The following is a 255,270-nucleotide window of genomic DNA, read 5'->3' as shown; positions in this document are numbered from 1 at the left end:
AAAGGACTTAAATATTGATCTGTTTCTTGTCCACACCTATAATATTGCTTCTGCTGCAGTTCTGTGCTTTCTGGACATTCAAAGAACCATTCAATGGCCATAATTTTCTTGCATTATATTAACCTACTGAGATATTCTTCTTAATTTGTGTTCAGCAGGAGAAAGAAAGTCATACACATCTGGGATGGCATGGGGGTGAGTAAATGGTGAGAGAATTTTTATTTTTGGGTGAACTATCACTTTAAGCTTTAACACTTATAAACTCTTTAAATACAACAAACAAATCAACAGAAAATTAACCCCTGTGGCACTCTCATGTGTTTGCATCCCAGAAGGTGGTATGTCATGCCAGTGCAATGTAGGTTAAATAGAGTGTTACAAAACTTATCTGGCATTGTAAGTCAGGGGTCAGGGTCAGGCAGAAATTTCCCTTTAGCCACCTGTTTGTATGGAAGCTATGAATATCTTTTTTTTTTCTTGGTTGATTGTCCAAACACAGATTGTGTCCAAGATTAAAAGGGATTTTCATAGAACATTACAATTGCCAGGAACAGGCTAGATAAGTGTCAGGGAAACTTATGATGTAGCCATACCCACAAGGGTTTACAAAGATTAAAAAAAATAAAAAATAAAGAGGCACTTGAGAGTTTACTTGGACAAATTGTTTTCTTTCTAGGCCTATTTGATAGTTTTAGTGCAGACTCAGAGAGTGAACAGGTAAAACACTGTAACTATTAGTTACATTTAGGTAGTTACATTTTCAACCCATCTTGATTTTTTTGTACTTGTGGCATTTAATAACTTTTATTATAACACAATAAATAAAGGGGGAAATTGTGTGTGGAAAATGAATGAATACTCATTCCAGTCATTAAAATCTTTAATTTGATGGATAGGGAATAAACACAAAAGTAAACCCTTTTTCTTTTTAACAACATGCAAGGTTTATGCGGTTATAATAAGTCTTTTTTGGACTATTGTTATATTTCAAACACAGTGCCTTAATTGAATGTCAGCATCATTTTTTTTCTGTTGTTTTTGGAATATTAAACTTTAACTTGTGCTTTTGTAAATGTTAAATATGTAAAAAAATCGTACTAATGTTAAAGGCCAATGTTTATTCATACACTGTTTTCTTGTCATAAGTGGCCTGTGACTTCAGGTCATCTGTTGCCTGTGAGAATCTGACTCACTTCCTCTGTCATGTGAGGAGAGAGAAGGCTCTGTGGTGCAAGAAGTGGCCACTGACATACACTCAAAAAAACAACTACTTTTTGCCTATTTTTAAGATTTACGCATTTCAATTTCATAACAAAATTCCATCAAATTGAACTGTGTAATGTTTAACTAAATTAAATGAATACAAATTAAAGTAGTTTTATTTATTTAATTTTATTAAAGATTACTCTATTGATGGAATTTTTTTATTATCTTAAATCTTAAAATAATTTTTAAGTGTAAGATGTGTGTGTGTGTGTGTGTGAATATTAGGATTGTGCATATATACAGACACACACAAAACTAATGATGGCTGATGCAAAAATGCTAATTAAACACAAAAACTCAATTGTTTGATCTTCAGTATCTTTTTTTTTAAATTGCTGTTAAAAGTACAATGAAGAAAATGTTTTTGAAATGAATCAGTTACTGCAAGTAAATTAATTATACAATGCATATGGTTTTCTCACTCTCTTTAAGGTGCAAGGGCCTTCACTGGGGTGGTACCCTCATATGGACATTTTTTGTACATTATTTGCACCTCCAGTTAAAATGTATAGTTCATTTTGGGTACATAATTGGACCCCAAGGACCTATTCTGTATTTTAAAGCTACATTTATATGTTTTGTTCTTCTGGGACCCAAAAAAGGTCCCACCCCAGTGGTCACAAAGTTTGAACACATTTGAAAAAATAAATGTCTTTTTATTGAATAATGAAAGAGCAACATATATAAAAAAATGTAAAAAAAAAAAACAAAACAATGAAAGGTTGTTTTGGTTTAAATAACTTTAAGGTGATGAGGGGTAAAAGCCCCACACATTGGGGCAAAATGCTAACTGTGGGTTGATAGTGATAGGGCCTTTATAGTCCCTGCAGCAGGGGGGCTTTTTACCCCACATACTATCCTTTCACTCACTGGACAGTTATTAAAAAACCTTTGAATGAATCACCTTGAAGAAAACTGAAAATTACAACAACAAAAAAATTTTTCAAAAAATAAACGTGATAATTTCAGGGATTTTCAGTAGCTAGATAAATTTGCATAATTGTAAAAATGATCAAATAGTAGCTCATATTACCTAAAAATCAAACTTTAGACACACACAGTTATCTCATGGGATATCTTGCAGTGTATAATGACAAATAAGTGTTTAGGAATGTACTGGTGGTTTTTGTTGCTGTTTGGTGTGTTGGGAGAAAGTCCAATCAAAAGTCTCTTTTACCCAGGGGTCCATTAGCCCTATTGAACCCTATGCCATTCTCTCATTACTCACTCTCATGCCATCCCAGATGTGAAGGACTTTCTTTCTTCAGCTGAACACAAAGATTTTTAGAAGAATATTTGAGCTCTGTAGGCCCATACAATACAAGTGAATGGTGACCAGAACTTTGAAGGTCTAATAGCACATAAAGTCAGCATAAAAGTAATCTATGACTCTAGTGGTTTAATCCAAATCTTCATAAGCGATATCATAGTGTGTAAGAGAAACAGATAAATATTTAAATCATTTGTTTAACAATAAATCTCCATGTTTACTTTCACGTCCAAATTTTTCTACTTTTCTTTTTTTGGCTATCTGTATTCTTAGTGAATATCGCTATCGTCCTTTAGCCCTATTGAACTCTATACCATTAGACTTGGACAGTAAATCATATTATGGAAAATGAATAAATAATGAAAAGGAGGAACGTGAAAAAAAATTACATATTACATTAATCACATGTGTCAGGATACACGCCATGAAAGCCTCAAAACCTTCACTGATCTCAATATATTAGCTAAAACCAGTTGATTGCTCGTGCACGTGTCTGATCATCTGCACTGGTCTGCAGCTGTAATAGAACTCAAAGCACGAACAAATAAATCTCTCGTAAATAAGGAAAAGGAAAAGTTCGTCTAATAAAGATGAAGGTTAGCGAGGACGAGATCTCGCGCTCTCGATTGGCAAACCGAATAGGGTTAGGATTTCCCCGTCTCAACCCACGGACTTTACAGAGCGGAAATGGTGCATCAAATACTTAACCGACATTTCCTCCTCTCGCGGTTGGGGTTTTCTCAACATCAACGTTGCCTATACGTAGTCTAGTCAGCAATAACAGGCTATTAATGGAAAAACGATGTTATTCTATCAACCTTGGTCCATACACGACTGCAACACCGTTTGCTGTTGTTGGTGTGACGTAGGTTCATTATCATGGGCTGTTTGTGTTGTACAATTAGGTCTATCTTTGCGCTTCGAGCAAAATAGACAGTCGCGGGACTTTCCCATGACAATATGTGTGTAGTGTGGAATGAACGCCCATGCAAATGAGTGCTAATCAATCGGTTTATATTGGGATGCTGCAGTGAGCGAGTAGGCGGCAGTTGTTCTGCATATGTCTTATCATTAACTGCAGGTGCATTCGAGGCATGATTCAGCTTTCTTCATCTGGTACTGGAACCAAAATGACTCACCAGAAACAGATGATATGGACCTGTGAAGGGGGAAAAGGGTAGGTTTAAAGAGGTAAGTGATAAAAAGCAGATAAATGACTGACAGATGTGCACGTGGTTTGATAGACAGTAGAAAAGTGTTATGAACTATTTGGAAGATATGCAAGAGCATTTAACTTTTGAGAGCTTTTTCAGCTATAAAGATAATACTTTTCCAAATTCAGATTTAAAAAAAAAAATAATTTTATGCCACTTGTAGGCCTTAAAGTTATTTCAAGTTGTATTTAGATGTTGTAATCCATTAATGTTGACATAAATGTATAATTTAGCCACATTCTATACAAAGAAACATAGCACCGTCTTCTTTCCTGAGAGCCTGCATATTTTCTTGAACATTGTAAGATATATATTTAAATGTGTTTGCAGTGCCGTTTTAAAGTGAATGTATACATACAAAATTGTAATTTGAAGTGCGCCATTAATAATAATATATTAACTACAACAATAATGGAATTTATATTACAATTCTTATTTTAATTTTTGTTGGTGTACGTATGGGTTTGGTGATTTCGTTGTGAAGTTTTAATGACTTTGTTAAATACATTGGGTAATTAAAAAGTTAAGACTTTTAAAGAAAGTAACAATACTTCAGTAAAATAAATAAATAATAATAATAAAACAAAACACCTAAATAAAACTTGTTTTATTTTGTGTTAATGTAAGGAAGTTAAATGAACTGGATAAATAATAGGTGGACACATTGGAGTATGCTGTACTTGAAAGAAAACAGTACTGGAAGAATAAATGGCCTGAATGAGGAACAAGTCAGTTAAGACAAAAATCCAAGTACCCAGAAAGACAAACAAGTCTTGTAACCAGTTTTACTAACCAAATAACAGTAATCGCATCACACGACGGTTCCTTGAGAAAATATCAAATTATCAGCTTTTTTATTGGCTGATAGAAAAGACTTTACTAACATTTCCCCAATTTCCATGTCATTTTTTTCTTTAATAAGTCATACAGAATCTACCTGCTTGGTTGATGGATGTACGGATTTGAAACTGAGGTCTTGGCTTTGAGAACTGTATTCCAAGGGTGTATGCTTAATATTCAGCCCACGGAGTTCAGTTCTTAAGTTTGGATGCTCACGGCATCTGCTCTGACCTACAACCTGAACAAAAAAATGCCTGCTACAGAACGTTTGCTTACACAGTTGACCCATGAAGAAGGTACTGATGCAATTCATTACAATCCTTGACCCAGTTCCCTTCTAATTTGTTTTGTGATTGGAGAAGAGACGGTCAAATCTCTTTTTCTTTAGGTTCTATACAACTGGAGTACATAGTTGTTGGTACCAACATATTTTGAATGATTAATGGAATCACTGCACCACCTTTGTGTTAAACATGCATTGATTTTGTCATGATGTTTTTGATCTGTATGTCTCTACTGCTTTTCCTGTTAAGGGCAACATTGGGACACATCTAAATGTAATAGACTGTGTACTTACTAAGTGCTAAATGTGTGATTATTTATGTTGGAGAAGTAGTAGTTAAAAATTCATGCTGTAAGTTTTTATATAAACCGCTCATATCTTGTTTGCGTCATATTTTTGGGTATCTTCAGTCTTCGTTGATGTGAAATCAGTTAAATTATAGACCATTTTGTTTTTATTCTGTGTTAAATTATGTGCATTGCGTGTAGTTTAGTTTTACTAATCAAAATTCTATGCTCATATTTTCACTTGCATACTATTCATTTTTTTCATATTCTTACATGAAAAAATATGGTATCAGTGAGATTCAAGATCAATGGAAAAAATGTGTTAGAATGACATTGCGACTACTTCTAGATTTTATAGTTCAAATGGTTTTAAAAAAAGTTGTTTTAATTCACAAAAGCCCACACAATTATGGCATTGATTTGTATTGGAATATAGCTAAATTGTGATTTGTTAATGCCATGCAAATGTACAGAAATGTGGCATTTTAATTCTGATATAAGAACATTTATTTTGTATTTTCAAAGAACTCCTGTGGTGAAATCAAACAAGCAAAATGTTAACTATTGGAACTGAAAATTCAAAATAACAGTGTAACAAAAAACATTGACACTCCTGAACAATATTAGAAATACATTAGCCTGAAAAAAATCCTCTCATTAAAGTGCCATTACATCAAAAAACATATCTACTAAAATAGTGGTAAAAGTAGACCTACTGTATTATGGAAAAAGAAACACTGCTGGATCACAAAACTTTGAAGTTGAATTTATAGGCAATAATCCGTATCAGTGATTTCATTATATTTGATTTGCCTTTTCTTACATTTGATTGCTAAACATGTATATGTATATGTTTATATCGGTTCATAATCAACAATGACGTGATGAGCGCCATGGAAATATGACATTTGGCACATTAAATATTATTAAGCATATTATGTGAAGGGACAATTGCTTGGACCGGCACCCCTACGATAAACCCAACAACATTTTTTTATGTCCTAGATCTTGACACATACAATATACATGACTGAAAATGTATTTATGCAGTATTAAATAAAATAGCAGTGTATAGAGACAGATATTTTATTTGTTGCCATTTTAAAAGTATAAAATAACTAAAAATATACAGAGTAAATGGTCTGCACTTAAATAGCGCCTTTTTTTTTTTTTTTTTTTTTATCCTTAGCGGTTTTCAAAGCACTCATTCACCCATTTTCACACACACCAATGACAGTAGAGCTGCCATGCAAGGCATTAGCCTGCCATGGTGTTCAGTGTCTTGCCCAGGGACACTTCGGTATGTGGAGTCATGTGGGCCAGGAATCAAACCGCCAACCCGCTCCACCACCTGAGCCACAGCTGCCAGAGCATACATATTTAACTGGGACAGACAGCCTAAGTTACCATTCATCTTAATATTTTTTCCATGACAGTGAATGATGGCTAAAGGGGTGGTCACACTACCCTTACAAAAATCGAGAGTTGTGGCAAACTTACCGCAAATTCGGCAATTGTTTTTTTTTTTTTTCACATGTAAATGAGCATTGTCGCCAAAGGTTCCAACTTTTTTTTTTGTAAGGGTACGCTTTGTGCATCCGAACGAAGAAATCTGGCATTCGGATGCGGACGAAAGTTAATGTTTGGCGAAGAATACATACAAAGAATACGTATTTCAAAGTTGTGTGTTTTATTGTTGCAGGAAAGTGAGTTGACAATATACAGTAGGCCTATTTTAATATTTTGAATAGAATATTATTTGTTTTTTGTGATGTATTTTTTACTTACTCCAGAAGCCCTCCTGCGTGAGATCATATACTGGTCCGTTGCTTATCCTAAAAAAAAAGAAGTGCGTGCTCAAAGCCTAGTGTGACCACCCCTTAAGACTGTCATTCTGCCAAACATCTATTTTTGTACCACACGAAAGAAAGTAATTTGGGTTTAACAACAACAACAACGTGAGTAAATGTTGACAGTATTTTTTAGGTGAACTGTTTCTTCAATCAATCAATCAATCAATCAATCAATCAATCAATCAATCACTCTCTATGCTATCCTTGTAAATGCTTCTATCGTTAACATCATTCAAGATGTACATTTTCAGTTTGCTTTTTTTATGCTTGCATGGTGAGGTCCCAAACGCCCACATTACATTGTGTCACAAAGAGGAAATAAGACAAGCGTGAATGGCTGCTTCCTGGCAGTGACCTCATCAAAGGTCATGTTTACATTATTCTTGTGTGCAAGACAAAACTGGTTTGCTGCATAGGGAAGTTTATGTCAGAATACATACTGATAAAAAGCATGACTTGCTGCACTTATTGCAACATTATTCAATTTTCTGCCTCAGTTCGGGATTTCTTGTGTATGCTTAAAAATGTATAGATTATATAGAGACTGTGGCCAGTTTAACAATTTAAATCTCCATCATAGTTGCATTTCCAAAAATACTGTAAACTACTGTGTTGATGATTTAATGTTTTTTCATGTGCATCCATCCACCCTAACCCAAGACACATAAAGACATTGTTCATCCAAATATGCTTTTTTTTGGTTCTAATTTTCTCACCCTTGTGTTAGTCCAAACCTATATAACCTTGTTTTTTTCTGTGGAACACAAAAGAAGATATTTCACAGAATGTTCTGGCTACCATATATATATATATATATATATATATATATATATATATATATATATATATATATATATATATGTGTGTGTGTGTGTGTGTGTGTGTGTGTGTGTGTGTGTGTGTGTGTGTGTGTGTGTGAGCGTGTATTTATCACTTTGTGGGGACCAAATGTCCCCATAAGGATAGTAAAACCCGAAATGTTTGACCTTGTGGGGACATTTTGTCGGTCCCCATGAGGAAAACAGCTTATAAATCATACTAAATTATGTTTTTTGAAAAGGTAAAAATGCAGAAAGTTTTCTGTGAGGGTTAGGTTTAGGGGTAGGGTTAGGTTTAGGGGATAGAATATAAAGTTTGTACAGTATAAAAACCATTATGTCTATGGAAAGTCCCCATAAAACATGGAAACACAACATGTGTGTGTGTGTGTGTGTGTGTGTGTGTGTGTGTGTGTGTGTGTGTGTGTGTGTGTGTTTTAAAGCCCATGCTTTTACATGAATCAAAGGGAGGTAATGGGGGCTTTTGAACTCCAAAAAGCAAAATAAAGTAGTCGGTGCCGACTGCATACATTCAGTTATGGTGCATCAAGATGATCCACATTTACACACCATATATATTTAAATGTAAGTGCAAATAAGATATCAGAGCTCTGATAGATGGAAAACTTTTCGGACAATAATGTTTACATGTATTCCTCACACAAAGCTATTCAGAAGTCTTAGGCTACAATAGAGTGCAACAATGTCCGACAATTGGAAGCAAAAAAGTATTTGAAAATTTGACAAAAAGACAAAATGTGTGCCTCAAATCACACACTTGCGCTATTTTGAGTAGCATGCTTACACTGAAAATCCAACAAAAAGAAGTGTACAAGTACCCGGATGATGTACTTCTCCAATCGAAAAAACAAAAGCTGTTGCCCAAATGACGCACTATGCACTTACAATATACTCAGCCGTGTAGCGTATCATCAGAAATGGTACACTTAAGGTGCACTCAGTAATTTATTCCTCATTAAAAAAAGTTTTATTCTTAAAGAAATAAATAGTAATTTTGAAACATAGGTATAAAATCATGAGTAATCACATGAGATGAAGACTCAGTCAGCTCAGTAACCTTATAAAATCTGTTTTATTCTACATAAAGAAGGTCTCCTCATGGGGTCTGCCATGTTGGACACTTATACACATGGCACTTCTACACTTGGACACATGATATTGGACACTTTCACTCTTGAATTAAATGAATCATGGCTGACTGAGTAGAGTGAATGTCTACAATGGCATCTGTAACTAAAAACTATTGATTTTTAATTATGCTGCATCCATGCTGACACAAGATGACACACATGCAAAAGTTACTGAGTACACCTTTACAACATTTCAAAGATACAAATGCTATTTTCTCTTAAAGTGTGGATTTTTGCTACATTCTCCATTAGTCCCAATAGTTTTGCCAGGCCACCAATGCAGCCAGCAAACACGGCCTCTTCCGCTACATATGGCAAGCCGCGAGCGCTGAGTGCACGAAGAGTCCAACATTCCATACTCTTTTTTTGATGGTTGAAAAAGTGCATCAGAGTACACAGTACACTTTCTCAGTGCATTTTCAGTGTTAACACTCGCACTACAAAATGACGTTGAATAGAGCTGAAATGTGCGGTTTTGGACGTACCTATTGCGTGGAATTCATGCCCTCGCTACTTGTGCTACGTAGCGGAAGGGGCAGATTTACCTGGTCGCGATACTGAGAGTTAAATGCTTTATCATCACCCCATGCTTTGTGCATACAGTACATTATTTGAGATATAAGTGTTAAAGTGAGTTTGGCTAACATGCTAAAGCTAGCGGCAACACATCTCATGCCACTGAAATGTCACTTCCGTCAGCTGATAAATAGCCAATGCTTCCATGTTGTGAAAAAATATTAGTGTTCCTTTTGGGACAGCACTACACTTTGAAAGATCATACACTAGATGGTCGAGTGCATAGAGTATAGTGTGTCATTTGGGACACATCTAAAAAGGTAAAAGACTGTATTTACTGTTGACGGAATAAACTACAATACAAATGTAATGACAAAAATTATAGACAGCCTGCACAATTTATTATAAGTACAAATTCTGTGAAGCCTCAGGAACATGACAAAATGCTTGGTATATAAGATAGAAAGAAGATATTCTTTTATAAGTAGTAGATAATATAGCATGTTGGTGGTAATCACTACTTTATGGTAATTTAGTTTCATTTTTGTAACTTATTGAGCTTCACAGCTCCCATCCCCATTCAGATTCATAGAATTGAATACGTTTGCAAAGAGAGTAAATGATGACAGAAGTTTCATTTTGGGTGAAATACTTTAACCTCAGGTTATTCCAATGGGACTGTGGCTGTAATAACTGGACTGTAAATCAGTCAGGATAAAAGCATCAGCTAAATTAGACACATTAGAACCGTTTTCTTCAGGTCGTCCTAAAAGTTTACACCATGTGATACGGTAAATTCGAAGTCGACCAGTAGGCGGACAGATTCGCGGCAGGTGATCCCTTGGAACGAACACCCCAAACAACAGACTTAGCCAAAACAAGCCGTCCGCGCGTCCTCCAGCAGCCAGGCGACGAACAACACAACACGGATCTCTCCGATGATGAACGGATATACATGCTTCCGTGAGACAAGACTTCAGTGATGCTGTGAGATCTTATATTATCCACATCCATGTCTCCGTAAGCTGCACCGAGGACCTTATTTAGGAATGCGCAGACTAAACCCAGTCAAAAGATGAAATGCTTCTCCCGGTACCTGCCTTACATCTTCAGACCTCCGAGTACCATCCTCTCCTCCAGCTGTCACACTGAAGGTAAGAGTGCGGAGTTACGATTTGAAGTATACGAGTGATGATGATGGTGGATCGGAGTTTTTTTTTCTTTTGGTTGGTTCAACCATCAAAAGAAAAATTTAACCCTTTAAACTATGTATGTCTACAGACCTACAAAGATATTTAGTAGAGGTTTTATGCGTTATAAGAACAAAGCAAATCTATAATTTCCCTACAGTTTATGGGCTGCTGAGCATGACTTTTATCAAAAGACAACAGTAATTGTCTTATAATAATTATTATGAGTTTCAATAACATCTGTACATTTTCATGTATAAAAAAAGCATGTCTTCATACAGTACAAATGACGTCAGTAGTTTCCATATAGTTGTTTGTTTAGACATCTACTTTGTGCATGACAGTCATTTTTCCAACAATTGTTTAAAAGACAGATTGTTTCACATTTAATTGACTATATCATAATTCCAGTGGGTCAGAAGTTTACATATACAAGTTAACTGTGCCTTGAAGCAACTTGGAAAATTCCAGAAAATGATCTCAAGCCTTTAGACAATTAGCCTATTAGCTTCTGATAGGAGGTGTTCTGAATTGGAGGTGTACCTGTGGATGTATTTTAAGGCCTAGCTTCAAACTCGGTGTCTCTTTGCTTGAGATCATGGGAAAATCAAAAGAAGACCTCAGAAAACAATTGTGGACCTCCACATGTCTGGCTCATCCTTTGGAGCTATTCCAAACACCTGAGGGTACCACGTTCATCTTTACAAACAATAGTACGCAAGTATAAACACCATGGGACAACAAGGCCATCATACCGTTCATAAAGGAGACACATTCTGTCTACTAGAGATGAACGTAGTTTGGTGTGAAAAGTGTAAATCAATCCAAGAACAACAGCAAAGGACCTTGTGAAGATGCTGGAGGAAACAGTTTAAGTATCTATATCCACAGTAAAACGAATCCTATATCGACATAACCTGAAAGGCTGCTCAGCAAGGAAGAAGCCTCTGCTCCAAAACCACCAGACTACAGTTTGCAAGTGCACATGGGGACAAAGATCTTACTTTTTGGAGAAATTTCTTCTGGTCTGATGAAACAAATGTAACTGTTTGGCCATAATGACCATTGTTATGTTTGGAGATAAAATGATGAAGAACACAATCCCAACCGTGAAACATGGGGGTGGCAGCATCATTTGTAGGGGTGCTTTGCTGCAGGAGGGATGGTGCACATCAACAAATAGATGGCATCATGAGGAAGGAAAATTATGTGGATATATATAAGCAAAATCTCAAGATATCAGCCAGGAAGTTAAAGTTTGGTCGCAAGTGGGTCTTCCAAATGGACAATGACCCCAAGCTACCTCCAACGTTGTAGCAAAATGGCTTAAGGACAACAAAATCAAGGTATTGGTGTGGCCAGTGCACCATGAAGCCCTGACCTCAAACCGATAGAAAATTTGTGGGCAGAACTGAAAAAGCATGTGTGAGCAAGGAGGCCTATAAACCTGACTCAGTTACACCAGTTCTGTCTGGAGGAATGGGCCAAAATTACAGCAACCTATTGTCAGAAGCTTGTATATAAATTTCTGACTTAAACTGTATATTGACTTCTGTAAAATGTGTTCTAAGAACACAGCAGATCTATCTTTTTTCTTACAGATTGTCGACTGCACACCAACATAGTTGGAGCTGATATTAAAAATGGCTTTGCATATTTAACACTATTCAAACTAAATATAAAAAATAAATATAAACTCCACTTACAATGTGTGCATAAAAGGAAGGATTGTCCTTTTGTTTTGTTTTTTCTGCAGTGAATTTCATGTAATGCTGCCAATCAAGAATGATATGCCGATAAATAACTCTCGTTTGTGTGTTCTTCATCTTTACTTTTTTAATTTAGATCAACATCAATGCAGATAAATGAACATGGATAAATGAGCATTGTTGAAAGCAATTTAGTAGAAATGAATGAAGCATTGATTAGACTGTCTGACTGACAACCTGTTACATAAGGGTTGTTTCGGCTCATGAAACGGGCTGGATGGTTGCTCTGTCAGCCCAAAGTAACAAAATGCAAAGAATGCTAAATACAAATCCATCATTTGGACTCTGTATGGGATTATTTTGGAAAAGTGTGGGGGACCGAATCATCTTTTTTAAAGAGTGCGGGGGACGTGTCCCCCATGTCCCCCCTGGCTGCTATGCCCTTTCCATGCCCTATGCCCTTGTGTATTACTTTCTTGTGCTGAACACAAACAAAGCTCTGTAGGTCCATACAATGCAAGTGAATGGTGGCCAGAACTTTGAAGCTCCAAAAAGCACATAAAAGTAACTAAGTCTACTATCCTGATTACTTTGGGAATTTGCTTGCAATTACACTTTGATATTGTAATTATAGTAACATGTAATATGTGTAACATGGAGACGGAAAGAGTTACACCGTAATCTTTTAAAATGTATGGAGTTCCTGAGCTTTATTTTGGTTCTCATCACTGCATTATTAGTAATACTACATTGGTACTTTAACCCATTTTTAGGCTGCTGACTGCAATATTTCACACTCAATTTTCAAGCATACTTGGTCCCATTTTTTTCAGAAACCCCCCAAATAAACAAAGACTCAAATATTATGTATGTTTACGATCTTATGATAAAGAGAGTTTTTTATTATCTTTTTAATCATATAATTATGCCTGTGTTCACTCCATCTCTCAGCAAAAAGTCTTATTTCGTTCCACTAGATGGCAGCAAGTACTAGGAAACATAAATTCACCTTTCATCACAAAATGCAGATCTGAACTGTAGGTGGCGCTCTAATACATTTTAGCCTGATGTGCACCACCCCCATTGTTTCATTGATTATCTCGGCCTCTGAGTGGACTAGAAGCTCAATTTAGGTGTCATCAGAAAGCCAAGATCATCCCCTTTGCAATTCTATAAAACATTATATCACCTATAGTCAATAATATATTTTTCAGATGATTTGTTTAGCATGCTTGTCCTGCTGGAATGCATATTTTGTTCTGGACATCTAAGATATAACATTGGATTACTCGCACAAGCAAGCTCACAGACAAGTTAAAAAATGGCAATTCTTTTTAGAAAACTGGCAGATATAAAGTTTGTGGCTACTTGGGGCTTACAGCAGAAGTGATCGGTGCATAAAATAGACATTTGTATTTGATGTCATACAGAAATCATATTTCACTTTGTGATTCTTTTGAAAATCAGTAAAAGGAATCGGTTACCTAACGTAACCTCGGTTCTCTCTAGATGAGGGAACGAGTATTGCGTAAGCTAGCTTACGCTACGGGAAAGATTCATCTTTTCTGAGATATTGAAGCCAAAAAATTATCCTTAATTTTGTATACATTGTCAACGCAGTGCAGCAGCTGCATACCTTGAGCAGGCTAGCTAGCAACTGCTGCAGCCTATAGACGAACTTGAGTGAACTCGCGTCCAATGACAGGCGCCCGCGCCATCACTGTATCAAAGCCCGCCAGAATGGGCGTGGCTAGAGTGCATATAAGCGTAAGTTCGTAGGCTGGAACCCTGGTTTTCATTGAATGAAGCGAAAATTGCTCGTGGCGCGAGCACGGCCGGCTACACAATACTCGTTCCCTCATCTAGAGAGAACCGAGGTTACGTTAGGTAACCGATTCGTTCTCTTACGAGAGGTTCTCTCGTATTGCGTAAGCTAGCTTACGCTACGGGAACCCATTGTCAACGCCGTGTGCGCCAAGCATCCACTGCATGAGCCCCGGGGGTGGGGGGACCCGGTGGAGCCCTTGTGAGTGGGGGAATAATATTTGGCCGGCAAGAGTGCGGGCCAGTGTGTGTGAAATTCATAAGCACATAGTGGGAAGGGAAAGACAGAGCGGCGGTGCCGGTCTGTGTGGAATGTGTCCCGTCAGTGCAGCTCACCAGGGGAGCTGTAGCGTATTAAACCGCTAGTAGTTTTGCCTGCAGGGCGGGCATTTCCAGATTGTAAAATCTGACAAAGGTGGAGGGGGAAGCCCAGCCCGCTGCCACACATATGTCGTGAATGGAAATCCCGCTGGACCATGCCCACGAGGAGGCCATGCCTCTAGTGGAGTGAGCCCTAATGCCATTCGGGCATGGTAGGTCTTTTGACGCGTACGCGGCAGCAATAGCGTCCACTATCCATCTAGACAGTGTCTGTTTCGAGGCGGCAAAACCTTTGGTGCGCCCTCCGAACGAAACGAAAAGCTGCTCAGAGCGTCTGAAAAAGGCAGAGCGCGCAGTATACAATCTCAGTGCTCTGACTGGGCAAAGGAGATTGGCGTCGCGTTCGCTATCGGATGCTGGCAGCGCCGATAGGGAAATCATTTGTGCTCTGAAAGGAGTACCGATCACCTTGGGGACATAGCCGTGTCTAGGCTTTAAAATGACCTTGAAGTCACTTGGTCCAAACTCAAGACACGCAGCGCTGACAGACAGTGCGTGAAGGTCTCCCACACGTTTAACTGATGACAGGGCAGTTAGAAAAACGGTTTTGAGTGAAAGGTATTTCAAATCCACGGATTGAAGCGGTTCGAAAGGGGGGGCTTTCATAGCTTCGAGAACTACGGAAAGATCCCAGATAGGAACCGAGGGGGGGCGTGGGGGGGTTCATCCTTCTAGCTCCCCTGAGGAAGCGGATGACCAGCTCGTTTTTTCCCAGTGACTGGCCGTGCAGGGGTTCAGCGAACGCCGCGAAGGCCGCCACATACACTTTGAGCGTGGATGGGGATCTGCCCTTATCCAGCAGCTCTTGTAAAAACACGAGCAGCGACGACACCCCACATGTCAGTGGGTCCAGGTCTCTGTTGGTGCACCATTTTGAAAACACAGACCATTTGGACGCATAGTTTTCTCGTGGAAGGGGCTCTAGCATGTATGATAGTGTTTATTACTCCTTCTGGCAAAGTGACGGGTAGTCGTTGATCACCCACGCGTGCAGCGCCCAGCGCTCTGGGTGGGGATGCCAGATCGTGCCGCGAGCTTGAGAGAGGAGATCTGCTCTCACTGGAATGGGCCACGGGGCTGTCAGTGACAGCTGCGTAAGCTCCGGGAACCATGTCTGATTCTCCCAGCGCGGGGCTACGAGGAACACCGAGTGATGCGTTTCCCTGATCCTCTGCATTACCTGTGGCAATAGCGAGACGGGAGGGAAGGCGTAAAGCGGGCGGTTGGGCCAGTCCTGGGCCAGCGCGTCCTCGCTTTTCGAGAAAAATACTGGGCAGTGAGAGTTCTCTTCTGACGCAAAGAGGTCTATCTCTGCTCTGCCGAATATGCTCCATAACTTCTGGACTGTTTGAGCGTGCAGGGACCATTCCCCTGGGGAAATATTGTCTCTGGACAGTCTGTCTGGGCCGTCGTTCGGTGGCCTGGCACGTGCGTCGCCCTCAGCTAGCGCAGGTGGCACTGGGACCAACTCAGTATGTGTGTTGTCAGATGGAAGAGGTTCCTGGATCTGACACCGCCCTGACGGTTTAGATAGGATACCACAGATCTGTTGTCCAAACGGACCAGGACGTGGTGACCCTGAATGACCGAGAGGAAGCGCACAAGCGCGTACTCGACAGCTATCATTTCCAGACAGTTTATGTGAAGGAGCTTTTCCTGAACTGACCATAGGCCAAAAACCGGAGAGCCCTCGCAGACCGCGCCCCAACCCGTGTTGGATGAGTCTGTCGAGATGACTTTTCAGCGAGATACAGTTCCCATCGTCACTCCCCGCTGATACCATTCGGCCACTGCCCAGGGCTGCAGAGCTGAGATACAGGTCTGAGTCACTCTGATCGGCTGGCGGCCCGTGGCCCAAGCCCGGCGAGACGCTGGTGTTTAGCCAATGCTGAAGCGGAGCATGCACAGTAAACCCAGCTGAAGTACTTCTGCGGCTGAGGCCATGTAACCTAGCATTCTCTGAAATTTTTCAGAGGCGTGAGGCTGTTCATCTGAAAGGGCGCTGCTAGTCAGCTGAACACGGCACGCGGCTGTGTAGATAAGCGAGCCGTCATCGCCATGGAGTCTAGTTCTATTCCAAGGAAGGAAATTTCCTGACTGGGCTGTAGTGAACTCTTGGTCCAATTGACTGCAAGACCCAAACTGTTCAGATGACTGAGGAGAACTGTCCTGTGAGACAGAAGCTCCGTATGTGACTGTGCCAAAATCAGCCAATCATCCAAATAGTTCAGAAATCGCAAGCCCTGACTCCGCAGGGGTGTGAGCGCCGCATCCATGCACTTCGTGAAAGTACGGGGTGCTAAAGACAGGCCGAACGGAAGGACGGTGTATTGATAAACCTGGCCGTCGGCTGAATCTCAAGAATGGCCTGTGACGGGATTTATCTGAATCTGAAAGTAGGCATCTTTCAGATCGAGAGAAATAAACCAGTCCCCTGGCGCATCATGCGCGAGGAGTTTCCTGATTGTAAGCATTTTGAGCGGTCTTTTTGCGAGCACCTTGTTCAAAACCCTGAGATCTAATATTGGTCTGAGGCCGCCGTCTTTCTTGGGGACAAGAAAATAACGGCTGTGAAACCCGACTCAGCTCAGAGAAGGTGGCACTCTCTCTATGGCCCTTTTGCACAGAAGGTTTGCTATTTCTGAGCGAAGCATGCAGGCTGCTTCCGTGTTCACAGTAGTTTCGAGCAGCTTTGAAGCGGGGAGGCGGCGATCGAACTGTAGCAAATAGCCCTGTTTTATTGTGCTTAACACCCATTTGGATATCCCTGGGATAGCTTTCCACGCTTTGAAGCGTAGCGCTAGAGGGTGAATGGCCAAGTCACCCTGATTGCCGCACACAGCGAGCTGAACAGAATGTGTGGCGGCTTACTGTGCTTATGCATGACTGCTCGCAGACAGCAGGGACAGGCTGTTCTGTGAGTGACTTCCGATTGAGGTGAATGGGGAAAGAGTCACATCTGTGAAGTGATGCTGCGAGCATAGTCACGGGCATGGGACTTACATACAGAGAGGTGTTTGCTGGCCGTGTGACAGAGCGGGCAGAGAAGGGCGCGCCGCGGATTACGTGGGCACGTTTATTGACTAACACTCGAGCTGGCTGTGCCCGCTTTATGTGAGTGGGCTCTGATAGGGACACGGGAAGTGTAATGCTTGTGTGTAGGGGTGAACACTGGATTGTGGGCACATTTTCTACACATAAGGCATGTTTGCTTTTTACAAGATTTCTTTGGGACGCCGTGAAAACGGCATTTGAGTGCAGGCAAGCGGGCAGTATCACCGGCTTGTTGGCTGCTGAATCCACCACTGCAGTAGCCTGAGAGAAGGGGACTGACAGGGGGCGAAGCTTTGACAGTGGTCCGGCCGTGGCGGGACTGAGCAGTCGTTTCCTCAACAAAGCTAGGAGGTCTTCGGTTGCTCAGGTTTCAGCGCAATCTTAGGCTGAGGCCCGCGGGGGGGCGGCGGTCTGCGGCGGCTGTCTGAGCGCGTTCTAGGGCAGCCGCCCTGTCGACGCTGAGAAGTCTGGCTTTGCTGAGCTGGGCGCTGTGAAGAGGCCCGTGTAGGAGGCTGGTCACGTGGGCGGCCTGCAGAGGAGCTAGCGCGACGAGGCAGGAAGAGATTCATGGCTTGGGTGGCTTTCTGGACTTCCGAGCGGTCAACAATGCCACTCACCGCGGAACCGAAGAGACCGGACCGGAGAGCGCCGCGTTGAGGAACGTGGAGCGTTCAGCTTCTCCCATGTCGGCTAAGCGTTAGCCATAGGTGTCTCTCGGTCACAGTCAGCGGCCATGCACTTCCCTAGGGCTTGAGCTGCAGCTTTGGTGGCGCTGAGGGCGAGATCCGTCGCGCTCCTTAGATCTGAAACAGCCTCTGGGTGCCTGCCTTTCTCATCCCACTCTCGAAGAAGGTCCGCTTGGAGGATCTGTAAAGCGGCCATGGAATGCAGAGCAGATGCGGCTTGGCGGCGGCGGCATAGGCGCGGCCAACACAGGCGGAAGTAGTTCTGCAGGCCTTAGGCGGGAGCACTGGCTTAGACCGCCATCTCGCGAGGGCGGGCAAAGGTGTGCTGCTACTGAATCCTCGACTGGGGGATGGAAGAGTAGCCCCTCTCGGTGGCGCCGTCCACCGAGCGAGAAGGTGGAGACATGGGATCGGGTTCCTGGCCGAGAGGCGTGTTCCACGATTTAGAGAGCTCGGCGTGGAGTTCCGGCAGGAAGGGGCGGCCGGGCATGGCGCCGCGGCGGCGGCTCTGAAGAAAGCAGCCGTCGAGTCTGTTGGGAGCCTGCTCAGAGGGGCGGCCTGTGTGAGGAGGCTGCGTTAGTTCTTCCTCGACTCGGCGGGGTCCTGCTGGATTCCTGGGCGAGGAGGAGGCTTGGGAGCCTGACCACTCCTCGCTGTCGAAGCCATGATGGAACAGCAGCCCTTATCCTCCGCCTCCTCATCCGAGATGGCAACAGTCGCGGCCGCTTGGCGGCAACTGCGCGTCCGAGGCGGGGAGGGTGAAAGCCAGGCTCGAGGAGAGGCTCCAGCGAGGTAGTCGCTTCTAACACTGGTTCCGGCAGCCTTTGGGAGCGGCGCTTCTTTCTCGTGGCGAAGCGAAAGCGTGGCGGCTTCGGTTTTGAGTGCTTCGAGTCGAGCCCACAGGGTCGACATCGGAAGCTCCTCGCAGAGGTCGCATCCGCCCGTCAGCGAGGGCAAGCTCTGCATGTTCCAGTCCCAGGCAGAGAGCGCCAGATGAGGTGGCGGTCTCCGGCGCTGAGAGGGGCGGCATGAGGCGCAGGTGGTGCGAGGCATCTTTAAAAAGACGCTCGTTGCTCTTTTTGTGAAGTTCGCTGAGGAACTAGCTTGCTCTAAAAGGATACGTCGCCCGGATGGCGTAGGTCGCAGGATGGCTGAAGGTGGCGAAGACGGCCGGCTTCTTCGGCGCTGTCCGAGCTTGCTAGATGCCCCTCGAGCGGCGACGTGGCTTCTGCAGTTCAGAGATGCGAAGAGCTTCGCTGAATAGATGAAAATCAGGGTTCCAACCTACTGAACTTGCGGCTTATATGCATTCTAGCCATGCCCATTCTGGCGGGCTTTGATACAGTGACGGCGCGGGCGCCTGTCATTGGACGCGAGTTCACTCAAGTTCGTCTATAGGCTGCAGCAGTTGCCGCAGAGCAACCAATGAGCTCGCCCGCTCAAGGTATGCAGCTGCTGCACTGCGTTGACAATGGATACAAAATTAAGGATAACTTTTTGGCTTTAATATCTCAGAAAAGATGAATCTTTCCCGTAGTGTAAGCTAGCATACGCAATACGAGAGAACCTCTCGTAAGAGAACTGTGGTATTAGGGATACAAAATAAGATGTACAGTCACGTTCCTGAGAATGAGAGCTTTCATTTGATATCATTTGTCTATTTTCAACCACGTGCCATGGGCTTCGAGACTGGGCAAGCATCAACGATTTTAAACACTGTGCCCAAAACACATTATATGGGTGTGTGTAATGTCAGGGAAATGTTATAGACATTAATTGTTGCCTATAACATACCAGTCTATGGAAACAATTATGTCACAGTGGCAAACTTTTTCAATTCAGGACAGTAATATTGCTCATATCACACAAATTTAAGAATATCATATATTGAGCCAAGCATGATTGTCCATAAATCATACAATAAACCATAGTGCCAGAAGAGCTTGTTCTGACATACAACAAAAAGAAAAAGAAAAGATTGCCAGTGACTAGTTTCAATATCATAGGCCTCACACGTCACTCCCACAGTTCAGAACCACTGGAATGAACAGCAGCAATTAACTCGACCACCAGTGACACCAATCTTAACCTGCATGCACAAGGCAAATGTAACATAGACATGAGTCTACATTATTTAATATTTTTTAATATTAGAACTATAAAACAGACAAAACACAAGGACGTGATGGCCAGGTCACCACTTCATAACCAGAAACAATGACCTAGTATCAATAACACTGATTTTTATTAAATATATTAACTTACATTTACTTGAACACAAAATCCATGCGCCTCTCCTTGCGAATGAATTTCTCTGTCACTTTGTTGTAAAAGTTTCAATAGCCTCTCTTTCTTGATTTTTAATTGAAACTGCAGGTAACCATTTTAGGGCTTAATGCATTAGTTACGTGAAATTGAACGCATTGACACAAAACTAAAATCTAGCCTATCAGATAGTGTGACTGAAGGAAGGAGCATTCTGATTGGCTACCTCATACCTTGGCCATTTGTAGTAGCTGGCATGACTTTAAATGAACGTACAGTGTTGAATGAAAGAGCGGTAAACAATGCTTTGAATGAGAGAAGCATAAAATAAAGTGCTTATACCGGAGGGTGACATTAAAGGTAATAAATTAATAACTGTCTGTGCTGCTCAACTGAGATGAAAGATGATGAATTTGAAAGAAAATAGTACTTTATATTATCAATTATGTATAAATATTTCAAAGTGTAATTTTTCTTTTCACCCTTCTGTTTGGTAAGCACTGCTCATCTTGCTTACATGGCCAGCATGTCCCTGGTCCATTTAAGTTTTATGTGAAAGACTTTTATATTTATTTGAATATTTCATGACCTCTAGGTGGCGCTTTTATGCGACGTGGATGTTTTCACCCATTATTTTATTTGATGGAACAAATGCAAACGTGATGTTCTATGAAAAGTTCAGATTCTAATCTTTCAGATGAGACTACATATGCCTGACTTATGTATCCGGAGCGTTAAAACGTTTTAAGCGTAAACTTAGTTTGCAATATAGTGCTGTATTACAGCATATATTAATATATATATATATATATAGTATTGGCTACAAAAACGCATATTTTTTTTCCTGGGCAACAATGGTGGAAATATACAGTAAATGTAATACATGTTTACTTTTGTGATGTAACCCAATAGCATGTTGTTACACTATATGAGTGAAGTTGTCACACTGAAACCTGCCATCAAATAGCCTATAATAGGCTTTTTAGCAAAATGTTAACAGAAAAACAATCATGAAACACAAGTAAATAATAAATTGTAGAAATCCATAACTTGCACAACACATCTGACAATTTGCCCCAATAAAAATGTGATGTCTTACTCCAGTCTGAGATTTACGAAAAATAAACTTCTCTTAAGAACACATTTAAACCTTTCGTTAAAAATCTGACTCCATAATAGTTGACCTTTGCTTGAAATGTACATTTGTGTGGTTTTATTGTGTTCACTTGCTTACCCAACAGCTATAGTTAAAATATGATATTTGAATAATTATTCAAATTTAAAAATGTCTTAACTAGGTGTTTGAAACTAACATTCAAAACCACTGCTAAAGAAAACACCTTTAAGTGTGGTTGGACTTTAGACTGAAGTTGTTGTAATGAAACATCATCTAATGCTAAGCTAGGGCAGATCTTCATGTTTCCTGGGGTCATTGTGTGTTTCGGGTCTTTTGAACATCGGACATCCTCACCCAAGCAACCCAACCTCTGCTTTTTAGGCCTCAGCTTCTGCCCTAGCAGAAACCTCTGTGCTGTTTCTGATGGCTCACCTCTTCTTCTCTCCTGTGGTGCCAAGTAGAGTATAGACCCTAAAGACCTCTGCACCCAACCTCTACTGGGAAGCGCCTTGCCTGATAAGTCTGTCAATCACTGAATAGGCTCTCATACTTTTCATTGTTCCTTTCGTAAGCCTCCTCGATATTCTCCTCCCAAGGCACAGTTAGCTCCAGTATAACAGTGTTCTTGGTTCCCTCAGACACCAGCACAATGTCAGGTCTGAGTGGTTTTGACAACATTTTGTGGGAACTTAAGTTGCCTTCCGAGGTCCACTATCAGCTGCCAGTCCTGAGCTGTGTATTAAAGCCCTGCTGCCACTTAGATGTTTTACTCTGCTTCTCCCCAGCCTTGATGATGGTTTTGCTCGATTCTCTTTCTGACTGCTGGTAATGGAACTGCAGATGGTCTCTGCTATGGTCTTGAGCACCTGGTTGTGCTGCCACCGATTCCTTCCTTCACCGAGTGCCCTTGGGCAACAGCTCAGGGTGTGCTCAAGGGTCCCCTTACTTGGGCAAAAAGGGCACTGCGGTGAATACACCAGGTTCCACTGGTGCAGATTTGATGGACTTGGGAGGACATCGTAGACTGGCTGGATCAGGAACTTGACACTGTGGTTCGGTCCTCAAAATGATCTATCTCTCCACAACTTTTCCCATCTCATGCAGGCGCCTTGCTGTCTCATTCTCACTGCTCTGCTGGACCTCTCCTCTTCAACTGCTACTCTCACCACATCCTGGATGAAATTCCAACTTTCCTTTCCCTGTGCTTTGTCATAACGGGGATATATAAAAGTTCCCATTCCAGCATGTAATTGCAACCCATTTCAAACAGTAGTTTGAAGCACTAAATTACAATTGCAGATATGCAACACTTATAGCTATATGGTCATTTATCTCATTCTTGTTTTTTCACCTATTCTTATTTTCTTTTGATTTAACCTTTTTCCAGAGGATGTAAAAAGCTAGTTATAATTACATTCTTCACTGCGATTTCTGCCTCTGGTCTGGTGAAATATTTCAGTTCATTGTCTGTCTACTCTACATACATTATTCTGTGCTCCTCTCTTGCTGCTTCCATCTGTGTCTGCTGCCCAGGCTGCATCGATCGGATCTTGAAAGGTTACAGTTTCCTTGCTGCTGATGATACATTCTGATATTACGCTAGCCTATTACCAGTTTATGTTTGTTTTAGGGCCACCTTTGTGCCAGGGAGTTGTCTCCTATGATGCCAATTTATAGTAGTAAAACTCATTTGAAAAATGTCTATAATGCGACCCAATTTGTACAAATCACGGGTGAACTATGCATTCATAGAAGATCATGACCATATGTTTTAATGTGGGCGGTTACAGAGTAAGGAGATTGCTTGTGCTGTATTAATGCACTTGAGATTAGAGGTAGACCGATATATAATTTTACCGATTAATCAGTGGTGATAGTTGCTTTTTGGAGCTATCGGTTATCTGCAAAAATCTGTGTTTGACAGTTGCCAATAGTTTTCATAATTTCATCATTTTAAAACAAGAGAGTGTAAGCGAGAAAATAAGGGCATTTCTCCCTTATTTTATACATAAAAGTCCCATATTATGCACCAAATCTTCATTTTTTGTTGTTACTAATGGGATTTTAAGAATTTGACTTTTATGAATATTTGTCTTTGCCTGCCATAGTAAAGACAGAATTATTATTTTTGTGGACATTCAATAAATAGATTAATCGGTTATTGGACTTTGCTACACCACCTTAGTTATCGGTATCAGCAAAATCCACTATCGGTCGACCTCTACTTGAGAGCTGATTCTCTCAACACATAACTTAGACTCACTGATATTTTCTATATTGTATTATATTGTAAGAAGTTCTTGGAAAGGAGGATGCTGGGGCTGGCTTGACAAACACTTAGACATTTATTGTTGCACTTTTCAGACGCATACAAAAAGACCATTTTTCAGCAGTACACAAAAGGTTTGCTTTTCAGCTTTACTACATCAAACCCTGTTGACATTTCAGCTCAACACTACACATACACTTATGTTGGCTTTTCAGCTTCACTACACACAAACCCTGTTGACTTTTCAGCTCAACACTACAATAGTAGTTCTGTTGGCTTTTCATTTACATTTATGCATTTGGCAGATGCTTTTATCCAAAGCGACTTACAGTGCACTTATCACAGGGACAATCCCCCTGGAGCAACCTGGAATTAAGTGCCTTGCTCAAGGACACAATGGTGGTGACTGTGGGGATCGAACCAGCGACCTTCTGGTTAAAAGTTATGTGTTTTAGACCACTACGCCACCACCACTCCTTTTCAGCTTCACTACACAAACTTCTGTTGACATTCAGCTCAACACACAAACAGCTTCGTTGATTCTCTCTCTCTCTCTCTCTCCGTGTCTCTCCCTGACTGTAGCTCATGCCGCGGCTTGGCGAGATAATCTGCTGCAGGTGTCCAACCCGGACTAGCTCTGTCAGTCATCGCTCAGAACACTCCGCTCTCCACAAATGCATTTAATAAACTAGTGCTGGGAAATTTAACAAGTTCATTTCTGTGATTAATAGTCGACTGCTTAACGTGAATTTCGTTTTACGAAATTAATGCTGTATCCATTTTTTTCACTTCCTGAAACCTTACTAATGTTTCCCCCAATTCCTGTAGCAAAAATGAATCAATTTCCAATGGTTACACGCTCGACTGGACTGCACATCTTAGCACAGAAACTGATTGTGTGGCGCAGTGCACGCTTATTCATTAACGCAATGCATGTCCCAGCATAATAAACATGGGAGTGGATTTACTGTACGGAAAACGGAGACTTAACTCGCAAGCGATAAGCTGGGATTGAGAGAGATACGAGCAACTTGTCGTATCTCTTCGCACTGCCCAAAAACTCACGCACTGTCATCTGAACATGTGTCAAAAGCGAAACAGTGTGAGAGAAACCCAGCGTGTGCATGATAGAGACTGGATGACAGTCAGAAAAAAATACTAGTTTTGAGATTTAAAAATTCAGCCAATTAAACTCATACAAATATGTGCCCATACATTCAACAAAACTTTCGGCTTTGATCACTGGGGGCAGTGATTCTAATTTCGATAATCCCAGACCGATTTCAGCTGAAGAACTTTTGACCTACGGTCACTGAATTCATGGCGATCAATTAAATTTTTGGTATACTATACCCATTACCCCAGGTTGCTCCAGAATGATTTTCTCTGAAATAAGCATACTGGATAAAAGCTAAATGGCTAATAAATGGCTACTTACTGGTAAAGGACGACATCAGATAGTGGTTATCACAAGTATGCTACAAGTCATGAGAAGAAGCAGAAGAAAGGTTAATAGACACTCTCTCTCAAGACTTACTGAAGCATCTCTGACCGCACTGAAACCCTGAAATAGCTCCATAGAAATACATTATTTTGATTCAAAGACTTGTTCACACCAAATTTTCACTCGTACTGTAAAGAGGCCTTGAGATAAGAACAAAAAAGTTTGAAGGTGGAGAATAAAATTAAGGATGGAGGGGAAGTACTTGCTAAAGAGGAAACAGGCCTTTGTTGACGGATTCAGGTAGATAAGCTATAGGGCAAAATGAAAAAAAAAAAAAAAGAATCCCCCAGTGTGTGTTGAGAGAACAAATCTGAGAGACAGAGAGAGCAGTGGATATTCATTGACCTGTAGAGTCTGGTACAACAAGCAGAATTTTTTTTTTTTTTACTTACAAGCATCACAGGAATCTCATAGCACTGGTGTTGTTTAGTGGTTCAGCTCAGGGCTGGTAATTAGAAGGCTGCTCAGTTGATGGCAACCCATGACCCATCCAAATTGTACCCTTGACATCTCATTTGTGCCTGTGTTACTTGGTTGGGAAATGCATGGAAACTTGTGATATGTGTGAAAGGGAAGAAAAGTCATGTTGTTTGTGTGTTCATTTCAGCTGGAAACTGCCACGAAACACACAATGAGCCACGTAAAATAATTTCAAACAAATCACAGACGGTTTCTATTGGAGCATGTTAACACTTTCCTGTCTGGCCCTAAGTGTCTGAAAAAATGTGTGAAAGGGAGAACGGGTAAGGAAATCAGATAGGACAAGGAGAACCATCTCTGGGTAGTACTCTTTGGCAGTGCAGCAACTGTGAGGGAAATCAGGGCAGAGAACAGAAATAGTTTCGATGCAGGTGACAATGAAATGTTTTTTTCTCATTTTTTTTGGACATTCCCTGTATCACAAATCATTGATTTGTAGGCTGAAGAACATTGATAAAACTTTTTTTTTTTTTAAGCTATTGAGCTTCAGTTGTCAAATCCAAATACCCTCTATCATTCGTCCTGACACATTTGTTTTTGTTTTGTTCCATCCACCTATTTTACCTCAAGTGACGAGTATTTTCATAGAACATTCTGGAGTTTTAGAATCAATCATACACAGATGCACTCCTCCTGGAATCTGTCACAAAAATTATTTGTGTGTGTGTTTATGTGTTCATTCTTTGACAGTGCTACTGTTTGACAGCCATTTCCTACAATGCTGTGCAGAAGTGTTGATTTTGGAATCTTTGCAGTTGTAGAGATGAAGTTAGAAATGCTTGATGAAATGTCAGTCATAGGATGAGCATTCATTCTAGTTACCAATGAGTTGTTTTTCTCTCATCTAGGAAAATCTAAAAGTCTATTTCCTACATTAACAGCCTGATGCCATACAGTCACCATTTTAAGTTTCTCAACAAGCTTTATATTCAATTTTATATTAAGCTTTATATTATATTATGTTGGTTCTTGAGAAAACCATTTATGCACTGGTGCTTCCTTCAATTCAGAAGAGGGGTATTTGCAAAACTCTAAGAGCTGCAAAGAACCATTGAAGTGCATGAATTGCTTCTAACAACATTAGATTTGTCAAAGTACAGGAGGTAAAGTAATATCCTACATAAAACCCCAAAAACATAAAATGTAAAATCTTGCTGTGTGAACAGAATCACAACACAGTTGAACAATATTCTCATCATGAACGGATTTCAAATTCAATTAAATTGGTTTTACTTTGTTAGGGCTGCACAGTTAATTGAAATTTAATTGAAATTGTGATATGGAAATTTAGGGGGTACTTACACTTGGTCACTTCATGCGTTTTCACTGATTGGATTGCTATCCGATTGAAATAGCACTTTCCATTTACACTTGGCCACATTAATGTGTCTCCACCAAAGAGAAATAAATAAATACGGTCTTCAATTCCCACGCTGTATACAAATAACATTTTCACTTCCATGATTATGCTAATGCAGGACAGCGAATTTAAAAGATGTGATGTATTGTTTGTTTCAGAGTGACTCGGCCCACTGTGTGTGTGTTTTGTGTGCGCGCTGTGTATTTTTGTCTTTGGGCTTGTCATTGTTAAGATACGTCCATGTGCGTCAGCTACACTTAATATCAGCGTTTAGTTTCAGTTTCTTTAGCGATCTGCAATGCATCAAATCATTTAAAAATGTTCTGTCTCTCCTACAAAGTGCATCCGTTTCTCTGCTGTTATTTGTTGGCAGATGCAAGCTGTTGTTTCACATTTTGAAATAAAGTTTACACATGTAGCTTGAAGAGCCAGATGCATTTACACTTAACCAATTTTGTCTGGAATGTGCCTCAAACTACCTCCGAAGTTTGTAAGAAATACAGTACTGATATTGATTAACAACACTATTTGAATAAAAAAATTCCTTTACGCCAAAAAAAATCTTAGTCACAAAGAAGTCAAAGAATTTAACTTATACCAGTGACTTTTTGAAAGTAAATTGGTGCAACTATTTGACTGGAAAAAATACAGTGACTTGCCTGAGAGAAGTTGCTCTGGGCCATTGGCGAATACTTGCTCTAAATTTAAAGAAACTGGTTATGGTATATTTTTGCACCATTTTGTGTACAGTTCTAGAATGGGAAAATCCATGGTAGTACTACCAACTAGAGAGTGGCTTCTGTTCAAATTTAAAGCCTGCCCTATTTAGTCCTATACAGTTCATTTATATAGATTTGACATTTTTTGCTGATAAAGGCAACATATGTTTATGAAGTTATGTAAATCGGTATTGAAGCAGCATCATTAATGAACTAGAACGAAGAACAGATGGGGCCCCGAGTTCACGATTGACTTGGTGATTAACTCATTATACTTAGACTGGAGTATCATTTTTATCACACAGTGGCATACCCATAAGGGGTCGGTTTTCTATAACTTTTTAAATCCTAATCCTGAATGTGTATATCATTTGACACCACAAATGCTGAGGAAAAACAAGAACAAAAATAATTTAAATTGGGCAGAACCCCTAGACTTCCGGAGCAGAAACCACACTGGTGCAGCATTAACTTTGACATTCTTCGGAACAGTTTTTTTATTTTGGGAAACTGAAATAAAAATGAAAAAAATTGATAAAGATAACTTGTGTTGTCGAGTATACAAGAAAAATAAAATCTGTAAATAATAAGAGCTATTCATTTATCATGTTAGTTTTCAAATTAACACATTCAATCAAGCCCCCTGTCCCATATGGAAATGCCCTAATAAAGGACTTTCCCACCTCATGAGCAATTCAAGCACCACCTATCAGCAAAGCATTTTTTTGTTGTTCACACAGGACGCATTCAAAAATGACTAGATGGCGTGCAACAGAATACATTGATCTTTAGATGTGTAGTAACAGGGAGTTTGTAGGGAACATTGTTCTACACTACTTGAAATACTATAGAGCACAACAGACACATTTTCAGCTGCCTTGGTTCCTAAAGTATTTTTTCAGATTACATTTCTCCATATGGCTTTCAGAAAATTCTTCATAAGAGTTCTTGAACCAAACTAACCAGCTCCAAAATAAGTCACAACATTACATTTGAACATAAACAGTGGTCAAATATCGAAGCTGAAAACAAAGACCGTATTTATAAGGGCCGTATTTTAAGAGTGCTAGCGCGAAGCACAGCGATATGACATAAGACATACTCATGAAGTCAGCGGGCATGGCCATGAAGTTTTGTTATTTTCGTGCAAGCATGCGCTAAATCTAGGCGCAAGTGGGTTTGGCAAAATTGTGCGTGCAATGCACTAATGGGCTGGGTCAAGTGCACTTTAATTCAGAGGTTCTTCTCTGGCACCATCTGCTTCCTATTAGTAGTCCATTTTCTGTCAAGCACCAGCGATATGAACAAAGACAAAATATTCATTAGAAGTTGGTTGTGTTAAATGGACTGTATGCACTAAATTAGAAAAACAGAAATATGGACTTTCTTTTGTGCATTAACTTAGTCCTTGTTGAATGTCCGACGATTTCTATGACAGTGACAAGCTCTTTATACACATGGAAAATGTGGTTCTCGTCATTTGAATTTACACTCTGTTAAATTATAGGGAATATAAGCATTATTGATCATTTACATATACTGACACACAAATCATGGCTAGTATTAACAGTGATAGTATCAGCACTTCACTTCTACTGGCCAATTTTTTATTTAGAAAAATTTAATAAATTGATTTGAAACACACAAATTTTTTTTTTTTTTTAATTATTTCCAAATTCAAATTACGCTTACAATGAAACAAAGATATAATCAAAATAACAAAGTGGTCAAAAAAAAATCATAGCAAATCCAAACATTTTCCTCTCTCCAACTTATTCCACAACCCCTTTTGCAGTGACATAAAAATTACTTTGACAACAGGTGGAAAAATGCCAATATTAATTAATCATACATACAATTGTAAATATAAACATAATAATAGTAATTGATAATTTAACACAAATCTTGTAAATATTTGTTTCATATAATGGCAACAACAGTGATCATCTTGGACATAATTTGAGGTTCCGCTATATTTTAAGAGTTTAGACATGAACTTTATTACCACCTGCTGGTTGGATCTCCAAACTGCAAATGCAGGAAATTGGACTTTGCGCTGAGTTAAGAGGTGGTATTGAAACATTTCAGCAGTTACATACTTCTCAGGAAAATAGCAAATTGTGATTTGCGCCACTTAATTTGCATACAATACATCCACAGTTTGCACACATAAACCCACAGATAGCACAAAAACTCACCCTCGCCCACATGCGCTTTGCACTGGCACGAAAATTGAGCTTAGAATTGGCGCTCACGAAAATTGGATAAGACATTGCTTGTGCACAGTCGTAGTGTGCAGTGCTACATATTTTCATTTCATGAAAATAGAACCCATAGTTTGGTTCATTATATAGGAAATGTAAACATGTGATGCATTGCCTGCAGGCAGTTAAACATTTAAACATTTTTAAAATCACACACACTTCTGGTTTCTACAGAGGCATATGTAATTGCTAAATCTCAGAGCTTGTAGTAGGTCTTTGTTGAAAGATTTAATAATAATAATAATAATAATAATAATGTAGAAAATGTATGGGATTTTTACTTCCGGAACCCCACTGTTGCAATTTATTGGACACCTTTTCCTCAATATTTAGCTTGATTTGTTTTTGTTTCTTGGAAAATATTTTAGCGACCAAAATATCTTGCCAGTGATACTCCGTAGTTACTTTTTGTAATCGTACCCAGTGTGAACGATTCAAGCCACAGGTCAGGTCATTATGTAAGCGGTTGATCAGCTGAGCTGCAATGGAACAGCTGGGTTATTTAATACAGAGTGGCATTTCCCTTAGCTGGTGTATGAGGCACATTTAACCTCCACAAGCCAAGGATCTCCTTTATTACTTTATAAAGCCTTGTGTGCCAGTGCTGGCTTTCAGAACATAGTCAATGCTTTCGGGGCAAAACTGTGTCTTCTCTACTTTATATGGAAATAGAAAGAGTCAGAGCTTGTAAGAGGTGAAAAAAAAAGCAGACAATGAATTTCAATAGATAATTCAGATTTCGTTATGGAATATGTGAACTTTCATAAGCTGATACCCAAAGGTCAAATTTTAATGAAACTAAAAGTCACATTATGCACACAGTGCTTGTAAAGCATGAAGGAGCAAAGTCATAATCGTACTTAATCGTGTTTTTCATGCTTGTTCAATGAACCATAAACAATTAATGAACATGCACCTGTGGAACGGTCATTAAGATACTAACAGCTTACAGACGGTAGGCAACTTAGGACACTAAAGAGATATTTCTACTGACTCTGAAAAACACCAAAAGAAAGATGTCCTGGGTCCCTGCTCATCTGCGTGAACGTGTCTTAGGCATGCTTCATGGAGGCATGAGGACTGCAGATGTGGCCAGGGCAATAAATTGCAATGTCTGTACTGTGAGACGCCCAAGACAGCGCTGCAGGGAGAGAGGAAGGATAGCCGATCATACTCGCAGTGGCAGATCACGTGTAACAACACCTGCAAAGGATCGGTACATCCAAATATCACACCTGCGGGACAGGTACTGGATGGAAACAACAACTTCCGGAGTTAAACCAGGAATGTACAATCCCTCCATCAGTGCTCAGACTGTCCGCAATAGGCTGAGAGAGGCTGATCTGAGGGCTTGTAGATTTGTTGTAAGGCAGGTCCTTACCAGACATGTAGGGGCAACAATGTTGCCTATGGGCACAAACCCACCATCGCTTGACAAGACAGGACTGGTCAAAGACTAGTGTTTATCGTCGAAGGAATGAGCGTTATACCGAGGCCTGTACTCTGGAGTGGGATCGATTCGGATGTGTAGAGTCCGTCATGGTCTGGGGCGGTGTGTCACAGCATCATCGAACTGAGCTTGTTGTCATTGCAGGCAATCTCAATGCTGTGCGTTACAGGGAAGACATCCTCCTGTCTCATGTGGTACCCTTCCTCCAGGCTCATCCTGACATGATGCTCCAGCATGACAATGCCACCAGCCATACTGCATCTCACATCAAGAACAGGCAAATCTGGTGCAGTCCATGAGGATGAGATGAACTGCAGTACTTAATGCAGCTGGTGGTCATACCAGATACTGACTGTTACTTTTGATTTGGACCCCCCCCCCCCTTGTTGAAAGTGAGAGGACATTTCTTTTTTTTGCAGAGTTTAGTACTGCATTGACATACCAACCCATCTGGATTGGTACAAGTGAACGTCACATACAGTAGAGTCTAACATTTGACCCAAAATGCACTTTAATTTGAGCAAGAACTTGACATTTTTTTTATTTAGTCAACAACATCTGAAACAAGTGCTATATTTTTTAATTAGTTACATAATACATCATTCAAACCCACTGAATATGCACCTGCAGTGCAAGATAAGCTTTGTTTTTTGATGATTAATAAGAAAACAGTACAAAATCATTCTGGATACATAGTTTAGTTAAAAAATGTAATTTGATGTTCAAATGGTTTTGGAAATGGAGAAAAAGCATAGAATGCCTAGCACACAAAGTGTTTTGTAGTCTTAGCCACCTGCATTAATCCATGCCATTTAACATGATTTTGTGTGCTGTGTGGTGAGTTACTTGGTAAGAAAATGTCTGCTAATAGCAAAATGTTATTTTAATATAGTCTGAAAAGAATTAGATCTAGAAGTAGGCCGATATATCGGTTTTTACTGATTAATTTATGCCGATTGTTGCATTTTGGAACCATTTCTTATCTGCAAAAATCTATGCTGATAGTTGCAGATGTTTGTTTTTTGTTTTTTTCCTGTGTTCATCTGAGGCCAGAAATGGAAGATTCTACAGTTAGAATGGCTTGGCTCTGCATTATACAAGCAAGTATGAAGTGTTCTAAATTGAAGAATTGGCATGCAAAGAAAATTGTTACTATATAGAAATGTGTCCCAGCTTTCATCACATACATTGTATCTACCAGCTTCATATCTTATGCATAACAATAAACCTGATTCCTCATTAAACCTCACGGAGTACTTTATTAGGAACACAATGGTCGTACTAAAGTACCTTATGTGGTCTTCTGCTGTTTTAGCCCATCCGTGTTCTGCATTCTGAGATGCTATTCTGTTCACTACAATTGTATAGAGGGGTTATCAGAGTGACTTTTGTCTTTCTGTTAGCTCGCCATTCTCCGTTGACCTTTCTCATCAACAAGGCATTTCCATCCGCAGAACTGCTCACTGGATGTTTTTTTTTGTTTTTGGCACCATTCAGAGACTGTTGCATGTGAAAATCCCAGGAGATAAGCAGTTACAGAAATACTAAAACTAGCCCATCTGAAACCAACAATCAAGCCACGGTCCAAATCACTGACTTGTATCTGATTGATTTTGTGCGTTGCTCTGCTGCCACATGATTGGCTGATTAGGTAATCACAAAGGTGTACAGGTGTTCCTAATAAAGTGCTCAGTGAGTGTGTGTGTGTGTGTGTGTGTGTGTGTGTGTGTGTGTGTGTATATATATATATATATATATATATATATATATATATATATATACAAAAGAAAGAAGACAGTAAGGATTTAAACTAACTCCCTGACCCAGAACCTTTAAACATTACATCTATATCAGTTGAGTGACACATTCATAGTCATGTGGAATATATAACCTAATATATCTAGGATTTTTTTAAAATACAGCCATGTCATAATTATTCAACCCCTATTGCATATAGTTGTTTTTTAAATATGTAAATTTACACAAGTAATTGTTTAAAAATAAAATTAAGCCTTCACTCAACAATGGCACTTATTTAAGTTTTAAAATTTAAGTTTAGTGTAATTTGTAACGAACACTGGATGAGATGGATTCAGTTGCAGAAAACAGCTTTATTGAAAAGACTGGCACAAGTACAAAGGGGCAAATCCAGAGGAGCGTAGTGAGACGAGAGCGTAAAGTCGAAGCCAGGAGATCAGGTAAACAAAACAAAACACGAGAATGAACTAACTGGGAAAAGACAAGTGAAACACTAGAGTTGGCAAAGCAGAGTGAGTAACAAACAATAACCAACAAAGCTAAAGTGATAGGGCAGGGTATAAATTGAGAAAATAAACAGTGCAGGTGAAACTAATACTCAGGTGATTGGGAACGAGTGTGAGAGCTGGAAGGGGCGGAGTGGACTTGGGAACTGGAGTTCGTGACAGTCGTTAGCAAAATTGTATTTCTATGCAAAAAATGCAATTAAAAATAAGCTGTCACAAAAGCTAATAGAGGAGATTATTTCATTACACAAGAAAGGCCATGGCTAAAAGTACATTTCGAAGGTGCTTCAATTTCCAATAGACAAAGTTGGCAGCACCATTCATACATTTTTCAAATGTAAAGCAACCTTCTTGGGTGTGGAAGAAAGCAAAACTTCACCAAGGGAAATGTTGACTTGAATATTCAAGAAGGAGTTTGGAAAGACCTCTGGAGTCCTGGAAGAAGGTTTTATGGATGTGACACGAAACTGAAAATAAGAAAGAAAGGCAAGATGATGACAAGTACGACACCATCCCCATAGTCAAGCATGCAGGTGGGTCAGTCCTGTTATGGGGGTGTTTTGTGGCTGAAGGAAATGGCCTTCCTGACAAGGTTGGCAAAAATGTGATGCCTTCAGTTTGTAAATTGAAGCTTGGTGAACACTTTTGAGCAAGACAGTAACACCAATGAGACATCCAAATTGTCAAAAATCTGGTTCAGGGATTGGTTGTGAAATGTTCTTGAATGGCCCTTTCAGTCCATCATTAAAATACCATTGAAAACCTTTTTGGGGATTACAACAAAGCAGAGGCAACACAGAAACCAAAGAATGCCAATGAGCTGAAATCTTTTGCTCATGAGAAATGTGTAAAGATTCCAATAGAGAGGTGTCTGAAGCCTGAGAACACTTATCTGAAGCATTTATTTGATGTTATTAAGGGTAAAGGATGCTCCACAAATGATTGACTTTGGGGGTTGAATATTTTTGACATGATATTGTGGAGGGAATTAGTTACTATAGTCCGTACAGTATAAAAATCATTATGTCCTCATAAGTACTCATAATGATAGTTGCACCAACATGTGTGTGTGAACTAATATATATTAACTATACAACAGTTAGTTCCGGTCCTCAAATCTGATTGGACGAGAGCTGTTCCATGAGTACTGATGGTTTCACACCATCAGCACTCGGACGCTTCACTGTTTGTATCAATCCGCTTGTGTACGTGGGGTTCTAAACTAAAGTGTAAGAGCAGTTCAGATGTGTTAATAGCTACTGTATGTGTCTTTTTTACATCATTTTATTTGTACATTACATTTGTTAGCAAAATATCATTCTTGTGTGTAATATGAGCCAGTTGATGAAGTGAAGTGAAGTCACTGTTTACATACAACAGCTCTAGGTGGTCACTTTTATTACTACTACATTACTAAAGCTAGAAAACAGCTTTAAACGAACAACTTCAGCATTAAGGCTCATCACAGTTGAGAGACACAGCAGACTAATTAATTACAGAACTCAAGGTGCTTATCTCTTTCCGGACTTTCCACATTGAAGAGGACATGCTGTTTAAAATGGTGGAGGAGATTGCAGATTGCAGCTCATAAACCGTCTACCGTGAAATAGGTAGGAATACCCCTACTTGGACGGCTATTTTTCCACTGAGAAAGCTGATCTTTAGAAAGCTGACTGCTTGGGAGTGGCAACAGGTGATCGCAAACGATCCATCTCTCTCTCTCTCTCTCTCTCTCTGACTCACAAACACACACATACACACATCCTTGTTTATCCTATAACTTGTTAGGAACAGCACAAGCCGTGATACTATTTCTGAAGTGACATTTTTGAATTACTAATTAAAGGCTTGCACGGATCATTTGGTTTGTACCAGCAACGGCAAATTCTGATCCGTCGCGTAAGGTAGTAGTACCATGCACAAAAGCATTTTTTTATTTTTATATTCTTGTTCATTGAACTGTTGTATACAAGCAGTATCACAACACTCGCAATCATGTTATATGGCCCTAAATCAGCAATGCTGTGATTACCTATGGCACATGACCTGCGGCCAAATCACACCAGTGCTGCTGACGTAGGGCCATATTGCACTCTTGCTCATGTGATATTGCTTAAATATAAAGTATATTCACAAAACCCCTCATCTGGTGAATATATAGGCTATAAAATTAGGTAAATAGTCTACTTAATATAGATCATTGAGCCAAGTCACAGTCATTTTAAATAAGAATCCCTGGGTTTTATTTTTAGACTTGTTTATAGTTAAATGTCCTGCTTTATGCACCATATCTTCATTTTTTTCTCTCAGTTTTTATTTGCATTTTTTTTTACATTCTATAAGTCCATTTTAAAACCAAATGGCCATTTGATCTGTTATAAACCTTTTTCACCACCTTAGTTATCTGTATTGGCAAAATCCACTATCTGTAGATAAAAGGTATTCTTGTTGTTCAGGCATATTTGAAAGTTGCCCAACATCTTGTCTTGAGTAGTTAGACTATTAACTAAATTGGGCATAAATTCTGGTCCACTTTGGATGGCTTATTCTAGCCAAGAACCACCCATGGAAGACACAGTTTGACTGACATGTTAAGTGACCAACCACAGTTTTTTTTTATGTTCCGTAGGGGCGGGTAAATCCAGCAATTACTTCTTCCTCAAAAGTGCTCATTGTATCAACTCTTTAATTTAAATGTTTGATCTGTGAATTTCATCAGGAACATATTTTTTCCTGCAAATAATTGCTAAAATGTTCAGAACAGAATACAGCCGATGCTTTCATGATGCTTATGGTTGAGAACAAATGTGAATCTGCTGTTTTATTTAAAAATGTCAATTGAAGTGCTTTCAATAATATGAAGCTGGATTTCATCAGGCGAGGTGCTTTTGTAAAATTTTGAATCTTTTAGAACTTCTAATGGAGCTTCTAGTGGTGTAGCAAAGCAGAACTGTCTAGACAGTCCTATTGGCTTCTAATGTTTCTGCATGCTCTTAATGGTTTGGCTTCAGTTGTTACTGATGGTTTGTGACAGTCAGAACTGATTGTCTGGTTTTGGTCTCTAAAGGATGCTGCCTCATACATCAAACTGGAGTACTCTTAAAGTGTGTTTCATTTACACAGAGACCTAAAGTTACATTTAGAGAGAGAACTTTTGCAGTTCAGAGTTGTGGAGGTGCTAAAGGTCTGCAACCCATCCTGGGCCCGATGGGACCTTAGAACCCGATGGGTTTCGGGCTGGATTCAGGTCAGTTTTTAAAGTAGGACTTGGGGTTTAGGTTTGTAATTAATGGAAAAATAAACAAGCTTACTGAACTTGTTTCACTCTCACTCACAGACACGCACGAACAGAGTTAGGTGCTGTTCACACCAAATGTGTTTTTGTGCTTGTCTGTTCTGTTTTACCATTGTTTAAACACATGCTGGATGAATGTCTTTGACATTTGCACCGCATATTGCTTTTTCTTCAATGTCTTACGCAGATAACATGCGCAGTGTCTTGCACATATTTTAAACACCATGTCAAGTTAAAAAGATCTTCACATTTTCAGAAACACATGATGAGACAACTGTGCTCTGTTTTATTCTTTGCGCTGCATCTAGATTGTTTTTAGTGCAGTTGTCACAAAGACTCAACATTTTAAACAAATCCAGGCTGCATAGAGGGGACTGTTGCATTGTTTCATATTATCCCAGATTGTTCTGCACCAAGTGAAGTTTCAGCGCATAAACGGTAAGGCAATGCTTTTTCCACCATCTGCTGGTCTGCTGTGCCTTGTATAAGCTGTGTAAGTTTACTGTTTCAGTACTGTTACTAATGTTGCCTATATGCTTACATAAAATATACAGTGCCTTGCGAAAGTATTCGGCCCCCTTGAACTTTTCGACCTTTTGCCACATTTCAGGCTTCAAACATAAAAATATAAAACTGTAAATTTTTGTGAAAAATCAACAACAAGTGGGACACAATCATGAAGTGGAACGAAATTTATTGGATATTTCAAACTTTTTTAACAAATAAAAAACTGAATAATTGGGCGTGCAAAATTATTCAGCCCCCTTAAGTTAATACTTTGTAGCGCCACCTTTTGCTGCGATTACAGCTGTAAGTCACTTGGGGTATGTCTCTATCAGTTTTGCACATCGAGAGACTGAAATTTTTGCCCATTCCTCCTTGTAAAACAGCTCGAGCTCAGTGAGGTTGGATGGAGAGCGTTTGTGAACAGCAGTTTTTAGTTCTTTCCACAGATTCTCGATTGGATTCAGGTCTGGACTTTGACTTGGCCATTCTAACACCTGGATATGTTTATTTGTGAACCATTCCATTGTAGATTTTGCTTTATGTTTTGGATCATTGTCTTGTTGGAAGACAAATCTCCATCCCAGTCTCAGGTCTTTTGCAGACTCCATCAGGTTTTCTTCCAGAATGGTCCTTTATTTGGCTCCATCCATCTTCCCATCAATTTTAACCATCTTCCCTGTCCCTGCTGAAGAAAAGCAGGCCCAAACCATGATGCTGCCACCACCATGTTTGACAGTGGGGATGGTGTGTTCAGGGTGATGAGCTGTGTTGCTTTTACGCCAAACATAACGTTTTGCATTGTTGCCAAAAAGTTCGATTTTGTTTCATCTGATCAGAGCACCTTCTTCCACATGTTTGGTGTGTCTCCCAGGTGGCTTGTGGCAAACTTTAAACAACACTTTTTATGGATATCTTTAAGAAATGGCTTTCTTCTTGCCACTCTTCCATAAAGGCCAGATTTGTGCAGTATTCGACTGATTGTTGTCCTATGGACAGAGTCTCCCACCTCAGCTGTAGATCTCTGCAGTTCATCCAGAGTGATCATGGGCCTCTTGGCTGCATCTCTGATCAGTCTTCTCCTTGTATGAGCTGAAAGTTTAGAGGGATGGCCGGGTCTTGGTAGATTTGCAGTGGTCTGATACTCCTTCCATTTCAATATTATCGCTTGCACAGTGCTCCTTGGGATGTTTAAAGCTTGGGAAATCTTTCTGTATCCAAATTCGGCTTTAAACTTCTCCACAACAGAATCTCGGACCTGCCTGGTGTGTTCCTTGTTCTTCATGATGCTCTCTGTGCTTTAAACGGACCTCTGAGACTATCACAGAGCAGGTGCATTTATACGGAGACTTGATTACACACAGGTGGATTCTATTTATCATCATTAGTCATTTAGGTCAACATTGGATCATTCAGAGATCCTCACTGAACTTCTGGAGAGAGTTTTCTGCACTGAAAGTAAAGGGGCTGAATAATTTTGCACGCCCAATTTTTCAGTTTTTTATTTGTTAAAAAAGTTTGAAATATCCAATAAATTTCGTTCCACTTCATGATTGTGTCCCACTTGTTGTTGATTCTTCACAAAAAATTACAGTTTTATATCTTTATGTTTGAAGCCTGAAATGTGGCAAAAGGTCAAAGTTCAAGGGGGCTGAATACTTTCGCAAGGCAGCGTAGCCTACTGCAACAGTACTTGCTAGGAGAAATGTGGCAAGGTGTAGGACGGGGCTGGGTCGTGATTCGGCACTTTCTTGTCAGGTCCAGGTAGACAGGAATTTAATATTAAACTATTATTTATATTGTCAAGCCGGTTCTTGCCTCCTCCTCCTTTCACTTTAATCCCTTTACGAGAAGAAATTAGATAGTAAGCGATTTCAGATTGGGATTGCACTTAAAATATGACTGTCTCATTTGGGCCAGGTAGGGTTGGGCCAGATGGTCTCGGGTACGGTCGGGTTTGGGTTGCGCAGCTGCGTGGTCCGACACTGTTGTGCCATCAGTTCAAGTGTGTTTGGATCAGTGGTTATGTATCCCTGGATTTATGTAAAAGCAAACAAGACAGTGAAGCAGCGCAAACCCTTGATAAAGCAGTGAGATCAGGATTGTGATGTAAATGTAGGTCAAGAGGAGTGGGCAGGGGCAAACCAAGGGATTTAGCCTGCATAAAGATGCACATCTGGCTGGCATTATATATGCATGAGGAAGTGGCAACCAATTATAGACAGATGTGTTAAAAACAACTGTGGTCCTACATCAGGCAGAGGTTTTGTCTTAATATAGGGCTTTACAATAAGATCTAGAACAGTAGTTCTCAACTGGTGGGTTGCAGTTCGCAAAAATGGATTGCAGAATTTTTCTTTTAGGGTTGCAGACAGCAGAGAAAAAACAATATAATTGTGCATATACACATGTTGCTCACATATTATAGTAGCCCAGTTTGTGCTGAATACAGAGTTATCAGACTTTAGCCATTAATGTGTTTTTAAGCAACTGAAAAAGCACAAATATCAAGGCATGTCAAAACTTCTCCAGGGCCCAAAACACCCTCAGACCCCAGAGGGTTAACTCCAGGTTGCTCCAGGGGAATTGTCACTGTAATAAGTGAACTGTAAGTCGCTTTGGATAAAAGCGTCTGCCAAATGCATAAATGTAAAATGTAAATCAAACTAAAAAGGCTTTTCAAATTTTTAAAGGAATATTCTGGGTTCAGTACAAGTTAAGCTGAATCGACAGCATGTGTGGCATAATGTTTATTACCACAAGTCATTTTGACTCATCCTTTCTTTTCTTTAAAAAAAAAACACAAATCTGGCTAACAGTAAGGCACTTACAATGGAAGTAAATGTGGGCCAATCTGTAAACATTAAAATACTCACTGTTTCAAATGTATAGCCACAAGACGTAAACAGTATGCATGTTATCATGATTTTAGTGTGATAAAATTGCTTACTAACCTAATGGATGGATGATTTTTTACGGGTACGTGGCAGCCCCCCAGGTGGACAAAGCGGTTGCGGTGCACCTGTGCCCGCAAAGCGCAACCACTTCGCAGGATCACCCCGCACTCCCCTCCAAGGCCTATAGGACGATATCGTCGCTGACAGCGAAAGCCTACATGGCCACCGGACAGGCTGCCTCCGCCCTGCATGCCATGGCCCTCCTGCAAGACCACCAGGCCAAGGCACTAAAAGATCTGCACGTGGGTAGTCCTGATCCTGATGTGCTGCAGGAACTGTGCTCAGCTACCGACCTCGCCCTCTGGGCCATGAAGGTCACAGCGCGGGCACTCAGACAGGTGATGGCCTCCCTCGTGGTCCAGGAGCGTCACTACGGGCACTAATTATTCTGTAGTGGAATATGTGCTCCTCAGGGTACGCCTTCATGGATGGATCTCCCTGAGTGTATTTACTTCGGTACGGTCCCCCCTAATGGCGGACCCGCGTCTCCCCTCTGCCCCCCCGGTCGCTGTGTTTTTAGCAACTCCTCCCACTCAGCAGGTAGGATCTACCACCGCACCACTTCCACATTTGGCCTAAAAACCCATGTGAGGTATTCGCCACATTTAACCTCCCCCCCATCATATTGAACCTAATTTAAACAATATGATGCCTTAGTGGGCCGTCGGGGAGGGTTACGTGTAGTCTGATGTTCATGCACCTTTGTGACGCTACAGCCTGCTGCGCCAGCATCAGCAGGTCACTTAACACGGTCAGTGTAGGTGGCGCTATTGAATAGGGACCCCTTTTGTCACTACAATCGACACAACGTTGAGTGAGTGACAGAAGGGGAACGTCTAGGTTACTAGTGTAACCCCCATTCCCTCATGGAGGGAACGAGACGTTGTGTCCCCCTTGCCACAACACTGTACCAAGCCGCTGTAACCTTGTTCTCGGCTCCTCAGTTCATACAGTACCTGTATGTCCGGGGGCGGGACATGCAAATTCTGTTCGCCAATTTGGCATTGGCCTTTTTCATATTCAGAGGTATCCAAGACTCCCAAAAGAAGCCCCTTGTGTCACTACAATTGACACAACGTCTCGTTCCCTCCATCAGGGAACGGTGGTTATACTAGTAACCTAGACGATTTCTTTCTCTCATTTTCACTTACTGATAAAGACAGGAATCTTTCAGTCCATCCATCCATCCATCCATCCCCGTTTAGATCTGTATAACATTTGAATGTAGTCCAGTATAATGAATGTTGTGTTTATGCACATTTCCAACAAACAATGGTGAAAGTAAACTGTGGCAGGGCGGAGGGCGGGGCCGGGTCGTGATCATACACACCCGGTCCCGTATTGGGCTAATCAAGCCGCTGAGGTTTAAAGGTCGACTGCAGAGTATCGTGCGGGAGAGAGAGATTAGCGGACATGTCCGTCATGTGTGTGTTTGTGTCTTCTTTTAAGTTTATCAAACTATCATTTATATTTATCAAGCCGGTTCTCGCCTCCTCCTTGCCCATCCTTTAACTGTGTTACACTGGTGCCGAAACCCGGGAAGGAGGAGGGATACGCCGTAGTAGAGTTCTCGCCACTACCGTCCACCCCAACAGAGCAGCCGCGGCCATCTGCCGGGGGACGAGGAGCCCAGCCGCCTGAACGAGGACGATGGCCGCTGACCGCGAGGGGAGAAGGGGCTCCTAGCCGACCGCCTGGAGCGGTCAGGGCCGCTGCCAGGGGCGGAGGAGTCGCCTACTGGCCGCTGAAACGCGGCGGGGTTTAAGACCGCCGACTGCGAGCGGGGAGGGGCTTACTGCCGACCGCCTGGAGCGAGAGAAACGCTGCCAGGGGCGGGGGAGACCCCTTCTGTTCCCCGAGAATGCGGCGGGGTGTTCCGTCCGCCAGGGGCTGGAGGACTGCCTCGCATCCGCCCGGAGAGGCGTGGCTGTCGTCCGATAGAGGGTGGAGGAGTGGCCGAGGAACAAGCTGCGGCGTATCGGAGAACTGGCGAGTAAGAGCTTTTTTTTCTTCATCTCTCTCTCTCTCTCTCTCTCTCACTGTTGCTCTGCGTTGGCCTTTTCCCTGTTTTAAATTTTACAGTTTTTTGGGGGGTACTACACTGTTACAGGAGTACCCTCCCATTTTAATTATTTCTGTTTCCCTCCCCTTGTCCCCTCCCTCGTCCAGGTAGATGGGGATGACCTGCCGGCAGACAGCGCAGAAGGCGTGCCCTCCCCCAGGGAAAGAGGGGGGGATGTACGTCAGGCCGGGGGTCCCCAGCCTGAGAGAACGAGGGAGGAATGTGGCAGGGCGGAGGGCAGATCCGGGTCGTGATCATACACACCTGGTCCCGTATTGGGCTAATCAAGCCGCTGAGGTTTAAAGGTCGACTGCAGAGTATCGTGCGGGAGAGAGAGATCGTTAGCGGACATGTCCGTCATGTGTGTGTTTGTGTCTTCTTTTAAGTTTATCATTAAACTATCATTTATATTATCAAGCCGGTTCTTGCCTCCTCCTTGCCCATCATTTAACTGTGTTACATAAACAAACTTAAAAAGTCAAACAATTCAAAAGGAATGTCTGCTGGAATCACATTGGAATTTCTGAAGTAGTTTGGAATTCTAAAGGGTTCTAATAGAAATGTTCTTATAGGATTCCAAGATAACACCAAATAAAAACAAGATATTTAGACGCTGCTCCAAAAAAATACTATTATGATTATAAATTGGATACAACACCCCAAATCATCTAAAATAATCGAAATTATTTTTTTTGGATTTTAAACTCCTAAAGTTTCCCTTGTGATATTTTTGTAAAGACATTATTTAAATACAAGTATAGTTATCATAAAGATGACGCAATATCCAATAGGACTCCAAGAATCCAAAAAGAATAAAAAAAAAGCCCAGTTTTAGTTTATCCAGTAGCATCTAATTTGATTCTTGTTGAGGATTCTTATTTGATTCACTTAGGATCCTTGGATTGGATGGGAATTCTGTTCACATTCTTTTAAGAAAGCTACACAGATGAATAAATGGTTCCATTCCTCATCTGTCTTCATAACTGAAACATTTACAGTGGACATCTATAAATTATGCTTTCTACCCTGTTTTGCACTGTGTGTCATTAAACAGTTCCCTCTTGTTTCCATGTCAGTGGAGTCAGTGTAAACTCTACATCATATTGAGATATATAAAGGCATTCTTCTTCTCTGACAATAGACAGCTGATGAGTTACACTGAGCCCAGGCACATCCATCCATCCATCCATCCATCCATCCATCCATCCATCCATCCATCCATCCATCCATCCATCCATCCATCCATCCATCCATCCATCCATCCATCCATCCATCCATCCATCCATCCATCCATCCATCCATCCATCCATCCATCCATCCATCCATCCATCCATCCATCAGTCCGTTGAAGTTACTGATGCTATAAAGAACTGTCCATTTAAAATGTACACTGTAAGCTTGTGTTGCTTGAGTAAACAGTCAGATTGCTGTTGTAATTGGGTTGCAATTCTACTGCAGTTATTATCCACTGAGATCAGGCGAGGTCTGTTAGTATCTGAACCTAACAGCAGTAGGCTGTCTGACTCACATTTGCTCATTTCAAATGCTCATCCTCTATTTGGCTCTGACATGAAAAGCACATCTACGAGTGAGGCATTTACAGTATGCTAATTAAATGTGCGCACATTGACATTAAGGCATTCCTGATTCTGTTTGCCTTTGAGTTGCAAGATGTGATAAAAAAATATATTTGGTGCTAAATTGGTAATCTGTAATCAGCAAAACTGTAATCTGCACCCCTGATTACAGTAATCCCTTTAACAGTGCTAGTCTAAATGCAATTCAATATCTGGATATTATCATTTTAAAAAAACAATAACAAAAAACTTTTCTTCACAGTGTGTTTAATGACTGAAAATGTTTGTGCATTTATGAAATTACTCAGGCAAATATTGGGCTGTAGATATTAGGCTGCTATATTATAAGCATGTACACATAACTAGATTAATTAAGTAGCCTAATGTTTATATGAATTATAATGCTAAAGTCAACCTTATTGTGAAGTGATACTGAACATTAACTTTTTTTAACTATTGTTTTAAATAACTTGGCATTTCAGCAATTTTGCGTATGTCTCATTTGGTATGTATATTTAAATTATAAAGGCCATTGGTTGTCCTGTTCTCTGAATATTGGCATTGTTAGCAGCCATTACAAATCCCATATCGGGTGATATTTTGACTTCTATAACTACATCTAAATGCTATACTTTTATCTGCTGTCACAATATATGTATTCAATGCAATATATTTGAATTACAATATTTACTGTATTATATATTACAGTATTTCATTGTAAATATTGATATGTGTGATTATTTGCAATTCAGTTAATTAATTGGTACATCATATAATTCGATAATTTAAAAAAAATATATGTTTATATGAAAATAAATGATGGAAACAGTTAATAGTAGGACACTAAAACTTCAACTGTTAGAAAAATGACTCAAGACCTGGTCAACTTCCCTATGACCCTTAAATGTAAAAATTATAGGCAGGAGTAATACAGGTACTATGTGCATCACTACTATAATATGCTCTGAGTAATACATACTATGACCAATCGTTTATCCAAATGAAAGAAGATACTAGTCAATATATAACAGGCATTAGTGCGCCTTAAACAAATGGTGTAATGTCTAAAGCTGCTCAATAGGGGGCACTAGATGTAAAGTGTTATCATTTTTGAGGAAGCTGGCAGTGGAGCACAATATTGAGGAACAGCAGTGTGTGAAACCAGGTGGTCTTGTTTCCGCATCACTGCCTCTGTCCTTTACTCCCATCTTTTTAGACTGCCAGATCTGTGACAATGAGACTGTACGTGTGTCTGTTTGTGCCCTACTCGCTTTCAAACAGGCATAGTGCCACTTACTGCATATCAGACAGCACATATGGCACTTGTTGTTCTATCTAAATGACAAAAGCAGAAGCTTTTGTTCTTATAGCTCAGATCAAAACATTGCTATCAGCTAAACTGATTCGTAGAGACACATTAATTTGAACCCATAGGAGGAAGACCCCTAGAACACAAGATCTAGAACACATCTGAATCTGAAGATTGTGAAGGTCACCTTATTAATATTTAAGCACCATTAGTGCCTTGTTAAATGGATAGTTCACCCATTTAGTCACCTTCCTGTTGTTCCAAACACGTATTACTTCTCTGGAACACAAAATAGTCTCAGTCACCGTTCACTTTCATTGCTTCTTTTATCTATACAATGAAAGTATAGAATAGTCACTGAGGCTAACATACTGTTAAGCATCTCCTTTTGTGTTCCTTGGAAGAAGATAGGCACATTGGCTTGGAACAACATGAGTCAGAAATTGTAAATTATTATTTAAATATTATAAACCTAGTGTTTTGGACAAATAGAGGAATATTAAGGATATTGTGCTCTGTAATGAATGCGTAATGGTAAAGAAATGATGGTTAAACTGGCTCAGATGCAATGAGACCAGTGGGGGAGCAGAGTTTCCCGCTAGGAGCTGTCTGCCTGATTTACAGAAAAGCTTTCTCCACATGAAGCGTTACTGCTGTTAAGGACAACAGGTCAGTGTTTAGGAGCAATGGCTCTGTGGAGAGAAGGCCATATGGTGCTGCTGGTTGGCAGAAAGGCCGTCTGATTCAGTCTAACTGAAGAGACTTGTTCCTGTAGTTTAATTGGTTGTGCAATGCTGAGGTCATGGGTTTGATTCCCAGGGAATACACATACTAATAAAATGTATTGTAAGCAGGGGCTTAATTTAGCAAGCAGCAAAAATATTTTTTTTGAGTGTATGACATTATGGAGGTTTCTACTTGCATTACGTAGGGGTGATGTTTTAAAGGAGATCGCTAAAGTTAAAAGGCATGCTCCACTCATAGGACATAGGATCCCAAATTTCACTCTCACCTCTTGGATTCCACACTTTGGTGATGTACTATTGCATAGAGGTCTGCATCATTGCACACTTGCCAAGGGTTCATCGAGGGTGCAGTTTGGCCAAAAATGGGGTGCTCCTGAACACCCTTTTGAATCATAAAATGACAAATAGGACACCCTACAGTTTAGTGGACTTCATGAACACATGCAAATGAAGCTCCACAGGACCACAAGCTAGGGCTGCTCGATTATTGCAAAAATCATAATCACAATTATTTGGTCAATATTGCGAGATCACGAATATTTAACATGATTACTCATTGACTTTGTAAACATCATGCATTTATTGAACTTAAAAAAAAAAAACTTGTGTTTTTAACAGTGGGTTTCTTTGAACTTGAAATGTAAACTACACTGAGTAGAAGATGAGGCTATTGTCATGATAAATATTTTATGTTACGTATGATTATATTGTACTGTAGTCAAATAAAGGAAAGCCTCCATCGCCACCATTAACAGCAGGGGTGCTCACACTTCTATGGAATCAGATCTACTTTTTCATCTTGTTATTGCAGCAAGATGTACCATGTACAATAAAGGCTATACATTATCACAATACCAACATTTCAGTAGACGGTAGTCAAATTTGAAGATTCACAATACCAGCTTCAAAACCTGGTACTAGAAAATCACTTGCCATTATATCATACACAGTTGAAAGCTATTTGGTTTGTTAAATGAATCTTAACATTGTTTTTGTGGGGGTTTTTTTAGTTGCCACAGTATGCAATAGACTGGCATGTCTTAAGGTCAATATTAGGTAAAAAAAAAAATATATATATATAAAAAGAAACAGATTTCTCTAGAAACTCATCAGTCAATCATTGTTTTGAGGAATGAAGGCTATACAATGCTTGAAATGGCCAAAAAAAAATTAAGATTTCATACAAAGGTGTACACTACAGTCTTCAAAGACAAAAGACAACTGGCTCTAACAAGGACATAAAGAGATGTCCATGATACAACTAAACAAGAGGATAAATACATCAGAGTCTCTAGTTTGAGAAATAGACACCTCACATGTCCTCTGCTGACAGCTTCATTGAATTCTACCCGCTCAATAATAGTTTCATGTACAACAGTAAAGAGATGACTCAGGGGTGCAGGCCTTATGGGATGAATTGCAAAGAAAAAGCCGCTTTTGAAACAGGAAAACAAAAAGAAATGGTTGGAGTGGACAAAGAAACACAGATATTGGACAACAGATAATTGGAAAAGAGTGTTATGGATCTTAACCCCATTGAGCTTTTGTGGGATCAGCTAGACTGTAAGATGTGTGCGAAGTGCCCGACAAGACAGTCACATCTATGGCAAGTGCTACAGGAAGTGTGAAATGTCTCTGGACAAACTGACAGCAAGAATGCCAAGAATCTGCAAAGCTGTCATTGCTGCATTTTTTTTTATTGTAATAGTAACATTTTAATGTTATTAATGTCCTGACTATAAATTGTGATCAGTTGGATGCCACTTTGGTGAATAAAGTACCAATTTCTTTCCATAAGAGCAAAATCTGAACATTATTCCAAACCTTTGGTCGCCAGTGTATATGTACTCAAGCAGTACCATCATGATAGAACCTTTTTAGCTCTTTCTTCACCTGGTCAGCTGTGTTATTTTAGTTAAGACAGGGAGATGTCAACACTGCTGGTGCTAATGCAGGAGGTATTACTGAGAAAATGAATAGTCACTAGGGGCTATAGCGGCTGGCAGCCAGGGTTGTCAGGAGTTGGAGGTAAAGTTAAATATGCTTCTGCCATCTTCCATTACATTAACTGTGTGCCGCTATCCATAGTTCTGAATTAGCAAGCTCAAGGGGCCTGCACACTTCATACGAAATTGAAGAATGAACATGTGTGATGTCATTTAGAACAAAATCTGGCCAAAAAGGTGTTTTTGAGTTTATTTCGGTTGTACTTAATAACAGAGTGTAATTTGCACTTATTATGGCCACGTAAAGCATGTTAGTGCATTAGCACCATGAATGCAGGGTGTAAACATGACAAATTACTCATTTTCTACTGCAAATACAGACAATAGCACACTTGAAATGAACTCTGGACCTTTTATCTGCTCCTTGTAAATGGGATAATGAGGGAATAACACACACCTGGCCATGGAACAGCTGAGCAGCCAATTGTCCCATTACTTTTGGTCCCTTAAAAAGTGGGAGGCACATATACAAACTGTTGTAATTCCTACACTGTTCACCTGATTTGGATGTAAATACCATCAAATTAAAGCTGAATGTCTGCAGTTAAAGCACATCTTGTTCATTTCATTTCAAATCCATTGTGGTGGTGTATAGAGCCAAAAATAGTAGAATTGTGTCGATGTCCCAATATTTATGGACCTGACTGTATATATATTGCTCAGCTGTTTCAAACTTCTTTTTTGCTCCGAGCTAAGAATGAAGAAGCACTTCCCCGTGAGTGTGCAGTGGCCTTTATTCTCTATCTAAATTTTTGCATTCAGTTCTAGGATCCTTAGTCCTTAATCTATTTTAGTCCCATTGATTTAGCAGTATTCATTATCTCTTTGTAATGTCTCCCTACATCTTATGCGTCCTGCATTTTATAGCACACTGCTATTTTCTGTAGTCACTTCCCTCCTTATAGCCCACTAAATACATGAGTTGGCTCACTTTCTAATAAAGTTTTGTGGAGTGTAAATTGCCAAGGGAGAATTGAAGATGGTTAAGCTTAATCTGGCAAGATCTGGACATGCAGTGCGCCCTGGTGTAGATTACTCTGACTACCTCACCCTGCTCTCACCAGTCAATCCCAGTCTGCTGTGAAGGTCAGCTCAATAGTGCATACTGGAGCATATGGTGAGGTGAGAGACTTGCATACAGTACACACCAGTCATGTTTATAGGTACTGAATGTGTGTTACATAAATATAAAAGATAAATGTAACTGCTATTATGCTTTTCAATTGCACAGTAATAATAAGTGAACATTTGTGCAGTTTTTAAAGGAATAGTTCAGCCAATAATAAAAATTCACCCCCTCAAGTTATTTAATATTTGTATCCTTTCTCTGTGGAACACAAAAGGGTCGATGACATAACCATTTTTTTGTCTGGATCTTTTAAGTTATTCAGAAATACATTAGAATGCAATTCACACAAAACCATGATGATCATGTTTTCAATGTCTTGCTGGGGCTTAACATAAAACAGTTTCACGTGGTGTAATCGTATAGTAAAAAAAAAAAAAGTAGAAAATATTTAAAAAAAATAAAGAAATGTTGACATATTAATAGTGCAGAATAATCTTTAAAAAAAATTATATTAATTAAAATATTAATATTTTAAAAACATTTGTCCATCAAAAAGTCAGGTGGTGTTACCAACATGTACATGTAGGTTGCCATTTTGTTGTCACGTGCAAGGAAAGTATTTTAATACCTTTTACTTGATGGTTACCCCACATTACATTTTAAGTCTTTTTTTTTTTTAGAAAATGCTATAAATGTTTTACATAAATGTATTAAAGCTATAGTTCACCCAAAAACTGTGAGAAACAAATTAATATTTAAGTAATTTTTTACTATAAATTCTCTTTCCTGTCCAGTAGGTGGCAATATGCTCAAAGAATGTGAATCACTAAAAACAAAAGAAGTAGAATGTGGAAGTGAAAGTGAAAGTAGAGATTTATCATAAAAAAGTACACAAAATGTTGATCTGTTATATTATTTCTAAAGATATGGATTAAACCGCTGGAGTTTAATGGATTACTTTTATGCTGCCTTAATGTGCTTTTTGGATTGAATTCACTTGCATTGTATGGACCTACAGAGCTGAGATATTCTTCTAGAAATCTTAATTTGTGTTCGGCAGAAGAAACAAAGCCATACACATCTGGGATGGCATGAGAGTGACTAAATGATGAGAGAATTTTCATTTTTGGGTGAACTATCCCTTTAAACCAAATTGAATACCAAGATAACTTTCCAATGAATTTGACACGTTTGTAAGTATTCACATATTTTTCACTTCGAACAACCTTATTTATCAATGACCCAAAAGAAAATGTTTAGCACAATGTTTAGGATGTTTTTTTCAATACAGTGTATGTGAACTCCAAAAACTCAAGAAAACTATTGATGCCATTTAAAAAAAAGAGTAATTGAACAGATTTATGTTCCCATAAATGATACTGTTGACAGAATGCTCTTCATCGCTCTCTATCTCTCTCTCCATCTCTTATTTTAATCTCTCCCCACACATGCAGACTCACAGAGTCATGATAAAGCTGGCAGACTGCTGCTGGCTGTGTGCCCTGAATAGAGGAGTGTTAATTAAAGCAGGAGCACTATTGATCTGACCCTCCACCCACCCCCAGTATAAATGTGTGTGCCTGTACGAGAGTGTGATGAAAATTTAGGCAGTATTTGGTCTATTGCAATGTGCAGAGATCCAGCAATGCACATATCCTTAGTAAATCCTTAGTAAATGCACTACGGCAAATTAAAAAAAATTATAATTCTTAAATAATTTAATACAAATAAAATTCAATTTGTTTTTATAAACTGAGGGTTGAGTCAAAACTATTTCAGTGGTAATCGACAGCAGGCCACAGATGCTGTCGAAAAGATTATCAAAATTGATCCTGTTTACTTTCTTAATAAATGTTCCTGGTCTTATTGTGCATGATTCATCGGTGGATGTTGTTCTCGAATCTTGTTCACCTCTGAAATGTCTTTTCATTTTAGCTGACATCATCAGAATTGTTACCATCGGGTCATGTCAAAATAATTTTCAGGGTGACCCTGTTGAAAGACCAGCTTAAACCAGCATGCTTATGCTGGTTAGGGCTGGTTTGGTGCTGGTCTCGTAGACTAGCATAGCCATGCTTTTCACCAGCTAAACCTTGTTGACCAAGATCTTTCTGATGAAGCTGGTTAAGCTAATTTAAAAGCCTGGTGAGGACACCAGCATTCCATGCCACGTAACAAGCACCCAATACACAACATAAAATGGTGACCAGAATTGCTGGTCTTTTTATCAAGGGAAGCTGACCTACAGTCTCCATGTCCTGGTCAAAAAGCCTCTTCAAAAGTGGGTAACAACAATGTTTCTTTGGGAAAGTAGTCATCCACAATTGACTACAAACTCTCATTCAGGTCAGGTTCCAATGTAGTATGGAATGGCCACTTTTCATAATCCAGTTAATTCCAAATGGATAAAATCAAGTCCAACCCTATATTATTTCTCACTAAGATGTAAAATGGTTTTATTAGGGGGACAATAACGTATAACGGAGGGGTGTCAACCATGTGTGGGGGAGGGGATGGTTGCGTGTTTGTATTCCGATGGGGGAGGGGGGTGATTGGGGATTGCTTGTGTCTTCAGTTCCAGCACATTTAGTTAGGGATAGCACCATGATGATACAATTCAACCTTTTGCTTCACTTGTGCTTGTGAGATAAAAGTAAACACCTTTCACAGTGTTCTTACCAGCTTATCCAATATGTACAAGTATAAAGTCAGTTTTCTTGCCTTGTCAGGTTTTTTTTAATAAGCTGATTTTTGGTTAGGGCCTGGGTAGATCAGCATGCAAAGACGCTGACTACCACCCCCTGATTTGTGAGTTTGAATCCAAGTTGTGCTGAGTGAATCCAGCGAGCTTCCTAAGCAACCTATTGGCCCGATTGCTATAGGGAGGGAAGTGTCACGTGTGTTACCTTTCTCGTGGTTGCAATATGGCGGTTCTCGCTCTCAGTGGGGCAAGTGGTGAGTTTTGTGTGGATGCCAGGTTAAATGGCGTGATCCAGACATGCAGGTAATGCGATCAGCAAGCCACATGATAAGATGCGTGGGCTGACTGTCTTGGAAGCAGAGGCAACTGAGATTCACCATTCACCACCCAAATTGAGGCAAGGAACTGTGCCTCCACAAAAATGTGAGTATTGGGAATTGGACATTACAAATTTGGGAGAAAAAGGGGGTTAAATTAGATAAACAATCACTATGGTCCTAATAAAGTGCCCAACATGGTCTTCTGCTGTTGTAGCCCATCCTTTTATGCATTTGGCAGACGCTTTCATCCAAAGTAACTTACAGTGCACTTATTACAGGGACAATCCCCCCAGAGCAACCTGGAGTTAAGTGCCTTGCTCAAGGGCCCAACAGTGGCATCTTGGTTGTGCTGGGGCTTGAACCCCAGACCTTCTGGTCAGTAACCCTGAGCCTCAACCACTGAGCCACCACTGCCCATCTGCCTCAAGGTTTGACATGATGTGAATTCTGAAATGCTATTCTGCTCACTACAATTGTACAGAGTGGTTATCTGAGTTACCACAGCCTTTCTGTTAGCTCGAACCAGTCTGGCCATTCTCCATTGACTTCTCTAATCATCATGGAGCTTCCGTCCACAGAATTGCCACTCACTGGATGTTTTTTGTTTTTGGCACCATTCTGAGTAAACTCTAGAGACTGTTGTGCGTGAAAATCCCAGGAGATCAGCAGTTATAGAAATACTCAAATCAGCCCGTCTGGCACCAACATTCATGCCACAGTTCAAATCACTGAGATACATTTTTTTCCCATTATGATGATTGATGTGAAGATTAACTGAAGCTGCTGACCCATATCTGAATGAGTTTATGTAATGCAATGTTGCCACACAATTGGCTGATTAATCACATGAACATGAAGGTGTACAGATTTGGGTTGGGTGATAAGATGATGCAGTCGGATATCAACGATGTATTACAAAGATCCAGATGCCAATTGCGAACAGACGATGATTGACAGTATTGGGAAATGGCAAATCCATGGATCTGGGAAGTCGCCAAATATATTAAACAGTGACCAGAATGTGAAACACCCACCACAGGCAAAATTGGATGAGACTGAAGCTCCTTGTCCAAATGCTGGTATTTCATGTGTGGGTAATTTTGCTCATCTACAGGCAGGCGACCTGTAAGACTCTCAGAGTGACGCATGACAAGAAATGCTTTTAGTCACAAAGACATGCACTTTATTATATTTTTAAGAACAGACTAAAGACAAACCGCCAACGCTCGTGTCTGATTCGCTGTTTGTTCACAGGTGTGCAGCGCAAGCCTGTCTCATGGAACAAACACATGTAAAGATTTTTCACTTTTTTTTTCTCTGTTTCATTTATCTGAAAACTGTTTGCAAGAATAATGTCATCTGTGAAAATGCTGCAAATTATCTCTGATCATCTCAGGAGGTGCTGTGAGTTTAGTTTGCTTTATTTCCACATGGTTAGCATGCATTGTGAACGCAACTCTGTAGGTTCAGTATATCTTTATATTAAAGAAACAAAGACGAAAGTTATTAAATCTTAAAGTAATACAAGACATGTACACCTTTTTATTTATTTATATTTTATTTCGAACAATAAGACATACATATAGCATGACATATAACAATGGCAGTAAGAAGAATTTGATTTTTAACAACATGAGTCAAATACGCGAAAAGGAATGGGAAGAAGTCGAACTTATTTAAACCCACCCCGATCTGTTATAGTAAAGGGAAAAACAAGAGCGAAAAAACACAAAAAAAAGAAGAAAAAAAATAGAAAAAAGAAAACACAGCGTATCTTAATTACACACCATATTACCTCAGGTAAATAATTAGAGTACTATCAACAATGGTAATCCGAATACCTGCTCTGCCAATAAATACAAGAATACATCTGTAAGTAATACCCGCAATGATAATCAGAATATCTACACGAAAGATAACAAGCATATGAATACATGAATACAACGATTTAAACCTCACACTCCTTGTACTGTGACAAGACCTTCTGTTTATAGAATTCTTTAAACTGGTGAATACATTGACAATGTTTAAGTTCAACCCCCAATCTATTCCATAATTTAACCCGCATACAGACACACTAAAACTCCTCCTGGTGGTTTTGACCATAGGTATAAAAAAGTTCCCAGCTCCTCAAACTGTACGACTGCTCACTCTGTGTGAATAAGTTTTGTATATTAGCAGGTAATAAGTTATGAAATAAGAGTTGTGCTGTGTTAAATTTGACAAGGTCCTGTATTTTTAATAACTTTGATTTGAGAAAAAGTGGATTTGTATGTTCGAGATATTCAGCCTTGTGTATGGTACGTATTGCCCTTTTTTGTAAGATAAGTAATGACTGTAAGGAGTTATTATAATTATTCCCCCATACTTCAACACAGTAAGTTAAATACGGTAGAATCAGGGAACAATACAGGGTACGGAGTGTATTGTAGTCAAGGAGATGTTTAGCTTTATTTATTATTGCAAGACTTTTGGAGACTTTAGTTTTTATATGTCTGATGTGAGTTTTCCAAGTTTATTATCTATTGTAACTCCTAAAAATGTTATTTCAGAAACATTTTCAATTAATATCCCATCTATCTCAATCATCTTTTCAGTATTTTTTATATAATTGCCAAATAATATGGCTTTAGTTTGTTAAAGTTTAAAGATAATTTATTAATGTCCATCTATTTTTTTATATACCATAGTTCCTTGAACCTTGAACCTAAAATTGAGTTTTCTTAAGCAGCATTAATTGTATTACCAAAATGCAACACAAACATAAATTAGATAAGAACACACATTTGGCAGCATTATTTTGGGAACAAAAGGAAATGTATTAGGCTTATTTATTTTTATTATTATTATCTGTACATTTATAAGTGTCTTTAGTTCTTAATTTGTATGCTATTTTTGCACCTGTTGTCATTGATGGATACTTGCATGATGGCAAATGGAGCCATTGGAGATGGTAAATGTTTAAAATTGGGGAGGTGGTTAAAATAGATTTTTGATCACTCTTTTCATTTAAAGTGCCATTTTAGAAATGTCTTTTCATGCTTTTCGTGTTTCAATAAATGTAAAATTTTCATAAAATGTAATTTCATTAAATCTTTGAAGCAAAATCAATAAAGCAAAACAATTTCACCAACCCTTGGCAGGGAGTTTGACAATGTAATCGGTTATCGCAATATATAAATAATATTTTTTTAAGGCTATTATCGTTAAAATATTTTTTAAATTTCACCCAGCCCTTGTACAGATGTTCCTAATACAGTGTTTTTATATATATATATATATATATATATATATATATATATATATATATATATATATACATACACACACACTCACTGAGACCTTTATTAGGAACATTCGCAAGCTGATTTTTGGTTGTTATTTGCAAATTGTTGTGCATGTACACACACTCTGTCAATATTCGGTTTTAATAAAAAATATATCACATATCATAGTAAAACGACTTACGAATGCTGTTTCATGTAGACATTTAGTTGTATTCAACCCCGCAGTATTTCTTTAAGTAAATGTAGAATCCTTATCCTCAGGTTTCTTCCCAAAGATTTATGAGTTAATGCCTCCATTAACTGAGCAGAGATAAATCTACTGTAATTCCACCAGAGCTGGTATCAAGATTACTTCAGAGGTTTTCCGTGCCCTGTTATCTTCTAATTAATGGGATTTGAGGCAGAGAGGATTTCATTCGCCACATAGTGACACACAATAGGATTTGGGATATGGGGTTATTGAAGTGGTCAGTAGTAAGACAAGAAAGTGCATGCTTCAGAAATCTGTATTATAGAGGAAAAGAGATAATGCATTTGATTCATTTCATGTGTGGTCCAAAGGCAGTGATGTGGCAAATAACCTGTGCAGTCATTACATTTTTAACATGGAGAGGAGAACAAGACACAGTCAAACAGGAGAAAATCTGAGCCATTGTTGTCTGCTTAAAGGAATATTCCAGATTCAATACAAGTTCAGCTAACGAAAGCATTTGCGACATAATGCTGATTACTATAAAAATTGATATTTTGGACATGTACTACAATGATAGTACCATAGTATTTTTAGAAGTAGATTATAGCCACATATACCAAATGTAATAATATGAGAATCGACTATCAAAAAACCCATAACGATCGACTACTAATTGACTATTGGAGGGGATTTGTCCCAGGTGTCCCCCTCATTGCCGACCTGTCTTAGGCTATGTTCACACGCAGATGAATTTGTCCCAAATGCAAATGCAAGCCAGTCAAATCTGAAATAATTACAGATAACAACTCTTACCTTTGATTTTATAATGTTTCGCTTGTAATTAATATTATATTCTTGAGTTTCTGTGTTAATTAAATTCCAAATACTGCAAACTTAAAAAAAGAAAGAAATTATAAATAAAATCATTATTTATTAAGATGGTCTTTCTACATCTCTTGCTGATATAGGCTATGGTAGATATATAGGCATTAAAGGAATAGTTCACCCAAAAATGAAAATTCTCATCATTTACTCACCCTCATGCCAACCCAGATGTGTATGACTTTCAGTCTTCTCCAGAACACAAATTTATGATTTTTAGAAGAATATTTCAGCTCTGTAGGTCCATACAATGCAAGTTAATGAGTGCCAAAATTGTGATGCTCCAAAAAGCACATAAAGGTTGCATAAAAGTAATCCATAATCCTTCAGTGGTTAAATCTATATCTTCAGAAGTGATTTGATAGGTGTGGGTCAGAAACCGATCAATATTTAAGTACTTTTGTATTTTAAATCTCCACTTTCACTTTCATTTTCTTCTTTTGTTTTTGGCAATTTGCATTGTTTGTGCTTATCGCCACCTACTGGGAAGGGAGAATTTATAGTAAAAAAGGACTTAAATTCTTAAACAGTTTCTCACCATCGCCTATCATATTGTTTCTGAAGACAGGGATTAAACCACTGGATTCTTATGGATACTTTTATGCTGCATTTATTTGCTTTTCTTAGCTACATATTTTAGGTACCCATTAATTTGCATTGTAAAAACAGCTGAAAAATTCTTATTAAAATCTTCATTTGTGTTCTGCTGAAGAAAAATGTCATACACATCTGGGATGGCATGAGGGTGAGTTTTTTTCCTTTTTGGGTGAACTATTCCTTTAAGTGTCTTATCTGTGTAAAAAAGAACAATTATGGCTAATTACTATTTTAATTATGATAAAATTATATATATATATATATATATATATATATATATATATATATATATATATATATATATATATATATATTATGAGCATGGCTTGTTAAACTGTTCAGGTAGTGTTTTACACATGCAAGTCAGTTTAGGAGCATCGGCTGTTCAGACCAGTATCTGATATGGGCTACATTTAAAATGTCATGTTTATAACTATATGTAAAATCAGATTTGAACAGAAAATATGATTTCGGTCATATTCAGCTGCAGTATAAACGTAGACTTAGAGTACCATGAAAATTGCCATGGATGTACAACTGAAAAACATGAATATAGTAATCACTCAATACCATGATATACTGTGAAGGTAGTTGAGATGTCAAGTAATGACAGGAATGTGAGATGTTGTACTGTATCTATAACTGTTGGGAAAATTGTTTAAAAAATGGTTGCATTGTTATTTTAAATGCAGTTCTTAAGACCTCATATTAATTGAGAGACAGTATGGAATATTATAATTTTTAACTAACAATCATAATTATAACTATTTTGTCACATTTCAAGAGGACTATCAGTGAACTAGGAAAAAAAACATTACACATTTGTATCAGATTTATTAAATACATTATTACATTATTAATTACAAATAAATAAATAAGCTTTCATTTTTTTTTTTTGTTAATACCCATATATCACTGTATGCATGGTACTTTTTTTGTAAAAATAAGATGAGCATAATTCAAGTTCTGATAGACCATCACACATCACACCATGAGCCAGACTGAAGGCATCATAACAAGTGGTCTGACGCAGGTGACAGAGGCGAGCTTTCGGGGAGGAGTCACAAACACGTGACGCTCCTAGCGAATCGAGCTGCTGTAGCGCATAACCGATGCGGCGTTTTGACAGGAGTGTCCGTGTCAGCACTTTACTGAGCGACAGAGCGGAAAGCGAGCTCTGTATGCCGGTAGTCTGAGGCAGCATCGCCAGTCACATCTGAAACTCCTCAGTCGCTGCATTCGCTGCATGACAGTTGAATGTATTGATTTGGACGTGGCTTTTTGTTGTATTTCTGGATGACGTTCGTTTGACTTTAAATGACTGCAGCTTTCTCCTGTGTTTCAGTCATTTTATTATCCATTTATCGAGGATTTAGTGTGACTGCTATTTCATATCCGTTTACACCATGACGGCGCGCGCGCGTCTCGCGCGGCGGACTCTGAGCTGAACGCACGAGCGTGGATCATGGATAGCGCTATCTCTTTCTGCGTTTCTCACTGTAATCAGCGACTTTCTCAATGGACGAAGACATAGACACCCGTAAGATCAACAACAGCTTCCTCCGAGACCACAACTATGCAACTGAAGGTATATGAACATTATATATGAGTCATTAAGATCAGGAGCACATATAGTCAAAAATCCTAAATGACGTGCCTATAACTCTTGAATGATTTCTTTAATAATTTGGAACCAATTCTGTAGGATAAACTAGAATATTTAATAAAGGTCCAACAGCACATTTTCAGTTTGTCCAGGATAAACCTAAATACCAATCCTGTAGCTATCCTTTGACTATAGGGAGCCACAGATTTGTGTTTCCTGATTATAAGAAGGTAAGTGATGCTGGCATCTTGTATCTTTAACACAAATATTGTCTGATGTGGAATACAGATTGTAGTGTTTCATTGGGGCCAAAAATAGCTGAGCAGTCTGATTAACACCTTAAGAAGCTTTTCTACTGGTTGTTTAGTCTGCCCGGTTCCATCAGTATAAGTAAGACCTGACAGTTTAGATCCATTCATACATACATACATACATAATCAGAAACCGAATAAGCTTTATTGCCAAATGTACTCATGTACACAAGGAGATAGGAGAAACAAGTGCACGCAGAAAATTACAATGAGACACAGAAAATAAAACAAGGTAGGTGTATAAATAGACATATACAAAAAATAGCACATATAATATAGAATGGTGTATGTACATGTGCATGTGGTTATATATGTGCAAGGTAGGGATTAAATGTGTGAATTTACATATGTACATGAGATATGTATTTACATTATTGCACTGTGGGGGAGTCCTGAGGCAGTATAATTCTTCATGAGGAAAATGGACTGATGGTAAAAACTGTTCTTGTGCTTGGATGTCCTGGCACTCAGTGCTCTGTAGTGCTGGACTGAGGGCAACAAAAGGGAGTGTGGGGTCCAGAGTGATTCTAAGTTTCCTCACTCTGGAGACATACAGGTCCTGGAGGGTGGGCAGGAGGGCACCAATAGTCGTCTTGGCAGTCCTGACTGTCTGTTGTAGTTTCCTACTGTCTGATTTGGTGGCTGAACCAAACAAAGGAAGTACACCCAATATCATCTGCACTGTTTTGAGCGTGTTCAACAGACAGCCAGCTGTTCAACCTCCCATCTGTATGCAGACTCATCACCATCGTGAATGAGGCCAATGACTGTGGTGTCATCTGCAAACTTCAGGAGCTTGACAGAGGGGTCCTTTGCAGTGCAGTGATTTGTGTACAGGGAGAAGCAGATCGGGCATGATGGTATTGAAGGCTGAACTGAAGTCCACAAATAGGATCCTTGTATTAGTCGCAGGTCTGTTGAGGTGTTGCAGGATATAGTGCAATCCCATGTTGACAGCATCATCCACAGACCTGTTTGCTCGGTAAGCAAACTGAAGGGGGTCTAGCAGGGGTCCAGTGATGTCCTTCAGGTAGGCCAAAACCAGTCTTTCAAATGACTTCATAACCACAGACATGAGACCAACAGGTATGTAGTCATTAAGTCCTGTGATTTTGGGGTTTTTGGGGACCTGAATGATGGTGAAGCGTTTGAAACAGCAAGGAAATTCACACTGCTCCAGTGATCTATTGAAGATCTGTGTGAAGATGGGGGCCAGTTGGTCAGCGCAGACTTTCAGACAGGCAGGTGAGACACTGTCTGAGCCTGAAGAATTATCCATCTACCACCATACATCCATATTTACATCCACCCACACATCCGTACAATACAGTACATCCGTCCGTCCGTCCATCCATCCATCCATCCCTGTTTAGATCTGTGCAACATTTGAATGTGGTCCAGTATAATGAATGTTGTGTTTATGCACATTTCTAACAAACAATGGTGAAGGTAATTCAAAAGGAATGTCTGCTGGAATCACATTGGAATTTCTTTAGTAGTTTGGAATTCTAAAGGGTTCTAATAGAAATGTTCTTATAGGATTCCAAGATAACACCAAATAAAAACAAGATATTTAGACACTGCTCCAAAAAAATACTATTATGATTATAAATTGGATACAACACCCCAAATCATCTAAAATAATCAAATGGCTTTTTTTTGGATTTTAAACTCCTAAAGTTTCCCTTGTGATATTTTTGTAAAGACATTATTTAAATACAAGTATAGTTATCATAAAGATGATGCAATATCCAATAGGACTCCAAGAATCCAAAAAGAATAAAAAAAAGCCCAGTTTTAGTTTATCCAGTAGGATCTAATTTGATTCTTGTTGAGGATTCTTATTTGATTCACTTAGGATCCTTGGATTGGATGGGAATTCTGTTCACATTCTTTTAAGAAAGCTACACACAGATTAATAAATAGTTCCATTCCTCATCTGTCTTCATAACTGAAACATTTACAGTGGACATCTCTAAATTATGCTTTCTACCCTGTTTTGCATTGTGAGTCATTAAACAGTTCCCTCTTGTTTCCATGTCAGTGGAGTCAGTGTAAACTCTACATCATATTGAGATATATAAAGGCATTCTTCTTCTCTGACAATAGACAGCTGATGAGTTACACTAAGCCCAGGCACAGACAAGAAACCTTCAACAGGACTGGTGCAATGCATTAGTTATTGTTTGGGGGGGTTGGAGATGGAGAGAGAGAAAGGGAGGGAGGGAGAGACAGACAGAGGGAAGGGAATAAATCTTAGATTAAAGGCAGAGAACACATATTGACAGATGTGATGTCATTCCATCTGCAAAAATCCACATTTCAGGCCTATTCCCACTTCCAGACTCTGCTCAAATCCAGCCCAAGAGAGCATGCAAAGATTAAAATTATATTTAATGAAAAGTGGTGAACTGTTGGAGTAAAGACAGGTTGAAAACCATACAGTAGTTCGCATTTTTGATAAAAAAACAAAAAAACAAAAGGCACTTTTACACCACCCATACAAACCAAAATATGGTGGATAATGGATTTACGCACAAAAGCTCTACGGTGAACACACTTTTATTTTACACCATTCTTTATTGTTGGTACTAAAATGGTAAAAATGTGGCAATTTTGTGTTGAATCTTCAATTCCGCTACGCAGGTTGACATCAAATCAAAACTACTTTGGCAGTATTCTTCCATTTTAGAGCATTCAAAGTGTTTATTCTGTCTGTGTGTACTTCACCCACTGACCTGATATGTGCTGCTATCATCTAAAGATTACAATCTATTACACAGCACTTCTCATTTTCCCCTTTAATTCCCTGTGAATTATACAAGTGCACTGTGACAAGGCGGAGGGCGGGGCCGGGTCGTGATTATACACACCCGGCCCCTTATCAGGCTAATTAAGCATCCGAGAGGGATAAAGGCTGATTGCGGATGGTGGTGCGACAAGAGAGAGTGAGAGAGAGAGAGGATGGAAAAAAAACACTTACTTGCCAGTTCTCCGATACGCCGTAGCTCGATCCTTGGCCACTCCTCCAACCTCTAACAGACGACAGCCGCACCTCTCCGGGCGGATCGGATGCAGTCCTCCAGCCCCTGGCGGACGGAACGCCCCGCCGCGTTCTCTGGGAACAGAAGGGGTCTCCCCCGCCCCTGGCAGCGGTTTTCCCGCTCCAGGCGGTCGGCAGCGAGCCCCTCCCAGCTCGTGGTCGGTGGTCCTGACCGCTCCAGGTGGTCGGTTAGGAGCCCCTTCTCCCCTCGCGGTCGGTGGCTATTCCTCCACTTCCAGGCGGCCGGGCTCCTCAGTCCCCCTGCAGACGGCCGCGGCTGCTCCGTTGGGGTGGATGGTAGTGGCAAGAACTCTACTACGGCGTATACCTCCTCCTCCCCGGGTTTTGGCACCAGTGTAAAGTAGTTCAATGGAAAGGAGTAGGCGAGAACCGGTCTGGCGATATAAACAATATTTTAATGAGAAACTTATACAAAAGACAAACACACAAACATGACGGACATGTCCGTAAACGATCTCTCTCTCGTCACACCACCGTCCGCAATCTGCCTTTATCCCTCTCGGAGGCTTAATTAGCCTGATAAGGGACCGGTTTTGTATTATCACAATCCGGCCCCGCCCTCCGCCCTGTCACACGCACCAATCGCTCATCCATCAATACAGGAAACTGTGACCCCTGTAGATCACATTGTGTGTATGCTGGCTTCACTTACCTTTAACCTTACATAGAAGATGAATAGTTAAATGGAGTATGCATTGTTTCCCACAGGATTTTATGAGAATGTTTATGGGGGTCCGGGGGCATGCCCCTGTGAGAATTTTGTACATTTTAAAGTTAAATGCATCAATCTAGTACACATAGTACACACAAAATTAAGAGGCTAGATCTATGAAGAAATTTGTGTTCTTTTAAAAATGTTTGTGCTCTAGTAGTAATTTAATCATAAACACCATCAAATAGAGAATACATTTGACCCAGGGCTCGATATTAAGCACTGTCATGTGCTTGTCCTGGACAAGTAAATTGGCCATTCACAAGTTTCTTGCCCGGAGAGAAAAAAAAGGAAATTTAAGTGACATTTCAAAGTAGATGTTGTACATTTTTAGAAAGTTATGATTGATGCCCAACCTAATTGTGTACCTTTGTAATCAACTCAGAGAAATGTAAACTGCACTGGGTAGAGATATTTTGCCTAAGCAACGGTGTAAAACACAACATTAGAGATCTTTTATGTTATTATGAGAAGTGTAAAAATATTTTTGGTTCATTATGAAATGGTGGCTGGACAAATTATGTAATTAATGGGAAACACTGGTATTTATAGCATAGTGTAAACACAGATACATATATAATTCGTATTTGTGAGTGTAAATTACTGCGAATGTGGAAAAATATTTGGCTTACTGGAGTGAGTGACACCTAACACCCAAATGATTAACTTATACTGTAGCATACCATCAGAATAAAAATTCTCTAATGCATCTAACATCGTATTCAAAGTACTTTTAAAAATGGTGTTAGTTATTTTTTCATTAAAGGAATGTCCAAAAATGCTAATTCTCTCATCATTTACTCACCCTCATGCCATCCCAGATGTGTATGACTGACTTTCTTCTGCAGAACACAAATTAAGATTATTTTAGAAGAATTTTTCAGCTCTGTTGGTCCATACAATGCAAATGAATGATGGCCAAAACTTTAAAGCTGTTACAAGCACAAAAAGGCAGCATAAAAGTAATCCATAAGACTCCAGTGGTTTAATCCATATCAACTGAAGCGATTCAAAAGTTTTTGGATAAGAACAGACCAAAATGTAACTCCTTTTTCACTGTACATCTTAGCATTTCAGTCTCTAGGTACAATCATGATTTTAAGCTTGATTACACTTCCTAGTGCTTGACGCATGCACAGAGCACTAGATAGCGCTAGTAAGTGAGCTTGAAATAATGATTGCCAAGGAGATTGCCGATGTCAAGATTTATAGTGAAAAAGGAGTTACTTTTTAGTCTGTTCTCACCCAAAACCGATTAGATCGCTTCTGAAGATAAATATTACTGTAAACCACCGGAGTCATGGATTACTTTTATGGTGCCTTTATGTGCTTAATGGAGCTTCAAAAGTTTAGTCACCATTGACTTGCATTATATGGACCCACAGGTTGAGGTTGTATATGAATTGGGAGACAGGGGGTTGAGACAGGGAAACAAATAGAATAATTTTATCGTAGATTCCATTCAATATTTTGATAAATGTTTCTGGTTCTGGCAGACATAACTATAGCAGTCTAACTGTGAGTTGATGGAAAAATTAGGTGTATGCCTGGCTGAATATACAAGTCTTTAGTCTAGACTTAAACTGAGTGAGTGTGTCTGTGTCCCGAACAGTGTTAGGGAGACTATTCCATATTTTAGGAGCCAAATAGGAAAAGGATCTACCTCCTTTTGTGGACTTTGATATTTGATACAGGGCAGAATTTTATGATCGTAATGAACGTGATGGAATGTAGCGTGTTAGAAGTTCACTTAAGTACTGTGGAGCTATTTAAAGCTTTGTACATAGTTAACAATTTTTAAATGAATCCAAAATTTTATAGCCAATTAACTAGCCAAGTAGCCAATTTAATGATGATAAAATGTGGCTAATATGATCATATTTCTTGGTTCTAGTGAGCAGTCTGTCTGCTGCATTTTGAAACAATTGAAGTTTATTTATTGAATTTGCTGGACATCCTCCCAGTAATGTATTACAATAATCTAGTCTTGAGGTCATGAGTGCATTAATTCATTTTTTGGCATCAGCCACAGAGAGCATGTGTCATAACTTAGCAATATTTCTGAGATTGGTATCAAATATAACGTTCTTCGCTGTAGAAGACTATGTAACAGTCCATCCATCGAGAGTCAAATGATATTTTAGCTAGGGGTACACCGATCAATCAGTCACCGATCTAAATCTGCCGATCTTCGTCTTAAGTCTGTGATTGGCAATCGATCGATTGTGCCTAGAATCAGGGCCGATCTTTTTTGCAACACATAGGGAATCACACATACACTGCTACTCTAATGAAGGAGCACATTCTCAGCCCTTGATGCATGACAGTGTGGCCTCAGGAGGGTGAATTGTTGGCAATTATAAGTATTCACAAATGTAAACTTTCAGACATGCTGTTATCCAGATGAATAAGCAGGTTTGTTTTAAAAAATGTGTAAGAATTACACGTGTATGAATATTAAGTTGCCCATTTTCTAGGGTCATTACGGTAGTAATTATGACTCGCTGCACTGTGAGCACAGAGAGATAAAGAGACTGCAAAGGGGTATAAATCTAATTAAACAACAAATAAACATGTGTATACATAATCAACGTGAGTAATCAACCCTAACCCTAACCCTAACCCTAATCAAACGTTGTGTTGAGCGATAGAGACTGAACAATCATGAGCACTTTCAGTTTTACTCCCTTCAGTATGCTGACTCGCGTTGTCAATCAAACATCCACGTTCTCCAGGTGCTCGCAATATCTCATCAATCACTCATCTCTGTGCTATTCTGCGAGGATCCCAATTTAAATCAGATTAATATTGGTCACATTACCACTAAACACAGCAATTATATTTTAACCATAACGGCGCCGCATCTTCTCGCATTTGCTTAATAATTAGTGAATTAGATCAAAATGCCAAAGACTGTAAAAAGATCCTAGATATTAATGATTTCTCACTGGAGCAGTTTTAGAGCTTGTAATTTATATATTTTTCTTATTTTTGAATGTATCTGTGCTGTGTGTGATGCTCTAATGGTTTTACTGCTTACCAGTATGTCACAATGACCTTTTTAATATTGACAACAGAACTATTCATAACTGTTTTAAAACAAATAAATGTTAGCAATTCACAATTAATGTAATTTTAATGTAATTTTGGTAACTTTATAAAAAGGATCCTTTCGTTAACATTAGTTAATGCTAATTAGTTGTAATGTTAGTTAATACAATTCAATTGTTCATTGTTAGTTCATGTTAGTTCATAGTGCATTAAATAATGTTAACTAACTTTTAAAATGTAATAATATATGTTGTAACTAACATTAGGTTCATTAGTTTATGTTAACTACAGTAATGTTGTTAAATAATGATAACAAATGGAACCTTTTTATAACGTCTTACTGTAATGGGGCATAAACATAACTGCACAATATAATTTGCAAAAGTGTGGCAAAGGGAACTTGAAAAAAAATCTGTATTGTTATTAGAGGTTGACCGATATTGTTTTTTTTTCAGGCCGATGCCGATCTTTTGAAATCCGGGTCGGCCGATTAATGCAGCCGATTTATTTTGGCCGATATGTGCTTGTTTTTAACCTCTTATTTGAACCTTTTATTTGAAAGATAAAATGTGACAAATAATTACTTAAGATAGACAATTTCTCAACAAATACATTTATTGAACACTTGACCAATCTGCACTTGTAGACTTAAATTAAAAATGTATAATGTAAAAACATATTGTATAAATAATGTATAACAAATATATTAAATAAACGAAGCAGGTGTTACGAACTGCTCCGAGACACGAAGGTTGAGATCCAAATGCAGCTTTAATTAAGGGGCAATCCAGACACGTAATCCAATATTCAGAGCATTCAAGAGAAGCACAGGCATAACTAGGGATGGGTATCATTAAGGTTTTAATGGTATTATTATCTTATCGATCCTGCTTATCGATCCGGTACGTCAACTGTATTCTTAACGGTTCTTTTTGTTAGAGAGAGAGATATATATATATATTACACAAAGATAAACGTTATATAGGCACAGTGATTTAATTTCAGGAAGGTCTACTAACATTACTGTTCAGGTGTGGTCTAAAAATAAATCTAATAAAGTTATCAATTGTAAAATAACACTGCATAGTTTATCATAGATAGATTAATGCTTATTAATGCAGAAGTTATTCATTCAAGAGCTGTAAGTGATTTTCTCTTTGCCTTTTTTTGTTTGATTTGCAGTAATGGCTCAATCGTCAGCATGTTGATTAGACTGCTTCCCCTTTAAGACCGAGTCTAATAGGCTCCTGATGCAGCATATTTTCTCCCAACTATTTCCATAACTACGTCCATTTAAGACATAAACTGTGTTTAAGTGAATCTCCAAGCCGGTCGTTTTGACATATTTTTGTGTATAGTTGATCGTTTAGACGCGCACATGAAACCCAAAGTAGCCTATAGTTTACTTGTCTCTTTGCGGTGTGTTTCGGAGTGCGCCGCCTTGGGAACGGTATCTCTTGCGCTCTTTTTATTATTAAACGCGTCCCGCAATTTAGCAACAGTAGCTAGACTGTATTTTACAACAATCACCGATCTTGCTGATTCTGACGTTAAGTTTGAGTTTTAGGGAGAATGTCAGTGCACCGCTGTGAAGGGAAGGAAGTTGTGCTAGACAGAATGCGGCTTATGTATAAATATTCTTTTTATAATCTTTGGAAGGCGAAATCTAAAATAAAATCAGACTAATATCACAGATCTAAACCAGGCTACGTTTGAATGTTTAGTTCTGTCACTCATTTAGCTGGGCTCGTGTTGTGCTCGCTGTGTCACCGCGTGAGCGAGATCTCTCTCTCTCTCTCTGACTGCGAATAGCTAAATTGCATCACAGACAAATGGTTTCATATTATTATACATAGAAATGGCTGGTGAGATAAAATAACTTTCTCTTTATAGCAATAATAAATGTATTTTCTTAATTTCTCCAGTACTGACAGCAGAACCAATAACGTCCGAGCTTACCAAAGCCAGTCCTTCAATAGCATATAGCGCGTTGGCATCTTTTTTATTACTTATTTCTCTGCATTGAGTGACAACCCTCTCAAATATAAGACACACAAACAGAACAAATAATAGTCTCAGATTCACTGTCTGTAATTGCAAATTTCTTGCTTGTCATTGTGACATGATAGCAACCCTTCTGCTGTGATAATGCAACTTCAACTATGCTATCAATATCCAAAGTAGCCGAACGTCATGTCGCGTTTTTTCTCGAAGTTGGCAGTAACATATCTAAAGTTTTTAATTAAATATAAAAAAGTTATACAAATTTAATCCTTACCGTTTTCTCAAAGGAACTTAGCTGGATGGCACTGGATGAGGTCTGCTCATTCTGCTGGAAAATGACTCTAGGGGCAGTGTGCGTCGAACACGTGTTCCACAACAACACTAGGCTGCCCACAGATGCGCCTGGCTAATAATCGGCTTGATATACTTGGATATTGGCCAATGCCGATTATGTTAAAAATGCAAAAAATCGGCCGATTAATCGGCCGTCCGATTAATCGGTCGACCTCTAATTGTTATTAAATGATCTTAGTGTTAAATAATCGGAGATCTAGTCCAATAATTAGTACCTCTGTTTTGATGATTTGAGTAGAAGGAAATTTCTGGCCATTCAATCTTTGATTTCATTTACACAGTCTGCTAACGCTAAAATTGGGTATTGTTAACTTAACAATGGAAACTTATTCCACGATTCCTGATAATATGTCCTAGGGGAAACATATATAAGGAGAAAAGCAGAGGCCCTAAAACTGATCCCTGTGGCACTCCATACTTGACTTTTGTTCGATTTGACAATTCTTGTTTACAAAGACAAAGTGGTAGCGGTCCGCTAAATAGGACCTAAACCATGCTAATGCATGTTCACAAATGGCAACATAATTCTCAAGCCTATTCAAGAGAATGTCATGATCTATGGTGTCTAAGATCTAAAAGCATTAGAAGAGAAATGCTGCCACAATCAGATGATAAGAGCTAGTCATTTGTAACTCTGATAAATGCAGTCTCTGTACTGTGATTGGGCCTAAATCCTGACTGAAATTATTCATATATACTGTTTCTCAGCAGAAATTAGCATAGTTGGGAGGACAATACATTTTCTAGTATTTTCGACATAAACGGGAGATTTCAAATCAGTCTATAATTAGCCAATTATCCAGGATCAAGCTGTGGCTTCTTAATAAGTGGTTTGATAACTGCCATTTATAAAGTTTCTTTGGACATGTCCGAAGAATAGCAATGAGTTAATAATGTTAAGAAGAGGTTCTGGGATTATAGAAAATACCTCTTTTAAGAGCTTTGTGGGTATTGGATCTAACATACATGTCGATGTTTCAATAAGTTTTGTTAGATCTTCATGATCTATGACAGCGAAGGATTGAATCAGTTAACAAATTCTTGAAGTAATTTCTGTTGTTCTGCGACGAAATATCTGGTTCAGTCTAGACTTTATTCCTAACCAATTTAGCCACAGTACTGAATAAACACCTAGGATTGTTGTAGTTTGCTAAAATATGCTGACCTGCCAGCTTTTAGTTGGGGAAATTGAACCGGAGTGGGCAATGTTCAAAGCTTCCATTGCCGAAGCCGCAGTGGAGAGCTGCGGTCTCAAGGTTTTAGGTGCCGCAAGGGGTGGTAACCCTCGAACACCGTGGTGGACACTGGTGGTCAGGGAAACCGTCTGACTGAAGAAAGAAGGCTTCAAGGATTTGTTGTCCCGGAGGTCTCCGTAGGCAGTTGCAAGGTACCGACAGGGGCTGCGGCCTCGGCCGTGAGGGAGGCAAAGCAGTGGGTGTGGGAAAAGTTCGGAGAAGTCATGGAGAAGGACTTTTGGTCCGCACCAAAGTGCTTCTGGAAAACCGTCCACCACCTTAGGAGAACCATCCAAGCTGTATACAGCAAAGATGGGACACTGTTGACCTCAACCAAGGAGGTTATTGGGCGGTGGAAGGAACACTTTGAAGAACTCCTAAATCCCAACATGCCCTCTATGTTAGAGGCAGAGCCGGAGGTTTATGGGGGATCAGGTTCTATTTCCCTGGGGGAGGACACTGTGGTAGTCAAACAACTCCGCAGTTACAAAGCCCCGGGGATTGATGAGATCCGACCAGAAATGCTGAAAGCTTTGGATGTGGAGGGGATGTCATGGATGACATGCCTCTTCAACATCGCGTAGAAATCTGGGACAGTGCCTAAGGAGTGGCAGAACAGGTTGGTGGTTCCCCTCTTCAAAAAGGGGGATCAGAGTGTGTGTGCCAACTACAGGGGTATCACACTTTTCAGCCTCCCTGGTAAAGTTTACTCCAAGGTGCTGGAGAGGAGGGTTCAGCCGATTGTCGAACCTCGGTTTGTAGAGGAACAATGCGGTTTTTGTCCTGGCCGTGGAACGACGAACCAGATCTTTACTCTCGCAAGGATCCTGGAGGGGGCCTGGGAGTATGCCCATCTGGTCTACATGTGTTTTGTGGATCTGGAGAAGGCGTATGACCGGGTTCCCCGGGAGAGACTGTGGGAATACGGGGTGGGGGGGTCCCTTCTTAGGGCGATCCAATCCCTGTACGTCCAAAGCAAGAGCTGTGTCCGGGTCCTCGGCACAAGTCGAGTTCATTCCATGTGGGGGTTGGTCTCCGCTAAGGCTGCGCTTTGTCACCAATCCTGTTTGTGATATTCATGGACAGGATATCGAGGTGTAGTCAGGGTGGGGAAGGTGTGTGGTTCGGTGGGCTGGGGATCTCATCGCTGCTTTTTGCAGATGATGTTGTCTTCATGTCATTATCGGTCCGTGACCTTCAGCTCTCACTGGATCGCTTCGCAGTCGAGTGTGAAGTGGCTGGGATGAGGATTAGCACCTCTTAATCTGAGGCCATGGTTCTCAGCAGGAAACCAATGGAGGGCGTACTCCAGGAAGGGAAGGAGGTATGCCCCAAGTGAAGGAGTTCAAGTACCTCGGGGTCTTGTTCATGAGTGAGTGTACAATGGAGCAGGATGTTGTCCGGAGAATTGGGGCAGCGGGGGCGGTATTGCACTTGCTCTATCACACCGTTGTCACAAAAAGAGAGCTGAACCGGAAGGCAAAGCTCTCGATCTACCGGTCAATTTTTGTTCCTACCCTCACCTATGGTCATGAAGGCTGGGTCATGACCGAAAGAACTAGGTTGGGAGTACAAGCGGCCAAAATGGGCTTCCTCAGAAGGGTGGCGGGCTTCTCCCTTAGAGATATGGTGAGGAGCTCAGTCATCCGTGAGGAAATTACTCTGAATTTCAGCAAACGAGACAAACTCATCTGTCACCAGACAAATCATAAGAGACCTGTTTCATTCATAACTCTGTTTTGTGTTTTGCCTTTGTACAATATCATTGCTTATTACATATCTGTCAAACAAAAAGAATGTTTATAAATAATGTTTGTCAGTTTATTTATTTTTATATATATTTTTAATATGGGTAATATGTGTAATATATCGTTAGATTGGGTCTTATGATCTGGACAGTTATGCCATGTCATGCTAATTAAAGATATTAAATTAGTAGCCTGAGTAACCCCCCCCCCCCCCATCCGAAATGCCCACCTATAATATCCCCTAGCCCACCCTAGCATAGCTAGCAGGAGCCGGCCCTACCAACAATTAAAGCTCTATCCACAGTAAATACTAGATCAGATCAATGTGCAAAATCACCAAAGAAATCAGAATATGACCAAGTGATCTACATTATATACTGTAGCAAGGGTAAAAAACAACAGAGAAGTTTTATTTGTATCTGATGGTGTCACATTAAGCATTATTAGTTCAGAAGACTTACATTTATATCCTGTCCTCTGAGTAACACTGAGCAAATTGCAGCAACACCTCCTCGACCCTTCAGATGAGGCTCGTGTTTATAATAATAACCTGGGGGAGTAGATCCATTTAAACGAATATATTCATCCGGTTTAAGCCAGTTTTCAGTCATACAGCATCCAAACTATGATCTGTAATAATTTAATTTACAATTAGTGCTTTGGTTGAAAGAGATCTAATGTTTACTTAAGTAGCATTACTTTGTATATGCTGTTTATCTTCCATTTGTTTTTGTTATTTTCAAAAATAATTTAGTGAGGGGTTTGTTTAGTAGTTCGGGGAACAGACACAGTCTCTATGTGATTATCTAGGTGAAACAGTCTCTGTGATGTAGTTTATGTGACCTGTGTGATGTCTCATGGCAGCTAGCAGACGTTCGGATTAGCCAGTTTGTCTGCTTCCTTACCTGGGCCCCAGTTAGTCAAATACTTTCACTATTAGTACTATAAGCCAAATTACTAGAGAGGAGAGTGGCACCTTCCATGGAGGGATGGAGTCTGTCTCCCTTTAGAAGTTCAGGTCTTCCAAAAACTCTTAGATTTGTCTTTAAATGCTATTCTCCGGACACCACTCAGACATCCAGACATTCAGTGACACTAATCTACTAAATCTAATAAACCTCATCACCATGACGAGCAGGGAGGGGCCAGAGCATATTACGGTGTCTGACATTGTTTTGGCATATTCACACACCTCTTTAACATTATTTCTAGTGATCTCTGGCTGGGGAAGCCGGACATCGTTAGTGCCAACATGAATAACAATTTTAGAAAATCTACATTTAGCATTAGCCAGCACTTTTTGATCTGATATCAGATGCCCAAGCCCCCGAAATGCATTTAAAAATAGTGGCTGGAGTCTCTATTTCCATGTTCCTTACAATAGAATCTCTTATAACAAGGGCACTTTCAACATGATTCCCAGTGGATGCATCACTGAGTGTGAAAAATCGATTGGAAACCCTAACAGGAACAGGAGAGTGTTGTCCCTTGGCTGAGCGAGTATCCCGCAGAGGCGTCACCCAAATGCCCTGCTGCAGAGACTCTACAGCTGGAACCAAAGTGTGTGTGTTGCTCGCTGTTGTACCTGCATCCGAAACAGTATCTACCGTCTTCTCTTTATCATTGACCTCCATTAGCGTTCTGATGCGTGTCTCTAACTCATTAATCTTCTCCGTCAGCCTGACAAATCTTTTACATTTATCACATGCAAAACCCTCAATGCTGATGGAAGAAGCTATAGTAAACATGTGGCATGCAATGCAGGAAGCAATAACATGAGTGCATGCCATTACTTTCTGCTATTGTTTGTTGTTGTTATTGTTATGGTTGTTCTTGAGCAGTGAGGGTTTGAGATCGATGTGATTCCCTCACACAGTTGTTTGCTGTTGTTGTGGTGGTTCCAGATCAGCAGAGGTTTGAGATTAATGCAATAATCCATGTAAAACACAAAATAAAATTATTGCACACAGTCGAAATGTGAGATGTAGACTAGCAGAAAAGAAAAAAGAAACAAAAACAGGTGCACTTATTAATATACATGCAGTTAAAACAGTAAAGGAGTGAAAAAAAATGAAGCACGCGGTAAAATCCCAATGGAAAAAATTATGATCATACTGGAATAAGCAATGCTAAGCAGGCTAGCAAGCTACAAACAAACACAGACTTGTGCAGTGTGAGATATTCCATAGAGCTGAGATATTCTTCTAAAAACTTAATTTCTGCAGAAGAATAAATGTCATACACATCTGGCATGGAATGAGGATGTGCAAATGATGAGAGAATTTAACATTTTGGGTGAACTGTCTATGTGACTGAATAATCTGTCGGCCTCATAGTCAGTAGAGCTCTAGGTCACACCTACCGATGACGTAGACCAATGGCAGTAAGAAGGTGTTTATCAAAAGGTTAGCTGTTACAAACTACCGAAACTAACTAAAAAAATCCTTAGTTTTGGCCAGATTTTGTTCTAAATGACGTCACACCTGTTCGTTCTTCGATTTCGTCTGATGTGTGCCAGCGCCTTAAGTCTTGATTGACGACGAGAGAGAAAACACTGCTTTGAATACCGAAGAGATGTCTTGCAAGTTATTGAATTGTGAATCTGGTTCAGAATCTGATTTGTTAATCATTTTCAAATGAACTATCCCTTTAAGGTTGATTCTTTGGAGCACATTGCTACATAGTTTGTAATAGGCCATATATTACAAAGAATTGTTATCAGTCACAGTGGCTTGTGGTTTGTGCAGTTAACCATTACCTTACTGATGCCACTGTGGTTTTGACAATCAGATAAATAAATGATGACTCATAATTTTTAAAGCAGCTTTAATGTACCTATGTTTTTCCCTACTATTACGGCCGTAACTAACAATTATTTTGATAATAGACTAATCTAACGATTATTTGAATGATTTTTCTGTTGATTATTGCAATGATTACTCATTAGATCTTAACCGACTATTCAGCCTGTGCCTTGACTTTGTATTAAATGCTTTGTAATTAAATGAGGTTGTATTAAATGTGCTTACTAGCAATAAAGAGGACAAAATCGTCTTTTAAAAATATCTCTAAATGACATTCACTGAATTGCATTGTATAATGGGCTAAGACTTCACTCTCATCTTTTTGGTCACATTGATTAATTTTTACATAAATAATTGTAATTGTATATATTGCGTCCTGGTGAAATTAAAACTAGAGGTGCTACAGCAGCAATTTTTATTTCCTTTTACACAAATCATGAGTACAATGGCAGATTATCAGTTTAGAAACACTTTTTTACCTGTTCCTCACACAAAGCTATCTTATGACATCTACAGTAAACCCTGTTACTATAGCGCATGACTTGTAAGGCGATACATTTTAAAGTTTGCAGAACATGACCATCTACATTTAAAAGATAGTTCGAGTGTGTTTAAATTCAGCTCAACTGGGTTCGAGTCCTAAAGAGCACACCAGATGAAACTTGAGGCACCAGAAAATTACGTGTTTTTTATCTCACTTTTTTTTATGACACTTTTGGTTAGGTTTAAGGTTTATGGTAGGAAGGTCAGTTTTGTTTATTTGAAACTCAAAAGAGCATTAACTTTAGAGCATTAACCTCACCGGTTAGGAGAACATTTATATCGCTTTTAACTCCACACAGTGGACATCTCACATTTGGACATTTCAAATAGAAACTGCCGCAATACGTGGCTTGAGCCCCATAATTATTTTTGGGCAAAAAGATTCACGGTCATATAACATATCCAATTGGGTATAAATATTATGTTTACATTTGGCCACATAAAAGTGTCACAGAAAAACAGAAATAAATCTGATCTTCTATCCCCATACTATATGCAAATATAACTTCCAAATATTCCAAATAATTTTGTTGTTGAAAGTTTGGAGAGAATTTCTGTTGGATGGTCCTTTTAGCCTATATGGCAATTCAAAGGTTTGTCTGCAGGATGTTGTGAGAATAGTGGAATTAAAGGGATGTCTCTGTACTGAAAGCATCTTGGTTGTTATTTACTTCAAAACATCATTTACCCAAAGAGATTGGCTCAGAGGTCAGGTATTTTTATTCCAAAAATATCATTAAAAGAAGTCAGTGAATATCTATAGTATCATGTGGTGATCTGCAGTGAATGCAGGTCTGAGTAAAAACTCCAGGAAAATCAGCAGGTGGAAAGAAAGGTTGAGCAGGTGCACTCAACATTCGGGTGATTGTGAAAGGCAGGGTCACTTCTCTAATCTGATCTGGGAGTCTTATCTGGCTCATCTCCTTCTCTCCAGATGCTTCCTGTCAATTCTCTAGCAAGCCGTGAACTCTTAAGATTGTCTCTTGGGCAGGATATTCAGGACAACAAGAGGAAAATTTTATTAAATGTCTAAGTGATAAGTTTATATAATATTTCAATGTGTTGCTTTTTGCTGTTTTGTGCTTATTATAATTTTTATGTAAGATTAAAAAAAATATGATTAGGGCTGTTGTCCAGTTAATTACACGGTGTGCCGATAAATTAATCGCATATCAATATTTACTTCGAAAGGCCCAAAAATAAATATAATTTAGAATATACTAATTAAAATAATTATAAATAGAATATATAATACATAATATAATTCAAATATATTACATCATATTGTGGCAGCAGACAAGCAAAGCATTTAGACAATACAAAATGTGTCTTTAAACGTCAAACATATCATTGAACATAACTGTATTATTGGCTTACTTCCCTCTGCTCTATTTTAATTGTTGATATATTTGTGTGTCTGAAGGACGCTTTTGGAGCATCTCACTTTGATTGCATCGTGTCTCACTAGTTTTCAGCATCTCTAGTCATAAGTGCAGTTTTAATTTTTAGGATGATGTGTTAAGTTAAATGTAGTTTGAAAATAAATGCATCTCGAAATCTCGGTCCAGCTGACTTTGACTGCGTCCAAAAACTGGAAATTACTGCCTTCGGAGACAGAATTTGGAGGTAGGAAGGAATCAACTATAACTCTCTTCTCTACTAATAGCTGGTGCTTGGTGAACAGTCGGTACCATGCGGTGATGTTTTGCATAAGTGTGACATAAACAATACTCAAAAATGTGTTTACGTTGACACATTTATACACACACACACACGCAGTGGAGAAAATGTCAGAGAGAAGTGAGGCGAGGGGGTCTGACATAAGTGAGTGTGTGTGTGTGAGTTAAAGCAGTGTTTCTCAACTGGTGGGTCGTGACCCAAAAAACGCGAACCAAAAAAAAAAAGGTTTTCACTCCTTTAAGGTTCATTGTAACTGATAATAATAATTGTGTTATATCGTGAAACCTTGATATTTTCTGAGACTGTTATCGTACCGTGAAAATCTCATACCGTTGCAACCCTAGAAGCGTCATCAGAGGCCTAAATTAGAGCTGCTTCCTTTGGGACAACTCCAGAGTTCAACGGGAAAAGAGATGCTGAAAAACAGAAGGGGTTGTTTGCTACGGCGAGGAGGGTAAATAAAGTATACCGAGATGTGTTATTAACTGTGGACGTGGCTGGCCTAGAAATTATGCTTTTATTTGTGCACCACGGTGTCTCATGAAGAAAATTTTGTTTTTCTTGGGCATCTTGCATTAAAGGGTAGTTAAATTCTGTTATCATTTATTCACTCTCATATGATCCATATGACTTTCTTGAGTAGAATGCAAAAGGAGATGTTAAGCAGAATGTTAAAGACTAACATTCTCAGTTCCTATTCACTTTTATTACATCTCCTTTATGTGTTATAGAAAAAAGAATGTTAATTTGGTTTGGAATGACTAAAGGTTGAGTAACTAAATGACTGAATTGCCATTTTTGGGGTGATCTCTTTAGGTGTGTATGTGTTTGATTTATATAATTAACCCTGCAATTGATGATATGTGTGATGATTGCTTTGATTAGCTCTAGAATTTCTTAATTGTGCTGTAAATATTTATGTCTTAGGTTATTAAGAGTGTATTTACACAGTTTTAGAGCATATGTTTGAGTGTCTGTCTGTCTGTTGCCCCAAGAAACCCCAGCTGAATTCATCTGTGTTTACAAGAAGCTGCAGGCATGTGAGTGCGTAGGCGTGGTACTAATTGGATCTTGTGTGTGTGTCAAGGTGTGTGGATTTTGCACATGTATGTTGCTGTGCACTAGGTTCCCATCTCACATCCTCCATGTAACCGTCAATTTGCAAATTCCATCTGTCTATCAAGTGGCTCCACTGACTTTTGACTTTATGGCTGTTTCATCCTATAATCCCATTGGCTCATACTGCTGTCCCTTCTGGCATCTGCGTCCATGCAATCAATATGAGGACATTACACACCCCAGGAAACCACTAATTCCACAGGCAATGCTTTAGTTTGGCACGCACGCAAACCTTGATATTCCAGTCCTTTGATGTATTAAAATTAGGGCTACCAATCGAATCAATTCATAAAATTTTTAATAGATTTAATTACATATTTCGATTCATTAATCAAATCAATCACATATGTAAATATTTGCTGAGAATGCCCCTCATATAACAATAACTCAATGTGGCAGGGCGGAGGGCGGGGCCGGGTCGTGATTCTACACACCCGGTCCCTTATCAGGCTAATCAAGCCTCCGAGAGGGATAAAGCCAACTGCGGAGGATTTTGCGGGAGAGAGAGATATTTATGGACATGTCCGTCATGTGTGTTGTTGTCTTTTGTTTCAGTTTATAATTAAAATATTATTTATATTGACAAGCCGGTTCTCGCCTCCTCCTTTCCATTGACTACGTTACACTGGTGCCGAAACCCGGGAAGGAGGAGGGATACGCCGTAGTAGAGTCCTCGCCACTACCGTCCACCCCAACAGAGCAGGCGCGGCCATCTGCCGGGGGACGAGGAGCCTGGCAGATGGTTATATCTTTTCATGTGACAACACTGAAGAAATGACACTTTGCTACAATGTAAAGTAGTGAGTGTACAGCTTGTATAACAGTGTACATTTGCTGTCCCCTCAAAATAACTCAACACACAGCCATTAATGTCAGTCCGCTGGCAACAAAAGTGAGTACACTCCTAAGTGTAAATGTCCAAATTGGGCCCAAAGTGTCAATATTTTGTGTGGCCACCATTATTTTCCAGCACTGCTTTAACTCTCTTGGACATGGAGTTCACCAGGAGCCACAGGAGTCCTCTTCCACTCCTCCATGACGACATCACGGAGCTGGTGGATGTTAGAGACCTTGTGCTCCTCCACCTTCCGTTTGAGGATGCCCCACGGATGCTCAATAGGGTTTATGTCTGGAGACATGCTTGGCCAGTCCATCACCTTCACCCTCATCTTCTTTAGCAAGGCAGTGGTCGTCTTGGAGGTGTGTTTGGGGTCGTTATCATGCTGGAATACTGCCCTGCGGCCCAGTCTCTGAAGGGAGGGGATCACGCTCTGCTTCAGTATGTCACAGTACATGTTGGCATTAATTATTCCCTCAGTGAACTGTAGCTCTCCAGTGCTGGCAGCAGTCATGCAGCCCCAGACCATGACACTCCCACCACCATGCTTGACTGTAGGCAAGACACCTCACCTGGTTTCTGCCTTACACGCTTGACACCATCTGAACCAAATAAGTTTATCTTGGTCTCATCAGACCACAGGACATGGTTCCAGTAATCCATGTCCTTAGTCTGCTTGTTTCAGCAAACAGTTTGCGGACTATCTTGTCCATCTTCTTTAGAAGAGGCTTCCTTCTGGGACAGCAGCCATGCAGACCAATTTGATGCAGTGTGCGGTGTATGGTCTGAGCATTGACTGGCTGACCCCCCCACCCCTTCAACCTCTGCAGCAATGCTGGCAGCACTCATACATCTATTTCCCAAAGACAACCTCTGGATATGATGCTGAGCATGTGCACTCAACTTCTTTGGTCGACCATGGCGAGGCCTGTTCTGAGTGGAACCTATCCTGTTAAACCACTGTATGGTCTTGGCCACCGTGCTGCAGCTCAGTGTCAGGGTCTTATAGCCTAGGCCATCTTTACGTAGAGCAACAATTCTTTTTTTCAGATCCTCAGAGTTCTTTGCCATGAGGTGTCATGTTGAACTTCCAGTGACCAGTATGAGGGAGTGTGAGAGCGATGACACCAAATTTAACACACCTGCTCCCCATTCACACCTGAGACCTTGTAACACTAACAAGTCCAATGCATTACATTCTTGTAGCAAAAGAGTTAATCATTGATAAGACAATATAAAAAGTGGCTTTAGAATACAATGTATTGTTTACTACCATATTATTGATCATATGTCAGTCATTGGCATACAGCAATCCATTTCACAAGTGAATTTGTCAATCAGTTGGAGATTTATTATGAGGTCTTGTTTGAGGGCCCGTCAATTTACACCTGCGTCAGACGTCTCGGGTGTGTTGCGACATAAACATAAAATGTTAAACACATCTTAAATGTTAAACACATCTTGAGATCCTTAGATCGCATTTGCGCTCCTTCGAGTGTTTTGAACGCAAGAACGTAACGCATGTTTGTTGTTCTGCCTACTGAAGTGTTTTCTTCACTGTATAAACTGCGCGTTGCTCATACAGCTGACATTTCACTTACTGCCCTCTGGAGTAAACAGGTGGTACTACAAGCTTGCATTTCTCAGGAATCTTCCTTATTATGGTCCGTGGGCATGCGATTAATTGCGTAAATTTTTTTAACGCGTTATTTTTTGTAAAATGAATCACACTGAATTAACGTGTTAAATCGACAGCCCTAATAAATATATAGCCTACTGTTATCTGTATAAGATAGATTTATGATAAGGGCTTTTCTAAGGATGTCAAATGTATACCTGCCTCAGACGGACGCTTTTGGAGAATCTCATTTTAGTTGCGTCGTGTCATAAACACACTGTTTTTAAGTAGCTATTTGAAGATAAACATAGTTTACAAACACAGTCAATCCCCAACCCTAAGCATAACCATTAACTACCCATAAACTCTAAGGGAAATGATTGGTTAATAACTAATGTGACAGGGTGAGCAAGAGACAAACATAATGGGTAATGGCTTTGGAGAGAAATAATAATCAACATAACATTTTCAAAAAGGTGGAAAATAATGTGTCCATGGGGAAAGTGTCCAAACAAAAGGGAAGTATGGTGTCCTTGCAGTGAAACAGGGCACTGTGTAGGTAGGAGGAGTGTCAAAAGGATTGGTCCAGGATGTAGACTGGTTCAGGCTTTGCACAGGCTCCCCACGGGCAGCGGCTTCTGTGGTAGGGGACGGGCCCGGCATCCTAGCCTGTCGGCCGCAATGCATGCTAGAGGTTGACCGATATAGTATTTTGCCGATATCGATAACTAAGTTGGGAAGTTTAAATTAGGGATGCACCGATAACACTTTTTCTCTTCCGCTACCTGAAATCTCAGTATCTGCCAATACCGATTAAACAGTAGTTTAATTAGCTTCTTATTCAAATTCTGATCAAATGCACCTCCAGTCACATTCTAAATGCATATTATAAGTGAACCAAACTATTGAGCATCTACATCTGAGATGTTATTCATGAGTGGTGCTCGAAATTGCTAAAAATAGCCACGTGTGTGTGTGTGTGTGTGTGTGTGTAAACAGAGCAGCGCCATTCACTGACGCGCTGGAGCTGCATGTGCATTTCATATATTTACTTATTAAACACAGCCTTTTGTGATTCACAGAGCTATCACACATCTTCAAGTGGCTGATCACGTTACTTCTGGTGAGGGGTCTTTAATGTGAAACTAGGGCAACTAGTGTATTGCAATGTCTTATGCTTTTTTTAACGCTTCTATAAGATTCAGTGATATGTTTTTGTATTTTGCACTGTTACGCTAATTTAAATTCTCAAAGAAACTCGTCACACACACACCGATCACTTGATGATTATCTAATCAAAATGACAAAAATACGTATTACTGTGAGGATAAAATTTTTATTAAAATCAGATGCGTTTCTGATTTGTTTATACGTTTCTCTTGACTGCATGAAGATATATTTCTCAAATCTAGGGTTGCAACGGTATGAGATTTTCACGGTATGATAACAGTCTCAGAAAATATTATGGTTTCACAGTATCACGGTATTACACAGTTACTATTATCAGTGAAAACAGAAGGGTTATTTTTTTTATTTTTTTTTTGAGCAAACACTTTATTATAATTAAAACTTGAAACCATTTATTTTAGTGAAATATGTGTAAAAAAAAGTCTCCCTTTTGAAAATAAAATAGAAAAAAATAAAGCTAACAGAATTATAATAATAAATCGAATTATAAACATTATAAAAATGTAACTATAACATGTTATATAACTAAAGCATGTTAGTTTACATGTTAATTGAACTACTAAATGAAAAATAAGCATCAGCTGTGTGAGCTTTTAAGATTATTAACAGTTAACATATACTGTAGACGGCTCCTGTCTGTACCTTTAACTCAGTGCTTCTCAACTGGTCTTGCTTCAGGACAGATTTTACATTGGACATCAAGTGGCGACCTGCCATAGATTAAACATAACCTGTATTTAATGTATTCTGGGTGCATTTCCTTTTATGTTGCATAGTTTTATTCATGGTTTTCCAGTACAAGGACATGCAGCAAGTGACAACGTTTTGACTTTCAGCACACAACTGAATAACACCGGCTGCATGACTATGATAAATAATTACTGCAAGAGTTAGATTAACAGCAAAATTAGTAGCACCAAACATCACAAGCAGCCTCAAGAATGGACACAGAGTAGCCGTATAACACTTTTCCTTGAGCAGAATATTGCACTACAGATCGCTAAGTTTGTTCAAAGGAGAAAGCGAGACGTGCATGGTTGCCAGATTGCACAAAATAAGTATAAAATTAGGCGGAATATTTCAAATTTGCGCAAGTATAAATCTAAAACTGGGGGTGTTGCGTCTCTAATCTGGCAACCCTGATCATGGTAAAGGCTTGTGGAGACACGTTATGTCCCAATACAAGTTAACTGAAATATCCAATGATGTTTACTACCATATTATTGATCATAAATCAATCATTGGCACACAGTTCACAGCAATCCATTTCACAAGTGAATTTGTCAATCAGTTGCAGATTTATTGTGAGGGCTTGTTTAAGGACCCGTCAATTTACACCTGCGTCAGACATGCTTGTGTACAGAGGGGTTACCAGGATATCATGTTTGGGGGGGCATTTGGCTTGTTTGGGGGGGCAACATAAACAATTGAAAAAATTGGCGCAAAATTAAGTTATACTACACACAATCTGTTTTAGTGCATATCTTTTTCTAAACCAGGAACCCAGAGATAGGCACAGGGCCCCTATTAGACTATAGGGCTTAAACTGGATTTTTGTTGTGTCAGACCTCACTCATCTGCTAGCGATGGAAAAATATGCACAAAACAATCCACTTTTAAATTGTAATTTATCATCAGATGCAGAGGCGTTTCCAGCATTGAAGGACATCCGGGGCTTAGCCCAGACAATTTTATTTTCACACTAGCAACCACTTCCCTGTAGTCCAAAGCTGGTGAGAGGGTATTCTTTGAGTTTTGCTCTGGCTGGGCCTGTTTCTACAGTTCCTAAATCTTCCACTCTAGTACTATCCTCAACATCCTCTCTCCTCCCTGAATCATCTGTGATGCAAAAGAACAGATACAGCACATAACTTATTGCAAATCAGCTTCAAACAACTAATTCATCAAGTGCTACATATTTCAAATTGTAGACCAATACCATTGAAGAAAATGTATTGGGAAGAGCAGATCCGTGGGATTGCCCTTAGATCTATCATGATTCTTGAATTTTCATGTACATTAACATAAAGTCATCACAGAGTTATATTATAGTGAGTAAAGTGAGGTAAAAAAAATATTGAATATAAATATTTTATATTTTTTGACATAAATAGTCAAAATGATGTATAAGATCCTAAGTTAAAGCAATACATGAATGACTTTAGTCTAAGTTCATTGACACACTATGACATCGAACTGTATATAATTCTCATCATCTCTATGAAAATAATTCATCTGTCAAAATCCTTTCATTAGGATCATTGAGATAAACAATGTTTCACTTTTAACTTTCTCTAAAGTAAAGTGACTGATTAATTGTTACCAGTTTCCATGCCTGATTCTGGCACAGCTGCTGCTGCTGCTGCTCCTCAGTCTGTTGCTCATCTTTGCTACACTCTACAAAACCATTTAATCAAATCAAAGTGTATATTTCCTACAAACTAATATCACAAAACATGTCACACATACATTTTATGTTAATGCTTATTGGTTATCCTTAGCGAAAACAACACCTGATAAACAAGAAAAGTACACTCCGAACGGGGCTCGAACCGCGGTCTACGGCGTGAGAGGCGATGGCGTTAACTCGGAGCTACCAAGCTGCGTCAATCTAAACAAGGAGGTTAGAGGCTACAACTCTTGAGGTTTAGCCTACTGTGGGTGAAAGCCAGCTAGATGATGATCTTCAGACTTTAAGGACAAAAACAAATGTGAATTCTTACCCACTGACTTCTTTTGGAAAAATCCCCAAAGCCTCATTTGCTTAATTTTTGCTGTCTTTCCTGCTAAATGCCGTTAACTCGCCACTAAGTAACGTTAGTTGATGTCAACGACTGTGCAAGCTCCTCCTCTACCTGCTGCTTATTCAACAGAGAGGAAGAAACGGAGTCGCCCATAGGCTACCGACAGCAAAGGAACTTATTCTATTGGCTAGATGTCTATTTTTACAGGCTGTATGCAGTATGTGCAAAGCCAAAGCACAATGAAATAAGGCAACTTATGATTTCGGGGGTTTACATAGGCTTTTGTCCGGTTTCATATTTGTCAGTCAACTATTCAAAATACATTCGGGGCTACACTCAAAACATTCAGGGCTGAAGCCCCGACAAAATCAGCTACCGCCGCCTCTGATCAGATGGACAGATTATTTCTCAAATTCTCAGGGGAGGCAGAGCTTATCCTAGGGGAGGCACTGCCTCCCCCAGCCTCCCCCTAGACACGCCCCTGCTTGTGTAGCGTCTCGGGTGCGTTGCATCATAAACATAAAATTTTTAGGTCACTGTGTCAAGTTAAATATAGTTTCTTGAGATACATTAGTTCGAATTTGCACTCCATCAAATGTTTTGAACGCAAGAATGTAACGAATGTCTGTTTTGTGCTTTCTGGTTGTTTTCTTCACTGTATAAACTGTGCATTACCACACAGCTGAAATTTCACTTACTGCCAGAGTGCGAATTACCCCACCATAATTGGGGGGTACTGCTCCTTCCAGACAGGTTTCTTAAGCAACCAAATTGGTCCGGTTGCTAGGGAGGGTACAGCCACATGGGGTAATCTCCTCGTGGTCACGATTAGTGGTTCTCACTCTTTTGGGGCGAGTGGTAAATTGTGCATGGATCGCGGAGAATAGCATGAGCCTCCACATGCTGTGAGTCTCCGTGGTGTCATGCACCTCACGGATTGAGGTGAGTAGCCTCGCCACCACGAGGACCTACCAAGTAGTGGGAACTGGGTATTCCAAATTGGTAGAAAAAGGATAAAAAAAGTTATATAATAGGTGTGGGTGAGAGACAGATCAACATTTAAGTCCTTTTTTACTATAAATCTCCACTTTCACTTTTTTCTTCTTTTGTTTTTGCCGATTCAAATTCTTCATGCATAATGCCACCTACTGGCCAGGGAGGATATTTATAGTAAAAAGCAACTGCAATATTGATCTGTTTCTCACGTACACCTTTCATATCGTATGGATTACTATTATGCTACCTTTTTGCTTTATTGAGCTTCAACTTTTGGTACCAATTCATTTGCATTGTATGGACCTACAGAGCTGTGCATGTACATGACTTTCTTCTGTTGAGCTCAAATGAAGATTTTCCTTCAAAGTGAGTGAGTAAATGATGTGAGAATTGTAATTTTTGGGTGAACTATTCCTTTAAGGACATTTATATTTGCTCAGTCAACACATGGAGGTTATTCTTTACATGTTCTGTTTTAATATGGACAATGACCGAGGGTCTTATTCACGGTAACATTGTTATGAGTTTACCTCAATATGCCAGCCCTTACATTCCAACTGTTTTGTTATGTGCGCTTTGAGCATAAAAAGGTCAAGATAAATTTTTTTTGAGTGGAAACATACCTGAAGAGAGAAAACCACAACATAGTTCTCCACAATCAGATGATGCAAGCAGAAATATGGGCTGATGACTCGCTTTGTTGTTGGGTGAGCAAAGTAAACTGTTGTTGTTTCCAGTAAGATGTGTCACTAAAGGTTAAAAGCAGGGCATGTCAACAAGGCCAACGTGTAACCATATGTAGTCAATACATTTTATAGTGGTTTATAGTGAAACCGTAATCGTCCCATCCCTACAGGTAAGTAGCCGGTAATTCAATGTATGAAGACGTGACATGAGCTATGAAAGAACAAAACACGCTAATAAATGAAGGTTGTAAAATCAACAAGCTAGACGTCAGCTAGCAACTTATAATTATCCATGCACGCCAGCAGCAAACCGTTCTCTATCTCCAATGCTTCTAGCCGCCACGGTGGTTAAAAATGGTACGGTCCACTATAGGGTGTCTGAAATCGCTTTACATTAAAAATGTTCCTACAGTGAAAATAGGAGTTGACTTATATTGTAACTCAGTAAATATATTTTTTCACAATATCAGAAAAATTATCTGACCCCCCAATACTGATATTTCTGTCCCTTTGGGGGGTACTGGGTCTTCATTGGGGGGTATAGTACCCCCCAGTACCCCCTGTAATTCGAACTATGCTTACTGCCCTCTGGAGTAAACTGGTGGCACTACAAACTTGCATTTCTCAGGAATCTTCCTTATTACAGTCCGGGGGCATTGTGATTAATTGCGTAATTTTTTTTTAACACGTTATTTTTTATCAAATGAATCACACTGAATTAATGCGTTAAATTGCCAGCACTACTAATAATTCTTCAGTTCTGTCATTATGTACTTGCTCTGCAATGGAAGTGAATAGTAACCCTGGTCTGTCAAGCTCAAAAAATTACAAAAGTTCACCAAACTTCAATAAGAGTATACAGTATCTGCCATTCAATAATTTTGTTTGATGAACATAATGAAATTTAAGCCGTTACTCTCATCACATCAAGCCAAATCATTAATAAACTCTGTAAATGAATATGGCGGCCATGTTGACAACATCAAACCTGATTAGGTCTTATGACCTGGCATCAAGATGTTTGGTCAAGAGACATGATGAGAATCAGTGAGGTTTGATGTTATTGCCACGATTTGATTTCAGAGTGAAGAACATGCTATTTTGAATATGGTGTTCTCTGCCCTTTTTCAAACTTAAGTTATTATTCACTGTCATTATTTGGCAAATAAACTCTGTGAAGACTTTTTAAAAATTCACTTTTTGTGTTCTACAGAAGAAAGAAAGCCAGTTGAGTGACATTAAGGTGAGTAAATAATGACAGAATTTTCATTTTTGAGTGGACTATTCCTCGAAGTAAATGTTCTTATTTTAAGGATGTTTAGATATTTTGACCAGAAAAAGAATTACAATTTGGTTTCACTGTAGTCTCGTCACAATTTTCTCTGTCTCTCCTTGTCACCTCCTTCTATGTTTATGTCCATTTGCAAGAGGAAAAACCTGTTTCTCCTTTTCCTCTCCTTATTATTGCACCATCAGTAGTGTGGTTTTCTATTTTCATGCTGGGTGAATGACAAGAGGGGTTCCCCAGTACATACTGACAACCAATTAACTGGATCAGTTAGATAACTGATTTTTCCAGCACTATATTGCATTGGTAGTCATATCTGTGGAACAGCCTCTGTGTTATTGACAACAAAGTTATCAAAAAACCTGTATGGAAACATGTCAAATTACTGTAGAAGCTTCTTCATTTAGTGTCCACAGCAAAGTAATCTTCTCTAGAAAGGTGATACAATGGTAATGGGTATTGGGGGTCAACAAGATTCAATTTTCCCCTCAGGATTAAATTGAAAGTGTCTTTAGCCAGGAAATGTGTTAAATAAAGTGAAAAATATTAGAGTGCTGCTAACAGCTTGTATCTTACCTAGTGCCTTATCGAAAGTATTATACATCAGTAGCGTGACATTCCTCAAAATAGTGAATAGAGAACAAATGCAGAACGAACACATATTTGTTTCAGATAACAATTGCAGATTGTGATCTTTGAAATGAACAGATATGCATTGGCATCTCAAAAATATTTTCATGCAGTTAGCTATACTGTCATGCTGTCTCTCCAAGCGTCCTGTATATTGACCGAGTTTTTGAGAATTGTCCTGTTACTCTGACACCCTGTCTACACCAGGTGCAAGCAGCGCGTTACATCAAAAGCAAAATAACCCATTATAATCAATGATGCGTTGAAATACACTAGAAATCTCTGTCGTAATGACAATAAACTGGAGTCCCGTTCCATTTTGAGCTGCACTCGCTTCCAGTGTCCAGTGTAGACAGCCTCAAGCTGTTGCGTCACGTACCTCAGGGTGTTAGGGGTCGTTCACATTGGATTGCAAAGGAACTGAACATACTGTAGATGCATATTAACTCCCATTCACAAAATATAATTGCTCAACACTCTTGTCTATATGTATATATGCATATCCTGCTCCCAGATTCATCTAATTGGTCCATTATTTTAAAACACTGATCTGGTTATTTCAAACTTGACACAGCACCTTAAAAAAATGGAGCTCATGGCACAAAACACAGAAAAACAGAAATACGTGCATCATAATGGGAAAATATTGGTTTATGTAAATATGCATGTAATATACTACGAAAACATGTAAAGCTTGTATGCCCATTATTTTCTTAATTTAATTAAAGGAATAGTTCACCCAAATGTTTTCAAGGTGAAGTATTCCTTTTAACATTTTTGTAATGCAGGTCTTTTCATAATTGTCAAAAGTTAAACAGTAATATTAAACAGAGCATTTAAGAATGTAAAGTACTTCTAAATTTTTCTTAATTTCATTTTGTTATTAAAAGAACATCATAGGTTTGATGAAGACTTTGCCAGCTGTTCTGCTCTGTCGGTGTAGTGAAGTAACGATTCTCTCAGTCAGAGGGGTTAACTTATTCAATTTTACATGCTAATATCCCCAGTCAAAGATGGCACATTAGCATTTGTGGTCACAGTCGTGACACTAGAGACCAATACATTAAAACCGAGAGAACCCTGTCAGAATACATGTGTTTGTATATTTAGCATGAACATTGAAACAATTCCTTTAAGAAAATTGGTGAAAATTGCAAATCAATGTAAATTCTTTCATTGTTTACCCTCATGTAAGTTTTCTCTTAGGAGTTATTTAACAGAATGTCCAGTCTGCTATGGCAAGCCGAATTGACACTTTTTTTCTCTACCCATTTTGTCCCCAATTTGGAATGCCCAATTCCCAATGCGCTCTAAGTCCTCGTGGGGGCGTAATGACTCACCTCAATCCGGGTGGCAGTGGACGAACCTCAGTTGCCTCCATCTGAGACTGTCAATCCGTGCATCTTATCACGTGGTTTGTTGAGCGCATTACCACGAGACGTAGCGTGTGTGGAGGCCCATGTTATTCTCCGCGGCATCCACGCTCAACTCACCCTGTGCCCCACCGAGAGCAAGAACCACACATTATAGTTACCATAAGGAGATTACCCCATGTGACTCTACCCTTCCTAGCAACCGGGCCAATTTGTTTGCTTAGGAGACCTGGCTGGAGTCACTCAGAACACCCTTGATTCGAACTCACAACTCCAGGGGTGGTAGTCAACATCTTTACTCACTGAGCTACCTAGGCAGGATATGAATTTATGATACCTTTAATTACATTTTCATGAGTTCAAATGCTTATTCTTTATATAAGCAATGGAATTATCACTAATGAAAATCACATTTGTGAAATTAGTAATTAGGTTTTAATTAGAAAAAGCTATAATAAATGTTTTACTAATTGAAATTCCAATTTCACAAATCAGCAATGCTCATCTTACTATTAAAAATGTTAATATTTATGTTAATAATTACATTGTTGCCAGTACAAAGATCCATTCCTGATATCAACGATTGAATTAAAACTAGTGGAAATGCAAATTTTTGATATCTGTAAATGTATTGCATCATGTTAGATTTTCTATTTCAGGTTTTTAAGGTTTTTTACTTGTTACAATAACATTAAAGAGATAAGAAATTAGCATTGCCACTAGTGAAAACCAATTGATGGCATTAACTAGTCTCCCAGTCTTGTATTACAGACACTTTACATTTGTCTTCATTTACAGTGTTTGGGCACAATAAACCTTTGTTAGAGATGCATACGGTCGCAGATGTTGGCAATGTGCAGGGTACCACTGAACGGTGATGTTAAAGCGTTTATAAGCAACTGCAAAAGTGATAACAGCCAGACCCATTAATGTGTGGACCAGATGTCACATTCACAGATGTGCTTTCTCGCTCTGGACTGCTTAGTCACACTCAGAGCTGCAGATATAACTGTAAACCCAAGTCAAGTTAAATGCTTTTTAAAGGGATAGTTCACCCAAAAATGAAAATTCTGTCATCATTTACTCATCCATAAGTTATTCCAAACCCACAAGAATATGTTTCTTCTAGGGATGGGCATTTTAAAAAACATTTAGTCAAGTACTCTAAAACAAATTTTTGATTACTCGTCAATTAAGTGCAAGTATGTAAGTGACATGTACATTAAATTTATATTTAGTTTAATTCACAATCTTTACAAAGAAAATAAGGTAACTTCAACAAACTGTGCTTTTCTTTTGGGGGGAAAAATGAAATAAACAATATGCATTCATAAAAAAAGATAACAAAAAGTAAAAAAGAAAGATTTAAAAGTAAAGAACATTTGCACTCACCCAAAGCTTAGAAATTTAGAAACCAATGCTGACAGCATTAGGTCTACATAAAGGCTATCACATTTGTATCATTTCACATGTTATTATTCATAAAAACAAGCGTTGAAAGTTGGCATTTTATAAAATGCGCTCTGCCCATGTTATTTAATGCACATACATGTCTGTTAAGCTTCCGAGCTTCTTGTACCGCTTCGCAGTTTCTTTCCACCATAAAAGCAGATCCTCGAATGGACTCATTTGTAACTGCGAGATTTGGTGAGAGATTCATAGGGAAAGTATAGGATAAATTAGCACTGCTTTTGGCAGGAAAATATGCAAATCAATTTGTGATATTCGAATTGTGTTTTTAATAATCAACAAGCTGATGCAGAACAAGTACTCAATTAGTTGATTGCTCGTGCACATCCCTTGTTTCTTTCGTGGAACACAAAAGGGGATGTTAGGGCAGAATGCAATGCACTGACAGTCATGATTCAATTTTATTGTTTGTAAAAAAAAAAGATGCAAAGAAAGGGAATGGTGAATGAGGAGAAAATGAAGACAATAATTCTCATTTTTGGGTGAACTATCCTGTTAACCTAAATAATTTCTGCTTTTCGCTTGGCTCTCTGAATCTTTGTATAGTGCTGCTACACAGGCATAAATCAGGATTGATTTATTTCTTCCAAGCCTGTACATACCTGAGGGGTTATTTATGGATCCTTATGGAGTGGGCCTTTCTCCACCTCCACAGTGGAAGGGTACTGCTGCTTCAGTACCTGAGCTCAGCAAAACGCCTCTTTATATTTACTGCAATCCTCCCAGTCAGCATCAAGCCACCCAATACAAAAGCTTCCCACTGGCCATAGCGGGCAACAATGGAAGGCCAATACTGCAGGGAATTATAGTCCATATGGGTGAAAGCCTTTAACTGCTGTATGGGGGACCAGGAGAGGCAGTTTATCTGTATATCTATGCCTTTAAAAGGATAGTTCACTAAAAAAGAAAAAGGTACTGACTTTATCTCCTCAGCCTCATGATGTTCAAAATTTTCAGAAATGTAAAAATTTTCTGAACTCATCCAAATTCATCTACTTTTTTCCATGGAACACAATTGTCTATGAAAATCATGCGATTAATCACAATTAAATATTTCAATCGACTGACAGCACTAATGATTAGTAACATAACTGGGCCGATCGAGCTCCAAAAGATACCATAAAAATAGCACTTCAATGCCTTGTCGTCTGCCATAGCTCTCAAAGTTTCTTCAGACTGCTGCACATTTAAACCTGGCACATTCACAATGCATGTGAGAACCAGTTTGTGTAGTTTCTTCTGCTCCTTATTCTTTTTTTGGAGTGTTACGCCTCTGTTTGCATGCAAGCAATGTTCTTTCATGCATAATGAACACACATGAACTGACAGAATGCAAGATTTTTGGTGAAATCATCTCACACAAAACTATTATATGTCTTCAAAAGACTTGGAATATAGCGCCATACTGTATGTGCAAGTCATATGGACTATTTTTATGTTCATTTTATAGTACTTTTGGAAGCTTAAAAGACATTTTAAGCTTGGAGCAGCTTGGCCATTCTGTTAAATAATTTGTAGTATGGACTGCTTTCATGATACTTTGTGGAAATTGACTGCAACAGTTAGGCTACTATTCACTTTCATTGTATTAAAAAGAGCAGCTTGGACAAATATTCAAGAATTATAAATCTCAAAAATAGCTAATTTTGTGTTGCATAGAAAAGAAAAAAAGAAAAAAAGGGTTTAGAATGACATGAGGGTGAGGAAATGATAACTTTCATGAATTTTCCTTTTTGTGTGAACTTTTATTTATAGTACATGCAGTAGTACTTTTCTCAGAGATGAACACTTGGTGAACCCATAGTATGATTTGCTGGTGATCAACTTCCAGGAAGCCCCAAAAAAATAATACATTGGTAAACATACAAACATTAGCTTTAAGTACTGGCATAGCTAAACTGTATAATGCAATTTTTAAATGAAGAAGACTGCAAATATCATTTTAATTTTCACATTTAATTTTCACTTGATCAATGGAAAAAAATTGACAAATATTTATATTTATATATATATGCAAGGATAGATCCTGTCAGTATCAAAAAATCTTGTTGATAATTATAATGTATAATAGGCTATGGTTTCATTGGCTCCATTAATGATGGATGATCCTTTTTTTTTTTAAAGAATAAAATGATTTGACATGGCAAGTCAAGCATTTCTTATCTTTAAAACTAAACATCAGCCAGCAACTCAAATATTGAATTTCTATTTGTAGTTTCTCCTTATTTTTGACCTGAACTCTACTGTACTGTACATACAAGTTGCCTTTGGCCTCTATCAGAGAGGTGCATTGTGGGTAACCTGAAAGCAAACTCCAGTGGTCTACTGCCCTATCACAGTTAGCATGCAATCTCTCTAGATCGTTAGATTCAAAGCGGTGCCTGTTTGTTATTGACTGGTTCTCTGTAAGCATTGCTGCCAAGCCAAACACCCCCTGGCCACTCCATTCAATTTATTCATGAAAATAAATATTATATTTTAGCTTCAGCCCCCAGGGGTACATTCATTATTACTAAAATGCTTTTTTTTCTCACATCAATCTACACTCCATACCCCATAATGACAAATCAAAAAACATATTTTTGATAACACTTTAATTGCACATTTCTTAAAAAGAAAAAACTGAAATATCACATTGACATAGATAGTCAGACCCTTAACTCAGTACTTAGTTGAAGCACCTTTGGCAGTGATTACAGCCTCAAGTCTTTTTGGGTATGGTGCGACAAGCCTTACACACCTGGATTTGGGGATTTCCTGCCATTCTTCTCTGCAAGAACTCTCAAGCTCTGTCAGGTTGGTTGGGGACCTTCGGTGGACAGCCATTTTCAGGTCTCTCTAGAGATGTTCGATTGGGTTCAAGTCTGGACTCTGGCTGGGCCACTCAAGGACATTCACAGAGTTGTCCCTAAGCCACTCTTGCGTTGTCTTGGCTGTGTGCTTAGGGTCATTTTCCTGTTAGAATGTGAACCTTCAGCCCAGTCTGAGGTCCTGAGTGCTCTGGACCAGGTTTTCATTAAGGATATATCTGTATTTTGCTGCGTTCATCTTTCCTTCAACCTTGACCAGTCCCCTAGTTCCTGCTGCTGAAAACACCCCCACAGCATGATGCTACCACCATCATGCTTCACCGTTGGGATGGTTTTGTGCAGGTGATGAGCAGTGCCTGGTTTCCTCCAGACATGACGCTTGGAATTGAGACCAAACAGTTAAATCTTCATTTCAATAGACCAGAGAATCTTGTTTCTCACAGTCTGAGAGTCATTTAGGTGTTTTTTGCTTTCTTGCATTGAGGAGAGTCTCCCATGTCCACACATGATCTCTGTAGCTCAACCAGAGTGACCATCAGGTTCCTGGTCACCTCTCTTACCTCTCTTGTTCCACACTTCCATTTAAGAATCATGGAGGCCACTGTGCTCTTGGGAACCTTCAGTTTAGCCAAAATGTTTTTGTAGACACAGTCCTGTCTCTGAGCTTCCTTTGACCTCATGGCCTGGTTTTTGCTCTGATATGCATTTTCAGCTGTGAGAACTTATATAGACCTTTCCAAATCATGTCCAATCAATTGAATTTACCACAAGTGGACTCCAATCAAAGTGTAGAGACAGGCTCCGAAGTTAACACCCTCCAAGCGCCAAATGGCGGTAAATTTTCCATTTGGCTGGTGAATTTCACAGTGTCATAAGCCACTTTGGCGGGAGCTTTTTTCTTTCTATCAGTTAGTGTCAAGTTGTAAAATTTTCCAGTTTTGTCATCAAGGGGGCTCTGTAGACCTGCAGTCAGAAAGGTTGCTGGTATTTACATGGAATATCTCTCATTAGCTAGTCCCGCTGCTCATTGAAAGTCTCAGTTAAAAGAAGGGATACGGCACTCATATACTTGTACTCATAAAATGATCTGATACCATCTGACCATACACCTACATATCTCTGTAAAAATAAAGTAACGACATCACCACCTTTCTAAGGTTATTTTTTTTTTCCTGTATTTTTGTTCCAAAATTAGAGGCAAACATTTTCATTTTGACTTCCCTCCACAAAATAATAGATTACGCCGTTAATATTTATCCATGCCATTTAATGTTTTGGCTTTCATCATCATTTATGTTTCTATTTCTTCAGAAAAAGTATTAACAAAATCAATAATTCTAGATGGAGTATTTTCTGAAATTTGGTTGATTTGAGTCACAAGAACTTCTCTAGCAACAATCCTGGGCTGCGTTTCACAATAACGATCGATCTTAGCGATTAAGAACGTTTTCTACAAGCAATTTGACGAAAATTCATTATTTTCGTTGCCCAAAACTGCACTTAACATGAACGTGCGAGGATTCGCTTTAAGTGGTACTTAAGAGAGTCGCTGTCTGCATGACAGTGCTGAAATGTGACCATATAGTGTATTTTGTCATTTTAACTTCATTATATTTGTGCATAACTTCACAATCATTTCTAATTTTCCTCACTAAAATTTGTATTTGACTTAACTGCATATATACATATTGTTTTTACAATAATTTTGTGCTGAACAATCTTTTTCTTTTACACAATCTGTTTCCATAATCAGGTGTGCATTTGTAATATTTTGTTTTCAGAAGAAAAGCTTCCAAAGTTAGTGAAGAGAGTTGAGGCCCTGTGTATGATCCTGCTGTTCAGGTTGCGGTCCACAAACCCAGAAGAGAATTCGCCATGGTCTCCCTCTGGATCTTCCTTTGTTTTTGTTTTTTTTTATAATGGGTTTCGTTTAACTTATGTGTAAAATAATTTATTTGGCATTAGGCCAACAAGGCATTACTTGATGATATGTGGACTTTTTGTTCTACAACATAAATTATACACAGTCATACCTCAAACGTGAATTTTGATACTTTATTGAATTACATATTTTTTAAAACACACAGCGACTTCAAAATTCACGTTTGAGGTGTTAAAGTGTGTAATTTATGTTGTAGAACAAAACGTCCATGTATCGTCAAGTAATGTTTACCACAGACCTTATTTAACTCATAAGTTCAAAAATCCATAGGAAATTCCCGAGGCGAATTAGACTTCTTGGTTTGCCTACAAATTGATGTCATGGCTGAACAGCTCTATTAAAAGCATTCATTGAATATTACATGTTATCGCAGAGTGCAAAATAAGGAGACGTTTGGAAGATGCGCTTTAGGGATATTCACCAATAAAGTGGCGGTCTGCTCTTTACTCCCAAAACTGATAATGGTGACAGCTATGCAGCATGTGCAAGAGAGCCTTTGGGTGTCAGAGAGGAAGTGGAGATGAGGATAAAAGCGTCTGGCAAATAAATGTAGGATGATGATATATACGGATGATTTTCATGCATGGCAGCAAGTTAATGACTTTTTTCTTCTCTTTATATTAGTAATTTATACTGTTGTCTGCATCAATCATGCCACCACTTTGTTGTTACCAACTTGTCCAACTAGTCCACAAATAACTTTATTTTTTTACTAATTAATCTATTCATCCATTTAGACAATCTATTTTATGCATTTAATTATTATTATTATATTATTATTATTGCTATTATTATTACTATTGGACTGTTAAACACATACAGTATATCCTGATATTAAAGTCTCAGCTTAAAGTGTAGCTATTGGTATCTAAATTGTATTAGTTGTAATTTTGCTATTGTCCTGCATGTATCTGCATAAGTCTATATCCTTAGATGCTCTTAGCGCTGTATGATTACCTCAGAGCACTTGTAAATCTACTAGCATTTTCAAGTACTACTTAAGATACAAAGCTTTTAGAGAAATGGATCACAAAACTACAATGAATCATAAGTTGGATTCTACCATCTTATTAGGCTTATGATGCTTTTGGGAAACGAGGCCCTGAGCTGTTAAGTCAAAGTCTGCAAACAAGGAAAAAGTCCCATTTCACACTGTTATGGGCTTTTCCACTCGACTCAACTAGACTCTGCTTGCTTTTTGGGGGTTTTCCACTGTGGATAGTACCTGGTACTTGATACTTTTTTTTTGTACCACCTCGGTCAAGGTTCCAAGCGAGCCAAGCCAATAATAAATGTGACGTCAAAATCCTGCAGATCTCTGATTGCTCAGGGAGAATCATCACCACCAGCGTCACTAGATTTCCAACACGCGACATCAACCCGCCAGTTTTAAATTTAGCAACAGCGATAACAATATAAACTTTCGAATTGTGAAAAAAGAAATGGCTATTCACAAAACCACGCCGGGGTCAATAAACGCGGTGCAGACGGTCCACTCGTTAGCGATGAGTGAAAACGAAAAAGTCTCTCAGGAAGTGTCTCAGCTGTTGGCCGCACACGGCTACCAACAGACCTACCAACAGTGTTGGGAAAAGTAAAAACAACTTATAAGTGACTAAAGAACCATCAAGGAAAAGTGGAAGTGGTTTGACCAAATGGACGCTATCTAAACCGGCGAGCAATGGGAGAGAGCGAGCCACGATGGAGGATGGTACGTTTTGTTACGTTAACTCTAGATTCTGGCTTGAAAGCTTCACTTTATTTAGTTGATCGGCTACTGGAAGCTTGATTCTAAAACAACCAGGCCAATTTAACTGTTAGACTTGTGTAAAATCACCATGCAACAACTGCTTTATGCAGCACAATGAGCTAGTAGCTAACAGCTAGCGGTTGTGTTATTGTTTTGGTTAGTTTGTGTCGTGTTTAAGATGATGTCATGGCAGTAGAGGTGGCGCATCTATGACGATCGTCCTATAATCCCACCCACTTTGAGGGGAAATGCAAGCTCAGAAAAGCAGGTAGAGTTGAGGCGAGTCGAACCGTAACATGCAGTGGAAAAGTGCCATTAGAAGCCCTCTAGGCCTACTATAATATAATTACATATTTGTGATTTATATGTTGCTTCCATCAAAGTACTTTTGAATGGTCATCAATGAGTAAGACATTTTTTGCCCCATACAATAGTAAATAACAACAACATGGGATAACTGTATCATGCTAACCATCCAAACCCTGACCCCTTGGTTTACACCTGCACATCTGAAATGAAGGTTTAACTGTTCTGTTGATATGCTGTCTTGCCTGGCTAATTGAATACAGGTTTAGATCAGACTGTCCCAACCAATACGTGCCTAAGGTGATCTGTGACATGGCTGCCGGCTAGCGTGGATCGTTATTTACCACCCCAGAGAGAATTTTGGATGACCCTGTTTGTTGTTCATTAAAAAAGATTAGCAATGGTTACCAAAGCCACTTAGTGCAGCAGGTCTAATCAACAGGAAACAATGATAGTCATCTAAACTAATGGTGTTATGTTGGTGTTATGGTCCTGTTGACATCTGTGGAGGCAATGAGTGCAAATGACTTATGAGTCTATTAGCATATATTTCCAGAGGTGTATATTAGACAGGAGTTCATTGCCTTTAGCTTGTGGTTTTGAAATGGGGTCAGGGTGCAACGGTACGATTATCCAGTCAATCCCTGTGACGCACGTAATTTATGTACCTCAGAACACTAATCTATCTTCATGCAGTTGTTTAGCATTAAACTCTACAAGATGTCATCCCTATGTCTTTTCTTAACCGTAGTACCTTTTTGAGTAAAAGCATGATATTGTTTTACAGTAGGTTACCAGTATGTTATCAGTAAGAATAAGGGAAATAAAATCTATTCAGATTCATTGTAATTCTTTTTCAAATGGTTCTGGATCAATCCACAAGAATTTTAGATCAGAATTTTAAATTAATTATTAAAATACTTCTGTTTAATGCAGCACAGAGGTGGTATAAGTGTATTTAAACAAGAATCACAAAGCACAATGTATAACAAGCTTGAAAGTTGATAATTGTCCTCCACAGCTATAGAAAACAAGAGGCAATGTTTAACAATGACAACATTTAAATGGATAGTCAACCTCCAAAATGACAAAGCACGAAGAAAGTTTCAAGTATTCCATACTACTCATGTGCTACAATTCAAGTCTTCTGAAGTCCTCTGAGTATTAGACAACATTTTTTCACAGAACAAATGCTGCAGAGACACCTCTGATAGTTTCTTTTTACCTGCTTATATTAGCAGGTCAGAGAACACATATATTAATATGGCTTTTATGCAGTATGCTTAGACAGAAGCATGCTTTTAGCCAACTGCTGTGGCCGAAAAATTAAGATGCAAAATCATGAATCGTTTGGCAATTGGATTGTGTTTCCAGAATCAAAATTTGATGCCTAAACATTTCCACCCCTAGATACTAGCAGGTAATGCCTGTATGAAATGTATTTCTTTATTCCTACAAGCACTTATAAGACTCCTTCTCTTCTAAGTTTTATCCAATGACCATATAAACATTTTATTCAAACTGCACTCATCACTAACAAACATAATTACTCTAAACCTAACCCTTTAAAAATTGTAGTTGAGGCATTTTTCCTAATGCTAGGATAGGGCTTTGCCCCTCCACCAGATCTTATTATATTTTCAGTACCTTCCAAAATTATTTGCATGCTAACAAATATAAGCTGGAGAAATGAAGGCATGCCAGCTGTACCCATGTGTCTTTTAAAAAAAATCATTCCCTGAATCTTGGTGGTTTTGAAGCAGCTTGGAATAAATTCACTCCCTATTTCATAATGAAACCTCCGTCTCGCCTTTCTACTTTTGTCCTGCTCACCCTCTGCACTTCAATTTCAGCACAGCCTCGAATCCAGCACTATCTGCATCCTCTCTATGCTAATTTTAGCCTTTCATCTTCTGCTAAGACCATCAGCACAGAAAACACCAATGGATCCAATCTCGCCACAATCAGGGAGTCAAAGAACTTGCTTGCTTTAGTGCAACCCTGGAGTCATCTGTATGTTATAATGGAAAAAGGTTTTCAATCGGGGACAGTCTGGTTTCACACATTATGGTGAACTTTAACCCAGCTGCGTTTGCAGGCTCAACTGGCTTTTTGATTTATTTTCTCACTTCAGATCCACCAGGCAATATAAAGTTGGTAGGTGTATTGATAGATATATACTTCCATAAGAAAAAAAAATGAAATCTCTCTGCAACATACGGCAAAGATATATTTTTTCATTGGGGCAATCCAATCTCTAAGATGACCAAGCCACAAAGGGACAGTTCCGCAAAAATTTTAAATACTATCATTATTTACACCCTCATGTTGTTTCAAACCTAATTTCTCTTACATTTGAAACAGACATTGCATCTGGAGCACACCTAGGGTGCCTAAAAATGCTGCTTACATATGTAGCTTACTAGGTTTTGAAATAAAGCCAGGGAGACAACAATTCAACATTAAACAAATTGTAATCCACACATATAGAAGATATAGGCCTACAATGTAATGTATTTATTGGAAAGTGAGACAAAAACACATTGAAAAGCCTCTTTGTTACAAGAAATATTCTTTGCTAATGAATTAACAGCAGTCATTGACAGAGCTTGGGCATAATCACAGGAACAAATCCCTTAGCTCGCACACTCATCTGAGTTGCTCCATTAATTAGCTCTTCTATTCAGTTCCTCACATTCATAATGTGATGATAATGGGTAGATCTAGCTTTCAATAACACTTTTGCTGCCAAGTTGTTACCATCTAACACACATCAGCTCTCTGTGATTCTGTCCAAACAGCCCTTCCCAAATCTCCACAACTATTATTACACACACTATTACTGTCTATCTCACATCATCCATCTGTTGAATTTGATACCTCTTGCTTACAAAAACACCCATTTAACACAACTGGAAATTTGTAGAATGAATACAGAAGAGGAATCAGTTATGTCTCAGCTCAGACTGCTTACATTGTTTTAAAAGGTACTGTGTTGATACAAGTGCTTTTAGAATAGAATAGAATAGAATCCTTTATTGTGGTCACACATTATACACACAGTTTTTTGCATATATACAGTGAAATGTATTCGTTTTCACATATCCCAGCTAAGCTGGGGTCAGAGTGCAGGGTCAGCCATGATACGGCGCCCCTGGAGCAGATAGGGTTAAGGGCCTTGCTCAAGGGCCCAACAGTGGCATCTTGGTGGTGCTGGGGGCTTGAACCCCTTTTGAGGATGAAATAATCACTGAATTTGCCAAGTTTGCCTATTCAGTGCCATTAAATCTTGGAAAGATATTCAGAGTTTTCTGAGCAAAATGGCAAGTAAATTAGATATCCAAGAGTTGAACTATAGCCTTTTCCTTGTTTTCTTCAATATGTGTGTGAAATAGACTGTACTTATTTTATATAGTGTACTGCACTCCTAGTATCTACACATTTGACATTTTCTGTGTGTTTTCTGTGCCATCATTTTAAGAAATTATAAATTCTTGGCCAGAAAAACCTCCAATGAGGACCAGACTTTGCGAGACTAGTATTGAGCTAGTATTAATCTATTTTAAATCACCATTTTATACCAACCTGGTCAGACTTACTGTAAGTCACGTTACTACTGTATCCTGTCTCTACACTTTTGCAAAATTATTATTATTTTTTTTTCTTCTTCTCCCCTTTTCTCCCCAGTGCGCTCTTAAGTCCTCGTGGTAGCATAGTGACTCGCCTCAATCCGGGTGGCGGAGGACAAATCTCAGTTACCTCTGTGACAGTCAATCTGCACATCTTGTCACGTGGCTTGTTGAGCACGTTACCGCTGAGACCTAGTGCGTGTGGAGACTCGCGCTATTCCCCACGGCATCCACGCTCAACTCACCACGTGCCCCACTGAGAGTTAGAACCACATTATAATGACCGATAAGGTTAACCCAATGTGACTATACCCACCCTAACAATTAGGACAATTGGTTGCTTAGGAAGCCTGACTGGAGTCACTCAGCATGCCCTGGATTCAAACTTGCAACTCCAGGTGTGGTAGTCAGTGTCTTTACTTGCTGAGCTACCCAGGCCTTGTTTGGGAGAACATTTATCTCCGTTTTAGCACCACGCAGTAAACCACATAATATAATTTAGCCAAAAACTTGCCATAGTCATGTAATTTGCATAAGAGCAGGCTGGTTTATATCATAATTTAATAATATTATGTATTATATCAAGATCCAAACACAATAATATTTTTACAGATATGATATTATGGCCTTCTTTCCATCTTTACCTACCTAGATGTTCAGTTGTTTTCTGGTTTTCTTTGTTGCCAATATTGTCTTGCCAAATTCTCTGCCAAAAAGAATACAGAAATACAGACATTAGTATTGGGTACTCCAGGGGTCTTATTAAGTCAGGGCGTTTTTTGTCTCTGAGAAATCATTTGGAATTCTGCTTTCTCAAGGAATCTAAATATAATTTTTATGTAATTATTTCGTCCCCCAACCCCCAGTACTCCCTTTTCACTTTCGCCCTTGATCGCCTGTGTGTGCTCTTATATGGTTGCTTTAACGTATTGTTTTTAAAATGTGGGTGAGTGTGGTTGTCCGGCCTATGTTTGTCTTTTATGTGTAGAATTAAAACGTGTTCTAATGAAAGTTCTGTGGCACATCTGTCCAAGGAGGCACAAACATGGTCAAAAATGAACCATGTCACCAAAACATTACTTTGTTTTGTTTTCTTATTCTATCTAATGTATTTCGTACAATTCTAATCAAGACTGCGTTAAAGGTGTTGTAAGCAGAGAGCTAGTTTTAACTGGTTTAAGATGGTCTGGTTGGTTTCCCAGCCTGGTCAAGCTAGTATTCAGCTGGTTTTAACAGGTTTAAGCTGCTTTAGTTGGTTTCCCTACTTGGCCAAGCTGGTATGCCACTGGATTGCTTGTTTAAACCGCTCTAGTTGGTCTCCAAGCCTGGCCAGGCTGTCAGTCAGCTGGTTTGCTGGTCTTATCTGGTTTAAGCTGGTCTCTCAGCTTGGCCAAGGTAGTACTCAGTCGGTTTAAGCTGGTCTGGTTGTTCTTACAACCTGGCCAAGTGAGTAATTAGCTGGTTTTAGTTGGATTAAGGTGTTTTAGTTGGATTCCCTAGCCTGGCCAAGCTGTCATTCAATTGGTTAGTTGGTCTTACCTGGTCTAGTTGGTCTCTCAGCTTGGCCAAGGTAGTATTTAGCTTGTCTTATGCTCTTCCAACCTAGCTAAACATGGTGTTGGTGGTTTAGCTGGACAGCCAAGTTGCTCTGTCAGCCTGACCCATTGATTAGTGCCCAAAACCACTTACAGAGTTTTTGTTTGGACCAAGATGAAGGTTCATGGCTTAAATGTCCATTGATAATCTAAAAAAAGAAAAAAGAAAAAAAAGATTTATTCAACACAATTAATTTACCAAAGCAGTTACATAAGGTTTGTGGACAAATTGAGAAGCCATACAGAACATTGTTTTTGCAGTAGATTTTGGGCAAGGTCAAGGACCATATACATGCAAGCACGTTTGCTATTATTTATAGAGCATATTAATGTTTGCTCTGTGTACAGACAATCTGGCCATAAGATAAGAGCTTGTTAAAATTGAGCAGGGCATGGAATCTCGCGAAAATATGTCCAGATCATATTTAAATAAAAAGAATAATATAAAAAAGATAAATTACATTTTACATAAAGAAAATGAAGCCTATTTCAGGACCATTTAGATTTTTGTTTTGTGATATTATTTATATGACAGTTAAGCACTTTTTTCCAACCATATTCTCATTACTGTAATGCACCCAGGTGATTTATTTTTGAGTTTGGTGTAATTCTCAGTAGATTAATGTAATTTTACTTTTAGTTTCATTACTTTTACTTTATATATATATTTGTTTATTAACCAGCATGGTCAATCATTTCACAAAGATTTTTTTCAGGACACTTAAGTCCATTTATTTCCCCAATTCTCATTACTACAACACAGTCAGATATTTTAATTTGACTATTTCCATTGTTTTCAAAAAGGGATGCAACTAACGACTACTTTGATAATCGATTAATGTAACGATTATTAGAACAAGTATTCGACTATTCAGGCAATTATTGCAATGATTAACCATTAGCTCTTAACTGATTATTCAGCTTGTGGCCCGACTTAAAAGGTTGTATTAAACGTGCTTGCTAACAATAAAGAGGACAATATCATCAAAATACCTCTAAATTACATTCACTGGATTAAAGGGAAAATACTTTGTATTAAGTTTAATTCAGTAAAACAATTTGCTGCAAAAAATCCTATTGTTATCAAGTGTTTTTGTCGTTTTTTCCATTTAAATATATCTACAAATCCTTAAAGCAAGATACATTTACTGGAGAAGCAACATATAAGATATTTAGATTTGCTTTAAGAGGACGTATCTTAAATATAAGTGTATTTTGTATATATGTGTATTTTTTTACTTGTACTTGTTATACTTCTGTGAGAGCAGCATAGACAAAATAAACTTACAGTATTTCAAAAAAGTGAGTACCATTGAGTACCATGAGAATCATTGGTATACAGTTCACAGCAATCCATTTCACAAGTGAATTTGTCAATCAGTTGGAGATTTATTATGAGGGCTTGTTTAAGGACCCGTCAATTTACACCTGCTTCAGACATTTTTTGTCTGAAATTTATTTTCTTATTAATGCTTACAAAACTTGTACATCTAGAGCCAAGAGGTATATTAAAACAAACAACAAAAAGGAAAATGAATAAATAAACAGTTTAATAAAAATATCAAATTGTTTACATATTTCAATACACTTTACAGCTTTCTTGTTACTCAAATTGGAATTGCGATTAAATGCGTACATTTTTTTAACGTTATTTTTTGTAAAATTAATCGCACTGAATTAACGCGTTAAATCGACAGCCCTACTAATATGTATATATATATATATATTAGCTTTTTGTGTTGTGATAATAAGAAATTGGGTAAAATAGTTTCACAACGTAAAAAAGGATAATTGTATTCTTCAAGAAGTAATATTTTTTTCTTAATACTTTCTTTTGATTTTAGGGTCAAATATGACCCAGATATGTTCTAGACAAGTTCTGTGATATTCGTACAAGCACGATTGCTATATTATTTGTAAGGCATATTGGATGTTTGCTCTAGTACAGACAGTTGGACTGTAAGATAATAACTAGTTAAAACTGAGTTGAGCAGGGTGCGATTGCTCTTAATTCACTCAGTGCGCTGCCAGTTCACACCACAAGAACAAAGTCTTTGCAAGACTCACACACAGCCCTTGTTTTAGTCCAAAGAAGGGTTGTCATGGAAACGCTGCTCTTAAATTCTCCGAGCAGTCAATATAAAATCCCACGGAGGTGTATTGAGGTGAAAAAACAACCCTTTTCAATCACTGTTTCTTTTCTTTTCTTAGACTCTCTCTCTCTCTCTCTCTCTCTCTCTCTGTCTGTCTCAGTCTGTCTCACGTTGTCCCCTCTCTCTCTTTGAATGGATAAAGCAAATATTTAGAAGTCATATCATCTTTATTTGTATGAGATTTATGCAAATGATTCCAAGCCGACCATTTCGTGGGCTCTGCTGGACTCATTTTAAGATTGTGAGGCGAAAGTGGGCGAAATGTCAGACAATGCAGTATCACCAAATGGAGTTACCTGCTCTGAGTGTGAGAGAGAGAGAGAGAGAGAGAGAGAGAGAGAGAGAGAGAGAGAGAGAGAGAGAGTAAACTGCAGTTAGTACAGCAGAAACAACCCTTTCTTTTGGTATCAAGGCTCGTATAGCAACAGTACATCTCAAAGCCAGAGAAACAGATGCATATCCTTGAAGAAGACCAAGGAAGATGTGTCAAAGGTAGGAATCGATCTGTCCTTTACAGATGAGGGAGTTTGTGCATTGTTTGCTAATGCACTCTTACTGTTACGCCTTTCATTATTAGTCCATATCTGAGATTGCATTGATGTGGCAACTAGGGAGTGTGTATAAGGTGGTAATACTGTTGTTGTGTGTCATATGTGGCTCAGATATGCAGTTTATTTTGTGACTTTGGCATTTATAAGCTGCGGGGTAAGGCGAGGAAACCTAGAAATATCCAGACAATGTACAAAGATACTAGATGTCTTGTTCACCTACAAAGGGAGGATGTAAACAATGCAAAACCATTGTTTTTTTATTTTTATTTATGAGCTGAAATGTATGGGTCTTTCATATGTTATTATATTTCCCTTGGATATATCAAAGTATGAATTACTTCAAAATGTTTAACATTTATAGGGCAAGTTCACCCAAAAACTAATATTTTGTTAGAATATCAAAAAAGCGGAACATCATATGAGTTTGAAACAACATTATGATAAATCATGACTTTCCCTTTAAGTCTTCTGCTGGCACAACAAAGACAACGCAGACACCTCAAACAAATGCGTAAAAGTTTGAGCTTCCAGAGACAATGCTGACATTCTGAATGGAACCCGATGTGTTCCTTTTCGGGCTTCTCTGTTGTTAGAGGGTCTGTTTTAATTAACCGTCCCACCTCTGTGGTGGCGGGTTTCCAAATAGACACAGTAACATGTCACAATGGGAACCATCCAGCTATGAAGCTGTTTGAAGTGCCAACAGGCTTTGTAGGTTTGGAAGTGGGTCACGTACAGTCAGGGTTGGGGAATAACGTAAAACATGTAATGGGGTTACATATTTAGGATACAAAATATAAGTAACTGTATTCCACTACAGTTACAATTTAAATAATTGGTAATTAGAATACAATTACATTCAAAAAGTGTTTTGATTACTGAAGAGATTACTTTGTATTTTATTGTCATTTCTTTCATTTAATATGTAGTTCTTTCAGATGGAAAACATTTATACATATAAATGATGTGATCCAAAGTGCATTTGAACAGCGGTGAAACACTTTCTTATGATGTGTTACATTCATACGAGCAGACAGAGAAGTAAGTTTGGAGCAGAAGAAATAGAAATAAACCTTGTGTAAATTGTCAGCTTTACGCTAAGCTAGATTGCTATTTCTAGCCATTTTACACGCATGTTATCAGGCACGATCATATTTTTTATCAAGAAAATTCACATTGTATCACATTTTTGTTTTCTAGTAAGACCTTTGATATTAGGGCAAAAAACGTATTCTTGATAATAATTTTTGTATTGTTTTCCTGTAAAAATATCTAAAAATCCTTAAAACAAGATACATTTGACGTTTCTTGTTTTAGAAACAACACTGCATAAGATATATCAGGTTTTTCAGATAATGTATTTTTAACATGTGTATTTTGTCTTACTGTACTGAGTTTTTATAGTCAAAAAAAGTGAAAAAATCTACCACTGCTGAAGAAGTAATCCAAAGTATTTAGATTACATTACTGACCTTGAGTAATCTAACGGAATACATTACAAATGACATTTTACAGCATGTATTCTGTAATCTGTAGTGGAATATGTTTAAAAAGTAACCCTCCCAACCCTACGTACAGTTCAGATCATGTTGGGTATTTAGAAAGGCACTGTATGTTCTATAGCACAGGAAAGGCCCTGGAAGACAGGCTTGACTATCCAGATATGTTGAAAATGTTTACATTTTCTTTTTGTAATGTGCTGTAAACAGGATCTTCAATTAGAAACTCTAACCCTGACCATAACCATACCCCTACTCCTAAAACCTACCTATTCCTCAACCTCAGTAGCAACAAATGTGAATCTTGTGAGAATTTTGCCAAAAAATATGTAGTTACACAGCGATTTTTTTAGTGCTTTGTTTAGTGCATATCTTGCAGTATATATTTTTTTCTCATAATTTTCATCAACAGTATTTTTGAAATAAAATGTTTAATCGTCATGTTACGTCTTTTTCCGTCTCGTCTTTGTTAGCATTGACAAATAAAAAAAACCCTAGCCTACGAACATTTTTATCACTGACTTCGTTGACTACATTAACTCCACTTGACTTGGCTTGACTTGACACTGCCTGAAAGACCGCTGGCACCTTTTGAGGAAGCGGAAGGTTAAGTTCACCATTAAGTTCATTGTTATTTTCTATGATTTGCGTAACCTTTATTAGATTGAATAAGAAAGATCTTGTAAAGACTGCGTTACCTACAATGATAGACTGAGGCCGTTTTCTATTCCGTTTTCATTTAAAAACTCTTTTTCAGTTTTCTATCACCATAGTTTTCTAAGTATGAGGTAATGGAGAGCGTTTTCGAAGCGTTCCATTTTTGGTGGAGGACAGCGCTGTTCTAATGTGAATGAGAGGAATAAACATAGCGAAATCAATGCCCCTTCAAATGAAAACATATTAGTGTGGACGTGGCTTAAAACAATGCCGAAATAGCTATTTGGATATCAGTAAACATTATCCGATAACCCACACGTCAGCCGAGGAGAAAAGTCATTTCGGGGAAAGAGCAAGTTATTACATTCTGATGAAAGATTACAGAGATATTAGTAGCAAATAATGTCAATATCAATACTTTGAGACTGCCATAAAGTGGTCTTTCCTGTTATAATTAATATATCTATCGAATTCATTCTGTACTCATGTCCTCATGTGCCTTTGCAGTGTTGGCTGGCTCTTGAGATCCAAATATAATATATTCTGTCTGAAAGCAATAAATCACCGCCTGCTGACATGATCTTATCCGTGTGTATGCAGACAGGCGCAAGAGTTCATGCCTTTGTGTGTCTGCTCTTTCATCTTTAATAACGTCCTTCATGAGCACAAGGGATTTTTTCACACTAGTTGATCACGGATTGCTGATGATGTCACACCCTAAAATCTCTCAGTGCATCTGATGTCATGCATTCATCCCTGGTAGAACGTGACATACTGTATGTGTGCTATCCGCTGCTTGTCCAGTGCAATCTCTTTGTCAACCTAGAATCTCTTGTTGCTCACCTAATGTGGCATTTCAAAGGTCTGGCTAGCATCTTCTTGGCTTTAGAAGATGATATTTGTTGGCATAATGTTAGAGGATGATATTTGGTGAGATTTACATATCAATGGATTGGGGGATGTGAGGTGGTGTGGCAGACTTCTTTATGGAGAGGAGGGGGGTTGCTCAGCCTGGACAAGCTTCATATTTGACATGATATGGTTGGACTGGTCTCAGCACAGCTGTGAAGTGTCCAAAAGTCTCCAAGTGTCCAAAAGCCTCTCCAAACAATAAAACATGATTGTACATAAGAACTAATTACACATGCAAACACAATGACTAAAGCACGTTTCATAATATGTAGACATGATTTTAGTAATGATATTGCACAGAATGAGTTTCATTTGAGGAATCATTGAGTCTGTTTAAGTACTTGGCGCCATCTCCTGGTGGCCATATGTAATTAGAGTGATTGATCTCATGACTCTCTGCCCAAATATGTGGGACTATCACCACTGGTTGGAGCAATCTGAACCCAATCCGATTTGTTAAGCATTCCATAACGCTACAGCATTTCCGATGACATCATCTGTTCCAGTAAAGCTAACGTGTTTGTAGCCAAATAGCAGGATTCCCGATAGCCAGATGCTGTGTGCACATTGTGCTTCATGTGGGTTATCTAATGATCTATGCATCTGATTACTCTGTGTGTGTATTTTTTTAAAGATAATTGCCTTATCTAAGTAATGATATGTGATATTTTATGTTCTGTTTATTTTTCGTGTAATTATAAGTGAAAATGCGGCAAATGAGCAACACCTGCTCGCATGAAACATTTTGTTAACGACATAAACTTAGCTATTACTTGCTATATTTTTGTGTGAGTAAAATAAATTAGCTGGTTGTATTCTACTCTTTGAGCACTTCCCAACAACATATGACACATGGCTATTTCATTAGTTTGATGTTTTTACTGATTACAATAATATGTACAGTGCAAAATGTTTAATAAAACATTATCAAAACGGCACACATCTGATTTGTCTGCAAATTTCAAAGCACTTGTTCAGTTTTGGTCATAATGCCTACCTGCACTGTAAAGTAGAGCTTCTAAGCTTTAAAAAGATGCCTATATTGTGTTGGTCAAGACTGTAGTTATGAATATTTATAATATTATATTTGTTTTTATTATATTTTTTTTTTCTCAAAGTCCAGCTGGCTTAAAGGGTTAAAGATCTAGAAATGTCCCCAGCAATATTAATTGTTTGCATTTTATTTACTTAAATCTTTGATTTTCTCAATGTAGAGGATGAAATGTAAATATTTGACATTCTTATATATCATCTATTTCTCCTCTTACAGCTGACATCATATCCACGGTTGAGTTCAACTCTACAGGAGAGCTCTTGGCCACTGGGGACAAAGGCGGACGAGTGGTGGTCTTCCAGAGAGAACAGGAGGTAATTTTGCCTAGACAATATATTCTTTATAATCTCCAGAAGCTTCTGAAATCTGATTGGATGAGCAATGTTCAAGGTGTTGTTAAATAACCAATGGACTCACACCTGTGACCTCACATCATTTGAATTCTATGTTAATGCAGCATTGCTTCAGTGTTGCACGTCTCCTGTCGCCAAGGAAGTTTTCCATAAGCCCAACCTCAAAATATGGCAAGATTGTTATGTCTTAAACTACAGTACATAAAATAATAAGCAATACCATATAAAGATTGCATCTTTTAGATGTGTGGTTTGCCACGTCAAACACATGGTTGCTGAACAAACTAGTCTGAAGTCAAATTAATTTGCCTTGATTTGGTATTAGAGCCTCATGATGACACTAAATAAAACATTTAGCATGATATTGCTTGCTATTTTGATACTTTAGCTGATATCATAAGATTTGAGTAGGCAGGTACTGTGACATGGTAAAATCAGTCAGATTCAGTTAAACTAAAACAATATTTTTATTTTAAATATGTCATGTAAATGTTGAAATCAAACCACTCTTCAGTCAACATGTATACGCCTTAATCAGACCACAATTGCTTACATCCTTCTTTCAAATATTTGATTACGCACATGTCGTGCACTTGGGACAAAAAGATAAAGACTGTAGCTTTACTACACAAAAGCCCGCTGGAGATCGATTATAACTGCACATGAAAACATGCCTCGCTTGGCCCATTGCTTTGTAATAATGCTCTGTAAGACTTTTACTGAGTCCTTTACATTTTTATAGATCCCAAAAGGATAGTTTATCTTTATTCAACTGTCTTCTATTAACTGAAATGGCTTTTTTTGTGTCGGTAGTGAACCATCTACGATGTTGTGTCTGAAAACTGTTTCAGATCTAAACCCCCCCTCATTTTTTGTCTAGCAGCACAACGGTGTGAAACCCCGCCTCCTCGCATCATCTTTTTTCAGAGATTTCATGGTGTCTGTTAATCCTCACACCATGATTCATGCCCCACTCTGTTCCAGACCCCCATCTAACCCCCTCTCTCCCACAGAGGGGAAATCTGTTTCCATTAATACCCCCATCTTCTCTCGGCCTGCCTGAATTCTTCTTATTGATTTAGATGCTTCCCAAGGTGAGACCTGACCCTGAAGGTTTGCATGGTCTGATCAGTATTGAGACATTCCTCTAATCCCAGATCACCTTTGTGCTGTGAGATCATAACCTGCCTCACTTACATTTCACTTCCTTCAGGAACAAAGAAAATGGAAGAATTCAGCACTTGTTGTAGATTCTGTTTTTGGCCGGAAAAGAGCTACAATACAACAGTGGGATAAGGCTTACACAGAGGGACTTAATATGAGCCAGCATTGAAGCTGAAATTTCCAATTAACATTTGTTTGCACTGCCGCTGATTGTCCTATATGCATAATTATCTTCAAGCATTTCCATGCGGAGCACTATATGAATTGGAAATGCAGTCCTCTGATGATGTGGGATACATTTGTAATGCATAATAACCTACTGTAAACAAAGGAAATGCACAAAATACCCAATTTAGGCACAACAAACTTTTTAGGGTGGGAAATCAAGAAGCTATTCTTCGAGATTCAAAATTTCTAAATTTTTTGTATAATACAATTGATTTCTGAATTGTTATTTGGTGTTCTTCAAAATAAACAGATTTCAACATTTTTGTTAAATGAAGGCCATATTAAAAACTGATTTGGAATTTTTTTACCAGGACTTCATCCTTTATTTTTGGTACACTTCAAATGCCTATTATGTTCAGATTGTATTGTTTTAACCTTGTCCCATACCCAGATTTTCAATATTAAACTATAAAAATACAAAATGATTGCATGTTTAAAATGTCTACGCACGTAAACGCAGACACATCTTGCAACACATCGTTGCGTTCTCAACGTTGCCGCAAGGGACACTATTGTGAGATTAGAGTGAACTGTCCACTTTTTTGGTGAGTTTTCTCTTTCAAGTCAACCTTATGGCGTAACAAAAGTTTTAAGAGAGTGTTGCTGAGCAAGTAAGTTAAAGTCAATGTATTTATAGTAACGTACCAGAATAATAACATTCAGTTTATTGGCACAGACGATTGAAAACAATTCTATCGATTCTATCTAAACGATATCGATATATATCACAATTAAGAAAATCCACGATAAGCTTTTGTGGAATTGTCGATATTTACTGCGTGTCGCTAAAACACAAGCAGTTCGGCTTTCTCAGGCTGCGTTTCCACTGGGGTGGACAAAATCCGCTCAAAAGGGCTCACAGCGCTAGGAGAGAGCTTGCTCCGCACCGCTGCCAATCCTACGATCCACCTGGAGAGCGTGACGCTCGGCTTTCATAGAAATGAATTGAAAACGCTCTCAGCTTCACTCATAACGCACCAGTGGTAATGTAGAGTCAGACTTGATGAACTTGCTAATGCTAGCTCCCTTGCTAACAATTCGGTTACGTCAGACTCCAGATTGATTCCATCCGCACCGCAAGACTTCATGACAACGGTTGCGCCCTCTCATCATCTCTAGCGAAGAGTGCAACAGAACAACAGTGATGTGGACAACAGCTCTGATCTTTCTGTGCTGTAATCTTGAATATTGTTCTCGAGCACCAAACATGCATAATTTCTGCCCTGTCCCGCTCCGCACGCTTTGCCTCTTTTCCCTGCATGTGTGTAGACATGACGCACTGCATGAGTTAACGTGGTTTCAAAGCACCTTTTAGACCATAATGTTTTTCCCTTTTAAATGTATCTTTATTAATCAGCATGTTACAAGCCTTTAATAATAAACAAATCAAATAAACACATTGATTTCTGTTCTAATTTTGTGAAAATGAATTAGATGTCTGGAATGGATAAGGAAAGACTAAAATTACTAGTTGGTAGACTAGTCTCTCACTTTAATGAAAATATACAAATGTTTTTTTAATTAAAAATATTTTTTTTTCTAAATGTTCTCTCGGGACACCTCTGAACCCACATTGAGCATCATTCTACAGTCACAAGGGCTTCTATGCCCCATTCTTGTGTATCTGAATCTAAAGAAATATAACAAATATTTCATCTTAATGTAAAAATATTCCAACAAATTTTGGACTGCTGTCACTATACTTCAGAACAAACAGATGATCTTTTAACATTCATTTTCAATTGATAAACGGTAAAATTGGTAAAAGATCCTGCAGACCCCACTCCTTGGCCGTCTCTGGACCCCTGTGCAGTTTTGTAGAGACTATTTTGACGGTTTAGAATTTATTTTTTCTTCTTCCGTCAACTTTGAAATAAAAAAAAGAAAGTGCAATGTGTAAATGTATATCATGATAGATATCGAACAATATGAAAAAGATTATCATGATAACAATTTTGGCCATATTGCCCAGCCCTAGGTGCATGTACATACACCGTTGGTTATTGTTAGTAGATAATAATAATAATAAATAGTGAGAGTGTGAAAAATGTTTTAACAAGACTTGACTTAAAATCCAAAGTGCTAAAAGTGCCAGAAGTTGAAGAAACATTATTTCTTATTTTTCAGATTTGTTATCATTTGACAACAGAGGGCAGTGAAATAATTATTATTCCAAATATTGTCAATTTTTTCTTCCTTAAAATTGCAAAATGAATCAATGGAATCGTTAAGTAGAATCAGAATCAGCTTCCTTGAAATTCTTTAATTTTATCCATTGACCATTCATTTTCATTTATGAAAATTCTGATGTAATGTAATCACTCAAATTACTTCCTTTCTCCATGGAACACAAAAGGAGATGTTAGGATGAATGTTAAGGATTAACAGCTTTTACTTTAATTGAATGAAACAAAATGCAACAAAAGTGAATGGTGACTGAGGATGTCATTCTTCCTTTTTGTGTTCCATAGAAGAAAGAAAGTGATACATGTTTAGAACAACACGAGAGTGTGTAATTGATGAGAGAATTAAAATTGTGTGAACCATTTTTTATCTTGCTTTAACCATAAATACTTCATTGCAGAGTAAGAACCAACCTCACCGTCGGGGGGAGTACAATGTTTACAGCACTTTTCAGAGCCATGAGCCTGAGTTCGACTACTTGAAAAGCCTGGAGATTGAGGAGAAGATCAACAAGATCCGCTGGCTGCCTCAACAGAATGCCGCCTATTTCCTCCTCTCCACCAATGGTGAGCCGATCATCCTCATATGATTGACCTGGAAGCTTTCACGTCCTTGCTGAAAAAACAACAAAAAAAACAGCATGTTTTAGATGCTGATCTCCAGCATGGGATGTTGGTGTGCTTGTGTCCATTTTAACCAACCTGTCCAGACCACTTCATGGGTCAGCCAGCTTTAAGCAACGTTATATAGATATAGAGAGAGAGAGAGCGAGTGAGAGAGAGAGAGAGAGAGAGAGAGATTGGCATTAGCTATTATTGTTAAAGTCATCGTTTACACGTATAGGGACCCTAAATGCACCGATTTTGCAGAGTGAACCTGTTGAAAATGTACATCCTACAATTCATACACATTTAATTCTTATATTTTCAGAGGCATTATTAAATATGACATGAACTGCAATAGAAACATGTAGACCATATACTTTTTTTCACACCTAATGGAAATTCATGCTAGACTAAGCTAGCCTTTTCAGAAGAGTTAGCTATTTTTACTTCAAGTGTCTGCAAGTGATGATAGAAATCTCAAATTCAAATGTAACCTTCTTTTTAATTTGCTGTGCTTGTAGTTCATGTTAAATGGCTTAAGATGATGTGTTTTTGCAAAGTGGCAGGGAAGTAAACTTATCAAACTCTTTATAAAAACTCACATACAGTATTCTAAAATGGATGGTGTGCATGCAAGTGTAGTCCTGCAGAGATGTTAGGGATACAATCAAGTTAATTGGGAGATATTGATCTTATTTGATGTTTTCCTGTCTATTTGTGTCATGCCAGCTAAGTTCACTCCCTTTGCTGGGTCTTTGGCTTCCAGTGGATCATTAGATTGAGTTTCTCTCTTCTCCTAACATCACAAACACTGCTCCCTCCTTCCCTTGTTGTCAGTCATGTTTTACATCATCTCTCCTCCCAGATAAAACTGTGAAGCTATGGAAAATCAGCGAGAGAGATAAGCGACCAGAGGGCTACAATCTAAAGGATGAAGAAGGAAGGATACGGGACCCCACCACCATCACAGCTCTGAGGGTAATTCATTTTACCTAAGACTTTGATGCCACGCCCACTCAGTCCGTTCACTGATCGTTAGGGCTAGGCGATATACATCATAACATTTCACAATATTTTCACAATGATTTGGCTGGCGATACGAAATTAAGCAATATTGTAAATATGGCGATGATTTAATGCATTTTTAATGTAGACACAATGTTAATTAAATATCATTCTTTCTTGCGTTTATTTAGTGAAAACTGTGGAAAACATGCCTTAATTATCTTGGCGTTATCAAAATGTATTACTAGATTTCTCTACATTTTGAATCTACTTGGCCACAATGGCCGTTTAGATTAAATAATAAAAAATTCTGATTTAAAATATCTTTTATGTAATTTCTGAGCAAATACACAATTATCAAGAAATATTTTGAAAATCATCAATAGGTTGAAAAATATCGAGATTTATTACACGGGTCTCTGAAATATTCTGTTCTGATTGGTCAATGGAGCATCCAGCAGGCTGATATATCTGGGTAATAACCTTAAAAAGACATATCAGTCCGGTCATCCGAGTATTATTCAAGTCATTTTTCCTACTTCTCAGATCACTGTGCGATCTCAAAAAGTAAGTTCATAAAATAATTTCAACTCAAATTGATGTTTCATGTCCATTTATTTATTTGGCAATTTGTCTTGTAATAAGCTGGATAATGAGCAGTCAGACGGTCATCATTTACTAAATAAACACAAACAGAACTCCAACGCAAACCGTAGGTGCAAATCAGCTGTTCAGCGATTTATTTCTTCTCGCATAATAAAATATTATGTTAATTATATGAATTACCACGCAGATCAATATTTCATGTCCATTTATTTATTTATTTGGTTAGTAGCCATATAATAAGTGGGAAAATATCACTGGGGGTTGCATCGTGAAGGGTATCTGGTGTAAAACCTATGCCAAGTCAAATATGCAGATCACGAATGGTCTGCTGTGGCGACCCCTGATGGGAGCAGCCAAAAGAAGAAGATTGTAAAGATCCTACAGCATGGTCATCATTATTGGTTTCCCTTTAAAGTGCCTTGTGAAAGCATCTTTTAGGCTGTTTGGAATGCAGGACATGTCTTCTCGACAAAACAACCTGTTACGCACAATGAGTGAGGAAAAATAATGATCTGACTGTTCAGACTGAGATGCAGTAAGAAAAATCTGATTGTGACCTATGAATGTGGTTTAGATCAGGCTTTTAAAAATCAAATTTTTTTGTGTTTTTGTCCTGTTCAGAGAGTATAGATCTAGAGACTGTAGTGAGTGAAAATCCCAGGAGATCAGCAGTTACAGAAATACTCAAACCAGCCCATCTAGCACCAACAATCATGCCACTCTCCAAATCACTGAGATCACATTTATTCCCCATTCTGATGATTGATGTGAACAATAACTGAAGCTCCTGATCTATATCTGCATGATTTTATGCACTGCAGCCACACAGTTGGCTTATTAGATAATGGCATGGATGATTGTTGTTGCCAGATGGGCTGGTTTGAATATTTCTTTAACTGTTGATCTCCTGGGATTTTTACACACAACAGTCTCTAGAGTTTACTCAGAATGGCAGAAAACATCCATTGAGCTTCAGTTCTGTGGACTGAAATGTCTTGTTGATGAGAGAGGTCAACAGAGAATGGCCAGATTGTTTCGAATTGACAAAGTCTATGGGAACTCAGATAACCACTCTGTACAATTGTGGTGAGAAGAATAGCATCTCAGATAGCATCTCTATTCTGAGATGCGGGTTGGCACTGTATTGGCGGCACGAGGGAGAGGTTTTAATGTTGTGGCTAATGTATAAATGTATAAATACTACAGCAAACAAATTGGTTAACAGGGTTTGTCCTGCAAACACCTGAACATTTTGGCAGCTACCCAAGTTCAAGAAGTAGTGTTCTTGTTCCAAACCTGTATGGATTTCTTTTTTCCATGGGACACTGAAGGAGATGTTAGGTAGAATGTTACAGACCAACAGCCTCAGACACCATTCACTTTCATTGCATCTTTTTTCCATGCAATGACAGAGAATGGGGACTGAGACTAACATTCTGCCTAATTTTCAGTTTTGGATGAACTATCCCTCAAAATGTAAGGCCAAAAGAAGCCAAAGCCCACCCACCCATGTTGCAGAGCTAATGGCTTCTCTCAGTTCAAGAAATTTCACTTTTGTAATATATGGATTTATGCCGGCAGTCATCCACTCAGAAAGGTATCTATATTTCAACCCTAGTATTACTTTAATCGTGTCATTTCACAACAATGTCTAATTTTCTTCACTGAGTTTTGATTGATCCCTTATGTAATAGGTGAGTAGATAGATTTAAAACAAATTATGTGAGTGGGAGATGGACTTCTTAGACTATACTGAAACTTAATAGATTGTGCAAAGCTTGCAGACACTGTTGAAGCCCTGCTGGTTCTCATACCATTATTGCCACCATGAGATGTCCACACTTCTCTGTCCAAAACAGATGAAGTTAAGCAGAAAGCTATTGTACTTACAGTATAGGAATTGTACTTACAGTAAAGGAATACTTTTATGGTGATTTGTTGTTGTTTTCTGGAGCTTATTTTTGGTCCCCATTGGCTTTCATTGTATAGAATAGAGCAGTCAGAAAGAAAGAAAGAGAAATTCGTGTCTTGGAAATTCTTCACATGGAATTCTCATGAGTGAGAGTATTCCAAACACAATACAGAACACAGTGCAGTCATTACCTCAGCACTTTATTCACACCACCCTGCCGGGGGGAGAAGCTCCTGTGGCTTGTCTCGAACACACATACATGGCAGGCTTGTATTGTGTTCTTGTCTAATCTTCGCCCTACTCCCAATCCAAGGGCACCCTCAATTTTCCTGACCCTTGTTGGTCCCCCTAGGGGACTCTTCTGCCTCTGCCAAAGTTAAAGACATGCCGTGTGTGAGCTGCGTTTCCTTGGCCCGCTGCTAAGCACTGAGGTAATCACTGATCCTTCCCACTCCTCCAGGCTTGACGGGCCTTACTGTAGTGGCTAGCGTGGATCCAGGTAGCCCTCTCTGTGATTTTTACCACAGAGTTTGTCTCTAACAGCACCTGGTAGGGCCGGGTCCACCTAGGCTTCCTCCAATGTCTCCTTTTGTAGTCCCTTACTACCACCCAGTCTTTTACCTGTCTATGAATATCACAAAGCACAGCAGAGAGGTTTAAACAATAATGCAACACTTCATCCTCACACTGGTCAGTGTCAGGCAACTGCCTTTTTTGTGGTCCAGTTCCTGTGTTAAGAGGCCTGCCAAACAAAATTTCAAATGGGCTCAAACCATTTTGTTTCCTGAGCCTTGCCCGCATCTGCATGAACTACAATGGAAATGCTTGAACCCAATTTATTCCAGTTTCAAATGAACATTTGACCAATTTGTTTTGTTTTAGTGTGCCATTTTGTCTTTCTACTGCTCCCCCACTCTTAGGGTGTTAGGCACAGTGTGTTCTCAAAACAATTCTCAAATACTGACCGGTGTGACTTAGGGCTTGATTCACAAAGTGGAACCCACCATTGTCACTGCTAATTTTCTCTGGATGCCCTATGTGGGTATTATTTATAGCATTAGCACATACATATTACACATTTTTGACAACACTGTTGGGCATAAATGGAAAACCCCTTTGTGAACCAGTACATATTTATTTCACTGTCATACGGGTTTGAAATGAAATAAGGGTAACGGAAGTATAATTTGAATTAGATAAATCATACATAGAAATATTTGGGTTGACTAATCTGGTACAGATCCAGGTATCTAGACCTACATCCATAATTCATTCCACATTAATTAATCCCTCACGGTTTCTCTTGATAATACAGTAGTGGTTCTGGATAGAGTATATACTGTATTTAGGAGAAAGCGTGTTCTTGAGACGGCTGTAATTTGTTCAGGGCTGCAGTCCTGCACCTTAACTAACACTGTAGTCCACTGGAGACCAGAGCTGGAAGCAATGAAATACAGTACACTTGTGTGTGTGTGTGTGTGTGTGTGTGTGTGTGTGTGTGTGTGTGTGTGTGTGTGTGTGTGTGTGTGTGTAAGCAAGGCATTTATCACTTTGCGCTGGCTGAGCCGAGGAGAGAAGGAGATAAAGAGGGAGGTGAGGTTGGATCCCTCACAGGGAGTCCACTGGGTACAGTTTGAGTCAGATGTTTATATACACATTAGCCAAATACATTTAAACTCAGTTTTTTTTTCACAATTCATGACATTTAATTGTAAAAAATGTTCCCTGTCTTAGGTCGGTTAGGATCACTACTTTAAGAATGTGAAAGGTCTGAATAATAGTAGAGAGAATTATTTATTTCAGCTTTTATTTCTTTCATCACATTTCAAGTGGGTCAGAAGTTTACATACACTTTGTTAATATTTGGTAGCATTGCCTTTAAATTGTTTAACTTGGGTCAAACGTTTTGGGTAGGACTCATTTTACTGTGGATATAGATATTTGTTTACCTGTTTCCTCCAGCATCTTCACAAGGTCCTTTGCTGTTGTTCTGGGATCAACACCACTTTCAACACCAGGGGATTCACCCTGCAAAGATTTTTCTGCAGGGCGGGGGGAGGGAAGGAAGGAAGGAGGTTGTCATTGCCAGTAAAATAGTAAATCTTATATATCTTTACGATGGAGGAGATAGATGCTTTTGTGGTTGACTGGAAAACAAAAGAAGTTGGTAGTATACATCAGAGAATCTCACGAAAATATGTGCAGTTCATATTTAGAAATAAAGTTTTGCATAAAGAAAATGAAGCCTGTTTTAGGACCATTACGATTTTTTTTGCATTGTGGCGTTTAAGAACATTTCCTCCCAAGTTCTTGTTGCCATAATGTGTCCAGACATTTTACTTTTGAGGCTTTTGTAATTAACTAGCCTAAATGTTTCCCCCAATAATATATTTCTGTCACATTTCAATGAAATAATTGAGGCTAGATGTCATTTTTAAGTGTAGAAAGAAATCATGGTACAGGCAGTAGAAAATATATGCAATTACAAATGTATACATCAACAATAGGGCATCCCTCGCCCCACCCCCACCCGCTAATGAAAAAAAGGGTTCCCATGTGTGAGATGATAATGACCTGCCATGTCAGTGTGTGCTCCTCCTCCACCCCCAACTGCTGGGTGATGACTGTTCCTCTTCACTTTACTGATGTATTCTGAATCTTGACATTTACTTTTGGGAAATGATTGTGGATACAGGTATGGGGAAGTACTGTAATTAGGGTACAATAGATTTCAGCTGCAGATGTTGGATAGTATCTATAAGTCATACATACATACAACAATTCCCTGCACACATTGTATAACAAATAGGAAATAAACGCTGTATGACAATGGACCCTGGAAAAAAAAAGTGTGTTTTTCAGTGGTTGATGCTGATTTTTAGGGAGGATGGTGGCCAAATTATAGTCAGTTTACACTAACTTAACACTTTTTAGGAACACTATGGTCCTAATAAAGTGCCTGACGTGGTCTTATGCTGTTGTAGCCCATCCACCTCGAGATTCAACTTGTGCATTCTGAGATGTTTTTTTGCTCACTACAGTTGTACAGAGCGGTTATCTGAGTTACTGTAGCCTTTCTGTCAGCTCGAACCTGTCTGCCCTTTCTCTGTTGACCTCTCTCATCAACAATGCACTTCTGTCTGCAGAACCGACACACACTGGGTGTTTTTTTATTTTTGGCACCTGTAATAATTTCAAAGGAATGAGAAAGAGGGAGATGGCGATTCCAACTCAGGAATGACACTTTTATATACAAAATAATGTGTTTGCTTCAATGTGTAATGCTAAAGCATCATAAACTTAAATTCTCAAAACGGCAATGACCAACACACACAAACAGCTTGTCAGCTGGGCTCTCTCACACACTCTGAGGACTGGCCCTTTCATTTTATTTCACTGTGTGTTTCACATATATGTACATTACCTATCAAAACATTTGAAACAATTGACTGAAATGTTTCTCACGATCTTAAAAATCTTCTAACCTGAAGACGTATGCTTAAATGTTTGAAACTGCTTGTGTTTTAGTGACACGCAGTAAATATAGAAAATTCCACAAAAGCTTATCGTGGATTTCCTTTATAGTGATATATATCGATATCGTTTTATCGGCCAGCCCTAATATATATATATATATATATATATATCTCAAATGTAGTAACTGTTACTGCATGAGTACTCTCACTTGTGAAAATAGTCATGGTTAATGGGCATTGCTGAGCACAAGGCTTGCATTTTTGTTATTTAAATAATGTATTCATTTTTTTTTCCCTCTCAGGTGCCTGTGTTAAGGCCCATGGATCTGATGGTGGAGGCAACACCTCGCCGCATTTTTTCTAATGCACACACCTATCACATCAACTCTATCTCAGTCAACAGCGACAACGAGACATACATGTCAACAGATGACCTGAGAATAAACTTGTGGAACCTGGAAGTCATGAACCGAAGCTTCAGTATCCTTTCACAATTACTCTCTCTTAAATATGAATGGTTTCATATCAGAAAAATTTGGGGTCTTTATTTTTTTTGTCGTTATATGATATAGTAATTTAGCACAAAGCAGGTACCACATTTAGAAATAACGTTTGAGTTATTATAAAAGGGAAGGTTACAGATCTAAAATTGTACTGAATGTGTCATGTTTGAAGCCGTTGTAAAACTGAAAGTCAATTGAATTCTATATTAATGTGTCAAATCTATACATTTACAATTCCATATTATCTGTTTAGGCCAGAGTTGGGAACCTATGGCTTGAAAACCACAAGTGGCTCTTTGTTAAAAATCAAGTGGCTCACTGGGTTTCTCACCATTCATCAACACATGATCATTTAAAACTTTCTATAGATATTTTTCCAACAGAAAGTGTAGGAGCGATTGCTAAGCTTGAAGTCAATGACACTGTTTTGGTTTTTCAAATTTTACAGCCTACTTCTAGTGAACAAGGTTTGAAATGAACACCGGCCAAATGCAGATTTTTGCTGATGTACCAGCCACTGTGGAAAGCGACCTGAAAGACATTTAGGAGAGATATATAACAAGACATTAGACACAAAGACATGCATTTGACGAAACGGGATTATATTTTGAAGACCAGATGAAAGAAAAGCCGCCAATGTGCGTCTGATTTGATGTGTGCGCGCAGTGAGCTCTGTCTGACACACGATCATTCATAGAGTTCTGGGTCTCGTGTCCCAATAAATATTGATCTTAGCTGTTAAGAGCATTTTCTACGAGTGATTTTATGAATGATCGTTATTTTTTATTTGCAACCAAGGTGTGACATAGCACCCGCAAAACGTGACGAGACTCAATCGAGTTTGCGAGCTCCTCTCCAAATGCATTTCATGCACGAGCAATTTTGGTCATCTACCTGCAAAAGGTCTCTCGGAGTGACAAATAACAAGAAGTGCTGACGTGTTTGAAGAAACACACTTTATTATATTTTCAAGAACAGACAAAAGAAAAGCCGCCAATGCTCGTGTCTGATTCACTGTTCTGAGGCGTGCAGCGGGACCCTGTCTCGTGAAACAAGCAGATGTATAGAGTTATCACTCCTTTTTCTTCATTTCATTCAACTGAAAACTGTTTGCAAGAATAATGTAGTCTATGAGAATGCTGCAAATGATCTCCGATCATCTCGTGAGGTACTGCGAGTTTAGTTCGCTCTTACACATTTTGAACGCAACTCTGCAGGTTCAGTAATATATACAGGTATATTGTATGAAATAAACAAAGACTAAAGTGATTAAATCATAAGGTAATATAAGACATGTTCGCCTTGAACCGAAAATGGAGTTCTATTTTTTTCTTTAGGCATAAAAATGACCAAAACGGAATACAAACACATTGGATAAGAACACACAGCATTTTTTGGGAACACAAGAATTTTTTAGGCTTATTTATTATGATGATTATTATAATTAACTTTACATTTATAATTGTCTTTAGTTCTTAAGTTGTATACTAGTCAATTTCACATGTTGCCGCATACTGATAGGCCTACTTACGTGATGGCAAATGGAGCCATTGGAGACGGTAAATGTTTGGATTTGGGGAGGGGGTAATATATTTTTAAAAATTGTTTCGTTTAAAGAGCAATTTCAGTGTAGAAATGTCTTTTGTTCAAGTTTTTTTTTAAAAGCAAAATCAATAAAGCAAAAATATTCTCTTATCGCGATATTTTAAATGCGATTATCATTAAAATGTTTTTTTGCATATCGCCCAGCCCAAAAGGGAAGTACAATTTTTCGAGAAATAAAATTAAGTAATTTTATGGAGACCCGCACAAACACGTGTACTCAATTCCATATTGCAACACGCTACCCATTAATATTTACATATTTGTTTGTTTTTGAGTAGTCTATGGGCAATATAAACATTGTATTTTAAAAATGCATACAAAAATGACAAAATTGGCTCCTTAGTGAAAAACGGTTCCGACCCCTGGATTAGGCTAATGAACTTCAGGTCTTTTAATTGGTGGATGCATTTATTATTGTAATTATTTATTTTAAAATGGTGTGTCTTTATCATATTGCTGTAGCTAATTAATTATACAAGCAATTAGAAATGGGTCAAAGTTTATCTAGCTTTTCTTTTAGCATTATTATTTTTAGTGGTGGTACTTTAACCTCTTGAGACCCGAGCATGACTGCTGTGTGCATTTCCCATTTCCTTTTTTGATTAAAAAAAATAAAATAAAAAATTCTAGTCCAAATAGTTTTCCTAAAAATTGATGTCCACATATGTGAACTTTTTTTAAAAATTTTTATTATCAAATTGTTTATGGTGTTTCCAGTATTATATAATTCAGAGTAATGGCCAGCATCATCCAATCACTACCAACCATGTTAAAATCAAATTATACATTATAAATTCTGAATCTATGTGCTGATTATTATTGTCCCATGTCTGCCAAACATCTTTAGTGGTCCAAACATCATCTGCAGCCTGAAACTGAACTTTTGGTCGGATTTTATGAGTGAATGCACTGCATAGAAAGCTATAGGATGCTCCCTTGCTCTCTATTTAGTGAATGACTTAACCTCCAGTGTGCTGTCTGTCTGCACTGATCTCAGAACAGTTCGAAATGCACCTTATTTTCATCCTAACTCCATATAAATCCTCTGAAAGCAACATTTTCCAGCTTTTGAATGAACCCTTGATTCCCAATGTGATAATGCACAGTAACTAACAAAAGAAAATATGTGCTAAAGTACACATTAATGTACATTGTGTTTATCAGTGTGGCATTTCATGATAATCGCTCAAATTAAAAAAATACCATATTGGATGAAACAAGAGACTCTTTTGACTCAATAAAGCTATGTTCACACAGGCAGAAAATAAAAATCACAATTTTGATTTTGGGATCACCAAATCAGTGTAAACCTCTTTTAAAATAATACAGATATTAGCTTTAACCACCCAAACCACTTTAGCCACCACAATGCAACAAGGTTGAATGTCTCAAACGAATATGGGACACTTAAGCGTTTTGAGCCCTTTAATACAGTCTCGGTATCCGACCCTTTTATGCTTCAATACGGGATGTTTAGCTACCCATATGGGATAAAATATGGGGCATCCGGCTTAAAAGAGACAGTTGTAAATCCTAGCAGCACGTCTAGCTGTTGTCTATGACAAATTTATTAATATTTGGTATTTCCCTCATGAAAAGCATCCATTACTAAACACTCAAGCATGGTGAACATATAATATGCATGTTTGCATTGTTACTATGACGACTAATGTGGACGTGCTAGCAAAAGCAACTGCAGTCTAACCAGAAAAAAAATCAGATCAGTCCACATATAACCCTCAGTTAAAATAGTCATTCTAAAAAAATCTGATTTTTCCCGCAGTGTGAACAAAGCCAAACTGTCGGACTCAAATGTGTCTGGTTGTTAAAACTGTTGGGGTATGTGCACATGCACACAAACATATTTTGCCGTTGTGCCGCGTCTTAATGTTTTTCAGTGTCTTGTGCCATGAACCTTGTGTTTTAAGTCTATGCGTCGAGTTAAAATAGTTAAATCTTTTAGTCTAATTGCTGGGTTTTTGAAATGATATAGTTTTGCACATTCCTAAAAGCAATAAGCCATTTTGGGTCATTCCTAACAAAAACCCCTTACTGGTCTGAACACTGAATTGCATGGCCAACTACAGCTTGTTGCTTTGTCATAAGTTACTTTGCACCCAGACACAATAAATTCTGACATGCTTCTGTTACTAAGCTAAGAACAAAAGGATTCTCCTAAACCATCGATCAAACAAAACCAATAAACCACCAGCAGACTGTCTCAGCTGACACTTAATTCTGACAGATAACACATTTGTGTTGTACATTACCCTTTATCAAGTATCCGCCACTAATCTTGACCCATGCCTAGCTTTCCCGAAGGTAAATAGTGTCTGGCTTACTCAGGCACGCGTCCCTATCGATCATTACTGAATTCTGTTTTCAAGGACCCTGCAGAGATGAGATGAGAAGCTCTGTGGACAATCAATATGGATGGGACTTGGAGAGAAGACAAAGATTGTTATTAACCAAAGCTCACATTGTAAACATGTGATCCTCACTATGTTGTGATGAATAACTTGTCACTGCCCAATACCAACACATTTATGTGATGCTATTTTTATTGCTTCTTGAGCTCTTTTATAAGGCTTTTCTGATATATGTAGTGTAGTGTAGCAAAATATCAAATACTCCTGGGAGAAATTTTGCATGAGAGATTTTCTCAGTTACGGATTCTCAGTTGTGGATTTACGTCTTTGTAAGCCGGTTTTATCTGGTCTTTTGGGAAATGTAAAAGACATTCCTTTTGCTTTATCCACTATATAGTCTCACATAACTAGGCTTTTGACTATCAGCATAATGTCTGGTTCACTATCCAGCCATTTCTGGCCTTTAAAGGCCACAGTACATTTTTCTGCGTGCCGATACGTCTCGTGCAGTATGGGTGACGCACGTTTTGTCATTAGCACAGTTCGCACAGACTGTCCGCGTGCAGTCCTGCTTTTTTTAATAACTCTCATCTGTGTTGTTTGTATATATATATATATATACATGCAGTTAACTACTAAAGAGTATCACAAAGCAGTTGTAGAATGTGTATAGACTTTTGGACAGACTGAATTACTACAAAGTAATAAGTACTGATTAGTATTTCATACAAGCTGAATATACAGTTCTGCTTGTGGATATCCAGTTTACGTGCTTCTACGTGCCTCAAACAAACAAGATATTTATTGAAAGGGATTTAATGGTATATGAAGATTCTTGGAATGAATTGTTCATTTCAGTGATCATTTTCACAGTTTTTATTGTATTTTGTATTTAACGCTATTTGTTGTACAAAACAAGCCCAGATGGGACTTGATATAGAAAGAGTACACTGATGAGCAAGAACATTATGACCACCTGCCTAATATGCTTTTAGTCCTCTGCATACCGCCAAAACACCACCAACCCGCTGAGTCATGGACTCTACAAGACCCCTGAAGGTGTCCTGTTGTATTTGGCACCAAGACATTGGCAGCAGATCCTTGCTGTAATTTGCAAAGTGGAGCAGCCATGGATCAGACTTGTTGGTCCAGCACATCACACTGATGCTGAGATCTGGGGACACATTGAGATCTGGGGAATTTGGAGGCCAGGGCAACACTTAGAACACTTTATTAAGTTCCTCAAACCATTCCTGAACAATAATGTGCAGTGTGTCACTGTGCATTATCCTGCTGAAAGAGGCCACTGCCATCAGGGAATTTTTGTTTTTGCTTTAATCCCTGCCAGAGCATCACACTCCCTTGACCAGCTTGTTCTCTTCCCACAGTGCATACTGGTGCCATCACTTTCCCATGTAAGTGGCGCACATGTACACTTACGACGATGGACAGGGGTCAGCATGGGCACTCTGACTGGTCTGCGGCTATGCAGGGTGCGATGCACCGTGTGTTGTGACACATTCCTCCCGTAACAATCATTATGATTTTCTGTGACTTGTGCCACAGCAGACCTTCTGTCGGTTCGGACCAGACGGGATAGCCTTCGTTGCCGTTGTGTATGGATTAGCTTAAAACACTGTCGCCGGTTTGTGGTTTGTCCCTCCTCGGACCACTGTTGGTAGGTACTCACCACTGCTGGGAGCATCCCTCAAACCGTGCATTTCAGAGATGCTCTGACCAAGTCGTCTGGCCATAACAATTTGTCTCTTGTCAAAGTCGCTCATGTCTTTACTCCTTCCCATTTCTCCTGCATTGTTCGCAAAATGAAATTGATTGTTCGCTTACTATCTTATCTACCCAGACCTGGACATGTGGCCTTGTTAGGAGACTGCACTGCACCTTTGAGTGGTCATAATGGGTTTGGCTCATCGGTGTACTTTGCAGCCTCTGTAAGATGCAATTTAATCACCACAGAAGCATATGGTGCAACTTAAGGTTGCAGCCTAACCTAACAAACCAAACTTCAACCAAGTATTCAAATATATTGATAAATGTATAAACTACTTACAACTATTTAAATTAAATTAAAATTTGCTTGTTGGATTACAACGTGCAAAACAAAGTAGAACATTGCACATTGAATCTTTTTATGTTCATACAAATATTTACACATGTTAAGTTTGCTGAAAATAAAAGCAGTTGATATGCGTTTGAGTGAGGTACTTATCCCTTTTGTTAAGTAAATTGGTCATGTGTTTATCTCATTTAGCTCACAAAGCTCAAGCAAGGACATTTTTTAATCATTATATTATGCGTCTTTTTCGTCTCGTCTTTTTGTAAATGTACAAAAAAAAATTTCAACAGTAATTTCGTTTATGGGATTAACACTGGTTCATCTGTCTTCATTTGCCATGTTAAGTATGTGAAATGTTGGACTGTGTTGTGGTTCCTTCACCATGCTTACTCAGATATTGTGGACATTAAGCCTACCAATATGGAAGAACTGACTGAGGTGATCACGGCTGCTGAGTTTCACCCCAACCAGTGCAACACGTTTGTCTATAGTAGCAGTAAGGGCTCCATAAGATTGTGCGACATGAGAGCCTATGCACTCTGTGACAACCACTCGAAATGTGAGTTCAGCTTTAGCTCTAACTGTTTTGGTGGATTTTTGATTAATAGCTGCTATACATTTAGTTTGTCAACAGACAAACAAGCAGTGCGAATGATTGCAAATATTACATATATTTCTGTAATGTATGTTCTCGGTCTAAACAAATTAACTCAAGACCCAGACAATACCAGACTCTCTAAAACATCTTAGATCAGTGGTTTCAACCTGTTCCTGGAGGCCCCCACACATTTGGAAATCTTCCTAATCAAACACACCTTATTTCAACTCATCAGCTTGGTAGTGGGGACTTCAAGACCAGAATTGGGTGTATCAGAAATGTGCAGTGTTGGGAATCACTGTCATAGACCCAGAAAATACTAGGACTTTTAAGATCTGGACCAATATCAGACCCTCTCAGAACAAGACTAGAAAATTCAAGATCCAGATCCCGACCAAGACCTGTCAGTCCAACAACCAGGCTAACTTATATAGGCCAATACCCAGATCTACACAAAGACTAAGTTTTCAAGTAATGAGATCCAGTCCAAGGACAACTTTGATGTCCAATTCCACAAGATAATGAAGCCAACTCTGCTTCCGAAATATTGCTTGTATATTAATGTCCTCTTGTTTCCCTCCTATCAGTATTTGAGGAACCAGAAGACCCCAGTAATCGCTCATTCTTCTCAGAGATCATCTCCTCCATCTCAGACGTGAGGTTCAGCCACAGCGGACGCTACTTGATGACTCGTGACTACCTCACAGTGAAGGTGTGGGATGTCAACATGGAGAACAAACCTCTTGAAACTTACCAGGTACCAAGATGAGATGTTGACCTTTGAAATATTATAGGTATTACCAAAAAACCCTTCATTGCAGATCTACAAACATTTGGCTCACTATATTACAGCACTTGGCTAAAAGCCACAAAGTGAACCATATTTACCATTAAGCATTGAGATAATCCAACAAAACTGCCGCTCCATACATTTTGCAGTCATTACTGCAAAATATGTCTTTAGTTTCAAAGACATATTGTGTTTGATAGAATTCAGTGGTGGAAATGATGCTGATGGTAATGATGTTTTTAAAATCTTTTAAATAAAATTGCAAACTGCTTTGTCTTGCAAAGGCTAATTTCATAGCTATCATTTAATATTTCCTAAAAACATACAATTAAACAGTAGTTTCACACTTTTTGCACAATTTGGAAAAAATAACATTTTGATTGGAATATGATGCCTAAAAAAATATTCTGCCTGCAAGTGCTCTTTACCTTGATTTTTCCAAACATCATTACCCCATATTTCATCACAAGCATGCTACATGATGGGGGAAATCATCCAAAATGCTTTAAAACCAGCAAATTTTGACTTCTGAGACATCGGTATAATAACCATTAATGCGGCATGATTGATTAAATTAAGATTGAAATTGCAATATGGCCTTGCGCGAGAAATTGCAATATGGCCTTGAAATACACACAAGTGGCTGAATAGATAACTGCATGAATATGTAGGTGTACAGATGTACCAAATAAAGTGGTCGCTGAGTGCAGATCCACAAAAGTAGGTTTTATTGTCATTGTCAAATAATACACAGGACTCTGATTAGTTAGTGTATTGTGCACTTATTGACCCTATGTGGCTGTTTCTGTGTTTTACAGGTCCATGACTACCTTAGAAGTAAACTCTGCTCTCTGTACGAGAATGACTGCATCTTTGACAAATTTGAATGTGTCTGGAATGGGACGGACAGGTCTGTGAAAATCAAATCGCCAGATTTTGCGACTGACTAACAGTTCTTTTTTTAATAGCTTCTTGCAACTAATTGTCATATTTTTTCCCATTAGTGTCCTAATGACAGGCTCTTACAACAATTTCTTTCGCATGTTCGATCGAAACACTAAACGGGATGTGACGTTGGAGGCTTCGCGGGAAAACAGCAAACCCAGAGCCATCCTCAAACCACGCAAGGTTTGCGTTGGCGGCAAACGGCGCAAAGACGAGATCAGTGTGGACAGCCTGGACTTCAGCAAGAAGATCCTTCACACGGCTTGGCACCCCAATGAGAACATCATCGCCGTTGCCGCCACTAACAACCTCTATATATTTCAGGACAAGATCAACTAGCATGTAGCTTGGAAGTCTCAAGTAATCACAATGACAAAAAGGAATGACTGTGTTGATTACTCACTAGTAGAGGAGACTTGGGCTTCAAGAGAGGAACATCTAGATGAGCTTCGCCTTTTACCGCAGACTGTTGGTACTGCACTAACAAAACATAAAACTTGAAAGTTTTCTGCAAACCACGGACAATGATGCTAGCTTTTGGACTGCTTCTGTTTTTTTTATCTAATTTGAATCTCCCTCGCTGTAGATTTTGTTGGGGATGCACAGCAATACAGGGAGGATTGTTTAACCTTCTATTTTACTAAAGGCCCTTTCACATAACTCGTGTCAGCGTGATGCGTCACTTTGACCTCTACATGTATATCGTTGCAGAAAGCTCCACGAAAGTGTGTTGCTAGGCAACACAAAAGCGTGAAGCGTTAACAGTGAAAGCAACAGAGATGTATTTGAGCTTAGAACGCCATTTACGTCGATACATTTCATAATATGCCTTTGAAGATGTCATGCAACTCTACGTATCTAGGTACCCACAGGAACTCGTTTTGATTTTTGCAGCCATGTAATATGCAAATTGTTTGTTAATCATTTGATGCACTTCAAAACATCAGTTGAAATAGTTTTGACACGAGTCATGTGAAAGGGATAGTTCACCCAAAATGGAAAATTCTGTCCAAGGATATGTTTCTACTGAAACAGTTTTTAGCTTATGTCCTCAATTCGAGTCTTGGCAGGACTGAGAATGTCAATTGCTTATAGAATTTGTTCCATCAACCTTTCAGCTTCATGGTGGTGCATGCATCATTTCAAAACCCAACTATGGTTGACTGATGCAACAAACAAAAGGGATGTTGTGAAACTGAAGTCAAACGATGTAGCATCATCCTGTTTTTTGTTCTAATTTTATAAAGAAATGGATAAAAATGTAATAAAAATCAAGAGGAACAAATTGTGCATTCTTTTCATTTCAGTGACAGAAAACTACACAAACAGACAATTGCTAAAAAACAAAAAAAGGTTGCATTTATTTCCAGTAAACACATACAGAAATATAGCAACATGTCCAAATCAAACCACTTTAAGAAACATTTCATATACACATGTACTGGATGGTACACGACTGCATTAAACCCTCATATTGCTCCAAACCTGTATGACTTTCTTTGCGGTACACAAATGGAGAATGACAGCATTGGTCACCATTAACTTTCATTGTATGGAAAAAGACTGCAATGAAAGTGAATGGCGACTGAGGTTGTGAGCCCCTAACATTCTCCTTTTGTGTTCTGCGGAGGAAAGAACATAATACAGGGTTGGAATTAATTTAGTTTACAATGTTTTGGAGAACCATTCCTTTAACAATTTGCCTTGTGCTAGCCTACAACTAGAGTGCATACAGGCCATCTTCTCACACAGTTTGAGTAGATAACACAGACGTTTCGAAGTTACATGATCTTTAACACTGTGCTATGATGAATGCAGCGCCGACTCATGCTCAAGTCCTTTGATGCGCAGTAGTACCTCACTTCGTGGAGCGGCGGGTGGGTTCTGAGGCTGTTGGGGGCGGTGGGGGTCCCCGGCGGTCCAGATCCTCAATATAGAACATGATGAGTTTGCGGCGTTCCTCGGGAACACACTCGAGGACCAAGTAACGCTTATCATTCTGTAGGATGTTCTCAATATCCTTCAGGTGTTGGTCTGACTCCTGCATGAACTTCCGTGATCTACAGAGAGAGATTGATGGATAAACCAACAATTTTTAACTACCCAACAGGTTAATCCTGAGATATTAAAGGGATAGATCATCATTTACTCAACCTCATATTGTTCTATTCGTGTATGACTTTAGTTTGTCCATGGAACACAAAAGGATAAGGCAGAATGTTAGCCTCGTTCATCATTCATTTTCATTGTATGGAAAAAAGTGAATGGTGACTGAGGCTAACATTCTGCTTTTTGTGTTCCACAGAAGAAAGTCGTAGATGTTTGGAAAAACATGAGAATAAAAAGGGACCATTTTAATTTTTGGGTGAACGGTAGCCTTAACCCTTGAAGCTCTAAAGGTGTTTGTAAAGATTTCCTGTTTCAGTAAAACGTTTTTTTTTTATTTTTTTTATTAAAATTAAAGTCTTATAACTCTTGGGAAAAAAAAAATAGAGGGTCAAGTGTTTGGTATCATTGTAAAGAATTTGTATTGATATAGATTAGGAGAAATTCTGCGATTCTCAGCTTAAGAAACTGCTGAAAAAAAATATATATATAAATAAATTAAAACAAGCCAAGTGACTTTTTTCTCTCTCTCAAATGTTTCAGATTTGACATCTCTCTAGCTGTAAGGTGGCTCCGAAAAACTGCTATTGTTTTGTTCCAAATCATGTCATCTGTAACTGAGTAAAATGTTGTATTGATTCAACTAAGCAATCAAAATATATAACATTGCAAATACAATTTATCCTAGTGTACAAAAACGTCTCAAGTGTCCAAAACGCTCTCCAAACAAATAAAACATTGTACATAATTGCACATGCAAACACAACAATGACTAAAGGTTTGTATCAGCATGCAGACATGATTTAAATAATGAGATTTCACAGAATTAATTTCATTATGTGCCATTGGAGTCATCATTGAGTCTGTTCGTGTACTTGGCGCCATATCCTGGTGCCCATATGTACATGTCTCTTTTCCCAAATATGAATGATTTTTGCACCGATCTGAACCCAATCTGATTGGTTCAGCATTCCACGATGCCAAAGCTTGGTGTGTTTTCAGCCAGATTGTGCTTCATTTCAGTTATCTAATGTTCTATGCATAATTGTCAAAGACATATACTTAGCTATTACTCACTATATTTTTATCTGTGAGTAAAAAAATGAGCTGGTTGTATTCTACACTTTGAGAGATTTCCAACAACATATGACACATGACTGTTTCATCAGTTTGATGTTTTTACCGATTACAATAATATTTACAGTGAAATTTTTCATAAATGATCAAAACGGCACACATCTGATTTCTCTGCAAACTTCAAAGCACTTGTTCAGTTTTGGTCATAATGCCTACATGCATTGTAAAGTAGAGCTTCTAAGCTTTCAAACGATACCTATTTTGTGTTGGTCAAGACAGTAGTTATTCATATTTTGACAATTCGTTTTTTTCCCCACAAGAAAAACATTAATTGTAGTAGGCCCGTCCAAGCTTAAAGGGTTAAGAACATCATGTGAAACATAAGTATCGTGTATACCTGTACGTGATGAATTTAGTTTCTTTCAGTAGAGTTCTAAAGTCAGCTTTGGCTGTAATGTATTTGTCCTTTATGTAATCTTCAAATTCCCGTTGTTTTTTCTAGAAGGTGAGAGAAAAACAGAAGTCAAGTAAAGCCACAATATGCATTAACACATTGAGAGAAACCAAACATCTCCACTCACTCTATCGCTGCCAGTGAACTTGATGCAGCGTGGGTCTTCTTTGATAATCTTCTTCACCTCTTTCCATGTGGTGGTCAGGGTGATCTACCATTAAACAGTGACATCATAAGCATGAGAACATGGTCAATTCATATACAACTAATATTACAGCTGACATTTAATGCACAACGGAGATTTGAGATTTGTATTCGTGTGCAGGGTTCAAAATGAACACAAGGAGAGTAAATATCGGCAAATAAAATGCTTACTAAAAGGCACGTTCACATTTACCCTTGTGAAACAAATTTGCACAGGCTAAATCCAGTAATCTCAATGTGAATCTGCACGATCATGAATTTGGCACAATGGACTTCCATTGGTAAATCATTTCTTGCAGTTCATGTTTGGTGAACTTTGACAGGTGAATTTGCCACGTTGACCCATAGGAAGTTGCTTGGTTTGACTGTGTCCTCTGTGTGGGCAGCACTTCGTACACAACTTCACTGAATATTCACAATGGACAAGGATATCATTTTAACTAAATAGTCTATTAGTGGGATCGACTACTAACATGAACATTTTAGTGATGGTGGTTTTAATGGGAGACTCAATTCTCAAATTAACTGAGAGACAAAACTTCTTGGGTAGCAATTTTTTGTGATGATAGCTTGCTGTGCTTAACAGAGAATAACAGTCAGCACAGTTAAACCCTCTGCAAGAAGTTCTTTCTCTGTAATGTAGAACAGTGTTAGCAATGTTACTAATAACATTCTTTCTCAGCCCTGGAACTCAAACCATTTTCTGATAATAGGGTTTTCCTTGATACTAAACACAGCCAATCACCAGCACTTTTAGATTTGGGCACATCTAGCATGCTAGATGCTCATCACTGACTTTGATGAGATCAACCCCTTAGGTATCGAAATTCGGTACCAAACGACAAGACATTTTTCGATCCTCGATTGTTTAGAGGCAATTCGGTCGGTGCCTAAAATATATCAAACTCGATACCCAGCCCTAGTTATGCACTTTTGAATGTGCAGCGAGGATCAACCTGAAGCACTCCGGTTCCATTGAAGCATGTCATTCTGCATTCAGGATACATAAGCAGTTTTGTGCTGCTCTGTTTTGGAGCCTTTCTTGTTTTTTTTCTTTTATAGTTTTTTGCAATAAGATGCTATAGTTATTTAGCCTATTTATTTGTTGGTTATACATTAATACCATGTTGAAGTGCTGCACTTTGCGTCTGTATAACCCTCAAAAAGGAGCCTGATCGGAGTAACGTTAACATAACGGAGCCTAATTATACATTATCCTTTACAGTGACAACTCATTCAAACAACCGACTGACTAGTCGATTATGAAAATTAGTAGTTTTGCACATATCTAAACATCTCTCTCCTAAAGTTTTAAGTGCAGCATTAAAAAGAGGCTGCTTAGCTATTTGTTTTTTGCTGGTTTCCCACATGCTCATCATCGACCCACGTCGTCTTCGCTAGCGGAATTTTGCAATGTAAACGCACATTAAAATGTGATCCAATCAAAAGACAAATGGTTTACCAAAAAAATTTAAATCTGAGTGATTGCTATGGACAATCTAACAAATCTTACAAATGGAAAAATGCTTAATTGTCATGAGGGCAATACAAAAAATATATAAATGGGGAAATATACACCAATCAACCACAACATTATAACCGCCTTTCTAATATTGTGTAGGTCCCCCTCGTGCCACCAAAACAGCGACAACACCCATCTCAGAATAGCATTCTGAGATGTGTCTCACCACAGTTGTACAGAGCATTTTTCTGAGTTACTGTAGACTTTGTCAGTTCAAACCAGTCTGGCCATTCTCTGTTGACCTCTCACATCACCAAGACGTTTCCATCCACAGAACTGCCCCTCACTGGATGCTTTTTGTGTTTTTGGCACCATTCTGAGTAAATTCTAGAGACTGTTGTGAGTGAAAATCCCAGGAGATCAACAGTTACAGAAATACTCAAACCAGCCAGTCTAGCACCAACAATCATGCCACTCTCCAAATCACTGAGATCACATTTATTCCCCATTCTGATGCTCATGACCCGTATCTGAATGATTTTATACACTGCACTGCTGCCACATGATTGGCTGATTAGATAAACGCAGACGGGCTGGTTTGAGTATTTCTGTAACTGTTGATCTCCTGTTATTTTCACAAACAACAGTCTCTAGAATTTACTCAGAATGGTGCCAAAAACACACAAAAACATCCAGTGAGTGACAGTTCTGTGGATGGAAATGTATTGTTGATGAGAGAGGTCAACAGAGAATGGCCAGACTGGTTTGAACTAACAAAGTCTACAGTAACGCAGATAACCACTCTGTTCAATAATGGTTCGAAGAATATCATCTCACAATGCTATTCTGAGATGAGGGCTGTTTTGGCGGCATGAGGGGGACCTACACAATATTAGGCAGGTGGTTTTAATGTTGTGGCTGATCGGTGTAAAACATCAATGGCCAATATTTTTTTCCCCTCAATTCACTGGCCGTATAGGAGAGGTAAGGCCACAAATGAACTCAATTATTTGTATCCTTGTGCATATATTCCTTTTTTTTTAAAGGCTCTTATTGGGCATAACAAGAAATTAGACAAATGAAACATTATTCAAATTCAGCGATGCAAACTCATGGGGTAAAAAAGTAGAGAAAGTCAAAGCAGGTGTTCCAAGGGTATATTTTCAGTGAATTTTTTGAATTTAAAGATTATTAGTGTTTAAATAAAAGCTGAAGTATGGAATTGTTTAAATGTTAAAATATTTTCTTCTTTACCATCTAATTTTGCAAAGACAACTAGAAGTAAACCATTCATAGGTTAATTGTCTTGAAAACAGTAAAAACTGTGTCACTGTGGTACTATTAAAAGTCCTGTTGGTTTTGAATGGCCCGCTTAGACCTGCCCCAACAACATTACTATTACAAGTAATATGCAAATTAGCTTCAAAAAAGGGGACTTTAACTAAAAGGTGAGTAGTTTGCTTTCCTGCAAATTGCAGTTACACAATATAACCCATGTCAATATTTTTGGGTTGTACTACAGCCCTGTCTCACCATAGATGTCTCATCTAATAGCTGCCTGAAATGTTCTTTCTTTCTCTTGGAAAGAGCCTCCACATGTTCCTCAAACAATTTCTCCTTCTCATGTCGCTCCAGCAGAGAGGACGACTCCCACCGGTGGTCTTTACGCAGATTGCGCCTTGTTTCAGACCAGGAAGCATCTGTTGACCTTACCTATGTGCAAACAGACACAAGAAAATGACAGAGATAAAAAAAAACGTGTAGAAAGTATAGATAAATTATACGCCAGTGATATTATTATATTAAGTACTGTGCCAAAATATTTCTCAAGTCAAAGAATCTGCCAAAAACACATGTACTGTGTATAGAGTAAAAAGTATGATTTTATGTATAAGAACTATTCAGTTTTAATGGTGCTCAAGTACACCCCCCACCCCCCAATTAAATGTACTAATGAAATAACCCCTAGAAAAAAAATGTCAGCTTTGTTCATAACATGGAACAGAAACCTTTACCCCAATCAAAAGGAGTGAGCAGCACTGACCATATCAGACATGAGAGCTTTGAAGTGCTGTATGGCCTCCTCTCGTTTGTGCTGCTCTCTCTCTCTGTCGATCTCTTTGGTCTGTTCAGATCGCGCTCTCTGCACCTCCCGCTCTCTCTCCCTCAAACTGGCCTCGATACGAGCCTGTCTCTCCAGCTCCTTCTCCTTCTCAGAGTCCACACTCTATACAACACAAGACACTTTTGATAATGACAACCAAACATTGTACAAGACAACATGAAATGTCCACAATGTGACACACTTTATATATTTTTATTGATATTATTTTCAGCCTTGGTTACATCAGCAGAAAAGTAATTACACTTTGATAAAAGATTAAGATTGTTTTCTTTTTCTTTAGAATACATTATACAATAAATACAGGGCAAATTATTTAGTTAATTAAATCAATTTTGTGTCTTTAACTTAAAGCCAAAAGTGCTAATTCTCTCGCTTACTCACCCTCATGCCATCCCCAATGTGTATGACGTGAGATGTTTAGCAGAATATCTCAGCTCTGTAGGTCCATACAATGCAAGTAAATGGTGACCAGAACTTTGAAGCTAAAAGCAGCAGATCAAGGTAGCATAACATTTATCCATACAACTTCAGTGGTTAAATCTACAGTTCTATGCAAATGTTTTAGGCACATAAGATGTTTCACAAAAGCATTTGTCTTCAGATGGCTATTTATATCTTCAGCTTTAAGTGTGTCAAAAGGAAATATAAAAGTTAGACTCCCAAACATTACTTTTGCTAATAGAAAAATTTGAATAAAAGAACAGGGAGCCCTACAACAGATGTCATGGCCCCCACAGAGTCCCCCACTGAACATTGTGTCTGTCTGAGATTACATATAGAGACAGAAGCAGTTGAGACAGCCTAAATAGACAGAAGAACTGTGGTGAATTCTTCACGAAGTTTGGAACATCATATCTGCCAACAACCAATTAAAACTGTGTCCAGTGGAGATTTATAGTAAAAGGACTTCAATATTTATCTGTTAATCTCACCCACACCTATCATATTGCTTCAAAGTTCTGGTCACCATTTACTTGCATTGTATGGACCTCCAAAGCTGAAATATTCTTGTAAAAGTCATACACATCTGGGATGGCATGAGGGTGAGTAAATGATGAGAGAAGTTTCATTTTTGGGTGAACTTTCCTAACACACACAGAATAACTAAACATCCTTCTTACCTTTGACTGCTTCTCCACATACTGTTTGTACAGTTCTTCTCTAGCAGTTGAGCTCTCCACGGCTTTGTAGCGCTGGTCTGTCTCAAGCTTGTCCTTCACTTTGCTCCAGCGCTGAGAAATGTCCACATGATGGTCTGACAGTAAATCAAAGAAGTCCTGTTTCACCTGTGGCCACAAAATAGGGAATTTGAGGGAAATTAAATAAAGTTGTAAGAGCTTAATTAATGGTGCCAAGCCATTTCCATCATGTGAAACCTACGTATAAGAATTAGGAAGATAAACCAGGTAGAAATGCATCATTCGGTGAGGTGCATCATCTTGGACAATGTTCTGCTTATGCGTTTCTGGCAGATTTTAGAAATCATTGAGGCTTCATTAGTTCAAAAACATCTTAGACAGGTCTAGTATCATGTTGAGTGACACTAAGCAAAACAAGGGCATTTCAAGAGTTGATGAATTACAAGCCTTTGGTCTGTGCACTGCTCTGTGGCAAACAACAGTTGATCCTGCTTTGGATTCTTTTGGAACTATATACATAAATAGACAAAATAGCTGCCCATATTGTGTGTAAAATGTACAGTTACACAATATTATTTTGCTATTAGCGAGCTATTAATGTGCTGTTGTACTGAGCATCAGCATAGCAGTGACTGCAATCGTCTTGTGATAGTGTCAAATATCAAATCCACTTGTGTTTGGTATTTTGTGTCTCATGATGAGTCAATAGGTTGTATTGCTTTTTTTTTTTTTACTTTAGGATAAACATTTTTGGATTAGAAACACCACAATCCAGCACCAATCACAGTAATTAGTGTGGTTGTAGGAGGCAGGTAACATACCTTATCGACTTTGTTCTTGGAGTCTTCTTTGTCCTTCTTTCTCCAAGCCATCATAAACTCTGTGAACATTGCCTCTCTGTCTTTCATCTTCTCAATGGCCTTGAATCGAGGATCCTTAGCGTGTTTTGCCGCAAACTCACTGAACGTAGTCCTAGAAGTTGAAAGGAAATTTAAATATGTGTAATCTTGTATGCGTATCTATCTGCCTCGGCAATCTAAATCCAGTTTACAAGTCTTACTACAGACCTAATGTTGAGTTTGGCGTCTTCCATCATCTTCCTAAAGTCATCTTTAGCCTGCATGAGTTTATTCTTCTTCTCCTTCCTCTCCTCTTCAGCATGAGTCTTCACATACTGATCAAACACCTACTCAGAGGAATGGAGACAAATTAACTAAGCTGTCCATTTCCAACCATGAATTGTGGGCAATAAAAAAATCTCCACAGAAAAATCTTTACAAACCACCAAGACCCAAGTACTTGTACCTGTTTCCTCTCTTTGGGGTTGAGCAGCAGGTATCGAGGGTCAAACACAATCTTGTGGAGCTCCTTGTCCCAGGTGGAGAAAGCTGAAACCTGCAGGTATGAAGTGAACAGAGGGATGATTTACCAGGGAACAGTTTATTCTATAAAAATTAAAACACCTTTAACAGCATACAATTAATTCAACACTTCATTTGTCATTTAATGCTTAAGCAGCTTATGTAAGTGTGCAAACTTAAGGCTCCAATTTATAGCAATAAAATGAGAAACAATTGAAATCTCCATCACGTCATGCAGGATATTCAGGCTTTAAGAAAATCCCATAACCCTAAAATTTCATAATTTTCATAATTGTTTTTTTTTTAAAGAAATTACAATCAACTAGTAATACACTAATGGGTCATTCCGTGTCAACTCAATCAGATGTCCGAGGCTCAACATTTTTACTGGTGAAAGAAATACATAAATGGATTTTGAAATCCAAACTGTAACATGCCATGGATCAATGATTACTGCGTAATCCATTATTCTGTAGAGAGGGTAAAAATGACAACATTCGCCTATAATTTGAGCAAAACTACAGGATAAAAGAATAATCTCAGAAAGGTGGCAGTGTTATTATTTTATTTTTACAGAGATATGCAGGTCTATTACTGAAATCAGTTGACTTCAGCATCCCTTCTTGCATTATATGCCAAAAATGAGATTTGTTTTTAAATTTTTATTATGTTTTTCCAAGGTTTTCCAGAAGTATTAAAAGAGATCTTAATATCCTTTTAGATTGTGGTTCAGAACATACTTTCCATTTTGTATCTTCAGTTTTAAGGCCCTACATGGTTAAGTCTCAGAGATATCGGGCTCTCAGTGTGGCTTCTTGCTTAAATTGTTACATTAACCAATTCCAATGGTTGAAAACCTAATGTGGGTCACAATATATGAAGCTATTATTTCTTGTCCAACAAAACAAAGGTCTGAAGTTCAAATAATGTTGAAACTAGAACTGTATCTTTTTAATTCACATACAAACAATAGTGTTAACCTTTTCGAGAGTCCAAACTTACACTATTATAAAGAATAAGCGACACATGACTCTTACATTAGTCCAATTCCTCCATCTAATTTTCAGATTTCAGGAATTGAACAATAAAGTTACAAATTATAGAAAAAATAAAGTTCTATCTATTCAACTTCTGGAGTTATAAGCACACCAGAGCTCAGTTTTCCCCATTGGCTGTCACCATTGGCATATAATTCTACAAGGGGTGCTGAATTCAACTTATTTTAGTAATAGATCTACCTACCTTGGTGCAAAAATAAACGACGCTGCCACCTTTCAAAAGTAGTTTTTTTGAGCTGTAGTTCTGGCTCCAAAATCATAGGTTAAAATTCTCATTTTGACACCCCCTCTACAAATAATGGATTAGTCAGTAAATATTGATCAATGGCATTTAAGATTTTGGTTCTCATTATCATATATATATATATATATATAAAATAAAAAGATTAAAAAAAGAGCCAAGGAATGTTCTTAAATTTGGTTCATTTAACATGGAATAATCTAAATGCAAACGCTCAATAGACAAAAAGGAATAAATAAATAATAATAAAAAAAGCATTTAAACATATCAGTTTCCACAGTATATAGGTGAAAAAAAACAGGGTAAACAACAAGTTTTTTTTTCTAAGAAAATAATTTACCATTATTCAATACCAAGTACTGTCACCTTTGGTATTTCAATTGTAAAAACACTAAATTAGGCATTTCATGCAACAATAAGACCAGAGTTTTCATTCAAAAATGTAAACAGCTTCATACATTCTATTATGCACAGTTACAAGGGAGGGCACGGACACTACTGTCAAGCACTTCACTCGAGCCCCTTTTCCACCGACAGGTTGCCAGTTGCCCAGTCTAGAACCGTTCCGTACATTTCCACCACTGATAAGGCCAAAAAAAACTTCTGGGCCAGAAACATTAGCTCAGCATCAGACCCTAAAACTTGCTGGTCTTTTACCAGGAACCATCAGAGTCCATGTGCTGTGTAATGTCCAAGTTATTAAAACAAAACCAGTCTGGCAAAACTGACGAAAAACAAAACATTTCAACTAAGCTTTCTACACTTTTAATGGACTAAATTACTATACATGTTGAAACTTCTGAGCACTGCATCAAAAGCATCTGAATCTTAAACACTTGGATGGCTCGTAAACAAAGACCATGATGTGACATCTTTGTTTGTGGGCAGGTTATGTAGTAACATAAGTCATGTCATCATTTGGTTCTCAAGTCAGTGGAAACATGGACCAATTCTGAGAGAGGTTTGCAGACCACCCAGATGACCAACAGCTTTGGTAACCAGCACCAGTTTGGTGGAAAAGGGGTATAAGAACACTGCAGAAAAGACTGATAACTGTGCGACAGAGAGAGTAGAGAGGAATTTAAGATTCTAATAATAATAATAAATGATAGTAATAAGAATGAACTTAAGATTGTACCTTTGTGGGCTTCCATTCAGATTATGTGTCTAACATTACAGAGCTGGTTAGAGTATTGCGTTGCATTGAAGTGTTTTACCCCTCTCTCAAGCAGCATGTCCCTGAACTGGTTCGTGCGGGCCTCCAGGGGCACCAGTGCCCGATCACGAGCAGCCTTCACCTCGGCCGCATCTTTCTCTGCTTCCATCTCCTTTGCATCATCCTTCCTGTAAGGGAGAAGAGGACAGTGTAAGGAAGAATGCTCTGGAATGACGTTTCACTCTTTGTTTCGCTTGTTATTTGTTTGAGAAGAACTCAACTTGAGATTTTCTTTTCCCCTTTCATTGTTGCGAGTGCGTTTACATGCACAAAAACAAACTGATAACTATAAAGGTGTTTACATGACCTAACACATTGTCTGGTTCCCACCCTTTTTGACCAATAAAAATTCCATAATTCAGCCCAATTCGCTAATGACTCATTCTGATTGTTGACTGATTTGTTAGCCGTTTTTACCCATCATTGACCTAAAAGAAAGATTTTCTCACAAATCGGACATCACTATGACTGGTGAGCAAGTAGAGTTTGTTCACACCATATGCGTTGATCCATTAATCTGCGCAGTTTTTCCATGTATTTTTCAATGGAAACGTATGCTAGACGGCATTATGACCATTGCACCGTGTCTCAAGAGACACTCTGTTATATTTGTTGCACTGATAAGATATTTTTTAGAGGTAAACTATTTACTATAGAAATTTCCATGATATTTATAGGTCTGAAAAACAACATTTTAAAATCCCCTGATATTTCCAGGTTTTCCATGACTGTGGGAACCTTGTTTTAGGCATAATCGGCGTAGGATTGTGCATGTAAACGCACTCAATGTGAACTACCATCTAACTGAAACATTTGAATTTAACTGGGTGTGGCTTAAATTCTGGAGTCTACTTTTAAAGTCCTTGAATTAATTAACCAACCATTTTGCATTTTTAAAATATAGACAGATAATGCTATTTTGCCTTTGGTTTTTCAAACCAAATCGCAAAACTAGCATTACATCAAACATCACATCATTGAAAGGTTGAAGTTTTTGATGGTTTCACTGGGGTTTGCTTACTGGAGGCTAGAGAGAGGTCAAGCAAGGTTGGTTACCTTGGAGGCCCATGTTGGCATCGCCAGAGCTTAGAAGCGTTCCCTGAAAACTAGTCCCCAGTGCAACAGGACCACTGTTTGGGGTCAGGGGAGGCAGGCTTGAAGGGCACTGATGGAAAACAGTGACTTATTTGATTTGGTAAACGTTGGACAATATGGAGTCACCACTTTTCACAGACCCAAACTAAAGATTACCACAGCTAAGACAAGTTAGCACTGGGTACAAATGCTGCCGAAGATTTTTTAAATTGTGTCATAAAATTGTCCAATCAACATTTCAGGGTGTATGCTGAAACAGCCCCCGTTCCTTTTCTATTCACGAAAAAACTAGAAATACAGATTACGTTTTTGTGATGCTTGTAGTTGCTTCCATAGAATACTACAATGTGGTGTTCTGCAGGGGTCAATGTTTGGCCCCATATGGTTTGTGTTGAGGGCTGTAGTACTTACTTCCTCTTCTTAGCCTCAGAAGGCTCATCTTCCAGAGTTTCTTCTGTAAATGGGTCAGTCTCCTCTTTGATGTCTGCAATCAGAAAAAACAACATTTGTCAATGTTGAAAAGTGTCAAAAAAGTTGTCAATTTTCAAGTCAGTACAGAAATTAAAAAATAAATGAAACAATTAGATTATGTACACTGCAATAGTTCTGACATAATTCGAAAGCTACCCTGGAGAGGAAAAGTTTCAGGAAATACCAACTTTTCAGTTTATCATTTTTATTGGGTTGCACCTCAAGCATGACAAATAACACAACAAAACATTAAATGTACAGAGTCAACCATTATCCCCCTTCAACCGCATTAAGAAATACCAACTTAAAATTTTGGCTTGCTTCTCACACAATGATATCGTATAGTTTCAGAGGACATGAAATATAGTGCACAAGTCATTTGGACTACCTTTATGGTGCTATCTTTGTCATTTTTGGAGCTTGACAGTGTCTATTCCATACACTTTTAAAGTGTGGGGAAAAAATGAGCGTGAAAATTCTGCAATCTTTTTTGTATTCTACAGAAGTCAGTCAGTCATACAGGTTTGGAATGACATGAGGGTGAGTAAATTAATAAAAATGTTTAGGTGATTTTTACATTTCGCCAGTATTGGTGTCAACAATTAAAACTTCAGTATTGTGACAATCCTTGTTCTACAATTACTTTTTCTTCATAATGCTGTTTATCCATAACCAAATTTGTAATTTACCAAGACAGCTCATTAAAATCACACCATGCTATACAAGTCAGAGCATCAAAGTGGCTTTCACCTGTTTTCTTGATGTCATCTTGCCCTCTTTTGTGGGAGGGCTCTTGAATGTATTTGTCCACATCAGCACGGCCCACGAGCTCCTCAGGTCTGTCCCACATGGAGAGTCGTGTGGTTGGGTTGTAGTAAAATACACGTTCATCTCCAGTCCAGACCACACACCTAAAACACATACATTTTAGTGTTAAAAATGTTCCATTTAAAGACGTTGAAAATGGCAACATTAATCACTGAATAATTAGAGATCAAGGCTCACCAGGGAGTACCAGGAATAGGGTTTGTGGCTACAGGTTTGGCCTTCTGTACTGCTTTTTCCTCCTCGGTCATCTCTTCTAATCTGGGCAACTGAAACATGACAAAGAAAATCACACATAATTTTGCCTAACAGGGCTGTGCAAAATATATTTTCAAATTAATTACAAACTTCATTTGAAGGACTGATTCTTAAAATCCCATGATAAATATTTCACTATGCGAAATCCTCTACAATGCAAGTTAATCACTTTACGGGAACATTTAAGGAAAACTTTGATGTTCGCAAGAAATATGTCTGTTTTTTTTCTTACCTCAGTTTCTGTGAACTTGTTTACATTCAGTTAATCGGTTTGCCACTGAAATTTGTTAGAGGCATACTGTTTGATATAAATATACATGACTTTGTCAAGCATTCAAGAAACAGGAACAATAAATAAAACACTCTAAATAAATAAATAATTACACGTGCAGGGTGTTTGCATTGTAAGGATGTACAGGCAGATTTCAGACATTAAACCGGTGATTGAATGACTAATGTTTACTCGCTGATTTTAGAATATTTTCAATCAATGGGCATAATGGAATGTTTGGGCATAGCAATATGGTGTTGCGGTGGCTTCAATGTTATGACTTCATCAGCAAGCCAGTTCTATATTATAGATCAGTGGCTCTGACTTAATTTTCATTTTACTGATGCAAATAAGTCAGACACTGACTGACTGAATTTATTAATAAATGAGTGAACACATTTACGTGAACGACAATATTCCGGTTAGAGTCAGAATGTGGTCGTATTTAGATTATGTATTTGTAATGTAAATGCTTTATTTTATTTGTATCCACTGTAACAGAAAATGTAGATTATCCATATTTAATTACATATAAAAGAGCATGTACAACATTTTGCAATTAAGCTTTAGCAAGAATATGGACATTGGTTGAAGAATGGTAGCTGGAACTGCCCTGCAGTGAATGACTGAATAATGCACATGCACTTTAATTGTATTCTGTACTCCTCACCACACTAGAATATTTGTGGCTGATCACATGCGCATGAATTTAAGATGAATTGCAATGTATACATAATCACTTGCAGCAAGTCATTTCTGTGATTTGCTCTCTTACCATTTTTGGCATGCCAAAGAGGTCAACTTTGGCTTCCATGTCTATATCCTTGCAATTTGAATCATCATCAGCCTGACCATCTTTAGCTTTGTCACTCTTCTTATCTGTTCAGACAAAAAAAAAAAAAAAAAGTTATATTTTTGAAAGTAACTGACTCATTGGCCATATACACAATACAGATACATTTACATTTTTGCATTTGGCAGACGCTTTTATCCAAAGCGACTTACAGTGCACTTATTACAGGGACAATCGCCCCGGAGCAACCTGGAGTTAAGTGCCTTGCTCAAGGACACAGTGTTGACTGTGGGAATCAAACCAACAACCTTCTGCTTAACAGTTTAGTGCTTTAGCCCACTACGCCACCACCACTCCTACATACAGTTCTCCGAATCCAAAATCCCTATCCGTTCACACCTAGTTCAGTTTAATTTATGGGAATGACAACCATTGCATTAACAACTGGTTGTACAGTTGCAGATTTAGAGAAGTCTCTCTACTTTTACATTTTCTCAGTTCCAAAGGTAATGCATGTGTGAACGCTTGGGCTGTAACTAACCATTATTTTGATAATCGATTAATCTAACTATTATTAGAAAGATTATTTGACTATTCAGTCGATTATTAATCATTATTAAAGATTAATCAGCTTGTGCCCGACTTAAAAGGTATAGCTCCTAAAGTAAATGTACGTAATGAGTTTTAGATATTTATAAATGGAAAACAAAACAAAAAAGACAAATCTATAACCAATTTTTTGGCATTATATAATGGGCTAAGACTTCACTCTCATATTTTTGGTCACATTGATTAATCTTTGATTCAAACAACGGAAATTATTGTCGATATTTGTTTTTATTGTCGACGTTGTCAATAATGTCGACTAATCGTTTCAGCCCAAGTGAATGCCTCAACATAAACAGCTAAAAATTTGGGCTAGTATACCTCTCTCTTTCAGCACCGCAGGTTTGTCCCAGGTGGACTCCAGTGTGCGATTGTTATAATAGTACATCTTCCCATCGGCCGTCTTGTACTCCGTCCATTCAGGAAGAGGAAAAGCCCTCGTCAGAGATGCAGGAGCTGCAGTTATAGTCAGATGTGGGTGCATCATTGGTACTAGAGGGCGGCCCATGCCTGGCAGCATACCTTAAAAAACAAATTAAAAATAATTCTCAAATAAGGACTTTCAGTCAAATATCATCTCATGAGAATACTGCCCTCAAAGGAAAATACACACATTGCCAAATTAAGTTCGAACCAAAATAGGGTCTCATAAGCCTTATTCGGACAGGATTTGTTTAATAAGAGGATGTGGGGAAATTAGCTTCTCCGGAGCAAATCGGTCATGTCAGTAATTTTTCCGGACTGCGCGTTCCATCTTTTACCTTCTATAAAACGCCCGGTAAAAATAACAGCAGGTTACACAAATACAGTGCGAACTGACATGCTGGTAAAAATCCAGTGAATCTGCACTGTTCAGCCTGTGAAAAAATAGAAATAAACTCCAGCAACTTTCCTTGTTCCCGTGTTGGTGCATGCCATTCAGAAGTGATGATCCCTATGCTCCATTCCCTTCCAAGACAATTACCCTCTACAGTAAGAGCTTCAGATCACTCAAAGGTGATAACGGTCAGTTCGAACTCACCTTTTAAGCCATTCTTACTGGAAAATTTGTTTGGAACGACCCAAAAGCATGGACTGTGCTCCCTTCGAAGTGCCCTGCGAAGGCGTGATCAATGCCAATTAGAACATAGACAGAAATGCTGAACAGTTGTAGGGGGTGTGTTCTCATTCTAGAAAGCATTTGATTGGATAAGGTTTCCTAACCTCTATGTGATGACATAGATGTTCATTCATGTTCGAGTCATTTTAGCTGGAAGAGAGAGACTGCAGATTGTTTTTTACATTTAGAAGAACACTAGCATATAGATGACCTTAAAGCTAATAGATATGGACTAAAAGCAGCAAAACTTTTATTCTGATTTCAGGGGGTCTTTAAGATAACTGGCTGTTGCGTATTGACTAGGGTTGGGTACTGAGAATCAGTACTTTTCCAGAAAATACAGGAAGTATTAGCTTAATGGAGCGCAAATCCGAACTCAAGTCGTGGTTTTCTAAGTACTAAACTATATTTAATTTAACACAGCGACTTAAAAACTGTGTGCTTATGACACAACGCAACCAAAGTGAGACACTCCGTAAGTCTGTCTGATGCAGGTGTACATTGGTGTGTACTTGAACAAGCCCTCATAATAAATCTCGAACTGATTGACAAATTCACTTGCAGTAAACTGTAGGCCAATGATTGGATTATGTTTGATATGAAAGTAAGAAAAAATTATCCAAGCAATTTTGTGATTTGAGACTGGAGGGAATTGTGTTGAGGCTTGTATGTTATTCAGACACTGCAGCCCTGAATCCAACGTATGTAACACTGTGCATGTGAGTGTACACAGAAAGTTGGTGCCATCTAGTGGCATCTGAGTTATTCATGTCCACCAGAGCAGTACAGCTATCTTTCTGATCTATCGTGACTATAGCCATGTTTCCATTCAAGTTGTCAAATTGTGCAAAAAATTGTAATATTACAAAATCAATTTGTGAATAAAGCAGCATTTCCATCCCTGCCGTTCAAATTTGATTAAATTTAAGACCTTGAACAAATAAAATTAGAAAGATATGTCCATACAAGATCATATTAAAATTGTTTAATGTACCAATATATCAACACATTCAACTTATAGGTCAACTGATATTGGATTTTTCTGATACAATAATGTGTTGAAAAAAGGGCGATAACTAAATCTGCTGATAGTTCTTAAAATTGATGTATTAAATGTGCCTATTGCAGGTTGTCACCGGTTCTGACCTGAAAGAGAATCATCATGGCCCTGTTCAAGCTGGCAACCTGCAAGTAGTGGGGGAAACTTTCGGTCTTAGTATAAGGACCATCAATCGATGTGTATATGCTGTGTGCACAACTATTAAAGAAACATTGATGCGGTGTAATATCAGGATTTACACATGATACATTCCTGATATTCAATAGGCTATTTGTACAATCATCTAATCTAATGCATCGCCATCACAACTGCATTATGTCCTGCATATTTCTCCAGCAACTTTTAATGACCAGCGTCATAATGCGATTTACATTTTCTGAAGAAGCTCAGCAAATGCAATCTGAGGTAAAGATGGTTAGATTTAAAATATAGAAAGTTTTAAAATATTCAAAAGCTAGTTTTCTGAAAGTGAACTCATTGGACAAATAGTTCTGAAAGTTTTTAGACTAGCGTAGAAAATTCTGAGAATGTCATTCAGCCGACATCTTCGTCTATTGAACAGGGTAAGTCTAATTTAAGTTTGTAGTATATAGGCCTAACAAATTATTTTTTTAATTTAATACTTTTACAAATTATTTTTTCATTTGGCAATTCTTATTTTAATACTTTTTTAGTTTGGAAATTCATTAAATTTCATACAGGGAATTTTGCCAGCATTTTTTCAAAAGTAAGCTAAACAATAATTTGATAAAATTGTGCTGTTAGTGTTCCAAAAAAAACAAAAAACAGTACACTGAAGCATTTCTCCTAGTATTTTTCATACAATAAATTGGCTTTCAAGGATGTATACCTTGTCATCATGATTAACATTGACATTCTGTCATGTGACACTATATTTTTGTATTAATGCCATTTTTCTTCACAAAAAGTGTTTCCAAACCAGTATCGACCGAGTTTAGGCGCTAGAGATAAATGTAAAAATATTATGTGGACACTCCATCAGATATATCGGTAAACTTTTTGTCGCAAAAAAACCCTTGGATGGAAACAGTTATTGTCATAAACAAAAATAAGCAGTAATTAACTGATTTTAAACTGCTCTGAAGCCGCTGGAATCACTGTATCATGAGCTTCTTGCATGCTTGGAGAATGTGCAACAGTGCCATGTCTTCACTTTGAAGCGTGGAGCACATACAGACTATACATTTATTTAATTAAATCACAGCCTTCTTTAGTTTAATAATTACATTTGGCCATATCATGATTCAAGACCTCTTTAAATTATAATAAAGACTTTATGGCTTTAAATTTTGAAAACTGAATTTAAGACATTAAGAGTTTTTAAGGACCCACGGGAACCTGTATAGGATATAGCATTTGGATTGGTGTTTATCTTAATGCAGACCAAGCAGAATAGCCTTTTTTAAGTGGTTCCCTCTAGCCTCTACGCTTGCTGGTCTGTTAGTCTAAACAACCTAGGAAAAGTTAAGATGAAATCAATCTTTATGTACCCGGCAGTGGGATGTGCATTCCAGGCAGAGGCACTCTGAATGGAGGTACCATGACTGGCGGGAATGCTGGGATTCCAGGAGGTGGCCGGGCCACAGACAGGCCTGGAGGGAGACTTTGATGTAACAGTGGCATCGTCTGCACTGCAGTGACTGTAGCTGTTACTGTAGGAACACTGACAACAGCAACAGGGGTCACAGCCACACTGGCCGGAGGTGTGGAGGCCACTGGAGGCATTTCAGTAACACCAGAGGCTACAGAAGGGAAAAGCAAAGACAGAGAAGGAATTTATCTGAATGAAGCAGAAGATGACCAGGGGTGCATGATATATTGCTGACCATAGGTTCATTTAACAGATTTCAAAAACACTAAACAATCTTGTCCATGCTGTCATCTTGCTATTTCACCAATTATATCCTGTATCAGGTGAAAATCAAAGGTCAAACTGCATGATCTGAAGTCTCATTTATGTTCATGGGACAAGTTATGCACTAAAATTAGCTTTCAAGCAATAGCAAGCATCACTACTATAATTTATTGACCTTTGTCAGTATGCTAGACTTTTGAACTCAAGCTACATGATCCATACTTCCTTCTCTATGAGTAATACTCACTGGTGGAGGATTGGGAGGTGGCAGGTGTTGGGCTGGTGCTGGGGTCTGGGCTGGTGCTAAGGGTGTGAGTGGGGGACAAGCTCTGGGTGGAGACTGGGGAAGGCACAGCTGTGGCATTGCTGCTAACTGCAGTGGAGACAGAGTTGTTTGGAGCCACTGCAGCACTACCAGATTGAGCTGCTGCCATCAGAGGATTGAGCTCTGACTGTTGGATGATCTTCACACCCTCTGGTTTGGTCCAGGCAGACTCCCGTGTCCGAGAATTGTAGTAATATAACTGCAAAAGTGTTGGGAGTTTAAAGTTGATGATTCAAGAGATGACTTCATTTATCTTAGTGTCTGTCAGCATGCTAAAACTCACTTCAAGAAGTTGTGAATGTACATTCATTCCCTTTAAAACCACTAACCACCTTCCAAAAAATTTCAAGGCAGTTATTTTCATACTTCGAATTGCCTACTGTGTGCAATGTTCCCATCAAAATACAAAATGTTAGCAATGCTGAATTATACTGTATTTTCCCTCTAAATCGCTCCCCAAATCTCACAGTTACAATCGAGTCCACAGGGGGGCGTTGTGGGTGTGTCGTCGAGGTGTTGGATGAGAGGAGATATGATTGGGTTTTTGGCTTCCTCTGAAAGCTTAGGCTGCTGACTTGCTGCCTTATCAGTTGATTACAGTTAATCAATTAAAAATTGACAGTCTTTTTTAATGAATGGACTGGTCTCAGAACAATTCTAAAGGCACCTTATTTTCATCCTACATCCTATGCAGCTTCTGAAGCATTTTCCAGCATTCGGATGCAGGCTTTGTGTGCTTTCAAGTGAAACCAAATGTGGCAATACTTGTATTATTTTGATTCTTCTTGAATTCAATGGACGAGGATCTGCTTTTATGGTGGAAAGAAACTGTAAAGCCGTACAAGAAACTCGGAAGCTTATCAGACAGGTATGTGCGTTAACTATCAGAAAACAGGCAGAGCACATACTATAAAATAAAAAAAATAGTATATATATAATTTCTTTAGATAGGGATAATTTTAGATAAAACTAAACTGAAAGGAAAAATATAAAAAATATTTTTCATTCAAAACAATAATAACACTGGCTTGAGTCTGACTCGGCCCCATTTTCGAATCTGACTCGATTGTTTAAAGACTCAGACTTGACTAAGGTGGATTCGAACCCAACACATCATACTTGTTATTTTTAGCTTACATTTTAATTCAAGAGTAATCGATTACTCATTTTTATGGGTTAGAGTACTCGACTACAAAATTACTTGAAAATGGCCATTAAGGACAATAAAAGTTTTGTAAAATGAAAGGTTTAAATTATTTGGCCTATTTATTTGTTGAAGCTGGGCTAGTTGACAGAACCGTCACAGTCTATATCGTGCCAGTGATGGGTTGTCACTACAACTTTTATTCATAGATATTGTTACCTTGCAAACTTAAATTGTTCATTTAAACTTTTCACCAAGGAAAAAATATTCAAGCTGACTGACAGAGGTTTTGTCCAAATTGTGAGAATCACTTATGATAGTCTTAGAAGCATCAGTAAGAATGGGTTGAATATTACAAATAAGTAAGGTTTTGCATAGTTTTTCCAAGTTAAAACTAGTAAACTACTAAATAGTTATTTAGACAGCCCACTGAATATTCACTAGTATATACCGTTCAGCCACAACATTAAAACCACCTGCCTAATAGTGTGTAGGTCCCCCACGTGCTGCCAAAACAGCGGCAACCAAGAATAGCATTTTGAGATTATATATTTCTCACCACAGTTGTACAGAGTGGTTTTCTGAGTAACTGTAGACTTTGTCAGTTCAAACCAGTCTGGCCATTCTCTGTTGACCTCTCTCATCAACAATACATTTCCATCCACAGAACTGCCCCTCACTGGATGTTTTTTATTTTTGGCACCATTCTGAGTAAATTCTAGCGACTGTTGTGTGTGAAGATCCCAGGAGATCAGATCATGCAGTGCATAACATCTTACAGAAACGGGTCAGGAGCTTCAGTTAATGTTCACATCACCCATCATAATGGGGAAAAAAGTTATCAGTGATTTGGAGACTGGCATGATTGATGGTGCCAGATGGGCTAGTTTCAGTATTTCTGTAACTGCTGATCTCCTGGGATTTTCACACACAACAGATGGCAGGTGGTTTTAATGTTGTGGCTGAACGGTGTATATCTGTATATCTATATATCTATATATATATCTATCTATATCTATATATATATATATATATATATTACAAATCCCTAGTGCACACATGTCTCAAAAATAAAGACTGCTTGGCTCAGAGGAATATAATATATTGCAGTATGTTACTTCATATGTGATTGGTAATTAACCAAAACAAAAATAAAAAGAAGTGAAGAAAATGACAATTAAGCACCTTTCCCTCTGGCGTGGTGTTCTCTACCCAGATATCATCACTGGGAACACTCAAAGCTCCTCCAGTTGCTGGTGATGGAGGCATTCCAGGTGGAAAGATCATACCAGGAGGCGGCGGCATGTTTCCGATGGGTGGAGGCAGGAATGGTGGCCTCTGGGAAAAAGGATTTTTGAAAGTGAGACAAACTTATTTAAATGTCCTTTCATGATATGAAAGTAACATTAAACACACATGTACTTACTGAAGGCAATTTGTATTGTCAGAAAGTGGCTATGTCATTATCCTAACTCATAGTCTCTACCTGTAGATGTGGGGGTCCTATGAGTGGGGGCAGAGCTCCAGGCGGCGGTATCGGTGGCATACTGGTGTCAAACGGTGGCCGTCCAAAAGGGGGTCTGGGTGGTGGTGGGGGGCCACTCATTATGCCGAAGGGCGGAGGTGGTGGTCGTAGTAACGGAGGAGGTCCTCGCAATATTGTGCTGGGTGGTGGAGTAGGACCACGAAAACGTAAGGCCTGCTGTAGCGCCATTCTGAGGAGAAATAAAGGCATGACAAAAACACTTAGCAAGACTTACACTTGGTTCAAACAGAAGAGTAAAATGTAACTAATAAATTGTCCAAATAAAATCCTAACTTATGGTTTGATTAATGTGATTACATTGTAAAATCACTGCCGTTTTAACACACACACACACACACACACACACAGTGGCAATAAAGTATTATGGCACAGTGATGGTATTGCATGGTAACATCATGGTACTTGTATGGTTACCACATTCATGCATCATGGTAAAAACATGGTAATAGCATAGCATTTTCGTTAAATTGTTTGCATACAATTTAAAATAACCATATAACCTTAAATGCGACCACTGGGTTGAGAAATCAATGGGTATCACACTGTTGAAATCATATTGTTTATTATGATAAATATTGAACTGAATGTCATCTGTTTTTATATAGCTAAACTGATTTAAACCCAAATTAGAAGTCAAACCTCAAATACGCATAATAAACTAAATTCAAGTTTATTTTCTTAGTTTTAACCATAAACAGATGTATTGTAGTCACTGTGGACTAAAGTTAGCTAGCAAAGCAAACATGTCCAACATGTAGGCTAATAATGAGTTTGCTGTATTAGCAGTATATTACTTATTTCGATATGTAGTCTAAATACATTAGTTCAATGTAAATAACATTACTTGATTTCTATGCGTTTTGGCCAACTGCGCATTATTTAAACTAATAAACAAGAACAGAGTGAATGTTTATAGTGACTGAGCAAAGCTGCTCTTCTGGCAAACAAGCTAACTGTGCTAACCCTGTGCCAGCGGCAGATTTCACAGTAGAGCACAGGTTAACATCGTTACCTCAGTCCATAACAAGCAGTCTTGTGTGTACACTGAAAGCGCTTTACAAAACCAAAAACTCCAGTTATAATTCACGAAGATGTTTACACTGCAAGCGCGCGATTCGATTATGGTTGTTGTTTTGTCGCCCGCTAGAACTGTTCAGTGTCCGTTTCTTTGTTATTCTACATGCAACAGTCATAGTGTGACTTTATTGCATTTATCTGACCTGTTCTCCACGAGACCAGCTCCATCTATGTTCTCCGCCATCACTCCAACAACTAAACACACAACAGCTGAACTTCCTGCTAGTGAACCATTTCCTCCATAATTTCCTCACACTTCCCTTTCTCGGTATTGGCTGGATTAACTATTAAAATGTCTATTAAATTATAAAAGATCAATGAAATGGTCTCTCTTAAAAAATAAATTAAAAACATTCGTTAAATGTTTAATCCTTGTGCGTCAATAAAAAAAAGGTCCTTATAGGTAAAAAAAACCCGCGTCAAAAAACTGCCATAAAAACACAACACAACTACCAAATATTCAGTCATTTTCATGATTTTAACAATTTAAATGACAGCTTGTTTATATAATGCCACTGTTGGTTTTTATGATAAAACTAAATAAACAAATAAAATAAAATATTTTCCACATACTAAGGGGATATTTTATATATATATATATATATATATATATATATATATATATATATATATATATATATATATATATATATATATATTATTATTATTATCACAGTCTGGGATTTGTCAATGATTAGCAACAACATTTATTTCGATGCATTATAGCCTATATATATATATATATATATATATATATATATATATATATATATATATATATATATATATATATAAGCATTTTCGATTAAAAAACAAAACAAAACACATCCAGGTCAAAAAACTGCCATAAAAATATTATATATTACTATTATTTTCCACTTTCACTGTTTTTTTTTATTTTTTTATACCAATATCAGTCCTGATCATAATATATAACTACCAAATATTCATTCATTTTCAAGATTTTAACCCTTTAAATGCCGGTTTGTTTACATAATGCCACTGTTGTTTTTTACGCACGCACGCACACACGCGCGCGCCCACACACGCACACACACACACACACACACACACACACACACACACACACACACACACACACACACACACACACTTCTCATTACACACATACAAAACACACTCTGACATCCATACCAACACACCCACACAATTTTAGGTGCATACTTTATTCAATTGTCCTGCAGTGCTCTATAATACAGCAAACAGAAACTAGGAAACAAGCATGTATTTGCTCCATAGGCTAAACATGATAAAAATGGCGTCATCTGGTGGAAAATATTAAATATTTAAATTTTGAAGCCAGTGCTCCAGAATGAAAGTATAATATCATAGAATTCATTATTTTATTCTTTAATGGCACTGAGATTAAATATATAATTTTTTTTATGGGTTTCAATGGGGGACATCTGAGGTTGAAATATCAAAATTCCCCCCAAAATACACACCTTTAGCAAAACAATTATGCCATTGGCATTAACACAGCCAAAGTGATCTAAAAAAAAACAAAAATTAAAAAGACAAAAATGTCCCAGATGTCGCACAAGGTTTAAGATTATTTTCATCAGAATAATATCAGCATTTATAATAATCAGAACAAACAATTATTCCATCAAGAAATATGTCCAGTGGTTCTCAAACTTTTTGGCTCGAGGAATCCAACCTCCCCATATTTAAGCATATGAGCATATTCAAATTCCACCAGTAATTGGAAAATATATGTTACATATATGAAAACGGACATTGAAATATATGTTGCATATACAGTGCATTCAGAAAGTGTTCAAACTCCTTAATTATTTAACTTTGTTATGTTGCAACTTTAAATGCTAAAATACTTTAAATTATAATTTTCTTCACATCGATCTACACTCCATAACCCATAACGACAAAGCAAACACGAGATTTTTGATAACATTGCAAATTTATTGCAACCACAATTCCAAAAATGTTGGGACAGTATGAAAAATGCTAATAAAAACAAAAAGGAGTGATTTGTAAACCACGCCACAAGAACAGTTTCTTCCCATCCGCCACTTGCCTTATCAACAAGGCCCGGTACACACCCTGACACCCTCCACACTCCACCTCTGGCTCTACATGCCACTGTACTTACTCTGCTGCTCTTTTATTTTTTATTCTTACTTTTAATATATACTGAGTGGACATATTTACATTGCTTATATTTTAATACTTATTTTTAATATTTAGAGAATGTGTGACACGCACCTACAACACCAAAACAAATTCCTTGTATGCATAAAAAACCTACTTGGCAATAAAGCTTTTTCTGATTCTGATGTTTTACCCAGTGAATTTCATTGTTTTGTTTAAAATGCACAGTAACTACAAAACAGTTGATTGCAACACGCTCCAAAAAAGTTGGGACAAGGGCGATTTGACGAGTTGAAATAAGGCGATGTGAAATAGGAGATGTTTAACAGGTGAGGCAATCATGTCATAGTCTATAGGGAGCCTCCAAAAACAGCCTAGTCCTTCAAGAGCAAAGCTCATTTGAGAGTTGTCAATTTGCCAACAGATGTTTCAGCAAATAATCCAACACTTTAAGAACAATGTACCCAAAGACAAATTGGAAAGATTTTGGGCATTTCACCCTCTACATGCACAATATAGATAAAACTTTCGAGGAATCGAAAACCACTTCTGAATGCATGCGATCTCTGATCCCTCAGACGTCACTGTCTTAAAAAACGACATTCGTCTGTAATGGATATCATGAACATGGGCTTGGAATTACTTTAGTAAACCTTTGTTAGTCAACACCACTCGCCGCTGCATCCACAGATGCAAGTTAAGACTTTACTATATAAAGGAGAAGCCATACATCAACACTGTCCTGAAGTAAAGCCGACTTCTCTGGGCTCGGTCTCATCTTAAATGGAAAGTAGATCAGTGGAACTGTGTTTTTTGGTCCGAAGAGTCCATGTTTCAAATCTAGTATATTCATATTTTAAAACACAGCCGTCGTGTTCTCCGAGACAAAGAGGAAAAGGATCATCCATGCTGTTATCAGCATCAAGTCCAAAAGCCAGTGTCTGTATGGGCCAGGGGTGTGTCAGAGCCCATGGCACGTGTAACTCGCACATCTGTGAGAACACCATGAATGCAGATAGATATGTATATATTTTGGAGCAGCATATACAGCCATACAGCACCATCTTTTCCAAGGACATCCCTGCATTTTCCAGCAGGACAACTTCAAACCACATACTGGCCAAATAAGCGGAGAGTGTGGGTGCTAGATTGGCCTGCCTGCAGCCCTGACCATCTCCAATTGAGAATGTGTGGTGCGTTATGGAGCACATTAGATGGCAATGAAGACCCTGTTCAATTGTTCAAGTTCTTTTTATTTATATAGCACATTTAAAAACAGCATCACGGCTGACCAAAGTGCTGTACAATACAAAATGATAAATGCAAAGTTAATAAAAACACACAATAATTTAAGACCAGCACATTACATGCTATTAAAGCCAGTGAAAAGCGATGAGTTTTAAGAGAAGATTGATACTGATAGGCAGGCTAGTCCATAAAATAGGACCCACAACTGAAAATCTCTCCCTCCTCTATGCTTTAGCCTCGAGCGTGGGACATCGAGGAGATATTGATCACTGGATCTCAGACTTCTAGGTGGATTGTAAGGATGTAGTAAGTCTGATAAGTAACTGGAAGCTTGGTTGTGTAATGACTTGTAAACAAACAATACAATTTTAAAATCAATTCTAGCTTGAACCAGCACCCAGTTAAGTGATTTTAAAATGGGGGTAACATGATCGTACTTCCGACCTCCTTTTAGAAGTTTTGCTGCTGCATTTGGACTTGCTGAAGTCGAGCAATAGGAGATTTGGAAATTCCACAATAGAGAGAATTACAGTAGTCCAGACAAGAAGTGATGAAAGCATGAACTGCTATCTCCAACGTTTTCTCAGACAAAAAGGGTTTAACTTTAGAGAGTAGACGTAGCTGAAAGAAACTGGAACCTATGACAGCACTAATATGTTTGTCAAATTTCATCTGGTTATCAAACTGGACACCCAGGTTCCGTACTTGAGGAGAGAGGAAAGCATTGAGATATCTGCAATCAGTATTACTGACATCAACATTTTCTGTAGGACCAAAGACAATCACTTCTGTCTTATCTTTATTCAAAAACAAAACATTTTTTGCTAACCAACCTTTTATTTCCTCCAGGCAAGCTAGAAGAGATTGTAATACAATGTGATCATTTCATTTAACCGGTAAGTAGATTTGAGTGTCATCACCGTAGAAGTGGTAGGAGATCCCATGCTTTCAGATAATAGAATCCAGAGGGAGCATGTAAAGAGAGAAAAGTGCTGATGCAAGAATAGAGCCCTGAGGCACACCACAGGTGAGGCGGGCCACAGAAGGTCAATTTGCCGAGCTTAACAGAGAACATTCTATCAGTTAAATAGGATTTAAACCATTTAAGAACATTCCCTTTTAAACCCACACAGGATTCTAGTATGGAGACTAGTATAGCATGATCAACAGTATCAAATGCTGAGGTCAGATCTAAAATCACAGTATTACCTGAATCTGTATCTACTAGGATTCCATTTAAAACTCCAAGAAGCGCAGATTCTGTGCAATGTGAAGATTTAAAACCAGACTGAAAGGTTTAAAAGATTTGGTTGTTCTTAAGAAATACCTGAAGCTGCATAAGCACATGTGTGGTGCATTATGAAGCACATTAGATGGCAATGAAGACCCCATACAATTGTGTGGCTAAAGCCCTGCATAATGGACGATTGGGGGGAAAATTCCACTTTCTAAACTTAACAAACTTGTGTCTTCAGTGCCCAAATGCTTTATAAGTGTTATTAGAAGAAATGGTGATGTTTCACAGTGGTAAACACTCGACTGTCCCAACTTTTTTGGAGTGTGTTGCAATCATCTGATTTGAAATGACTGTACATTTACAAAACACCAATTCAATTCACAGGTTAAAACATCATATAATGTGTAGTTGTAGTGCTTTCAATATGGAATATAATTTACAAATCACTCCTTTTTATATTTATTAGCATTTTTCATACTGTCCCAACTTTTTTTGGGATTGGGTTTGTAAAAAGAAAAATCTGAATTATCACATTGACCTAAGTATTCATACACTTTCCTATGACACTTGAAATTTAGCTCAGGTGTGTCAACATGTCTCTGGATCATCTTTGAGATGTTTCTACACTTTGATTGGAGTCCTGTGGTAAATTCATTTGACTGGACATTATTTGGAAAGGCACACACCTCTCTATATAAGGTCTCACAGCTGAAAATGCATATCAGAGCAAAAACCAAGCCATGAGGTCAAAAGAATTACCTGCAGAGCTCAGTGACTAGATTGTGTCGAGGCACATAACTGGGGAGGGCTACACAAAAATTTCGGCTGCATTGAAGGTTCCCAAGTTTGGAACAACCAGGACTCTTCCTAAAGCTGGCCGCCCAGCCAAACTGAGCAATCAAGTGATAAGAGTGGTGACCAAGAACCCGATCGTCACTCTGGTTAAGCTCCAAAGATCATTTGTGGAGATGGGAGAAACTTGCAGAAGGGCAACCATCACTGCAACATTCCACCAATCTGGGCTTTATGAAACAATAGCCAGATGGAAGATTCCCCTCAGTGCAAGGTCATTTCTAGTTATGTTCATCTATGAAATATTCCATTGACTAGAAATATCTCTATAAAATCATCTTTAACATCCTTATAATAATTGGGTCTTTATCAAAGACTTTTTAGTCATGAAAGAGGCTTCAAAAGGTCAAGAAATCCATTTAAAAGGCATCTTTCTATAACTTAACCTTTTATTAAATTACATGAAATTGTTTGGCTAATGTATTGTTTCACACATTTTATAGAAAATAATTTCAATTTGGCAATTGCCTGAAAAAACCTTGTCCTCTTCTTCTGGTACACCCCTTCTATGACATTTACAGTTATTTATGCATTTATTTTTACTCCTTTTGTTTTCTCAGCTCAAGCAATACTACATGGCTAACAAGTGTGCAAAAATAAAGGAAGTAATAACTTAAAAAGAATGTTGATGTTATCATGTCATAGGTGTTATCAATGTTAAAAACTTGTATTTTGAAAAAAAGAAAATAAATTGTGGAAGAGAACTTCAGAGGTCAAAGTTCAGAGGCTGCTCAAATGTGCATATAGTGATTTCCCCACCATGTTGAAAAAGTTCTTAATTTACATTTGAACTGTATCTTTTTTCACACGGTTCATTTAAATGTCATTGGTGTTCTACTGTTTAACGTTCATGTAAAAGATTCTTAATGAAAAACAAGAGTTATGAAATTAATCTGATCAGTGGTGTATGTTTTGTGACGCATCTTTGAAAATTCACTTCAACTTTTCACTGGTGTTACAACCCTTGCATCATTTGTAAAATGTAAAACTAAAATAAAGAACAACAGTTAAGTTGTCCTTTATGAATAAAAATAATGTCAAGATATAAGAATAATGTTTAACCTCAGCTTTTATGGGCAAGAACTGATGTTCAAAGTTGAAAAGTCAAAATTTTTTGAGAATCACCCAATCATAAACAAGCCATGGAAATTAGTGATAAAATGTACATATAAATAATACCTCATTATTGGCACTTCATTGGCCAATGCCATTTGCTTAGGTCAAGCACTTCGTGTAAAATGTGGCAACAGAATGTGCATCAGGTCTCCAGTGGCAATAGAATAGAGGTCCATGATGGTCCTCAATCATAACCATCCACTACTTCGAGTGAAGTCCTCTCGTCCACTAATTAATGCTTAAAAGTGACAATAAAATACAGTTAGATTTGATGAAATTGTTTAATGTTAAACAAAGTTTCTGAGTACAATAAAATCATAAAAAGATTTACGAAAAGAAACTAGAATGAAAGAGGTGCTTGATCTCATGTTCTCTTTACATTTGGCAGAAACTAATAAGTGTTTACTCAATAATTTGTCCATGTCTAAAACAACATTTAAATGCAGAGGATCTCTCTGTATAATTTTAAGTATTAAAATAAGACACTAAACCACTATGGAATAAATCTAAATAGTAATAAAATAAAGATTTGGTCATTCTGAATATAATGCCTTAGTGCCTGATGAAGGCCCCTCCCTGTTTGTGTAAAGCAGCATATGGAAAAATGGACAAAACCAAAACAACAATATAAAAAATGTAATTCAAAGTGACCGTACTATTCACTTTGGGTTCACAATGCCTTCAGTTATTCCGTAGCCAACTTGCAATCTTGCGACAGACATTTCATAAAAGTAACACTGACCCGGAACAATGCTTGAGACAATAAACTTTAGACACAACATTCATGCAAGAAAGCACTAACAGATATGATGGTTATTATGAGGCATCAAAAACACCAATTCAAGTAGTTGCTGGAAATGTGTAACAGCTCCTGCTACCACCGACAAATGCATTTGTGTGGCTTAAGTCGATAAATATTAGAATCAGACCTCTGTTCTCACCCAAGTTACTCACAGTAATCTTCACAATAAGATTCCCTATCCTCTGCCATACTGCCAAGACTGTAAATGGCTTACGCTTTTTATGTAACACACCTTTTCTCTTCAGTAGTAACAGTTTTGGAGTGACATCTCTTGATTGTTGGAAGATGGCAATTCATCAAATATTGTTTACTAGCTTTACGTAGATAACTTCCATATAAAAAGGCACCCAATGCATCTTCAGACACACTTCGATTTATCGTCAGGCAGCTTGCTACACAAAAGTCTTGAAAGTATACCTAGTACAGATATAGTCTGTATAAATGCTGACCATATTTTCTGACTTGCTGTAAAAGCCAAAGATTGCAAATGCAGATTGTTGGAGTGATAATGGAATCAAGGGCAGTGTATCTGTAATAATTCAAAATGAAAATAAAAACAGCAACCAAAAAGGGTCAAACCCTCGCCGTCTCTATCACAACATGAATAATGTAAATTATTAGGTAATTTCTGAACTCAATCGTATTTAAAAGGTGAAAGGGGGCATGACGAAATACATAATGTGTATGCGGTTTCTGATTTTAAAACAGTGGAAATTGTACCAAACTGCACAGGACACGGCCATCTTTTTTAAAAGTACATAATATGCTTTGTTTGCACAATTTACAAAAACATTCCACCCTTCAATCACCTACCCCACACAAAAGAAAAGCAGATTTATGTTTTCTGTTAAATGTATCAGGACAGATGATTGAACAGTCATGACACTGGCTAGTTTTGTCCATTTTACTGGATGCAGCTCCTTCTTTCTCGAAGGTTTATTTGGAACTGAGAACCCCCTTGGAGTGAAACGCCTTTCATTTCCCAAAGTTGCCAAAGTTTGCAAAGGCATCTTGTTTAGGTTGCACCATGGTGGGATTTATACCATGGCAAATGCCCATGCTAGGCATGCCAAGGGCACCTTGAAGGGGTATGCCAGTGGGTGCCATGTTCTTGCCTATTAGTCCTTGACTGACGGGAATTCCTCCAATACTCATAGAGCCTATTCCCATGGTGCCCGTTGCCATAGCAGGAGGCATTCCCATGCCAGAGGTCCCTCCGGATATCATGGGGTTAATTCCTGCTCTGGCAGGAAGTGCTGAGGGTTGGGCGTTGAGTGTAATTCCAGCAAAATTCTGCGTGACCATGTTCAAGGGTGGCTGGACACCTAAATAAGAAACAAAACAAATCAGATTTGTTGCATGTAAAATTCTGCCATTATGGTGAATATATCTAGATAATCACTCTTGACATTATGAAATAATATGTGATACTGCTTATGACTGAGATTCTATGTTAAGATAGACAATCAAAACTTCTTGCCATGAGACTATCAATGGCTGCAAGCATCAATTATTGGGGCTCAAGTGGCATAGGGCCTTTAAATGCATGTGCTGCAAGATATAAATCATTATTCAGATAGCCCGTAAAAACAAAGCAATATAATTTTCAGCAGTATCAGGTAAATAACCATAGAGATTTAGTGTGTTTAACATTTCTGACTGTTATAGCACCACCTACTGTCCAATCTCCACCAAAGGTTGCATGCTTCTTCAGAACCATGTATTGCATATGCATACTAAATTAGATGAATAAAGATTTCTTTTAAGAGTTATAGGCTTATGGGTGAACAAGGCCACATCCATATTTATAAATTACACAGCAATAGCCAAGCAAAATATATATATATTTTTTGTGATAATTATAGATCTAGGCAGTCCACAGATTTTTTTGTGGACAGCCTAGTAGGTTTTTTAAACAATCTAAAATATTTAACGAACGATTCGATTGACACCAATGGTTCTTGAGGCAAGCTTGTTCAAAATGAGGATCTATCATGTGATATGAATAACGTGTGTCTGTCAGAAAAACAGCAGTATTTACATGTATGTGATATCGGCTCCCAGTGGTCAATTTCTTTCTTTTTCGCAGACCTCTTGGACCAAGAGACAAATAGGCCCACCAAGTTTCGTTCTGATCTGCCTTTTTTAACCATTTCAAAAAAAGCTGCTGAAGGTTTATTGGTCGATGGTGGCCATGTTTTTGAAGATGTGCAACTATCCTCAAATACCTTGATGCCACTTTGGACAAAGACCCTGCATGCAAAATTTCAAGTTGATCGGACCAATGCTTCCATAGTTACAGTTATTTACAGGTTTTTCATTGTTATAGCACTACCCAATTGACAAGGCAGGCAATTTGTTTTCATGTGTCCTCAGAATGACCCTGTACATAAGTTTCTCAAGTTTGGAGAAAACATCTCATTCAGTTCAAGAGTTATAACCATTTAGATAAAGGTGGAAAAACCCACAACTAAGTTTTAGTGCGCATTTGTGAAATGTAATCAAAATTATTATTTTTTTTGTGATAAATATTGATATTGGGCTTCCAGAGATACTTTCTGCTTTGGTTTGGTTCTGATCGGTCAAATGGCCTAGGACTAGTTCGCAAAAGTAGGTTTTACCAAAAAAAATTGAAATTACAATAAATAAATAATTAAATCATGACAGAAATTACATTTTGTTCGACTTGAGCCAAGGATTCCAATTATACATGCCTGTAACATACGGTTCAGGAGTTGTGGCCCAAAATGTACAATGTTCTTGTTTTGTTCACTCTAGTGCACCCCACTGGTGTCCATGCGTATGTATAGCCAGCCGGGTACAAAGTTTCATGTTTTTAGACCTTATGGTTTGGTCTGCATGATCAGTTTTATGGCATATTAATAATAATAATAAAAATCCTAACAAAAACAATGGGGTTTCAGCACTTCATGTTTGAATAAATAGTTTATAAAGGAGACGTTCTTTAACCTTGCTGCATCATGGTATTGAGTGTGGGCTGTGTAGGCTTGGGAGGGTTCAGGCCTGCAGACAGGAAATCCAGGTTGATATTCACGCTTGGGTCTGACCAGGTGGCAGGCATTGATAGCTTCCCCCCTGACTTCTGTTGTCCCATCTGCTGGGCCAACAATGGACCCCCTAATGTCTGGAACAAGAAGAGTAATTAATAAATTACTGTAATTCACAGATAATTTTTTGTAATAAAATAAAATAATAATAATAATAATAATCTTATATATATATATATATATATATATATATATATATATATATATATATATATATATATATAGTGCATATGGCTGCGTATTGATACAGATTTCCTGATTTGAGTTATATTAACAAGCTTTCGATTCCGATTCATTTGGGTATATTTAAATTATAATGTTAATTTGGCTTACATGTATGGAAGCAATTCTAATTATACCGTGGACCCTCTAACTTGGTACATAACAAATTATTAATCTTAAATCATTTATTGGCCTTTTATAATTTGGCACATGTTAACTTTTTAAATATTTGCAATTCCTTGCCATAATAGCACCCTCCTCTCCAGATTTTTGTAACGCTGTCGCATTTAAATTTAATGAAATTTTATTTATATAGTACAATTTAAAAACAATAACAGTTGTACAATGTGTTCGCAAGAACATTTTAAATATAATAAATACCCACAATAAAACATAGTAATATATACCCAATAAAACAACAGAGAACATCACAAGTTGTAGGCTAGAGAGAAAATATGTGTTTTAACTTCGATTTAAAAATATGTAGTGCTGGCGCAGTTCTGATAGAAGTCGGTAAGGTGTTCCAAAGTTTAGGTGCGGCTATGGCGAATGCTTGATCGCCCCTATATTTTAGCTTCGACTTAGGAACGGTTAATAAACTCTGGTTGGCGGACCTAAAAGCTCTTCCTGGACGGTGTTCACACAAAAGATCGGAGAGATAGGGGCTTGGCCATTTAAGGATTGAAATACTAGCAAGAGCACTTTAAAATCAATTCGAGAAGCCAATGTTAAGACACGAACACAGGAGTAATGTGCTCTCGCTGCTGCATTTTGAATAATCTGTAATCTAGATATGGAAGAATTGTTTATTTCCAAATATAGGGAATTACAATAGTCCAGTCTAAAAGTGATAAAAGCATGTATCGCTGTTTCAAAGTGTTTGATTGACAGAAAGGACTTCACTTTAGCAAGTATTCTTAGTTGGTAAAAACTGGATTTTATTTGCTTGTCAAATTTAAGGGCACTATCAAAAAAAGACCCCCAAATTTTTCACACAAGTTTTAACCGAAGACGAAAAGACACCAAAATTTAAATGAGAAGTTTTAGGGGATTCTGAAGAGCCAAAACACAATAATTTCATTTAAATTTAAGAAACGTATAGACATCCAGGCCTTAACATCTAAGCCGTTTTTATGCTTCAGGGGCAGATACATTTGTGTATCATCTGCATAGCAGTGATAATTCAAGCCATGTTTTTTAAAATTTGATCCTAAGCGAAGCATATAAAGAGAAAACAGTATGGGGGCCAAAATAGAGCCTTGGGGGTCCCCACAAGTCAGGGGAGCAACACTTGCATGGAATTTTCCTATGTTTACAGTAAAACTTCTATTTTTAAGATATGATTGGAACCAACTAAGGGCAGTGCCTCTAATGCCCACAACATGCTCTAACCGAGAAAGAAGGATATCATGGTCAACTGTATCGAATGCAGCACTTAAATCTAAAAGAACCAGGACAACCGAGTCACCAGAATCAGTGGCTATTAAGACATAATTTAAAACATTTACAAGTGCCGTCTCAGTCGAATGAAGTTTTCTAAAACCTGATTGAAATATATCGAAGACCTTGTTGTCAACCAAGAAGCTCTGCAATTGGTGAAGAACCACTTTCTCCAGAATTTTGGATAAAAATGAAATATTTGAGATGGGCCTAAAATTTGATAATATTGTAGGATCCAGATTCAGATTTTTTAAAAAGGGGTTTAACAGTAGCATGTTTCAAATCGTCAGGTACAATTCCTGATTCCAGGCACGTATTGATAAAAACTAGAAGAGTGGGCCCAACCACATCAAAAACTTGTTTAAGAAAACATGGGGGATGACATCACATGAAGACCCCGTAGGCTTAAGTTGTTTAACAGTCTCCTGTAAAAACGGAATGGAAACCGCATTAAAATTACTAAAAATACCAAGATAGTTTGAACACACAGCAGGATCATAGGATGTTGGACTAATATTTTGTCTAATTTTCCTTATCTTATCAACAATGAATTGACAGAAGCTTTCACACATATCTGTAGAGTCAGAAGTATAATTTCAGATAGGCGGATTATCGACAGCATTTATAGTGTTGAAAAGAGTTCTAGGTCTGTGACAATTTGTATCAGACTGCACTCCTACATTAGGATTGTCATGGACGATTTGTCGGGCCCGGTGTGAATACCTCCATAGGAATCTATTGTTCCAATTCAAAAGCTTGTTCGCAATGAACATTTGCACTGAAAATTTGGGCTGGGTGTGAAAAGGCCTTACTGTTAAGAAATTATGCGTCATCAACAGAGGTTCACTTAAATGAGTGAATAGATTGTGTTCATATCAACTGTGCACTGTACTGGAGTCCAAATGTGGAGATCCCAGATCACAGTTTCAAGTGGACTTAGGTGTGGTTCGCTGGTGTGCACCTGAATTCTGAAAACAGCTTCCACACCAACCAAATGAACTGAACTCTGTCATAAAACTGACTTAAGTCACTAATATAAAAGCACCTTAAACCTTAAAAGATGCATTAATTTTAAATCTGCTTATAAGTCCCATGGAGTTCCCTGAGGCACAGAACTGGACACTCATCCAATTAGCTCAAGCCATGGTCTGAACTCCAAATTGATTCAACGCTTTTATTCTGGTGTAGGAAATCAATTGAGAGCTGTGTCTGTTTACCTGTGATCTGGACATTGGCATGGCTGCAGTCTGCGGGCACATGCTGAAGGTCATGCTTTGGGATGCACTGAGGCTGCTGTTGTTGGGGCTCATCAGGTCAAAGAGGTCAGCGGAAGGTGGTTGGGTGGATGTGGGTGCGGTTGGAGAGGACACATCACTGAACAGGTCTGAGATGGCAGATGGAGCAGCAGAGGATGGAGGACTGGTGAAGGCAAAGGCGTTCCAGTCACCAAACTCACCATTACCAGTGGACAGTGAACCTGAAGAGAAAGAGAACCCGAACAGAGAAAACTTTACATTTGAAGTGCACTTTATACTGTAAAACAGATAATGCTACAGACAAGGTTATTCCACTGTTGCTGTATGACTGTTCATAAGCACTATAACTGGACACACACACACACAAACTGCTCTTAAGAGTGTGTCTCTGTTAGGGGAGATGGGGCTTAAATGATGGGAGCTGACATGTGTCTGTCCTCATAACACTCAGCAGGTAGTTGCTCCATCTGGACTCCTCAGTCACTCATCAATATTTCACTGTGCGCGTGTGCGCTGCTACTCCAATCACATTTCAGACAAGCCAACAACACTGTCATTCTACTGCACACCAGTAAAGTCCCGCACTTTCTGCATTCAGCTGGGGCCTAGAGATGCAAAAGGATGATGGAAGGTCAACCCTAGCCAACCTATTTCTCCCTATAAATTCTGCCCTAGTTATCATTAGTATTCTAATTGGCAAATAAGAAAAATGTACGGATGAAGGGTCCAAAGTTGACACTCAGTTCAGTAATGATGGTCAGCATTTACAAGGATTAAATGGCATTATAAGAATGAAAGTCTGATCAATGGAAGTATATTCTGGACTATTTTCAAAACAAATTGTACTTGCAATCGTGTTTTCTATTTGTGGATGCATAAATTGTGACAATCCAAACGCAATTGTAAATTTCGTATTACCATTTGCATTTTCGTTTACACGAACATACAATGTATGCCAAATATGCCAATTGCATTTACTGTGTCTTCATGGTAATAACCCTGTCATATTGAAATGGCAATTAAAGCAATTACCTCATTTGCCATTTCACTTAATCTGCGTCCTGTATGGAGCCTGCCAAAACTTAAATAGAATCGCAATTCCCTTATCCCTTTGCACTTGCATTTCCAATGCCTTACACAGACACCTGTCAATCAGTGTTGAGGATGGGAGTTTATACTGGGGGTGTATTATTAGTTAGAAGTGACGACAGTCACAATCGACAGCATTTTAGGGCGCCTTGCTATCTTCTACCTCTTACCAGTTAACATGTATTTTATTCTTTTAATATAATTGTACTTTCTTTATTTGAACAATTTTACTGCTTTTCGAACAGTTTTATCTTCACTTAATATTGCAACAATTTTTTCACAATGCTCTACTACTATATGTTATGAAATGTGTTACATTACATGATATAGTACAACATGACAAGATGTAAAACATCTGATAAGTTGATTAATCATTGATTAATAATTGACTAAGAACAAATCTACAGATACTTGTTCATTATCAATTATTATTGGTTCAATTATTCTTGATGTACAAGCTTTTATAATAGTTTCTCTTACTATTTGTTTCATGTAATACACTGTGTAGGATGTTCTTGGCATTAACAATAATAATTAATATACATATCAATTCAAGGATACTGAAACAGTGTACTAAAGAAAAGCTCAGTGGCTGTCAGTGTTAGATGTAATATATTTAACACTTAAGAAATTTGTTACTATAATCTAATTACTTTTTTTACTCAAAACAGTAGTGTAAACATTACATTTAAAGTGATTGTGATTAGATTATAGTTACTGGCTTTTACTTTCAATAAAAGTACATTTCTAAAGTTACACAGATTTCTAAAATGATTATAAAATTATTTATGTCAAATTCATTTTAAATATGAATTACGCACATATGCATTTCTGTTTGCGTTTCTGACAGCTGAAGGGTATATGTGCCTCCGAATAAGTCATTGTAAGGGAAACATGAGTGGTGCCGAGTGTATGATAGGTGTGCAACAATAAACAAGGAGGAAATATAGACTTTATTTTGAATTTGTTGAGCAGAAAAGTGTTTTAGAAAATAACTTGAAAGAAAGGTAATTAGTAATGTGATTTCTCTTCAATGAAGAAATCAGTAAAGTAAATGGTCATTTTTAGCGGATTACTTTTATTCAGGGGTGTAAAAAGTATGGATAATAAGTGAAACGTTTACTTAATGAAAAGTCTAGCAAAAAACACACACAAAGTGAAAGTAAAAAAAAAAAAAGAATTGACATTACATTGTGCCATAGGTGTTGCTCGACCCTACTTAGGAGGGCTTCAGCCCCCCTACATTTAATCTCATCTAAAACTATGGGATTTTACAATCTGCACGCAAGTGTGTAATCTTCCATTGTGTGCTCTTTAAACAGTGGCAGCACTGCACTAGTTTGGTGGCTTTTCTTGCCTAAAAAGACTGACTTTAGCACAAGCCAATAGCATTCTAGCGCATGTTGACAAGGAGCATCCCATTGGTTTGACCCACTGAATGGTCCTTCAATGAACCAGTCACTGGAGTTTTAATCTAGGATGTAGAAGCGAGGATAAACATCTGTTGACCAACTGAATGAGAGGTAGAAAATAGTTTGTTTAGTAAAGTAATCTTGTTTAAAAAGGAGAGAAAGGGGCTGGATGAATGAGTAAAAATGACTGCTGATTTTATAATGACATCAGGGTGTAATTGAAACTTTTTAAGCTAATATCGTTTTCTTTTTATATAGCTTGACAGGCATGTACAGCAGTCAACAAAATGATATGTATGCTTTGTTGTCATTTGTGGGGAAATACTTATACTCTACTGAAGACTCTTATTAGATTTGTGGACACATTTGAATCATAATTAGACTCATTCAGATCGTGAATGACTCGGTGCTAAATCAATGGTTTAATGACTCACTCAAACACAGAAAAGACGTTCATTTGCTTCAACCTACAAAATTGATTTACAAAAATGGTCACTTAATGAATTGGTGAACAAATATGAACTAATCTTTTGAACGGATTCAAAAGACACGAATCATGATCTAATGATGGACAGAAAAACATCATCTGGTGTTAATTCACTCCACTAAACAATGACCAAGCATTTATTGTAATAATAGGTTTTTGTGGAGTTTAATATAACTTTAAACTGTAAAAGTTGTGAAATTATTGGTTCATATTCTATCATATTTGTTAATAAACGAGGAACAAAAACAGAAATAATTAGAATAGATGAAACGTGTTGCCAAAAACAAAAAAAGATAATTATGAAAATATAAAGCTTGTCTATGTCTATGGCTCTTCAATCAGCCTCGGTTAAATTTATAACTTTACAGGAGTTTTTCTTTTTTTATAGAAAATGACTATACTGATTGAATATTTGCTGGCTAGCTTGATGTAAACACTTAAAAAAAAAAAAAAACCCATCTATGGCACTGAGCAGAATACATCAAATGTGCACATTTTATTGTGTCAAAAAAATTAAATTAAAGAGTGCAATTTGGTTGGATAACCTATTTGTTAATTCACTGTTTCCGACACTTGCATACTATATATTAATGTCGAACCAAATGGGGCAAAGTTTGATATTTTGAAATTTGCAACATTACTTTTTTGTCCATGTGATCATAAATGAAATGAACAGTCAAACATTAAAACCTTTGTGCGAACTCTGTAAATAGGGTAGAAAAAACTGACAAAGTGCAATAAATTGCTTGAATTTTGCTTTTAGAAATGTAAATACTGGAATACCTGCAAAATTGAAAATTTTTTGTGTCTTTATAATATTCTTTCTGTTCTTTACAATCAGTCGTTGATCAAAAAGTAAAAATAAATGTTAATTATTTATACAGCACAGATGTGAGATGCTCATTGAACTTCGGCAACTCTTAAAGAGACAATAACGATTATATAATTATAATAACAATAAACAAATTATATATATATATATATACACACACACACATTCACATACCACAGCTGCCCCTTGCATGTTATAAAGGAGTTTTCTGTTCAGTTCTATTGCTTGTCCTGCACATGATCAACATGAATGTAGCCAACAATTTAAGGTTTATTAGTTTGTGATCTTTTCTTATAGAGGAAGGTAAAGTGTATGAGAAACTCTTATTGAATTTTGAGCATTTACATTTTCAAGAAATCTAGATTTTTTTTGTGCAGAAATGACACATTAACACATTTAATTATAAAGACCTTTTATATTTGAAACTTGAAACCACCAGAGGTGGTGTGGAACTCTGAAACCTTTGCCCGCTGTGTCGTGCATCACAGGTGGGAAGCGACTCGACTTGAATAAAGATTTTGAGAAAGTTGTTCTCCTTCAACTGTAGACTTTGTGGTTAATACAACAGCAACGTAGTAACAGAGAAATTTGTATTTTGTACAATATCAATACAACAATACAAAACAATTTCGTCAGAGCAAAGCAGAAAAGTGCTATACAAATAAAAATTACTTGACTTGATGGAGATGAGCAGAAAAAGTATGTGAAAGGGATTCATTCATGACAGTTAATTGTTTGCATTGTTTCACAATGCGCAGCTGCAGAAATGACAAAACTATACAAATTTGTGTATTTGACTCCCATTCCGACTCCCAATTGTTACGATGTTTTTGTCCATGTAACAAACACCTTGTTAGCAACACAGTCAAACAGTTCAACTAAACTAAAATATTTTCAAGGGGGTCTGGGTAGCTCAGCAAGTATTTACACTGACTACCACCCCTGGAGTCACAATTTTAATTCCAGGTCATGCTGAGTGACTCCAGCCAGGTCTCTGCCACCACGAGGACTTAGAGCCCACTGGGAACAGGGCATTCCAAATTGGGACAAAATGAATTATATATATATATATATACACACACACATATACACACACAGTGGATATAAAACGTCTACACACCCCTGTTAAAATGACAGGATTTTGTGATGTAAAAGAATGAGACAAAGATAAATCATGTCAGAACTTTTTTCCACCTTTAATGTGACCTATAACATGAACAATTCAATTGAAAAACAAACTGAAATCTTTGAAAAAATAAATAAATAAAAAACTCAATAACCTGGTTGCATAAGTGTGCACACCCTTAAACTAATACTTTGTTGAAGCACCTTTTGATTTTATTACAGCACTCAGTATTTTTGGGTAGGAGTCTATTAGCATGGCACATCTTGACGTGGCAATATTTGCCCATTCTTCTTTGCAAAAGCGTTCCAAATCTGTCAGATTGAGAGGACATCTCCTGAGCACAGCCCTCTTCAGATCACCCCCACAGATGTTCAATTGGATTCAGGTCTGGGCTCTGGCTGGGCCATTCCAAAACGTTAATCTTCTTCTGGAGAAGGCATGCTTTTGTGGATTTGGATGTGTGCTTTGGGTCTTTGTCGTGCTGAAAGGTGAACTTCCTCTTCATCTTTCTAATGGACGCCTGAAGGTTTTGTGCCAAAATTGCCTGGTATTTGGAACTGTTCATAATTCCCTCCACCCTGACTAAGGCCCCGGTTCCAGCTGAAGAAACAGCCCCAAAGCATGATGCTGCCACCACCATGCTTCACCGTGGGTATGGTGTTCTTTGGGTGATGTGCAGTGTTGTTTTTGCACCAAACATACCTTTTGGAATTATGGCCAAAAAGTTCAACCTTGGTTTCATCAGACCACAACACATTTTCCCACATGTTTTTGGGACTTGATGTTTGTTTTTGCAAACTTCAGCCGGGCTTGGATGTTTTTCTTTCTAAGAAATGGCGTCCGTCTTGCCACCCTACCCCATAGCCCATTCATATGAAGAATACAGGAGATTGTTGTCACATGTAGCACACAGCCAGTACTTGCCAGAAATTCCTGCAGTTCCTTTAATGTTGCTGTAGGCCTCTTGGAAGCCTCCCTGACCAGTTTTCATCTCGTTATTTTCATCAATTTTGGAGGGACATCCAGTTCTTGGTAATGTCTCTGTTGTGCCATATTTTCTCCACTTGATGATGATTGTCTTCACTGTGTTCCATGGTATATCTAATGCTTTGGAAATTCTTTTGTACCCTTCTCCTGACTGATATCTTTCAACAATGAGATCCCTCTGATGCTTTGGAAGCTCTCTGCGTACCATGGCATTTGCTCTGAGATGCAACTAAGAAAATGTCAGCAAAATCCTACTAGAACAGCTGAACTTTATTTGTGATTAATCAGAGTCACTTTAAATGATGGCAGTTGTGTAATGACTTCTATTTAACATGAGTTTGAATGCGATTGGTTAATTCTGAACACAGCCACATCCCCAGTTATAAGAGGGTGTGCACACATATGCAACCAGGTTATTGTAAGGTTTTTAATTGTAATTTTCCCCCCACAAAGATTTCAGTTTGTTTTTCAATTTACTTGTTCACATTATAGGTCACATTAAAAGTGGAAAAAGTTCTGACATGATTTATCTTTGTCTCATTCTTTTACATCACAAAATCCTGTCATTTTAACAGGGGTGTGTAGACTTTTTAGATCCACTGTGTGTGTATATATATATATATATATATATATATATATATATATATATATTCTAGGACAAATAATTATTTTCCAGGACATTTAGGTATTTTTCCAATTTTCCATGACTAGAAAACTGCAAGAAAACTGAAAATTCCAGGCTTTCAAGGACGTGTGGGAACCCTGTATTAAAACTGCCTACTTAACACTCTTGCATCATTTGTTGCTAAAAACAACGTGAAAAATTAACTAAATAACAAAATAAATACAAAAAATTTAAGAAGTAAAAAGTAATATTTTTCTTTGGAAATGTAATTAAGTAAAAGTACAAGTGATCAGGTTTTTTTCTTTTATTGTCGTAACGCTAGCACTCCATGAGTCTACCAGATACTCCGTTTCAAAGGGAGATTGACTAGTTTCAGGGACTATAGAGCCAGAGATGGAGCACTTGTATTAAAATGAATGAAATTAGAACACCAAATATGGCGGGTTAAAAAGGTCGCAACTTACAGGTAAAAGAGCAAATCAAATTTCAGATACAGAGAGTTACCCTTAGAACGCGAAAGCGCATTAGCTGAACCAGCCTGAAAAATATATAATACAATTCATTTTTATTTTTAGATATAATCTTGAGCAACCAATTAGGAAATTTCTGTCTTTCCCCATTTAAATAGATAGAAGCTGTACTTTTATGCTGCTTGTATCCATAGAAAATAGCTGCCAGGGAGCGTTCCCAAGATGGCAGCCAAGATGGCAAACTGACTTGCCCTGAAAGGGAATTTGCTAGTTTAAGAAGTTGTTACTTAAACAACCCAATGCACAATTTTGTACAGTTATGTTTGGAGACAAGCAGCTACATAACTATTTGGACATTTTTAGTGAGAGTTTTATAGCACGGAAGACCTTTTTATGGCCGATAATTCTTCCCAATTTAACAGTCAAAAAAGTACATTTTGGACTGTATACATTTGTGTATTGTGCATGATGTTCAATTGAACATGCTCTTAAAGATGTGCAGTAGATCACACATACCAGCAGCTGATGGGAGACTGGCAGAGGCAGCAGGTGATGAAAAATCTGCAAAGTCACCAATGATGTCTGAGCTTCCACCTGGAAACCATCAATATGCTTAAATGACACATCTACACTCTTCAGAAAGCAATTATCCAATTCTGAAAATTATTGATTATTATACTCAATTGAGAAATGCACACATAAAACAGTTACTATTGACATTAAAGGCATCATTTAACCAAAAAGGAAAATTCTGTAATTTAATGGCCCTAATTTTGTTCCAAAATCTGATGATATTCTTCCGTGGAAAACAAAAGGAGATGATAGGCAGAATGTTAGGACTGAATATTGGGACCATGCAAGAAAGTAAGTCATACTGGCATGGACCAACACCACGTTGAGTAAATGATGATAGAATTTTCAATTCTGGGTTACCTGTGCCTTTTATATTACTAATAGTGTGAATACACTCACAAAGGGAAGTTAAAAGTACCTGTACTTCGGCCACTAAAATTGAAAAAATTTATAAATAACAATAAAAGTATTGCTACAGTATCAATGATAGTACAGACTCAATTTAGCACTTGAGTGATGTTACTATCAAGTGTGATCAAATCTGCTGTGTCAACCATATTGCTTAGAATTTACACTCAGTGAGCACTTTACTAGGAACACTGTTGTCCTAATAAAGTGCTCGATGTGGTCTTCTGCTGTTGTAGCCCATCCGCATCAAGGTTCCGACATGTTGTGCATTCTGAGATGCTATTCTGCTCACTACAATTCTCTGTTGACCTCATTCTCATCAACAAGGTGTTTCCATCTGCAGAACTGTCACTCACTGGATGTTTTTTGTTTTTGGCACCATTCTGAGTAAACTCTAGAGACTATTGTGTGTGAAAATCCCAGGAGATCAGCAGTTACAGAAATACTTAAACCAGCCCGTCTGGCACCAACAATCATGCCACAGTCGAAATCACTGAGATCACATTTCTTCCCCATTTTGATGGTTAATGTGACCTGACCCGTATTGGCATGATTTTATGCATTGCACTGCTGCCACATGATTGGCTGATTAGATATTCGCATGAATAAGTAGGTGTACAGGTGTTCTTAATAAAGTGGTCGGTGAGTTTTGTTGGCAAGTACATGGGCTGTATATACAAACACGCAATCACTGAATCAGCGTTCTTCATTGAATTATGCATCGAAACGAACAGTTTGAACTGATTAATGTAAATAAATCGAATTGCCAACTCAGCTCTGAAGTCGAAATCAGATGCTTTTAAAACTGCCTCCTTAACACACTTGCGTCATTTAGTGCTAAAAACAACAAAGTTGTGATGTAAACACGCATGCCATAGCTTCACTCATACCGCTCAAATGCACAACGAAGTCAACATTTTCAAATAAATGTGACTTTGACATTTTCAGGTTGTTTCTCACAAAAACATATGCCTTCAGAAAACTTGAAGTCACATGGACTACTTTTTTTGCTTTAAAGTTAGGCACTAATCAACAGCTATATTATTGAAAACATGGTCTGCATAAGAAAGTAAGTCATATGGGTTTGGAATGAGGGTGAGGTATTTATGACAGAATATTCATTTTGGGGTGAACTATCCCTTTAATGGCCAAATAAAAAGTGCGTTAAAATCATTGCAATATTTACAATGTTGCTTAATTTTATAATGCCAACCATCATCACAAATTAATATCCAATAAATATCCAAGACCTATTGACCATTGAATTTTTGGTATCATGACAACTCAACAACAACAACCGATTCAGATGTGTGACTAAAATCTACGCTCAAACGCACAGGCAAACACACGTTTACACGCATGCATCCACACCAGCGGACACAGCACAGCTGTTAGGCTGGTGACAGGATATGAATGGACAGCAGCATCTGTGCCACTATCTTCTGTTCTTTCTCTCTCTCCTACACACACTCATGCCCATCTGGGGCACTCAGACTGCTCCGTCTACATCTCTGAAGAACTTTCCCCAAGAGTTCATGATCTCTGTGGCCATGGCATTAAAAGGTTTCTAGGGTTGGGAACAGAGAATTGGTTCTTATTCAGAACTGTAAAAAAAACAAAATATATATATACACATATACATACATATATATATATATATATATATTATTAGTGTAACAATGATTTTCATGACTTAAGGTTCCATTATCGTGGGCAAAACCAATAACAACACAAGCTCTCAAATGAACATTTGCACTGTAAAATAACAAAGGAATTGTTCACCCAAAAATGAAAATTCTCTCATCATTTAGTCACCCTCAGGCCATCCCAGATGTGTATGATTCCTTTTTTCCTATAAATTATTCTCCCTGTCCAGTAGAAGGCGATATGCACAAAGAATGCGAATCGCCAAAAACAAAATAAGAAAGTGAAAGTGCACATTTACGGTCAAAAATGACTTAAATATTGATCTTCTTCTCTCCCACACCTATCATATAGCTTCAAAAGACATGGATTTGACCACTGGAGTATTATGGTTTACTTTTAAGCTACCTTTATATGCTTTTTGAGCTCTCTACTGTAAAAATACCAAACAATTTACAATTTTATGAAGAAAATAAGTGAGTGGTACTTGACTGTGCAAATCTCATCGACACAATTAATGGTGTTTTGGGTGGATGCCAAGGTATTGCTATGTGGTTGCTGGGGTGTTCAGGGGGTTTCTTACTGGCCCATGTCAAAAGCGCCCACCACTAAACTAGACATGACTTAGGTTCCTCCTTCAATCTAAGCCTATGCTATTTTTTCACCTGTTTTATCATCTGCCAAGGAAACGTCTGATCATGATTTGAGGTAACATTCATGTCTATGTAACGGTGTGGGACAGGTTTTGTGCCAAAGTGTATTACTTATGCTCAGGTGTTTAATCCCTAATGATGAGTAAACGTAATAGTGATGCTTGCCTTAAAAAAAGCACAATGAGCAGTTATATGTGGAGACTACAGTGATGGAGGTCTTACCTGAAGACATGGGCTGACTTGAGCCAGAGTCCACCATCAACAGATCGGTCAGCCCTGTGTTGGATGATTGACTGACTAATGTCTGGAATGAGACAGGAAGAATGTCACACCTCACTTCTACCACATGGTGGCAGCAAAGTCTAGCATTTGCAACCAGAATCACTTCATAAAGAAGACATCCCATTCAACTCACAAGTCATATTACCTCTTTCAAAAATATGTTTTAAAACATAAGCAATGGCTAGAAGAGAGGCCAGGAGAGAAGCCAGGAGAGAAGCTGTGTCTTATTTAGTAATACATTTAGAGTACTGTCCATTTAAAGACTTTAAAGTAAAAAAAAAAAAAGTTGAGCAATGTATTAAAGCATTAAGCTACGCTATGATGCTCTATGTTGAAAGTTTTTAGTCACGTGATATTAGAAACAGCAATATGATAAAAGACACAATGTTCAAAAAATGACATTATTAATAAAAATCCATAATCCACCAAGTAACATAACTATCGCTAACTGGCCTGTCACTACACACTCAAAAAGGATCTTGGTCATAACTTGATTTTATTGCGTTCTATCCATTACATTTATAAAATTGAGGTTTACTTGATTAATTTGAGTTGGGAATACATGAATACTTTTTCTGGCATTAATGTAGCATTGATGAAACTAGGAGGGTATTTCCATTTCCCAGCATGCTTTGCATGGGACAGGATAGGGACAACAAATGTTAAAATTAAGTAACAGCAAAAACCCTTTCTGTGTGTGTGTGTGTGTGTGTATCTTATGGGCTGTGGTCCATTAAAACAATGATGTAATGTTATTAGCTGCTTTTATTAGCAGTAGTAAAATATAGATAGTAACACAATATGGTTACTTCCTGAAACTACTGTTCCAACAGGTTTCTGTATATCTACTATTTTACAACTGTTTCAAGTATGGCTCATCCAAGCAGACATTAGTTCTTGATTTTAGTCTATTTAGTCCAGATGTTTGATCTGCTTTACAGTTATAATGAAGTGCATTATGAAATAAGAGGGCTGTATTCTACCAATGTGTTGTCAGCACTTGGACTGCTTTTGCCACCGGTGTAATGAGCAGCCGCGCCCAGGTCAACCGTTTTGGATGGGACACCGCCACGTTTGCGTGTGGAGGTGGTGGTGGTGGTGGTGGAGGTGATGCTGTCTGTGGTCTGTGTGATCTGGATGCTCTTGGTTGTTACAGTCTCTTCATCATTGAACTCTGACTTCGTAGGTCGACCGTTCTGTGAAACTTTCTCCTCCTCGTTGTCACTGCAGGAAAAGGTAACAGTAAGGCAAAACCCACATGTTGTTTTAACCCATATTCATTTCTTTCTTCTTTGGAACACAAACGGAGATGTTAGACGGTTGTGTTTGTCTCAGTGAGCATTCACTTTCATTGCATCTTTTGTCCATACAGTGAAAAATGAAAGGTGGGTGAGGTTGCATGTCTTTTTTGTATTCCACAGTAGAAAGTTTAGAACAACGTGATATCTTTAAATGTGCTGGTTAAGGCATGAAGGAAATTATTCTGAAAAGAAAGAGATTTCATGAAATAGATTTCAATGCATTACTTCAGTTCAGGTCATTCCACAGGAAAAAGAATGCCTAATAAAAAGATGCCCATTTCAGAGAAGAAAAACAATATGTACCTGACATGGTTTGGCGTGTCCTCCCTCTCCTTCTTGCGAAATTTATTGATAGTGTCATCAATTGTGCTGCCAATTTTGTCACTAATCTCACCGAGTTTTTCACTGAAGGGGAAGCTGCTCTTGTTTTTGTCCCAGTCCTCCTCCCATTTACTTTTGGATTCCAAGTCAAATCGTTCTCCGGCTGAGGATGTTAATAGGGATTTCAGTTAAACACTAAAAAATTATTTTATGAATTAAACATTTCATTCATTTTTGTTTCATTTATAAGATGCATTTGCAAATATAAAAACATAGTTGATAAGGCTGGGCGATAAGACGATGTAATGGGATATTGAATATATCTGACAATATCCTGAGGCTGATTGCGACAGTCACTGACAGACGATGATCGACACAATATTGAGAAATAGAAAAACAATGGAGCTGGCAAGTTGCCAAATACAGTATATTTAATAGTAGCCCAATAGTTATCATGCACTTCTGATTTTAGATACTAATCAAAATATTAAAGCATTACAAGCATTATGGATTACATGTTCTCTGAATAGCACAAAACATTTTCCAGTTACAAACTAATCTCTAGACTAAGACATGGTTTGTAACACAAATTCTATGGATTAGCAACTAGATAAAAAAATACATATATTAGAAATTTCATTATTAAAGAAATAAAGCCTGTCGGGTAAAGACATTATTATTACATTGAATTAAAGCGGGAAAAAGTGGCAAAACGTTGCAGTCTTTATTAAATCTTTTATTCAATTTTATTTATTATCTACTCCATAAATAATTTTTTTATTTTTATTTGCAGGCATGAAATTAAACTAAAGTTGTTGTTGTTTTTTTTTCATAAAATTATTGTGTGCATAATCTACCCAATTTAACCCATTTAAGAACCTTACGAGTTGCTTAGGGAAAGTGCAACTTTTTATATTTGTTTTATTCCCATTTTTCTACCCAATTTGGAATGCCCAATTCCCACTACTTAGTAAGTCCTCATGGTGGTGCGGTTACTCACCTCAGTCTGGGTGGCGGAGGACAAGTCTCAGTTGCCTCCACTTCTGAGACAGTCAATCCGTGGATCTTACCATGTGACTCGTTGTGCATGATACCGCGGAGACTCACAGCATGTGGAGACACATGCTACTCTCTGCGATCCATGCACAACTTACCACGCGCCCTATTGAGAGAGAGACCCCCTAATCGTGACCATGAGGAGATTACTCAATGTGACTCTACCCTCCCTAGCAACCGGGCCAATTTGGTTGCTTAGGAGACCTGGCTGGAGTCACTCCAGGGGTGGTAGTCAGCGTCAATATTCGCTGAGCTACCCAGGCCCCAGGGAAAATGCCATTTAAGAAAACTTTTGTTTTATTTTTGTTTAAGAACAGACCAAGTGAAGTAAACTGTATCTAGACATTTTATGAAAGTAGAAATGATGTGTGTTGTGTTGAACTTCACAGAGGTAACGGTTTAATTATTTCCATTATAATAGGGGCTGTCAATTTAACACATTAACTTAGCGTGATTAATTATATAAAAAATGATTTGTTAAAAAAATTATGCAATTAATCATGCCCTCTGACTTGTACGTAAATTCTGTAATAAAAGTACGGATTTTCCTACCATTCAAGACGCAAGTGGGCAGAGAGATCTTCCAATGTTCATTACCTACGTAAAGCATTTATAGTGGCGATCACTCACTTTTTCAAGCTTGAAGTACATCTGTTTTTACAAGCCACATCGATAGGTGGCAGCGCGCCTCAACAAACCTCACAAGCATTGCAGCCATAGAATGAGATTCGCTCACTCTGAAGAAGCAGAAGCACAAAAGTTGAGCAAAACACAACAGAATACAGAAATCTTGAGATGTGATTTTCAACGTTTCCTCTACTTTTAACAAGACCGAGCATCCTGAAAATGTATTGGTTATTACGATGTATACCAGTGAGATGGTCCAAACGTGTCCGTCTGAGGCTTGCACATGTAAATAGAGCGACAATTAAAAATAGCGCAGATGGAACGTAAGAATGCGCACTTTGAGAACTGGACACATTGACAAACTCAATGCAAAACAGATTGCTGTCAACTGTAGGCTTCTTCAATGATATGACAATAAAACAAAAGTTCTTAAGCCAATTTTGTATGGTCAAATCAATGCTTTATCATCTGCCACAATAATGTAATTTATTTCAAAATGAATTTCAATCCATATTATATATTTAATATAGATATTATACATATTATATTTAAAAAACATATTTTAATTATTATGCATTATTTATATGAATTATGTTTATTTGGGGGACATTCTCAGCTAAATATTATGTATGTGATTAATAGCGATTCATTTAATTAATCAGCATGTCATGTAATTTTATTAAAACTTTTAATAAATTTACAGCCCTAGTTATTATTATTATTGTTATCATTTTTATGTTTACATTATAATTGTATTTAGTTCTCAATTTGTATTGGTAATTTTCACCTGTTGTCATAGAAGTATTATTGTGTGATGGCAAATTGGGGCCAGAAGAAAAATTTCGGTGATGGTAAATGTTTGGATTTGAAGAGGTGGTTAAATATTTTTTTTTTCTTCGGTTAGTTTGAAACTGCAATTTGATTTTATAAATGTTTTTCGTTTAAGTTTTCATGTTTCAATAAATCAAATACATTTTTCAAGCAAAATCAACTGGTGGAAGTGAAATGTGTTCAAAATATTAATCGATCCTTCTGCAGTGGGGGCAAAAATTATTTTTTTAAATATCATGAAAATATTTCTTGCATATCACCCAGCCCTAATGGCCAACCAATATAGTTTTTTTCTGTATTGTGGCTGATGGCTGATATAATATTGATATATACAGTACATAATACAAATTAATGATGGTAAATTACAATTGTTTTATGCAATATTTACTCAAAATTCAACAAAAAGAGATATTCAAATATATATAAATATATTAACCTAGGACAAAGTCATCACTACCGTTAATTGGCCAAGTGAGCATACTAGTTATTGACAAATGCTGACAATCCCAAAATGGCCAGATATCGGCCTGGCCGATATATCAACATATTACTATTAATGTGGGGTGAGGATATGCTTTGGTAAACTTCAAAATCTGTGGAAAATAAACCAGACAAAAAACTAAAAATATAACTTGGTAAAATCAGAGCTCTCTACCCCCTCTGACCCCATGGTCTTTTGATCTTTTGCAGCTAAATCAATTCCATCGCAGCATGTCATCAGTAATTGGCAATTTAAAACTAGTACAGCTAATAAAGTGAGAAATCAGAGTGCCAAATTCAAAGTGCAATCTCCTGACTTGCCACACACGTCGAGGAACAACACTAACGACATGACAAGGGACACGGCATCTGAACTTGATTAGACACATCTAGAGAAAACATGTTCTATTACAAAAAGCAGAGATCTGATTATTTCTGCATGAACTTGATCATAAACCTCACCAAATGATGCAATGAACAAGTTTGAAAAAGTGACATCCCTGAACTCAAAACAGCTCTAATCAAAAGATCAGTCGTGAGAAGAAGGGAGTCGAGAGGGAATTGGTTGGATCGCTGAGCACTATGTGAAAAATCTTCAGAGGGCCTAAAACAAATCCCTGCGGAACACCTACAGTGCTGAGACAAAGCAGCTATCTTTTTAGGTGAATCACAGTTTCTAAAGATACAATAGGGCCCCAAAAACTGACCTGAGACCAAAGAGAAGCTCATGATTCATAATACAGTAAAGTATAGACTAACACAATGAACTAAACAATGAAACTAGGGCTGGGCGTTTTTTCCGATTAATTAGAATTTGTGTTTTGACACTTTTTTTTTTATCGAGATTTTGGCAAAAAGATATTGCAAACGCTATAGTTAGATATGTTGTAAATCCACAAAAGGCTGAATAAGGAAAAGAAAAAGAATTCATTGCGCTTGTCTTAATGCCGATCAGCTGCACATGTGTGGGATGCTCCAAAAGAACGTGGCATGTTCAATACAGAGACTGATATAAAAAACAGCGGTAATATTCCCAGACCGATTGTACACAGTGTGCTTGTAGCTCGGCTTCATCCATCATGCAGGTATATACCGGCTTAAGACCATAACTAGCCTCGGCATGCGCATGTTGATGAATGGTCTCCTTTATTTTCTTTTTACACAAAGCGACAATTATGGGAGCTTCATTTCAAATCATGGAGAGGCTATATATGGGAGAATCAAACATCCACTGCTACTTTTGCATGATGATTCAGATAGATCGCTAATTATTGCTTTGTTCTGTGACATGTTTCATGTGTAATGCATCTATAGCCAACAATTGGCAAGTGATCATTTTGACAAACTTTGCTTGTTGAATTGTAATGATAAATGATTTCATATTGCTGCACTGCTCAGCGTGAACCACTCGAGGGCACGTCTCTATCTGCAGGGGTTTATGAATATACACACAAATGGTTTGATATACAATGAGTACTTTCTAGATAAATATGATTATTTATAGATATTGATTTCTAGATAGACCTGGTTTAGATAAAATGAATACCTACACTGGCTAAGAATTATTTTGCAGATTTCCTATTCTATTATTTCTGAACATCTGGGTTTATTAGTTTTTAATGTATTTTACATTTGCCCTCTTTTGACAACTTCTCCCTGAGGTGCATTTGGAAATTTTTCTTGCACACCTTTGTTTCCTATAATGAAAAGAACTTGGAATTCTCTAACCAGGTTGCCTTGCATTCTAATAAAGAACACAATTTAAATCATGTTGGAATACATTTATAAGTTGTCCATAAGTTTGATCAAATTCACGATGAAATTTTTTTGACATATCGCCCTGCCCTAACCTCAACATCGATAAATTTAAACATACAGTAAATTAAGAAAACAAAACAATAAAAATGGTGCCTGAAATAACGATATTCTGCATTGTTGCCCATGCCCAGTCAGGTTTCACTTTACTTTCACACAACAGAGCCCAATGGCAAAGAAATGGAAAACTTCGAATTTGCAATACTTTATAATTTTCTGCACTGTATCTCTTACTGTTACTTTGTTTGAAGCCTCCTCCCATGCTGTCTGAAGCCACTCCGATGTATTTGTCCTTGTTCTTCTTGGCTTTCTTCCTCTCCTCACGTAACCGGTCATCATCCTGGACAAACTCTACCATTTCTTTGACCTTTTGCCGTACATTAATGCCCTGGTCTTTCCCATTTTCATCTAGGAAAAAAGAGAAATATCAGGTCAAATGGGACTGCTTGACACATTTATTCTTGTTTCTGCAAACCTCCATTAGAAGCAAGACACTGTTCTGCAGAGTAAGGTCAACACCACAAGAAAGGAATTGTTGGTAATAAAAATCTGTCAAAATGCAACCCCAAACACAAACATTTCAGTAGTTTTACAGCATGGATCTGGAGTTTTGGTTGGGCTACAAAATGTTGTTTGCCGAATTACATATGCACTGAAGAAGAATTCTAAAACATAATGGTGTTAAAGGCAAACTTTTGGCTTGCATACCAAAGTAAGAACAAAGTCACTTATGTGCTAATGTTTAAGGATCATCTTGGTAGACAAGAACATTGATGTGTGGGGAAAAAAAACAAAACATTGATTTTGAAAAGGTAGCAGACTGTTTGAAACAAATTTAGAACAAGGCACAAAGCTTTAAATATCTATACAACATTTCTTTAAAAAGCAGACACTAACACTTCAAACAAGGCTATGAAGGTAGGGTTCTCACACTATTTGACCAATGAGGTTCCATGACTGTTTCCCAGTAATTTGAGATTACTGTATAAGGATTATTAAAGAACATGTTTTAGATATTGCACTCAAAGAGCAATTTCTAGCTAATCAAATAGTTTACAGCTTTAAAAATGTAGAGTACATAGTATATTCTATTTATTTCCAGATTTGTCATGATCATGGGAACATTGTACAGGGACTGTAATTGGGCTATTGATGCAAATCATACAAATAATTAGAAACATGAAAAACAACACAAATATAGCTTGATAAAGAATGTACAGTGCCTTCAGAAAAAATTCACCTTGATTTTTTTTACGTATGCTTCAAATGTAAAATCTCGTCATGTCTGCAGGAGCATATACATATTTTTGTCCAATCAAATTGTCTCTAGAGTGAGAATGTCCCTCCACCTAATACAACACGTGTATAATGAAGGCATCTGGTCATTTAAAAAATGGATAAAGCCTTTAATTTTACATGTTTGTGCAATATTTCTTATAAAACCAAGCATTTGAACTCTTAATAATTAAGTCCTGCACCCAGAATATGTTTGTAAAATAATGATCAGATTTACATTTCCAACCTAATTCTGAACCTGAAGACATACAAATTTTTATTTTTAAAAATCATAGAGAATGTGTATTACTTAATGAATTACTTCTGTAAAACTTCCTGTATGGCAATCACGCAGAGTCCAAAAAAATAAAAGAATTGTCAAGAATGTCTCAATTGTTAAATTCTTTTTTCTTTTATGGAATTAGCTAGATTTTAAAATATTGCAATGTCATCTGGCAAGCACAGCAGGCTATAACAGACTATATAGATGTTTAATATCCTGCAAACTGAAACTGCAGCAAAATGACAAATATATCTCATGTTTACAAAAGCAGCAAGTCTTTAAAAGCAAAGATCTACATTTGCATATTCAATGATCCATTATGCAAAATTGAAGAACACCATGTAAACCCACCCACTGTCAAATTATTGAAACACAACTTTTTTTGCTAATTTGTAATACAAAAAACATTTAGCTAATTTGTGCCCAATGAATAATGCAGAACGAATTTCATGTATTTTTTTAAAATTATTTTTAAACCTTTTAATCTTGCTGTCATTTAAACTTACCAACAAAATGATAATTTTCCAAAGAGCGCAGGTCATAGATATGTTCTCTGGTGCTGGTGACCACACGCTCTGACCCATTTCTGATGAGGTATGCTAATAGTAATAAGGCCTGGACACATGGAAGGGGCAGTTATTAGATCAGATCAAGCAAAAATAAAAAGATAGAAAGATATAGTGATACAAGAGACATTAAAAACTATGTTGGAAATCAGTTGCCTGGGACAACAGTTAATTATATAGTTTAGCTAATTATAAAACATTTTTTATATTGCAGTAATTGACAAATCAGAATCAGCATCCCAGAAAGCCATAAAATAAAAACATGTTTGGCATAAAGAAAATTAAGCCTATTTTCAGGGTCATTTCGATTTTTTGCATTGTGATAGTTTCATATTTTCCCATGATTACTATATTACACTGATGATTATGCAGTAAGGCAGTCCCAATTAAAATTCGAAGTTCAAAAATGTTGATATTGCACACGTTTCACACAGAGATGAAGATTGGCTCATGTAATGTGAGAAGCGATATGATAGGTATAGGTGAGAAACGGATCAATATTTAAGTCATTTTTTACAATAAATTCTCTTCCCTGCCCAGTATGTGGCGATATGCACAAATAATGTGAATCACCAAAAGCAAAAAGAAGAACGTAAAAGTGAAAGTGGAGATTTAAATTAAACCACTGGAGTCGTATGGATGACTTTTACGCTGCCTTTGCGCTTTTTGGCCACCATTCGCTTGCATTGTATGGCCCTTCAGAGGTGAAATATTCTTCTAAAAATCTTAATTTGTGTTGAGCAGAAGAAAGTCATGCACCTACAGTATGGCATGAGGGTGAGTAAATGATGAGCGATTTTTCATTTTTGGAAAAAAAAGTAAGTAATCCCATAAGGATAACATTTACTTTTAATAAAAATAATGCAATATGTAAAATGTATAGCTGTTAATCTGGCACCAGTGTATGATGCATTCCTAAATGAGTCTGTCAGACTGAATTTAAGATTATTGATTATCATTGGTGAATTGCTCCAAAGTCTGAAATATGAGACATTTTGATAATATAACATTAGGAGGACAGTACCTGATAAAACATCAAATAAGTGGCCAGTATGTACTGCTGTTTTTAGTGAAAGAAAGATATTTTTGACATTTAGCATAGGCATAGGCTATGCTATTTATTTTTTACTTGGCTATTGTAAAGACCTATTCAACATTTTTGTACGTATATAAATACGAAAAACAATAAACTGAGGTTTGTGATAAAGCATACTGAAATAAATTTACAGTAAGGCACAAATTTGCCATGAATATGAACTGGCTAAACATTATGACATTATAATTTCATGCATTTTTGTTAACAGCCAAATGTGTTTTTTTAAAAGAAACAACAGCTATAACTAGGGATGTGTGAGACAAGTCTACTAAAAGGTTATGATGTTAATAGTGCCCCCGTGTCAGTAGGGCTGGACCCCCTAAATTGGAGTGGTAGAATGGTAAGAGTGACATTCTCATTTTCCATCCCACTGAAAGTTCAGTGACCCCACATCATAAAACATAGACCAAACAAATAATATTAATACAAAACATCAATTCATTATGACTGCATAATAATATTTAGTGGAGTAAAGTTTAATTTAAGTTCAAAACGTTTTGCTTATGGTTCTTAAGAGATCATCTGAAAAGTCCACACACTGTGCTAAAACATAATTGGTGTCCAAGAGTTCAATGCAACTGCCTTGCATGTCTTAAACACTTATTAAAAAAAACATGTACACATTCTAAAGTTTTAGTACTGTGGGTAGTATTTTCAGACAGTCCCTTATAAGCACAAGTTAAAGATAGCCCATCAGAGCATTTTTAGGCATAATTCTCCAGCTACAATATGCGTTCACTGTTTGAGTTAAATGTTTTATGCCTGTATTATATTGTCAAATATTCTTTAACCTAATTGTGCTAATGATATAGTTGTACAATTAATTAATGTGGATTATACGTGCAGGAGTAAATGTAAGTTATGTTACTTTTATAGCACAATTTCCCACTTTATTATAACGAAACCCCGATCTGGATCTGATTTTTAGCCTTATTGAATGCACCTGATCCCAACTCGTTAGAGATAGCGCTTATTGGGCAAACATTCATTAGAACCTATTTTTGTGTGTGTATCTGTCTGGTTTTCATTTCTGGAACAACATAGGTACACACTCATGTTATTTATAATGTAATGTAATATAAGTATTTTTTCCACTGTCTTTGATTAAATGTTTTGCACTGTACAATGCAGAAACAAGACAAATGTAGAGCAATAAGTTTGGCGAAACAAACAATGAAGGACTCATTGAAACAGCACGCAGGAACAGATGTGAAGAAACCGGTATGAAGAAACCGCTAGCATTTTGCAGGTGCAGTGTGGCCCTGTATTTGCAAATTAATTATGAATAAATACACTTAAAAACATCAAATTGGAACCCTTAAAAACCACCCCACTAAAGCCAAAATAAATGCCTTAACTTCAGTGAGAAAAGCTCTTATATTCTATTTTCAAAACATCAACGCACTTCAACCTAATAATATAATATATACAGATTAATATTGGTACTGTTGGGTACAGGCGCAAGAATAAAAAGCAAACGCGCAACTCACCAGGAGAGAGAGAACAAAGCTGCAGAGTTGATCCTGCTGCTTCTCTTGCAAGCGAAATGCAAAAGAAGCACTAAATAGTTTACAGGAAAGACAACAAACACAACGTCCACTTTATGAACACCATTTATCAATCTAAATCTACTAAAAAGGCAAATAATTTTTTATATGTGTACTGGGGACATTTAAGATATAACACAGTTACCCCCTTTCAAGCACACCCGGCCCCTCCTTAGACCCCTCCAGTCAAAATGGTCTAGAACTGCCCTTGGTGGTGCAGGAAGTGATTTCCAAAACTTTGGCTTGCAAGTCACTATGGATGTGTTTAACATTTGAGTCACCTCTATGTTCCTGCCAAATGGGCTTTTTCAAGAGTAGGATAATGGAGTGGTGGTGGCGTAGTGGCTAAAGCACAGGGCTGTTAATCAGAAGGTTGCTGGTTCGAACCCCACGGCCACCACCATTGTGCCCTTGAGCAAGGCACTTAACTCCAGGTTGTTCCAGGGGGATTATCCCTGTAATAGTTGCACCGTAAGTCGCTTTGGATAAAAGCGTCTGCCAAATGCATAAATGTAAATGTAAATGGATAATCACATCAGGTGAGTCAGGTCCCGTCTTTCACCGAACCTTGTTGACATGTAAAACTTGCTTATCAAATATTTATACTTTTTATTAAGTAGCCAAGAAAAGAACCATTTTAGGCTAGGTGTGACTTTTTTTTTCCAAAAAGGATATTTATACAAAATAAATATTAGTGTTGCTCTATTGGTCCTGCACTATTCATTAAATTATTTTCAATAAATATGCCTGTATTCTCTAATGTTGATTTAGCGCTTACGTGTCATGTTCTATATTTGATGTAGAATGATCATAATGCAAGGAAAGTGCAGAAAAATTCCCCCTTTCAGCTGAATTTAGTGTTGGATTTGGCTGTTGTGGGCATAGAATAAGTATTTTAAATGGGCCGCATAATGCACAATGTTTTCTTATTTTTTAGACTAGTCAACTCATGAAAATTCTATTGCTGTCTTTTCATTTTTATAAACCATATTGGGGGTGATCCTTTGCATCAAAATGTTCAAAAGCCCTTGCAATACGGACCTAAATATAGGCTTAAAGTTCTTTATTGGGGAATGTGACCCGAGCAGTGCACTGTACCTTGTAAACTCTCCTCCAGTTCTTCTTGTTGTCTTTAAGCATTCTGGTCCAGAGCATGTTCATCACTTCAGGGAACTGCTCGTACATAAACGTGGATCTGTGGTGTGAATAAAGCACACTGCTATGCTGCTAACCACCAGAGTACACATCAATGTATGAACACTAGATCCAAAAAAAGTTTGGATCCTTAAAACACTACATGACTTTAATCTATACATGTTCAAAACCTTATATAACTTTTATCAAAAAGTGAAACATTTAATAATTTTGGTTCAATGATTGGTAGGTGTGAGGAGGCAGGCAAAGAATGAGGATCTAATTGCAGCTTTAATGCAAACAAAAGATGAACAATGTAACTCAGAATATAACAAAATGCAGGAAACCAGGCACAGAACATGACAAAACATGCAAAAACTGACAAAGGAAACAAGGGTTTAAATACACAAGGGAAAACAAGGAACACCTGGGGAAACAATCAGGGAATGAGAAACAATCAGGGATAATCAATCAAGGAATAAATCTACAATGACTACAAAACTAATACACGAAACTAAACAGGAATTCCAACATAAAAGCACAAAAACAAAAGACAAGAGGGAATATGTGACAGAGCCCCCTTTAAGGAGCGGATTCCAGACGCTCCAAGAAAGTAAAAAAAAAAAAAGAAAAGAAAATTGTCCATGGAGTGTAGGGGAAAACATGTGGTTTGGGGGGGCACAAGGGGAGCACAAGGGGAGCAGAGCAACAAGGCAAGGTCAGGGAGCAGATCAGGTGGGTGGCCAGGAGACCAAAGAAACCAGAGCAGATCAGGTGGATGGCCAGGAGACCAAGGAGACCAGAGCAGATCAGGCAGATGGCCAGGACAACAAGGAGACCAGAGCAGATCAGGCGGGCGGCCAGGAGACCAGAGCAGATCAGACGGGCGGCTAGGAGACCAGAACAGATCAGGCGAACTGTCAGGAGACCAAGGGGACCAGAACGGACCAGGCGGGCAGCCGGGAGACCAGAGCTGATCAGAGGGACGGCCAGGAGACCAAGGGGACCAGAGCCGATCAGGGGGACAGCCAGGAGACCAAGGGGACCAGAGCCAATTAGGGGGATGGCAAGGAGACCAAGGGGACCAGAGCCGATCAGGGGGAAGGCCAGGAGACCAAGGGGATGGCCAGGAGACAAAGGGGACCAGAGCCGATTAGGGGGACGGCCCGGAGACCAAGGGGACCAGAGCAGATCCGGGGGATGGCTGGGAGACCAAGGGGATGACCTCAAGGTGGGGACCAGGTCAGAAGACCAGGGAGGTAGCCGTAGGACAGGGACAGGCAGCCGCAGGGCCGAGAGGGGGTCAGGAGGCCTGGGAGGTGGCCGCAGGGCCGAGAGTGGGTCAGGAGGCCTGGGAGGTGGCCGCAGGGCCGAGAGTGGGTCAGGAGGCCTGGGATGTGGCCGTAGGACAGGGACTGGTTCAGAAGGCCTGGGAGGTGGCCACAGGACAGGGACTGGTTCAGGAGGCCTGGGAGGTGGCCACAGGACAGGGACTGGTTCAGGAGGCCTGGGAGGCAGCCACAGGACAGGGTCAGGAATCACCGATGGAGGAGTTTCTGGGGAATCGGGCGGAGCCACGTGAGGAGCAGTCTCTGGGGAGCAGGCGGAACCGAAGGGGAAATAGTCTCTGGGTGAGCCGGCGGAGCCACGGGGGAAATATTCTTTAGGGCAGAGCCGTAGAAGTCTCTGGGGGCGGAGCCATGTCAGGCGAAGCCGTGAAAGGCTCTGGGGGCGGAGCCGTGGAAGAGAGTACAGGCAGAAACTGGGGAACAGAAGCCTTTCTTCTTTTCCTCCTCCTACTGATGGTCGAAGTTGGCAACGCTGGCTCTGGGACGGACGAGACTTCCAGCTCGTTGGTCGTAGCAGGTGTGGGCGTTGACTCGTTGGCCATGGCAGGCGTGGGCGTTGGCTCGTTGGCCGTGGCAGGTGTGGAGGGACGAGCCATGGAAGGCTGGGGGGTGACCACTGTGGGAGGAGATTTAAAGCCCTCTTCCTCTACACCCACAGTGAAAGGCGAGCCAGGAACTCGAGGAGCATCCAATGAGGATCCGCTGGGGGCAATAGCTCCTTTAGTGCACTGCTGAGACCCGCCATAAAGAAAACCCCCAAAGAGTAGTCTGGGTAGTGCATTAATTTGCCAGCTCTAAAAACTTACGGACGTGATCCTCAACTGGATGGTCCCCTTGCTTGAGGTGAGAATTCTGACAACTGCTAGATCCATCTTTGGTCAGTTTTTCTGTGACGAGGCAGGCAAAGAATGAGGATCAAAGTGCAGCTATAATGCAAACAAAAGATGAACAAAGTAACTCAGAATATAACAAAACAGAGGAAACCAGGCACAGAACATGACAAAACATACAAAAACTGACAAAGGAAACAGGTAAAACAAGGGCTTAAATACACAAGGGAAAACAAGGAACACCTGGAGAATCAATCAAGGAATAAAACTACAAGGACTACAAAACTAACACAGGAAACTAAACAAGAATTCCAACATAAAAGTACAAAAACAAAAGACAACATGGAATATGTGACAGAAGGGTGTACAAACTAGCATGTCACAAGTATACAATACATTTCTTTAAATATACTCCAATAAAATACAATAAATACTTTTAGCAGATTTGCAGCAGCTTTACATTATACCACCCTTAAGTGTCTAAATACGAGGTTTTGCAGGCATAAATCAAAGAGTGACAGGTGTAACTCTCAACTTTCAATAGCCCATTGTAACACATAAAGGACAAGCAAGGAGGTGGCGGGAACCGGCTGAACAGTAAACGAAGTTTAATGGTAAACTTAAAACCAACATAAACAAACGTGCAGCGCGGCCGCGTGCGTCTCTCTCTCTTGAACTGGTGCCTCCGGCCGCCCCTTTATCTCGCTCTCTCGCTGATCAGCAGATTCAGCACCACCCGTGCTCCATCACAGCCCAGCCACGCCCTCCGCCTCGTCACACCCATTTAATACACTAAGAAACCGGCACAAATAGCAGGTTCACATTTGTATTTTAATCAGCTATTCAAAGAAACCTTTCTGCAAAGAACAGAATTGATTTAAACTGAAAACAAGCCAATTCAAGTCAAACCATTTATCCTCTCTTATTTAATGCAGACTGCTCTTCGCTGTAATTTAATTCCAGACACTGAATTTGTATAAAACGAGATGGAGGAGGAATTAATCAACTTTCAAAACAACATCTTAGGACTAGAACATGATGCAATGCAGTTGAAATCATCAGCTATCAATGATGAGATCAATGTAATTTTCTGCAGTAATTGCCCTACATAAATGCCCTGGAGTAATCCTGAGGAGAGTGATTGAATGCCTGAGGCCTCAGAGGAACGTGTATTGCTACAGCCCACCCCACTCCACAGAACAAGCACTTACTTGGCGATCTCACCCATGAGCTGACCCGATGGGCCCCAGGGGTCATCATTGGTGGCTTCTCGAACCTTGGACTCTATCTCTGAATAGTTCATCACCACGTTGGTACTGGAAAACAGGAAAAAACACAAAACAGAACCACAAATAAACACCAGTAATGAACTCAAAACCACACACATAAAAGAATATAAGTCAATATATCATATAATAACTAATATATATATATATATATATATATATTGTACATGGAGGCCTTTATGAAGCTCGACAGCAAGGAATCTTCAAATTCCTGATATTGATTCTAAAAACACAAGATCGATCTTTTACTGTATGCCAAGGGTGTTCATTACATCAACTGCGATTCACTAGTCAATCGCAAGACAACCGCTGTTCATCATGATAACAGGCCAAAAGGAAAAGAGAGTAGAACAAGAAACTACACTGGTTTGGATAATTATTGATAACTTGTTTGAAACAATGTTTACTCAAATTAGTTTGTATTTTGTTAAAATTGGTATTGAGAAGTCAAACTTCTTTCATATATAGCCAAAATGGACATTATAACTGCAATATACCCACCTTTTGGACTGAATGTTATAGTCGGTAAAACAGTCACATAACTAACTAGGACAAAGGCAGGCAAAAGGGAGAAAAGGAAATTTTGAGGAGTATAATGTTGCAACACTAACCTTGTTGCTGAAGTAAATTCTGTTTTGTTTTGAACAGATTATTGCAAAACTTTAGATGAGATGAAGCATAGGAGGACATTTCAAGACCAAGTCAGAAAAAGGTAATAATTAAAAATCTATTATGGCCAGTTTGGACTACAGAAGACTGTGTGTAAATGACCCTGATTGATAATTTACCTCATGAGGGTAGCAGTTAGACATAACATTACTTATTGTTTATCAGGGATGGAACAGGATAGTTTAAAGTCAAATAATAGTCAGAACTGACAGAGCTTCCACAGCCTCGATAAAGGTTTGGTGAGCACGCTTGAAAAAAAATATACACACATAGGTCATGCCTGTATAGCTCTTTAAACAGTTTTGAGAAGGACATATGAGGTCAACAATACTTGTTTCGGGATGGGTGAAAGTCTCAAAACTTCTTTCATCACAAGTCAAAATCAAGTTTCTGGTCTTTCAAGGCCAATCAAGTCTGAAGTCTTCTTTCACGAGTCCGTCATGTTTAAGACCGTTCAAGGCCAAATCTACTGTAAATCAATGCTCATATTTTTCTTTCATCACAAGTTCAAGTGAAGTTTTTAGGTCTTTCAAAGTCAAATTTTTTTTCCGTTGTCGAATAGACATTTGATCTCATTTAATGTAACATTAAATTGCATTAATCTCTAATGATGACACGCAAGAGCAGCACTGCAGTTCACATCTGACTGAGATGAGGAAAAATTACACAGCTCACTGTCCAGATGCATACTAAACTTTCCAAACAGCTTTAGGTGATGAAGATCGCATAGTATGAGGAAATTATACAAAAATACCAAATAAGTAATTTCAGAAGCACTCTTGTTGTGGAACAAGCGGAGCCGGAGTTCTTTAAAGGAAACAACTTTAACCAGACAGTTATTGAAGTGCAGAGGACAGATTCAATGTCAAGAACTGTCAGCAGCACCTGAGGCAGGTTGAACTTCCTCAGCTGGTGAAGGAAGTACAACCTCTGCTGGGCCTTTTTCACAATGGAGTCAATGTATGTCTCCCACTTTATGTCCTGTGAGATGGTAGTACCCAGGAACCTGAATGACTCCACTGCTGCCACAGTGCTGATTAGAATGGTGAGGGGGGTCAGTGTTGGGGTGTTCCTCCTCATGCCCAAAATCATCTCCACTGTTTTGAGCATGTTCAGCTCAAGGTTATTATGTCTGCACCAGACAGCCAGCTGTTCAGTCTACCTTCTGTATGCAGAAGCCTCCCTTCTTCTCCAAGTCAAGTTCAGGTCTTTCAAGGCAAAATCTAAATCAAGTCTCAAGCCTTAGTCTTCTGTCAAGAGTCAAAGATCAGTTTGAAGTCTAAAACAAGTCTCAAGTCCTCTGTCACAAGTCCAAGTCAAGTTTAAGATCTTTCAAGGCCAAGTGTAAATCAAGTCTCAAGTATTTTATCCCAAGTTCAGGTCTTTCAAGGCCAAGTTTAAATCAAGTCTCAAACTTTAGTTTTCTGTCAAGAGTCAAAGTTAAGTCTGAAGTCTAAATCAAGTTTCAAGTATTGAGATATTGAGAACAACTATTTTCCCTCAAAGACTTAAAAGATTTCTGTTGTTCAAAAGTCTCTAATTTGGAGTCCAACTCACATTATAAATCAATTGCTTTGAGTGTTATTCAAGTCCCAAGTTAAAATTAAAGGGATAGTTCACCTAAAAATTGAAAATCAGTCATTATTCCAATGACTTTCTTTTTTGGTACGCTATGAGAGAAAATTTGATTTTATGCTTGCTGATGTCATACAATAGCGCAGTGCATAGTGACCACCTCTTCAAGTTTCAAAATGACACAAAATTATTCAGAAGGCTAATAAATTATTTGTTAAGAAACAAATCAAAATCAAATGTTGAATGATTGTTGCTCTCATGATCTAATCCTGGTGTAGTGTTATTCACGAATGCCAGACTCTTATGGATCAGTTCCTTTTAATGAATCATTCAAAAAGACTCATGAACTCCTGAGTTACCAATTTTAATGATTCAAATCCTTTACTGAATTTGGCAAATAGGTTACTGAATTAACATTAATTTATTTACTGAACGGAAAGTCATCAGATCTTTCATTCAATTCGGCATAAATAAATCAAGATTATCACCGTGTTATGTGTCCTTAAGGTCTGTGAGGCTTAAATCAGTATAATCACTGACTGTAGATATGATTAAAATATGTAGTTAGAGTTACAAATTCACAACAGTATTTGTTTTCATAATAAATTATTTTTAAATAATAAAAAAACAGTGAAGCCATTTGTAGTAAATTATATATATATATATATATATATATATATATATATATATATATATATATATATATAAAAACACACATCTGTAAAGCTTACCTACCAGGGCTTGTTCTTCCACTGGCATATATGGTAAGAGCAGCAATCGGATTTCATGAAATACATCAGTACTTATCAAATAATATCTGGATTAACCAGGTGCCTACTTATTATATCTAGTGGCCAAAAAGTTCTACAGTCAAAATATTGAGAATAATCAGAATATATATTTTTAGTAAAACAATCTAACCTAACAAATTCAAGATTTCCTAAAGATTTAGTTCTTAAAGATTTACTGCTAAATCAAATCATCTACAAACATTGTTTGTGGTCATTGCCAGCTTGACCACAAACAAACTTGGGACAGAGGTAAATCTTTTGGCTGTGTATTAAAATAAAAGAGAATTTACAATAGAGGAAGTGCCAACAGGCACTGTTCACACACGTAGGAGACAGTGCTACAAAGTTGGCCCAAGATTACAAGTAAAATCTCAGGCAACTGAATAATGAATGATGTCGGTTTATGCAAGAAAGCGGCCTGTACAGCAGCCACACCGACATAAATACATTCCAGACACACGTACAGCCCTGTGTATTGTGTAGTGCATATTCCACAGGAATATTCAATGTGCAGGAAAGACAAAAGGAGAAGAGGCAGGCTTTCTATCACACAAAGAGAAGGGGCACAGACAAGAGTAGGGGCGTCTTGCCGTCCTTTGCATTCGCTGCCTCTTTGTTCTATGGGCCTGCCGAGATTTACTCTCCACTTCGCTTTTTCTCTCTTCTGCTGTTTTTCACTGGTGGTGGATGGGCGTACTTACGCATTCACTGTGGAGTTATGGCCTGCAAAAAAATCCAACAACAAACTCAAGACTCTGAACATGAAAGCTCTCAGAGTGGTTTCAGCTTCCCTGCTCTGCAACCTCAGAACAAAAAGACTACCTAGATCTTCAGATGCAAGCAAAGGTCTGGATAAAGCTTTACAATGGAGATGAGGATGAGGATGGTGGAGGTTTATAATAAGTGTGATGGAGAGGGAACGTAAGCACCAGCTAAGTGATGAAAGCCACGATACCTGGACAAGGGAAAGTTTGCCAAGGAAAGAAGTCCTTTGGGATGTGAATTATGGAGATGGGAGATTCTGAGTTGGGGCTACCACTGGGTTCTTCTCTAAAACAACAAAACAATAAATAAATATATAAGATATTTGAAATTCAGCGCTTGTTAGGCCTGAGATTTCTGAGGTGTTCAAAGTCTAGATCACCAAAGCAAAGTGTTATTACTAGGAGCAGTTACAAGGTCAGAAACTGACCAGGATTCGAGGCAACAACAAAAAAGAACACTAAGTGACAAAATGCCCTCCATATCTAAAATGTGGGGGCAAAAATACCCATGTAGAGAATTCCTGTTTCTTTATTACATTGATTAATTTCATTATATTCTGATCTGGGCCTTCTAGTGATGGGTTTAGTGCTTCAGCAGACATTAGGGCTGGGTAAAATATTGAATGATCTCGATATCAATCTTTAAGTCCCAAGATTGATCTTTTACTCCATGCCAACCCTCTACAATGCAAGTAAATCACTTGCATATGCGACCAATTTGCACACTATGCAATAAAAAAAAATAATCTGTGATTAGCCACTGGCTGGTAAATATTCAGATTTTACTCACCAGTGTTTGAATAGTATAATGGCGAAGAAGTTCAGCAAAGAGATCTTTTCTCTGCGAGTTGAGAGTAAATGTTTTGTTTGACTCATTCCATGTAAAGTATGTCCACAGATGAGATCCACACAATCCGTTTGTCATTGAATGATGACTGAATGCACCTTTAACGAAATTATTTTAATATGACGTATTGGACTTACATTGACACCTAGCAGTGTGGATGAGGCATCATTCAAACACAATAGTTTTCAGTTACCAGCGGCATTATTGAAATCCACTATTCACAGTCAGCCATGATTAATTTAATCCAAGAGTTAAAGTGTCCAATAACAGTGCGGTAAATGAGATTGAGTAGTATTCATCTGGTCATGTGACCCTAAAATGGCAGCCCCATATGCTTCATGTAGAATAAATCAGCTTTTATAAGGTTACTAATATGACTGGAGTCTTTATCTCATGTGAGTGATCATGATTTTATACATACAGTATATTTGAAATTACAATTAATTTCTTCAGAAGAAAATCTTTTTTAAATGAGGAAAAAAAATTACTGAGTGCAACTTTAATGAATGAAAATCGATTAATCAGACATGTTACAATTAATCTGTTACAAAATGTACAAAAGATTGCATAATCAAAATATAATTTATCATATTTTGTCATTATGTGAAGATTCGCTCCCCAACTCTGAAAGAATGTGTCTGTTCTTCCTTTCAGTTTACCGTGGTAATCAGTGCACACCAGTTTTTTAGTGACTGTCTGAACCATCTTTTTTCAAATCGAGAGATGCCATATCCATTGCGTTTTAATATGCATGTTAAGTTGAAGTTCAGTTTTAAAGATGTTGCATTCTGTTCCATTTAGCAGCACTCTGTCTATCTTTTTGAAACACTTGGTGTGTGTGTGTGTCCAAGTGTTCTCTCCTGTGGGGAAGGCCACGATGTTACAAATTGTTGTTGCCATGATGATTCGTGAAGCGTTCCATTCAACTCGAACCTTTCAACTGGGGAAAGTGCAATGGAATGACACTTTATGTTGGACTCGTGTGGAAATCTTCAACTCACATTTCATCGTGATGCAGGTGTGTGTAACTTCATGCAAACATTTCGGCAGCCAGGACAGGGAGGTGTACAGTCAGTGACGGGCATTCACTTACCCGTATTGTGCCGTTTTCCACTAATTAATTACGTCTGTGTTAAATGGCCCTAATATTAGCAGTGGGCTTACCAGTGTTTTCTGATGTAGCATTTGCAGTCAAGTCGTGAGATGTAACTTCTCTGCGAGTGCCAATTACTACTGTGTTGACTAATTTTCCCCAAAAACAGTCGGCAGATAGAGACAAAAAAGGAATCGTAGTATATGGATCATTTTGTTGATTGAAAGGACAAATTGAAAATTAAGTTGAAATAAAAACTAAATTAAAATTCAAAACAATAACCCTGGTTTAATGACTAACACAAGTTTCGCTTACTTTGTTTTTGTACATTTTTGTTACATTTACATTTAGGTGATGTAGATCGCAAAGTATGAGGGAATTACATGTCCTGGTCTAAGGGGAGAGAATATATGTATGTCAATGTGCATTTCTTATCGTGAATTAAATTGGCAATACGCAGCTTTATTAATAAGAGAGAGTTTGTTTTTGTGAGTTAAAGATGTATTGAAGAACAGAAAGGTGGGAGTGATAGTCTTTGCCCCATTATACACTGCAACAATGGTTTTTGGTTTGTTTTGGCTTGTTTCCCAATATATATAAATAAAACTCCTACATTTCATATATTTTCTTTAGCAGCTATACTGCAGAATAATTTTTTTATCTGATATATAATAATATAATTATTAATCTGATTTAATATAATAAAAAAATACAAATATTTTAAAATGTCAAAAAAATCCTTAAAAAAATAAATTGCATTCACCTGAGAAGCAGCATATAAAATATTTATACTTGCTTTCAGAGAATAGACCTTGAAAAAAGAATATTTTGTCTTTACTGCACTCGCAGAGGTATAACCATGTAAAAAATACACTCATATACAAAATACACTTATACATTCTCTTAAAGCAAGTCTAAATATCTTATATGTTGCTTCTCAAGTAAATGTATCTTGTTTTAAAGATTTTTAGACAATTTAAAATGGAAAACAAGACAAAACACTTGATAACAAAATTCAGAATTTCTTTACTGAATTAAACTTAATAAAAAGTTTTTTTTTCCCCTTTAATTCAGTGAATGTCATTTAAAGGTATTTAAAAAAAAATATATATTTTGTCCTCTTTTTTGTTAGTGAGCACATTTAATACAACCTTTTAAATAGGGCCACAAGCTGAATAATCATTTAAGAGCTAATTATTAATCGTTGCATTAATCGCTAAATAGTCGAATAATCATCCATAAGATTAATCGATTATCAAAATAATGGATAGTTGCAGCCCTATTTGATTTACACACCACACATGTGAAAGTTACAACCAAGATGAGTTTCTTGTCAGATAAAAGCTTTCAGATTCAAAAAAATCATCAATTAGCATTTATGCAATCCTAACTAAATTGTACATGTACTTCTCAATTAGGAATATGCAACAGGCACCAAAAATTTCTGCTTGAACAGTGCCAAAGGAAAAGTCTCAAATAATCAAAACGGCAAAAGAAGCAAAACGGTTGCATTAGTGAATGGATTCTTCCATTTTATTTATAGGGGTCTTGCAGTGTTGGGCAATATATTGAATTGAACACTGAATATTTGATATAATTTGGTGATATAAAATTAAAGTTACACTCAGTAATTTCATTTGAAACATTTAACTCCTCCATCCATCCATCTTCAACCGCTTATCCGAAGTCAGGTCACAGGGGCAGCAGCTAGTGATGTATGTCTCGAGACCGGTCTTGGTCTCGAGACCACTTTTACGTGGTCTCGGTCTTGTCACGGCCTTGACGGTCTTTGGTCTTGTCTTGGTCTCGGACCTCTCGGTCTTGTCTAGGTCTCGCTGTCTCAGACCGACATAGTGGTCGGGGGATTTAGCAATTCAATACTACAATATCCACGACGACACAACGTTCGATAATGCAACAGTATTATTTCGCGCCCTTCAAATGCAACCAATCACATGCATTTTTTTGTGACACAGCCGTTGGCGCTCATCCATCCATATAACATTATACCTCAGTGAGTGAGTGTAGCGTAGAGCGTAAAGAGCACAGTCAGTCAGTAGCATGTCAGCGAATTACTTGGTCATAAAATTTGCTTTCTTAGAACACGAGTTCTTCTGCACATCGTCAAATAAAAAGAAGTGTAACTAACGTTAACCTGATGAAGAGTTTAACTAACGTTACATGCTAAGTAACAAGATTTTGGGTAACTGCACAACTGACAGATGACTTTGAGCGCACCGCCAACGGGTGTGTGTGTGTGTGTGTGTGTGTGTGTGTGTGTGTGTGTAACCATAGCGACAAAACGACCAACTTTCGGATCCTGCACTTAAGCCTATAATTTCGTTTTTAAATATATAATTATGTATTTAAAAGTTGCAGAATGGATTCATTTGGAGACTTCGAAATCGGCAGAGATAGGCAGGCAATGCAAAACAAAATCTTACATTGGGAAATAGTGGGGGACAAAACTTATTACATAATTGTTATTATAATGAAAACCGCATTATATTTAATTTCTCTCTGTATGTTTACAGCATTATGTGAGATATATTTTAACATGCAGGCTATCTACTGTAGCCTACCTAATATTTATCCAAATGAGTCAATATTGAATCAAGATTGAAATCAAATCCAAGAATTGAATAGATATCGTGAAAATTGTGTTAAGCAATAATGCAAACAGTAGCCTTCCAGTCATTGTACATGTAAACATTGTAACATGTTGTCACTAAACTTAATACAATTCTGTTTAGTTACCAAATGTTTTGACAATCACAATTACACATTGTGATGCAAGTTGTTTTTTTTAGATTCCCCCAATCCATCCGTTTCTCTTGTGCAATTAAAATATCATTATAATACCGTATACCGTGATTAAAGCTCAATCAATTAATTGCAGCATGAAAATTTGATACCGGCACATGCCTAATGTAATGTCACTGTACTTGTAAGATATAGTAGTTTGTTGTGGTTGTTAAATAGAAACAGATGTCTTACAGATTCATTTTCCCCTATTTTGTAGGTACTTGGAGTACAAAGCAGGATGTGCTGCATCAATGACAATAGCCGACCCCACACAGCCTCAAATATCATCGTTTGCTCAAAGGGTCCACTTATATTCCCCAAATTCAGCCAAGCAACAGGCCATCACCCAGTCCATCCTCCAAGACCTTGTGGTTGAAAATCCAAATTTTAGACGCTTCCTGAATGTCCTGGATAGCAAATACACTCCCGTGTCTAGGACCAGCTTGACAGAGAAGCGGATACCTCACCCTGTCACTAAAGTTAAGGGCGACATAATCAAAGCCCTGGAAGTCCAGTCAAATGTTGCAATAACAACAGACCTCTGGTCCGACCGGAGGCTTCGGTCCTTCCTGGGAGTTACCGCTCATGTTGCCTGCAAGGACAAGGACTCTTACAGTTTAAAATCATTTTTGCTAGACTGTAGGCGTTTCACAGGGAAGCACTGTGGGGAACGAATCGCCACAGCATTTGACAACATTGTTGAGGAGTATGGCGTTGGCCATAAAATAAGCTACATTCTGACGGATAACGCGTCCAATATGAAGCGGGCCTTTAAAGTGAGGATGCCAGAAGTAGAGCACCCTGAAGGTGACAGCAGCAATGACCTCGATGATGAAACAATGTGGGAGGATGCAGAAGATGTAGAGCCATGGTCATCGGGTGAACGTCTTTCTTGCTTCGCCCACTCGCTGCAACTCGTCATCAATGACGGGATGAAAGAGGTAAAGGCAATAGCTAGAGCCATTGCCAAGGCCAGCAAATTCACAACTCTGCTGCACAGCAGTAGCAAGCATAGGGACATGTTTGAGGCCCACTTTGGCTCTAATAAGTCTATCCCAGCAGCAAACAACACCCGCTGGAATAGCACCTACAAGCAGTTAAAGGCTCTCACCACACTTGACCACCGGGGCATCACAGAAATGTGCAGTGACACAGAAAATGTTGTGTTTTCAAACCAAGAATGGGCTCAGCTGAACGACCTTTGTGCTTTGCTTGAGCCATTTTCTGAGGCAACAGACCTCACGCATCTCATCAAGATGGAATTGCACCTGCCGCAGATTGTGACAATAGTCAGAGCAATTAAAAATTCTTTAGAGAAGAGGTTCTCAGGAATTTTCAGAAGGATCTACATGGACGAGGGAGATCCGGAGCAACCATTTAACCATCGCATCTACTTTCTTGCCGCCATGCTTGACCCCCAGTTTGGATTGGTTGGGTAGATTTAGATGTCCAAAATGGTGAAACCGGTCCAGCTCTGAAGAGGTTCAGAGATGACCTTAAAAATCATTAACAGGTGGCTATATTATTATTAATTATTATTATTGTTGATGTTGCTATTATTAAGGTCATTATTTTTATATTGTCACTAGCAGCATCCTGTCTAATCCTGTCTTTTGTGTGTGTGTGTGTGTGTGTGTGTGTGTGTGTGTGCACCTTTTTCCAGACCTTTTGATCACAGAGGTAGACAGAGATGCAACTGCAGCACCGATAGCAGAAGACGCAGAAGACACAGAAGAATCGCATAGTGACTCACTGCCGCCCCTGAAACATCAGCGTCTTCTTTCACGCTACAAGGCTTTTAAGTTGCAACGTAGCACAACCCAGAACTCGAGCATTAATGCACAAATAAGCAAGTACCTAGACAGCATAAATGACTGTGATGCACTGACCTTTTGGTCAAAAAACAAAGAGCGTTTCCCCAATCTACACAATGTTGCCTTGAAAGTTCTCTCTGTTCCTGCCTCTTCTGCCCCAGTTGAGAGAGTTTTTAGTAGAGGAGGCATTCTAATGAGACCCCACAGTGCACGGCTAGGCCATAAGATGTTGCAATTTTTTATTTTCCTGAAGTGTAATCAACCACTGTTTTAAAGCACACACAGGTGCGTGAGGGGGGCGTGTCTTCAATTAGCCATCCCATAGCCCTACTCTCTGGATCCATACAGTGGACACACTGGAGCCTCTAGGTCTAAATGAGGATTTAGATTTATCTTGCTTCCATTAGACCTGGAGCCTTTCCAGTGAATGGACTCAGATCCCCACAAGAAAATTCACACTGGTTCCCTAACCATAGAACAATTTGTTCTTCTCAGCTAATCCACACTGGTTCTGCGCACATGATATAGTATGCCTTTCATTCTAGTCTGTCTGTGTTCTATTGTTCTTGCCCCACTTAACAACAGGCTTGATTTCATCGACAGTGTGTTATAATCACATCACACTGGTCTCTTGGTTCCCCAACCATAGAACAATTTGTTCTTCTCAGTTAATCCACACTGGTTGTCACTGTTTTTAATATCTGACACTGGTTCTGATATTTATAATGTAATTGTTTGGTATATGTATAATTGCCTATGTGTAGTTGACATGGCTGCCCCGCCCATGTATAGGCTGCCCCCCCAACTCCTCCCTGAAAACTTAACACACAAATGCGCACATGATATAGTGTGCCTTTCATTCTAGTTTTTGATGTATTAAGTTTATCAATCTGTTCTTTGTCTATGGTATCTGTGTTCTATGGTTCTTGCATCACTGAACAACATGTTTGATTTCATTGACAGTGTGTTATAATAACATGCCACTGCAGACATCAAGATATCAGAATTTTATAAGCTCTTATTCTTATTAATGTACAATTTGATGTACAGACAGTTTTTGATGTATTAATATTTAGTATTTGTATTTTGCATTTGTTTAGATGAATTTGTGTCTTTGATATCTGTGTGTGTGTGTGTGTGTGTGTGTGTGCGTGTGTTGTTTGATTACAGTATTGTATTTAAGATGGTGTTAGACAAAATAAATGGTCTTTTAAATATCTTCTGCATATCTCTGTTGTGTTGACTAAACATTAGGCCTAATCCAAGTTTAGAATTGTGTATCTTTAATTTGATGTTACAATTTCATCTACACATTAAGTATAATTTCAATTGGTTACATATTTCTCATTCTTTAGACAGTTGTTGGAGGAGCAAGATGATGTTGGAGGTGTTTGATGTTTTGTCAGATGAACCAGTCAGTACCAGTCATGTCAGTCCTCAACAGTACACAAAAGTTAAGGGAGTCTCAATCCTCTAATTGTGCAGTAACAGCCGTCATGCAATTGCTACACATAGTTGATCATACCCAGTCTGCAAAAACATTTACAGTGAGCTCACAGTCACACACATGACATGAGGTCTGTCTCTGTATTGTTCTGCCTGTGTAGTTGAAGTAATACCGTCTAATATGTATTGAATGTAAACTGCGGCTGAACCCTAGTATGCTGCTGTTCTTGAATTCATACAAGTTATTGCTTAGCTTCAACACTAGTCTGTTTTTTTTCCCTCCGGTCTCGACTTGGTCTCGGTCTTGGTCTCGACTTGGTCTGTCTTGGTCTTGTCTTGGTCTCGATACCCTCTGGTCTTGGTAGTGTCTTGGTCTCGGTTTAGGTGGTCTTGACTACAAGTCTAGCAGCAGCTCCAGCAGGGGGCCCCAAACCTTCCTATCCCGAGCCACATTAACCAGCTCTGACTGGGGTACCCTGAGGCGTTCCCAGGCCAGTGTGGAGATGTAATCTCGCCACCTAGTCCTGGGTATTCCCCAAGACCTCCTCCCAGCTGGACATGCCTAGAAACACTTCCCTAGGGAGGTGCAAGGGGGCATCCTTACCAGATGCCCAAACCACCTCAACTGGCTCCTTTCGATGCAAAGGATCAGTGCTCCTCCTGGATTACTGAGCTCCTCACCCTATCTCTAAGGGAGAAGCCCGCTACCCATCTGAGGAAACCCATTTTGGCCACTTGTACACTTGACCTAGTTCTTTCGGTCATGAACCAGCCTTCATGACCATAGGTGAGGGTAGGAATGAAAATTGACCGGTAGATTGAGAGCTTTGCCTTCCGGCTCAGCTCTCATTTCGTGACAACGGTGCATTTACATTTACATTTACATTTATGCATTTGGCAGACGCTTTTATCCAAAGCGACTTACAGTGCAATTATTACAGGGACAATCCCCCCGGAGCAACCTGGAGTTAAGTGCCTTGCTCAAGGACACAATGGTGGTGGCCATGGGGTTAGAACCTGTGACCTTCTGATTAACAGCCCTGTGCTTTAGCCACTACACCACCACCACTCCTGCGACGGTGCGATAGAGCGAGTGCAATACCGCCCCCGCTGCCCCGATTCTCCGGCCAACCTCCCACTCCATTGTCCCCTCACTAGTGAACAAGTCCCCAAGGTACTTAAACTCCTTTACTTGGGGCAATACCTCCTTCCCTACCCGGAGTACTCACTCCATCGGTTTCCTTCTGAGAACTATGGCCTCAGATTTAGAGAGGCTAATCCTCATCCCAGCCGCTTCACACTCGACTGCCAAGCGATCCAGTGAGAGCTGAAGGTCACGGAACAATGACATGAAGAAAACATCATCTGCAAAAAGCAGCGATGATATCCCCAGCCCACCGAACCGCACCCCTTCCCTACTCCGACTGAGTTGTTTAACTACCTCAGTGACCTCCCCCAGGGAAACTGAATCTGATCCCCCATCACCCTCCGGCTCTGCCTCTAGCATAGAGGCCGTGTTGGGATTTAGGAGTTATTCAAAGAGTTCCTTCCACCACCCAATAACCTCCTTGGTTGAGGTCAACAGCATCCCATCTTTGCTGTATACAGCTTGGATGGTTCCCTGTTTCCCCCTCCTAAGGTGGCGGATGGTTTTACAGAAGCACTTTGGTGTGGAACGAAAGTCCTTCTCCATGGCTTCTCCAAACTTTTATGGGCCTGTCGGTACCTCGCAACTGACTCCGGAGACCTCCAGTACAACATATCCCGGAAGGTCTCTTTCTTCAGTCAGACGGCTTCCCTGACCCCCATTGTCCACAACGGTGCTCGAGGGTTACAGCCCCTTGATGCACCTAAGACCTTGAGCTTGGCCTTAGCAATGGAAGCTTTGAACATTGCCCACTCTGGTTCAATGTCCCCAACCTTCGCATGGATACCTAAAAAGCTCCACCAGAGGTGTGAGTTGAAGATCTCGCGGACAGGGGCCTCCATCCAAACGTTCCCAGTTCACCCACACTACTCGCTTGGGCTTCCCCGGTCTGTCTAGATTCTTTCCCCAACCCCCTGACCCAACTCACCACCAGATGGTGATCAGTTGACCGCTCCGCCCCACTCTTCACCCAAGTGTCCAAAACATATTACAAAATCGATCATCGACTTTCGGCCTAGGGTGCTCTGGTACCACGTACACTTATGAGCATCTTTATGTTCGAACATGGTGTTTGTTATAGATAATTCATGACTAGCACAGAATTCTAACAATAAACATCCACTCGGGTTTAGATCAGGGAGGCCGTTCCTCCCAATCATGCCTCTCCAGGTGCCCCTGTCATTTCCCACATGCGAGTTGAAGTCACCCAGCATCACCATGGAGTCTCCTACTGGGGCCCTATTCAGAACTCCATTCAGGGTCTCAAAGAAGGCTGAATACTCCGAACTACTGTTCGGTGCATATGCACAGACAACAGTCAGAGTTTCACCCCTCACAACCCGTAGGCGTAGGGATCTCATCCACCGGGGTAAACTCCAATGTAGCAGCGCTCAGCCCGGGTCTCGTGAGTATCCCCACACCCGCCCGTCGCCTCATACCCTGGGAAACTCCAGAGAAGGATAGAGTCCATCCCCTATCCAGGAGTACAGATCCAGAGCCAAGACTGTGCGTTGAATAAGCCCCACCAGATCCAACTGGTAGCGTTCCACCTCCTTCACCAGTTCCGGCTCCTTCCCCCCCAGAGAGTTGATGTTCCACGTCCCCAGAGAAAGCCTTTGCCACCCAGGTCTGGTCCGTCAAGACCCCCGGCCTTCACTGCCACCCATATGGCAGCGCACCCGACTTCTGCGGTATCTCCAATGGCCCAAGAAATTATTGTAATTTTGAAAAATTCTGTATAAAACCATGATCACACACCTGAGATGAAGACTATATCAGTAACCTTACAAAAGCTGTTTTATTCTACATAGAGAGGGTCCACACATGTGGCTGCCATGTTAGAATCACATGACCAACCAAATACTACTTGCTTAATCTCAGTAACTGCCCTGATATAAAATATCTTTCACTCATGAATTAAATTAATAATGGCTGACTATGAATAATGAATTTCTTCAATAACAATGATAACTATTTTTGTTGTGCCACCATATTAATTTATTTAATTATAAAACTAAAATGTAATAATAAAAAATACGTTTTTGAAATTGATGACTTAATAAAGAAAATAATCGAATAATTGCCCAACATAGATGGGAACTCTCTCTCTGATTTTAATATCAGTAGTAAAAATGCTAAGAGTTGGAAAGTTTGATTAATTTCTTGTAAATCTTTTTTAATTGGATTGACATTTTTTTGGCAATTTACATTGCCATTAAAAATAAATTTCATAGAATTTTACATGATTTAAAGTATCTAAATGTAGGTAAAAAATGCATGAAAATGCTCTTTATTACCCTATGCATTTGTGTTATATTGGTGTATATAAGTACAAATTAGATATTCTTTCTTTTCTTTGATATTTTTTTTACACATTTCCAATATATTTCACTTGCACTTTGAATTTGGAAAAATGGTTATTTGATACAAATTATATAGTTCCTGATTGAAAATAAAATCACACATTTTAAGAAATTTCAGAGCAAATATATAACACATAAAATCTTGTAAAAAATTATGAAAAAGAAATATATATATATATATATATATATTTAGCTATATCACCCAGACCAAGTCTCAAGTATTTTACAATCAGAAAGACAATATATGGAGTTTCGATCACATTCAAAAACCACAAATTTCCCCTTTAAATCTATATCTTAACAATTAAAAAGTGGCCCGATCAAGTTTAACCTTTTCTTTTGCATCATCTCCAAAATACTAAGAAATTCTGTTTTTATGCTTTCACTAGGCTTTGCAGAAGTTAATATCCTTTCAGGAATGGTAAAAAGTTGATTAGAAACAAATTCCAGTCAGAAATGTCCAACTGAGTGGGAAAAAAAACTCAAAATTAAAAACAATCATTGTTGTAGATATGTTGTTCAGTGGCACCTTTTATTAGGAAATTTGCAAACTTAAAGACTAGGTAAAATGTAATTTGTCTGGTTAGTTTGAACAACCATTGCAAATGTACCTTTAGACTCCAGTCGACACAATTAAATCATTGTTGCTGAGCAGGTCATGCGAATGTCACTGCAAAGATTTTGAGATAGTCCCACAGGCTAGCTTTTCAGTAACAATTTACAATAAGGTTCCATTTGTTAACATTAGTGAATGCATTAGGTATCATGAATAAACAATCAACACTATTTTTGTTACAGCATTTATTAATCTTTGTTAGTGTTAGTTAACAAAAATACAATTGTTGATTGTTAGTTCATAGTGTATTAACTAATGTTAAATAATACAACTTTTGATTTTAAAAATGTATTAGTATTTGTTGAAATTAACATTACATATTAAGCATTTATTAATATTAGTTATTGTTCATTGTTAGTTCATGTTAACTAATGTTGTTAACCAATGTTAACAAATGAAACCTTATTGTAAAGTGTTACCGCTTTTTCTTTAACTCTTTAATTTAGTTGTTTTATATCCTCCCCAGCACTGTGCCATTTCATTAAAGCATAGTATCAATCTAAAGAATTATAATTGTATATTTTGAAGTTAAAAGCAGCCAAATAGGGGGCCTGGGAAGCTGAGCGAGTATTGATGCTGACTCCCACCCCTGCAGTTATGAGTTCGAGCGACTCCAGCCAGGTCTCCTAAGCAATCAAATTGGCCCGGTTGCAAGGGAGGGTAGAGTCACATGGGGTAACCTCCTTGTGGTCGCGATTAGTGGTTCTCGCTCTCAATGGGGCACATGGTAAGTTGTGCGCGGAGAGTAGCATGAGTCTCCACATGCTGTGAGTCTCCATGGTGTCATGCACAGTGAGCCACATGTTAAGATGTGTGGATTGAGGGTCTCAGAAGTGGAGGCAACTGAGACTTTTCCTCCACCACCCAGATTGAGGTGAGTAACCGCGCCACCACGAGGACCTACTAAGTAGTGGGAATTGGGCATTCCAAATTGTGGGGAGAAGAGGATAAAATAAAAAATATCAAGCTAGTAATAATAATATGCACAAAACGTTTTAATTACTAGTTTTGAGGCTGAAGAGGAATGAAAATACAATGATGCACTATGAACTGGTGCAGGTCTTAGCGGACACTAAATACAGCTTTAAATAAATTTTCAATGAACTATAAAGTACTGTATAATGGTTTAAGAAAAGAGATCAGGATGCAAACAAACTCAGGCAAATTGATGAGCAACATAAATGCGATTTATAAAAGTAATCTTAAAACAATACAATTTAAATAATAAAATTCACACTTAATGGTCTTGGTGAAACTTACAAAATAGTTGCCTGTTTCTGAAACAGCTTTGGGGTTGATTCAGTCATGTGAAATACCTAATGTTAAAACTTTGAAATGCATTGAAAAATATTGAGAATAATCATAAATCCCATCAGAATGCTTCTGCTTTGTATTAGCAAGATCATTCAGCGAACATTAAATTATTGGAGAATGTGTATAAAACCTTGTGTAGTTTTAAAATCAAACTGACATTGCTTCTGTACTTATATTTGATTTTCAAAAAATATTTAATATTGTGAAAACCATATTTGAGCTGTCAAATACATTGGTTAAATTGATTTAAATTGAATACATATTCACTTTTAAGGTCAAGAGCATGATGGCACAAAACAAGGCCCACAGAAAATACTAAGACAAGTTGGAGTGGTAATTGTAGGGTTACAGCTAAATCCTCAAGTCTGATATTTGTAACGTCTGTGTTGTGTGGTACCGCTATTCATCTCCAGACTATGAATATAGGATGGTGACTGTAGCTAAGCTAAAAGGCTAATAAGCATCAATAACGGGCCTGTGAGCCGGTTAACTGTACAACATTTAAATACAGCACGACTGCACACTGGATAACTGGATATAATAGTAAAGAATCCAACGAGCCTTCAGGCTGCTCAGAAGCACAATATTTTAGCGGGACAGAGCTGTTTATAACATACAGGAGTGTTTTTTTAAGATGTCTAAAAACCTAGCGAGCTTTCTAACTAGACCGCATTTTTTTTAGCATCAAAGGCTCATGCACCACCTTTTTTGAGCATAATTTGTGGGTAGCGCACCTATAATCCCTAAAATGCTACACGCTCCTATAATAACCAAAGATGCTGTCTTGGTAGGCAGCTGCATAGATTTTGTGACACTTCCAACATTGAAAACCATAGTGTGTAAAATATGTATGTGGATTTAAAAGTAAAATACGAATCACTGAATTTGGGGTCATGAATTTAATGTAAACAGTGAAATAATAAAGCTCGTAATTTTATATTAATTTTGTGGGGCTGATGATCAGCTGAGAGTGACGTCACGGAATCCGCACCTTTATAACTAACGGGCCTCTGCACAGACACACACAAGCTCTTTAGAAAGCAAATGACCGGGCATACTCACGCTTTATCCACCAACTCCCTGACTTTCCACATATTCAACATCCTGGCGCTTTTAGCAGCGGCTCTCCGCCTCAATATCGCGTCGTCCAGTCCACACACAAACACAGATAGACTCGGATATCTATTGCCGATAATAACAGAATCACCAACCCCTTCCGCCTCTCCAGCGGCGATCGACACAGCAGCGCATCGGATCGGCCAGTTACTATGGTGACGCGTATCATGCGTCAAGGGAATGCCGACGTGAACAATACGTCATGCGCAGGCATCATGGGAAATATAGTTTATAGCGAGACACAACCAGCAAAAACACAAGGCATAAGGAAATACATTTAGAACGTGAATTTATATACAAACGTCTATTTAAACGGCATTCTTTTTTTCTCCCCTTTTCTCCATTTAGGGGAGAGCCCCTAACCACATCCTCCACAGTTTTAGCAATAAATGCGTTAATATGCGTTATTAATAAAAATTGTATATCCTTTCTTATATGCTAAAATTAGAACTTTCCTGACCCATGACTTATATATATATATATATATATATATATATATATATATATATATATATATAATAAAAAATGTATCTTTCTTAAAAATGTTTTGATTATTTGTCTTCTTTATCTTATTTATGTATACATTTTGTATGGTTTATACATATATTTTTTTAAATAATTTGTATTTATTTTATTTGCTTATTTTTTTCCTTCACCTGTACTTGTCTTCATACATTGTTTGATCTGATTGAACATTTATATACAAAAAACTCCACAGTTTTACCACCAGTTGTTGACTTTTCAGACAGTCCCTTATCACACCCTCCAAAGTATTAGCACGTTTTAGCACAATGTGTGGACTTTTCAGACGGTCCCTTACCCACAGTAGACACATTTTCATTATAGAAATTTTTAATTAGCGATCTGGAACAATTTCACCATGACACCATCTGACCAGCTTCAATACAGGACGCATCATTTTATCTTTAAATACGGGATGATCCCGTATTTTACAGGATGGGTCAGGTGGCAACCATAGCCCAATGGCGGAGGACGAATCTCAGTTGCCTCCGTTTCTGAGACCGTCGATCCAGTCTTATCACGTGACTTATTGAGCGTGTTACCATCCACGTACAACTCACCACGTGCCCCAACGAGAGCAAGACACCACATTACCACATTATAGCGACCACGAGGAGGTTACCCCATGTGACTCTTCCCTCCCTAGCAATTGGGCCAACTGGCTGGAGTCGCTCAGCACGCCCTGGATTCTTACTCGCGACTCCAGTGGTGGTAATCAGCGTCTTTACTCCTGAGCTACCCAGGCCCAATTTTAACAGCATTCTTAATAAAATACATGATATGTCAATTTCTGCCACAATGAAAAAAAAATTCTTGCTTTGGTAAGCATGAAAATATATATTTTTTTTATTAAAAGCATTGATATATATATATCTCATGACGTCATATCAGTGAAGTCACTGCGCCACCATATTGCAAAGCCCAAATATTCCAATGTCCCCATCCACCTTATTTTGCAACGTGGAAGCAGCACGTGGAAGCAGCGGCTGCATCTCCGGCGAATGTGTAAAATTTCTGCAGTTATTGACTGCAATATAAATAAATAGATGGATAATAATATCAGCATTTAGTGATATATGTTTATAAATGATCACACAACCACAGGATGTACAGCAGAATGATGGCCTAATGTTGAATTTTCTAACATCAGCATTATTTATAGTAAAAGAGTAAGTAAATCATTCACTTGTTGCTGTGTGTTATATTGAAGGGACGTAATAAAACCTGCTTCTTATTTTACAGAGATCGTGATGATGCGGTCTTTCTTGTTTCCATGTAAATCTCCATTTACATGTACCTGCATAACCTCCAATGGTGCCTTTATTTATTTCCAAAGGCGATGTTTCATGAGCTATGCTGAATGAAGATCTGCATGTCTGTTTACTATACACTGTTAAGAAAGAGAAAATGCTCTCTGACAAGAAAGGACAGTTAAATGCGTTTATTAATTTGCCAAGATGAAACAAGATGCAGATTTGGTGCAAAGAAAGTTAAAGCAGCATTTGCCCAAAGGCTTTCTGCTCTCTGCTGGTTGTGTAAAGTTTGTGGAGGCATGTCAGACAGTGCAGAGGACTGTCCTGTCAGCGCCTGATCTCTCATTCATTCTGCCTTTACAACAGTGTGATAAAACGACAAAATTTGATATACGGTAAAATTATATGCATTCAAAACCAGTGAGTTTATGAATATCATGATTAGTGATAATAATTTGATGACATATATTGCCAGCCTATTGCCGCTTGATTTAAATGGCAAAAGAACATTATGACATATATTCATGTATGACTACAGAGAGCACTTCAATATGAAAACAAGCAAATCCCTGAGATTTTCATTGAAGGCAATTTAGAAATCCCGGTCTGACATTTAAAGTCCCATTTGGGGGTAAGGACATGTTGTCACTCAAAACAAGCAGATATTACAGCTTTTCCTACTTACATTACAACTTGTGGACAGATTTGTCGTATCTGCAGGTCAGAGACGGTGAAACGGGGTGGTTTCGTCAGTCATTGACGCTCCATGAGAGTTTGGGCATACTAAAATGGCCGATCTTCACCTCCTGCTGGCAGTTTGCATCAGTGATCCAGTATATATATATATATATATATATATATATATATATATATATATATATATATATTAGGGCTGTCGTTTTAACACATTAATTCAGTGCGATTAATTTGACCAAAAATAAAGCGTTAAAAAAAATTCACACAATTAATCGCACCATAATACTTCGGTAGGCAGAACAACGAAAACTTGCATTACATATTTGCATTCAAAACACTTGAAGGAGCACAAATGCGAACTAAGGGATCTCAAGATTTAGAGATTTAGTGTTTAAAGATTGAGTATTAAACGTCTAGGTTACGTATGTAACCTCCGTTCCCTGATGGAGGGAACGAGACGTTGTGTCAGAGAAGCGACACTAGGGGTCTCTCTTGAGCGCCGATATTCACCTCTGGACTATGAAAAAAGGCCCATGAGCGTTGGCAACCAGTATTTGCATGTCCTGCCCCCGGACATACGGGTATTTAAGCGGCGCAAATACGGGAGTTCATTCAGGATTTTTCTGAGGAGCCGGAAATGGTCCGGCCACAACAGTGGCTCGGCTCAGCGACGTGGCAGGGGAGACACAACGTCTCGTTCCCTCCATCAGGGAACGGAGGTTACATACGTAACCTAGACATTCCCCTTCTTTCGCTCTCTCCACGTTGTGTCAGAGAAGCGACACTAGGGGTCCACTTATAAAAGTGCCATGCGCTGAGCCGTGTACGTGAACTGCTGATACAGGAGCAAGCAGGTATTCTTACTTGCAGGACGACCAACTGTATCAGGCTGCACGTACCCTTCCCCAATGCCCCATATAAGCCATCAGGATTCCTTATCTTTACCCTGGAGGGGAACAAGGTGCTGGCCTCCAACCTGGGAACGGGCCAAGCCTGGCCGGGCCTCTTTTCTCTCTATGTTTCTCGCACTTACACGCATTGAGGGAAGGGGGCCTTAGCCCTTATTCAGGGCGGAGAAGACCCTGCGGAGGCCACGCCTACCCGAGAGGGGAGGCAAGTTTAAGTGGCAAAACCATCAGAGGCCTGCTTAGGGCCTATGTGGAAAAGTCGGTGCGGTGGTGGATCCAGCCTCATAGAGGGGGGAACATACAGCACGGCAGCCGAGGCAGCCATGACTGCCTAAGGTAAACACGGGGAGTCAGCTCGCCAGAGGGGGACAGAACCGTGGTGTTACACACAGGGGGAGTCCGAAGGAGGCCTTACCTGTGGAGCACCTATACCAGTACAGGGAAGCTTGCGGTACCCGCAGTGGTTTGGGTCAGCGAGTTCCTCCGCTGAACTGCGACCCACGAGGGCTAGGGAGGAATCGACCAGTGTCCCAAACCTGAGATCTCCTGGGAATGAAGGCGCACTGTTTCCCCTGGTTAGGGGGAAGGACGCTAGGTGCAAGCGATTCACCCGGTCAGATCGTGGGCGTGCCACCGAGTTCTATGGGCTCGGTACCTGAGAAAACACGGGACGATACTGACTCAACTCGGAGATTGTAGAATCTTGCAAAAGTGTTAGGTGTTGCCCAGCCCGCTTCTCTACAAATGTCTGCTAGGGCAGTGCCCCTAGCCAGTGCCCATGAGGACGCAACACTCCTGGTGGAGTGAGCTCGGACCTGCAAGAGGGGGGGCACGGCCTGGGTGTGATAAGCCAGGGAAATGGCGTCGACAACCCAGTGGGCGAGTCTCTGCTTGGAGACAGCTTTCCCTTTCTGCTGTCCCCCAAAGCAGACGAAGAGCTGCTCAGAGCGTCTGGTGCTCTGTGTGCGGTCCAGATAAATACATAAAGCACGTACTGGACACAGCAGTGAAAGGGCTGGGTCTGCCTCCTCCCGGGGCAGCGCTTGCAGGTTCACCACCTGATCCCTGAAGGGGGTGGTAGGAACCTTGGGCACATAGCACGGTCGCGGTCTTAGGATCACGAGAGTATCTGCCGGACCGAACTCCATGCAAGCGTCGCTAACAGAGAATGCATGCAGGTCCCCGACCCTCTTGATGGAAGCGAGCGCGATCAGCAGGGCAGTCTTGAGAGAGATGGCCCTGATTCCAGCTGAGTCAAGCGGCTCGAAGGGGGGTCTCTGGAGTCCCGTAAGGACGACCGAGAGATCCCAGGAGGGGAACAGGTTAGGCCGGGAGGGAGTTATCCTCCGGGCACCTTTTAGGAACCTGACGATTAAGTCGTGCTTACCAAGAGACTTGCCGTCTATCGTGTCGTGGTGGGCCGCGATAGCGGCGACATACACCTTGAGGGTGGAGGGGGACAGCCTCCTCTCCAGCCTCTCTTGAAAAAACACGAGCACTGACCTAACTGCGCACTTCTGCGGGTCTTCGGCTCGGGAAGAACACCAGTCCGCGAACAGACGCCACTTTAGAGCGTAGAGATGCCTGGTAGAGGGGGCTCTGGCTTGATTGATTGATTGTATCTAAGACGGTCGGTGGTAGGCCGGCTAGATCTTCCACATCCCGTCCAAGGGCCAGACATGGAGGTTCCAGAGGTCTGGGTGCTGGTGCCAGAGCGTGCCCCGTCCCTGAGAAAGAAGGTCCTTCCTCAGGGGAATTCACCAGGGAGGGGCTGTCGTGAGGAGCGTGAGATCTGAAAACCAAGTCCGGGTAGGTCAGTAAGGGGCTACCAGAATTACTTGCTCCTCGTCCTCCCTGACCTTGCATAGCACCTGTGCAAGAAGGCTCACTGGGGGGAATGCGTACTTGCGCAGCCCCGCAGGCCAGCTGTGTGCCAACGCATCTGCCCCGAGGGGAGCCTATGTCCGGGCATACCAGAGCGGGCAGTGGAAGGTTTCTTGGGAGGCAAACAGGTCTACCTGAGCCTTGCCGAACCGGTCCCAAATCAGCTGGACTGACTGGGGGTGGAGCCTCCACTCTCTGCCAGGCAAGCTTTGTCTTGACAGCGCGTCCGCTATCACATTGAGGTTGCCGGGGATGTGAGTGGCGCGCAGTGACTCCAGTCACTGCTGACTCCAAAGGAGGAGACGACGGGCGAGCTGTGACATGTGGAGGGAGCGTACTCCGCCTTGGCGGTTTATGTAGGCTACGACCGTGGTGCTGTCTGTCCTGACTAGGATGTGTTTGTTCCGAATTAATGGGAGAAACTTCTGCAGGGCCAGAAAAACAGCCAGCAGCTCTAGGCAGTTGATGTGCCAGCGCAGCGGGCCTCGGTTCCACCGGCCTGCGACTCTTGCGCCCATTGCATATGGCCCCAACCCAATTTGGAGGCGTCGGTTGTGACCAGAACGCGTCGGGACACCTGCTGCAAGGGTACTCCTGCCCTTAGGAAGCAGAGGTCTGTCCAGGGTTTGAAGGTTTGGCAGCAGGCAGAGGTAACTTTTATGTTGTGCATGCCGCGGCGCCATGCTCGTCTCGGGACTCGAGTCCGGAGCCAGTGCTGAAGTGGTCTCATATGCATCAACCCCAGCGGTGCGGCCGCCGTGGAGGATGCCATATGCCCCAGGAGCTGTTGGAAACGTTTTAGCGGGACCATGGCGCCTGGCTTGAAGGAAGCAAGGCATTTCAGCACTGACTGAGCACGCTCGTTGGAGAGACGTGCTGTCATTGGGACTGAGTCTAACTCCAGACCGAGAAAAGAGATGCTCTGGACGGGGAGAGCTTGCTCTTTTCCCAGTTGACCTGAAACCCCAAGCGGCTGAGGTGGCTGAGCACCTGGTCTCTGTGTGCGCATAGTAACTCTCGGGAGTGGGCCAGTATGAGCCAGTCGTCGAGGTAATTGAGTATGCGTATGCCGGCTTCTCGGGCGGGGCAAGAGCTGCCTCTGCGACTTTCGTGAAGACGCGAGGGACAGAGACAGGCCGAAGGGGAGGACTTTGTACTGATACGCCTGGCTGTCGAACACGAACCTTAGGAAGGGGCGATATCGAGGGCGAATTGAGGCGTGGAAGTACTGCGTCCTTCAGGTCTACCGCTGCGAACCAATCTAGATGCCGGACACCAGATAGAATTTGTTTCTGGGTGAGCATTTTGAGCGGGAGTTTGGACAAGGTCCGATTGAAAACTTCGCAGGTCCAAGATCGGTCGTAAGCCGCCGCCTTTCTTGGGTACAACGAGTAAGGGCTGTAGAAACCCTTCTTCGTTTCGGTTGGAGGGACAGGCTCTATCGCGTCCTTTAATAGAAGGGAGGCGATTTCTTCACGCAGGGAGTGGGCATGTTGGCCGTGTACTGCTGAAAAATGTACGCCCACGAAGGGGGGCGGAGACCTGGCAAACTGAATTGCGTAACCGAGTCGAATGGTCGGTGCAGCCAGCGTGGCGGGTTGGGCAGTGAAAGCCACGCCTCTAAACTCCGTGCTAGGGGCACCAAGGAGACGGGTTTTTTGGACGTACCTGGCGGGGCTTCGCAGCGGTGCGGAACAGGTAATGCGGCGTCGGGAGGCAACGTGGCGTCCCGAGGCTCTGGTGCTGAGAATAAACTCAAAGCACTTACCTTGCTCCACGCACCCGTGACTGAGGAGGAGGTCTGATGTTGGCGTCCTCTGGACTCGTCTGAACCGGCCGGCCGGGGAACAGTCATGGGGCTGGAGGCGGGGACACCGCGTCCATGGAGCCGGGACTGTTGAGGCCTGAAAGCAGAGTGCCGTGAGAACGCCATTTGTGGGCCAGGTGACCCCAGAGACAACAAAGAAATAGCTCTATAGAGTGTAACGAATTTAACAAAAAATTCTCCTTCCGGCCCTCCACCGGGGAACGGAGTGGTCTTACCAGCTCCGGAGCTAACGTCTCGGTCTCTGGGTCTGTCATCTCAGGAGCGCCTGGGAGCCTTCTGGGTCCTCAAGGGGGTCCGTGAGACGATGGGCGTCCAACTTCTGTGGGGAGCTCAATGCTGGAGCTGAGAGCTGGGCCCACTCACTTGTTAGTTGAGGGGAGCACCACTTTCTTTCTTTCTTGAAAGCCGCAGGAGGACGCCCTCGGCGAGCAGACAGGGCATGGCCCCTGGCGGCAGGTTTGTGGCAGGGCAGGATGCTTTTTTGCTTGAAAATAGCCTTGGTCTGTTTCTTCACCACTGAGGACTGATGGGTGAAGTCGTCAAGTGGAGACGAGGCGCGGGGGGCGGCTGAAGCGGCTTTTTCTCACTACAAGAAAAAGCCTACGACCGCAATGCTGTCATGGCTATGTTCTCGTACTGAAAACATAGACCATTCATAAAAACGCTGCCTGCGTGTGATCGCAACGCAGGAATGCAAGGCAGTTTTTATGGCCGTCAGAGGTGGGGAGAATCAACGCATCCAGAAACTACACAGAGGCGGAAAATCGTCTTTAAAAAGACGCGTTCTGAGAAGGACATTCAACGCCGCTGTGTTTTGCTCTTTTAGAATGAAATTCACTCTTTTAGAATAACTCTTTCGAGTTGTCTGCGCTGTCGAAGCGCCCAGGGGAAAGAATGCACAGCCGTGCACGAATGAGAAAGCCGCTGTTGTGCGCCGTCAGATCCAACAGCATGCAGAGCGTCAGAGGATTAAACAGGAACTTGGTGTGTAACTGCATGCACGACCATCGGCTCCGAAGAATTTTTCTGAATGAACTCCCGTATTTGCGCCGCTTAAATACCCGTATGTCCGGGGGCAGGACATGCAAATACTGGTTGCCAACTCTCATTGGCCTTTTTTCATAGTCCAGAGGTGAATATCGGTGCTCAAGAGAGACCCCTAGTGTCGCTTCTCTGACACAACGTGGAGAGAGCGACAGAAGGGGAACTATATTTAAATTGACACAGTGACCTAAACATTTTATGTTTATGATGCAACGCACCAGACGCTACACAAGCATGTCAGACGTAGGTGTAAATTGACGGGTCCTTAAACAAGCCCTCATAATAAATCTCCAACTGATTGACAAATTCACTTGTGAAATGGATTGCTGTGAACTGTGTTAATGACTGACTTATGATCAATAATATGGTAGTAAACAATACATTGTATTCTTTTTGTATTGTCTTATTAATGATGAACTCTTCTGCTACAAGAATGTAATGCAATTTAATTATCTGAATATTTTTTATTATATATATTTATCATTTTTAAATATTTAAAGATAACTATGTAGAATTATATATTGATATAAATATGTATAATCTTTATATATTGAATTATTGTTATATGAGGGGCTTTCTCAGCAAATATTTGTATATGCTAGTATATGTATATGTATATTAATTAATCGGGACACCGTGTAATTAATTAAATTGAAAATTGTAATCGATTGACAGCCTTATATATATATATATATATATATATATATATATATATATATATATATATATATATATATATATATATATATATATACATGTAGTTATACATACATATATATATATATATATATATATCAGTGATTCAAAGTCATATTTATGATTATGATCATAATTATGATACAATTATACACATTTCTACTTTTCCTTTTACAAATTATAATATCATAATTATTACTTTTAATCCAATGTTTTATTTTAAATCGTTGTTATCATTAATTCTTTTTTAATATATTCTCATACTTCCAAAAATGCATTTTATTTTGATTTGCAAGCACTATGCCAAAATCCGCAAATATGTTTATAAACAGGATTGTGGTTAGTAGGGTCAAAAATTAACCAGGGCTTGGGGCAAAAATGGCAGATGTATTTAAATTGTGAGAGCAAAAAAAAGGCATCTATTGCACATTCCTCTGTTTTTGTTTAGTACATTCATCTAACATTTGATATGTTTCATAATAATATATTTTAGGCCTATCCAGTCAGATGAGTTCAGTATTCTCTGGAGACCAATGTTGGATTTTGATAAGAAACAATCAAATCAGCACCAAAAACACTGAAGAAAACAATCTAACAGCAATTTAAATCATAAGTAGACAGTAGACATCTATATAATCTTACAAATGATAAGCAATTAAGCAATTAAAACCACTCTAAGCAGAGCTTTTATTATGTTATGATATTTAGTGCATTATTAATGGCTATTTTTGTATTAAGTTGTTTTAACACTTACAGTAAGGTTGTACAGTATACCTTAACATAAGTTAATGCAATAGGTAGTATGAACTGACAATGAGCAATACTTTTACAGCATTTATTATTCTTGCATAATGTTAACATCTTTTTCATATTTACATTTGTGCATGTTAACAATTCACTAGTTAATTTATAATGAAATAACAATCATTAAATATATTGTTCATTATTAGTTAATGATACTTAATTTACTACCTATAATGTTTACAAACAGAACCTTTTTGTAAAGTGTAACCAATTAATTAGTTCTGTTTAATTATTTGACATAAATGGATAAAAAAAATGCCCCTGAAAATCAACTCCAGGGAGGAAATATTGCCTTTTTATATAAAAAAGTATATTTCACTGCTGTGAACTACAAAGCACTGTGATAAAATCAGCTAACTAGCTAGCATGCTAGCTTTAGACTACCATTTTAAGTTGCAGCTGTGTCTTTTAACTTTTGGCTTATAAAAAACTGGGACAAAGCTCACCAATGTCTCTTTCAAAACCTAATGGACATTTCCAGTACATCCTTCAACAAAGCCTACAACTGCAGTCAACAACAACATTAGTGCATTCAGAAAACACAGTGATCCCTCGTAGCCCAAATATAAATGGCAGAAAGGAACCATCCTTGCAAGTCTGCTAATCTGGCAGCACTTTGGCATCTTGATTCCATCATGCTTGTCTTTGTGACGGACAGCGGACATCAGCGGAGATTAGCGCACAGGCTTCCCGATGTCATCTCCAATTCAGGGTCCATTTCTCAAGAGTTTGCTTCATATTGCCTCCATGTGTGAATTCTACTGAAATGCTGAGATTTTAAAGATCGACTCAGATGGAGATAAAAAAGGCAACATTTCACATAAACACATGGTATAAATAAATCATTAACTTGATGACAATCAAACAAGCAAGAAACATCGATTGTCTAGAGTGACAACAGACACAAGACGGCACTTAATGTCCTCAAAGTCTAGCACTCAAGGGAGCCGAAAGACCATTGTGGGCATATTTGAAGTCTAGATGAGGACGTCAGAACACTCAGGAACCATTTGATCAGTTTAAGTAAGAGGAGTGGCAGAGATTGACAGCTGAGGCTGTTTTGTGGCTGCCGATAAACTATTTAGGAGTGGTGTGGCCATAGGGAGGGGGTTAAGTGGTAAACAATGTCCACGGGATGCACTTAAACGTAGTCCCAATGACTGAGATAGAGTGCAGTGGCATGTCGGACTGTGGTGTGATGAGGATCCAACTTCTAGGCACTGGGCTTTCTGTCCCAGCACATAGCATATGTAGCTAAGGCCACATCCAACCTAATCCGTTTTCATTTAAAAAACTTTTCAGTTTCGTAACATGTTTTTGTTTTTGTTTTTCAAATAGGGAATTACGGAATTCTCTGAAATGGATTTAAACTTGTAATGTAAAATGTGTTTCACGAAGCTGAGAGCACTACACTCTTAATGGTAGCTTAACGCATTTTTCATCATTTACAAATATGCAAGGGTGGCAGGTGTGTAGAACTTAATGGAGTTATATTTGTACCAAAGTATTTTGACTGCTTGCTTGCTCAGCAGGGTCAACAGTGTTACAATGTGGCAGAATTTCAGCCAACCAGATATGAAGGGGTACATCTTGATTGGCTGGTTAGTTCGCCAAGCATACTGCAAATCAGAATAGGAGGAAGAGAAGAAGGGAATAGATTGTTAGAAAGGAAATGTGTAACACAATACAACATGTAAGTAGCTCTTTAATTGACTTAGATGTTTTTATTTAACCTTTATGATTTACATTTTTGTTGTCTGTATGCTGCCAATAGGCATTTATATTAGCTAGCTAACTATCTGGCTAACTCTATTAGTATTTGGTTCTCTTGGTTATATATCAGGATACCAAGTTACCAAGTGCTTCACCATGTTTGGTACCACTTTCATCTGAAATGATATTATGGCATATAATAATGCTAAGGAATTATTAAATTTTTTCTAAAACAATTGAGGTTCAATTTACTGTACATTTCATATACCCCCAAGCTATGACTGGTGACATAATTTGCCACTTTTCCTTTTGTACTGTTTCATCTCATTAAATCAGTTTTGTCATAAGGGTTGTGGTAGAATGCATAAACTTTATAAAAACAGCATACTGAACATCTCAAGATACCCCACAGCTTTGAAATGCAACCATAAACAGCTTTTCTAATTAAATATCAAGAATAGTCAAAGGAGCATTCAAAGCTATGAGCTATGAATATCATTTTGTGTGCCCAAAATATCGTCTTGTGCTCTCAGAATGGTGGCAAAAATATAACTCCATAGAACTTTGCATGATAGGCGTTCCAATTCTGTGCATGTAGATTCCATGAATTAATTTTAGAGACCATATATCCAAATATAATCATGCCTCTATAAGTATAACTTTTTAAACAGGGCAGACTGGGCCTATTTGTCACACTGGGGAGTTGTTACAAAGGCTATATCTTAGTACCGATTAGATTTGGAGTCAAACGTCCAACTGCACAAATGTGTGTTTTCTCTTTCAGAGCTTTTGAATATTGTTTTTAAAAACATAGTTCAATACCCTCATAAATGAGAATCACTTTTGTGAATTTTACCATCCTAACTAATTTTTTACAATTATCATATTTTTGTTAGTTCTTTGGTAAACAATTGAACATAATCAAGACACATTCAGGCAAGCGTCAGCAAAGTTATGAACCAGAATTTTTACAGAAAGCTTTAAATGTGTTCATGAAAGTCAGTTCGGGCATGTTATATTTTTAAAAGTCATATATTTATACAAATGTATTTATTACATTATTGGTTAGACAAAAAAATGCTTTGATATTTTTATATGTAACTTTTTCCATTTTAGTTCGATGTTCACATGAATGCCTACACTACTGGTTTAGTGGCTAGTGTCTAGTTCCTTAGTGACAACTTGCCCCATATATTGTTGTCTTGTAGTCACATAAGGTCAATGTTTATTTTATAAACTGTATCTTTTTTCTTGGGCAAGAATGATGAAAATGTTCATAGCCATTTTGTAGCCAAGACTTGGTTGTATTTGGCCATGCAGAAATGGACTTTCAAAAATAAACCTACTCTGAGAAAGATTCAGCAGAGTAAAAAGTGGGACAACTAGCCCCAGTCTCCCTACACAGAAACATAAATGACTACTAGACATACAGCACATATGCGTATTTCACCAACTAAAACGTATCCTGGTACTACCATGCATTTTTGACAGTACTATGGTAAACCATGTTTCTTTGACATTTACTATGGTAGCAACACAATGTATTTTTTTAAAGTGACTTGGAGTACCATATAAATGCCATAGTGTATGAATATTCTGCTCTAAGGTCTAAAGGGTTCTGAGGGGTTAAATTCCCCAACAGAGGGCACTATGACTCCTCAATATATACAATATACAAACTTCTAGACCTCACATTCTTGTTAGGAAGTACACCCTTATTATCCAGTCAACCATGATACAAATATGACACATGATGTTTAAAGATACCATTAAGCTATGGAGCTAAATATGTTACTATTTATGTAAAACCGCTGTTCAAACTTTATTTGAAAACCATGGTACCGAATGATTACCATATTCATATAACATGGTAATTATATGGTACTCCACATGTACTTCCATACCATGGCCAAAACCCGTGATAGTACAGGGGGTACCTTTTCTTTTTTTACACTACAAATTCACATAATAAGTGATACGGTCATCTGATGCTTTAGAATCCAAAATAAAAAAATGAATTGCACAGTAAAGTTGTATTTGTGTAAAAGCTACTGTTTTGTAATAGAGAGAAAAAAAAGCATGCAACCACTCATCTTTGCCAAAGTCAAATATATGCGAGTTTTGCGAAATATATACACTTGGGGAAAAAGACCTTGGGTCGACTTGTGGCCAGAATAGAGGCCTAGAAAAACATACACTTCATATAAATTATTGAGAAAAGTCCATGCAAAACCAATGATCATAAACCTGCCAATGAATGGCACAATATTAACATGGCATAGTTTTAGTTTCCACAATTCAAAGGTTTGTGTGTTTGCATAATTTTTTTAACAGTACATACACACACACACACACACACACACACACACACACACACACACACGTGCACACAAACTGTTTCACAGTTTTTATTGATTCCATATGACACACATAAACAAAGAACAATGGTAAATTATGCATCGTGTTATGTTTTTTCTTCCAGTCAGCTTTGTTTTGTTTTAATAGAGAGCGAAAGAAAATACTGCAACATGTCCGTGACCGTGCACAGCAATTTGGACCTCATCTGCCATGGGAAACTCAGCTGAGTAAACAAACCCTGTCCATTATTGTTCATAAAACCTAAAAAATAGTTCTGGACCACCATTTTGTCCCAGCTTTAGGTTTGTAACCCCTTCAACTCAGCAGTCCGAGTTACAAAAATAAAATAATAATAATAAAAATAAAAAAAACTATATACCGAGACCAGCCTCTTATAGCCTGGCCCTGCCCAATAACAGTAATTCAAAACAAATCAGAGGTAATTGTCAAGATAATTGCAGATATTTAATCATTTTGCTTGAAAACTTTACGGCTGAACTTTCAAGAAATCATATTTCTATACATATTCTTAAAACAACAACAATAATAATAATAAACTCATCAGATTTCTCTTTATAAAATGTTTTGTGCTAGTCCTGTTCAAAACATTACAGGGTTGAAGATTGGTGCAACAAATATGGGGTTTTCAATGGCTAATTCTTAAACTATTAACCCAATCCTAAATATCAATTGAAACCATTGCAAAGTACTAATAGTTATTTATGTTTACTAACCCTAAGCTTTACCCTGCAGCGCTACATTATTTCAATCCAGTCACCGTAAGTTTAGATTTAATTGTCATCAGATTTCTCTTTTGAAAATGGTTTGTATCAGCCCTGTTCAAAATGTTTGGTGAAAAGTCTCATAACAGTGTTAACTTGCAAATATAATTGCACCACATTGTATTATTTAATATTTTTGCTCTGAGCCAAAACCAATATTGTTTCTGTAAAAAACTATCTCTAAGGTTTTTCCCCATAACGAAGTTAATTAGACGAGGCCTATTTAAGTGTAACCAATTATTATATATTCCATCATAATATATTCAATGTAATATACTGTATATTTAATCACATTGATACAGTTGTTTTGTACACTTTAACAGAGTCAGATCTATTAAATAATGTGACCTAAGTTTAGTATTCTGTAACTAATATAAGTGGTAAGTACACCCATAGGACACAAATGACAATGTTTCCTGAAAATGATCCAGAAAAAATATCTTGCGCAAAGGCTAATGTTTCTAGATCAGTCATGCCTTTTAATACCGATCAGTGAAATTAGAAGTAAACACGGTTCTAGTTCATAGCTTCTGTTCTCGGATACATTGTGAAATCATGGCCTATAGCGCTTTAGGGCAGACTGCCCACTGGATCACCCTGGCAGCCCCTGCATGGCATCATGCCAGAGTTTAGTTACAGAACCGCCAAGCTGGAAACAATTGCCACTGTTATGGACTGTTTACGCTGAATTTCAATTGCTGTAATGTTCTTTATCCTGCTCCGATCCATTGTCTGAACAGCTGCCCGCAGTTTAGGCTGTCACATTAAAAATTTGCCTGTGTTTTTTTAGCGGTTAGACCTCTTTTTCTTCTCAGTTTTTGGTGATACTACTTATTTCCCAGGTGGACTGATAAATACAGATAAAGACACAATAAGAATGAAAAATATGACTGTAGTAAGTGGCATCTGAATATACAAGTTACCTTTTCACTTTACCACTCAAGGTTTACATTCAAGCGGGAGGCTTTTTCTTTATTAACTGTTGCAGTGTTTACTGAGATTCAAACTGTTTTATTTCAGGCACAACCAAAAAGAGGGAATGCATTCCAGGACTGTTTCCAAAATAAACTGGCTAGTAATGCAAAAAAGAGCCCTTTTTTGAGTTGCATTGCTAATCTGGGGTGTATTGGGCACTGGTCACTAGAACACTTTAGAATGTGCCAATTAGGATTACTCCTTTTATCTAGCTTTTAAAGACATGTAAACATGTGTTTAAGTGTATGTGGAGGTTTGTGAAGAGAGAAATGTGCTTTGTCACTCACTGAACTGTATACGATTACACACCTTATCCGAGTTAGATTCTCTTTAACCCCCTATAAGCCACTGTTTAAGATAATAAGCTTTTGTTTTGTTGTTGTCTCTCCAGAATCGTCTTTTGCAAAGATAAGAAGAAATTCTAGTGATCAGCAGAAAATAGATCTTTAAAATATCACAAACAAAATTAAAGTGTGCTACTGGAGTCCTGCTTTGGACTCTCTGTCTAAAGAAAAACTGGTGCCCACAAGCATCTGTTGTTTTATGGTCAGACTGAATTAACAATTTAGTTGAGTGAAAGAAAAGAAACATCTGGTGTCATTATGAGTTAATGTGAAGAAGGTTAATGGAAGGTAAGCAGGCGTCTTTCAAAAAGAGAGGCACGCTCAGCATCCTGATAAGCAACTTGACATATTTCTCCATCTTCCATTATCAGACTTCTCCATCAGGACTTGACTGGATTGTGAAAGAGGGTGTTACATGCCAGTATGCAGCCAGGTATTTGGAGGAGCAGAGTGATTACAATGTGAATTCAGCAACTCTAAGTTTAAAGTTCTGCTGCTGAAAACCATCTGTGTTTACTGAAATTTGAATCACTGCCCCCAGTGGCCGAAACTGGAAGTGCTGTTGAATGTATGCGCACATGTAAGGTGACATGTCCAAAGACTGGCGCCAAAAGTGAGTTTTAGTTTTAGTTTTAAATGATGTAATACAGTAAACAGGAATGCATATTTTATTAAAGCTGAAGTATGTAACTTTTTCAGTGTTAAAATACTATCTTCTATCCCAGCTTAATAATGAAATACAAATATAAGTAAGCCATTCATAGGTCAATTTTCTCGAAAACTGCAAACACTGTGTCTCAGTTTGTTTTGAGCACTTAGAGCCACCCCAACAATGTTACTCAACTAATGGTGTGGGTTGGGGCGGGACTATCTGATTGTTTTCTGTCTGATTGACAACGGCAGACGAGGGGTGTTTTCAGAAAGTGGTTTTGAAAACATGTTTTTTTTTGCAGTTTTGTTTGGTGTCACTAGTGTTGCAGAAATTACATACTTCAGCTTTTACTCTAACTCTAACCCTCAACCAAAACACAACCTTAAATCTAACCGTCCGTGGAGTAGAAATGTTATTTTAGAGCAAAATGCAACCTCTGAGTCAGACTTTCCATTGTTTATGTGAACACAATTACTTCCTGGTTCCAGAACCTGGATCCCTGAGGATGATCGTGTAATGTGCTATCAGGAAATGTGTTCACTTTTGAATTGATGCAAAAATGTCTGATGGAGGATGGCACCTTGTCAGAATTTTCGGCTAAATGGGGTTGATTTTAGGGTATGTGAACTACTGGAAGAAACATCAGGATCATGTTGGGAGGAGAGGGGTTTAAAAATATGAGTTGTTTGTAACATCAACCAAAAAGTCAAGTCATTATTTCATTTAGATGAAAGATTAAGAGGAAAAATTTATTCTTTACTTGGAATATCGCATACCAATGAATCACAGTAAGACTAGGAATGTGTACTACTAAAGTAAATAGGGTCCATTTTGATTTCATTTTGACTTTAAACATAGGTACGGACTACATTTAACTGCCAAGTTCACCGTCAAGTAATTTTAATCAGCCAAACAAATTTGTGGCATGAAAATTGTAATGTTGAGTAGAATAGATTTGTCTTTGCACTCCTGGTAGTGATTTTAAAAAAGAAGTTCAAAGGCTATGGACGTTAGTCAGAGTAAACGGCATATTTAATTTTATGTGAATGAAAACAAGTCTGTGAAGGATAGAAGTACAGTCCACTCAAAAGGTTGAGGGAGTCAAAGTGTCACAGGAGAAAATAATTTTGTTCGAACCAATCGGCTAAAAAAGTTATTAGTGTGAAAATTGTAATTGTTGATAGCACAAGAGAGATTAAGAGAATGACCCCGAAATTGGCACAAAGAATGTTGAGACCCTTCCCAATCAGTGTGCCAAATTGTAAGAATATTTACTAAATCGATAGAGCTGTAGACTTCCATTCCATTATGAGAAAACAAAAATACTGTATAGGCTACAATATGTCTATACATCACCTAGTAAAGGGTGCCATTCAAACATTGCCTGCTATGCTGTTTGCCTCCAAGGTCAAACAGTCATAATAATAATGTCATTGCTAATACTTCTAACAGATTACACTGGTCAAAGTGTGGTCCCTACAGCACTCCACAGAATTTCATCATCTAAAACAAAAAAGTTCCAACATGAGCTCTTTAGACAGCGGACCTTGAAAAGGCCAATTCGATCAAGTTGTAAAACGGCTCATTTGCTGCATAAATATTGACAGCTGGATATATGTTTCACACAGACTAATTCAAAGGCAATGACAGGAAACATAAAACTTGTTTCAAAACTCGTAAGGGTGAGGTCATTGCAAAAGTATTGCTCAATGTCATAAATATGTCATCCGTCAGTCAGTAAAAAAGTAAATAGTTCATGTGCTTACCTTCTTTCTTTCTCAGACTAGATTAACATCAAAACATGAGGGAACAGAGAGAGAGAGAGAGAGAGAGAGAGAGAGAGAGAGAGAGAGAGAGAGAAACTGGTCTCCAGAAAATGTTGTTTTAGATGCTGATCCCATAGAAAAATGAGATATATGGCAATATTTGAAAAACACATATATAATACTGATATAAAAATGTACTTGTACATGTAACATATATTTCCCAAAATAACAGTGGAATTAAAACATTTCAGCATAACTTAACCATCAAGACTTTGGTCAATCAGCTTCACAAGAAATGCCATGCTGGTTGACCAGCTTCACCAGCAAGGCATTGGTCCAGCAACAAACCAACACTCACCAACATAAACCAGCCTGGACCAGCTTGGAAATTCATGCTGGTCTTGGTCTTTTCAGCAGGGTAGGTGATAAGTTCATGTGCTTACCTAAATATCTCGTCCAAACTGGTGAAAGTGAGAGTTTAAATTCTTAAAACAACACCAAACTGTCAATGCAGTTCTCTCACTGTTCTTACAGTGTGCTGAAATCTCGGTTTTAAAATAGTAAACTCTAAGTGAGCTGACGTGACCCGTAGCACTGCTGGCAAAAACAAATATTATTCCTTCTCCTGCCGGAGAGGGAGTCAGCTGCATCTGAGAAAAGGTGTTAATTGTTTTCAGGCTGTCATCTTTAAGAGCTGTTGAGATCAATTAAAGTCATCACAGACTGGTGATCATGTGCTCTGTGAAGAAACTTGAGAAGTATATGTGTGTGTGGAAAGCAAGAAGCAGATATAGATTAACCGTGTGAACAACTGCAGTGAGGGAACATTTGACAAAGTATGTACAGCCAAATTAGTGTCTTAGCCTGTCTTTAAACCTTTAAAGACAGAAGTACAAGATTGTTCATTAATGGTATATGAGTCCGTTGAAGCCATCAGTCTGCTATTTCAACTTCATTGTTTACAAATCGTGTTTGATAGCGGAATTCCTGGTGAACAACTACATTACCCACAATCCTGAAAAGAGATCGACCAATCAGATAACCGTGGCCATCAAAGCCCGCGAAAGGAGCCCAGGAGCGATCGCCCACTTCGGAATGCACTGTGAATGATGCAATCTAATCGGTCTCCCTTCACCGTTGTTTCTATACTTATCATCAACAATCCTTCATGGGATTGTAGTTTGTACCTTTGTCTTTTAGTCTGATTTTCAAATACTTTTTTGCCTCAAATCAAAGTTTGTAATGTTGTGATTCACTTTGGAGCTCGATGCTTTGGTTCATGGCTTACAAGTCTTTTATAGAAGATTTTATGAAAAGCTGGTGCAAACATTAATGGGAAAAATACCTCCGGAACCCAAACGGCTGAAAAAGGTGGGCAGGCACTGTTGCGCTCCATAGTTTAAATATTTTGAAACCCAAATGAGGTTTGGGAGCTACATCGTAAGGGATGATTTTCAACAAATAACAACTTAAAGATGGGCTTGTTCCTCACACAAAGCAATCATATTTCTTTAGAAGAGTTATGGTATACAAGTCATGTGGAATGCTTTTTTGGATACTTTTATGCTGCTTTTTTTTTTTTTAATTGGAACTTGAAGGCATAAATTCCATTCCATTTTCATTGTATGGAAAAGAGCAGATCGAACATCGAGCAAAATGTCTGCTTTTGTGTTAGATGGAAGAAATCAAATAATCAGCAACCAAATGGGACAAAATATATTTTAGTTCATCTAAATACTTGATGGAGACAGTCCCTAAAAATTCAACACATTTAATCATAATGCACGACCATCTAAATGAATGAAGTGAAACACTAGAAACCCAGGAGAGAATGATATTTTGTGGATCTTAGATGGAAGATAATTGCTGGCAGTAGAGTTTGAAAGCCCCTCATACAGATCCTATTCTTCAGCCGTATCACTCCACAGCAAACTCAACAGTACTGATCGCTGTTAAACTCAAAAATGGTGTAAAGGGATGGAAGATTGACAAAGGCAACAAGAAACCCTGAAAAGTTGGAGAAATGCCACATGGTTCAATTGTGAAGCCACCTTTTTGGCTTGTCCACATTTAAGAGTGAATAAATGTTGAGAACTGTGTGTGGAGAAAAAGATATAACTATTACGGCACCATTGGACAAATGAAGATTTAGCAAAATTACGCTAAATAATGAAATGTGTTTACTATCATTTCCAGAGAAATACAATGACCTAAGGTGTGTGTGTTGTGACCATGAGGCACTTAACAGCTTGTGTGTAACATGATATGAAGTAATTTTCTCAATTTTGGTTCACACACAGTCTCTTTAAACTCATACAGTTGACAACCATTTCAGATTATACAATTCCAGATATATAACCACAAGCCTTAGCCCAGCACATGCACTTCACTCAAATAAAAATGACTGATGGACTCAATGCTTTCAAATGAAATGAATAGGCTTGCACTTAAAGGCTACCTGAGTGACAACATCCTTAAAGGAATAGTTCACCCAAAAATGAAAATTCTCTCATGCTATCCCAGATGTATACAGCATTTTTTCTTCAGCAGAACACCAAAGTTACATCTGGTCTGTTCTGGACTGTTCTCATTCAAAACCAATTAGATTGCTAATTGGAGTCTCATGGATTCATTTTATGATGCATTTATGTTCTTTTTTGAGCTTTGGATTTTTGGTCACCATTCACTTGCATTGTCTGGACCTAAAAATATTAGTTTGTATTTTGCAGAAGAAAAAAGTCCTACACATCTGGGATGGAGTCATGTTTATTTGATTTGTTCATGTTTTGTGTTCATGTCTTTTATTTTGAAAGTTTATTCCTGTTCCATTGCCATGTTATGTGATCTGTTCTTGCATGTGATGCTCTCTTGTTCCATATGTTTTGTTCTCATTTGTTTGTGTTCCTGAGTCTTGTTATCTTGTTATCAGTTCTGGTATGTCATTGGTTCATGTTTCATTGCCATGTTTCATTGCCTTATTATGTGATTTAAATCACAAATGCATTATGCATTATTTTGAATGTCTCGTTTACACCAAAAACTTTATACCATAATCAGGGACTCAGAGGACTGGTCTGGACTGGTCTGAGTTTGGGCCTGCTTTAAATGTTTTTAGTTTTTTATAGGTTTGGGTAAAATTTATTTCAGAATATTATGGTTGCCAATATGCAATGTGCATCAGATTGTTGGAAGTTTCAACAACCAAAAAAACAGAGCAGGAATATTTCATGTCCCATTTGCACAGGCTGTCGTGGACAATCAGGCACCCCATTTATTATCTCTCCCTCCCACTCTCACGGCGATGATGAGTGTGGCTTTTTCACATGAGGAGGAACCATGTCCCTGCCCCATCAACATTAATTATCAGCAATCAGGAGAACTATTATCAGTAATGCTGCAAGAAACCTGAATCCGCACAGATGGGTCTTTGCGGTCTCTCCACTTACCTGTGATGATTCTTTAGAGAGTTTCCTAAAGTAGATTAAGGCTGTCATTCAACAAAGATAGACAGCTTGTGCTCCTCCCCTGATCCAACAAGACTTCCCCAAGACTTTCATGGTGGTATCGTTCCAACCAAGGTGTTGCCAGTCTTAAAGGAATAGTTCACTTTCATTGTAAAAAAGAAGAGAAGGTTATTGAGGCTAACGTTTTTCCTAAAAACACATCACAAATCTGTTATGAACCATCTTTTATACTAGCAGTTTTGGGTAAAAACTAATCCACGACAACTTAAAGGTGCAATATGTAAAAATTTTCATGTAATATTCTAGGTTTTTTTGCCAATGTGTGAATAGCTTATAACGCAACTTGCTTATAATGAACCCTTCCCGGACTTCCTAGGTTGCCTATTAAAGCCTGTAGACTGATTTTCATGCGAAGGGAGTGGGTCGCTTTTGCCGGGAAAATCCAAAGGATGTGATATTTATGCGCGCTCCCTAGAGCCTTGCCTCAGACAGTAGCTTCTTTTCCGCTATTCAACAGCGACAACAAACTACAACACTAGGTAACGTTATCTTAGAGATGGAATCCAGCAAACGTCCGGCTCCCAGCACAACTCCGACTCCTACACAAACCCAGAGTAAGCCAAAAAACAAACAAACACAAAATATGTATCTACTGAATCCAGTCTGGCTAAGCGGGAACGTGATCATGGTCGAGCGAAAACTAGAGTGAACATCAGCAGGGTATTTGATTCTTGGAGGGACCTTCGTTTGGTTTGGGGAATCAAAACCGACCCTGAGTAGGCGTTCCTCTTATTGGACAGCGAATCATACATAACTGCAAAGCATGTGAAATATAGTGCTATAAGGATTGATCTGTGATCTAACGCTGATGAATTTCAAGCTACCTTGCTTCGTAACTTTCAATTAAATTAAACAATCTTCTTTTTATACTAAAAGTGATCTATACAGGATAAATTTAAGCAAATTCGCTGGTTTCTTGATCGTAGTACAACATATTACATACAAAGCATACAATAGTGCACCATAACAGTGCAACAGTAAACTGTCTGGTATAGTTCGGTAGTATGTATCTGTATGTGTGTATCAGTGTGCTATGTTAGCTGATAAGTAGTTTTAGTTTATTCTCAAAGTTTGTAGTAAAACAATAATAACTGTGTAATTTTAATTATGCTACCTCATCTGTCAGCATGATGCCAGTGGATCATGTTCAGTCTCTTTGTATGTTACGTCATTGTTTTGGCTAATGCTTGCTCGTGTCCCTATGTAGCAGGAGCACGAGCAACAGTTCACTAAATGGCCACAGGTGTCATTAATAACAAGGGGCTGTGAATCTTACATACTGCACCTTTAATAATTACTTCTCTAAAATTGTAATCAGATTACTGATTTCTTCATGGAAAGAGTAATCACATTGTAAATTACTTTGCTTTTAAAATACTCTCTGAAGCACTTCACAGAAAAGTTTTTGTATTTCTGTTCAACAAATTCTAAATAATGTCTAAATTTCCTTCTTTATTCATTGTTGCTTGCAAGTTAATATATACACACATACATAAGAACATAATTCATGTTTTTTAAATGGATTCTATGCAAATAAGAAATATTAGTAACCCAAGTAAGTTAAAGTCAGAAAATGTAACCTGATTACAATAATTTTAAATGTAATGCAATACTCTGTGCTTGACAAAAAAGTAATTAGAATACAGTCACTAATGACTTTGTAATCAGATCACACCCAGCAGCATTTATGAAGCTAGAGTTGTCCCATTATAGACACTGGCGAAGACCAAATTATTATGATTTGAGGCTGGATTTATAAAACCATGAAATTGAAAGGGGGCTGTTTATATTTTCAAATGACTGTATTTTCGTTTGTCTGCACTCTGAAGTTTGGCCCTGTGAGAATGCTGTAATCTCTTGTATGTAGTCGAGACATGAACTGAGGCACTTTATATAGGCTCTTTATATAGGCTCTCTCTCTCTGTGACTCACCCTAGGGGAAAGAGCAGCTGTCAGCCCTCAGCACGTGAGAGACCCACCGGGTCACCTGGGGACCACCGCCAAGGCCATCAGGGCCTGCTGGATCCGCTCTGTCAGTGAGTAGCCACCCTCAGGGAGCCCTGAAACTGTAGTTTCCTCCTCACTCTTTCCATGCCTTTTTTCTCTGTCCCTTTCTTCCTCTGTGACAGATGAGACAGGACAGTGTGAAGATGTGCACCTGTCTATACAGCGAATGTGCATTACTGTAAGAGCTGTCTGTCGCACACAAGGTCTGATCTTCTGTCAGCACAAAGAGGCCGGATCACATTTACTGACACAGAACACATGTCTGGGTGAATATGGGAGTGTTGTCATATGTTTGTGACTATAAGGTACATGCAATTCAAAATGTGCTCAAATCCAAAGTTTAAGAAATGGACCCTTTTCAGTTCTTGACTTGGAATCGAATTAGACATGTGCCACAGGATGCTGAATTGGATTGACAGAAAGAAGAATTTTCTGAATGGCGGTTTAAATAAATAATAATAATAATAAGAAAAGTATGCTAAAGTGTGAATTAAACATAGATTTGATGTTTAAATTTGCAAAGTATAAAATTAGATAAATTAATGCCAAAGTAAATAATGTTACTTTGCCATTTACAAAAACATGTGCTCTATTTTCATGAGTGCGTGAAGCATCTTATCCAATTTTGTTAGAGCACTAATTCTAAGTGCAATTTTCGTGTCAGCGCAAAACACAAATTGCCGTGGGTGGGAGTGTTTGCGCAACTCTGGGTGTATCTGTCTACAGTACATCACTGTGCTAAGACGTTTCAAAAGCAGGTCTTATCTCAGGGCTAAATTAAGTTACTGCATTTGCTGTTTGGAGATTTAAAAACTCTTTAAATACAGGAACATCTAATTATGTCCATTACGATTACTGTTATAGCATTTTATGAAACAAATATTTACGAGATTTGTGATAAACTATCTTTTATATTTTATTTTCATTTTTAATTATTATGTTTATATTTAGGGCCCAAGTTTCACCTTCATGTTTCAAATACACGTAAGAAAATCGGTAAGCATATGTAACATGTCAACACGTACAAAAAAGTATCTTAGAACCATATCCTAAACCCAACAGGAAGTCAGCATTGTGATTTTTCTCTTCAATTTTTGCTCTGTTTCTGCCATTTCCAGGCCTCATACTTTAACAAACTCCTAGAGATTAAATCAGATTTACTTCATATTCAGTCAGTCTATGTGGCAGGGCGGAGGGCGGGGCCGGGTCGTGATTATACACACCCGGTCCCTTATCAGGCTAATCAAGCCTCTGAGAGGGATAAAGGCCGACTGCGGAGGATGGCGCGGGAGAGAGAGATCGTTTATGGGCATGTCACACACAGGTCATGTGTGTGTTTGTGTCTTTTGTTTAAATTTATCATTAAAATATTATTTATATTGCCAAGCCGGTTCTCACCTCCTCCTTGCCCATCTAAATCCCTTTACAGTCTAATCTAAAGGCCTTTGTGATGCTAAATTGCAAAGCTTTTGAGTTTTCTTTGAACGGCGTGTCCTTGGCGGCCTAGCACAATTCAATGTTTCGCCATGAAACAGGAAGTTGTTGTAACTCAAACATACAAAGTCTAATCTGCAGTGGCGGAGCTAGGGGGTGGCCATGGACTGAAGCCAACATTTAAGTGCTAAAATATGCACAAAAATGTATAAATAATTGGAGTGACATTCCCCTGGCACAGCAGCCACAGCATTCCCCAGGGTGTGAGGGGCCGTTCATCGCTGCTTGCAGCTTTAATTGTAATTGGATTTATGATCTCATTTATATTGGTATTTTACACCTGTTTTCGTTAAGTGAGTTTTAAGTCACTGCAAAAGAAGAAATTTGGATTTGGTATGATTTTTTTGGACTACTTCGATATTTTAATAATATTCTCATTTCGTTTTAAGTGTAATTTAAATTTAGAAATAATTCTGGTTTAATTTTTTTCATATTTGAATAAATACATTTTATTTTGCAAAATCGAAATCGACAAGTAAAGTAAGTTAGTAGTCTTTGCATGTATAACATATGGCACAGTGCTGCGCTTCATGATTGTGCTCTTAAAATAGGGCCCTGAATTGTTTTAAATGTATGAATTTTGTTTAGTTTTAAAAGTTCATGCAACTCATTAAATTTAATTAAACAGTTCACATTTATTTTGAATTAATAATATTTACAAATTTTATTAAAGATCACTCTATTCAATTTCATTGTAAATGGTCATACAATCAAAATGCATAAACCTTAAAAAAAAGACAGTCACACAACATACTGTAGGCAGGGCTCGAGTTGAGGGGGGATGCGAGTGGATGCCATCCACCTTGTTGCAAAAATACCAAAAACCATCACCATTGTAAAACCACCATCTCCCCTTACTATCCCCTTTAGATCTTTTGTGTCATGTATTACATAGAACTAATCATCAAATATTGAATTCTCTAGGTTTGATAAATAACAGACTACTGGCGATTAGCCGACCAGAATTAGATTTTGACATGTTTGGGGTTGCCATATTTCAAGAGGTGAAATCCCCCAATCAGATCTTTACACTTATACAGTTTGGAAATATTCAATCTGGCAACCATGAGGCGCGACTTCTCTATCCACCGCAAAAAGGTGCTGGTTTTCTGAAAACACCTGCAAACAGGTATGTTAGAGTTTAGCGATGATGGGTTGACTTGATCTTCTCAGTGTTCACATGAAACTCGCTACTGAAGGTAATGCAATTTTCAAAAGTTCTGGAGACTTGCAGAATTGGCAAAGAGAACATAACAAGGAAATATTTTGTCTTTCATTAAAAACATGGTCATGCAGTAAATACATTTGTCACAGCAATATCTTACATTCTGTTCTCTTCTTTTTAATAAAGAAAAAAATTCAGGGATAAAATGCTTTTTTTTAAGCATCCTTCATATAAACAACCCAAACTTCCCTTATAGTTCAATTATTGGAGTAGAAACAAATGTGTGTGTGTCTATTTCTTTCATGATCATAAACATGGAATGTATTCACAAAATTAATCATAAAATAAAATAACAGAGGGTAACAGGCGGGGCTGGACTGGTAATCTGGCATACCGGGTATTTTCCCGGTGGGCCGATGCATTTTGGGGCTGATTAGGGGCGGACAGGCCATCGGGAGAACATGAGCGGGCCGGCGCGATAAGCTAAAATGAGCCACCGTGTTATGCATAAAAAAACGGCGCCGAAATACAGTATGCAGAAAAGGACAGCGAATCCTGCCATGTAAAATCCCAGGCCGATTTATCTTCCCAGTCCAGCCCTGTTAACAGGTGTGTATTATAGCCATGTTCAAGGGTCAATGACGTGACGCTGTGTGTTCCGTGTGTTGTGTTCCTGTGACAGCTGAAGGGTGTTTGTCAATGCACAAGGAGGAAATACAGACATTATTTTGAATTTGTTGAGCAGAAAAATGTTTCTCCGAAAAGTATATTGGAAAGTAGCTTAAAGAAAAGTAATCATAATGTGAATGGTGATTGAGGCCAACATTCAACATCCCATTATGTGTTCTTTGGAAGAAAGAAAATGATAAAAAATATATATAATTTTTTTGGATGAACTTTTAATAAAAAATCGAATTTGAATTGTAATTCTGCGTCCTGTTTGCCATCCAGTGGCCTTCTCAATTTAACTCTGAATATAGCCCAACCCTGGTGCACATATTTGCAATTGCTTTAATGCCTTTGGGACATCTGAATATTTGAACATAATTGTTTTATTTACACTATACTGTAAATCAGAGCATAAGTGATCACAACATGACTGGGACAACATTGAATAGGCTCACAGAACTCTCAACCAACATGTAGCATAACACATCCTGTCCCTATATTCTCTCATGGGACCACTGAAAAAACATCTTCACTTCCTGTTTCTGGACCATGACCTCATAATGCCATTAAGCCAACTCTTACAGGCTGGAAAATATGACCACAGCTTGTGGGAATTGCAGCACTCATAAGCGGGGTGTGGTTGGAGAGACGAGATCTGTGTATGTATGTGTGTATGTATGTGTGTGTGTGTGTGTGTGTGTGTGTGTGTGTTTTGTGTATGTAATGGCTCCCCAAAATGTTTGGCTGCAGAAACACACTATATATCATGGTTTAACTAGATATGGTACCAATTTGTTCTCACACCACACTACACCCTAAAACAATCTGAATTCCCATATTAGATATCTAAAATGATTATGCTAACCATAATGGGTTATATATGCTTAGTTTAGCATAATACATTTGCTATGTGCTCTCCAACATATGAATGTGTGAACTTCAGAAATGTTCCTGGTTTTTATTGCCATACATTTCTGCCAAATGGTTGAAATTATTTAGAAATTGAGGTTATTTTTACAGCTGTTAAAAGTGAAGATCACTTTTACACTTATGCATATTCAAACTCAAACAAAGCTATCACATGGCTTCAGAAGACTTGGAATATACAATTTTGGAAGGACAATAGGGTGGGTAAATGAGAGGATGTTCATTTTTGGGTTATCTATTCTATATATTAGATGAAGCTATCAGACCAAGTGGAAAACAAGAGGAGAGATTTTGAAGAAAATCTCAACAATGTTTTCATACAATGAAAGTGAATGGTGACTGAGGCTGTCAGTCAATATTCTGCTAACATCCCCTTCTGTGTTCCAAGGAAGAAAGTAAGTCACATAGGTTTGGAACAACATGAGGGTGAGTAAATGATTGAGTGAAATGAAACAGAATTATATTTTTGGGTGAACTTTTTTATTATTATTATTAACTATAAAAATGATAGTTCTGGTCCTGGATGCTGATTGGCCAACAGCCCTGTTTTATTCATGATAAAATGCAGCTCTGACCTCTTCACTGAACATTTATTTGTATCACTCAGCAGCACTCATTGCTGACAGTAATTTCTTGTTGCCTAGCAATTTTCTGTTTACTGTTTCTGTTTACTGCCAGGGACTATATTTTCTTTAGACTTTATAAAAGCAATAAGTCACTCAAGTGGCATATTGTGAATATAGTCACGGATGAAAGGGTTTCTCCGCCTTCAGCTATGATTATATTCACAATATAGCATGGCCTCTCATGCCTTATTGCTTAAATACAGTATATCAAATATTAAAATTGCTAAATTTTCATTCAAATAAATCAAGTGTGATCTTGAAGTCATTGTGCTTTCTGCATGTTGGATAGTATTTTGGATATCAGTGATTTTGCTTTGCTAGTATGAATGTGTATGTGTGTGCGTGTGTGTGTGCGCACGCATGTGTGAACATGTGTCTGTGTGTGAGAGCCAGTATCAAGGTCAGGCAGGAAATGCGTTTACAGATGTTGCCTTCATGTAGATGGTTATGAGAGTATCCAGCTCAGACAGGAAACGGGTGCGCTTTGTAGCTTATTGTAGTGTTGTATTTAAAATACACACTGAATGAGTCGAGTTGTTGAAAACAGACAAATTCTGATACATGATCACACACCAAGAGATGGTGAGATGAAAGTCTGTTATTCTTATTAAATTCATTATAAATTTTTATAACAAAACCTCCAGTATAGGGCAGGTGAGACATGCTCAATGGAGGATTTTGTTAAAATTTTGCAATTTTGACAAGACCACATTTCACAACCACAACCACTAGACTTTACAATAAGGATCTATTAGTTAACAATAGTTAATACATAAAATATCATTAACTAATAATGAACAATATTTTTGAACAGCATTTATTAATCTTGTTTAATATTAGTTTATAAATACACAATTGTTCATTTGTAATTCATGTTCATTCATAATGCATACATAATGCAATGTATATGTTAACATATACAACCTTTAAAAAATAAATATTACAATACTGTGTCCAAGTAACCAAGATGAATAAGTGCTGTAAACGTATTGTTCATAGAAAGTTCATGTTAATTAATGTTGCTAATATTCACAAATATAACCTTATGGAAAAGAGCCACCATATTAGCATGGGTTAGCATTTTTCAAAGGTAATTTTCTAAATTGATATTTGCTAAAGTGACATTTTGCTCATATAGTGAACATAATATCTCATTATTCATAATAGGTACCATTTAATAGGTCATTATATTCTTATAATGGCAAAAAGCAAGTGAAGTTTTATACATTTTTCCCACTATTTTTTGTTAAATAAACAACCTTTTGAGTTGTTAATAACATAAAAAAAAAAAAAAAAATGAAAGGTTGTGACATGTTCTGTGGGGTCTATTTCACTTTGTATAGAATATAATAAATATTCATGATTCAAAAATGAATATGAAGATTTAAACATTGAAATGTTAAAGTCACAAAATAAATAGAAAAATACTGTTTTTATGTGCATTGTAAAAACGTTAAGTTTAATTTTTATAAACGGAATGGAAAATTGAATTGACTGTTATTTTTACATTTATGCATTACTGCTATTAGATTTTAAATTAATAATACTATATATTGTGACTAGATGGCGCTCCTCAACCAAAAAAATGTGTGGGTTAAGAACTTGACCTCTTCCATCTCCCATCTTTCTGACACACACACACACGCACACACACTATGTGGGACTAGGTCCACAGGGAGCAGTGTTTTTTTTCCCCTTCCATTTGGAGGCTAGCCGAGCTTCTTTCTGTGGACGTGTGATCGGTACACTTTTGGGAGTTCTAGAAAATCCTGGCACCTCACCATGCTTTCCATTCATTAAAAAACTAACCTCTGCACATCAGGGTAGTTTTGAACTACGGAAGGACTATGCCTAGGGCTGATCCGTTGTTGAAAACAAATGTATATTATCCGGCACCTTTCAGTCAAACCAAAAGAAAATCAGTGCAAATGTGTTCAAAAGGCCCAGTATTTTTATTTTCTTATGAATGACATATCAAGACATTTTCAAAACTGCATTCAGTCTTTCGGTATACCACAATTAGATTAAATGTCTCTATATATCTACAGTATATTTATCAAAAATATTTACACTGCTATTTTCTATACAATCAAAGTGAATGGAAACGGGAACTGTCAAGTTCCAAAAATGAACGAAAAGCTCTGTAAAAGTAAAATAAAATGACACCATACAAGTGTGCTATACTCCAAGTCTACTGAGGACATACAATAGTGACTGTATGAGGAACAGTCTAAAATTGAAGGGACATTTTATGTATAACGGAACGGAGGCTTTCATATATTTTTTCATCTTTGAAGCTTGGCAGTATAGATCACTGTCATTTCATTGTATGGAAAACTGTGGCTCGGACATTCTTCAAAACGTCTCCTTTTGTGTCCCACAGAAGCAATAAATAAATACATTATAATTATTGGAATGAAATGTGGGTGGCAATGAATAATTTTTCAGAATTTTCATTTATGGGTGAACTATACCTTTAAATGTGCTGGATAATTCAACAAACACATCTGCTTATATTTTCTTCAAAGTATTTGTCTAGTTTAGAACAAAGTTAATAAAAGTAGTATGCTGAAAAACCCATTAGAAAAATGCTCAATAATGGCATCATTCCCAATTTAAGTTACTCTTGTTGAACTTAATAAAAAGCATAAACATTTAGATGAATAACATTTATTTTAAAGATAATATAAGCTTTAAGATTTTTCACTACAACACTCACAAATCTCTATTCATCAAAATGAGTATAGGGAAAGAAAAAAGGAAATATATTTTACCCCATTTTATTTTTTCAGTGGTAAGAAAGGAGTCTGGAGATGCAAATTCAAGAGCATCAAAGACATCATTTCTAAGGGAATATGGTTCTCAAATCCAAACTGAAAAAGCCCTAGAAGGAGGATATTTGTGTGTGTGTGTGTGTGTGTGTATACGTAGAGGTGGTGGATTTAAAACGAGATTGTGTGTGTGGACGTGTTTCTGAATTTGGGTTTCTTTAAGTTTGCATATATTTCTCGTGAAGTGTGTATGTAGCAGTGTGGAGAATGAGGTGTGTACGTGTATATGTAAAAGAGCAAGAAAAAGAGAAAGATTACGGTTTCGTTAAAAGCTACAGAAGACAAAGGGGTCCAATTTCCCCTGTGGAAACTTATAGAGATGACTAATTCATGAGTGAACTCAGAGACCACCTAGAGCGTGAGAGAGAGAGCGAGAGAGAGAGAGAGAGCTTGACCATGGCCTGCCCCTCCAACCATTTAACAGAAGTTAAAGCTAATGAAACTCTCCTCTTAATAAGCCTTTTTTACACTTCAGCATTTGCAAAGCGGAAGCTTCAGATTGTTACATTTAACAACTTCTAAAGCAGTTTGTATCAACGGCAGTGGCCACAGCTCAAAATTAAACATGGTCTATTTATATAATTGATCTCAAATACTGCTTCTGAAAAGACCAATCACACCTTCTGATCATTACTCTGGGATGATAAAACAAAGAAAAACAGCGTTTATATAGATCGATTATTATTTCCTGATTTTAAAGGAGAGTGTGTAAGTAAGCAGCACTTCACAGATTCTAACTACTTTTTTATTATTTAAAATATAGAAGTATTTTACATTTATGACAGCAATTTTTTTGTATTCTTTGTATTCTACACATCGGCAGGTCCAAGATTGGCCGCAACCAGCCGCTTTGCTTGGGTACGATGAATTAGGGGCTGTAAAACCCCTTCTTCATCTCTGCTGGAGGAACATGCTCTATCTCGTCCTTCCATAGGAGGGACGCGATCTCCGTGGCCAAGTCAACAGTGATCTTGCCTTTCACCTCAGTGAAGCGAACACCATTAAACCTGGTTCAGGGGGGAGCAGAGGGTTCCACTCCTGCCCGACACTCGCGGCTGCCCAGGCAAGCATGGCCGCCAGCTCCACATCAGCCTGTAACTGGGCTACCACACCTGAGGGTGGTAGTCCAGCCGAGTCTTCCGCGTCAGACATGACGAGCCTGCTCTTCAATGCTGCGATCGATCATCTTTGATGATGCGAGCCCCGAACAAGACCGAGAACTCACCCTGAGATGGGCTTGCTGACTCATCCCAGAACTCGACCGGGATGTACGAGCGTGCTGGGCAATGGGAGGTCTGGGAATGGGAGCTCCCATTGAAGCTCCCATTGAAGTCCCCAAATCGCTCCCAGTGCTAACCGACTATGCCTCATACCCATAGGTAGAAGGACCGAGCTGGGGTGGCTTTCCCTCTGACGAAGGAAAGCCACAACCACAACGGAGCATGGTCATGCTCTGGCAATGTGGGCATGAACCATCCACGAATGCCATCTCTGCATGGGTGGCACCCAAACACATGAGACAGTGATCGTGGCCTTCAGAAGTGGAGAGATAGCGTCCACACCCAGGAAGAACACACAAACGAAAAGGCATCATAAAAAAAACTTTTAGAAGCAAATGTATTTTATTTTAGAGAAAATATACTCTTTTTTTATCTGCTGCTGAAGTGCCCAGGGGTGTTTCTCTGCTCAATGCCAGAGAGAGAGGGGGAGAACTGCTGTAATCGTGAGAGCAAAGAGGTGAATGGACTGCACAGTAATTCAGCTCAGCGAATACAACCGCTCTGAAGAAGAAGTCTGAATGAGTGGTTGCAATCCAGCTCCTTCTATAGCCGTATGTTCGGGGGAGTGGCATGCAAATTCCACTCGCCAATTTTCATTGGCCTTTTCTCAAAGATCAGAGATGTCTGGGGCTCCCAGGAGCAACCCCTAGTGTCACTTCATCGACACAATGTCGAGTGAGTGAGTGACAGAAGGGGAACTGTTTACACCATAAAGGACTTCGGCTTCAGCATGATACATTGGTAACTGTGATTGTCATTCTGTGTCTAATTAAAAAGTGTAATGCACCTTTTAATGGAGTATTGGGTATTTATTGGGTGTTAAAATACTTTCTTCTGTCCCAGTTTAATATGCAGAGACAACTATAAATAAACAATTTGTAGGATGATTTCCCTGTGGTGCTTTCAAAACATTGTTCTGTTTGTTCGAGCATCGCAATTAGCCAGACACATCAACATTGGCTCAAAGAAAGACATGAGGTGGGTGCGTGACTATCTGTTCGACCAACAAATCAAACTTCACCTTTATGCTGTGTAAAGATAGCTTAATTGTTTTTGTAAAATTGTAAAAACAAGCATAGTCACTTCTACCTGTTCTTCTACCAATTCACCTGCTAAATAACAATTGTGTGGACTTCTAGAAAGTAAAGTCTTTCACACTGTATTTTTATAGGTTTGTTGTCTGTATAACAGTCCTGTATCTGTCAATAAACCTGTCATTCGTTTCAGGCTGCATAGTCAATAAATATCATGTGTTCTGCTTCATTCTATAAATGGAATCCACATGAGATCAGTAAAAGGAGCTGTTGTAACCTCTCGATGATAATTGAAAGTAAGATATAAGCAGTATTTAATGTGTAATTTGTAATGTTTACATTATGCCTTCATGGCTCAAATCCTAATGCTAGCATGCTAACCTTGGCCATGGTACTGTATGCACCTGTTATGCTCTTTTATTGTATTTTTTGATGGAATTTGTGAAAATAATCCATGTAAGAGCATGAAAAAAAAGTTTTTTTAAATAGTTTTTAAAGAAAGACATTTAATGCTACTGCAAAGATAAGTGTTACTGTGGCAGACAGATAAGAGGATTTGTCAATGGCAGAATACAGACAAAAGTATAATAATTAGAGGCACATCAATGGCAGGTGTGAATGGCTTAACTGCTTATCCATCCAAAAATGAACATTTCTAGCATTCGCCATGATATAGGGTGCTTTCAGTTCAGAAGTGATCATCCCCTATGCCCTATTCCTTTCAAAGACTTTACCATACCAACATGATTATTATCCCTTCTAAAGGCCCTTTGGAGACTGTTTTATTCCATTTGGAATGCTGGTGTGTGCTGTTGTTGCTCTTCTCTGCTTTACGAGCTTGCACATAATGCTGAGGCCAAATATGGACTGATTTACTGTATAGGTATGCAGTACTGAAATAAAACTTTTAAATTGCACATGAACATGTTCCGTGTAATGCTTTACAATAACATTTTCAGACCATACCACTCAAAACAAAAGGCAAAAAAAAAAAAAAAAAAAATAGAAAAACAGTTTGAAACTAAATTCTTTCTAAGTGTCTTCACTAAGGTTGCAGAGGCAGCCCATTCCCCACTAAGGGATGTGGGCATCCGGATACTCAGCTACGACTGACTCATCTTAGCCCACTCTTGAGAGTCACTGTGTGCCTCCAAACAGGGTTGGGGCACTGTGTGCAGCGCACAGCCACCGGCTCCTGGACGGGGCCCCGGCTGGGTTGGCACATCAACTGCCAAGTGTTGCTGGCTATAATCCTTGGAGGTTTCTCCCACTACTACGGGGCAAGCACGTCTTGATTCGCTCAGACAGCACCGCTATGATAGCGTACATAAATCGCGAAGGCAGCGTGCACTCTCGTTATATGTCACAACTCAACCGCCATCTCCTACTGTGGAGCCAGCAGCGATTCAGGTTGTTGCGTGCCACTCAGATCCCGGACAACCTCAACACGGCAGCTGTCGCGACAAGGTATGCTAAATGGAGAGTGGAGGCTCCACCCCAGGCAGTCCAGCTGATTTGGGAGCGGTTCAAGCACAGACAAACCTTTTTGCTTCCCAAGAGACCACCCACTGCCCACCCTGTTACTCCCTAGCGGAGGCTCCCCTTGGGACAGACGTGCTGGCACACAGCTGGCCCCGGGGGCTGCGCATGTACACATTTCCCCCAGTGAGTCTACTTGCACAGGTGCTGTACAAGGTCAGGGAGGACAAGGAACAAGTCACTCTGGTGGCCCCCTACTGGCCCACACGGATCTCACCCTCCTTGTGACAGCCCCTACCTGGCGAATTCCCCTGAGGAAGGACCTTCTTTCTCAGGGACGGGGCACCCTCTGGCATCCATGCCCAGACCCCTGGAACCTCCACGTCTGGACCCTGGATGGGATATGGAAGATCTAAGTGGCCTACCACTTGCTGTCGTAGACACAATCAACCAAGCCAGAGCTCCCTCTAACAGGCAACTTTACACCATAAAGTGGCGCTTGTTCGCAAATTGGTGTTCTTCCCGATCTGAAGACCCGCAGAGATGCGCAGTCGGGTCAGTTTCTGCAAGAGACGCTGGGGGAGGCTGACCCCTCCACCTTGAAGGTCTATGTAGCCGCCATATCGGCTCACCATGATGCAGTGGACAGTAAGTCCCTAGGGAAGCACAATCTGATTATCAGGTTCCTTAGAGGTGCCGGAGGCTGAACAAGAGATTTATATAATAAAATAAATATACACATATATATATATACACATTTATAAATTCCTGAAAATTCCAACCACAGTGTCATTTCCAGCACATCTCAAATTCTGGATTGTGTTTAGTAGAGTTCTGTGGTGGAAATGACGCTGATGTAAGTGACATTTTTAAGATTTTTGAAATAAAATGACTGGCTTCTTTGCCTTACTAAGGCTAATTTCATAGCTACAATTATTTGTATCCTAAATAAACTCAATTAAATAATCTTTTCATACTTTTTGTGTCATTTGGTAAAATCAAAGTAAGATTTTAAATGACACTGAAAAAGAATTCTCTTCTCACAGAAATCCTGGATTCTTCTTTATTTTCTTCAAACACCACTTGTCTCATAATATTAAGCATGCTCTTCACTGACACATTTGTTGACTTGGTAAACAAGTACACTAACTTTTGAAAAAAATTTATTGGTGACAAAATTGTTTGCTGGAAATAATGCCACAACTGTGGTTAGTCGTAATTGTTTTTATTTTTATATAAATAATTTTCAGACAGTAAATATTGAATATTGGTTTATGTTTATTACACTCATGGTTTAGATTTTCATAATTTTCAACATGTTATCTTTTGTATTTTTATAAGGGATATCTATAAATGAATATTGAAAGTCTAGTTCTGGGACAAGACTAAAACAATACAATCTGGATATTGAAGGCATTTGAAAAGTAATAAAAATAAATAATATACAGGCCCAGTAAAAGATTTCTAAGTCAGTTTTAACAAGTAGTTCAAATCATCACATGCCATGTGAACGATTCTGATATGTTCTTGAAATGTTTCTGTACTTGCCAGTCTTAGACAGTTATTGAAGACTATTGAATGACAATGAGAGAGCAGAAGAAGCTCTGCGTGTGCTTCACCTCTGAAAGGGGGAGAAGATTTGAAGTTATCAGGCTCTCCTCTTTTTTTCTGTCACTCTATCATTACCTCTTACACACAAGTGCAGCTTCAGGAAACCCATAAGACTAGCATATGTACACACTGTCAATTAGGCTGAGAAACCAGGAAACACTGAAATATTTAAAGGTAAAGTGTGTAATTTCTGTGCCACTAGCGTCACCAAACGGAATTGCAAAAATTGTGTTCGAAGAAGGTTTCACAAACCCCCCCATCTGCCTTTGGTTGGAAAAACAGATTGTCCCACCCCAAACTCACATCATTGGTTGAGCCAATGTTGCTGTGTCGGACTGATCAGGATGCTCAAACAAACAGAGCAATGTTTTGATATCGCCACAAAGCCAGAGTGTATATAATTTTCAGGTAAACAACATTCGAATGGCTTACTTATAGTTGTCTCTGCATATTAAAATGGGATAGGAGAAATCTTTTTAATACAAAAATACACACTTCATCTTTAATCTTGCAGTGCAATTAGTTAATTACATTTTGTTTAACTTCTTTTCATTAAAAGATCAAATTTTCTAACAGCAAGCCATCCAAATTCACAGACATTGAAACAAAACCACTAAAGAAAATGTATGCACATCATCCAGAAGCTTAGCTCTGCTGGCCTTTTTTGATTGACAGCAAGACAGACAGGTAAACTAAAGGGCATCGGGAGATTTTGATATCACCGGTTTCATTTCTATTCAACGTTTCCGAGTGTGTCTGTGCGGCAAGTTGCGTTCTTACCATCGCGCGCTCTTCGTATCTGGACCTCATATGCATTTGCAGGCCACGTGGGATGCCATTTGCATTAGAAAGCCGAGTACAATCACTTTAATTTTTAACAAGACGTTTTGAATGTGCCACAAAGGCAGAATCTCGGCAACTGACGGAGCCCACAAAAGGAAAGAAAAAAAGAATTATTATGCAGGGAATTAAAGGAAAGCTGGGGTTGATGTGAAGCTGACATCAATCAAGTGTTGCGAGCGTCAGAGATAGAGAGAGAGAAAGAGAGAGGGAGGAATGCACTGCATCCATGTTTCCAATAAAAATAACATTAAAGTAAATCTGCCATTAATCTTGCATATTGATCAAGGTCGGTGTTAAGGAATTAATCATGAGTAGCACGCTATACATCAAACAGTCATAAATAAATAAGCAGCTCAAACATTGTAGTGCGTCTCTGGGCTGAGGTCAATACCTCATTATTTGGGGGTGTCTACGCATACCATGGTTATTTTGAACAACGAAACTGGCTGCAGACTAAAGGTTATTATTATTAGGATTATGTTCGATTGTCACTGGTTGTGGTGCAAAATCTTTGTGCTTTATGGGAAGTGAAAGGAGGGGAGTTTCCTGTAAAAGCGTTGGAGCTTCATCAGTCCAACCTCTACTTGATGATTTGTGTCCAATGAAACACCCAGGGTTAAATGACAGATGTAAGAACTCTGACAGCTTTTACAAACTCTTATTCAGATTGCGAAACTTGAAATACAAGTGAAAAATGGGCAATGCCTCTAAATACAAGCATTAGCTTTTTACATTTTCTGAAGAAAATCTGACTTGTGCTTGCCTGTGCAAAGGTTATCAGATGCACGTGCCCAGTCAGATTTTTGAGCCAAATGTATTTCGAAAGTTGAATGAAACTTCTTGGCGGTACATTACACAAATAAAATCCCAATACATTTTTGGTAACACTTGGTAACAGTATGATTACAAAGTAATTAATTACTGTATTTGAATGACTTTTTTAGTCCAAATGTAGTGTAACATTTCAAACTCTTGTAATCAGATTACAGTTACTGACTTAAAATCAAGTTAATTACTTTTAAGTATATTACTTGGGTAATCAACCTAGTCTCAAGGAATAAACGTTACTATTTAAAAAAAAAATGCAAATTGAGTTTTACATTATACGATTTGCCGCAGTTTCCTAGTAAAATGACCACTAGAGGTGCTACAACAACTGGGCATTTTATTCACTTTCACACAAATCACGAGAAAAACTTTATAAACACTCTTTTTTTGCTCTCGCACACTGCCATGTTATGATATCAGAATACATTTACTCTAATGCATCATTTGAAAAACGATACAGTTTAATACACAGACACGAAAAGCTCATAGAAGCAACATGAAATTAGGTGGTTGCTTCAGAAAATGTGCTTTTCATGTTGCATTTGCTTTTGACACTGTTGGTTAGGTTTAGGTGTTGGTTTAGGTTAAGGATGTCTGTTATGTCCATCTCTCATTTGTCTTTTATCTTTTTGAACACTATCGGTCAGGTTTAGGTTTTGGTTTAGGGTTAGGATATCAGTTTTGTTTACCTTTCATTTATCTTTTTGAACACTATCGGTCAGGTTTAGGTGTTGGTTTAGGGTTAGGATATCAGTTTTGTTTACCTATCATTTATATTTTTGAACAGTATCGGTTAGGTTCAGGTGTTGGTGTTGGTTTAGGTTAAGGATGTCTGTTCATCTCTCATTTATCTTTTATCTTTTTGAACACTATCGGTTAGGTTTAGGGTTAGGATAACTGTTTTGTTCACTTCTCATTTATCTTTTTGAACACTATTGGTTAGGTTTAGTGGCTGGTTTAGGTTAAGGATGTTTGTTCATCGCTCATTTATATTTTTGAACACTATAGGTTAGGTTTAGGTGTTGGTTTAGGGTTAGGATAACTGTTTTGCTCACCTATCATTTATCCTTTTGAACAGTATCGGTTAAGTTTAGGTGTTGGTTTAGGGTAAGGATGTCTGATTTGTTCACTTCTCATTTATCTTTTTGAACAGTATCGGTCAGGTTTAGGTGCTGGTTTAGGTTAAGGATCTTTGTTCATCGCTCATTTATCTTTTTGAACACTATCGGTCAGGTTTAGGTGTTGGTTTAGGGTAAGGATATCTGTTTTGTTCACTTCTCATTTATCTTTTTGAACACTATCGGTCAGGTTTAGGTGTTGATTTATGGTAAGGATGTCTGTTTTGTTCACCTCTCATTTATCTTTTTGAACACTATCGGTCAGGTTTAGGTGTTGGTTTAGGGTAAGGATATCTGTTTTGTTCACTTCTCATTTATTTTTTTGAACACTATCGGTCAGGTTTAGGTGTTGGTTTAGGGTAAGGATATCTGTTTTGTTCACCTCTCATTTATCTTTTTGAACACTATCGGTCAGGTTTAGGTGTTGATTTAGGGTAAGGATGTCTGTTTTGTTCACCTCTCATTTATCTTTTTGAACACTAACGGTCAGGTTTAGGTGTTGGTTTAGGGTAAGGATATCTGTTTTGTTCACTTCTCATTTATCTTTTTGAACACTATCGGTCAGGTTTAGGTGTTGGTTTAGGGTAAGGATATCTGTTTTGTTCACCTCTCATTTATCTTTTTGAACACTATCGGTCAGGTTTAGGTGTTGGTTTAGGGTAAGGATGTCTGTTTTGTTCACTTCTCATTTATCTTTTTGAACACTATCGGTCAGGTTTAGGTGTTGATTTAGGGTAAGGATGTCTGTTTTGTTCACCTCTCATTTATCTTTTTGAACACTATCGGTCAGGTTTAGGTGTTGGTTTAGGGTAAGGATATCTGTTTTGTTCACTTCTCATTTATCTTTTTGAACACTATCGGTCAGGTTTAGGTGTTGGTTTAGGGTAAGGATATCTGTTTTGTTCACCTCTCATTTATCTTTTTGAACACTATCGGTCAGGTTTAGGTGTTGGTTTAGGGTAAGGATATCTGTTTTGTTCACTTCTCATTTATCTTTTTGAACACTATCGGTCAGGTTTAGGCATTGATTTAGGGTAAAGATGTCTGTTTCGTTCACCTCTCATTTATCTTTTTGAACACTATCGGTCAGGTTTAGGTGTTGGTTTAGGTTAAGGATGTCTGTTATGTCCATCTCTCATTTGTCTTTTATCTTTTTGAACACTATCGGTCAGGTTTAGGTTTTGGTTTAGGGTTAGGATATCAGTTTTGTTTACCTTTCATTTATCTTTTTGAACACTATCGGTCAGGTTTAGGTGTTGGTTTAGGGTTAGGATATCAGTTTTGTTTACCTATCATTTATATTTTTGAACAGTATCGGTTAGGTTCAGGTGTTGGTTTAGGTTAAGGATGTCTGTTCATCTCTCATTTATCTTTTATCTTTTTGAACACTATCGGTTAGGTTTAGGGTTAGGATAACTGTTTTGTTCACTTCTCATTTATCTTTTTGAACACTCTTGGTTAGGTTTAGTGGCTGGTTTAGGTTAAGGATGTTTGTTCATCGCTCATTTATCTTTTTGAACACTATAGGTTAGGTTTAGGTGTTGGTTTAGGCTTAGGATAACTGTTTTGCTCACCTATCATTTATCCTTTTGAACAGTATCGGTTAAGTTTAGGTGTTGGTTTAGGGTAAGGATGTCTGATTTGTTCACTTCTCATTTATCTTTTTGAACAGTATCGGTCAGGTTTAGGTGCTGGTTTAGGTTAAGGATCTTTGTTCATCGCTCATTTATCTTTTTGAACACTATCGGTCAGGTTTAGGTGTTGGTTTAGGATAAGGATATCTGTTTTGTTCACTTATCATTTATCTTTTTGAACACTATCGGTCAGGTTTAGGTGTTGGTTTAGGGTAAGGATATCTGTTTTGTTCACCTCTCATTTATCTTTTTGAACACTATCGGTCAGGTTTAGGTGTTGGTTTAGGGTAAGGATATCTGTTTTGTTCACTTCTCATTTATCTTTTTGAACACTATCGGTCAGGTTTAGGTGTTGATTTAGGGTAAGGATGTCTGTTTTGTTCACCTTTCATTTATCTTTTTGAACAAATCGGTCAGGTTTAGGTGTTGGTTTAGGGTTAGGATATCAGTTTTGTTTACCTATCATTTATATTTTTGAACAGTATCGGTTAGGTTCAGGTGTTGGTGTTGGTTTAGGTTATGGATGTCTGTTCATCTCTCATTTATCTTTTTGAACACTATCGGTTAGGGTTAGGGTTAGGATAACTGTTTTGTTCACTTCTCATTTATCTTTTTGAACACTCTTGGTTAGGTTTAGTGGCTGGTTTAGGTTAAGGATGTTTGTTCATCGCTCATTTATCTTTTTGAACACTATAGGTTAGGTTTAGGTGTTGGTTTAGGGTTAGGATAACTGTTTTGCTCACCTATCATTTATCCTTTTGAACAGTATCGGTTAAGTTTAGGTGTTGGTTTAGGGTAAGGATGTCTGATTTGTTCACTTCTCATTTATCTTTTTGAACAGTATCGGTCAGGTTTAGGTGCTGGTTTAGGGTAAGGATATCTGTTTTGTTCACCTCTCATTTATCTTTTTGAACACTATCGGTCAGATTTAGGTGTTGGTTTAGGGTAAGGATATCTGTTTTGTTCACCTCTCATTTATCTTTTTGAACACTATCGGTCAGGTTTAGGTGTTGGTTTAGGGTAAGGATATCTGTTTTGTTTACCTCTCATTTCTCTTTTTGAACAGTATCGGTTAAGTTTAGGTGCTAGTT

General features: G+C 38.5%; 4 protein-coding genes across 7 annotated transcripts; 2 read left to right on the top strand and 2 right to left on the bottom strand.

Annotated features, from left to right (window-relative positions):
- Positions 1-58,671: 58,671 nt before the first annotated feature.
- On the top strand, positions 58,672-131,170 carry LOC127627542 (serine/threonine-protein phosphatase 2A 55 kDa regulatory subunit B beta isoform-like). Of its 2 annotated transcripts, none has more exons than XM_052103988.1 (9): positions 58,672-59,127; positions 109,676-109,773; positions 113,789-113,954; positions 114,859-114,971; positions 121,295-121,472; positions 127,938-128,102; positions 128,729-128,898; positions 129,750-129,841; positions 129,936-131,170. In XM_052103988.1, exons 1-9 carry the CDS (start codon positions 59,058-59,060, stop codon positions 130,213-130,215), a joined length of 1,332 nt encoding a protein of 443 aa, XP_051959948.1. In that variant the 5' UTR covers positions 58,672-59,057; the 3' UTR covers positions 130,216-131,170. The 2 variants fall into 2 exon arrangements, with proteins under 2 accessions (XP_051959948.1, XP_051959950.1); XM_052103990.1 differs by lacking the exon at positions 58,672-59,127 and adding an exon at positions 105,151-105,278.
- An 84-nt stretch (positions 131,171-131,254) lies between these two features.
- Positions 131,255-155,009, bottom strand: LOC127627541 (transcription elongation regulator 1-like). The gene is made up of 20 exons (XM_052103987.1): positions 154,909-155,009; positions 153,629-153,857; positions 153,328-153,480; positions 150,921-151,197; positions 150,309-150,560; positions 146,960-147,160; positions 146,015-146,118; positions 144,891-144,979; positions 144,636-144,796; positions 143,826-143,898; positions 142,321-142,447; positions 139,749-139,838; positions 139,511-139,629; positions 139,265-139,415; positions 138,426-138,590; positions 137,224-137,406; positions 136,713-136,892; positions 133,641-133,724; positions 133,457-133,557; positions 131,255-131,936 (listed from the first exon to the last, which is right to left on the bottom strand). The coding sequence occupies exons 1-20, from the start codon at positions 154,947-154,949 to the stop codon at positions 131,735-131,737; spliced, it is 2,982 nt and encodes a 993-aa protein (XP_051959947.1). The 5' UTR covers positions 154,950-155,009; the 3' UTR covers positions 131,255-131,734.
- A 6,397-nt stretch (positions 155,010-161,406) lies between these two features.
- On the bottom strand, positions 161,407-213,015 carry LOC127628242 (clathrin interactor 1-like). 3 transcript variants are annotated; one of them, XM_052105021.1, is made up of 13 exons: positions 212,831-212,873; positions 194,450-194,554; positions 193,215-194,030; positions 191,024-191,120; positions 187,223-187,331; positions 185,393-185,566; positions 180,332-180,512; positions 179,711-179,951; positions 178,668-178,749; positions 175,684-175,761; positions 168,101-168,360; positions 165,124-165,298; positions 161,407-163,478 (listed from the first exon to the last, which is right to left on the bottom strand). In XM_052105021.1, the coding sequence occupies exons 4-13, from the start codon at positions 191,108-191,110 to the stop codon at positions 163,129-163,131; spliced, it is 1,737 nt and encodes a 578-aa protein (XP_051960981.1). In that variant the 5' UTR covers positions 191,111-191,120; positions 193,215-194,030; positions 194,450-194,554; positions 212,831-212,873; the 3' UTR covers positions 161,407-163,128. The 3 variants fall into 3 exon arrangements, with proteins under 3 accessions (XP_051960981.1, XP_051960982.1, XP_051960980.1); XM_052105022.1 differs by having other exon boundaries at positions 193,870-194,030; XM_052105020.1 differs by lacking the exon at positions 193,215-194,030 and having other exon boundaries at positions 212,831-213,015.
- LOC127628243 (insulin receptor substrate 4-like) lies at positions 191,146-193,227 on the top strand. The gene is made up of 2 exons (XM_052105023.1): positions 191,146-192,378; positions 192,418-193,227. Exons 1-2 carry the CDS (start codon positions 191,838-191,840, stop codon positions 192,639-192,641), a joined length of 765 nt encoding a protein of 254 aa, XP_051960983.1. The 5' UTR covers positions 191,146-191,837; the 3' UTR covers positions 192,642-193,227.
- Positions 213,016-255,270: the final 42,255 nt, after the last annotated feature.

The sequence above is a fragment of the Xyrauchen texanus genome, chromosome 34 (assembly GCF_025860055.1).
Source record: "Xyrauchen texanus isolate HMW12.3.18 chromosome 34, RBS_HiC_50CHRs, whole genome shotgun sequence".
NCBI classification, from domain to species: Eukaryota; Metazoa; Chordata; class Actinopteri; order Cypriniformes; family Catostomidae; genus Xyrauchen; species Xyrauchen texanus.
The sequence above is the reverse complement of the archived record's forward strand: the minus strand, read 5'-3'. Positions and strand labels throughout refer to the sequence as shown.

Bases quoted from the DNA above. Each gene is read 5' to 3' on its own strand.
- LOC127627541 (XM_052103987.1), bottom strand. From the start codon at position 154,949: ATGGCGGAGAACATAGATGGAGCTGGTCTCGTGGAGAACAG. The intron at 150,561-150,920 runs GTGAGTATTACT...TCCCTTCTGTAG, and splicing joins CACCTCCCAATCCTCCACCA to CCTCTGGTGTTACTGAAATG. The intron at 133,558-133,640 runs GTGAGTGGAGAT...CTCACCTTCTAG, and splicing joins AGTTCACTGGCAGCGATAGA to AAAAAACAACGGGAATTTGA.
- LOC127628242 (XM_052105020.1), bottom strand. From the start codon at position 212,871: ATGTTGAATATGTGGAAAGTCAGGGAGTTGGTGGATAAAGC. The intron at 194,555-212,830 runs GTGAGTATGCCC...CCTGTTTTCCAG, and splicing joins AGGGAGTTGGTGGATAAAGC to TACCAACGTGGTGATGAACT. The intron at 179,952-180,331 runs GTACATATTGTT...CTTTTCCTGCAG, and splicing joins GACACGCCAAACCATGTCAG to TGACAACGAGGAGGAGAAAG.
- LOC127627542 (XM_052103988.1), top strand. From the start codon at position 59,058: ATGGACGAAGACATAGACACCCGTAAGATCAACAACAGCTTCCTCCGA. The intron at 128,899-129,749 runs GTACCAAGATGA...TGTGTTTTACAG, and splicing joins AACCTCTTGAAACTTACCAG to GTCCATGACTACCTTAGAAG. The intron at 129,842-129,935 runs GTCTGTGAAAAT...TTTTCCCATTAG, and splicing joins GTCTGGAATGGGACGGACAG to TGTCCTAATGACAGGCTCTT.
- LOC127628243 (XM_052105023.1), top strand. From the start codon at position 191,838: ATGGCCAGGAGACCAAGGAGACCAGAGCAGATCAGGCAGATGGCCAGG. The intron at 192,379-192,417 runs GTGGCCGCAGGG...GAGGCCTGGGAG, and splicing joins GGGGTCAGGAGGCCTGGGAG to GTGGCCGCAGGGCCGAGAGT.